A 256593-nucleotide genomic window follows, 5' to 3' on the forward strand; every position below is an offset into this window, starting at 1 on the left:
CCAATATAAATGATCCTTTTCGATAAGTTTAAATCACTGCTACTAACGTTACACGTTTTGCACGGGATGATGAAATAACAGAATAAAGAAGCATATATCTTTATAAAAATTAGATTACATCCACGCAAATTACTATTCTCCATTGATTGATACACCTGGAGAAAAATTATGTTTAAATTGATAAAACTATAACATTCTTTAACTTTATTTCTTAAGAAGTGAAAATACCTTTGAAGAAAATAAAAATTTGTTTTATTCCAAGAAATTACGTTATTGGTTTTTTTTTAAAGTAAGCTTGTTTAAATTATTTGTTTAATTTAAATATACAACTTTTTTATTCAGAGAAAGTGACAAAAATGTAAGAAATAATTTACTTGTTCTGATTTTAAAAATATTTCTTTTATTTAAAGAAAGATTTGCATTGCACAACAAAACTATTTTTTTAATTCTATTAAAAGAAACGTTCAAAAAATGTTTTCAAATAAAGAAAAAACTTTTCTTTAATCGTAATATAGCAATATGTAAATTTCATTGATTTAAACAAATTTTTTTTAATTAAAGGAACTTATCTTTTGATGTATGTACAATTAATTCTTCGACGATATATTGAATAGGTTAAATAAGTTGAATCAAATTCAAATTAATCTAACGTCACGCAAAAAACTTTTTGTACACGATAATGAAGCATTATCAACACGCCGGACACTGTAAAGATTGAGATAAAGTGTGTCTGCATATCTAAAGTGTCAGCTGATTGTAGTCACGATGTAACTGCTGATTCCTACAAAATATGATCCTCTCTCGGTAGGTGAGATGCGGATAGTCATGAGAGCGACTTCTCGACAGGCTCGCCGAACCGCCAGTGAGACGCCGAGAAAATCGTCAAATATCCACGATCCGATCTCGGCATCGCGTGCACGAGCGCGCGCGAGCGTGTCTAAATTACGGGCCGTTAGCCGAGATCTGAATTACTGGTTAACACCGATTGTCGTGTCCGGAACGCGGCGCACGGCGAATAAAAACGGGCCCGCCGCAAGTGTATCGCGGTAGTTAAAGGCGTATCGAGCCACGGGAGGAGAGGACGACGTGGAAAGAGGCGGTGGTTAATCGCGCGGTGGTAGAGCAGTGCTGGTGATGGTGGTAATGGTGGCATAGCTATGGGCAACCATGCGGAATTGTGGCAGAAATGACTTCCAGGTTTTAGCGTTCTGAAGAATAGGATATAATAAATCCTGAGACCGATAGAAACGATTGGCGACTCAATTGAGAGAGGCTGAATTGAATTAGTCTCTGAAAATCTTGCGTTGTTTTCTCTTGCATCATTCTATGACGGGATTATAAAGCTGTGTTTTATGTAATAGGCAAGTAAAATGGAATGCCTTGCTCAACAGATTATTTGCTAAGCTTAACAGATAATCTGAACGTAAATATTAATTTTTTAAAATAATAAATATAACAAATATAACAAATAATAAAAATAATAAATATAATGCGTGCAATTTTCTCTTTCATTGAATTTATGCAATATAAATTTTTTAAGCGGACACTTATAGAATGCGAGATGACATGTGTCTACTTCCATAACATTCTCTCGGATCTTTTCTAAACGAGGGCACGGTAAAGATTTTGCATCGTTAAACGGGTTTTGGAGATACCTCGGCGCACGAGGATGCATAAATAAATAAATATTAATCGGCGCAGCGTAGGATGTAACGTAGATCGACTTATCTCAATGTCAATGTTGCCCAGCTCGCTCCGGTTACATTCATTAGGCTCATTAACATCCGATAAGCGTGGGAGATTATGAGAGCTAGTACCCTTCACGTGGATTCTCGCTTGATCGATAGACACTTCGAAAATTCATCGGCGCATGTTATCGCATTAACGATCGCCCGTCCATAATTAAAGAACCATTTGATTTGAATATCAGTGAGATTATTAGAAAAATTTATTCGTCCCCGGATATTCCATACAAACTTTAATAGTATATTCTGTGAGATGAAGCAAGAAAAAAATAAGATATAAACATAACATCTAAACGAAACATCCGGGAGAAAACATCTTGTATGTAGCTTATCTATCTCTGTCAGTTATTATTTTAACTGTATTATTTATAGTGAATTCGTGCACGCGGTTAAACGCACTAGTGCATACTGGTGCATATTAAAGCTGTTGTACGTATACTGGTCTCATTTGAGTGTTAAATGCAAATATTCAGAGTTGGATAAATTAATAATATATATTTCTTACTAAATTAAATTATAGTTATGACTTATAAAATTAATTTAGTTATGTTAAAAGTACATGAACAAAAAACTAACTAGTTTGAAGTTATGTTAAGATTAAATTAAGTTAAATTAAAACTTAATTTTGAAAAGTTTTATTCGTATTAGTTAAAAATTTAATCGTAAGTTTTTAAAATTAAATTAGTCGAAATAATTACGGTATAAATCGTCAAATTTAATATTTTATCTGTAAATTAAGTTCATATGAAATAAATATTGTTTTTTATGTGCAAATATATTTTTTCTTTTATAATTTTTTTTTATTTGAATAGATAAATTTTTAATTTAGAAAAAAAGTTAATAAATTAAAGTTTTAAAAATAACTAATTAAACTTGAAAATTAATTACTTATATTTTTTTTATTTTAACAAAACAATAAAGTGTATTGAGAATTTTGTGATTTAATTTATTTATTTATTTATATTAAACAAACATTCATGTACAACGGCTTTAATGTGTACCACTGCGTCCAATCGAATTCGTTATTAATGAAACACGACGGTAAACAGTTCCGGTTAGTAAACCTTGAGCAAAACGGACATTTACTTCAAACATTACTCGAGAGAATATAAGTCGTGAGCGCTCTGTTGCGTCGGGCAAACATCTATTTTTCACAGGCACGGTTTCGCATCAGCAAAACGTAAAATCTCGCGGTCTTCTCGCGGCAGACGGGTCTCATCGGCGGCTCTCCTAATTAAGTCGCGCGCGTTGTTAGTGCATCAGACTCGCAACGGTAAAGGACCGTCCTCCTCTCGGGATAAGGCGGCCACTATTAAAGTCGACGCGTTGCGCCGTGGAAAATATCGCGCGGCGTCGCATAAATATCGCGAGCGCAAGAGCCAATAATAAAATCGTAAAAGTGGCTCGAGGTTCAAAAGAGAAGGCGCTCCTCTCGGCGAGGCCGGGCCTCCTCGTTCAGCTCTGAACGCTCCGCGATATTTAAGCCGACTCGTTCGCTCGCTCACTCCCGCGCTAATGACGCGGTGGCGGCGGCGGCGGCTTTTGCTCGCGCGAGCGAGAAGACTCGTTAAGCTTCCTCCTCTCCGCCCGGCCGGGCTTCCACCACGCGGATGTCGGTACACGAGAGCACACGAGAGCGCGCGCGTTAAACACGCATACACGCGCGTACGCAACTTAGCGCGGCGAAGCTCGACCTCGGTCGCTCCAATTCACCCGTTAATTGGGCGACATTTTCGCCGTACGCCTTTTTTACGCTCCTGGCCTATCTCAACGAGCCTCCCTCGTGTCCTCCCTTCGGTGCTTGTCGGGGCATAAATTACGGCGATTACCGCCGCGCCGGCCACTGGGGTACGCGCTCTTATTCTCTTTCTCGCTCTCTCGCCTCCCAAGAACCGATTCGGCTCGAGCTAATTATCGGCCTGCCGTGTAAGTTTCCGCCGTTTCTATCGGGCCCTTTCGAGAACCGACGCCGCCGATAGAGAAATAAACGCTCGCGTTATGGCTCCGCTCGTTAATACACTTCTGGCGAGCCGCTGCTCGTCGCGCGCGACTCGATGTGGCGCTTAAAAAGCGCTCTCGCTACTGGTACTGTCGGAGATCGTCGACCGATTGCGGAATTTTTTGTCTCCCGCTCTATAATCGCGCCTTAACGCCGGCTATCGAAGCGAAAGAGAAAAGAAAAAAGCGAAATGCGTGCGCGACGTACGACATGTGCTCAACAGGTGCACCCGGATCGTAACACGCGGGGGGAGACAACCGCGTTAGCGGATTAGCATAAAAATCTGAGATAGAGCGGCTACATCGGATCGGCGCTATCTCGATCCTACGAACAGGCGAATACCAACGAACGGCGATGCAAAACCTGCCGGGCCGGGCAAGTAAGAACTTTATATCCTGGAAGCGTGCAGGTTCGTCGCGTAACGAAGTTGAGAATTTACGAGGTTTTATCGAGAGAGCCGAGCAAATCGTGCCGAGGCTAGGGAATTGCTCGCGCTAACGCGCTCGCGTATACTACATCAAGCTCGGAGTCGGAGCGATTCTTTCAAATCGCAAAAGTTACAGACCTGTCTCGAGAAAATCGTGAAACATTGCGACTCGTCATGTCCAACCGCTGTGACAGATCCATCGTAGCGAAGAGAGAAACGAGTATAACGAATCGCATACGGACGGAACGTCACGTCGCGTTGATGCGCGAATCAAGTAAAACATTTATTTCGCATCAAGCTCAATGAGATCAATTCGGTATTAGAAAGATATCCAAAACAAATCAAAAATTAATTCACGATACTCGAAATAATGTAGCACATTCTGAAAAATGTAATAACAGGTTGTCCACTCAAAATTTGTAGATCTGTTGCCAGAATATTCCAGGATTTTTCAGGAATTTTTGTCAAAATTCTATCAAAACTTTTATCATAACTATTTCTTTCCGTTGTACACTTTACTTTGATTTTGCGCGAAATATTTGCAAAGCAATGAAAAGAGATATAATAACAAAATTAATTTCTAACTCACCAATTCCGATGCGCATCAAGCGGAAGTAATTAGCCACGGAGCTGTGGTGATTACTGTAACACACAAACATAAGATTTAAAAATTAAAATTGCGCTCAAAATAATCAATATTTTAAAAGTTAACTTTTATATACCCAGACAAAGAATTCTTTGAGTCAAAAAATATTTGACTCAAAAAAATTTAGGCATTGGTATACGGTTAAAGAAAAATTTCTTTGACTCGATGAAATTTTTTGATTGTTCCTTTTATTAGAAGTAAAGAAATAGTTTGATTGTGCAATGCAAATTTTTTTTAATAAAAAAAATATATGTTTATAACCAGATTATATTAAAATCATTATTATATTAATTGAATAATATATATTAAGGAACTAGGAACTAGAAACTAAAAAACTATTAAACTAGAAACTTAACAAATATTAAATTATTAATTACAAAATTAATCTTAAATGTAACATTAAAAATATATACAAAAAATAAAATAAACACTATTACTAAATTAAGAAAAAAATTGTTAATTGACTAAATTTTTTAATTTGATTAAATTTCTTCAGTATAATTTTTCATGTATTTAACTTAAATACATAAACTATTTGAATTTTAATTTAAACATTTACATATTTAACTTAAAATATGTAAATACTTGAATTGAAGAAATTCAATCATTTTGAAAAATTTAGTCAAGTTAACAACTTTTTTGCCTCACTGTATCTGTATTGTATTTAATAAATATTTAAGAAATAACAAATTAATAATAAATAAAAAATAATAAATTTAATTAATTTATCAACATAATTTCTTCCAAGAGCCAAACTACTCTTGTTTCTTTCGAATTTCTCGTTGTAATTAATCTCTACGTATTTTAAATGTTAAAATATACAAAAATTTCAATAATGTCGGTATTCCCATATTAGAATTTCTGATTATAATTTATAACTATAATCTTCACGATATTTTAAATACTAAAATATTATCTGATTACAGTAACTTTCCAAAAGCAGGGACTTTTGACATATTAGCATTTCTGATTATAATTAATTCCTATGATACTTTGAGCACTAAAATATAACTGTGAAATCACCCGTATAAGCTCTTCCATATTTCTAAGGCTTGAATTCATGATCTCCTTACAGCTCGCGCACACGCGCCGCCTCGGGAGGGAGACTTACATCTTCGTTACGATTACCCGCAATGGTATCAATGAAAGCTAATGGATCCTCTGTCGCTTTCTATTAGGGATACTGTCGGCGTGCAGTCGCGCGCACGGCAAAAACGTCCGCGAACATAGGTGGAATCGTTTGCAGGAGGGAACGCCGAGTATCCTGAATAACAGCCGCGCGCTTTTTTCGGCGTTCGCGCTCCTGCGTGCACCGCGCCACGTATATATATCTCGGGACGCAACATAAATTTATCGCGAGGCTGATCAGCGCTAATAAGCCACGCGCTGTCCTCGAACGAACGCGCGGCCCGACCAGTTTCCCGATATAACCGGCATTTCTCATCGAGGACCGAGCCGATTCCTCTTGTACCGTCAGCGAGGTGCCACGCCGGACGCGCGCTACCTCCGCGTGACTCGTTCGATACCTCTCGGAGTGCGGTAGCTGCTCGTCCGAGGCTCAAGACGACAAACTCGTTTTTCGTACCCACCATTCAAACCGCTTGCCACTCGCGATCTCGGCGAGCGTGCATCAATTACTCGAGAGAGAGCTGATGCAATCTCATAACGAATAACCGCTCTTGTACATATTTTATACCAAGTTAAATTTAAAAGATATTAATATCACGTACAAAAGAGAGAAATCTGAACGGCCGAAGTATTGAAGTATCAAAGTTCATTATTAATTGTCGAAAAAAAATTTAGAGAAATACGTGTCCTTTGTAGAAGTTTGCATTTCAAAATAATTACTATCGAAAAAACTTTATACTTTCTTTAAATCGATGTATTGATATATTGAAGAAAAAAGAAGTTATTGATTTTTCAACTTGATTAAATTTCTTCATTTCAAGCATTCACGTATTTTAATTAAATATATATGTAGTTAAGTTAAATATGTAAACGCTTAAACCGAAGTTTAAGTATCTTATATATTTAAATCAAATACGTAAATAATTAAACTAAAAAAATTTGATTGAGTTGCAAAATTTAAACCAAGTTGACAACTTTTTTTCTCAGTGCGCATGCAATTTTAAATAATCTAAGAGACGCGAGTTTACGAAGGTGCCTTAATACAAATATTTAAATATTTAATTATTAAATATTGTAAATCAATACAGATAATCGAATTTGGATGTGTTCAGACTTTTTTTTCTCTGGGTGTACGTCATCCCAATTAATCATTTGCACGCTAAAATACTAAAAACTCTTCCGTGATTGCATATACTACTTTTCTTTACGACGACCATCTTGCTCGCAGCTCTTGATATATTCGTGCAATTTGATCGAGGCCGATGAAGACACGCGAGCATCGCTAAAAAATGAGGTACGCTCTACCAATTACTCCGGCGAGCGTCCTCGTTCCGTCATGAGCCACGGCGACAAGGGCTCGACCGTTCGCTCGCAGCATCCGACGACACGGCGCGTCCGATGTGCTATCCATTCAAATCGCCGCGGAGTGAAACGGAGGTAATCGAGCGCGTCCGCGGAACATACCGTGCACGCACTGTGCACGCAGGTAAACGTCCCGGGTACCTCTTCGCCGCGCCGAGACGCCGCCGTCTTCCGCCGCCACCGAGGGAGGACGACCGCGGCCCCGTCATGAAGACTCTTCCGCGGGCGGTGGAGCCCGAAGCGGGCGAGAACAGAGCCGCAATTTGCGTAATTGCGATGCATCCTTCCCCTGCATCCGCGCGACAGGACGCCTCCCGCGGCTCTGAACGCCTGCTGCATGCCTCCCTCCTCGTTCTCTCGTTCACCGATCCCTTGTCTCCGTCCTCGTCTCTCGACCGTCTTTCCCTCCTCCGTCCCTGTATTTTACGAGCGCCATAGATGGAAATTTCGCAGCCATTTCGAAGCCATGCTCTACCCCTCGAGCCACTGCGGTAACGTCAATTAGTTGCATTCACGCCTCGCCCTCTTGCCCCTCGCGCCGGGCGCAGGTGCCAGGGGTGTGATTTCCGATGACGGTAATCGCGATTCCGGCCGCGCCGCGATGCCGATCGGAGACGATAGAGTGAAAAGAGGAAGAAACGAGCGGCGATATGCGCGCGTCGTCGGCCGCGCTTATTTACCGGGGCACGCCACCACAGAAATATGCATAATAATATTATAATTTACAGAACTAGATATCTCTTCGCTCTCGACGATTCGGCCGCGGGGATGCCGACGGATCGGATGAATGGCGCGCGCGCACGCTCAACGGAAAAGCACGGCGGGCGTCTCCGCGTGGTACGGTATTAATTTTATTTGTGAAGGAGGATGTGCCGCAACGCACAAAGTAGTCATTCTGATAAGACGGACGCGCGAGTCGCGACGCGAGATATGGCGCTGCCCCTCGTAATTTGTATAGACGTGTTATTCGCGGCAGGTTGAAATTCTAGCACGAAACGAGGGTCTCATCTGTTTATGGTATCGCGCCATTGAAAAAGGACGACGCGTCTGATCGATTTCATTCATGTTTCTACTGTCAGTTAAAAGATGTTACACACGCATTTTGTAATCATTCTCGATTGTGCCATTTAAATAGCGATTTACTAAACAAAGTTTTGCTGTAATTCATTAGAAGAAATCTGGTAGATTCAGCTAGTATGTGTGTTCAAAATCGAATGAATCAGAAATCTTTTAGGAATTACCGGATTATAGTAAAGTCAAACGTTCTCATTATGAAATCTTGAGTTTTATAATAATCAGAAATTCTGCTAGGTTTTACCAAAACGCACCCAATCACACGTATCTCATTGATATAACAAAAGCATTTTTCTCAGTGTATATTTTAACGATCAATTTTTGCAAATCACACCCTCGTTCAAATTACATAAATTCTCATAGCACGTCACAATAGATGATAATTTCGGAATCCTCACGAACACGTTGTCCCTTTTAAAGTGCAAATCGACTTTCGGAAAACTGGTAATTACGCTATCAACTTAATCAAATGCGCGCGCGCAAAGTATTCGGATCGCGGTGGGACCAGCGGGACGCGCGTTGTGCAGCAAATTGGATGCACATATTTTACGACGAACGCGAGTGATTTAATACCAGTAGAATATACCGGTAGTTAGGCACGAAATTGCGACAGACTGTATCCCCTCCACTTTGTCAAGATCGACGTGCAAAAAGCGCGGCGGAAAAAGTGCTCGTTACATTCCGGCCGTGACGCGACACGCGAAGCCGTATTTAAGCTGCTACCCAACGCGACGCATCTGTTCGACAATGTTCGTCTTGTCTCATGCGCTGCCCTCGATGACCCACGTGAAGCGCTCGAGGTGGAATACACCCAGAGAAAAGTTTCTTCGAGCCAAAAAAAATTTGTTTAAATGAAAAAAATTTGCGCATTGCTATACGATTAAAGAAAAGTTTCTTTGATTTGAAAATATATTTTAATTGTTCCTTTTATTAAAATTAAAGACAGTTTGATTGCGCAACGCAAATCTTTTTTTTTAATGAAAGAAATATATGTATTTTCAAATCAAAGCACAACTAAATTATTTTTTACATTTTTGTCAGTACTTTCTTTGAATTGAATAATTATTTGTTTAAATTAAACAAAATAAAATTGAAGCAAATAATTTATTTACTTTTATAAAAGCTCATAATGTCATTTTTTGAAATCAAATAAATTTTTATTTTTACTTAAAAAATTCCGAGAAAAGAAACGATTTCATCAATTTAAACGCAACTTTTCTTTGAATGTTGATGGTATTACAATAAGTGTCTCATTCAAATCTCCGATAAAAAATATCTTGAAAAATCAAGTCTCTATAAATTTGGATAAACTTTTGTTATTATTACGTATCTTTGGGAAAAAATTCTAGTTGATATGTGAATGTCATCAGAAACATGTGAACATCATCGGAACAAAGTTGATTTGTAAATTTTCTTGTTTCTCCATATTCTTTCGTATACTTCTTATACGTTTGCTAAATTAAATTATTATATTCATATTAATTCTCTCGAACATTATTAGTTAAATAATTTTATAAATATATATACAAATTAGTAATAAGCAGAAATGTTTAGCAGAACATTTCCTACTTCAAAGTTCTGGCAGTTTAATTTCCTCTTCTTTTCAATTACAAATATCGCACATGTACAATTTCCTATTCTGCGAATTCTAATATCCTGATGCTGGATATTCCTTCGTCACATGTCTCGCGTGAAACGACTGCTTCTTATTTCCTGAAATAATATTCTCAATTTCCCCGTTAACGGAGGACACATACTCTCTCTACGGTCGTTACGTGTCCTCTGAACGAATTTCGCTATTTCGCTGACTCCCTAAATTTTCTAACGTGTCAATAGACACGGCGTTCGTTCATTTTGCGTGGCTCACGTGCGTACGCGCGCTCATCGCAAGCCACACGCGACTGCAGGAGTGGCTCGCGGGCGCGCCCTGTGCACTGTGCATCGCGTACCGCTGCATCCCCTCCGCCCGGACGCATGCATCTCCCTGTATCGGTGTGTCGGTGCACTCGGGACGCGGGAGATCGGCAAATCTAAGATCGTGCAACTGGTGTCCAGTGGCGTGTCCGCGGCCGGTACACGTTGGCGAGCGCGAGCGCGAGCGGGTGCGAGCGAGACGAAGCGCGCGCCAGCCGGACGCGAGGAACGGAGAGTGAAGGATGAAGGAACCTTGGGGAGGAAAGGCGACGGTAAGGCCCCGGAGAAGATGGGGAGAGGTGGAATGCGCGCGGTTCTCGAAGGAGGAGCTGTCGGCGGTGAAAAATCACGCACCCCGCCACGGCCGGAGCGCAGCATCTGCTCTACATACCCTGGCTCTCAACCTATCTCTACTTACGCTCACCATCGACGACCCGTGAAAATCGCTCAATCGATGACCTCAAAACGCACCTTCGCACCTGTGGTGCGATAATCGATTCCGCGGTGCACGCGCTCTCCGCGTGCACCTTGAAATAATTGTGTCGCCTGGGATAATTATGGCTCTCACAGATTATGAATGCACCCTTCTCTTCGCGATACGTAGGTACTCTGATAATAAATTTAGTCCGCTCTATGCAAATTGATCAAAGATGAAGACGTTGAGACTTTTCTACCAAACCGAATACGAAGAGACATTTAAACCATACAGGTAACTATGTAATGTCGCAATAAATATATGTAGTGAATTCTTTAACGTAATCACCACCTGATAATATAGATAATATAAAATCCGTCTATTTTATTGCGTTTCCTTTATTATTCCGTGTACAAGACTAAATTCGAGATTTCACTATACGCTGACAAAATAATTTCCACTGAAGATCAATGTGTAGAAAAATTTGTAACAACATGAAGTAATTGGTTTTGGAATCTTTTATTCGCGACTTACGTCATCGCTACGCTTAATGAATCGTTTCCTGCGTTCGTACATCCGATGGGTAATCGTAGCTATTTTTAAAGAATCTCTCGCACGCGATCGTCGGGAGCTTCCGCGAAGGCACGGGCAGAGCTCATCAATGAGAACCTCGAAGAATCGGAGTAGCAGAGCAAGATATACGTGCGCTGGCCGGGCTACCGGTCGGTCGAGTTGGGTCGCTGTTCTCCTGTGTTTCATCTCTCTCTTTTGCTCTGTTTTGCCCACTCCTCTCCCACTGCCTTCCTCTTTTCACCTCCCGGCTTATCCCGCTCGCTCTTATCCCGCTCGCTCTCGCCCTTTCTACCCCGCGACCACCACTTCCTCTCTGTCTCCGCGCCGCTGCCGCTCACTCCCGTGAGTTGTTGTTCGGCTGTTTTATTACTTTTATAAATGCCGCCGCCACGATGCTACTACTACCACTTGCCCCGCGACGAGGATCGGCGCGGCAGGCGTTTTCCTTTGTTGGTCTCCACTATGCTCCATTGTTGCTCGCAGAAAGATGCGAATTTTAATTTGATATTGTCTAATATTATTTATGTATGCGGTTAGAGAATCCCGCGGGAGGATTGCCGCTCTCGCGCGGTCTCACGTCGTGCTGTTTCTTCCACTCGATGGGTAACCGTAGTCACATCGATTCCGACGACTTAACTCCGTATGGGTGATTTCGCGTGTCTTCGTTCAAAGTCGCTTGAGTTTGACCGCGCAAACATTCGAGTTTTGTTCATTAATTCTTTTATCACGTACTCACCCTTCGGGAAGAAATTTGTTAATAAATAAATTATTAAATCGGTATTGTTTAACATTATCGATTTCAGCGGCACGCTGTTTAGAGCTTTCCCTCGCAAACTTCAAACTGCCTCCTCCCTTACCTTCGCAATAAAATATCTGACCTATTGTGCGAGTATTCTTAGCTGTCCTTCAGTGTGCTCAAAACCCCGTGGCAAATCGTTACGTCCCGTTCACCATAAGCGTAATCTAATTACCGGCATGTGCGAGGTGTTCGCCGATAAGAGCGGCGAGGCACCGCTAGACTTGCGCGTACGTTCTCGGTCCATCTAGAGAAATCAATATTACAGCCAACAATCCAGGTTCACGCTACGAACTGCTTTACACGACGCTACGCGCAACAGTTGCGTCGAGACGAGGCACGAAGAAGAGTTACGAGAATTGGGTGCATCGTCGTGTGTCCTGAGTTGTTCAGCCAATAACAATTGGAAAGTGTACGAGTGGGAATCTGATCGAGCTTCAAACGTCAACTTGCATTGAATCGATTGGCTCTCAATTAGGAAACTTCAAATACATCTCGCGCCGCCTAATACATCTCGCGTTGCCATGGAAATCCGCGAGGGTGACCGCACCGATTCCAGATCGAAGATACTTAGGTAAACAACGTAGTGCCAGATACATTACATCAGAATGACGGAGGAGAAGCGACTATCGTTGGGCATCAACGTTAGCCTTCTACTAATATTGATGATATTCGGGGTGTTCCTGTCCTTGCCTCTGCGACTGTTGTTCAACGCGAGTTACTTTGATCAGAATAGCGGAAATGAAAGCAGCATCGGTGGCCCGGGCGAGAAAGGAAGAGAGCCCGTGATACCGATGGATCACCGAAAATTAAAACGCTGTCCGAATCTGCAGTATGAGGATCGCTTGATGTCCGTCTTTGTGAACGATTATGACGAAAATTGCACGTACGTGCAAGACGACGATGACGATGGTGATGATGATGACAGCGGGTCTGAAGAGGAAGAAGTTAGCAGAGAGGATAAGAACGAGAAGAAAGCGGCAACGTACAGGTCCAAGAGGAGGAAACGATTCGACGAAGAAATGAAAGAAAGCGCTGAAGAGATCTTGAAGATGCGTCAGATGAAGTCTGTCACGGTGGCAGGCCACATACTCGTGACGATGTTGCTCATATCAGTAATAGCTGCCCTTGTTGAAGTACTGCGAATACGCTTCGCCAGAGAAAAAGTATTGCGTCACATATTACAAAAGTCCTTAAGCACTTGCGTTGAAACTTGGTACCCTTAAAGCGTAGAATATATGTTGACACGCGTGTCATTGAAAAAATTCACTTGGAGAGTACGCAAGATTTTTCAGTGCAAGTTTCTTCTGCTCGCTTTTTGAAAATAGCGTAATATGATTTCGAAAATTTGTCTTTACCTCTATTCAAACATTTATTTTAATTAAAGCTGTCATTTTAATTCTATAATTCAAAGATGATACTTCGTTTCAACGCAAACAATTAATTGTACTATCCTTGATTATTCGATTTTTACACATCATGCATGTGATTTGCACTTAAATATTGCCAGATATAAATTAAGAGCCCAGATTGAATTAGATTCTTAGTTGTTTGCACCATTAGGGAATTAATTGCGATATTCGGCAGAGACCGACGGGATAAGCGCTTCGCTGTTTTCTTCGCGGAGCTAGTAAAAACCGTCTCTCGATGCTCGGATAGACACGCATTCGTGAAACTATTGCACCTTCTCTTTTCAAAAATGCATAAGGATTCGTCTAGGGCAGGAACGATTATTTCACGGAGATGCTCCTCCACCAACGTGGACACACCCGCCACAAGGCGTTCAAGAGAATTAATTAGAAGCCAAAAATCCTTTGAGATACCAGGAATGCACCGTTCCGCATTGCGTCTATTAGGTACGTGTTTGAAGTAATAAGAAATTATAATCTTTAAACTTGGCACGACGAAGACGTTAAAAAATATATGCAAGAATTTTTATAAATATAACTATCTTATAGAATCCCTTGAGAATTGAATAATCGAAAGCTTGAGTTTTGTCACTTTCTATACGTCTGTCTTTACAGCAATACTCCATTGTATTTCATATATCTGTCTACCCAATCAGCAGACAATTTTAAATGTTTTTTAAATATTTGTTCTTCGTTATAACGTTTTTTAAATATTAAAGACATTAAAAAAAATATTGTTTCCTGATTGGATATATCTTTAACAAAAAATAGTTATAAAAATTGTCGTTAGCAATAATTTCTAAATAAAATTCAAATGTTTCAAGCAGAAATAAAATATTTTATAATGACATTTTCGAGATGATTGAGATACTGTGTAGAAGATATTTCTGGTATAATAAGGAGTCTTAACCCGATTGACAACAAGACAAAAGAATTTAATTATCTATCCTCAGGAGCGCAGCAGCCCCTACTTATTCGTCGCTCCTCGTTTCCAACGCCACAAGCGAAGCATGCCGCTACTTCGTCTCTTTGCGGTACACCGAGTAAAGGGTTGTCGCGGCGCCCGTCGATTGAATCGGACGAAGAAGTCGGAACTAACGCTCTTCATCATCGCATCCGTTTAATTCGACGCCATTAAAGTGGCACGAAAATAGGTAGGGATTAATAACCCTTTACGATCCACATTATTTTTCGTAAAATTAGCGGAAAAGTATTTCTTCTTTTAATTTACAATATAATCAGCGGAGGCAATATAAACTAAAAACTTTATATTATTTAAAAAAATGTATAGATGTCTGAAAAATATTAATTCGCTGATTATGTTGTACAATGATTCAAATGCTTAAAAAAACTATGCGCAAGGCTGTCGCAAAGAATAATGTCGAGTTCAACAAATAAAATACTATGGGTTAACCGTGTCTGAAAACATAGTCTTGAGTTTACTTTTATAGATCAATAGTAGATGATAAATTGTATGATATGATACGAAAACACTCTATCAAATTAGATAAAAATATAATCTTCTTTTCAGTATACGTCAAATTTCTCGTATCGGCGACAAAATTGACAGGGTACGCCTCTTCGACTGTAAAGTAAGTTTTTCTACGATAATTTTTATGTAAGCAGATAAAGTGTATCAGTCGCTTTCAAAGATATATGAATATGCCTTATCAACAGGTGATTCTCAACGCACAACGATCACGTCCAATAACCTTTTTTTATTCCCATGCAACGTCGAAAAGTCTTTCTCTAAGGAAAAGATTCAAGTATCTTTCAACGCATCCTCTGCGGCGGCTTCAATAGTGCTCCATCTCAGTGACTCCATTTCAGTCTTTTATATCGCGCTGTTTATTGAGTTCTGCTTTCTACCTAAGTGATATTTGCAATTTAAAACAATGATTATAATATGCAGAATTAAATTTTAGGCTCAAAAGCTATCACGCAAACGGTGGAAAGCTGAATTGTCACAGTACATGTTCGGACTAACGTGTTTAATAAAGTAATTTCTATCCCCCTCCTACTCTTATTGATCGCACAACTTGCTTTAAGGTCGTATAATTAATTCAAAGTAAATGCAATTAATCTAATTTAACTAACAGTGATGTTAATTTAATAACAAATTATTATCTAACGAGTTTAATCTTCTTACCGCGTAATAATATAAAGTACGAAGTTTCTAAACTTCAATGGACGTTATAGAAAAGGTGTACATCAGAAGCAAGATGATGTCTTTAAATTCAAGTTAAATCAAAACAATGTAACAAAGCTTTTGTTTGAGATAAAGCTAAAACAAATAGTTTTTTACACTATTCTGATGTAAACTTTTCTGCAGAAATCGACAAACTTAAATAGAATAAGTATATGTGCAATCTCAACCTGCTTAATACAACGATCGAATATCCTTATTCGTGTAACATCGTTTTCTCAATTCAATTATCATTTCTTATTAATATGTGTGTTAATATATAATATTTTCAAACAATTATAAAAATCTTGTAAAAATACAGATGAATATTACAATTTTGTAAATGAAAAAATAATTCCTACATATTTTCATAATCAAAAATATTGTATAACTGTGTCTCTGCATTGATGAGTCTTTGACAATTTCACGCAGCCTCAATGAGCTATATTCGTCATTTCTCCATGTGATATGTATTGTACAACCGGCGTCACGAATGCCTTAACATGTCGAGTTGCACCAATTGTGGACGTGCACATTGTGTATTCATGCATTGTAACTGCGTGGTGACGCAGTAGTCACAGTCTTATTTATATTAAAGTGTAGATAGCAAAAAAGAATTTACAATAATTAAAGCTTTCAAAGTTCTATTGTCTGAAACACTTGTATCGCCTCCTACAATATTTAATCATAATCATCTTCCTCATTTTTTCAATGTTTTGCAAATTTTCGAGAACTTAGATTTTCGTAAGTTTTTCAAATTTAAATTTTCAATTATTTTTGAAATTTAAGTTATCATTTTTTTAGGCTACCACTGATTCAATAATAAAAGTAAAATTGTAAAGAAATAGTATGAGTCAAAAAAATTATTTTTTAGACAATTTGATAAAATGTAAGAGATAAAAAATAATTTATACGACTATTTCACAACGTCATTGATATTTTAAGTTATCAAAGAAGCATAATTCATGTTATTTATATATTAATATTTATAATAACTTTAACATTCTCATTTATTAAATTAATTATCATTTGTTTCTACTTATCATAAAATGAAAACTAGCAAAAAGAACAACTATGATTTAACTGGACTTCACTTAGAGAAAAGCAATGAATACGCCGCAATTTAGTTATAACTTTACTTTGCAATCTATAAAATGTAGATATTGAACTACGTAGTCATTGTTTAAGAAATTCATAAATAATGTCCATAATTGTGTGGTTTTTTTCATACTATGACCAGGACTGTGCCATAAATATCAAAATTACGTCTACATGTATTTTTTACGTATTACATTATGTTTAGATGAATATTTTTGTAGATAATCAATAAATGTAAGTTATTAGATTAAATTAGATAATTCAAAATGGAAAAAATAATCCAGTTATAAAATTGTTAATACATATATTGGTGACTTTAGTATTAATAAAAAAAATATAATATTAAAAATAAAAAATACAATTTTCACTGTTTCTATTAAAATTTAAATCTTCTATAAATCTTTCTAATAATCACAAAATAATTAAAAGCTAGAAACAAGCAAAAGAGTTGTTAAATTAATTAATTTATTAAAATCTAACAAGATTACGAGTGCGGAAATAATAACATTTAATTTTTAATAATATCTAAATCTATGATTTGACCAATATTAAAATCAAATATATTATAACAATTTAATCAGATTAATTAATAACTTCATAATTTAATTACTTTTTCTCTAAATTGAATAGTAACTAAGTTAAAAAATTAAAAGATAAATAATAAAATTAAAAATCAATAACTTTTAACTTAATTAATTTAACTGAATTTAATTTTAATGTAACTTTTAACTAGCAAATTTTTGTTCACATAATTTTTAACATAACTATATTAATTTTATTAACCAGTAACATTAACTTGATTTAGTTAAAAAAATTAATTAACTTACTCAACTTAATTTTTTCTTTATTAAGTTATATAATTTATAATAATTTTGATTGCTTGTATTGTTTACGAAAAGTTTCGTACAAATATAATGTAAATAATCTTGAAATTTACGATACAATCCTGTTTAATAATATTTTGTCAGTATTTACACTTAAATACTTTAGTATTTATCACTGAGCGCCATCTGTTGAGCATTCGACATTATTTCTTCATACAACGCTTGAATGGAAATAGTATGAATCAACTATTCGCTGGCATCACGCACGCGCGCGTCGCGGAGAGAAATTTGAAAGCGACTAAACCGGCTTTTTTCATGGGACCATCAAAGTCCCCATACACTTATAGCTTATCTATTTTAGGACAAACAAATTTATGAAAAGTCACATTTATCACAACTACTATTTTGTTAATATATATGAATATATTTTAAAATAAATATATGAATATATGAATAAAATATATAAATATATTTTAAAATAAATTTCATAGTTTTGTTATGCTATTATAAAAAATTTGTTACTCACCGTTCTGATGCGGAACAGGCGGAAACAATCACCCATAAAGCTGCAATGATACTGTAACCAAGCATATAAAAGATGATTAAAGTTTTACTCAAAATAATCAATATTTTGAAAGATAATTTTTACACGCGGGTAAAAGTTTAAAATTTGATTTTTAATTAGATATTTAATAACATTATGATTAGTAATATAATCATATTTGAAAAATATCTTTATAAAATTTAATTTATTTCTATAAAATAATATAAATTTTTTTTTTTAAACATATTTTTGAGTTTATTGAGATAAAATTGAATAAAAGAGGGAAAAGATTATTAATTTTATATAAATAAAAAATTTATTTACCTTTGATATTTACTTCAAAGTTGCTCCGTTGCAACCTGATACCTCTTCTAGGCCTCCTCCTCCTCTCAGATCCAGATCGAGCTTCGTTCTTTCATTGCACTCGCGGAACACTCGCGAATAATATATTAAATTTGCGCGCGTGGACTAATTAAGCCCAATTACTTTAAACGGCACTACCGGAACAAACGCGCGACGCGACGAACAGGTTGCTGTTCCTTTATTTTTATTTAAATTGTCGACGAGTGTTGTACATACATATGTGAGCTTTATAAAGGAAAAAAATAGGTTCGCTGAAGAAAATAAAAAATTAATTAAGGACATATATTTCAAAATAGATTTGTATTTGAATTTTATTGAATTTCATTTATTTGTTTAAAAATAGACGAATAAGAAATGTATTGTAAGAATTATCAGATTATACCAAACGTTTTGATTGTAAGATGTCGAGTTCTATTATAAATATCAAAAATTCTGCTAGTTTCATCAAAAAGCACTCACAAAGAAAAAAAATTAATATTAAATAAACAATTTATTATTTCAGATATAAGCAAAAATATAAAATATTTGGAGAAGAAATTATAATTTTAAACAGACATAATGTGCTAACATGAAAAATATTTCTTTCTTCAGAAGCAGAACTTCTGGTTATTATAATAGAACTCTGGTTATTATAATAAAACTCTGGTTATTATAATCTAAACATCTGATAAATTTAACTAAAATTCGGTAATTCCTACAAGACTTTTGATGCGTACGTTTTTTAACAGATATATTGGTTGAATCTACCAGATTTCTAAATAATGCAACAAGACTCCTTTTTTCAATGACAAAGTTACACATTAAAAATATAATTTCATATTTCTGCAAGCATATACTTCGTGGCACGTGTAAGAAACATTGCTTTGTTACACGATTTGCGAAAAAATGATTTAATAATTCGGACGCGTTGGATATTGGCGGAATCAATAGTGAAATCGTTGCGAATGAGTTCTGCCTTTTGTACCACGTTTAACGCACGTCTAACGTCAACTAAGCTTTCTCAACCAGGATTCATACGACACTTGTATCTTACAAGCCATAGTCGCAGGCAGCAAGTCACTTAAAGGAGACGCACTTTCTGGGGTGCTTTTGTCAACCCGCGACATGCTCACAAATCGTGGTTAATCCAGCTGATCGGCCAGTTAGACGCTAAGTCCAATGAGACAAGGTCTCACTAAACCGATAACGTAACGAAAAGTCAGAGTGCACATTGCATCGATCTCTGATACCGAATCGTACTTCATAATTTCAGATGTGTTTAATCAAACGCGAAAATTATTTTCTGGACGAATAACAATGTCTAGAGCATTTATCACAAAAACTTAAAATAGAAGTAAAGATTATACATGAAGATAAAAAAACTTTCTGCATTAATAAAATCATTTCGTAGCGTTGCAAACATCTTTTTGTGGCACCTGCAAAAGATATTGCTTATTACGCGATTAACAAACTGACAAACTAGCAATTCGGACGCGATGGATACAGAATCGATAGTGAGCTCGATGCGAATGAGTTCTGCCTTTTATATCACGTTTAACGCATGTCTAACGTCGACTAAGCTTTTTTAACCACGATTCATACGACACTTGTATCTTACAAGCCATAGTCGCAGGCAGCAAATCGCTTAAAGGAGACGCACTTTCTGGGGTGCTTTTGTCAACCCGCAACATGCTCACAAATCGTGGTTAATCCAGCTGATCGGCCGGTTAGACGCTAAGTCTAATGAGACATGGTCTTACTAAACCGATAACGTGACGAAAAGTCAGAGTGCACATTGCATCGATCTCCGATACCGAATCGTACCCCATAATTTTAGATGTGTTCAATCAAACGCAAAAATTATATTCTGGACGAATCGCAATGTCTAGTGCATTTATCACGAAAACTTAAAATAAAAATAAAAATTCTACTTAAAGATAAAAAAAATTTCTACATTAATAAAATCATTTCGTAGCGTTGCAAGCATCTCATTGTGGCACCTGCAAGAGACATTGCTTATTACGCGATTAACGAACTGACAAACTAGCAATTCGGACGCGATAGATACGGGATCGATAATGAGCTTGTTGCTAATGAGTTCTGCCTTTTCTATCACGTTTAACGCACGTCTAACGTCGATTAAGCTTTTTTAACCACGATTCATACGACACTTGTATCTTACAAGCCATAGTCGCAGGCAGCAAGTCACTTAAAGGAGACGCACTTTCTGGGGTGCTTTTGTCAACCCGCGACATGCTCACAAATCGTGGTTAATCCAGCTGATCGGCCGGTTAGACGCTAAGTCCAATGAGACATGGTCTCATTGAACCGATAACGTAACGAGGAGTCAGAGGGCACATTGCATCGATCTCCGATACCGAATCGTACCCCATAATTTCAGACGTACTCAATCGACCGCAAAAATTATTTTCTGAACAAATCACAATGTCTAGTGCATTTATCACGAAGATTTGAAATAGAAATAAAAATTATACAGAAAAATAAAAAAAATGTCTGCATTAAAAAAATCATTTTCTAGCGCTGCAAACATCTTTTTGGGGCATCTACAAGAGACATTGCTTATCACGCGATTAACGAAGTAACCAATTAGCAATTCGGACGCGAAAGATACGAGATCGATAGTGAGCTCGTTGCGAATGCGTTCTGCCTTTTGTATCACGTTTAACGCACGTCTAACGTCGACTAAGCTTTTTTAACCACGATTCATACGACACTTGTATCTTACAAGCCATAGTCGCAGGCAGCAAGTCACTTAAAGGAAACGCACTTTCTGGGGTGCTTTGTCAACCCGCGACATGCTCACAAATCGTGGTTAATCCAGCTGATCGGCCGGTTAGACGCTAAGTCCAATGAGACATAGTTTCACTGAACCGACAACGTGACGAAAAGTCAGAGTGTACATTGCATCAATCTCTTATACCGAATCGTACCCCGTAATTGCACTTGTGCCCAATCGAACGCGATAATTATTTTTGATGGGTCGCAATATCTTGTACGCATACCACAAAAAAGATGAAATAGAAATATTAATGCACTGAAAAAATAAAGTCTTGTTGCGTTGTTTAAAAATTTTATAACGTCAATCACAGTACGTCTGTTTAAAAATAAGCGAACCGTATATATTATAGAAATTACCAGTTTAAAATAAAACCTATTAAATATTTTGATTATAACATACCAAGTTGTATTATAATAATCAGAAAAATCTAGTTTCATCAAAACACTCATGCATAAAATAATTAGTGTTAAATCAACAATTTATTATTTGATATATAAGCAAAAATATAAAATCTTTTTGGATGAATTTAGCAGACATAATTTGCTTACGTGAAGAAAAAGTATTCTAATTCCATAAATTAAAAGTTATGTTGTGACATAAAAATAATTCCGTGAATAATAAGTATTTCAATTCACAATACTAAATTTGAATTTTTATCGTGTTTTATACATAATAATAATTTAATGAATAAAGATAATTTTAATTTATCTAATTAAAATGATGTCACTATATAATAATAATTTGGAGTTATTATTTTGTTGTGTCATAATTTTAATTTGTGGAATTATTATTAAGTTAAGACATAATTTTAATAAATGCAATTATTGTTATGTCATAATATAATTTTAATTTATCTAATTAAAGTTATGTCTTGACAAAATTATTTTTATGGACATAATAAAAATTATGAATTCTTATTATTTCTAGACGTAATAATAATTCCACTAATTAAAATAATAGATGTTACATAATTTTATTTATTTAAACTTAATTTTTTTAGACAATATTTTTTAAATATTTTTGATAGAAAATATTTCTTTTATATTATTAAAAATAAAATGACTTATTATATTTCATAATTTTGTTACCTTTTTTATAAATTTTTTCATCACTCACCAATCGATGCGCAGTGGAGTTATCAGTCATCGCTACTATGAATCTGTAACATATAAATATAAGATCCTTATTAAAGTAGCTCTTAAAATTATTAACGTTTCAAGAAACAATTCTTACAGGTATAGAATTTTTTAGTTGCTTGTAAATAAAAATATTATAATTATTTTCAAAAAAATAATTTTATAAAAGTAAATGTATAAAGTTTTATATTAAAATATTATTTTTTTAAAGTACTTTTTTAATTTTTTAAAATAAAATCGAATAAAAAGTAAAAGAACTTTAATTTAATATAAATAAAAAGTTATAGTTACTCCAAAGTTGCTCCGCCGGGGCCCAAAGCTTCTCCCAGGTTTTTTCCTTCTCACAGATCCTGCAATGTTAATCTGTAACAAATAAGTATAAGAAAAATTATAGCAGTGCTTAAAAAAATTAATATTTTAAAGAATAATTAATGTTATTTATTTTTAAGTAAGTACCACTTGTGTTGGAATAAGATTTTTAAATTTGAATTTTATAAGGAAATTTACATTTATCTTGTTGTACTTAGACTGTCTAGCAACGTCAATTCTTTGTAATTTAAAAATTTAGAGTGATTGAATTTTTGCAATGCTCCTGAAATTATTGCAATGCCCTTCGAATTATTGCAATGCCCCAATAATGCAATTATTTCTAAGAACAACATATTTCCTTTATAATTGGAGCAATTTAAAAGTTTAATACATTTTTTTGTAATTACATGACATTTAGGTTAAATATAATTAGATTTCACGCAATTATACAATAATGTTTACCGCTAAATTGCTCCACCGACACCGCCTCTTCTAGGACTCTTATTTTGGGAAATTGTCCAACTCCTGCTCTCTTTTTTCTTCTTTTCACAATTTATCAAAATAAATTGCGTTGCCACTCGTTCTGGAGCAGGTCTGTCTCGCATTTGCCGCGTTCTGTAAAATAAACGTGAATAAATTAAGTCAATGAAGCCGCTTTGTTTCCTTCGCGGTTAATTTCACGAGCTTCGCAACGGCACTGTACGTTTCAATCTTCGCCCCAACGAGTATTACGAAATACGCGTTTAAACGAATTATTAGCATACAAATGCAATATTAATATAAATGTTGCTTACTAATTGAAATAGCGATACCAATCGTTCCGGACCCACTTCATTCCACGTCTTGTAAAAGTGTCTATTGCATTCTGTAAATTAACAGAAATGCAATTACAATGGTGAAACGGCTTTATCTCCCGTGATGTCAATTTTACGTGCCAAGAGCGCGTAATAAATCGATTACGCCGCAGTGACGCTACGTATTAAATATCCGCGTGCGTTATTCTCATTTTGATACTATGATCGCGTTGTTAATTGTTCGCGCAATACATATTTGATTGATTAATTATTACAAAACACGCGTTTTACGGATATCGTCGATATACGAGCATCGATCTTTTACACAATATTGCTTGCCTATTAAACAAGCTGCGACGCTACTCGCTCCCGCTCTGATTTGCATCGTGTCCCCCATATTCTGCAATCAGATATGAATACAAATCAAAATGGCGAACCGGCTTTGTTTTCGCGCGCCGTGGTCAACTTTATACGCGTCACCCTCGACGCCGCGCTCGCGCCGAGACCGTGCTACATACGAGCATCGATCTGCGATACGCGATGATCAAATTGACAATAACTATTAGTACAAGATTTTGCTCACTTGTTAAAACGAAGCCGCGATAACGCCTCCGTTCCGGAACCGATCCGTCCCGCGTCCGTTCCGTTCTGTAAAAGAAACATGAATGTAACTGAAAATGGCGAGAAGCGGCTTCGTCTTCGCGCGGTTAACTTCACGCGACAAGACCGACTTCGCGTCCGCGCCACCGCAGCGACGCTATCATGTCCCGCACTCAACCTAGCGTTTATGCCTTTTCCGCAGCATATTATCGAACAGCTAACTTGTCTTTTATGATGATTATTTCGCATTCGCTAGAGTAAGCGTATTAATATAATGAAGAAGTATCCGCGCCCGTCACTCGCAATATAATATGCTCGTCGTTTTGTCAATCATTCGCGCAATATATTTTTCGACACTAATTGTTACGAGATGCGTGTTTTCGATCGGCTCATTAATATGCAAGCACAGAATCTTTATGCGAGGATTAACTTAATAAGCGATAATGTTATCGCGAGATTTACCTATTAACGAGTTTGCGATGTCACTCGCTCCCGCCTCGATCTGCATCGCGTCTACTGTGCTTTGTAATCGGATAAAAATCAAGATGGCAAGCCGGCTTCGTTCTCGTATGGGGTTAACTTTACGCGTCGCAATCGCGCTTACGTTTCGATTAGAATATAGCGTAATGACAGATCCGCGCGTGTTACTCGCAATATCGACAATATTGCATTAATACGAGATTGATAATGGTTTCGTTTACCTGTTAAATGAGTCGCAAAGCCGCTCGCATCAGTTCGGTCCACCCGCACTCGCCGCGTTCCGCAAGTGAAAAGAGCGAGAAGACACTTCGTCTCCGCGCGATCGACTCACGCGCCACGATCGATACTACGTATATCGATCTTAACTTTGCGTTCACTTGCGCGATATATTTTTTCGACATTAATTATTACGGAATGCGCATTTTCGATCGGCTCATTAATATGCAAGCACAGAATCTTTATGCGAAGATTAACTTAATAAGCGATAATGTTATCGCGAGATTAATACAGATTTACCTATTAACGAGTTTGCGATCTCACTCGCTTCCGCCTCGATCTGCATCGCGTCTACTGTATTTTGCAATCGGATAAAAATGGCAAGCCGGCTTCGTTCTCGTATGGGGTTAACTTTATGCGTCGCGACCGCGCTTACATTTTGATTAGAATATAGGCGTAATTAAGACAGATCTGCGCGCGTTACTCGCAATATCGACAGTATTGCATTAATACGAGATTAATAATGGTTTCGTTTACCTGTTAAACGAGTCGCAATGACTCGCACCAGTTCGGTCCACCCGCACTCGCCGCGTTCCGCAAGTGAAAAGAGCGAGAAGACACTTCGTCTCCGCGCGATCGACTCACGCGCCACGATCGATACTACGTATATCGATCTTAACTTTGCGTTCACTTGCGCGATATATTTTTTCGACATTAATTATTACGGAATGCGCATTTTCGATCGGCTCATTAATATGCAAGCACAGAATCTTTATGCGAAGATTAACTTAATAAGCGATAATGTTATCGCGAGATTAATACAGATTTACCTATTAACGAGTTTGCGATCTCACTCGCTTCCGCCTCGATCTGCATCGCGTCTACTGTATTTTGCAATCGGATAAAAATGGCAAGCCGGCTTCGTTCTCGTATGGGGTTAACTTTACGCGTCGCGACCGCGCTTACATTTTGATTAGAATATAGGCGTAATTAAGACAGATCTGCGCGCGTTACTCGCAATATCGACAGTATTGCATTAATACGAGATTAATAATGGTTTCGTTTACCTGTTAAACGAGTCGCAATGACTCGCACCAGTTCGGTCCACCCGCACTCGCCGCGTTCCGCAAGTGAAAAGAGCGAGAAGGCACTTCGTCTCCGCGCGATCGACTCATGCGCCAAGATCGATACTACGTATATCGATCTTAACTTTGCGTTTATTTGCGCAAAATATTTTTTCGACATTAATTATTACGAAATGCGCGTTTTTGATCGGCTGATTAATATGTAAGCACAGAATCTTTATGCGAGGATTAACTTAATTGGCGGTAAATATTATCGCAAGATTAATATATTAAATTTGTATATTAACGAGTTTGCAACACCATTCGCTTCCGCCTCGATCTGCATCGCGTCCACTGCGTTTTGCAATCAGATATATAACGGAAAAAGAAAGAATTGATTTACTACTTTCTGGTGGTAAAAAAATTATACTCTACATGATTTTAGCACTTGAATTGTTATCGACAGTGTTGCAAAACAGATATATTAAGTAGTACCAATAATACAAAAATAAATGTACTGACATCAGTATATGGGGATTATTAGAGTTTCTCTAGGGATTTTGACGATCTCTACGAAAAAGGCGGGATGGTCACTCTGTCAAGTTTCTCTTAATTTCTCTCTCTTTCCCTCTCAGGCCAACATCACTATAGGTGGTGTTGCTCAAGCTGGCATTTAACAACAGTCATTCTGAGTCGTTCTTTTATGATTATTTAATACAATAGATAATGCGATAAACATTGCAACGTATCATTACACTAACAGCTATCAATATTGGAAGACAATATGGAAACGGTAGCTATTGATTCTTCGTAATATTGAATATTATTATATTATTATTACATAAATTTGGGTTATTTTTAACTTGATACCTTGTATTATATTGAATGTCACTTGAGTTTATCGATTAATTAATTAGTCAATGTTTCCTTATGAATTATATTTTTTAAAGTCAAGTCGAGTGAAAAGTACATGCCCAATTATATAATTTCTCATTTTCTGTACAAATAGATATATTTGCAAGGAAAAAAAAATATATTTTTTATACTTTCCAGTCTGACAAAAGACAGGTCCCAACACCGTTGAGAAAAGTATTGGCAGTGGATACCTATTTAACAGATCAGCTTGTCAAATTGGTGGAAAGGAGTTTACCTTTAAGACAATTGAAAGTGCATTATAAACTATTGGAGGTATGAATATTTAGTTTTCTAGTATCATCTACCTATTCTAATAATTATTCTAATCAAGTTGCTCTTGTAAATTTTTCTAATTGCATTCATTCATTATCTCTTTCTAGATATCATGCCACGGCATACCTTGGCTTGGAACATCTCTCATACTAATTTGGGTTTTCAACAGCAAGAGTTTGTATCAAATGCAGGTTAACCTTCTGATAGGTATGATTCAAGCAAAATTTTTCTATTACTTAAAATTGATAGATTCTGTTACGATTGAATGACTATAACATATAAATATAAAAATCATTTCAGGACTGCTACTCGACATCCTCTTAATTTCTGTGCTCAAAGCAGTTACAAGAAGAAGACGACCAAATAACAACACGAATGACGATCTATTCGTAATAGGTCCTGATAAATATTCTTTTCCATCTGGACATGCGTCACGTGCTGCATTTGTTGTATATTTCTTCCTCCATCTGTGGCCAGTACCCTTAATGTGCACACCACCTTTGCTAGCATGGTCCTCTAGTGTGTGTATGTCCAGAATATTAATGAGAAGACATCACATATTGGACGTAGTTTTTGGTGTACTTCTAGGTATCTTCGAAGGTTTACTTATAGGTTATATTTATTTGGAGCAGGAGACGTGCATTAGTTTAGTTTCCTGGATTACGGATGAAAAAGTACATGGAGCTGAATAATATTTGTGCAATCACGATTTATGCTTGAAAAATATATAATGTATTTTATTAATATATTGAACTATTTTTACATATAATTCTGTGATTAGTGCCATATTTTTCATGGGTATTAAGACAATGTAAAATAAAAAATATCAAAGTCTGTCTATAACTGTACAACTGCAATCTAAATTACAAAATTAGTTTTGTAAAATTAATTTTGTAAGATGTTTCTCAAAAATATTTAATATATACCTTCATATACCGTTTGTATCTTGTTTATCAATGAAAAATTGAATTAATCATTAATTCTGAAATAGCTCACATTTCTAACTACGTAGTTTATTCTCTAATATATATCTACGAAACAAATTTTTCTTCATGTATCAAATAAAAATTAATCTGTTAACAAATTATTATAATTGTTATTTCATAAATTAATAGAAAATTTTGATTAAAATTCCGACATTGACTGTCATTAATTTAAATTAATTTTATGCTTATTTTGTAAACATGTGGGTATAAATAATTACGTTGTCTGATATGGGAAGAGATTCAGAGAGACAAATTATACAACAATTAAAAATTTTGCTATAAACAATTCAAACTGATCGTTGATCAAGTAATTAGAATTTGATTCAAGTTACTCTCTTGCTTCAATCCGAAACGCGTTTTTCTGTTGCTGTCGCAACCGGGGCTCTCGTTGACGTCAACGGCCCTGGAGTCACGCGCCCGCCATTTCCAGATGTCGCCAGCATTCAAGGCTGCGGAGCATCCTCGTCTCGCGGAGTATGTGCGTGGACGTGCAATCATGAATTAAAGTCGCGTCTCAACAAGTGACGGTAAGCGCAGTTTCGAGTGAACGCAAAGAAGCGTTTCCGAAAGGAGTTTGTTATGACGCGGCCGTCTGTCGCGTCAGATCTTCCAGTTCAGTGGATCGCAGTAGCGTAGTGCGCAAAGTGTTTCGCTTGTTGCATAGTTGCCAAGGCGACAAACGTGCGTACGTGCGTGCGTACGTGCGTGCGTGCGTGCGTTTGTGTGCGTGCGCGCGTTGCGTACCTACGAGTACGCGGTGTGTTATGATAAGAGACCGATCGGCGTCAATATCGGGACGCAATTCTCGTGTCACCTTCATCATCGCCACTACCACCGCCGCCGCTGCCGACGACGACGACGACGACGACGCTTCGATGCTCCTCAACGACGTAGCCTGAAAAGAGCCGCCGCGCATCATGGACTACCCGGTGTTGGGCCACTACGATCCCACGGTAGAGGCCACCGACCACGGTAGCGGCGAAGAAGAACAGGAGCTACTTTGTGAGTATCCTGTTTGTCGTACCATGCTTCTTTTACGCGCCGAAACATCTCTACGCGGAACAGTGAATTTGCGGAGGAGAGAGAGCCACCGGGACTGGCTACTATGTATGCCGCTTTGACCTTCGTCGGTTCCTTGGGTTGTATCTGTTTATTATCTACTTTTCGCAACGTTCGTTTGCTTTCGAACGCTATGACACACGAAGCACGAAGCACCGTTCGGCCGACGCATCAGCTGTTTCGTTGACACGTATGAATATTGCAAGAATCGTCTGTTGGTTTTTCTAAATTTAATTTGATTAGTGATTAGAAAAAAACCTCTGGAGCAATGACGATCGAATTATTTTCTTTTCAAATTAAAAATTGATTGTTAAACATTTTTATCTGATATAACCTTAATATAAAAAAGTTGTGTTTATACATAGTGATGTAACAAAATTATTAAAAGACATGTATAGTTTATGTTTAACCGTTATGAAACAAAGAAACAAATATTTAGAAATATGCTTGGTCTCATCGCATTCCAATAATGCAATTTTACAGAAATATAATTTATAACTTGTCAAAAGACATAGTTTATTTTATATTTTTCATTATATTATATTAGCTATATCTTATGTTATATTTAATTATTTATACCAAGTAAATTGCAAGTGAAAATTTTGCTAAACTGTTTGTGTGAGGATGAAATCTTAATTTATTTTTTAGGTTATTAGTTTAAAATATTAATAAAAATCAATTTTTATATGCTGAAATAAAAATAATTACAAATATTTTTCTGCTTGTTACTTTTGGGATAAAGATATTCATAAAGAGTAATTCTGTCAGATTTCTTGTCTCAACTGATCAATTTTTATTCTAGGGGAGGAATGTAATTATGTCGTACCTGGGGAAGTACCTACTGAATATGTACCTGCGACGGAACAGTTTGGAGAGGACTTTGCCGGAGCCGAGTTTCATGAAACTAGAGCATTGCTCGCCGATGGCGGAGACAGATTTGGAGTGTCCACTGCCATTTTCGATACGTTCGAAGAGCTTATGTGGATGGGGAATCAAGGGGTACAAAGCATTATTAATTTGAGATACCAAACCATCTATATTATATAGTTTCTTAACATCAGTTCTTATTGTAGGGTCATGTAACATCCTACTATGGACCTGGCTTACAAAAATATACCTCTTTTCAAGTCCACGCGACACAAGAGATACGGCATATTCATGCTATAGATGAGGGTATCTTAGTGTTGTCTCAGACTCAATTAAGATGTCAATTACGAAGAGGCATACCTATATTCACCCACACGTATGTTAATATTTTATACTAGCAATATCATCTGCGAATTTGAGCGAACCAATGATTGTTATAGATCGGTGAATATGAATGACATGCAGTGTATGCTGCAAATCTCCCCAACTAGACTACTCATGGGTGGACATCAGGATAAAATAATTGATTTTAATCTTAGTAGAGGAAAAGAGACTGGATTAGTAAGAATTCTATTGATTAGATGTGAAATTAATTCTGAGTGATCACAAGATGCAAAATGCCTGTGTTGTATGTACAGGTGGATGTAGATGAGCGAGGTTGTGCGATACTGCGACAACACAGTAGGCTTATTTGTGCTGGTAATCCTGCGGGAAGAATAGATCTCAGGGATCCAAATACATTATCAATAGAGCATACTTTGGATACGCATAGTGGTTCTTTAAGTGATTTTGATGTTCAAGGAAACTATCTTGTTACATGTGGGTTCAGCAACAGGTAAGGTGAAAAATAATCAGAAAGTTTTTTTAACCATCTTGTATTTTCAAACATACTCATATTTAAATACTTTTGGATTATGTAGTCGTCAGGGGCTCACTGTCGATCGATTTTTAATGGCCTACGATTTGAGACAAATGAGAGCATTAAGTCCAGTCACCACTATGGTGTATCCTCTTTTATTAAAGTTCCTACCGAGTTATTCCAGTCGGCTCGCAGTGGTGTCGCCGCTAGGACAAATGCAACTACTTGATACAATATATGCTAATGTACAACCATCAGTGACATGTTTATATCAGGTAAATTTATTGTGTGTATTCAGAATAAGTAAAAACCTTTTAAGTAGAAACTTTAAAAAATAAATAATAGAAAATACATAGAATTACATGTTGTATATTACTACTAGGTTGCTACTGGTGGCGCGGCGATATTATCCTTTGATGTAGCTTCCACATCTCAATGTCTTTGTTTTGGAGATTCAGCGGGCTCTATACATTTAATGTCTACCAACAACCCAGAACCTCAATTCAATACATTTTCTAGGTCAGCAGTTATTTTAAATAGCTTTTAAAAAATTAATAATTAATTTTTATATACTGAAGTAATTAACAGAAATAATTTATATAAGTATGTACATAAAATCAAGAAGTTTGAAATTGAAACAATTGAAAAATAAATATATAGCTGATAAAAAATAATTAAAATTAAATTGAAAATGTATAATATATTTTTATTTTGTTTAGGCCTACGGAGTTTGCTGATCCAATTGAGACTCTACCATCAATTCCGTTGGATGACGATGTTACTCCGTACAGTATTATACCAATGGTATATTCAGATCAACCACTTCTAAGTGATTGGCCTGAAGAATTTATAAAAAAAGTTTACAGGTAAGTGTTTTTGTATGATTTCGTTTTTTGTACAGCCAAGAAACAAGTAAATTGATTTTTATTCCTTCATAGAAAAACTCCACCAATAGATCCTGAAATCTTGCGCACAATGAAAATGCAGGGAACAATAGGATATGCGCCAAATCCTCAGGCTTTTCGCAGAAATCAAGTGAGGAAACAATATTCTCCCACTCTATTACAATATTCTCCTCCGTCTCTTCTCAAATTACCTTGAATTTCATTCATAATATTATTAATGATTTGTTTTTCTTTGTGTATCAAATTTTGAAAGCCATTCTGCTTATGACGTAAAATTGAATTTAATGTCGCTTTTATATCGCTACAAATTGCTACTCAAATTTATACATATTTTAAATATGTACAGATTTCAAAGATATATGCAAATGTGTTCTTTCATGATTTTAAGGCTTTACTAGTATGATCAATTAAAGTAATATACTGTTGACGTAAAAATTAAGGCTCAATGTACATTAAAGCGTTTAATTTTTTAGAAAAAGAAATATTTGCTATAATGTGATTAAGACTGATAACATTTCGTGATAATTATTGTAGTCTGTAAAGAGACATATATTTTCGTAAGCTAGTCCAATGTATTCTACTAATTTTACAATAGTAGCATACACAAAATTTAACAATCTCAAATTATAAATATATGCTGCGCATATAAAATATGAAAATCTCTTATTCTATCTTCTCATTAGTTTGTTTTATATACTATCAATTTACAGTATATATGAGAGTCTATGTGAGAGAAAATATTTAAAAAATAAATTGTAATTTTTTGAAAAATAATGTAAAATTAATATTGTTGTACTATTGCATTAATATTGGAAATATTATATTAACTTTTTCTTATTTATAATACTTTTTGATTAGCGATATTTACAGGAATCTATTAATTTTTATTTTGTTAGCATTTGATATTTTGTTTATATGAATCTAGAAAAAGTAATGATTTGACGTTTGTATAAAAGCGCACAATTTTAAATGTACTTAAGATCAAATATAAAATGCATATTTTTTTGTTCTTTAATCTAATATCTTCAACAGTGTGCCAATTTATATACAATTTATAAAAATATAATGTATCTATTTTTATTATTAAAAATGTATTTCTGCTACAGTATATGTCAAAGTATTGTAGCATTGCATTCTATATTCTAAATATATTATTATTAATTTAAATAACTATATATGAGTGATACATGATACAATTTTATCATTATTATATATATCTTTTCTAATATATCTCTTTTTTGTTATTGCGTTAATTGCTATTGAAACATATTATAAATTAGAAGTTGGATTTTTTAGTTTGATTATATGATTAATAATGTGTTGAGGCTTTATTACCTTTTTCGCTTTGCAGAAAAAATAATTGCAGATAGAAAAACATGTATTGAACTATATCTGTATCGATAGTATAAGTCTTAATTTTCGTTATAGTTATTTGTGTTGACATTTACAGAACGACCGCCATAAAGAAGAAGAAACATGAATAAATGTTTCTTGTAGATCTTCTACAAAAAGTTCCCACAATTCCCATATTTTATCGTTCAGCGTGATATTTTACTGCCTTCAGTCTGCGCAATATATTTGTGATCGATTGCATTTCGTCTATTTTCATTTAATGATTTTCGTTTAACTATCTCGATAGGCGATTAATATATTTAAATGTAAAATATGTTGCGCATAAAATGTATACTCAAAATTGTACTTGAGTGAAATAATAAAGGTTGTATGACGTACAGTATGCGTAACTTTAATATGATGCGTTGCATTATCGGTTCAGTTCCCACAACGCGTTTTTTATAGGTATTATTTATTTTTTCACAGTTTAAAAGGTTTTCTCTCTTTCTCTCTATCATGCACCAAACTATACAAATTCTTGATTAACTCACAATGCATGACAAATTTTATAAGACAGAAGTTATCTTGGCGAAAAATATTCAACATATTTTCACAGTGGAATAAAAATAAATAATACCTCTTTTGCAGATACCGTACAATCTGGAAAAACGACGTGGCTTAATCGCGAAACCCTTCGCGGGGGACTCACGGTCTAAAACAGATGACGGCACCTTTGTAGCCATACCTAAGCGTTATCGTAAAATCGAGTTGAAATACTCACGACTTGGTTATGATGATTTTGATTTCGATCAGTACAATCGAACCAGCTTTTGTGGCCTGGAAGCTACACTTCCCAACAGTTATTGCAATGCTATGCTGCAGGTAAGCCCAAGAAAACTATGTTGCCTGAGGTGAGTCGGGTCAACGAATAAAGTAAATCAGACCAAATGCTCGTGCTTTGCAGTTGCTTTATTATTGCGAGCCTGTAAGGGTAGCATTGCTCTCGCATTCGTGCCAACGAGAGTTCTGTCTTTCTTGCGAATTGGGATTCTTATTTCACATGCTGGATACATCCCGAGGATTTCCTTGCCAAGCTGCGAATTTCCTTAGAGCTTTTAGGACAGTACGAGAGGCATCAGCTTTAGGACTTATACTGAACGATCCAGAATCCAAGAAAAAAATCAATCTAATTATGCTCATACAAGTACGATAATAGTTACAAGTTTCAGCATGAATTATAATTATATTCTAATAGCTTGTATCAGAATATTCAAGATATATTTTTATTTGGAATGAAAAAATAAATTTTAATTTTTTAAACTTTAATTTAAACTTTACTTGATGCATGAATGTTTATAAATTTCTATTTTGGAAAATATTTCTATTTTGGAAAATATGCACTTTTACTGAACATTAAAATTTTATTTAAAAAAGCGAAAAATCACAATTGCATGATATATTAAAAATTTTTTAATCGATATTGACACAAAGATGATTTAAATTTGGTATTAGAGCTGGAATAGATTCATTCTACATCAAATACACTACGAAATACTGGAAACGAGGAAGCGACAGCAAAAGGAAGAGGAGGCAGCACGACTTCTAAAATCAGGTTGCAAATATCCTCCATTTGTTTATAACGAACAGGATTTCCCGAGCATCCTCGAAGATCTTGGTTCTCGATATAGAAGCCATGATGATGAAAGGAAAAGAAAGAGAAAGCAGGAGGAGGATGGTAAATATATGTGGATCACATCGAAAGGTAAACACAATTCATGTGTAGCCTTAGCACTGGGCACTTTTTGTGTTTATTTTTCAATTTGTATGTGATTTATTTGATCTGTTTATTTGATCCAAAGCTGTAGCGAAATATTTGAAGAGCAAGAGATAACTAAAAACTATATGATTACTGTATTATTGTAATTTTTTCTAACGATTGCAGAAACTACTTTTATTTTATTAAGATATCTCACGATCTTATTATATCTTTTGCATTCTTAGGATATTTCACAACTGCAGCTTTTTTAATATACGCTGACGTGTATATTTTTTTTAGAATGTATCTTTATTAATCTGATGTTAAACCAATAAGTTATGGCAATGCTTTTACTCTTTAGACCGCTTTATTCTATATATTATGTATATTTTTTTATAGTAAGAAGAGCAGCCAGCCCATTCTGCCTTACTTTTCATAAGTTGCATGATCTTGCTTTTACACGAGAATCCTGGGAGTTAAAAATATGTGATTAATATTTGTGCGTTTAAAAGTATCAACATTATAACACCGAGATGTCAGATTATCTAATATGTATAATTTAAAAAATAATCTTAAAATTAGCTTAATGATTAGATTGCATTGCTTAAAATTACTTTAGAAAATCAAAAGTGATAAACTTTCTAAGTTTAATGCTATATTCAGAATAATTAGAAACATAGTTAACTATTATTACAAAACATCGAAAATTATAAACGCGCATATACGCATTACTGCTAAATACCGTTATACATTATATCGTTATAATCGTTATGCATATCTCATTTAATTTGACAAGATTTTTAATCGATTGTAATAATATCGCTAATAATATTTATTTTATCTTTAAATCCGCATTTATTACGGGTAGACAAGACCACCAAAAAATCCGAAGAGAATGAAGTGCGAGATGACGAAACAGAGATCAGTCGTCTGTTTGGATCTGAACAAATGCACATACATCGTTGTCTCAAATGTGGGCAAGAAGCTACAAAACATTCCATCATGTTACTTTGTAACTTAGTTTATCCGGAAATAATTAATCCTTGTAAGCTATTTTCAAGCAGCATGTGTCCGAGGCTTTGGCTGGACGGAAAGTGAGTCCAGCGTGTAAAATGATTGAAACTTTTAGACATTCGTTATTCTAATACAATTCAAGATCTTGTAAAGTTTCGAATGTCCTACATGCTTGACTGACTTTTCGTACGACCTTAGCTTAACGCGCTCATTCGTTCTCGCGACTGAATACAAGAGTTTACCTTTTGTAGCTGAAGAGGTACCGTTCACAAATGTTCTTGCCCGCAGTTTAAGACCTGAGAAAATTACACCCGCATGGTGTGACAATTGCCAGAAATTTACACCTACTCTCCAGTCTCGACAATTGACTAAACTACCTCAAATACTGGCTCTAAACTGCGGCTTAGATACTCAGCAGGTACTTACAACATCAGACTAGTACAATCATAGCGCACACAGAATCAAAGCACGAAATGCCGCATGCTCTGTCCCATACGTGTAAAGTCACACTATTGAATTGTTACAGGATAAGGCATTTTGGCAAAATCAAATGGACATTGTAGTGCAAAACGTGTTGACGGGAAAGGAGAGCAGTCCCAGCTCCAGTCCTGTACCCGTCACCGCAAAGCCTTGTCGATATGGCAATAATTGCACACGAACTGGATGTCGATTTAGGCACGCTGGCCGCGATTCAGGTACGCAAATACTTTGTCATACAGATTAAATACATATCGTGTTGAATTAACATTAATCATAATTTATTGTTCAGAAACAGAAAAATTATTCTCATCGTCCTCTACTCCATCTACCTCATCGATCTCGGCGCCTGTTACATCGCCTCCTAGTCATTTATATTACTTGCACTCTTGGATACCTCACAGCATAGAGATCTCTCTCGAAGAAAACGGAGAAATGTCGGTTAAAAAAATCAATGAACTGAGAAGCGAATTGAATAACGACATGTCCGCACAGAACTTGATGGAGAACGGCCAAGAAGACAAAACGGTACAAATAGTTTCCGAGAGTGTTGGGGATAACAACGAAGAAAATGTCGAAAAATTGAAAAATTGTAGTATAGTATCAAACGAGGAAGACAGTGAGGCCGTAAAAAGTACAAATTTAGAGATCTCTTGTAATATTCAAAAGATACAGTACGGTCTCAGTGCTGTCGTCTGTTACATCGACGATAAGAATAACGAGGAACGAAGAAACATTGTAGCACTGTTAAAAGTTGGACCAAATTATCATGAACGATCGGGAGGCCACGCTGTATCGCAATGGTACATCTTCAATGATTTCTGGTGAGTATTTTTTAGTGTTTGACAAAAAAATTGATGTATGTTTAAACGTCATTTTATGTCGATTTGTTACAGTATACAACCGGTGACACCGCAAGAAGCGGTGTGGTTTAATCTCGATTGGAAAGTGCCGTGTGTGCTCCATTACACAGCGATACCTGCACCTGAAGTAACACAATTTATCAGCCCCCTTACGTACGATGTATTCGGAGAAGATAAATGTATCGCTCGCAGTGGTGGAACTAGAGGCATCACGTTTACTCCTCTGTCATCAGACGAAATGCCCAAAAAAGGTAGATTTCTTTGTAGTAACAATCTATAATACCGCTTTTTGTAATTCCATTTCTTATGTGTATGAAATTATTAAAAGATATTACTATTGTGGAATTTGTATCTGAACAAAGACAATGATTTTAATTTTAATATCTTCGTTAGTATCCTTAAATTATTGTAATTATTGTTTAATTATTATTTATAGGAGAATTGGTAGGAATCGATGCAGAATTTGTTACCTTAAACCAGGAAGAATCCGAGCTACGGAGCGATGGAAAAATGTCAACTATAAAACCGAGCCATATGTCGGTCGCGCGAATCACCTGTATACGCGGGTATGATCTATTATTCTATATGAACTATTATGTAAATAGTAATGCGCCATAAACGGAGAAATTTTTAAACCGATCAGATAAAAAAATACATTTAATACAACAATATTCAAGTTATTTTAAATTATAACGATTTTCTCACTTTTTAATGAATAGGCAAGGTCCATTGGAAGGAACACCGTTTATAGACGATTATATAAGCACTCAGGAACAGGTGGTCGATTATCTGACAAAATTCAGCGGAATTCAGCCAGGTGATTTGGACGCAAATTTTAGTAGCAAACATCTCACAACTTTGAAATCTACGTATCAAAAATTGAGATTTTTAGTAGACAACGGCATAATCTTTGTCGGACACGGTTTGAAAAACGATTTTAGGTAAAATTCTAATTGATATCTATGACAATATAATTCATTATTTCATTAATGATATTTTTAAATACGTGAACTTTGCAGGGTAATAAATTTGGTAGTGCCACCGGAGCAAATAGTAGATACAGTTTTGTTATTTCACTTACCTCATCATCGTATGGTATCGTTACGCTTCTTGACCTGGCACTTTTTGGGTAAAAACATTCAGTCTGAAACTCACGATTCAGCCGAGGACGCACGAGCAGCATTAGAATTATATCGCAAGTACAAAGAACTGGAAAGATCCGGCACATTGAAAGAAACGCTGAAGGAACTCTACGAAGTGGGCACCCAATTACAGTGGAAAGTAAGAACGAAATTTTTTACATTATAAAGTATCTTATCAGTAGTAGTAATAGGAGTGGGTGAGATTATCAGTTCCTATACGCCACCTACATCTAAAGTGTTTCTCTGTGATTCCTGCTAAAAATTGCGAATTTAAAAATCTGTGTACATATAAGGGATGTGTACATTCGAATTCGCGAACTGTCACTTACGAGTTCGTCGCTTTCACGGAGCAACAACATCTCATCGTCTCAAGTCCCGTTTTTATTTCTTTAAACATTTGATTTTAGGTCCCTGATAGCTGATACGAGGATAACATATATAACGATTTAGATGAAGAAATCAATAGTGATAATGACAATTAGATGATATGAATGTTCATGTGTCCATTGTTCGACATCATTGTTCGAAAGGTACTCGGCAAGCGCCATTCGCATTCGGTAAAGTGTTGATGTTTAATCCATTGTTAAAGATGGGTTCGCATACTCATCGTTTCACAATGAACAGATTTATTCAACGCACACGTAATATTATTAGTAAAGGGAACTTTTTGTTGGATCTCAAACCGCAATATCATGAAAAAATTGAAGATTTAAGAACATTGATATCCATTTAGGCGTTGTTTTCGCTGTATTAGATCATTGTTGCATCTGTATACCGAGAATATATATGGTATACATGTATATGGTATACAGAGTATCTCGAAATTTACGACTCAAAATATAGTAACAAAGTTTTCGAAAATTTAAGTAAAATAGTTATTTGTAGATTTTTTGTTTCAAGTAATTTTTTATAATGCTTAAAACTGGTCAATTAGAAATTACATTTAGATGGTGCTTGCAATGTGGTCACTAATACCGCTCACGCGACTCATGTTACTTCTAAACATGGTTTGTAATTTGTCAATTTTAATTATATTTCAAAAATTATATTTCAAAAATTACTACTTGAAATAAATCTACGAATAATTATTTTACTTAATTTTTCGAGGACTTTCTTGCATTACTATTTTGAATCGCGAATTTCGAGACACTATATGATAATAGTCTAAATTTTCATAATAATTTACATATATTATCGTTTTATGATAATACAATATCATAAATTGATAATGCTAATACAATATAAAATGATAATGTGTGTATATACACATTTTATGATAATACGCCGAATTATACATTTTTTGTTATTCTATTTGTCGATCGTAACATTGAGAGGATTGAATGAAAAAATTGTTGATCGTGATTTTAAATAGAAATTAAGCATGATGCGAATTTGTACATATTGTCTAGGATATTGGCGTTTTGAGGAGCAGTAACGATCTCGCACTGCCCAATAGAATATTCTAATTTCCTATGATTCATATTATATCCCAAACATAACGTATTCCATCTTGATCCATTAAACAATGCCGAATAGATGTAAATAGTTATAGCACAATTAGCAATAATCACATTATCTTTAAGTACATACGGTCTCACTATTTTCTTTTTATACGTATTTTCTTTAGCGCATCAACTTTATCGATTTTAAGAACGCAAATTTTTTATAAAATATTTCATGGAGTTTAGTTTCCTCGATTATACACAGTCGCCTTCACATTTTTGTAAATACCAGTCACATTTGCAGATAACTGTTATTCATTGCCAATTTTCGAAATTGATCCATTTGCGCGAAAGGCTCTCAAAACGCGAAAAGATCTATTAACGAAGATATTGTAGTATATTTTACAAACTGACAACTGTATGCATTATAAATTATTTTTATATACATTTTATCTATAAAAGACTATGGAGGATACTGTCCAAAATATTTATAAAAAAGACAAGATTAATATATTTTTTTATATTCGGAAGATTTTTCTTATAATTTGGGCATACAACATACACTGGTTTCAGCGATCAATGCGATTAGTAAATAGCACAGACAGTATACACATTGATCTTAATCAAACATTTGATTTATACCAAAAGCTGTTACGTCATTGTAATTTTACAATAAATTATTATATAAATTCATTCAAAATGTGATTTTTCTTCTTTTCAGCTACAATTACATTTTTAACAGATTTATTGGGGAAAAATTATCAATATACGCAATATAGTGTTAATTTCATTATATGTATATATATATTTTTTTAATATTATATCTTAATATTGTATGTACAAGTCAGTTCTAGCTTTCTATATATTTATATTAGAAAGATATAAAACCTTTCTAATCCAGTATTATTGCGTTAAACCACTTTCTGTGGACAGTTTTTAGTAACGTAAATTAATAATTTACAGATTGTACACACATTCACCTTGCGTGCGTGATGACGCATCACACTATTATTACAGCGCTCAAGCATACGTTACGGTATTACGTATAGAACATAAAAATTTAATAAATAACTAAAAAATTCCATTGCGATTTCAAAATCGCAATTTAGACCCCTTTCAAACGAATTAAAATTTGAAATGCTGTTAATAAAGCATCATTCAAATACGAAACTATTAAAAACATCTCAAAGATATCTGAAGAATTATCTACGGTATGATTTACTATACACAATATCCGGTCATCAAATGCTCGTATGAAAGGGGTCTTAAACGAGAGATTATCTATAAAGTTTTCGATACCGAACTAGCTCCTCTAAGAGAATCATCGGTGAGATAAAAAATTGTTTGAGTTCGTGCCGACCGAACGCGAGTAAAAAAATAATTATACTCTATCGTAAAAAGACAGCGAAAGCGACGAGGCACGTATCAAGGCGTTTTACCGCGAGAAATAGTAACGGTATTACAAAAAAATAACATATATTATACATATATATTACTTATATACACGAAGATACGATTCGTCGATGAATGTCGAGATATTCGTTCGTATCTGCCGACTGTACGTGCGGCTTAAGTAATTACAGATAATAAAAAAAAAAGAAGAAGACGTCTCCTGACTAGAAATTTGCATGGTCGAGCTGCAGGAGCTGGAAGGAGTATTCAGCGGCAGTATACGAGTGACGAATCGATCGCCACTCAAAATTAACATTTCAGTGCACCTCGGCAGATACTCGTCTTGCCTGAACATTAAAGATGGCACAAATTGCCTGAATTAAGGCACTGTCGAACGCTAATGAGATATTCAATAGAAGTCGAAACTATGTTCGCAGACTACACCAAGTGAATCCATGCAACGCGCATTCCTTCGATTATTTGAAGACCAAGGCGTTTTTCATGGTTCTGTTGCATAACCGAGATTCCTAACTCGCCTATGATTCGATCAGGTATAATCAAAAAGTTTCAATAGAACAAAGATGAACGGTCATCCTTATTTAATGTTCCTCGCCTTGTTGGAAGTGACCGTTTCGGTTCAGTGGTTGTCTTTCTGGAGCGTCGGAAGGTCTGTTCCTCTTGAAGAAACCGCACTGCAAATGATAAATAAGGTAAGGATTGATTATCGTTAATTCATCTTGAATTATTACTATTAATATCAAAGATAAAATCAACCTGCATAACGAAGCGAATTTAAAAATTAATCATTCAGATAAACGTTTCTTACTTGTGAAAGAATTTAAAAGCGGTTTTATCTTTTTTTACATTACATTTTCACATTAGTCTCTGTACCAACCTTATAAAGCAAATAAATGAGCAACAAGAGGATTATCATTCCCGCGCAAGCCGACAGAACTACCACCCATATTGGAATCATATCCGGAGCAGAAGGCGGCACGCTGGGTTCGATGTTCGTCACAACTTCAGCGCTCCTGATGACCTTTTCGGCAGGTGTACCGATGAATGGTTGCTTTGTGACACGTGCTTCCAGCTTCGTCTTCACCTTCACCTTCTCTTCAAGAGCTACTTCTTTCAAAGTCCTAGCGTCCACGCGGTACCTCGCACTGATCCAGACCTCTTGATCTTTCTTCAATGGACCCATTACGCATCGCAACACAACGCATTTCGCTGTACTACACTGCGAATCGGGATCATTCTCTTGGTAATAATCGTTATCCTGGGGCATAGCTGCGTTCGATGGAAAGTCGTCCGTCTCGAGATCTCGTCGATGTCTGTGAAGCCGTTCGAAATTTTTGAAATCCTCGATGTCGACCATGTCGCTCTCGCGTCTGTATCTCGAGCTCGCAAAATTAGGATTAAGAGTAGGGGACTCATTAAATTCATTTCTTCCATAAATCTTGGTGTTACTGGTTCTCTCTTCTGTTCGCCTCTCTTCATGTGTACGTGTATTATAACTGCTTTCATAGCCTCCGTCCGAAGTCGCACCATGATTGGATGATTCCTCACGCCAAGACTGACTGTAAGTTCCGTGACCTTGATTATCAGCATTGCCGCCCTGATAGCTATCATGCGGACCATGCAAAGTGTACGTTCTTTCCTCAGTGTGCGTAAAAGAACCTTGAAGAGGGAATCTTCGACCATCCTTCAATACGATGTAACCTTTGCCATCCGGAGCCACAAGTAGTTGACCTTCTATTCTAAGGAATCGACTGTCGCGAGGTTCCGTGGATTCTGAGATGTAGCTTTGCCCACCATAACGATCTTGAAGGGGGAACATAGAGCTGTCCTGAAACTCTATGTACTCCTTTCTGTCGGCGGCTGTCCTGAATCTCGCCTTAAATTGCACATACTGCTGTCCCTGTCTACTGTACACTTGATAGCCAGCTGCGTCTTTCGACAACGTGCCAAAAATCCGCTCCAATTCTTGCGTGGAGCTGACGTTGTGTAAACCAAATTCTCGACTTCCGACCGTCTCCTCGCGATCGCCAGTAATGAAATCATCTTCCGTTCGATGGTAACCACCTGTGGTTATGCCATAACGCCTTTCCTCGTCATAATTGTACTTATGTTCCTTCTCTTCCTGCAGACGTCTTTCCTCCTGCAGCCTTCGCCGTTCTTCCTCTCTATATCGTTCTTCTTCCTCTTCCCTTCGTCGTTCCTCTCTAAGTCGTTCCTCTCTCAGTCGATCTTCCTCTTGCCGTCGTCGATCTAACTCCTCCCGATGATGTTGCAGAGCGATACGATCTTGTTCCTGCTGACGTTGTACTACAAGCGTTTCCTCTTGCAGCTTTCTTCGTCGTGTTTCCTCCTCCTGACGCAAACGAGCTTCTTCTTGCTGCCTAAGCATGTCCTGATATCGTCTCTCGCTTTCAGTCATAATTGAATCGTACCCTCCTGAAGATGAGCTTGTATGACTTTGCGCTTCACCATTCTCTTCCCAACGACTTTCCACCCTAACGGATGGATTCGTGCGAGTTCCGTAGGACTGTTCGAGATTAGGCCTCGGGGTGGGATAACTGGTATCCGGTTTAAGAGAGGAAAACTCGTTAAATCGATTACTTCCGGAGATCTTGTTACTCGTTCTAAAGGATTCTTCTTCAGATCCACGGAATCCCCCACCAATTGTAGAACCGTAACTACCGCTCGATTCCGTATGAAAAACAACGCCACCGCGATGGCTGGACGAGTCACCGCTACCACTCGAGCTAGTTCCGGAAGAATTGTGCGTGTACGTTGTAGTGAGGACTTCAGGTTTCTCTCCTGTTGGATTCAGCTGAATTCTTCTGGTCTCGGCAATACTGGAAGAAGATGAGGAGGATGACGACGAGGAGTGCCGCGATTTCTGAATATTTGAACTATCGCCACTACTAATCTCGGCTTCTTCCTTCTGATTTATTTTATTACGATCTATTTCGAAACCTCTTTGAACATTGATTGTTCTGCCTGACTGCGATTCATCCAAGATTACGCCGGAGTAATCGGGATAATTTAAGTGCACTCTTCTGCGCTGATCCAACTACAATGCATTATTATTATTATTATTATTATTATTATTATTATATATATATATATATATATATGGCTATATTATATATGTAACATAAAAGAATAATTTTCCGTTTTATACGTACCTTCAAACTAAGATAATTCGCGTTGGCAGATTCGCAAGCAATCGGTCCCGCAGTCTCCGGCTGTTCCAATAAATACATCAGTATCTTCTTGGATAAAGTCTGCGCGGGCCATATGAGGTACGCCTCTGCTTCAACGATATCTGATGGACCTTGATTGCGAATAGTATAATTGTGTGTCACCGCTGGTCCCAATTCGAGCTCCGACGTAATATTCACAGCAGTGTAATTTCCAGGATTATAGTATAGATCTTTAGGCTTGCTCTCACCGTCGACGCGCAAATCTGTTTCTATCCAAATTGGCAGTGACAAACGTTGCGTGTTATCATAGATAGTTGTGGAATCTTCGGGGTTCGTAGTATTGACGTGCATATCGAATTCGTAGATGGGCTTCATCCCGTGAGACGTCACAGGTTGAAGCAGCACTTTAAATTTCACCAGCTTTCTCTGTGGCAATGGATTTCCGATATCACAGCGTAGGGTATTGTTGTTCGATGGTTTGGGTGCGGAACAGTGAACGGGAATTGCCAGGGTCTCGACACGCTCGATGTTGATGTAATCAATGCCTGCCGGTAATTGCAGAATGTACATTGCCTCAAAAGCATCCTCGCCCTCGTTTTGAACCAGGACTTCGAGTTCCAATCTTTTGCCAGATCCTAACAAGTATCTGACAACGTTGGGTTTCACTTGAAGCTGCAAGTCAGGTATACAGATATTGTCGTAACCGCAATTCTTTCTGATAGAGAGAGTGTCCTTTCTGGAAGTCGTCGCGCCGAGGACTGGTCTCAATGGTATTTTAGGGTCACGACGACGATTATCCAAAATCCGTTCTTCCTCTAGACTCATACGCATTTCGGCGTCCAATGACGTTAACTTGTCACGAATGTTAGGAGTCACATAGACCTTTAAGAACAATATCAAAATTGTAAGTTTTAGAAGCACAAGAAACATATAATATTTAAAAACAACTGTTTTTACTCACCTGGACTGTGCGACAAAACTGACGATCGCGTTCGACCGCGATCGTGTGATTCATCGTGTTCCTTCCTTCCAACTCTAGGAAGAACAGTCTCGGATTCTTCGTCTTCTTCACGTCGAGTACGTATTGTATGTTAAAATTGTGTCTCGAGAGAACACCCTCTCCTGTGTATTTGAAGCAAGCCCTAAGCGGAAAACACGTGACTCTAGTGTTGTCCGAAAGCGTGCAGTTTCTATTATCCAAAGAGATCAACTTGGATTCGGAGTCAAAGGTCACGTAGGAGTCCATCTTAATCACCGGTCGTGATCTAAAGAATGTGTAAAGTTCAACTTGAAAACTCGGTATACAATCTATAGGTATCCTCGAGAGAAAAATCAAAGGATAAGTGATAACAACCTGAAAAACATCGCCGTTCCCGATTCGTATGCACCGACTATCAGATCTGGATAAACGTTGTTATCGAGGTCAAGGCCACCGGCCACAGAGAATCCGAAGGTCTGTACCGGATTATCCAAGTCCTCCGCGTGGATCACCTGGGAATACTTCTCAAGTACCCCAGTCCGTGAGCCGAGATAGATGTAGACGGCACCGCGTCCGTTTGGACCAGCATAGGGCGCGCCGACGACGAAATCACCGTAACCGTCACGGTCGATGTCCCCCAGAGAGGCCAGCGACAGGCCGAAACGTCCGCGGTTGCTTTCGCCGTCCCTGGATAACGATAAGCTTTATCGCCGCGGTTCAACGAACTTGCGAGATGCAGGGCTCATTTAACCCTTCGGGGTCGCAGTTAATGAACTTGGGAGCAACGAAGATATTCCAGCGTCTTTGATTTACGGAGGAATTTTTCTTCTACATATATATATTTTTTTTCATAAATATATAATGTAATATATTGCTTCTCCTGCTCTCACCCTCATTCTTTATTATTAAAATTATTCGTAAAGCTTCATTACCTCGTATCGAATTTGCGAAACTTCTCCGCACCATGGCCCTGATAGATAACATAAATTCTTCCGGTTTCGATGGTCATTTCCGGGTTATCTGGAATTGTGTACATGGGTGCACCGACTATCAGGTCATCCAACCCATCCCCGTCTATATCGCCGGCAGCTATGGCGTAACCGAAGTACGCGCCCATTTGTTCGCCAGTAAGATTTCGAGGATTTGTCATGTTCGACGTGAAAAGTAAGACCTACGATCATATTTTTACACATATTTTTACATTAGATCATATCCGTATTGCGGTGAGATATATATTTCTCCCGTGCAAAGCTCTGTTTTAAAAGTTTTAATCTTCGTCAATTTAAATGTTGCGTGATATGCACTTACAAGTCAATATTTAAAGATTCCTGAGAAATATACGAAACATGCTTTGCATTTTTTAATTTCAGAAAAGTAAAATATTACTCTGCGTCAAGAGAACCTGCATCTGATTGAATTTATTTTACTATTCTCGCATGTATCCAGATTACATGGTTCTTGCATTCAGACACGTACTTGAATTTTTTAGTATTTTAATATTGCGATTTTTTTAAATATTTCCTGCTCTTTCCGTTCTACATTTCCATCGTCATTTCGTACTTTATATTTCAATCTGCAATGCAATACTACACTTCTACGCACCTTGCCCAGAAGATCGGAACCGCGCGGGACACCAACCGCGGTACCACTATCTCCGTTCCCAACAAAATCTCCTGTCGCGACGGAATAACCCATGTAACTATCGTCCTCCTTCGCGGGACCCTCTTTGGTAAACATGATTCTCGATCGACCATTATTCAAGGCCTGCGAAAACGCTTGTCCTATAAAACAATTTCATGATGTTAATAAAAGATATCCCGGGAAGCGAGGAAAAATGCAAGTGTTTTCGTGACCGCGGCTTCAGTCAGAGATCTCTGAAAGGCTTGTCGCCTATGCTGCAGTCAGGAAATAGCTCGCACAAGAAGCTTCACAAAATCTTGTATCGTATTGAAATGCACGCTGTAATCGTATAACTAATCGAATTTTCATTGGGCAAAGAGCAATTTAGTATTCAATAGATAATTATAGAAAATTATTAAAATGAATCACTTTCCAGAATATTAATTTAATAAAAAAATCACATAAGTGTATATCTACATATGTACGCATTTAATTTTATATACATAAGATTTTGTGAAAACAACATATTATATAGGAATGACAAGCTTTTCTATTATTAATCTAGCATTTGTTCTCGCTATTAATGTCAAGCGATCGTCACTATGTAGCAACGTTGGCGCAAACTCTCGATTAAGGGAATTATAGCTTTCTAGTCGGATCCGTATTACCGGCTCTTGCTGCATCTGTAGCTTGCTGAAGCTGTAAGAAGCGGGCCTGCACCTGTTAGAAATGGTCACCCACCACTTATTTGGCAGTAATTAGAAAGGAACGGGGCGTAATCGCGTTGTTTATTATAGTTGATATTTTATCAGAAAAAAACGAGAAACAGTTTTTAATTTAATAACAGCTTTCAATTTATTTAACTTATAACAAAAAATAATAACATTAAGTATTTTGACATAAAATATCGAGCACAGAGATAATGAATCATCTCATATAAAGAATGAGCCAGGAAAATAATGAAATTAATTTTAACACATTTTCGGATTTCAGTGGGCGTAATTATTCACACTATACTCTTCGATTCTAATCATATAATTAATAAAAAGCGTCATACAGGCATGAGGACAAATGATTAAGAGTTACTGCCAAGCAAGTGCGAAGAGGGTGGAAAATACTCTCGTGTTACTTGATACCTGCCTCCGAGGACGATTTCCTGCGATTAATGCGAATTAATTACTGCCGGCTTTCACTTCAGTTTTCGCACTCTCGGAAAAAGCCGACAAGCAACACGTTGTTAATTTGGCACGTAAGAAGTCGTCAATACGAGAGAATGGTAGCTTATTAGACATGAGGGGGTTCGGGGGCGAGGGTCGGGGGCGACAGAGTAAGGGTGGACAGTATTTTAATTACGAGGGTCGCCTGCAAGTGTTCGCGATACCTGATGCTTCGGCTTCGGTGATTAACATCGTCGCCACGAACTTCAATCTCATGGAGGCGGCGATCGAGTATATCTGACCTGCAATTTGTTAAAGGAAATTCCCCTCTGAATTATTAATGAGATCTAGGAGTCGCACGCTCTTTCTCTCTCTCTTTCTTTCTTTTTTTTCTCTAATCGCTAATCAACATCCGTCCCTCCGTTCTCGTTCAGTCGCACCACCCCGTGGATCACATGAATCACATGAATTTTGATTTAAAAAAAAAGAAAAATAATGCATGTGTCTCAACCGTTAGTTTAAAAGACGAATTTTCGGCTCCCATACATCCTAAGATATGCGGGCGTTATCTTACAAACAAAAATTCGGTAAAGGACCTCACCTTGCCAGTAATAACTGCCTGGTGCTCCTATGAAGAGTCTCTCGCCATTCTGAAACAAGTAGAAAAGTAACCGTTCAGTCTTCACTCTTCATCGTTACGATGCACGAGAGAAATGTTAAAATCAAATCCTAATTTATCTCACTTTTGCTCGCATTCACACAATTGTTCTTACGTAATTTTCCATTGTGAAAGACCAAGTACCTCGCAAAACAAAAGACGCGATAAATGGTATGTGTGATCTTCAGTGTCTCGGGTGCGCAACCGGGAAACGGGCGCACCCACGAAAGTCTAACACTTCTTTCTTTTTTTAATTTATAAGATAATACGATAAGAAAAGGGAGGGCTCGTGCGCGAACCCGAGATGCGATAAATCAGCCGCTCGTATGTATGCAAGCCGCACATTTGCTGCACGCGTTTACGCATAGCCGCGTCATGCATGTTAAACCGTACGAGAAACCGCGGTGGCCTTTACGATAGAGATTTCTCGGTATGAAGTGCCATCGTCTCTTGATGCACGGTGAGAAAAAACGCTGCGAGACCGGAGAGATCGATGGCTCTCCATGAATCTTGATTGAACGATAAAATATCGTGAGATACCGCGAATACGATACCTGTCGATGACTCCCTCATAAATCAACGGCTTGCATTACGCTTTGTTACACAATACCTTCAGCGTTCTCGACAATTCTCAACATGCTCGATCATCGGGGGTAAAGATTTTTTTTTTCACGAATCAAACACTCCAAATGCAATACAAGATTTTTTTCTTCAAATTTAAATTTGAAAACTAATCGCAGAGTTATGTAAATTTATTCAAAGCTGAAAATTTATCAATTTTTTTTAAATCAAGAACGCGAAAGTGTAGAGATGTCGAATTGTGAAAACGAACCGGCGCGTAGTAAAGTGTGATAAGTGCACGCACCGGGGGGACATTTGCGCGGCGTCGCGTATACGGTATGCATTATTTATGACTGCAATATGTAATGGAGGCAACCGTGCTTTTGTCGTGCAACATCTGTCTCGCGCGTTAAATGTGCGCGAACCGCAGTAGTTCGCGGCACAAAGACCACTCGCGGTACGCGGCGCAGCGTGCTCTTTCGCATCCGTACAAAAATTATCAATCATCGCAAACTCGGTATGCAACTGATACCGCGACAATGGGAGCGCCAACGTCGTGACTTAAACGTTCTCCAAAACGTAATAACTCTCACGCAACGCCGGCGGTCCCCGGAGCGGAGGCGTGGAAAAATCGATGTACTGTTTCAACGTGTCCGCGAAAGGCAAGACGTAACAAACGGGCCGTTTCACGGAAGAGAAAATGAATGTGGTACAGCCCGTGTAATAAAGCAAGAATTTCATTTCGCATCGCCTCCGAGTCTTTACGCGTCGCATTTATTTCCGTTTGTTTCCCGGAACGGGAATATATCCTCCTCTCGCAGGGAGGAGGAATTATTAAAGTAACACTCTCCGCGAGATAGAGAAACCATCTCGAGAGTTTCACGCACGCCGCCTCTCGCGATGCGGGGGCCTGCCTCCGTTGAATCGGTACGTGAGAACTCGAGTGGCTCTCGAAATTGTCGACGTACTCGATGCCATGTTGACCCTTTTGCGCCCGTCATTCCCATGCAACGTATCGAAAGTACTTGTACAGTTAGCACTTAGGAAACGGATACCGTATTCGACAGTCCGCTGAATCGAAGTGAACCCACGGAAGCCCGCCCACTCGTAGATTTACACTTGCGGGGAATTCTTTCGTGTCGCTAATTGCCAAGAATAGATGGAAATTTGGAAGAAAAAAAAACGAGACGACCAGAGGATACCGAACATCGCGAAGAGACGCGTAAGCTAATTAATTTGTCTTTTCCTATCGTCGGATCTACAATTATCGCAGTAACTTCCGTGTATATAATCCTATGGAAAAAAAAGTAGTTGGAGTCAGTGCGTAGTCGAGGTCGCGACCCTGTAAACCGGCGTGCTCGGCGAGCGTGCATTGCCGATGCGTTTTACGTTTTACGTATCGTAACGGTGCACTCCCACGCACTCAGCTAACGGCGGTGTCGAAGTAATGAAGATTACGGCTCGCATACATATTAATCGACGGTCTACATGAATGATCGCGAGGGAAACTGAATGCGCAAATACGTTTCGCGATAAGATCATGTAATATGGATGACAACGAATTGAAAACGGAAACGTTGGCTACTTTTGCGCGATTATACTTTCAGATCGAATCGCGCGCAGTCCGCGTAGTACAAACTGGATACAGCAATATCCGCGTTGCATATATAGCGACATTAAAATTATAATATTGCATGAGAATTGATAATCTTCGATATAATCGCGTCAAATGTGCTCTCTAAATCTCATAGAGAGAAACTTTAAAAGAGTGAAAATTGAACAATTTTTCGAGTAATCTGTCACTCTAATAAGAATGAAGATTCACTTCTATAGAATAAAAATTGAGTCTATGCAATTTTTCACTCTACAAAATACAGAGAGTAATTAATAAATCTTTGATTAAATTCGAATTTCAAAGAGTTTGTATCAATGGAATTTTTATTTAAAGTACAAATATTTAATGTTATAATAAATTGTCAAGAAATTGTATAAAAGTAGCTGACTGCTTACTTTTTATACAATTGTCAAGATTTGTATAAAAAGTAAGCAGTCAAGTTTTTCAAGTAGCAATTCTCAAGTTGGTCAGAGAAAGCGAATTAATTTACACATAAATTAATTCGCTGGAGAAGATTAGAAATGCTCCGCAAATAAAATCCCTGATTTTACAAGAACGCCGTCTAACGATATGCAAAGGGTAAGAAGCTTCCTAAAAATTCATCTGTCAAGAGTCCGTGCGAATGGCGCCCGGATCAAAGTGTTAACCGCGCGACAATGTCGTTACACTCTCTTAGGATGCACCCACGCGCGGACGCGCTCGCCCACGTGAAGGATCCGCCGCTGGAGGAAAGTAAGATACAATTTCTACAGATCGCGCACGGAGAGGAAGGAAAGAGGAACGCGTTAATGAGAGTAGGGAAGAAGAGCGCAACGCGGACGAAATCGTGTAACACGAGATTCCATTTTTACGCGGTGACGCACTTCTCCTTGCGACACGCGATATCTCGCAATTGCGGTGAACAACGTTGCCGGGGGGATTATCGGATGATGGTCGAAGTTGTTTTGCGTACGGGCAATAAAACCGCGTTATTATTTTCTGTAACTCTAGACACGCAAGAGAATTAATGAGATTATAGGAGGAATGAGTGATAATATTCGAGCATAAAGAAGCAATGTATTAGTGGCAATAGTAGCGGTAACGAGATATATTATAATTATTCTACGATTATCGTATCTTCAAGATTCAAATATAATAATTTAATGCAGTTCTTTCGGCATTTCATTAATTTACAACAAACTAATGAATATATTAAAATAATTTAAAACAACAGAAAATTACCTAAAATAATTTATCATCAGACTATCTGAAAAAATTCATGTTATATCGATAGTTGCGCATCTCTCGAAGTTTATTGTTAACGCTTTTCCGTAATGCTGATTGGTTCTCCCGTTACTTCATGAGCTGTTGTCATCGCGAAGATCGCGTTGATAGTTACACTTAATCGCGTTGACAGTTATACACATAATTGTTACATGCATCAAGAGATTAATACTGTAATATTAACGAAACAGATCCAATTCAATAAATAAATTTGTAATATATTATCAACAAAATTATTACAAATTTATTTATTGAATTGGATCTGTTTCTTGCGTCTAAAGATTTCTCTTTTCCTTTGGACGACTTCATGATTGTTTTAGATAAGTTTTATTAAACGTTCTTATTTATGGTTGTAAAAATTATTATTATAAAAAATTCATACTTTGTATTGTACTTTATTTTCAGATAGCAATTTCAATTAATATTTATTATAGTATTGTTATTAAAATGCTCTTTTGTGTACAAACATTATTATTGTGAGGTTAAATTAGAAAAAAGATAAGAATGAATTAATGATAAAAGAAAGGAAGGGTAAAAGTTTTGAAATGGGACTAATGTAAAAAGGAGAAAGGAATTTAAGAAGACAAAACAATAAAAATTTAAAAATTTTTAAATAAAGAAATAATGGGTGAATATTATGTGATATTTTGTGTTACAAAAATAAAAATTTCTCTTATAGAATATTATCTTTTTTATTAAAGATTTTTAAATATGTGTACTGAAGATAAAGAAAAGAAGCAGAATAAAATAGTATAAAAAGGAAGGAACGAAATAAAGAGGAAGGATCGAAGGAGAAAGGAGTAAAATGGAAATAAAATTGAAAGGAGAAAGGAATTGAAGGTGTTGGAGAAAATAAAAATTTTTGAATAAAATAATATAAGGAAGGAAAGAAGGAAGGAAGGAAAGAAAGAGGAAGGATCGAAAAAGTTTAGAATGGAAATAAAATTGAAAAGAGAAAAGAATTGGAAAAAGGAGAAAAATAACATCTTTAAACATATTTCTCAATCTATGTCCGGTTGTCGTAATTTTTCAGTCTACATCCGGTTGACGTATTTTTTCAATCCATATCCGGTTGACGTATGATGTTCAATCTATGTCCGGTTGATGTATGATTTACAATCCATGTCCGGTTGACGTATGATTTTCAATCTACGTCCGGTTGATGTATGATTTTTAAATAAAATGTTATAAGGTCCTTCCGTACAAACGACGCTCTTTCGAATGCCATTGGCCGTTTTTTGATATCTTTTAAAATGGCCAAATTTCCGAAGAAAGAGTGTACGTAGAAACTGAAAAGCGCTGTATCTCCGCATCCCCAAACAAAAATAAAAGAAGTACAAACGGGTACAAACGACGCTCTTTCGGATGACATAAAAAAAATTTAAAAATCTGTTAGTTGGGCGCTGGCCATTTTTTTCATCCCCTAATATTTCTTTACCCTTTGAGGTACGAAAAGAAAAGTGGTACAAACGAAGTAGAATCGATCTGTATTAAGCATTTTTATTTCTTATAAAGTTGGGCGCTAACTTCACACCGGTCCTCGCCGAGGAGTCGCGAGGAGGTAGAAAGCGAACGGATAGTCGCTCGGTGGCGAAGGTGCGCGCTTCACGAGAAAAAGAACGTGTCTAGTTTCGTTTTACTCTGCTTATCATGAGAAACGGCGGCCGTTTATAAGACAATGCAACCGCGAGGGTTGGTAGAGAGACGACCTCACCGGCGCGTAGGTGGCCTCCTTGCGGCGTCGCACGACGGTGAACACGGAACACGGTGACAGAACGAAATGTCCGAGCCTTAAATGGCCACCTGAAACTCCTCCTGCCTCTTCGCGACCGCTCTCGCCCTTTCCCTCCGCCGATTTCCTTCCTCCGCCGAGTGACGGCGACGACGACGGCGACGAGACATCGCGCCGCGTGTATGTGTATACGCGCGCTTTAAACGCGCGGACACAATGTCGCCGTGAGGACCCTCTCTTCCTTTGGTGGCATCAATTTTTCGCCACGTCGCGTCGGGATGTTCTCGAGTGACGCGATAACGAACGGTCGGTTCTGCCTTCGGTTCTGCGCGACGAGCACACCGAAGTGGAAACAGATATACACACGAAGAGGTGATTAACACGTCGACGGACGGCTACGGGTATCATTGTCAGGGTAGAAAATCCATTTTGCAACGTCACTCTTAAATCACGACGTGCATTATCTTCTCCGCGCATTGAAAATCGAAAAAGGATAGACAATTTGGACAGCGTCATTTTTCAACTTTCGCGTACCGTAAAGATTCGTCGAGGATGAATTAATACACGCCATTGTGTGTGTATATATATATATAAATTCTTTATGTTTGACGTTAGAAAAATTTCTGTGAACATATGCAATCTTGTATATACTTATATTTGCGCAATGCGGTTAAGCTTCCGTGTGCACGGGAGAATAAATATCGCGGGTACTTACGGCCGCGAAAATTCACTTAGCGTAGTGCGATCAGAGAGCCGCCCGATGTAAATGCAGCAAGTCGGCAACGTATATAAATTCCCCGGTTCCGGTAGAATTACAAGGTTTGTGCGGCCGTTTGTAACACGACTGCCGGTTGCAATCGCAGACCGCGTTGGTCCTAATGGATCCCGCGCGATTGCTTATCAGGATCCAGCGAAAACGCATCCGCCGCATTCCTCCTAGTCGGGCCAAACCAGTCCACAAATCCCTCGCCTCTCGCGCTCGTACGAAGCGTAAGAGAATGTTACTCCTCGCCGAGCAAATTAACATTCGAACGGTCACGCGCGCGTTACCGGAGATAAGATATTAAATAAGGAACTGCGTTGAGGTGTTGAGAACCAGGATGTATATGCAACTTGATTAGTAAAATTAACATATTCCGTGCGTAGCACTTCTATCGCCTCTGCTAAGAAAGTATTTGATTGCTCAACACTCTTGTATATTTTCCGAGATTTCAGTTCGTTGGCGTCACGTTGAAAAAAAAATCAATCATTGTTACCAAAAAGATAAAATATTATTAAATATCTTTCGATTCTCTGCAGCAATTTAAAAAGTTGCGTTTTCAAATGAATATTATCAAATATTGAAAAATCAAACTTAAACTTTGAATTCAACAACATTTTGTTATTGTTAAATTAATGACATATTAAATGAGGGGGCAATAGCAACCCAATAGCACCCCAAAAATTAATAATAAAATTCGACACTACGAATTTAACAGTGGATCACGTTAATACTAAAACTTTTAGACGAGACGCAACTAGAATTTTGTCTTAGAGTGTGTCAGCTATTAAAATTCGACGGTTCTGTTACCCGAGGCTTCACCTACCAAGGATCGCCTTGGGATCCACGTATGCAGCATGGGTCAGACTCACCGAATTTCGGCGCAATCTTTTGTTTGTCGTCTCGCAAATATTATTATTTGTGAGTAGCGGTACGCCGGGCCAAGCGATTCGCACGGTCCGCTCCGGGAACAATAGGGGCCCTCCTCATCGGGCCAAACAATGTCAAACGTGCGATCGAGTCACGTGCACACCATCGCGACCAGATAGGGTACACCAGCGCGGATGCAACCGGGTGCAACAGCCGTAACTTTTGTGTTCCGGCGCCATTCGTCTCTAGGGCCCTGCCTCGCCAAGCCGGGCCGAGCATGGAGAACGCAAAGCGAAGCCGTTCTGCTCGTCGAACCCGAAGAATGCGTTTTTTGACGTGCCGAGAGGTGAATCAGAGGTCAAACCCGGCCGGCCTCGGTCTGTCTTTCGGACCGCGCGACTCATGCAAGTGGGAAGACAATGATCGATGCGTTTCTCGTATGGGAAGTAATTAGGATAGCCAGTGAATGATGGATTAAAAAACAGCTTGCGTGTGAGTGTGTTGGATAATTTTTATCTCTTAGATACGTGAGACTATCGTTATCTCGTAGACGTTAAAGGTCAACCGAGATTTACCATACATTTATTTTACATGTATTTACAGTTTACAAAATACATAAAGATATCTTTGATTATTATTTTCTCATTAATCTCTCGAGCAGAATAAGAATGTCCTAGGATGCTCTCGCTCAGGCTGAATTTTACATCAATTTTACATATTTATTGTACTAATATTTTCAATCTTCCCACGATTTCTTCAATGGCCAGACGCTAAATAGATTAGCCAAGCAGCAGCAAGCAAATACGTGCATTTGTCGTCGAAGTCGGTGTGACACGCAAGACACGGTGAACGTGCACAGAAGGGACGGAAGGGTCTACACGATGTACCCCCCACGGAGTAGCGGTCGGTCTCGATGCTTATACACGCGAAAAATTTGCAACCGAGACAATGGTGGGCTCGGGCTGCGCCCCGTCTACGCGAAACACGACTGGCACGAGTTGTGTTCTGGCGCCGATCGAAAGGGGTTAAGGATAAACGGGGAACGCGGGAGATGGAATGGAAGAGACACACCGGCGCGCCCCATCCGAGATTGAAATATAACCCGTACGGCCAAATATGTATGGGGGGCCCCATGGTAAAATTTATATACCGGCGTGTATATGCGTGTACACACGCGCCCATAAGTGTGCTGCGCTTAAGTGCATGCCAAATGCAGTCGAGAGATTGCGGCGACGACGCCGGGCAAGAAACCGGGGTCCGGGCCCTGACGAAGCAAGAAACTGTTGCGAGCGAGGCTAATGCGGGAGAAACGAGTGGCTAATACACGCGCGAATAGAGTGATCGGCTTTAAAAAAATTGTAAGCTGCATTTTTTTATCTTTTTCTTTACTCAACATTTATCGAAAAAGACAATTTTCGTATTGTATGTACTTGATGAAGGTACGTACTTGATCATAACAATTTACGATGTAAAAAAGTACAAGGAAAAACAAAAAATGTTAAGTTTGTTGGAAATCGAAGTTATTAAAGCATTTACGCGGTTATTTATTCCTAAAATTATATTATAGGATAATTAATTATATTTATAAATAAAATAATAATTAATTTAATAAAAAATATAGTAAAAAATTATGTTATATACATATATAATAAACATTTACTATGCAAAAAGTCGTTACAACTGTTACCTAATATCTTCGATATGGTGAAATACGCAAGAATTGCAATGAATCGTGGGAAGATCGTGCAGCATTCAATCCATGTCGAATCTAATTCAGAACGTTTTCTCTTTGAGAAGCTCGACGAAAGAATACGTTCATACTAAAGAAGCTCGGAGGATTATATTTCAATCGTCGAATCGGGGGTCGCGCACGGAGTTGGACGGAAAGTCGGGTCGTATCGATCGATAGCGATCGGCTATCGATCGATCTTCTCTAGATCGCCCACGAGATAAGCCGCGGTACCAGGCAGGTTGGTACCAGCAGCGGTGGTTTAACGCGAAGATCGATGGTCGATTGCGTTCTCGATGGCGTCGAGAGGGCCTCTAAATCACCCTCATCGAGATTTAACGTACTCCTTGCTGCCGCCCGAGTTGCCGTACAATGGCGTTTGTTTTCCGAAATGCATTAAGTTATACTGTATTCGGTTTTTGTTACCACGTGAATCACGCTGTAGACATCTTTTTACTATTCTTAATATTTATTTCATATATTTGCAAAAAGTAACAATAATAATAAAAGTTAAGGAAATCAAATTTAAAAATTGTTATAGCTGCATACTGTACTCCAAAACAGTCAATCAATGTCATGTAATGAGCAAAATCAAATGAGTGTTTTAGTTTACCAACATAGAATTTCAAAAACACTATGTAGAAAGATATATTTTCCGATTGGATAAAAAAGATTGCATAAAAGAAGAGATTAGTTGTACAAAGTTCTATGTCGAGGGATCAGTGTGTGTGTGTATGTATACATATAAATACTGTATATAGTTTGAGCATTTTATGTAATGAGACATGGACCACAAGAACAAAATTAATGTCTATACTATCAGGAAATACCGTATTAGAAAGTGCTCGCAGAAATTACGAAAGAAAGGGAACGCGTTGGTCTGGCTCCTGCTATGAAGTACACTTGAAATTACCACATCTACGGGATATGCACCGTAGACAGGCATACGGGATTGGGATTGAGTGCGGGCGGACATATTAACATTGAATGCTGAAACGCGGAGCTAGGAGTCGGGTACGGTCCGCGAGACATGCATTAAACATCTGCCATATAGCCGCGCAATTCTGAATTATACATCCGTGGCAAAGATAGTCGACTTGAGTGTCCGCGGAATTGTTCCACCGCGCTTGCTTCTTCTTTGACGATAATCGAAGCCGATGCGCGATAATAATACCCGGCGCAACGCGCGAGGATGAGAAAGCGAGCGCGCGTGAGATTTCTTACCGCAAAAGAGATTAGATCGCAGTCGCTGGGTCACAGACGATTCGAAAAACCGATTGCGGCACGATAGAAGTGTGTTGCGTCGTAATCGCGCGTTTTGCGCCGCAATCTTGCTTTAAGACGACGACGTGCCTCATAAAGTAATTTCGCTCTACCAACGGTATAAAGTTTGTATCAGATTACGCACTGGAGATTGAGGATTGCGAATTGAAAAGATTATAATTTTACCAGTTAGTTAATTTTAATTTCAATTAATTTCGGCCTGATTCTAATCTCCAATTAACAATCCTCAATCTCCAATGTGTAATCTAGAAGCTTGCAATCTTTCGTCGATTTTCAAGCAATTAAAATATACAATTATCCTCATCGTTTGTGAGTGCAAAAGCGTAGAACATTTTTATTCTAAAGTTTCACAGAACAAATGCAGCATTGAATAAAAATCTTAAATAACTTCTTTCAAATTAGACATGTTGATATATTGTATCAATAGAAAATTTATATAATACTCTAAATGCCAACTTCAGTATCATTTCTAATAAATGTCTAAATAGATTCTTGCTAAAAAAAAAATAAAATACGTGATCGTAATTTATCACAAGACATTTGCACCAAGATTTTTAGATAAAGTAAAAACGATCATTGCGTCGACAGGTGAAAGTTGCGGTAGCTACCGATTTGTCGATGGTTGCTGCCGATATTTATCGTGACTTCGTTGTGTGGGACGAAGTAGGTATATCAATGCGTGGGGATTGCGCAGGTGCAACAAGCATCCTACGTGCAGAGGCAGGCCTACCCGGAGATGCATCTCCGAAGTGAAAAGCGAGCAAAAGGCGCCTATGGTCCCTGGCCCATCGCGCCCGACGATCTGCCGGAGAATCGGGCTTTGGACAAGACAATCGTATACGAGAAAGAGAGAAAGCTCCCGCTGCACCATGTGCGGATGCGCCACGGCACGAATACGAATGCTCGGGACGACGGCCGGAGGTGCGTAAGGTAGGAATTCGCATTCCTGTCCATATTCGGCCCCCGCTCGCGTCGCCTTCTAACTCTTTCGGGGGTCTGTCGCAACCACCCGAGACACGCCACCGTTGTATTTACATTCGTATGCGTTTCGCTTTCGGTTGTCACTTAAACCGCTTAAGTTACGCGCGGACCTTTGCGCAGAAGGCTGACACACAAACACATTTGAACTGGCACAGCTCGGAACACGTCGATCGCTTAAGACGGGTCAGCGGTCAAAGGTGCTTCAGCTTAGGGTTAATATTTTTCATTGCAATGATCTCTCGTGTGAAAGAAAAAGACATTCTCTATATGTCGCGTATGAGAAAGTTATATATCGTTAAACTTACCTTGGACAACGCGCCTCCTAAACCAGCTTGACAAGAACCCTGCCTGTGATAACCCCAGTACCCTGAAACGGAAACAGACAATTATATTGTTCCATCCTTAATTCTTTCAAACAGAGACGTTATATCTCAACAGTACAATTTAAATAAATGGTTTCCTATTGCGTAACCGTTAACATGATAATTCGACTGTTTTGTAATTGCTGATTAAAAAGTCAGAAACTAGAACAGTAACATGTAGCAATTTTTCTATGTTGAAAAGTATTAAATTTCAAAATTAAATACTAATAAAAATTAAACAAAGTTGCGAAAAGCATCGTTGCAATATTAATATGATCAAAAATAATAACAAATTTAAGACATTAATATAATTATAGTAACTTTTTTATAGTAGCAATAAATATTTTTCACAAATGTAGTAACAATAAATATTTATTTCTATTCAAAAGAAAAGCCGTTTCAAAATTATCAAAAGTCTTCATTAAGAAGATATCATTTTGTTATATAGATTCGATAGTGTTGCAGGGATGATTGATAGCAGTTATCTTAGCAAACCCGTGGAGTTCAATATACTTTGGACACTCATACACATTTACGCATTCATACACGTTTTTACGAGTGATAATGCAATAAACATTTGAGAAAGAACGATATAATCTAATTTAAGAACAATAAATAAAGAAATAAAAGTAAGAACGAGGCCTACACATGACAATGTGTTTAATATAGGCAGAACAGAATAACAAGAAACCTAGTTTATTTATATTCTTTATTTTAAAAAAATAACAGATTCAGACTGTAACATCTTGTAGATGTATCAAATAGACGCGCATGTTATTGAAGTTCTTGAAGTTCTGAAGCACTTTATCAACTAGGAAGTGGAGTGGCATCGCTGATCGGCTGCACGCACGAGCAAAAGTAGCGCGTATATATACATGCGTCATTAATCCCAGATCGATCTTCCGCCGTGACGCCTTCGCGATTCATTTTCTCCATCCAAAACGCCGTGACGAGTCGATGGTGCAAGCCGCACGTTTTACAACAGCAATCATGAACAACGCGGCCCGGGAAATGTGGCCATCGGGGTATCTACGCTCATTAACTAGATAACGCAACAGCACTTTCAGATAAGCACTTTTAGACGGACGGTAATGACGGCAGTGAGGTCGAAGGGATCGACGGCAATTCCACCGAAATTCCTTCGGTTTGAAATGTAAGAGGACTCTTCGCGTTTTTTTCTCTTTTTACTGCTCGTCTACCGCTCGTACGTTGAAACAAAATCAATTAATTGCCGTGAGATAACGCAAGGAACTTTGCTAAGAGGAATTCGATGCTAGACGAAAACGTAATAACGATATCGTATTAATAAAATTATAGAATGAAATGCTCGTAAAATTAAAAGCAAAGCGAGATATCTTAAATACTTTAAGAGTCATGGATTATATTGTTTCTTGAAAAATAACGTACTGCATGAATGACAGAAAAATATACTGAACAATATACTATAATTGAGTCAACTGACAGAAGTGCAATTATCTACGTGGAGATTAATGATATTCAAATCTTTTTGTGATCATTCTCCTCGAGGTAGATAAAATCTCCGTACCGCGACAATATCCGTGCATTCGTGCAACTTATCCGCTATCACTAATTAAAGAGACCTATCGTAATATCAGCATACGCGATGAATGACGAGAGTCAAAAGGATAATGGATCAATCTCGGCGATAATTGCGATGTTATTACGATTAATCGTTGTCATTATTATCGATGAGGGTAAATCGCGTCGCTAACTCAAAGATAAATCTAGGCAATTAACGCGAGGGCATAAATCTGTGGGTCGTCTCGACCTAACGAGGAACAACGCTTCTACGGAAGTAACGAATACTCCGTGACCGCGGGAACGGATTATTTAACGCCCAAAGAAACCGATTAACCCACCTTAATACCTATTTTAATTAACTTTATCCATTTTTTACGGTCAGATCGGCGCTTCGCGTAGCAAACAGGCGGGACGCGAGGAATTTACCGGGTGCCGGCCGTTAACGCGTTGGTTCCGTAATTAGTCGCCGATGCTAACTGCAAGTAGCAAATTATCAGCCCAGAGTCGACTGACAGGGTCAGTGCCATTCAAACCCGGCTGCTGCTGCGGCGGCGGCGGAGCGCAGCGCGTCCGCAAGAAAATGCGTGTGCGCGCGTGTGTGTGTGCGAATATCCGGTGGCTCGACCCGCAGAATCCAACCTTCTTCTACATATGTACATACACGTACGTATGTACGTTATGAGTGCTGCAGCAGCAGCAGCAGCAGAGCAGCGGGTCTCTTGACAGCCGATCGGTCACTTTAGACGAGCTGTCAGTCACGTAATTACATCAATCCGATCGCGGTCGTCTTCGCCGTCGACGACGAAAAAGCAGATATAATCCGAACGATCGGCGCCACTCGTCGAGCATCGGTGACACGCATGTTGCTCTCAAAACGGTAGTGCAAGCCGATGAAAGTTTTAAATCACCAACCGTTGGGAAGGGTCTTGTAAGAATAATTTCATTTAAAAATACCCGTCGAACTACTTTCGACTTCCTATTTTTTGATAGAAATTACCAATACGAATAGAACTTGCATATTTCTTCAAATTAGAAAGATTCGTAGGGACTTGGTAATTAATTTTTGTGTGCGACGATGCTAATAGGATCGTTGAAAGTTTGTTATCGGCGAATAGTGATAATGGTATCATCTGTGAAGTAACAATGGATCTGTGCGTTCGGCCGCGATATCGTCGGTGGTCGATCTATTTATAATCCGTCTCGTCCTCGCGCTTTGCAAGGGTGCTATTCTCGTCGGTAAGAGGCCACTCCGCTTTCAAACTCGAGTCGGCATCGAGCACAAGTGGAGGAGAGAAACTTTTTCCTATCTAACAAGGAAATGTTCAGCATTTTTTTTTTCTCTTTGATACATCGAAGAGCCTCAGATAGTGTCGCGAAGTGAAAGACAAAGTATCTTCTTTGTGTACGTCTTGATTTAAATAGTCGGACGCTAACTTAATAAACGGAGCGGGGCGAAAGATTTTAAATTGAAGATGATTTCGGCCGTGAATGATTTTGACGATGAAGCGTCTAATAAAGAAATCGGAGCGTTACAGGAGACGAGCTCGAGTTGTATGACCGACCCTTAATCGAGTTACGAGGAATGAATGGAGCTACTGTAATTCTTGTCCCACGTGTGTGCGTGTGCGTGCGTCGTCGATGCGCGATTACGTATCCTCAATATGCATTATCGGGTCACTTCTTTTATTTAAAAATGGGACGACATCGCAATCGCAGTGAAAATATGCATATTCTTATTAATTTCCGCGTCAATTTTTCAGTTAAGGTTTATATCCATTAAGAAAGTGGGATTTTTCAATTAAGGTCAATTTCACTTGACAAACTTGCATTTAAGTTGCAATTATTTTCTCTTCACATAAAAGTTCGAGATAATAATTCCTCGTATTTTACAATACAAAGTCAATAGTCATAAAATTAATTAATGCTGCGTGATATTAAAAATTTATATCGATAATTCGAGGGAAAAATCCTTTCTTCAAAGAATCGAACGATGCATTCGTCTCTCTTGTACGAAATAAAATACGCGCGATATATAATTACGTATCTAGAAATTATTCTAATGAAACTGCAATACCGAGAGGGAATGAATATCCTGTCGCTTACTGAAGATCGGTAGTTCGATCGTAATTCCAGGAGGATTAAGTGCTAATTGGCCTCGTTAGAACGGTGCCGAGTTAGCGCCTTGGTCCGAGAGGCGCCTTCCAATTATTATTTTCTTTTTTTTCCCCAATGCCTCCCAGCCACTCGAACGAGTGGGCGCCTTTCATCAAGGAATGCACTTACGGTAATTCTTTATTGCTCTTTCTCTTGTTGGTTGCACACGTAAAAAATGCTTTCTCTGTTCGATTTATTCTCATTTTGAGACTATTAAATATGTACAGGATATAACGTATCTTCTTATTACGAGAAATAATCAATGAGAAAGTAGTCACTAATTAAAGCCTAACTAACGTTATAAAATACGATTATAACACGCAGCCTTTACTTTGCAGAATAATTCCTCTTAATCAATATTATTGTACAATAAATAAATTTTGTAGTTGTTCACTTCTGTGAATGATAATACCTATTAGAATTATATTTTGTTCACCGGCTCGGAAAAAGTCGACATTTAAAACAGGATCAAACCAACAATAAATTTTGTGTAGTCAAAACGTGGACAATGCAACACTCTGATTTCCATGTAATTATGTTTCGCAAAAATTATCACGAGTCGATCACGTAATCACTCTTCTTAACTAGTTGGAGTATCGTAAAAGAAGCGATTTAAGTATTTACATTATAGAAAATTTTTGTTTTTAAGATTTTCTATTATATAAAATACAATAATTCATATTTTGAAAGAAGTCATTTAATTATTGGAACAATCCTTTATATTATATTTATATATTCTTCAACTTATATATTCGTATCTTTCTGTAAAGAAGCTGTTAGGAACTTTTTCACATACATCCACTTGTGAGTGATTTATTATGGCGATCTTACAAAGAAAATTACAGATGAAAGTCACCGATAGCCTCGTTGTCGCCTCTGCTTGTCTCCAGTGGACAACAACGGACGGGCAAGCAGACAGCAGGGCGATGGACGTTTAATTCCAGAAAAGGCGATTATGAGCGGACTTGATTCGACTCTGGTGTGCGATAAACTGACGTCGACGCGTTATAAACTCCGGGTGAGATCTAATGTCTCGCTGCTAAAAAGGCTCTAATACGATTCCCGGGAAAAGCGACGTCAAACAGTTCGTTCGCTCGACTCGGCTCCTACAAATTGTTTAATTGCGCGGTCGTCGCGGAATTTCTGGACGATGAGCTCACATCATCGTCGTCGTCGTAGTCGTCGTTGAGGCTGTGGGTTCGCTTCCGCACTTTGTGTTCCGCGAAGATTTTACTTCGGTGAATTCTGCTAATATTTATTTGGAAAGCCGCCAGAATACGCAGCGTGTTAACGTTACTTTTTTTAAAGTTTTCTTTTGAACATTTTTTTTACAAGATTTTACTTTTACTAATATATCTGTATTTATCTTACATATTCTATATAAATTAAAAATTATATATTGATTAAATAAACTAATAAATTAATATTAAATAGAACAAGAAACAAAATCGTGATTTACAACAATAAATAGAATAAAAATAAAATTAAGATTTATTGCAAAATATTTCCAAAAAAATTATATTAATTTGAATGCGAGTAGTAAATTGTTGAAAACAATAACTGCCAATTTTATTACTAAAAATTCATTGCTTAATTATTTATCACTTCAAGATTTCTATTACACCGTTTGATTTAATTATTCAATTTAATTTGCGTTTAATTCAATGTATACGAAGAACGGATATTTGAGTTCTCCCCCGAACGACCGGAAGTGCGTCAGTTCGCGCGTCATAAAACACGCAATAGTGAGGGGGTTGCCGAAATGTTCGTTCGCGCGTGAGGAAGCGCGCGACTTTAATTGCAGGAAAATACGATTCTGGAAACAAATGTTCGCTCGCGCGTCGTGTTATTTGCGTCCCAACGAAATAAAACTCGTGAGCTACACACTAATGCAAACTATATTTGGCTGCACAAGAAATGAGATTCTCACACAGAAAGTTTTCTCGAATGTAATTGCATTTAATTAGAAAAAATCCAGTCCGATCCGTTTTCTAAAAAGATATTAAAAAATCTACATAAAAATCTATTTTTTAAATTTCCAGATTATATTATTCCTATTTGCATCAAATTTAAGCATTCTAATTGGAATCAATGCAAGGAAGATTTTGGGAAATTTTTATCGAGTTATCAGCAATAAATGTAAATTTGAAGTAAAAACAAAGTTTTCAGACAAATAGTTTTCAGACAATTCAGTCTACATGGAAATCGTACGATCGTTCTGTCTGTATCTGTTAATATAATGACCAGCGATAACTGGTCCCTGCATATTGATAACCATAGAAGTAGAAGTAGATAGAAGTAAAATTTGATATTTTCCAAGGAATGTTATCAGAGGAAATACCAGACCATTATCGTAAGTAATAAAAACAACGAAAACCGTAAATCTGAATACTCTGAAGACTTTCGACTGGAAAGTGAATTCGTAGATTTTTTTTTTAATTAAACAAAAAAAGGACAATTTTGCTGAAATACAAAAAATAATTATATTAATTATATTGAACTATTTAAAAAATTGTATCAGATGTTTAATTTGGTTCTTAGAATGTCAAAACTGTTTGCAGCAACATTATCATGTTTGGACGTCCTACACAATTATTTTGATAGTCCAACATAAAATTATTTTGTAATCTGTATCCAACTAAATTTTTAAATGCTGCAATAAAATTATTCTTTCTCTATATATAAATGTTGTAACTAAATACAATGCTATTAGTTTTTTTTTCATGTATTTTGAAGAAAAACAAGACAGGATAACCCTATCATATGTAGATTAAAACAGCAACAAAATCATGCTCGCCCACGTTTATCTCTTATTCTTTCAAAAAACAAAACTTCTAATATCATGACATCTAAAATTGCTAAGCGTGGTCACATGTGCATTCCTAAGAGATACGTCATTCTCTGCTCGCTGATGCAGTGAGTACTGAGGTCATCGCTAATTATTGGTTTGAAATCACCGGAGTCGGGCGGTGCCGAAAATCGATATGTCTTTTGTCATTAAGACACGACGCAGACCTACGTCGTCGGCAGGAAGTATCCTGTTACATGACGTATTTACGACTACTATGCCTGCAGAACACGACCGTATGTCGGTTGCGATCCTTGTCACGTTGCAGAGGAAATTCGTCCTCGTGAGAGCCTCGGCGTGGAGAACGAACGACGGAGGACACGGCGGGAGCTACCCTCTTGCGCCTTCGAGAGTGCCTGTTTCACAAATGTTTATAGCACTCTACGTCGCGAACGTAGTAGTTCCAGGCGTGTACAAAAATCTCGGAAGATATTTTCCTTTTTTTTTCCCCGCTCTTTCTCGTAAACGGAGCTATATCCGGACGGCGATGCGACGCAACGCGACGCGCGCACTATAAATCGTACCGCCCTTGAGAGAAAGAGAGTTCGATACCGGCAACGAAGAGACCGGTGAAAGTGGAAATTAAACATTCGCTCGTGCGTCGCTCTGTTTGCTTTACCGCGAGGCGAAGCTTTCGTCGAGAACGGAAGTCTTCAAGGAACGGTTTTTCTCGTTTTGTTAACAATTGAAGAGGACGGAGAGGCGCGTAATAAAATCGCGCAGCGTTTCTTCAGGCTGCAGGTACCAAAATAATGCATGCCCACATGTTTCCATTGATTCAATAAATGTACAGAGTAGATACAAAGCAAAAACCCTGCTCCAAATTTTGTGTCATTTAATAGACCTTGTCTCAATAAAACTTTTATCTAGTGTTTGATTTAACTGGCGTTAATTTCTCTACAAAATCATTGAGAACGCCGGGATTCGCAAAAGGAAACGCGCAACTTTTGAAAAACTTAGAAAAGATGTCTCGGAAACTCACTCGTGCGGCAAGGCGAGTATTCCTGGGATTCGTTGAAATTACTACCGACGACCCAGCATGTGCCCACTGGCTCTCTTCTGTTGCCCGCCGTCGACTCCTTGTTCCACCTATTGTCATCGGGATCGTACTTGGGCTGCGACACCGAGAACCAGATGTACCTGGGCGCGCATGCCTGCGAACATAAAACAGAGATTACACCGCTATTAACGACTCGAGCACTCGGTCGCCTTAATCTGGGAACGCGATCGTTTGTACTTTCCAACGATCGCTTCGATCGCAATTAAAAACACGCGCCGGTTGCCGGTTCCGCCGGTCGTTAAAAGCGTTTACGCACCGAGAAGAAAAGAGAACGCTCGTACGACGAACCTGAGGCCGCGCGCACGGCATGTTTATAGTCGCACCTATACCCATACGACGTGACGGCATCGCCGTCGACAAATCGCGCATTAAGACTCGATTCTCACCTCGCATTTAACGCTCAACCGTGTGCCGGCCGGAGTAGCGGTATAAATCGCAGGAGATAGATTTCTGCCACACATAAACCGCGTGTCACAATTATCTCTCGGCGCAACCGCGAGATTTTAGAATCTCTCCTCTTTGTGGGAGTCGTAAAGGAGGCCGCGATAAATTAGGTGGGATTTACGTTAATTAGTTTCGCATATCTTTCGTTTCTCTCCGTTTCTGACAATGGGGAAAAATATGACTGTGTGTCGCCGTTTCTGCCTAACGGCTCATTTAACGATAAATGTACCGCAGGAATACGGACGTGTTTAGTAACCGCGGGAGACACGTTGCGCAATCCGAACGGATCACCGCCGCATTTAGAGGTGTACGCGGCGCTCACCGCGAGATTACGGGCATATTTACACACCCGCGGCTCGCGCACTTTGATGATTCCTTAAAGGTAAAGACTCCTTTCTGCTGCATAATTTTCGCTGCCGTTAAACATTATGCATTACCCGACTTTCTATTATTGCCAGGCAGGTACCATTAATACTAAATTTCATGCCTCGGGCATTCTCCCATAAGTACGCCGCCTTACATGGGCAACCTGTAATTTGATTCCATTCCGGTAATGCACGAGTGATCTTACAAACATACTCCTGTTGCAACGCGGAGTTTCTGCAGAACGGATGTCCCTTCGTGCAGTCAAAAAACGTTACGTCAAGCGCGACGTTTTAGCGGAAAATTCATGAGAATTTCCATCTCCCGATCACCGTAATTTTAAATCGAGCTTTAAAAATTTTAGACCTGTACAGGTACAATTATCGAACTCGATTCAGACACACGTGAAAGAGTCGAAGTTGTGACATGAACCAACTGACGGCTCAAGGTTGAAATAATTTTTCTTGATTCGATTTCTGGTGCCTGTAGTCGAAAGTGAGCGAGTCATGCGAATGATTGTGAAAAATTGCTCGACAGAATTTCAAGCAGGATCTTATCGCTCGTGTCCTTTTGGCGACGGACCGGTCCGAAGTTACGGGTATGGAGACCGTTTCGTTTAGACGGCCCGATCCGGCCGGAGCCGCGAGCTCTCTCACGCACAATGATCGTCGCATTACGTCAATCTGTACTCGGCCAACCAACCAGAAGCAGCTGATGGCCTTAATAACCCGACGTAACGTGCGAGCGTATAACGGAGGTATTTATGCGCGATGCCTCGGGTCTACCTCGTAAATCTCTCGAAATACGCGCGATCAGCCCCGACAACTTATCGCGAAGCGCAATGCACATCGGTGCGGTTAATTTGTTGAAATCATGGGGCAACTGGCGGTCGCATTCTCCGAGTGCTACCGGGTGTAGCTTCATCAGGAAAATAAAGAAGCGCGTTGTACGGACGTACGTACCACTTGCTAACAATCTAATGTCTCTCAAGGCTGCCGGTGAGCACACAGCGTAAAGAAGTTATACAACCTTTTTATCATTGCGAGACGTTCTAGAGCGTTAAGGAAACGTCACTTTTTTTCACATTTCTGCATTATTATATGCACGGTTATAATGGAGATGATAAAATGTCAACTCTTCGTCTAAACATCTTTTGGAGACCGTTGCGTTTGCTTCAGAAATAGCGCGGTAGCTTTTCGCGCGATTGTATAATTTGTCGCCAGCCAACATTTAAATCATTTTTCAAGGCCGTCTGTGTAAACGATCGTTAACAAGGCGCACGCTGATTCCGCATGCACGAGAATCGCGTGAACAACACCGAGCTCTTTAGCGGAATGAGATTATACCGGGCGTAACCCCTCGCGCGCGGGAGCTATGCGCTCACGCAACCATGCGTTATTAATTGCGAGCCAATTAAGGCACATTACAACGGTGCATCATTATTCGCATCCCTCTTGGGAGGGTTGCCCTGGCCCAACCTTAATCGAAAATTGCGAAAGGACTCTCTTCTCCGCCTTGATTAAGTCGTTCCCCAGCGAAAGCGTAATCACGACGGTGATGGATCCGCGGTACTCGAGATTATCAGAAAGAGATCGCCCTTAATGACGATCCGTTTTGTTTCAAGCGGACTAATTAGAAGAAATCAAGGACGTAACTGGTAGTTAAACGGCGCGTCATTACCAGCGTGCCTCAAATTCGTGGACGAGCCATTCGGGGAGGTACCCGAACTGATTGTTCCGCGAAAGTTTTTGTTCACGTCGGCAGAGCACGGCTTTTGAAAGCTGAACGATGCCGGTCGGCGTAACGCAGGCCGATTGAATGTAATGATCGTCACGCTGCTGGTCCGCCTATCGACGATCGTTGAAGAGGAAAGACGGAGGACACACGAGAAAAAGAAGACGACGCGTCGAAGTGCCGCAATTTATCCATTGCGCCAGTTTAGTTCAATCGCTCGAGTCTGCTCTAGTACGCGCGATCTGCCCGTTTGTGAACGCCGAAATCGTTTATTGCAGTTCGCAATGAAACCCGAAGATACGGGTCCCTGATAGATCTGATCTGCCGACAAAATTAATGTTATTATTTCGCACAGTTCAAGGAATTTGCATTAGATAGAAAAAGAGAGACAGAGAAAATAAGAGTCTTTCATGATACATTTTTACTTTATTTTAATTAAATATTAAAAATATTTTTGCTTTTGGGTTTTAAAAATTGATTTTTTTTTTTTTTAAATAGTTTGGACCTTAAAAAGAGAGTAGATTAAAGGGAAGAGACTTGTAAAAGTTTTTATTAACGTATAAACTATTTGCAAAATTTTAAACATGTTTATTTTCAAAATAACATTAAAAAACTGTTATCATGATAATTCATCTAGTTTTAATCCAAATTAACTCATAATTTTTAATCCACATGTTTCGCTTTTGTCTTAAGTTACAATAAAAAGTTTCAACTCATCACTTTTACGATATAAAAGTCTCAAAGATGTTGAAAAAAAATCGAATTTGTCGTTTTTGCAAAAATTAATTTTTTAATTTGATCGGACTAAGAGAACTAAATTTATATACATTAAAAAACTAATAACAAAATATTTCTTGTACATATTCTTATACAGATTTACAAATAATTGTCAAAAGTATCTTTTCTAATGTTTGAAAAAATTTGTAAAAAAAAAAACATTTAATTATTAAGAAACAAATGTAAAATTTCAAGTTTTTACACGTCTTTAAAAAAAAGTCTAAAAAAGGATATAAAAATGATAGAGCGAGAATACCCCTTTATTAATTTAAGTGTTGCTATCTAATGCACTGAACAAAGGCTCTTTCACTTTCTTCTTTTTTTTTTCAATCTGTGCACTGTGCGCTCATTAAACAACAAGACTATTCTTTATGCGTTAGAATATCCTGCGATTTTGCTCAGTGTGAAAATGAAAACTATTCTCTCAGCGTCAGAAACTCTGCCTTAGCAGATATTCTGTCTTCGACATTCCATCGATATATCGACATACCGACGAGAATGCATGCTGTTAGAAGTCCTAAAATCTTTCTTTATGCACGTACGACTAACAGCACAATAGCTGGAAGTAAAAAATTGCTAGAAGACATAATAAATTCACGATCACGTAAGGTGGAACTAAGCGTCAATCTACAGAGCTCCAATTTTGAAAATAATGCGAGAACGTGTGATTCGCAATAAGTGCGAAGAATTCACGATTCACAGGAGAGGACAGAAGAATCTATTATAAATGCCGCTGGCACGGTACGCTACTGAAGACGAGCCTTTAGCCTGATAGGACTGCTTGACCTCACGCCTTTTGCGCAACCAAATCGCCGTGAACAAACGCTGCTAATGGCCGGAAATTAGTTCCGTGAAACCCGACCGTATATTTAGGGCAACGATTAAATACAACCGCGAAAAATTAGGAGAAACGTTACCCGAGTCACGCAATAAATGTCGTTCAAAATTTATAGAACGGCTAAAAGAGAGAGAAATAATCAAGAGATATTTTTCTAAAGATTAAATCGCTTTAGGCAAAATATTTTGTAAAGATTAAATAACAACATAAATAATTTTACGACGAAAAATATATTAAAATGTTCATAATATTTAATTTTTAAGTAGTCATGATACGATGTTCTGCAAAATAATTAAACATCGGCAGCACAATAGTGGTGCATCAGACAATGAGACCGCGCGCGATGGCGGTGATTCGATGAGGAACCTACGTGGCGAAATTTCGAAGGTGTGGCCGACTCGCGACTTGCGCTTCATTAAGGAGCGCGGAAGAATTTAAGGAATGATGTGTAGTAGTGTGTACGTGTGCACCGGGCGCTTTGGAACAAGAGTTTCGTGCGGCAGGAAGCTCGCGGCAATGAAATTGCCCCGACGAAAGTAACGTGCGTCTAATTGTAAGAGAACGGGAGGAAGGGAATAATAATATCCGTCTGCCGCGCGCTCGCGTTCCGCCTCGCCTCGCTCGCTTTTCTTCTCCGATTGCACGCGCACGATCTACTCTTCATTAAAAAGGACCACTTGAGCTTAAGGATGGTTAATGACACGGTACCTTTAATGTCTTCACTCGACCGCTCATCCTCGTCTTTCACCGACGGCAAAGCGGCTTTTTCCCCGTCGGCCCATGCACGAAACGCCCTTAAACAGACCGTTAAAGTGAACGAGCTCCCTTTTCGCTTGATCCTCTCTCGGACCAAACGGCACAAAAGTCTTGCGTTTAAGAGACGCTCAGAAACATCTGAACAATCAGGAAGGTCTCTTAGAGAAACGTATTCCAGACCGCTCAAATCCTCAAGAAATCCTCGTTGAAAATCGCACATTGACGTTTTCGGATTTCTTCCCTTGCATCCACCCGAGCTGCGTTTCTGTTACAGGGCAAGTGCATTACGGATACAACGCGCGCAAAATGGCGAGACGTTATTGTAATCTGCAACATCGTTTCGCTTGGGCAAGCAAGATCTTTCCGTGCTCGATGCACTTATTAGAACGCACGTTGGGACGCCGTGGCGCCGACAACGGTTACCCGGATGCACACGTGCGTAACACGTTTTGAACAATAAAGGTCGAACGTGAAGAGAATAAGGACGACCGTGCAGGATTGAATGTCCCCGAGTCGTAAAGTTTAAGAACCGTAAAGCTACTTTACCGGATTCAATTCTGCGAATAAACGGGCAGGGTACTATTCTCGACTAGCATCCGATGCAGCTTGAAGTTGCATCGGTTGATCATCGATTAATCGAATGTCAAAATCCCTCGGAAATTTTTGAATTTTTGTATATCGGATTTCGATCTTCGTTCCTTGCAAAGACGCAAGAATTTCATTGGAAATAATTTAAAAAAAATTTAGAATACTTTCTGTTTGTAATAAAATACGCGTGTTTCGTGAAAAACACTCGCATAATAAGATGAAAAGCTTCGTTTCCCACTGGTTCCCACGAAAAGAGCCGATCGTCGCGATCTACTGAAATTAAGAGACTTTTTTTTTTACGCTGACACGAGTACCGATACGCGCCACTAAGCTTTATCTGCGGTCGATCGATAAATCTGAAGAAGAAAAGAGGGTTCGACGGGCATCGTTTCGACGGGGCGCCTCGGCGGAAGCGAAAGTTATTTTGAGGGCTTGAACGAGGTCATCTCGGGTCGAATACACGCAACGCCGCTCGCTCGAATAGATCGAACGGCATTTTCAACCGGTTGACAGTCCGCTTAAAGGGCAGACTCGTATTCTGTGAATATCGCCGCGAATATATATATATAATTCTCTGTGTCGGCTTTTTTCTTCGGGGGCCCGATCAGGCTCGACGGATTACAAGAATAAGCTGACGATGCAATATTTCCACTTGGCTTGTCTCGTCATGCGTCTTATATTCATTCGTTTCTTGGATACTCTCCGTATCTTCATTGTGCGCATGCAAAACGCTCGTACATCAGAAAGAGACATTTACTTAGCAAAATTACAGGAAACGTGTTTGAAATTCTTGCAGCGCGAAACTTCGTGTTTACACGAATGATGGAGTCATGCTCTCACGGTTCCCGACCCGCGACTTAGTTTGTCGTAATGTTAACGCGACGCATATTCGCGTATTCCTTTCGCTCGAGTTGGCGGGAACGCATAAATGGCTACCGGGAAGACATACCCGGAACTCGCCGAACAGTAAAGCACGTGGAAAGTGGCACGTAAAGTAAAAACGAAACAACGAGCAAAAGCCGATTTTATTCGGGCGAAACGGCCTGGTAATGGCCGGTCATAAAAAGCGTCGTACTCGTCTCCCGTAAGACTCTAAGATATTTTGTTTATCCCGAATTAAATTAATGACACAACGAAGCTCGAGAATCGTCGGCGTAATCGGAATGTCGGCGAAGAAAACGTGCTAACACTCGCGGACATTTCTGGACGAGTTGATAGCGACATTAAACCGTCAATAAAGCGCGCATTTAAGTACCAAAATTAGCTCGTTCGAAAAAACACTCAATAATTTAAACGTTCAAGATTTCTTTGGTATATAAATATATGCATTTTAGAGGCTATTACCTCATCTCCATTAATTTCATATATTATTGTATCTATCGTTGCGATAATGTCATCATTGAAGAATTATATAATTATTCGTCAATTATTATTATCATTATACTCGTACATTTTTTTATCAATTTACTTGGCAAAATTTATTTAACTCTGTCGCAAACTTCCATAGATACAATTTAACTCTATCTTTGCCGCTAAAGAGTCGTTCGAGCATATATTCCGTGTTCATACAAAAGGATTAGTGAAACGAAAAGGTGACTACCGCTTTTGGAAAGGCGAATAAATTATCCGGAAATGTATGAATGGCTGTTTCGCCTGAATTTGCTCGGCTCCCGTAGGAACATCCTTCACCTGACTCCCGGCTTTTTGTCGCGGGGGAATGGCTCTCGCGAGGGACAGGATAACAGAGTAGTGGCGCGGGATATTTACGTGATGGAAGGTGGAGTCTAGAAGACGGAGGTGGTTTTGCGCGAGCACATCGCCTTAGTTTCGAGGTTGACTCACTTCGTGGTCAGTGAGTCACAACATTATTTATACATCATGCGGCCGCAGTGCGGTCCAGCCGCGGGATCGCGGCCAGGCGCCTCGGATTGTTCATCCAAGATTTACCTGCTTAAAGAGGATTTGTCAACCGGTCGATGGCTCACCGCCCATAGAACTTGAAAATAAGATACGATTTCATTAATATCGCGATTTTAACGTACAAGTTGCTATACTATTACTATCAAATTCCACGACAGTTTTCTGTGCTTAAAAGATCTATGTGTATCTTTCCTATTTCAATACGCATATGAGTGCATAATGAAAGAAAAAAAGACTATTTTGTAAGAACACAAGTGCCATTAAACGAAAATAAAAATATGAAATTGCTATATACAGAGGAGAGAAATCCACCCTCTTAAAATCACAATAGTCGTGGGGCAATATGGGCTTTAAAGAACTTTACTATAATATTAAAAATAAAGTTAAATCGAACCGTTTTAAATATATTATACATAAATTATATTATAAAATGGTTTTCGATTGTTTTTTTCTTCGAGGTGAAAAATCTCGCGGTAAAATATCTCGCGAGATTTTGTCTCACTGTCAGAAGCGCTTTCGTATCCCACCGTCCGGCGACGTCATCAGGACGTCATCAGAACGCAACAAAGTGCATCGTCCACATGAACCGCCCGGAGGGTGAAAAGACCGCCGCGGGCAAAAAGCGGGCGTTTAACGGGCGTCGCAATTTGTCCCGCCGACAAAACACAGGGCCGGGGAATGCGTATTGTCCGTCAGCTGGATTATCCTCCCGCCGCTTCAGCAGCTCCTCCCCCTCGTGCCTTCTCATCGGGAGGCGGTTGGAAGGCGTTGATTCGCGAACAAGAAGTCATCGAAATTTATTTCCGACCCGAGCGAGCGTGAGCCGCGAACAGATTGAGCCGGTGTAATCTTGACGAGTTCAATTTTCGACCTCCATTATTACAAAAAAACTTTTGACTTACGTCATTTTGTCACGCGTTTTCATTGTAATAGAGATCAGCTGAAGGCGCGGTTAATAAGGAATCTGAACTCAGCAAAATTGTAGACACCGATTCGAATAAATGACAGCCTTAATACCGCCTATTGATGAAATACATCGAACGAATGGCAGATAGATCAAGATACTGTAATCCATATCTGATAAACTCGCGATTAATATTTTTCATGACTTCGTGCAAAATGCTCGTCATTATCGCACTATTTATTAAGAATGTCTCCGAAGTAGTTTGAAGCCGAATACTACAAAATATTTCAAATTATGAGATATAACTGACCAATTGTGATGACCAAGTGGCGCGTGTGCGCACTTGGGCACGGCGCAGTGCACAGTGATAAGGGCAATATATAAATCTATCTTGATCAATAAAACTTTTTTATCCTCCGATCGCCAATTCCACCTTCATTCCGCGAACCCGCGCGGAACACCCGAAAAAGATCGGCGGCACGTATGAGGACAGGATGATCAACGACGACGGCTCGCGGTATCTTTCGCATAGTCGCGAGAATTTCTCGAACATTGTCCTGTCGGTCCCGTCTGGCCAATGGTATTTCCATTCTCGCGGGCGCCGACAAACGACGACGACGACGATCTCGGACTCATCGCGCGCCGTGCACTCAAGATCCCGCCAATTCCCAAAAAGGGTGAAAGCATCGAGAATGAAGAACGGGGAGAAGCACGAGGATGAAGTGGCGGAAGAGGTGGCGCAGAACGCGCGCGGCCAACTCCGGCGGCCGGCAGAAGACGAAGAGCACGAATGAAAGGACGGCGACGGGGTGAAGGGGTGAAGGGGGAGGAGGCAGAGCTACACAGGGGGTTCCACAGAAGGACGGCGAAAGGGGACGAGGATTTCGTACAAGGCTCTGCTTTCAGGCTGGGTCGCCGAGGTCGCGATTGTCCTCTGCTTTGATAGCGCGCAGTGGACTCGCTTAACTTTTAATCGATGCGTTTTTGCCGACGACGACGACGACGACGACGACGCGAAAGCGAAGGCAACCCGCCAACGGAGACAACAACATCGTGACTTTATCGTCCTGCCTCGACCATATTTTATTGTTGCCGATTGTTCCTTCGTTTCTGCCCCCTCTTCACCCGGCGGGACGCTTTTTTGCCTCAGAGAAGTTCTTCGTCCCCGATCCTTTTTCTGCATCGCTCACAGCATCCGCCGAACCCCCTCCTTGCAGATTTAATCAAAGTCAAACGTCATTTTAGCATGCCGCGAAATTTACGATACGGCAATTTCGATCGAATTGAATTAAAATTGAACGTAAATTATCCGGAATTGATTTTATAAATTATTATTATTACACGAGCATTTTTTTCAGATTTGAAATTAGTTTTTGGAAACTATAATAATTTCTTCCAATAATCACGAGAAAGTCATTAAATAATAATGTTTATAATAAGAAAATTACTATATTTACTCGCTTGACTTTACGATATTGTTGAGTCAGTAAAATCACTCATAACAGCAATAAGGCATCGTCTATAAATCTCGCATCAAATAACAGTGTATCGAACCGCACCTTCGCTTTATTTGGCGAGAAAGAAAGAGCGTGCGCCGGAGAGAAAGGTCCGAAAGACGAAACATCTGGCAGTAATCAACGCGAGAGCCGCGTCTTTGAAATGTCGGTAGATTCGCGCTGGAGAGAAAGAGGGGGATCGGAGGGAGCGCGACAAAAAAACAGATTAAGAAGTGCCGTTGAATTGGATCGCGGTAGAAAAGGACGAACGCGAAGGATGCGCGAAATGGAGGAATGCGTCCGAACGGTGAAAGGTCCAACCGAGTGATCACGGTCTGTATCCCGATGCGAACGTCTCTCGCATTTGCCGGAGTCGTGCGATGACGTGAAGAAGACCTAACATTCCGCACGACCTGCGGAATTACTCCAACACACGTAGAGGAACGAAAGGGCAACCAGGAAGCGCGACCTTTCGGTGCCACCCTCGTAACTACGAGATCGTTAAATCGCAACGACGCACAACAAGGCGCTTGGAGTCGCATAATGCCAAAGACGTTGGTTCGTCGTAAAAATCCTAGAGCTAGAGTCCTGCTAGAGTCTATCGGAATAAAATGGAACTGGATAATACTCCAGATTCATAAAAATTAAATTTATTAAATTAATATTTATTTTCTACGTTCGATCAAATATTTTAAGGAATGAAAGATAAATAAAAATCCTTGTAGATTTGCGAAGCCTGAAACCGTGATTACGAGTCGACACAATGTTGATATACGAAGTTTCTCTAACACCTTGCAGCACCCATCAGAACCATTCATTCACCTTTCGTGTGCGGCTTCTGCGCGCAACCTTTTGTCTCGAGGGCAATTAGCAAGGCAATCGCATTGATCGACAAGTGAACGCGTGAAATTCACCGCTAGAGATTGAAACGAGCCATTATCCGCCAACGGCGATCGACAAAGAGCATTAACGAGTTTCTATTCGATAAGATGACACCCGCCCACGGATACTCGGGGGCTCGACCTTTGTTCGTGGTAGCGATAAAAAGAGCGAGAGAAACCATTTACGCGGTCGCGCGTGTGTATTTACGTGACATTTACACGTAGTATATATTTATATAGTCGTGTGATAGCAAGTTGATTTAACATGTATGAATTACCCGTACTGAATAACGTTACAACGCATAGTAGAATCGCATCGAAAGAAAATCAGTCGAATCCTGTTAAAAAAAAAAAAAACGTGATTGTTAAATTATCAAACGAACATAAATGTTCAATTATAACTTAAACAAATATGCCATTTGATCATAATTTTGATCGTATGCATGTGTATTCGAATACATAAAATCCTGATAAACTCATACTGCCATCAATCGATTTATTAACTCACTGCATACAAAATTTGACGACGATGTCCTGAGAATTTATTTTCTTTAAAAAAAACTGCAATTAGTTATAACATTTGTATACAATTTTTTAAAAGAAACGGTCATACAAATAAATACTTTCTAAAGAAATGTTAAAGTATACGTACGAGTAATTAAACAATTTTTTATACTCGCAAAAGTAATAGAAATTAATTCAGAAGTGTCGTGACCCAACGTGTGCCGAAAAACATGTATACAAAGTATTAAAGCGCTGATTAATGATTACTAGCTCGATCGTAACTTCAATGACTTTCATTGAAGTCGTTGATGAGGTCGAGCGCGAGCTAACGTGCTCACGTCCGCATATGATTTTCGAAAGGCATCGAACGTCAACCACGCGTGACGGGAATGAGGCAACCGCGTCGACACATTGTTTTAGCGCCATGGACAGACGCATTAAAGTCTCTGCACGTTATCGCACATGCGTCTCACGCACGCACCTCCGGTTACAAGAGAGAAGACACTCGGCAACTTCCACCGACCGGCACTGCATCTTTTTTCCCTCCGAGACACTAATCACTCATAAATCGAGTTTTATCGGACCATTATGAATCTCATTTCTTTTATTTCGAGAAACACAACATCGGAAGTTTCTCTCTGAGAAGAGTAGTGATCGCATGCCATGGGCATGCTGCTTACTTTTTCTCAATCGCATCAATAAAGTTGTAAGTTATTTTTAATCACTTCCTTTATAATCGCGTTATTTTTCACGAAATTTCGTACATATGACATAATTTTTATTGTGACATTAATTATTAAACAGAATAGCGGACAGGAAACAAAGAACCGTGAAAGAACAAAATTCTACGAAAATATGAAAGAGGAGAGTATTTAGAACGAAAGAGCAAGGCACGTTTCTTCGCGTTTATCTCCCAGCAGTAATTACTTATCTTTAATTGCAAGGCGGGGAGCGGGTCGAGGGGAGGAGGAGGGACAAAAGTGATATGGAGAAAGCGGGGAAGAGTAATCGCGGAAAAAGCCGCGCGTTTACCGGGAAACGCGAGGTCTCGCGTTCTAGAATAAGTAGATAATTCCGGCATAATGTCGGCGCGTCAGGGAAGGATGGGAATGTCGTTGACGGGATAGCGTGTGGCGACGTCTCGCTATGTGAAAATTACGCGAGCACGAGAACGATAATCGTCGCTAATACGGCCCTCACATATACGAATGCGGCCTTATTTATGGCTTTCTTCATCGCTCGCGCACCCATCGCCCGTCACGAGGCCCCCCCGTCTCGTTCTGACCGACCGTATCGAATTTCCTCGAAATCCACCTAGTCATCCACGTATCATTTTTAACCGAGCAATCACTCGGGATTACTGCAGCGTTACGAACGACTTGGGGCACAAGCGGTCGGTCGAATGATATACTTCGCGGTCCGAGTCAAAAACCCCTTCTAATTGCCTTCATTTTCGTAAAAAGCAGAGTGGTGTCAGTTAATACCAGTTCTTTTAATTAAATTAAAACTAATAGCTTTATAAAATTGATTTAGTTACTTTAAAAGTTACATGAACAAAAAACTAACTTAAAATTACGTTAAAATTAAATTAAGTTAAATTAAAAGTTAATTTTGAAAAACATTATTCATATTAATCTTGAAAGTTAGTTTTAAAGTTAAATTATTTAAAACAATTATAATATAGATCATCAAACAAATTTAATATTTTATTTGTAAATTAAGCTGACAAAATAATAAAAAAATATTTTCCTATATAGAAATGTATTTTTTTTTACACAGATAAATTTTTAGCTCAAAAAAAAGTTAATAAATTAAAATTTATGCGTTTCAAAAATAATTAAAGTTAAAAATTACGTTATTAAAAAAATTGACTAAATTAAGTTAAAAATGATTAATTAATTACTATCCAACCCTGGAGAAAAGCAATTACGATGCAGCACAATGTAAAATAGTTTAACTACGAAATATAAGAAGAACCTAGAATAATATTTATCAAATACTTTAGATTCGGAAATAAAGGCGATTTGTGAAAAGTGATATAACATTTAACTAAAAGTAGTATAAAAAAAATTTAATTGTTCGTCAGTTCGCTACACATTCCGAAAACTTGGAGCCGCCTGCGGATTTGCGAGCGCCACTTCCTGACTACCCTTTCTCCCCGCTTCAATCTTTCTCCTGCGTTCAATCTTCGCATCCGCCATCACAGGGGCCACCGCAGCCGCGCGTGATGAGCATACGCACATGCGTGCAACGTAGAGCAGTACATATAAAGATAGATAAGGGCGGCTCGTACATCATAGGGGCCGCCGCACGTTTTGCAGCGAGGGAGAGAAAAAAAAGGACCCAGGTCTCCGAGAAGGGCAGAGATCTTCGCGCTAGATTGGTGTCCGATCTTTCGCTTGCGCAGGCAACGTATGTACCCGTCGCCGCGTCGCAAGAAGCGCATCCCGCAAGGCGAGGGCGGCTGGCGTGCCGGCGTTACGTTGCGAACGTGCCGGATCGTCGTAACGGGGCTCCGCCACGCACTCTGAATCGGAAATCTGCGTGGAAGCTGTGAGCGGGCGGATAATGACTTTAACACGTATCGCAGACGGCGAGTGTTGATCAGATAACGAGAGAACGCCGCCGAAGAGAGTTTCGTGGCGAAACCGAAGGGATAATAATTTCGCGTTGAAGAAGTAAAAACCAAAAGTAGCTTGAAAATTACTCGCTACCTCGATGTACCGTTATAATCAGGAAAATAAGTTCTGTTCCTTCTAGAGAAAACTTAAATTACTTTTCGATTATTTGTAGATGGAAAGTAGAAATTGACGAATAAGATAAATTGCCCTTACGTATTTGTCGTTCCTAATCTCTCGATCGTCCAATAGCTGTATATTTAAGTAATCATATGAAATATTTTTTTAAGTTGTAATAAATATTTTTTTATTCTATCTAATTAGCGCCTAACGCTTGATTGCTTCATCAAAAGTAAACAGCTTGACTTCTGAATTCCGTGCTAATTCGACTTGCTCGCGAGAGGTCTCAACATCACAAACGAAACGTGGAACGCGCCGAGAATTCGTTTGTTTTCGAATCCTGAAATAGAAGCTGCGGCCTTCTGGGAACGCACGTCTGTAATCTCTCAGGAGATCTATCCGAGACCTCTAGTTATAAATCCCACAAACGAAGATATTAAAAATTTGAAGGAGATACCGCAAATAACGACCTCCTCGTTGCTCACACTTTTATTTTTCTGATTATTCTCACTTGTATTTCTATTTTTAAAAATGTTGTCATCTAAAAAAAAGCATGAGCTCTCTTTAATAACTGAACTAGATTTTCATCGTTTGTTTTCATTGGCACGTATCATTTATTTCATTAAACTCAAGATATTACGCTTTCGAATATTTTGGGATTTCTAAGAATTATCATCACAATGCATACACGGTATATACGATTAAAATTAACATTTGTTATAACGATAATCTCTTATAACAACAGCAAATGTTTAATTTTTTATCATTAATTATCCTTTATTTATCGAGAACTGTCTGGAAAGTCAGATATTTTAAATCGTCATGTACTTTAATGATGATCCTAATTGAGGCTTATGTCAATTGAATATCAATTGAATACAAGTCGACTCATTAATCAGAAATTCAATGTTATATTGGCCACGCTCATAATTAATTACGGTGGCTACGCCTTAAGCAGCCGCGCGTGCATTATCAAGCCAAAGAATTATTACACCGTTAATGCGCTGACGTCTGACGGTTAAAATGCAAGTCGTGCATTTCGATATCTGAGGTGGCACTTACCAGAATCGGGCCTCCGTCCTTGCTAGAAGCTGAGACCGTCGCACCGAACCACTGCAGGGTCTTGTTGTCGATCTGACTCAAGCCGCCAGGGACATTTGGATTTCTGACGTGATTATTCCCTGTAATAAACCAATTTTTTATATATTATTATCAATAATTTGTTTTTAATATTATTTGAGTATTAAATTAAAGAGCAATTGCTACACATAAAAATTTAAATGTAGATGCATTAGATGTAACGAATTCGTCAGTGTATTAGCGCGTTTGTAAAAGAAAAATTCAAATTTTCTAATAAATTTTTTTTCAGAAGTTAAATGATTTTAAAAAAACAAATAAATCGCGCATTAATTTTAAATATTAAAAAACTTAAAAATGCAGTTAATTGCAAATTCGTTGTATCTATTAAAAAAATAATGTGCTTTATAAAGAATAAAAAAAAAAACGATTACTCTCAGATCCATTCGGATTACTCAGAGCGATTAATCAGACGGCGTATCGGTAGTAGGAATTAGTATCTAGTTAGCCTGTCAGGCAGTCACTTAACTGGAAGTAACCTAATATGTCGCTGAATGAGATGAAGCAAACACGTTGGAACGAAATGGTATGAAAACGGCAAGGACGAGTCTTACTGACATCTGCACTTGGTAATCTCACTATAGGGTTAATCCCGGTCGAACTCAACCTTCGTGATATTCATCATATCAAAGGTACCATTTGTGGAAGGTAATTTACCAAAGAATAAACCAGCCGCGAGGTATCGGGCAGAGTACAAAATGATCGATTCGTGAATTGCGTTTTCTTTTTCGGGTTCTTATTATCCTTCATCATCGTCGAAAACGGGGAAGATGTATTGATCCGACACAGAAATCTGATTTATTCCAACAAAGAGAACACGTGTCGGATCGCACATCGAAAATGAAAAATATTCTTTGTCAATTGTGTAATATAAAAAAAAAAAAAAAAAAAAACATTTTTTCCTGCATTTACAAATAAAAATAGAAATATGTTCTATTTTAATAAACGAGACAGAATCTTGATAAATAATTTAACTATTACTTAACAAAAATAATTTTTGATAATTTGGCTATTACTTAATAAAAGTAATTCAACAATGCGTCGCTACGTACGGTCAACCGTGCAATTATCGTTCGACGATCTCGAGAAAAAAGCTGCGAACAAGTGTCATAGCGAAGAAGCCTTAAGAGCGCCCCTGTATTTTTCTTCGTCGATTTTGCGAACGGAGCGAACCCGTTAGCCCGATAGGCTTTAGTCTTCAAAAGGAAGTTGTCCTTAGTTTTCCAACCCTTATGGGATCGTTACAACTGGAAATGAGCGGACAATCTTGAATATCAGAATTAATGTAGAAAAACCACCGTTACTATCTTCGTGCTTGACAAAACTTCCTTCGTATATCAATTAAAATTCAGTTACAAATAAACTAACATTTTCTCTTTGATTAAAATTAATTGCAAGTTAGAATACGCTTTGTGACAATTCGATCACACCTCATGATCTATGTATTTAGTATGTCAATTTGTTGGCAAAAATTGTTAGTAAGAGATTATAGTTGTATCTATTCACATAAAGAATTTTATCGACGGTTATATGAGTTGTATCGTTTGGAAGCACGTTCCAAACACTTGAATCCTTCACTGAAAACAATATTTCACAAACACTTAGAAAGTTACAATGAAAACGTTTGACTGTCGTTAAACGCTACTTAACCACTTCGTAACCGCAAACATCTCATAAACAATTCCATGTTTAAATTTCCATCTCAAACAATTCAATGGGTATTTTAAAGCTGACAATGAAATATTTACTCGACGCTCAAGCAAATTTCTTTAAATTTTCAGTAAACACACTATTTTTTCGCCAGGGTAGGATAAAACATTCGCCAGGTCACGAGATGATCGGACAATCGCGAGTGAATCGATGCAGCCGTGAGATACCTATTTCCGATCTTCGGAAATTAGTCCTTGAGCACACACGGCAAGAAACACCGTATCTTGACGGAAAGGTAGGGCTAACGCAGAACAGTCTTACGGTTTTCTGTATTAGGCATCGTCGGCTTCTTGCAGGGGGAAGAACGTGGTTCTCGGTATCTCCGGATAGTCCGCTGTGGTACTCCGACACTCGGCAGAGCGTGAGGAGTTCCTCGAGACGACGTATTCGCTCGAATGGTCGTAAAGTGAGTGACCTCGGAGACCTGGACGAGATCTCTTCCTCGTACGCAGGCAGAATCAACGATACGCGATCGGGAGGATCGTTTGGCACTTCGACGTGCCGCAGGTGGAGCAGCGAGATACATCGCAAATGAAGATCGGAGGCGAGATCTCGTATAGTTCTGCCTGGATTACAAGGAAGTCGGAACACGACCTTCTCATCTTATCTTGATCACAGCTCTTTCTCATGTCACTAAATTTAATAAACGTTTATATTTCCACTAATTGCACGAATAAAATAATTTTGCCGATATAGAGCATAGTAATTAAAAAATTAAGACAAAGAGATTGGAAGAAAAAAATATAAAAATTTCGAAGATGGAGTTATTTTTATCTTCTACAGAGGAACGTTTTAATACTGATGTATGAAGTAACGACTGTGGTTTTCTCGAAGAAACCGCGACTAAAATTAGACGTTCTGTATAAATTAACGATTGTGGCAAGTACTTCGTCGAAGTAATAATAATGTTGTTGTCATCGAGGCCCCATCGCGAAACCAGGCAGAAGCTATTTTCGAGAGCGACTCCGTTCGCAAGGTTTCAAACGGTACACTATAAATCTGGACAGTTATCCCACCACTATTTTAAACCGTGACAATGTAAACGTCAAAAGAAGTACGGACTTGAGAAGCGGCGTTCTCGGAGAACGAATCGTGATTTTATATAGTCTCCTTCCCCGATTCCGATATTGAACGTCATTATTGGTACAGCGGCAGTTTAGAAACGTTAGTGGCGCGTGTAATCCTAAAGAGGCGATTCATCCAAAGACAGCAAAACGCGCGATCAAAATTACATTAATTTATCAGCGTTAGGTAATCACTAGTGCGCCGTTAAATATAAACATACACGTTTATATATCAACATAACGGAGTTGAGGCTATTCGCGCAAGATCATCAATTATTGCGATTCGAATCCGAGGCGCGTAAAACGGCCTTTCGACAGTATCGCGAGCAACGATCGTAAGGAAAATTCAGTCTCGCGTGACGATGAGGCTCCATGCAATACGCAAAGAAGCAACAAACGATCAAGATGTTTTCGTCGCCGAGCGCCAATGATCGGCGACACATTGCTATTGGTTACGATCCTAATTGGACAAGATCGAGGAAGGATAGAGCAACGATGTGATCAGCCTAATTATCGATCAAAGCGAAATGCGCTCGCAGGTATAATGGTAGAGCGCCGCGCCGCGGCGATGGAAGAGGAGGAAATCGACTAATTGGATGTACAACTCGAGATATTCCTGTATGCACAGTTGGACGAGAAGAACGCAGAGTGGAGAGAAAACAAAAGGTCAGGGCAAAAGGGACCGGAGGAAGTTTAGTCCCGTTTATTCTCACTGATGCGCGGATACGATCCCCGTGCGAACGCAAAATCGATGAAATCGAGAATGAAAACAGAAATAGATTTCAAGAAAACAGGTTCGCGGCGATTTCACGAGCGGGTGGCTCGAGTCTGTTGGGTTTTGTTAGTTCAGCTGCGCTGTCCCGTCACTTAGCTTTGTGATCTATTAATCGTCTGTAAACTTATCTCGTTTGTTTAATTTATTTGTTCCGCAAACTCATTCCTTCGCAATTGACTGCATCGTCATGATAAAAAATTCAGATATTGAATCGAGTACACTTTGGAATAATTTCGAATTGAAATATTGAATGTGTGTGCGTGCGTGCGTGCGTGCGTGCGTGCGTGCGTGTGCGTGTGTGTGTTGCACAAGACTGCATATGAAGGAACAATTCCATCTGAATCTCTGTCTACTGCGTGTGCGTGCGTGTGTGTGTGTGTGTGTTGCACAAGACTGCATATGAAGGAACAATTCCATCTAAAGAAATCTCATATCTAATACCTCAATAGAACGTGTACGTTGCGAATAGCGTATTTTTTCTCACGGAATAGATATAGCCACGAGCCATCATGAGCTCAACTATCTGCGCGTTTTATCTTCTCGATCATGCGCGAACGCACTAAAAAGGAAGAATTGTATTGCCGCGCGCATTTCGATTTACGCTCCTTTTATGTCGATCCCGCATCGCCGATTGATCCCGTTCGCGCTCCATTTGCTGAATAATATAACGCGAAGTCAGGCGGTCGCCGCGCCCGGTCGCGTGATTTCCTGCCGATCGCGCACTCGCGCCCGGCGATCTCGCTTTTCTTCTCGCGCGTTTAAATTACGTAGCATTGCGGGAGCGCGCGCGAGTATCGGCCTGATCGCCGATCGCCGCCAAGCCCGCCGTACGGAGGTATTACGAGGTGTGTAAACCGCATCTAATTCACGCCGCGAGTTTATCCCGCTAATTTACATTAGCGCGTTCGATTCGCGCCCGTGTTTACGAGCGGCGCGAAAGATTACGTCGAGCGCGAGAGTATGGCGCGAATAATATTTTTAACTCCCCTCCCCGCCCGCTCATAATACCCGGGGCACTTTACGAGCCGGCGATGTGCACTAAACGCGGCTGCTTAATTGGTTCGCGCGCACGTTCCGCCGCTGCCGTTGAGGCCTCGCCCCGCTATGCAACGTTTCCCCGCGGATTTATGAACCGGAGCGCGACGGCTACACCGAGTTCTCGCAGTTAGAGAGCGCGAATTTACAGAGGTAATCGGATTCGTTAGGGATATTTTCCAGGCGGCGTTTAAATAGCTGTACGTTAGAAGCGCGAGCTTAACTAATCAGGTCACTTGGGAAGGTTCCTGTTAAGAGCATCAGTCGCAGTAGAAATCGAGATATAAACCAACGTATAAACCGATTTTACGATCGTCTTCTGCCCGTTTAAGTTATAAATAAAAGTCAATGGGAAACGATATTTCTCGTTCTGATGCAATATTGAGGTATTTTTATCTAAGGATCTAGTTCACTTAGTTACAAGATTATCAGTCGATTCATTGCCGGCGATAACGTTAAACAATTTCTTAATAAATCAAAGCGATTTATGTCTCTCGGGCGCGATTTAAAACTTTTCTATATAAATTGCGACGTAAATTCTAAGCATGATAAATCATGCGTGGTCAGGGCGCAACGTCACGTGCGGCAATTGCCAAGCATCGAAATATGGTAGGGTCAACGGCAGGGTGGGTGTATTGGCACTAAGAATAGCGCATATACTGTAACCAGTTCGCCGGTTACTTCTCGAGATTACGAAGCTACATTGGCGAACCGACGTCGGAGGGAAGGTAGAATGTGGGTCAACTGCCTCGTAGGACAGCTAGCCCGGCGAAGCTCAAGGCGGAAACCTTTTATTTGTATCTTTCAACGCTCTCGAATAAATTTACGAGTGGCAAAAAAAATATATCAAATTAGACTTAAAGGAATACCATTTCTATCGGAATTTACTAATTACTGAAATTATTTAAATGTAAGGAATGGCGATCGCTCTTAGATTTGTAATAAATAGAAGTAAAAGCAATTTTGTGTTAATTTGAATCTCAGCTGTTAAATTGACCGCAAACAGGTTAATAATAGCTGACTCATTGTAATAAGATAATTAAATGTACGTCGTCTCCTACTTCCACACGTCCAACAAAGTCTTGATACAATAAACACAGCTAAATTATCTAATCTAGACGCAGTTAACCGCGGAATAGCGACACTCATCCGCAATTAGCATCCGTCTCGCGCGCCAGTCGATTGTCTCTGCGAGTCTCCGCCGAGCGAATTCCGTAACCGGTCCTGTCGTGCCGATTCTCGATCGTGAATCATGATCAAGCGCTGCAGACCGACGATCACTCACCGATCGATTTTTCTCCGAAGAACGTCAGCGAGCTTCAGCCGGTGGCACCAAAGAGTCCGTTGCATGGCGGCAGTGATTTCGAATTCACGACGCTCAATTACTTACTCAATGAATCGCCAATTATGTCACACGCGATCGAGCATGCGGAATCTCGCGAGGCCTTTACAGTACTCCGCAAATGCATTAATGTTTCAACACTGGCGCGGTTGACGCGGCGATCTAAATTAGTCTCAGATTAATGTGGACAGAGCGAGTACTCGCGAGAGTCCTAAATTTACTTCCACCTCGACCGATATTTGTACGATTGCATTTGTAACTCTGTACTATTTTCAATCAAAAAGGACCGTCCGTCAATCATCGATAATAGCGTACCACGTACGTGTCATCTACGAATTACTTGCTTTAACATTTAGCAGCGTTGTGTGTTTGAGCAAATGTAAAGCTTGAAAATTTCAATAAATACACTGTAAGAAAAAATTACTAAATTTCAATAAACATTCGTTTGAATAGTTGCAACAAAATATTTACTTACGATATATAAATATTTATTCAATAAAAAAATCGATAGTTAAATTAAATTAACGGTCCAAATAAATATTTATTTACATTTAATAAATATTTCATTGTAATTAAACAAATATTTATTAAAATTTTTAATAATTTTTTCCTCAGTCTAGAGATTCTGAAACACTTTTTTTCCATTAAAAAAATTTCATTAATTGTTATAAATATTACAATATTTTATTTGGCTTCTCTTCACAGAAATTGCTCGACGTTTTGAAATGCGCAAAAGAAACAGTACACACTAGGTAATTAAGTTTTTTTTTTTTATTCTTAGACGGGCAGCATCGAGGTGAATCAACGTCTAGAATTAGGACTCTAGGAACCGCAATCTGCTAAAGCTACCATTAGCGCGTCGTCTGTCAAAATTAAGATAACCAACGTCGATGATATCGTTACCTTTATCGTCGAAATGGATTATGTTGCATCTATCGTCAGCCGCGATATCGCATTTATAGACTGCGCCTCCTCGGTAGACGCCGGTTTGTGCAGTTTCAGCTTCTGGTGCGCCCACGACCGCCCTGAAAGAAAAATAAGTAACACGCTATCAGCGAAATCGAATACCAAAACAAAAGCACACGCTTACTATATATATATATATATATATATATATATATATATATATATATATATAGCTTCGTTATAAATTGGAGCGTAAGCTCCGATATAGACTTGTTTGTTTCGAAGCTCGCAATCCGCAATTGCGAATTGTCTCGTAAAGGCGATCGCGTCCACAATTGGTATCTCATCGATATTTATCATTTGTATCGATTTAAACGGCGCTCGATAACGGATGCACGCGCATGCAGCGCGTCCGAGATTTGAGGTCAGTGGTCGCGGGCTATTTCGATCAGTGGCGTAAGATCTGGCAACAAGTTCCGGCTAATGGACGGACGATGAATCGTGTTCGATGAACAGCTTTCGCCGTCAAAATCTCAGGTACAGCTGTCAGGATCTATTGAGACGTCAAGAACTGCCAATTACGCGCCCGCGTTCTGAACTAGGCAATATACTCGAGAAGAGTCATCTAAACATGCGCGAACGAACGTACCATTTGGTTCTCGTAATTTTCTTTCTTCTCGCACAGAGAAACCACTACGAGCACTGGACTTATTCCCATCCTCGCAATCTCATATCGTTAATAGGCTTCCTTCCGATGCTCCGCTCGTTACATCGATCTTTTTTTTTTTTTTTTTTCTTAAACCTTCCTTATCTCTCTCTGTCCTTTTTTCATTATCTTTCCATTACCTAATATCAACTATGTTATTCGATCGCAGGAATGAGAAATGATATTTTTTTTTTGCCGTGTAACCTTTTCGCGAGATACGTTATCTAATTGAATGGAAACGACCAGCGTTGTTTCAAACGAATTGTAATGCATTTTCAAGCGGCGATAAAACCCCGATAAGAAATTAATGCACATATATAAAACCGCAGGTACTATAACTCCAAGCCATTTCCGTAGGAAAATATCGCAGCGCGTCGTAATTACGCGGAGAGATCTGCTTCGCGAGAATGGCTTTATTTATGCAACTTTTACTACGGATAATTAATTCTAACGGCAACTACGCGCTGGGCGTCAAATGGCACGATTAAGTGCGGGCCGACGCGCGAGAAGAGAAAAAAAAACTGCGGTGAAATAATGAAGGCCCGCTTCCCCCCCGACACCTTCAATTACCTTAACGATCGCCGCTTCGCGTGCCAAAATTGGCCATTACCCTTATTGAACGGAAGACGCCTTTTTTTACGTGAGCACCTCTCCCATAAATTCGGCGCCTTCGCCGGCGTTAGAATAATTAGAACCAGGTGTTCCGAAGTCTAATTTATTATGGTAATTTATTGTCCTCGTGCCGGCACTCGAGGCCCGTAGAAACCGGGGAAATAAAAGAGCATGATGTGACCGCGGGCATTATCAGCGCACTCAGACAATATGAAAATGGGATGGCGTAAGACAATCGATCGTGTAATTATCTCGGGAGGGCGTGTCGGCCGCGGAGCTCGAGGGAGCATCGGTATTACCCTGACCTATCGGTTAGGTAATTAATTTCACTCGCGTTGGAGAATGTCCTGTGTGTTTATACTGTGGCGTGTGTCCCTCTACAGTATCGATCAATCTTTTCCTTCGTCGTTTCTCGTGAATTTAATTTTTTGCTCTTTATCTAAAGAGTGATTATGAGTACAAAGCGCGCGTTTTCAAAGAAAGGAACTTAAAAATCCGAGGAAAAGTGCTACAGCGAACGATGAACAAGAAAACGAGAAATTTGTTAGAGATAAATTCCTCCCTATTTCCGACCAATAAGTTTGAATGCTAAAAGCTTTTCGGATATTGCTATGTTTACCTCGTGACAAATGATATGACGAATGGGTGTGCTTTTATCGTTTAGCATTGTCAGATAATTCCGGAATATTTGCTCGCCGAGAAAAAGGGTAGTAAAAGCTTTCTTCCCACCCGACGGAAATTATCTCGATATACCTACGCAATGTGGCGAGGTCGCATTGACATACTTCGCGTTAACTTTCTCAGATATGACATCGTAACATTGCAAGTTAATATTATATACATGAATAATTAAACATACATGAAATACTTAAAGTATGAATAATTAATCATATTTAATTCAAGAGATTGCGGTATTCGAATAACATTATATTCTTTAAATTATAGAACGATGACGAAGCAATCATCTTCAAAAGAATGTATAATAGTCTGTTAAGACGATTTAATTCCGATCCACTGACCCAGTTTCAGTAACGCTAATTTAAAGCCTATTAACATCGAGACGCGCTCAATAAACGATAACCGATAACTTTGGCCATTGTTCCTCGTCTAATCATTCTAATCAGTGCCGGGAGATTCAATCGGCAATGACTATACACCATCCCATATCGCGCGCAATTAGCGTTATTAGAATTCGACCTATGGCCGCACTTGAACGGGCGCGCTTAGACGATCAATCATGATTTAAACGACGTTTAAGCTAAATCACAATTTCACGTTTGCGTAATGAGCTCTCCCAAGTTATCCGAGTGTTGCATACGCGTAATTATTCAGGCGGCTATTTACTATCGGCGGAAATCTCAAAGCGCCAGACAGATCTCGATCGTAGGTTTCTATCTCGAAACCACATGGAAATACCATTGCCTATGGAGCAACCTTGGCACACATCGGCTTCTGGGTTGCATGGTTGGTGCAGCGTGCGTAGGTAAGCGCCACACATACTCTCACACGTGGAAAGAGAGGAGCGGATTATGCCGCTTATGTAAGCGATTCATAAGCGTATGCTTGACGTGCCGTCCAAGTCGCATGCCACAATATCGATAACAGTACACAAGCCAACGGAATTTATAAACGACTATATAATTTTTCAGATTGACAGATTCACTAGAGAAGTACAGATAAAGGAAGCTTGCTGTAATTATCGTAACATGCGTGTCATCGTAATTAATAACGAAATAAACGAAACGAGTTTTTCTGCGCGAGCCGTGATAATGTAATACAAACCTTAAATTGGATGAGCTTGCGGTCGAGTAAGACTAAAGTAATAATTAAAGGTGGTAAATAATGACCGCGCGAGAAGAAATGAAATGCCCACGAAACTCGTTTCTCTATTACATTGTACAAGAACAAAAAGAACCGTAATTGCCAGGAGAAGAATATCAAAGACATCGTGGCATCTGGCATGCACAGTTCTTTTTTTTTTACACAGACACAGTAGATTGAACGCATTCAAATACAGATGCTTAAAACGTTCATTGAGAGACAACTCCCAATTTTATCCGCCCCTTTGCACCCTTGATCGCGATTATTTCCCATATATATATATATATATAATCATTAAATTAAACTGTAATTTTAGAATTTTTTATATGTAATCAGTAATTTGAATAAAGTTTACTTAAATTCCCAATGATACGCTCATTCTCGGATTAACATAATGCATCATCATTGTTGCAGCGTCATTATCACAAAATTCAGAGAGTGAAACTCGATGCGCGTTTGTACATGATTTTGACGCGCGACGGACAGAGGCTCGCGCTACTTCAACGACGAGCAACGTGGGTTGAACCTGACGAGGTCTCAAGCTCTCGCCCACACTCCACTTTTTTTTGCATTCGTAAGGGAACTACGGCCACCGATATGTGACGCATGCACGTGAACGGGAATGCAGGGGCGAACCGGTCCCGCAGGATACGGCAGTCGCCGGTTGGCGTCGTCGTCGGGGATTCTCGCTAGCGCGATTCGGAAGTATCGATGTATATTGTAGGCTTCGGACGGAGCAAATCGCGCGAATAGGTGCGATCAGTGGGCGTTCGAGATGGCCTGTCGCTCGAGTCAGGTTACACGAGCGACCGGACTGTCGAAGAGAGAAAGTCCCAGGACCAGGACCCATTGGCTCTTAATGTCATTCTGGTGTCACAGCAGTCTGTTATCTAGCGATCTTTTTCGTGCACGGAAATATACATATATGCTAATAGTTCTCTCTCTCCATAGACCGGCGCGGCCTACTTTAAACTTCTACTTAAGGAGAGAGAACTACTTCATTTTTTCCCTTGGAAATACGTTCCTTTTGAAATTTAATATTAAAATTTAAAAAAAGAGAAATAAATCTAACAATGTATTTACGATGACTAAACTTGAATGCATTATTCATCAGCGTAAATTGAATGGCAAATCCTAATACGGTAAAACTGCACACCGACCACGCGAGATTATCGGCATCGAAAATAGTCTCGCAGCTGCGAGACCGTCTCTGCTATGCACCTGCAGTCTCTCAGCACTGTTTATCGTCACGCAAATGTTTTTTAACGGCAGGAATTCGACGAGTCGACGATTTTCAAGGACTCGGTCGTAAAATGCAGAACACCTATTCGAGCGAGGTACAAGCGAGCTGTTCAATAAAACCGATTGTACGAGAACGTACGCAACTTAATTTCCCGAATGCGATGACAACAGCTCTAGAAATATCCGCGCACTTCGTACTCTATTTGCCGTCCATTACAGCAATGTAATGTCGCGTCGCGATACGGAAGCATTAACCCACTATTGGTATATGCTAATGTAGGCGTGTGACTGAAGCTTAAAAATCATTATTGAGCCGTTATTTCTTACGTAGACCCGCTGACTGCGTTTCTAGTTGACAGTCTCGCTGATCGCGTCGAGTGCACGAACCGCGCAAACAAATCGAATGAAAAATCGCGCGCCGCGGAGTAACGCGATAGTCCCCGTATCGTGCGCAATGCTTTCCGACGACGCAGCACGTGCTAACGTCGGCTGCTTTGCATAAGCTTCCTGGCGTGCATCGAAATCTGCATAGGGTGACGCACGGCGGCTCCTTTAGGCGCCGCGCGCTCGTCCATTCGCGCATGAATTGAAGAGTGACTTCGTCGTCGTCGTCGTTGTCAGGTGTAACTCGAGCCTTGCGATTCGGGATATCGGCGTACCTTGTCCGCACGATCGCCATCGTCGCGTGTTGTATTGACTTATATTACAACGGCCGGCGACACGCGCATTCATACGTACGCATTCGTAATTCCGTATTTGGCAAAATCGGGACGGCTCCATTCGACATGGCGCGCCGTACTTGGCGAATTGCTCAATGCCGCCGTCCCTTCCACGTGGGATCTCGCGCTTTAATCTCCGCGGAGTATCTTTCTCTCGTCCTCTCTGTCTTTGAATTCTACACGAGGACGAATCCACGCACGTACGCGCGCACGTCGTGCAATATGACGAGCGTCGTTGTATGCACGCCTTCCATGAGGGCGTCGTGCGTGAAATCGCGCTAAAAGTACCGGTATACCGCCAAAGATCAGTATCGTCATGCTCCGTTCGTAGCGTTATTGTTCGCAAGAGACAGGCCGTTATCTTTTCCGAAAGGTCGGAGAGCTTTTGTATATGGCTTCGTGTGAATTCTCTTAACCCTTTTACCCGCATAAATTTCTTTTCGCGCACAAAAATGTTTTACTACACGCGGATGACGGATGAATTATTTATAGGAATGCGTGCAGAGAGACATGGCAGCGACAAATGAATTATTTATAATTAAATCAGCGTAGAATTGACAGAGATTTCAGAAAAACCGACTTAATTAACTCTACGTAAATAACCTAAATAATTGAACCCTTTAAATTAATTAATTAATATAATCGCTTTTTTCTTTAAATAATCGAAAATGTTACGTCAATGCTGCATTCGGTTTTAATTGGTTTTAATAGAAATTGATTTTTCATGTAGCCACGTACTATTACACAGTATATTACGTCGCATCGAACGTGCGTTTGACTGAATTTAACTTCCGTTACAACTATTACAGCCAAATGGAGATTCGTGTACTAGCATAAAGAGTGACGATTGTAATGCAACCTCAGGTTTCAAGCCGGAAATCACGCAACACTTAAAGTCCTTTGCCCTCTTCACAAAAGAAAGATCTCTTAAACGTCACTGAAAAATATACACACGACTCTTCTCCGTAAAAAAATACCAATTATGATTATAGGAGAATCATTAACACTTTCAATATTAATTTCTCTCTCTCTCCTACATACAAATACTCCAACTTTATTATATTTCATTCAAATATTTGTAGAATCCGTTAGCTTCGATAATTACATGTTTTCTTAAAAGCGAATAGAATTGATGAAAAGATCATAGGAAGAAAACCGACGTTGCCGACATCAAGTACGTAATGTTTCTTCCGCGTCTATAACCAAATCGAATCGCTAAGTGCCAAGCAAGTCGTGTGGGTAACGGAAACGTTTACGAAGGGACGTATTAAGATGAGTTAAAGACGTGAACAGAATAATTAAGATTGATAGAAACTTAATAATGCCAATAGAAAATCAATTCGAAGAAAGTCCATTACATAAAGTTAACTAAAATTGGAGTAATTATTTAAAACAGTCGTAAGTTAAAAAATTCACGATGGCAATCAAGAAAGATCACAAGAATTTTAAGTTTCTTTCAATCTTTTGTTGTCCTGTTCTCTTATGTGTCTGATGAACTTTTAGAGTAAAATCCCGCCGATTAAAGCACGGGGTTCAGCGAACCCGCGCGCGGCTCAGCTTCTCCAACAAACGTATATGTTAATGAGCCAGCGCGTGCTAGGAAATTTAAACCAGGCGGAATACGCCTTTCGTACGATATGCACAAGCAGCGTGCACCGTGTTATTGCTGGGGATAATAAAAATAAGCGTAACTCTCGCGGTATCCGACCAACGCAAATTTCGCTTCGCTCTGCGCGATACGCATCCTTTCGTTGCGGGTATTTCCTAATTGTGTATATGTTAATTAAACCTCGAAGCGCATGTCTGATAATTTTTTTAGATCTTTATCTTCTGCTCATTATAATTTTCTGCCTCGTTAACCGACATAAAACTACAAATCTTCGTCAATAATTCAAGAATAATCGTCAAGAATTTTTGAAATAATATATATATTCACAAGATAATTTTACGCTAATCAAATAAATGTTGCATAACATATTTGTAACTGCAATATTATAATTTTAGAAGGAGACATAAATATATTTCATAGTGGTGATTTAATAAAAAAAATTGTTTTAATTTTAAAAAATTTAGGATTATTTAAAAATATTTTGAGAGCGAAAAGATCGACGATGGCGAGATAAAATAAAAAGATTTAACTAGAAAAATTGTTATTGTATTTGAGAAAAATTCTTCGAGCTCCGATTGCGTAAGATCTTTAAAGACGTCGTGCGCAACGTGCGTCGAGGATACGCACGATCAGTCGATGACGTAACGCAAACGGAGGCGTATATCGACGTTGAGCCGGCGCTACTTTATAAGGAGCACCTCCTCACTAACACCATTCGGTCCTCGCTGTGGGCAAACCTGTAATCACCATTCGAAGCGAAATCACGCGTGTGCGTGAGCCGCGTAATGGTACCGCAATTCCGCGGTAATGTAATCTACGATCACGGCCGATCGTGACAGTTTCACTCCCGGCGTCGCGAATTTGTCACTTCAGACATACGATAAACATGTTTTATCTCGTCTACGTGTCCTCCTCTGAAGGAAAAAGAATTTGCTTGCCATGTATCTCGTCTATAAATAAACTTTAAGGTATACATACGTAATGAAAATATTTTTCTCTCTCTTTTGATACGATCTACTTGAAATATTTCAAAGAAGTTACAACTTCGCAAGCTTATATTTATGATAATTTTTATCATAACGGCAACAAACGATGATCGTCTTTACGTTTCCGAGAAGCTCTTAGTAAAAATATACACTGAGAGAAAAGATTTTGCTAATTCAACAAATAACAGTACCTGTAACGAATATTTATAGATAGAATGACAATAAGTGTGATTTGTTATCACTATATTTACAAATATTTGTTACATATACTGATATTTGTTAAATCAACAAAATCTTTTCTCTTAGTGCATATTAAATTATATATTATCTATGCAAGCATGAAACACGTTTTTACAATCATCTGTGAAACTGCAAGAAACTACTATGTATTTGTAAATACTTTCATGTAGGAACTAATATATATTCATAAATATGAAAATATTGGCGAATATGTATTGCTTATATTAGTCTCTTAGTAACAGTTTATTTTACAATTCATAGTAACGTAGCTATAATAAAACGACAGAGTTCCAAAATTGTTTGTAAAAAAAGAGGATTGGCAAGAATTCAATAGGTACATCGAGTGAAATATTATTATCTTTTATTTGTTGTTTCTTACGATAAAAATTATCAAGAGCAAAATTATAATTTCTTTGAAATATTTTAAGTGGTTTTTATTAAAAGAAAAAAAAAGAACTTTATTACATGTACAATGGCTTAGCAATGCAAATTACTATACATAATTGCAATAAAAATAGTATCTAAAAAAGTTCTTAAACGTTTTTTAAATGTCAAAATGTTTTCACGAATCTCTTATTTGTAATATGCATAAAAATATTTTTTATAGTTGCTAAATAATTTGGGAATGAAAGGATTAATTGATGGCGTTGAAGCTACATTCAGTCGGCGATTTTTTTTTTCTTCAGTTAATGAAAGTAACGGTGACTATAAACCGACCGTGCGAGTGGCAAATCTTGTGAAATACAAGAAAGATTCCTTGCGTTAGTCACTCTCAAACATGTACAAAATGCCAATTCATGTCTTGCAATTTTCATTACTGAGCAGCTGTGCTTATTCATTTTTTTCCAATGTTATCGCGATTCGCATTTCAAATTTGGCCGTGAAGTATTTGCAAATCACATTTAAGAGTGCTTTTAGAAATGATACGCAGAATATCAGATGATTAAGAAACGAGTCAGGTAACTTTTTCATACACATTTATACACATAGAATAATTATAACCAAAAGGAATCAAGATCAAGCTGCTTTAATCTCATTAATTAACACATATTTAATCGTCTCATCCCAGGTCATGATACATTGACTCACTTATTCGAGGGGATACTATTGTTAATGCGATTATGTAACTGTACCGTTCCCGAGATTGCCCGGTCATTTATCTGATTTGTCGAATGCTCAGTCGGAACAATACAAATCGCATATAAATTGATCTCTCAGAATAATTTGTCGGAAAATATAAGATGACATTTACGCAATCGGTATCAAATATCGATAAATTATTATTATGTATTAATATTTGCATTGATTTTAATCAATTGTTTGATTGTTTGTATTATCATACTACTTTTAATCAATTAAGACGCCCAAGCATGATAATGTTGCAAACAGTTTTAATTTTTTGCAAACAGTTAAACATCCGAGATAGAATTTTTTAAATAATTCAACATTATTATTTTCAGATCTGTATTTTAGCAAAATTGTTTTTTCCATCTAGCAACATCGAAACATATCAAAGTATCGAGAACGCTGTAAAATAATATTTGGCCACCGTATCTCAACGAGTCACTTTGTCGAAAATGCACCGTTTCCTAGTAATTCCAAGCTTAACATCTGTTTCCTCTTCTATCAAAATTCATTGACTACAAAAATATTATATAATTAAGAATAAACGTAAACTGTCAAAAGAATTGTAAATCTCCCTAGACCTAAGTAGACCTAGTAATTGTTTCCGTCAATTAAGCAGGTAGGCGACGGATCTCTTTCACGAACTTCGAGAGAAGAGGAAACATATGTCAAACGTAGTTACAAGGAACAATGCAGTTTCGAGGGAGTGACACGTTGACGTTCCCTAGCCATATGGCGAGCAGAACTGACCGCGTGTGCTGTTATAGCTGCGTTTTATCTACCATCCCGTCGAAAAGAAAATTGTCGATGAACATATGAAGTTTTTGGGGAAACAAAATTTCTTTTTACTCCCGGAAGACTCAAACATTATGTTTCACGCTATGTCACATGGAAAAAGTACACGTTGGAGAAAGTAAGGAAAAACATTCGATTGAAAAATTTAACTTGTTTTATTTCTTATATTCGTTCGAAGCAAGTGATAAAATTACGACAAAGTAATATATCAATCGTTTTTTTTCGCATTGTAACCCCTGGAAGAAAAAATTAAACTTCCAATATATCGCAGAAAGAACAGATTTGCTGAAGCATCTAAAAATTTAGTTACATACGGATCTAAAAATAATTTTGTTGGGCCATCAAAATAATTATGTAGAACATTCAAACATGATGAGTAAAGTTGCTAAACGTTTTGATCAGCAATTAATTTGTCTGGCTTGCACAATTATTTTGATGGCCCAACAAAATTATTTTCAAATATGTGTTCAATTAAATTTTTAATCACTTGTAAACTTTTCAAAAGGGACGCCTCGATACACGAGACGACGATCAAAGTGATTTACTTAAAATTAAAGTGTAGTTCCCTGTAATATTAACATTATCGCCTGTTTCAGGTAACGAGAGACCTGATATTTACGACCGTTTGAAGACCATGTTACATCTTCAGTGAGAGATTGCAAGCATTTCGCATAATCACATGTCCATTACGTTAATCGTGAATTATTATACTCGCGACACGTTCGCAAGTCCGACTATGAATCACTCTCGGTAGCGTAACGTGACACCGACACATCGTAGCGACCAGTCAATTCGAGATATCGTCCTGCGAGAAACCCCTCATATTATCCCTGGAACCATATTCCAAGCCGAGGGGGTTAATTTAATGCGTTACGGCGAGATGATCCTCGCGTGCCATCGCGATATAACCGTCCGTATCCCGTATCCCCTACGCATGTATGCGTGCTGCACGCGTAAAGGTAACAGGCCTCGAGGCTGCCGGCACTCTCGTCTGCATAATGACATGGCCTGAGCTTTGGGCACGTGCCTCACGCGATCCTCATTACCTTCCGCTGCCTCTCCCTTTCCTCCGCGTTCTCGGGTCCGCGCGCTCGTCCATCCGTCCTGATTTTCGGAGGCGAAAAAGAATCGAACGACTTCGCGGCCGCGCGTGTCGAGCGAATATCCTCGCCTCTCATTGCAACGCTGCTGGTCCGAGAGAATGAGAATGCTGCGAGCGGCAATAATTATCGAGATTACAGTTTTATGAAAATTGATTATTTCCTGGAAGATTTTGTATCTTTATAATGGGGAATTAAGATGAGCAATGAAAGAAATGTTAATTCGATATATCATAGTTTATATTTTCAGATTCTTTCGGCAAGCCACGGATGGAATATTGAAACGCGATAATTCTTCGTCGTCAATTGCATCTAAATATATGTATGTCCGACGTTTACGCGGATTAACAATCAGTTCCAAGGTGTGGTAGGTAGGTAGGTATGCGTCGGTGGGCGTCAGGGAAAACAAGGTGAACCATAGATGGCGAATAAGAGACGATGAACGGCGGTAACAGTTAAAGCACGCGCGAGAGTGGCTCCATGTATTTTATTTATTCGAATTTTTTTGCGAAAGATGATAGGTGCGACATACCTGCGAAAAACTTTTACAAAACACTGCAAAAAAATTGGGAAAATTTACGCAAATAAAGATGTAAAAATTACATGATTAACTTTGTAAATGTAAAAACGATTATGCAAACTTTATAGAAATCATGTAATTCCACAAAATATACGCAGATTTGCTTTAATTATATAAATATATATTATTTTATATGAAAAATTACGTAACAGAATATTTTAAATATTTTATGTAATTAATACTACGTAATATAGTCTCAAAATTACCCATTATAATTTTACACAATTTTTTTTTACAGTGAACGTAATTATACGAATGACATTTCTCCGGTGCCTTTTTGGGAGGTCACGGTTGACAACGTAAATTAATTTGCACGGTAATATAAAGCGAAAGGTCGATGTACAACGTGCCTTGCGGAATATCGCTCATGCTCATATCTTTTTTTTTATGCACTTTTGCCATGCCGCACTTTTACGATAGCGACGATTTCGCGCGTTCCATAATTCAGCCGGGAGGTTGTGACACCGGCGATCGCTTTGTAAGCCGCCGATTTTAAATCTCCGCTTACGAGAATCAACGGCCGAAGACGCTCGTACAATCACGGTGCATCACGGTGCTTCGCCGTGCTACAAACGGCGAACTTTCGCAGCATTCGAAGTTATAGCTGTTAGCTGTACGGTGCATAATACCGCGCCGCGTCGGTTGGGATACGACGCGAATAAATTAATTCGGCAGGAATGCGAAAAAAAGGAACACACGGCGAGGCTTCGATCGGTCTCGACTTTCATTTCGCCCAGCCGGAAGCGACGAGGAAATTGAATCCTCATTTCCTCCTCTGTCCCGACACGCGTCGTAAGCACCGCACTTTTTATGCGGATGAACGTAACGCCATACGCGAACAACGCCATGCACGTTGAATGAACCAGTCTGTGACGCACACGAGGGACTGCAGCAAGTTGAGAAAGAGGAACGTTGATTGTCGTACAATCGTAGAAAATATATAAGCTTACGTAATAATATACACAAGATGATATTCATTTGTCTCATACAGCAGCTTTCTTCTCCCGCAGCTCACCAGGAAAGATTCCGCAGCATCTAACATTTTCTCTTCAGTTGCATAATATCTAATATTTCCTTTAATTTCACAATATGTATCGTGCATAACGTCGTCTTGCGCTAAAATGAAGCGCTCGCTGCGATTCGTCATTACCCGTACCGTGTTCTTATCACGTGGAAGCGGATGATAAGAAAACTACGCTTCCCGGGATATCAGCACGAAGCGTTTTGCACGATAGGCGCTTACAAAGGAGAGTTAATTTCTCTCTCCGAAGAAATGGTACAGCGATATCTTCTAACTCCGTTATGTTGTGACGCGTGTCAATTAGCGATTTCAATCGTCGGACCGAACAATGGAATCGAGTAACATTGATAGAGCAATTATCGGCATGTTTACTTTGCTCATGAGACGTCGCGTCATGAAATCATTTACATGCATTTCAACGTCATCGCTGATAAACACTTATGATGCCTCTAAGCAATAAGATCAATCGACGAGACATGGCACTGCGAATAAAGTACTTTTTAATGGCTACTTCTTTAACTTCTTAGAGAACTTATAGCTGTATAGCATAAAACAAAATTCTTTAACTATCCTAATAAGGTACTTGAGCTGACTGAGGCCCAGCACTAAATAAGGTCCACTTTTAAACCACTTAAAAACGTACTTTATGCCTAGAATGCATACTTAAAAGGTAGTGTGTCATAGCAAGTAGGTAAAGAGGAGCTGGGGAATTAAAATTGAAAGCAATGCGTTTAGTGCAACAAAAACTTGCAACAAAGTGGGTAAATAAGTTGTTTTTATAAAAATTTAATGCAAAATTTTTTTAAGTGTATCATTTTATAGTTTATAAACATTGTTCAACTTCCTAACTATAAAAAAATATTATATATATAGAACATATATATTTATTAGAATATATATATTTATTAGAATATATATATTTTAATAAAATAACATATTTTTTATAATGCACGTATTAAATAAGGCCCACTTATACGTTTATTGTTATGGCTATTTTTATTTGTTTTTTATGTGTGTGGCTTGCAACAAATGATTTTCAATGCTGCTAACTTTTGAAAAGCTAAAATTGCATTTGAATAGCTAAAAATTTTCAAAAGATAAAAAATAAATTACAGACAAAATTAAAAATAATGGCGATGTTTAACAATAGAGTAGACCCTGAAGGATTCGTATTTGTGATTAATAATCATTTTAAAAGTAATTTGGAAGATAATGTTTAGTTCCTTTATTATTTAAAAAAAAATTTGTTTATTGACAAATGTTCTACATGAAAGATAATTTTATTTTTGTGAATGATTGAAAAAAATATTTTATTCTCACTTACAATTAGTTTTTTCAATATCTCCATAAATAGAGAGATATAAAAAATAAAATAAGTTAAGTAGGCTTTATTCGGCTCAGGTACCTTATTCAAGAACGGTACAAAAAATTGAACAGTTTCGAAATCTGTTCCCTTAATTTATCAAAACGTCCTTTTTCATTTGAATATGCAATTGCTATATCTTGTGCTCTAGAAAATGTAAAAAGCGTTACACAAACTCTGTACAAATATAGAACGAACTTTATGCAAGTTACCTAAGAAAATAATGCAATTTAGATAGGTCCGTATATGCAATTAATTTATCATATAATCATATAGCTCCGTTATATAATTGAAATAATTGAAGTAACCTTCTATCCGAGACGTTAATTCGATCTGTAACAAGCAATGTTAGAGACGGCGGTCGATATCGCCATTCCTGACATTTCGCCTTGAACGCTCACAACTCCCGCGGCTTATCGTCGTTCGCTCCGCGCTCCGTGACTTTGCGTCGTGAAATAATTTCTATATTTAGTACGCGGCTGCGGTCGCGGGCAGGTTTCCGCGTAGACGATGGGCAAATTCGGGAAATGCGACGAGTCATCGGTGCGCCCGGGAGACGACGATACGCGCGCGTGACTCGATCTTCCCATTTGTTCCTCTTAGCGTGCACAAGCGCTCGTGACTGAATTCGCCTCTTAAAGACACGATCGTCGATGCGATCGCGCAATGAATCACACAATACGTGTTCTGCTACACGCTGACATTTATACACCTTACTCTCGGCGGGCTTCCTCGTGCGGCTGTCTTCGAGATGCATCGTGCCCCTGGCGCAATTGCGCCAGGCATATTAAATTTAAAGCGCCGATAAATCAACGAACGATTTCGCGAGTCCTCCATTACCTGAGAAAAGGGCGCGGAGAATTAACGGACGCGTACAAAATTATACCGCGCAACTGATTGTGATAAAAGGGATTAGGCGATACTCTCTTTCTTTCTTTTTTCTGTTTACACGGATCGCACGCGCGGAGTTTACATCCGAGTTTCAATTTCCCGCAAGATTTACGTGTGGCAGCGCCGCGGTGTTCGCGCCGTGCGCGAGCGCGATTGTAATCGCATTACAACCTTTTTTTTTATGAATGGTAAACGAGACCGGGATTATACATGAATATACGCACGACCGGGTAGATATATGGCGGAGATTACCGCCGTCGGCGGTAATGGCACATTGTGCGCGTACTTCAGAGCGCTCGTAGATATTAGGCGGCGTCGGATGCGCTCGCTGCTCCCAATCGTATGCATGAGGCCGCGACGGGAGGCCGGGATCTCAACTCGGTCTTCCCTCCGAAACAAGATTCTCTCAGAGTTCGCGCTTCGTACACTCATCTTCGTCCGTACATTACTCGTCGGATGCGCTAACGTCGTTAACGTCGGCGATCGAAGGGAGAAATGGATTTTGAAAATTCGTCGCCGGATGTGTTGCCGGCAGGCAGGCACGGCCGCGCGTTCCTTCAGTCACGCGGTCAGGTCATTGAGGAAGACCGTGGAAAGGACGACGTCACGTAGCGGATCGTAACAGATCGAACGCGCAGATTACGAAGATATCAATCGGAGCGACGCGGCGCGGGTGTGACGAGCCGCCGCCTACGCCGCAGTCGTATCGATGACCTAACGTCCTGCATCACGAAGTGTCTCACGGACGAAGAAAGGATCGTACTTCGTCAGATCGTCGCACCTAGATTAACGTGACGAGATATTTTCCAATTCGAAATGGGACAACTCCATGCTATAGAATTCAGAGGTGCGAATCAGACATCTGTGGGGTCGAACTGAAACGAATCAAATGATCTTTGACAATAGGCTCGAAATCGAGTCGAATCGAATCTCTTCAACGCGAATACGAGTCGAATTCGAATCACATTTTCCCAGATTTACATTACGTGCCAATTTAAATGTAATATGGTATTTTTAATAACGTTGCAAATTTTCTTTTTTAATCGATGAGAAGATTGATCACTGCACAACTTTGGGAAAACGTTCCATCGATCATAGCGAAAGTGCTGTGTTAACTGCTGGAACTTTATGATAAATATCAGACAAGGCATATTTATATCAAGAATACTCTATACTGCCCAGTATCAATTTATTTTCTCGATAATAATTATACCCTCTTGTACTTCAAAATAAATGCCCTTTTTTAAAACGTGCATGACACTGATTTTTTTTAAAGTGCTATATCTAAAGAGTATACTAAAATTTTAAAAAATATATTAAAAATCTAAAAAGTTATTAATTTTTAAATAAAAAATACATTTTTTTACGTTTCTTTTGATTTAATAATTTTTTACTAGGTTCGATTAAAAATTTAATATAACACGAAATTAATTCACTGTTTGGAGAATGTTCAGTAATTTTTTTCTTTTACTTAAAACAATCAATAGTCATTTTGACCCCATGTGACGAATTAAATTGATATTTTTATTAAATTGGGATGTTTGGCAGGACAGCAGAACAGTCATTTCGAAAGCGGGACATCTGGTCACATTGACCTATATAGATCCACAAACATCCGGTGACATTAATTCGCGAAAAATCATGAAAAAACAAAAAAGAAAAATCCATTTTCTCCCGTACGAGCGACACGAGTGAATAAGCGGTAGGATGGCTCAAATCTGTCCCGATCCAATTATGGCGCACTCGTGCTCCGTTTCTGCAAAGAGACGTCCGTAATTTTAGATCCCGAGTTAAAAATTCGAGATATCGGATGACGCGTGAGCGCGAGTACGAGTGCGAGCGATGGGGATCGATCGTGCTGAACGATCGGGAAAAGGTGGGCGCACAAATGCCGCGGGTCACCGTGTTCTATTCCGGGGATTGATGGCGATCGGGCGCTTTAATCTCCGTGAACGGCGGAATTAACGAGCGCGCGAACGCGAGCGCTCGTAAAGCTCTCGCACCGAGCTGGCCTAAATATAAGCGCCCACGAGAGAAATCTCCCGTAAGGCCTCGTCTGTAATCCGGACTTCCTGCGCGGCCTTCCTCGCGCACGACGTCTCCCCTCCTTGTTGCCATTAACGTGACGCCACTTCGTCATTTGTTAAGTAACATTTCAGTACAAATAAATTAATATTTTCTTATTTGCCTCATGCCCGTTTCTTATTACCAAAGCATATTGATTTTTATCTCGCTTTATTTTATTGAGGCGTGCGTGTCCCAACACAGGCACGAAAAGATTAAAATTAATTCTATGTTGCTAGAAATAGACATCGGAAACAATAACGAATCTATTAACGACGCTATTAGATGGAGATACCGCAATCGGACTTATATAACGTACCAGAACTTTGAATAACGTTCAGATTTCCCTTTGGAAACGATTTTTTTCTATCGCCGACGAACATCGTACTGTGGGAACATAAACGTGCCCATTTCACGGCTGATCGCTAATCGCTCGCGAATAGAGTATAGGCCGGCCTCGGGGGACGCAACGTTCCATTGTGTCGCTATTGGGATCGACGTTGATTTTCCCGTGGATCTGACGTGGATGCGGGCGCTATTAGCCGCGTTTCCCCGTTTCGCCGATATTATTTATAATCGTCGCCGGCCGTCCGACGACGACGACGACGACGTGCGGGAGTCGGAGCAGAAACGTTTATTCGTGGCCCATCGCGAGCGTGAGTCACGAAATTCGAGAACGAACGAGCACGTTCACCGTTTGCGCGCCAGGTCGAGGAGACGGGAGGAGAGAGAGCCCTCCGCGGAGCGTCCCCTAGGGGGTTGCGAGCGTCCCCCTGGGAGCGTATACTTATCGCGATGACGGACGGAGGATTATCGCTCGTTATTAAAGTCCGAGATGAAACACGAGATGAAAGCCCTTATCCTTAGCCGGGCGATATCTCGGACGAGGGGTGACTGTCGTTCCGGCTTGCGACGCGCACGACTGACGACACGTATTTTGCAACGGGGAATGCGAGAACATCGAAACGTCGCAGAAATCGTCGTAAGAGCCTCTCGTTCAAGACGCAAAAGTTGACCGCAGGAACAACAGTCTTAATAGCTTCTACTTACAAATAAACATATGTTCCATGTGACACGTGTGCGTATTTATTATATATCATATCTCAAAGTATTTCCAAAAATTTTTTAATTTTATAGAATATTCTATTATAATGTTTGAGTGCTTGTGTGAAATTTAAGCATACTTCTCTTATTGTTTAAAAGTCAATTAATTTTTTATTTGCTCTTGATTCTTTATATAATCGCGTTTCATAGTACTTATATATGATTTGATGAGAACGTAGCATTATGATTTAAATCAATTTTTTTTTGTATAATGATAAAACTTTAATATTCATGTAAAGATTCATTGGAACCCACTTATTCCTTTAAAAATTATTTACCCACAACTGCGGTTAAATAAGGTGATTTTTCGTTGCAAAAACTATAAACCTAAGAAGTTTTCAGTTTTTAATTTCGATAACTTTTAGCTCGTATTGTATAGCCAAAACATCCTTAAAAAAGGTAAGATGCTATCGCAAGTGAGGCTGTATCACCACGAGTGTCCAGATGGAAGACGATTCCAGATTCAAGACGAGTCACAGATAATTTAAACCGTCCAATATTTCCTATTTCGCGACAGCCGTATGTGTAATCAAGGTGAGTCAATCGTATGTGTAACCAAGCGATGAGTCAAACACATGGCTATAACGAGTTAAAAATTTGCCTAGTAGGGAAAGCATTCGTCTAAATCCATTTTCTGTTGCGTCAGCATATTACCCATGCAGCGGTTATTTATCTAAAAATTTGTTTGTCAAAAGTGTATAAAAAGTGAAGCTAATTATGACTTATGAGTCACACTTTTCAATTATCTGCGTTATGGTTCTTCATAAACATTGCTTCTCGCGCATTATGTAGTTTAATACATTAATAAATCTTGAGAAACACAATTGTTTAATGATTATTTATTTAGTGATGTGTCAGCAGGGTTGGATAAGTTGATAGTTTTTTAATTTTTCTAAATTAAGTTAAAGTTAATAGCTAATAAAATTATGTTAAAAGTTACATGAACACAAAATTAAAAGTTACGTTAAAATTAAATTAAATTAAAAATTAATTTTGAAAAACATTCATATACCATTAGATTGTGTAATTTTGTAGTTGGATCACTCAAAACAATTATAATATAAATCATTAAACAAATTTGTAACATTTTATTTGTAAATTAAGTTCATATCAAGTAACAAAGAATATTGTTTTTTTATGTACAAAATGTATTTTCTTATATGTAATAAATTTTTAGCTTGAAAAAAAATTAACTTGGTAAATTAAAGTTGTGTTGCAAAAAAAAACTGGTTAAAGTTAAAAATTAAAGCATTTAAAATGAATAAAATAAAATTATTAACTGTTTAACTTTATTATTTGTCTTTAAACTTTTTATTTACTATCCAACCCTGTGTGAGTCAATGATGATTATTTTGCGATATGATTATTTATACAGTGTACACGCAACAGAAATGGCAATGCAGTATCCTATCTCCAGGATACTCCGTGTGTCATCGAATTACCCAATGCGATGCAGAGACAATTTTTTTTTTATTCATCGATTGATTAATAGCACTAACTTTGCTTCATAAAAGCTGCACTTGCGATTGATCATCGATGAATTAAAAAAAACTCGCCTCATCTTTAAACGTGACGATTATAACTTGAGATTCGCCTCATGATGCACTGACACTCGATCGAGTTACAAACGGAACTTAATCTTCCTATTATCATTTCAATGTATTTCCAAGTATTTCGCTGGTCGCATTTTACCCACGCCGGCAAGCTGCTCGCACGTTTAGCAGCGAAGGTTCAAATCAAAACATACTTCGACCGATGGCACCGATTTCGAGAGACTATTCGAATCTTCTCATTATTTATCTCGTTTCTCGCAGAGCAGGATGAAGAAAAACAAAAAGGGGACTCACCATCCGCGGGAACGACTGTCACGATACGTCGACACAGCGAATCCGAACATGGACCTCTCCTCCATGCGATACACCGCGTAGTGTTTGGTCTCGACGTTGAAGCCGTCGGCGACGTGTCGGGTAACCGGAGAGCCGACGATCGCGACGAGCCCGACGAGGAGGCTCCAGAGAAGTCTCGTTGACCGCATCCTGTCCGTTGGTCCGGTGTCCTGTCACTGGTCGCACTACAAACACTCCGTCACCGCGTCGAGTCACTTTCATATACGATATATGTGAAAACCAGTCGCGCGCGAAAAGACAAAAAACACACGAAAGAAAGGTTAATCAACAACGACCGGCGGGGTGGAAGAGGGGGAGGGAGGGCTGCACTCGAAGAACGTCGCGTAAATTCGTTACTTAACGTTAACGCGCGACGTACGCGGGTTGTTAGCCGGTAGCAGCTGCACCACCAGCCGACGACATGTGTCTTCCGCGAGGCCCTCGAGACCGGAGACCCGTCGAGTGTCGAGGGTGAGGTGGAAGGGAGCGTGGCAGAAGGAGAGCCGGAGAAGTCTGCTTGACGGACGGCCGCGGACAGACTGAGTGTAGCACGACTCTTTCGGGTAGTCTTCACTCACTCGCGCGGCTCTCGACGGCCGTAGTGACTCCCACCCACGGCGCGCAATCGGCCGACTCGTGCGTAGAGACGCGTCGCGACGACGTCGTCGGCTGCGATAGACGTCGGCGCTCGGCGCCACGCTGCTACCGCGAGTTGATTCCTCTTACGGTTCTATCGCGATTACGCGCCAACGGCAAGGAGAAATTGAAAAGAAGCAAGAAGAAAGGGAGCGCGCGCCTCGCTCGCCACGATCTGTAACGCGCGATCGTAATTCGGAATAGAATTCTGTTATTTTATATGCCGTGTGGTTCGATACGATCGCGCACTTTGAGGCCATCTTGAACCAACTGCGATTCGCGGCAAAATTCAGGCTGTTGCATTTGCGAGATTCGTGTGCCGCGCAGGCGCGCAATATGAAAAACAACAGAAGAATCAAAATCGTCAGTGTTTGCTATTTATAATTTTTATGCCACACGTTTCAAAGTTGGATTTATAAGGTCAACTATTAACTTTAACTTACTTCAGTTGAAAAAAAAAAATTGATTTATCCAACTATTGAAATATGTAACATAAAAGTACCAGTGAAATATGTAGCATAAAAATTATGCCGATGTTAAAATTTTTTACTCGCCACTGTAGTCGAATTTATGATAATATATTAACGCAAATGTTTACGTATCCACTCTCGACTAAAATAATAACTGATTTTTTTTTTAGAACACAATTAAAAACTTTGCGATATAAATATTGTTACATGTCATCTTGGCTGAGAATCTATCGATTTCCATCATTCTGTTCTCACAGCTTTTGCTTTCTGATTTAGAAACTTTTATTTTTAGGAAAGAGGTGAAATAGGAAGAGAGGAGTATTAAATAAAAAATGTTTCATGTAAGATACCTTGTTAGCAGCAACGTTGTACGCTATAATGTATGTACACACAGAACCGTTAACATATCGTATATAACGTATGTCCATACAGAAACATATAAATTAAATTTATATACGTATTACAACACCACGTACATTTCCCCGTATGTCTAGATAAGCGCCTTAAATGTCGTGTGCGTCGAACGATCCTCCAGATCAGCACAAAACATTTCCTATATAAGTTATGAATTCATAATTCATTAATAATGTTCTGAAAATTTATTTTAAAAAAATATGTAAAGATTTTATCAAGATTTTGGAATAACATAAAAATTATTACAATATATCAAATTTATTTTAAAAATGTATTTAAAAATTTTTCTTTTATATGTATATACTTTTTAATATGTAAATATAAATATTTTGTATATTATGTCCAGAAAATACAAGTATCAAAAAAATTATAATAAACATTTATTATATATTTATTATATATATATATATATACATGTGTGTGTGGGTGTGTATAAATAAAAAATACTAAATATTTGTATATAAATGTAAAGAATATAATAAATATTAATATAAAAAAATCTTTTTGATACTTAAATTTTTCGAATATAAAAATATGTACAAAATATTTAAATGCAAATATATTTAAAATATTTCAATCTTATAAATATTTTACAAATATTTTATGCAGTCTGAACCAAGCCAATTACTCACGAAACTTTCATAAACGATTGCAACGCACCGAACGTATAATTCCGGAATTAAAATACACGCGCGTTTTAACCCTACCTAACCTAGCTGCAATTCCTAACCTGACTTTAAAGACGCCAATGGTGCAGGACGGAATTTGAAGTCTGTTGTGACACGAAGAATAATTTGATGTTTTGAAAAAGAAAGTATTTCATGTAATTACGCGTGCTTACATTTCTATATATCTAAACAAAACAAAAAACTTGTAAGAGATCTCTATTTTCATACAGTGAATAATAATGGAAATAGAATGTGAAGAAACCGTTGTTAAATTACCTATAACGGCACATGAAACTTTAAATAAAAATAATGAAATGATCGAAGACGATGCAAAAAGCGAAACCAGTGAGACCAGTCAAGTGCAATCGAATTTATTCGTTCAGCCCAAAGACCCACAGGATCCAATAAATACAGAAACTTATTTAGAATCTAGTGTAATGTCAAACAAAACTGACTTGCCCATTTCTTCACAATCATATGTAAGTTTGAGATAAATTATAGGCCTATTCTTTGTTGCTGCACTAAAACTTCCTTTCCAGTTTTATCAAACTAAAATATATTCTTATTGCATTTTAAGTACTAGTGTACACTAGTTTAGCAAAAAACAGATTTATTGGCAAGCAAGCGCATCTTATAAATGAGTAAAACTTTTTTTTTCTTCTAAATTAATTTATGGCAAGTGATTTATCAATAAGGCTTTTTTTATTGATAAATCATCTGCCATATTACACATTATAAAATAATTAATCTTTAAATTATAAATATAGGTAACAAGTGATACTTTACCAGAGCAAATAATAAATCTTGAGATATCAGAGCAAACAGGAGACAATGAAGCTGCCAATGTCACAGAGCCAAGAAACGTGAATTCAGAAGATGCTGATTCAACAGATTCTACTTGTGTCTTTAAATACAACTGGTCCATGGCACCGAGAAGTCTATGTGTAGCTACCAAGGAATACCAATCCACAAATTTGTATGAGAATTTTACAAAAGGTTGCCAGTGGTCCCCAGATGGAACATGCTTACTTGTACCATCAGAAGATTTCAGGATACGCATTTACGAGCTTCCTAGAGAAGTGTACTCTGGTCAGATTCCATCTGATTTTGTACAAACCAATTTTACAGCTGCTTTGACTGTAAAAGAAGGTGGCCTCATATACGATACTTGCTGGTATCCCTTTATGAATTCGTGGGAGCCTGTGACATGTTGCTTTCTTAGTACCAGTAGAGAGAGTCCTATTCACCTGTGGGATGCATTTACAGGAGAATTACGTGCGACGTACCGAGCTTACAATCAGTTAGTAATAGTAATGCACTTTCTTGCTTACTCGAGTTCTTGATGTAATTTGGTAACAATATGCCTTTTTTTTTTAGAGTTGATGAAGTAGATGCATCTATTAGCGTTCAATTCGTGAATTCAGGAAAGGAGATATGGTGTGGTTTTAAGAATACTGTGAGAACCTTTGACACAGATCGTCCAGGACGTCAAACAAGCGATATTCAGTTTAAACAGGATTTTCCAAATATGATAGGATTAGTGTCGTGTATTCGTGAAAATCCAATAATGCCAGGCCTAGTTGCCTTCGGCACATATTCTAAATGTATCGGTATGTATAACCTGTAATAATACAAAGAAATTACTATATGAGATTTTTTATTTACTTTGTTTATGATAATATATAATTTTTCTTTTTAATATTTGAAGGCTTGTATAAAGATGGACCATTGTGCACTTTTAAGACTGGGAGTGGTGTAACACAAATTGAATTTAGCCCTTGTGGAATGAAATTGTTTTCTGTTGTCCGAAAAAATAGTGAATTCTTATGTTGGGACCTTCGTAATCCTGGAAATGTTCTTTATTCCCTTGAAGGAAGGCAATCAGATACAAATCAAAGAATACAATTTGCTAGTACACCTGACAGTAAACAAATAATTTCTGGTCAGTTCAATAAATATAAAATGATAAAAAGTAGTAAGAATATGATATAATATGTACTTTATTGATATTACTTATTTTAGGTGGTGTTGATGGATATATTACTGTTTGGGAATTACCAGAAATTATAAATTATGATGAAGAGGGCTTGAGTCCCAAATATAAAATAAGGTTGTCCAAAGATTGTATAAATGGAATAAGTTTGCACACAAGCTTACCTATAATAGCAACTAGTTCCGGACAGAGGCAATGTGGTATGGAAAATAAATGTAGAGATAATAGCGTGAGATTATGGTGGGCCTCTTGATAACATAGCTTTAGACTATTATTTTCTTTCGACTTACACATGGATAGTGCGTTAAACAGAATAAAAACAAAACTGTAAATACTTAAGATGATGTGTGGCTGTGATATGATTATATGGGAGTGGTCGATTCATAGTTGCCAAATCTTGCATTCGATTCCGATCCTTACTATATATGTTGGGTTTTATAGGAGATTGATTGGAATTAGAGATTGTGAACAAAATATGGAATGGTAATAATTTTTCAATCCATATGATTATTTTTTTCAATCCATATTAATAGTGTTCAACTGTAAATATTGTAAATTATTATTTATATTTTAAATTACATTAAACAAAATTATATGCACACGTATTTATATATACTTGTAATATGATGGAATATTTTTATTCATAAGCTCTATTTTATTTTTTTATTCCATAATTATTTTTTTACAACAAATCTTATAATTGTTTATGAATTATTCTCAATATTTAAAAGTTTATAAGGCTATGTAAAATCATCAATACATTGAAATAATGAATATAAATTGAAAACGTAATTTAAAAGACATTCAATATAGAAAAAATATTTTTCTTATATTGAATATCTTTTAAATTACGTTAAATCAAACAAATGAAATATTCTATAATACATTTATATGCACACGCATGTATACGTGTTACAGATAAATAATTAGCAGTGGTCTGATAGCGATAGTGCATATTAAAATTCTCATGTCGTACAAGAACAACGTAACGATATGTTATTTTAACATTTAACTTAGATTAGCATGCAGCAGCTTTTATATGCACTGGTGCCCACTAGTACAGTCCAATCGAACTCGCTATAAAAGTGTCATTCATATAAAATATACAACATATAAATATATACGTAAAAAAATTATTAAAAATCTGATTGAGATCTAGTAACTCTTCGAGGACCTAAAACAAATAAATTGCGAGTAATACTTTTTTTATGATTATTACATATATTGCTGAAACATTTTTTAAGCATTGCTTTAAACTTACGTTGTTTTTCGTCAGGCGTGTTCCATGATATAAGATCGTTATCTTGCAATGCATGTTTGCTCCGCCTCTGTCTTGAGGGCGTCTTGCTACGACGTACATAAGGAGTCATAGGAAGCACTGGTTTATTCTCGGCACATGCCACACACGTTTCTGTTATAACAAAATATGAATATAAATTTATCGGAATGTATAATTATAATCACATATAGTGAGTTTGAAGATATTTACCATCAAATGCAACACTTTTTCGAAGTGATCTCTTTTTTTTAATATTATCCACATTTTCTATATCGTCCATTAATGTTACTTCTTTTTCTTCTATTGTATTACTCTTATTTGGTGTCATATACTTATTTTCATCTTTTTCCAATAATTTTAATGAATTCTTTCTTGATTTCATAGAACTCTTTCTTTCTTTGCTAACACTTGTCCTTTTTGGAGTCATCTGAAAAAGATTATTTGTTTTATCAGTTAATTTTCATTAAAAAATTATAAATACATTAGATATATGTATGTAATAGTACAGAAAAAATTGTACAAAAGATATTTTTTACACAAATTTACATTTTTTCTGAATGTGTTATTTTATGTTAAATATCAAGTATTATAAATACTACAGCGAAAAGTAAATAATATCATTAATAAATATTAACATCATAAGCTTACCATTTTACTAGTTCTGTTACTTTTTGGAGTATTATTTGTTAGGACAGTTCTATTTCTGAGAACTTTCCTTTCTAAATCAAAATTGTCCATATCATTTGAAATTATTTCATCAGGTATAGCTATTTTATCATCTATGTGAGTTTGTGTTAAAAACAAGTCATCATCGTCTTTTTTGTTTGAGGTGTTATGTTCTTTATGTTGAACTCGGTTTCTTAAGCTTTTCCTAGATGATGTTATCTCCCCATTATTTTTTAACGATGGTTCTTCAATAGATGTTATATCGGTAAGTGGATGCACAATATCTGAAGTAATCTGAACAGATGATTTACGTTTATTTCGTTTTTCTATTGGTACTATGTCAAGTCCTAATTCGCTCATATCGTCAGTACTACTAGAATCTTCAAAGTCTAATCTTTTTTCAACATTATCGGGTGGAGACTGATATATCTCATCCAAATCTAAACTGTCTATCCTATTTAATGCAGCAGCTAAACTCAATTTATTCTGCGCTTCTTCGTCAAGAGGGACCTCAGTCAAAAATACTGTATCGTCAAAATTGACTTTATGCGCGGACTTTATGCGAGCTTCCTTGCTTTCTAATTCCTCCGATTTCTTTAAGATACTCTTGCCTGGAGTTTGATCGGAATTAACATATAATATTGTGTCATCTAATTGAACCTCAGGTGTCTTGCATTTTTGACTTATTTTCATAACTATATGTGGACTCCTCATTCTTTTAGATTTGTCAGAAAATTGCACTTTTTGTACAGAACTTGGTCTAGAGCTCTTGCTTTCATGTCGAGGAGTTGATTTAGTTTCGTTAAGATTATTTAGGGATTTGGATCTTCTCGCATTGTGTCGAGTATTGGCGTTTTCTGCAGACATGGTTAAAAACTTTCTATTATCTTTCGGTTTTTCATTTATATGTACATCTTGTAATAAATCTTCCATATTCAATGTCCCTGTTTCCTTTTTGGTTTTCTTTCTGGCAGCTGAGATAAAAGATTGTAATTTACTTTGCTTTGATGACACAGTTTGATTTTTAGCAGACTTTTGTTTTTTAACAGGCATTCGTTTTTTAACAGGCTTAGCAGTAAGTTCCTCCTCCTGCCATTCTCTGTTTCGACGTTTTTCCAACTTCTCAAATCGCATGTTACAATCCTCGATCTCTTGGCACGTCATATCCCAAAATCCTTGTAAATCTTCGCATGTAACCAGCATTTCTCCTTTACCAGTTTCGCAGTCTTGCACCAAACGTCGAAATCTTTGAAACTTTTTATTTATCAGCAAATTTGTCTGTCCAACTGCTTGTTGTATTTCATATGTAGCATCCTCTGGAATATCCCCCTCTGATCTAATGGCCAGCCATTTCTTACAAAATTCCTGAAGTCTATCTGTTTCTTTGTTCACAAGAAATTTGAAGTATTGAGCAGTGCGTTCTTCCTCCCGCCATTCTCTGTTTCGACGTTCCTCCAATCTCTCAAATTGCATGTTACAATCCTCGACCTCTTGGTACATCATATCCCAAAATCCCTGTAAATCTCTGCATGTAACCAACATTTCTCCTTTACCAGTTTCACAATCCTGCACCAAACGTCGAAATCTCTCAAACTTTTTATTTATCAGCAAATTTATCTGTCCAACTGCTTGTTGTATTTCATATGTGGCATCCTCTGGAACATCCGTCTCTAATCTAATGGCCAGCCATTTCTTACACAATTGCTTAAGTCTATCTGTTTCCTTGTTCACAAGAAATTTGAAGTACTGAGCAGTGCGCTCCTCTTGTTCCACGCATATGTTTAAATTTTGCATAACAGTATCCTTAGTGGGAATTTCATCAGATCGACGACCAATACCCAGACGCTGCTGTCCCTCTAGTCTCGAGTTTCTCTTTCCACGGCTTCGAGTAAGGTATGGTGAAAAGACAATAAGATCGTTCATAGTATGATTTTCTTTCTCAGAAGATGTAATGATATTTTTTAATGGGGGCGTTTTTGTATCAGTACTTAATGAAGTATTTTTTTCTTGCTGTGGGTTTTGTACGTCTATTTGATTCTTTTCTTCTTTTAATGACGAGGTTATTGTTATAGTCCTATTCAATTCATTTGAATTATAAATAGGCGATTTATTTAAGTTATCTGACGAGTTTCGTTTCTTTAGTGATAATTTTGGACTTGTAAAAGTTTTGAAATTCTTTGTATTATCATCAAAAATTTGTGTATTTGATGAAATATATTTTTCTTGTGGTGTTTCTTCTATTGATACAAGACCAAATAGAGATATTTCTTGCAAACCAGATGGAGGCTTAAAACGGTAATCAACAGGAGCAAATGATTTTTTCATATTAGGAGATGATGTTTTGATACTCTGATGATGTTTTGTCAGCACCAAAGGTAGATTCTTTGCTGCTTGTTTAGCAGCAGCTGCTTTTGCAAGTAATCGTTTTTCAGTAGCTCTTGTAATTCGTTTCTGGATATGATCTGGTTGCTGTGTTTTCTTTAATGTTTTTGCAGATGTTATAGATTTGCTTTTCAATAGCGGTGAACATAAAGAGTGGTGAACAACACCAACCTTAAAAGCAGGTTTTTTCGTGATAGTTTCCAACTTCTTTTTTCTGTCTCGTGCTTCTTTCCATCTTATTAATTTTTTCAGACGCTCATCAGTAATGGTAGATACATCTAAAAATAATAAGTCTGCTTAATATAATAGTATAAACATATACCTAGTTTATACCAAGCACTTTGATATAAATACTAAGTATTATATCCATATCAAATTGCTTAATATGATTGATATAAACAAATGTATTAAATAATTTAACACAGATATAGTACTTATACATATCAAGGTAAACTGAGTAATAAAGCAATTAAGAAAAAGATATAGTTAAGTAAATGTTTAAAATATATGCCTGTTAACTCTCATAAATTTCTTACATAGTATACACATGCTATTATACATAATGGGCCATATTTTCAACTCACTTTCATTGATAAACGTATAAATTATTAAATATCAATATATTTTTATGTGTAACACTTTTTTTGCTATTAATATATAAATAGCATATTTCCTGTAAAACTATGATGCATATTGCAAGAAAATACATATTTTAATATCAAATTTTTTATTGTATATTATTAAACTTTCGCATATTTGAAAATTCTATTATAATTATTTGAGATTATTCTACCCAACTATTACAGAATTCAATTTTAATAAAAGGTCTAAAACAAATATTTATTGAGGCACAAAATATGAAGTAAAGGCACATTTGGTACTCTAGCGTTGTAAACATCATTTCACCTACGTAGTTTATCAAATATTTAACAAGGTCAAATGATGCTTACAAGCATGTATGGCAAAAAATAAGAACAAAAGCATTTCAATAATAGAAAAAATATACGGCTGAAAATGAAGATAGGCAAGAAGTTTCGATAGAAATCTCAAACGATCTCTAATTATTCAAGACACATTAAACAGGAATTCTTCCGCTTACCTTGCTTCAAAATCGGTGAAACGCCTGGCAAGTTGCGGTTCTTGTCGAACGCCCGCGATCTCACTTCCTTACGAGATTTATCGTGGTTGCAGGCGCGCAAAAATCTTCTATGATCCGCGTCACCGAAACCTGGACGCGGATTTTTGTACTGCTGCTTAAAATCCGTCATCCCGTAACAAAAACGCAACGCAAAATACGACGTATACGAGAAAAGTTCAGCACACGTATCCGTTTAACGGCAGCCCACAACTGAAATCGCTTCAAATTGATGACCAGAGCGCTGAACGTTGGAATGGCGAGAAAGTAGGGGGCCTACAACGATTCCCATTGGCTCACGTCGGCAAACTCGAAATGGCGAACGCCAGTCGTGCCAACCGGCGATGCAATGGGTGCATCCAGATGTGCGAACGTTTATTGAGAGCGCAAGTAGTATTTAAAGACGATTGGTTCTTACCTTTAGATTCAGCCAATCATCTTTAATTGCTTACTTACGCTCTCAGTGAGCGGTCGCACATCTGGATGCACCCATTGATACACGGAGGCATACTCGACTACTCGAATGATGTTTCTGAACGCAGTCTACCTGTATGGATGTGTGCACCTTTTTGGCGGGAAACGGCGATGGCGCGATGTAAATTTCCAATGTTTTCAAAACAACTTTGTAAACATCAGTTCGACGTTTCTTGCATCACATAAGAATCATAATATTCTGATTATTTCAGGTATATCATGAACCGTCACTATAAGTTGTGCTCCGCAGCGTCAGAAATACATTTAACAAAGAGCGAGAGCTTGTTGCTGGCGTCGAGTCGTTCACGTCGTAGGATATCCGAAGGATGCTCACGTTACAGTTCGGACAATGCGGGAATCAACTCGGGTGCGATCTGTTCTCGAAGGTGTCCTCTGACATAGGTAGCTCGAACACCGGCGTTTCCTATGGCGCAAATTACGAGTACACGGAGAACACGATCGAGAAATGGTTCGACGGAATCGCGGAATGCGGCCGGCACTGTGCTAGGGCGATTCTCGTCGACACCGAGGAGAAGGTCGTGAAGAAGGTATGCAAGGACGCGAACTCGTCGTGGATCTATCGAACAGGTAACGTCGTTTGTCAATCCGGTGGCGGTTCCGCCAACAACTGGGCCTATGGCTACACGATAAACAGTCGACGCCTGTCGAACGCCGTGCTGAACGTCACGCGACAAGAGATGGAGAAATTAGATCGTTCTCAGGGATTTCTCTTGCTCCTTAGTTCAGCCGGAGGCACGGGATCCGGTATAGGAAGTCGCATGGTTGAGCTCCTGCGAGAGGAGTACGAAACTAAACCTATTATCGCAACAATTGTATTGCCGTTCACCTTTGGAGAAGTTTGTACTCAGAATTACAATACTATACTGACTCTAGCCAAGTTCTCAGATAGGGCAGATCTTTCCGTGCTATTCGAGAATGAGCAGATGCACTCTATGTGCACCAATCTGTTGAAGAATTCTAATACAACACTGCATGATATGAATAGTATTATTTCTGAGAATTTGCTCGCTGTTTTTCAGCCTAGCAATGATGCGAGATGTAATACAAATTTTTTAATATCAAAAATAGCCAATCATCCCAATTTTAGGTTTGTAACAGTCAAGAGCACTCCACATACTCCTGCAACATCCCTGCAGTATGAGCCAACACACAAGTGGGAGGTGTATATTCGTCATTTGAAGCAAACTCTTCGTGTATCAAAGTCACAAATGGAATTAACAAACGCCCAACTAAAGACACCAAATCCCACATTAAGCAAAACAACAATGTCTCATGTTTATAGTCCTTGCGTGTCCAATGTTCTAGTAACGCGTGGCAAATCTATGGAGAATGATATTATGATGTTGGAAGATTTGCAAACAGAACATCTATACCCAGAGTGGATTACTTTGAATTCTTTTACTCATTTGCATCAAGAACGTAGGTTTCTGAATCGAGACAAGTTCCTGGCGTTGATCAGCAATAATTCGGAGATACATCGACCATTGGACTTATATCTAGACAAAGCATGGGGCTCTTACAAATGCGCGGCTTTCTTGCATCAATATAAGCAATTTGGTTTGGAGGAAGATGATTTCTTGGAGGCTTTTGCAAAAATAGAAAACATAGTGCATGTGTATAAAAGCTTAAAAAGCCATAATGGAAAATGAACTTTCTTAGAGCGTCATATTTTATATTCAAAAAAGACATTTTTATTTATAAACGCTAATGCATATTTATAATGTGAATTTTAGTATTTAAGAAGCAAAAGGAAAATGAATTAATGAGTCATGTTTATATACTGAGAAAAAAAAGTTGTTAATTTGATTAAATTTTTTTAATTCAAATATTTATATATTTAAGTTAAATGTATAAATGTTTGAATCAAATATACAAATACTTACAAATACTAAAGTTCAAATATTTTATGTATTAGAGTTAAATACATAAATACTTGAACTGAAGAAATTTAATCAAATTGAAAAATTTTATCAATTTAACAACTTTTCTCAATGTATGTTTACAGAAAAACGTTACAATTTCACAGAATGAACAGAATATAAGTACAATTTAAAAATTTCTAAATATAATTGATACAATATAACTAATAATGTAAAAAGTTTATTATTTTGTACATACATATTTTAAAAATAAAAAAAGACTGTTTAGATAAAAACATTAAACATCTGTAATGGAAGGTACAAATTTTATCAGTAACGAATGCGTGATTTATATTTATTAATATTATCTTAGAAATGCGCGAAAATTTACTATTCTGAAGCTTCATAAATTTTTCTAGGAAAAATGAATGTTACCCTTTCACATTTTTTTTATTGCTGCAGATTTATTTCTGAATTTGTTCCCTTTCTCGACTCTCCTACACGTTTTGCGAATATCGCGTAGGCGCTTACGCGAGGCCTTGAACATCACGGTCATGGTTACTACGAGATGAAGAGGGATGGACGAGTGGTTGTATGACGTCATTTGGGAATCGACCAGGTTGCGGCTGCCGGCACATGAAAGAGACTTTCGAGTAGAAGGAAGTAACAGAGGAGGAAGGGTAGACGTCAATAGACGGACGAATGACTGCGATTACTAAAGAAGAAGCGAGATGAGAGAAAACCAGTCGTGCGATATGACGTGTGTCTCATTCTTCGATATTATGTTCCTTCAGAATGCGCAATTGCGTCTCTATTATAACAGATAGCTATCATTTTATATATATGCATACATATACATGATATCTTCTGCGCAACATGCGCGCGCCTTTCGGTGATAGACGCAGGATCAGGAGACCGACCACCCCATTTCTTGGAAACGAGAAAAACGTTTCCAGGAATTGCTACTCATCACCCTGTTACCCTCCCGCGCCAACTCGGAAACGATCCAAGGAGTGATGCTACGGAATCTCGGCGGCGAATGAGCTAGGATTCAATCTCGTATCCAGAAAAATATTCGCGTGTTTTTGTTTTGCGTAGTAGAGAGAGAAAGAGAGAGGTACCAATTAGGTTTATAATTTTCTCGTACAATTGAGTCTGTGCTCTTTACATTTTACCGAAAGCAACGAAATTAAAACACAAAATGAAATTTTTTGATGGTTTTAAATAAAACATTTGATTTTCTACAATTCAGTCGTTAATACAATTCAATAAATCGAACACAAAAAATATTGCGGGAAAAAATATTAACAGCATAGTTAACACAGCAGTTTAATTGAAAATAATCTTGTTAACTAATCAATAATGTTAATGAAGCAAACATCATGCTCATGTTCTAATACAATTCTCAGTTATTTATTTCATTAATATTATTGAATTATTAAGATTATTTTTCAATTAGATTGCTGTGTTGACTAATGCTATTAGTACATTGTTTTTTGTTTTTGTATAGATACAATATATAATTTTTTATTATTAGCTAATAATATTAAATTTAATTAATTTTTGTTTAATTAATTTGATTATTTTGAATATAAAAAATCTAACAGTAAATATTTTCTAGAACTGCAAAAAAAATTTGATTAAGAATTATTTTTTCATTTTATTTACATAAATATTTCAATTAAAAAATTGTTAACTTGACTGCAAGTAAATAACCCATTAGGACCTTCTGAGTAAATAATATTTTTTGTGTTTACAAGTTTTTTTATTTTTTCTGTCAGTGTGCACTAAAAAAATATAATATGAATTAAAACATAGTTTGATTTAATTAAATATCGAATCACAGACTGTCACAAATTTAAGCAGTTGATTCATCTAAATTTTTTTCATTCATTAGTATTTGTTACTGTCTTTTAATTTTTTATCTTGGCACTGTTATTGAATTAACAAGATATTTCTGATTAGACTGCTGTTGACTTAACGGCATTTTTTTCTCAGTGTATGAAAATCAAACTCCTATATAATTGCTAAAATTACGATGTGATTTTTAATTTTTAAAAATTGCATAAGCTTCATTTTATTTCTAATTTATTATTTTTAAAACTTTTTTGTAAACTTTAGAGGATATTCTCCAGAAAATAACACGATTTGAAAAACGAGAACGATACTTGATCGTTTTCATATTTCTTTCATATTTTTAATATAACAGTTGCAATTTGTAATTTTGAGTTGATTTATCTTGGCTTTTCATCAGGTTGAATGCGCAGAGAGAAGGGTCATGGGATACCGGTTTACCGGGATTTACGGGATCGCTGTGGAAAAAGCGACGCGACGTTATTTTCGCCGTGAATAGATTCGAAAAACGTCTCGTTTCCGGGCTAGGTCGCCGCAAGAGAGGATCAATTCTCGTAGCCGCGATCGCTATCGACGCGACTTGAATACAGAGGAGGCGTGGTTTTGGCCGAACAGGAACCTGTTCGCTCTTCGTTCTGCGGTGACCACCGCCGCCGCCGTTCTCTGCACCTCACGCATCACAGCGTGACGTCGGTGGCAGCGAGCGGCCGCCGTCGCTCGCTCGCTCCACGCTTCACGCCAGTCTCTCCTCTCGTCCCTACCTCCCCCTCTCCAATCGCTCCTTTTGTCCCGACGATCGGGCGCGCTCTGGCGTCGGAGTTGCGGGACAATGACGCGCCATTTTGTCCAGTATCGGTCGAACGCGTCGCGCGTCGGGGTGTCGCCGTCGCGGGGTTGTTCGCTGCACGAGCGAGTAAATCGGAGCGGAGCGGCGGTGTGATAACGCATCAGCGCGTGAGCGAGCGCGCGCGCGCGCGCGAGCTCGGACTCCTTCGCGAGACCGGGTGTAATATGTATTGCGCGTCTCCGCGGTTCATGCCTGTGGCGAAGACGACGACGACGACGACGACGAAGACTTTCCGCGCGGCGAGCAAGTACCAGCTCACGGGTCGCGCTCGCGGCGAGCCGCTACGACGCTGGATGTAGCGTCGCGACGGCGCTTCGGCAGAAGGAAAGAGGAATAAAAAGCGAGTTCGAGCGACGCGAGGAGCGTGGATGGCGACGACGACGACGGCGGCTTCGACGATTTTGCTGCAAAGTGCAACAGCAGCAGCAGCAAGAGCAATCCCGTTCCTGTTGTCCGCGACAACAACGGCGAGCGGCGTTCAGGTGAGCGTCGAGAGGGTAGCGAGCGCGCCGCTCTGATCGATAAGACACGCGCGCGCGCGCGCGTCTCTCTTCCCGTTTGTCCTTCTCGTTTCCTCACCCACGCAGGAGGAAACGAGCCGCGCGCTCATCCCTCGATTCCAGCGAGGGGAGCCTCTCGTTTTGCCGTCCGTATGGCGAGGACGGTGTCTCGGTCGGACGAATTCGCTCGCTCGCGCACTCGCGCTTGTGCAAATCGAGAAAAAGTGAAAGCTTACCTCGCATCCGCGATCAAGGCGACCGAGCCGCGAGGAACCGTGCGTTTTCTGGCTATCTTTCGCGCTACCGTACATCCGAGACAACACGCGCAGGTGTAATGTTTACCCCTCGCCCCCGGGGGACGACGAGAAGGTGAATGGGAGATCCGCGGGGGGAAATGTCTGGACCGCGCGTTGAGCACAACAAAGTTTCACCTCTATTAGCGTCATGATTTTCGCGCATCGCGTTTTCTCACGGCTTTTCGGTAATGGATTAAAGATTTCTGAAAGTTTCTGAAATATTCTTGGACGCAAAATCTCGATTGCAAACCTGTTTTTTTTTTTTTTTTTTTTTTACAAGAGAACGATGATTGACGTGCGGTCACGCACACAAAGATCAAAATGCATGCGAGCGTAACGCGGAAGCGCGTCGATCCCCGAAACTTGTAAATATTCCACCGAACGAGATATGTTGACGCTTGCACCTCCGAGCGAACCGTTTCTCTGCCAAACGTGCGCTTTTACGTCGGTTTCGTGTGTCCGATGACCTTTGATGCGCACCGGTGCGTGCAATCGATTCGCCGGAGATGCACGCGGAGCAATTAAAGCGGAGTTCTCGCGCGGTGTAAAAGGACGCGTCGTCCTCGTGCAGCGGGGAGGGATAAATTAAACCGAATGAATTAGACTTTCGCGGAAGAGGAGATTCTAATCGCATCTCGCGTTTGCTCTCCGTCGATGCTTGGAATGATGTAAATTAAAACTGAGAGAGACGCCACCCACCATCGCGCTTTTGCATTCCTTGCACTCGATTTTTATCTCGATTTGTACTCGTTCCTCTCGACGGAATCGAGTTTTGTTTTATTTTTCGAAATTTTGCCTTACCGTAAAACGCAATAAGAATACTTTCCTGTGTGATGCAAACGCGTATGATGCAAACGCGTATGTGTACTCTATAAATTTACGAGATTCAAGTTTTGAACGAAGCATTTAAAATTCTTTATTACATTATGAATCATTACAACATAAATGTTCTTTATCTTTTTTATGTCTTTATAAAAATGTTACAGTTTAGTTGACAGTTATATCTATACAGAAAAAACAATTTAGTATTAAATCAGCAATTCATTGTATTTCATGTATAAGCGAGAATGACAAATCTTGAAAAAATTTAACATCTTAAATAGATATAACTTGCTTACCTGAAGAAATTTTGTTTCTTTTATATTTTTGCTCGTATAAGAAACAACGAATTGTTGATTTGATACTAATTTTTTTCTGTGTACATATACGTGTTCGTTCGCACAACTATCTCTGTGATCTCATCTATATTTTGCTTTACGTAATACGAATCGCCAGTTTAATACGTCGATCAACCCTTTCACCACTGTGGGTGAATATGACATTTCCAGCGATTTAAGTGACGGCGGAACGAATACCAAATTCTTGAGAGATTATGTCTCTATTAATATATGCCAGCTATCAGAAATAAAAAAAATCAGAAGGCTCCAGTGAAATATAATGTTATAACAGTTCAATTTATAAAATTGTCACAGACCAGGAAATGATTTTATCATGCACATTTGAATGTTCTGTTTAATAGAGGTCTGTGATTTTCCCTAGAATTATGTCATAAAGAGAACATTTAATGACATTCAAACATTAAAATATTAATTGAAGAATAAAAGACGCAATTCTTCGCTTGGCTACAAAAAATTGATCTTGCTTAAAGGAAACGTGGAATATTGTATCGTTGCACTTAATGTCAGTATAAATTCTAAAGTGTAACACTGATAGAGTTAAACTCGATAAGATTGTATCGTTAATTACTTTTAATTCGACTGTAACATACGCTTGATAAAGAAGCACTTTCAGATTGATTGCAACGGTGAAAACTGATAATTAAAATAGATAGAGCTAATAGGACTGATAGACTTATTGTTAAATGTGAACAATTGCGTACACGATAAGTAGCATAATTTAGCGAAAGCGTCTTCTCATATCGTAGCAACATCAAAACAGTTGCAAAACTGATTTTACTAGAACGACTAACGTACTGTGTTAAATCAGAAAAATCGGATAGGAATTCTATTTGAAGGAATCACTTAACTTTTTAGAGATTTGCATTAGCGTTGTCAGTGACACCAAGAAACTGTTCATCGTTATCGTCAATCGCTTTTGCACACATAGACAAGAAAGTTTATTATCAAATCAATCATATTCTCATAAAAGAAAATTTTATACTCTTGCTTATATATGAGAATATAATTGTTGATTTGTTATTGATTTTTTTTTTTAACAGATTCCAAGACCTTTAACAATAATTTATTTCGGAAATAGTAAAAAATTTTGATATACATAGTACATTTGATATACATGTATCAATTTTCATAAACAGTTTTTTTATGCAATTCTACAATTATATAGTACAATTAATATAATAGAATATAGTAAACACATGGCAGGAAAGTTGCGAGAAACGTAGCGAAAACGCTTGGTAACAAATGTAACCAATAACGGTTTGGTCAATCGGGCTTATAGATGAATTGGTTCAATTCGTCGTAGATGATTAGCCGCGGGATATCGTGGACAGCGTTGCAATCGCTAGCTATTATCGAGTGGTGATTTCAACGCCAGGATACGCGGTGGCAGAAGCAAGCGTAAACTATCCTTTAAAGATCCGGCCTCGCGATTCATGTGTTTATTTACGCGATATGAAACTCCAAGGGGCGGTTTCATTCATACACGACGTCGTGCGATCAATATTGTACACGAGACACAACACTGAAGATAGAATCTTCGAATACGCTCGGGAATATATTTTTAGATTATATTACTTTGCTTCCATTTTTCTGTTCTATTTATATATATGGAATCCAGACGTTTCACGCAGTACAAGTGCGTAATGATTGATATGCATATTTAGAATCTTTTGCTCGATTGACTTCCTTGCTTCTATCTCATTGTCTATTGTAGAAAATCAACAAATATTTGAAACACAGAAATTCGAGAAATCAAAACAGTATGCAATACTTTTTTTATATTATGTATATTGGAGTAGCTCAAAATTTTTGACATATTTCTAATTTCTTAAAACGGAAATGTCTCAAACCATTTTTGTAACATTTAGTTATGCTTGTTCTATTTCTTACAGAAAAGTATAATCTTGTTAAATGGTTATATTTAATTTTATAAATCCAGACTTGATTTTGATTTACTTTAAATTTATTTTCGATTAATTAGAGCGTGAAAAAATATTTATAAGAGATTCAAAAAGATACAATAAGAAATAAGTACGAATTTAATAAGAAGCGGGATATACAGTAATTATTTTTTTTTTGTAAACTATCCACTATTTTCTTGTTCATCGAGTTTTCTTTTAGACAGATTTTTTTAAAAACGTAAAATACTTTTCCTGAAATTGGTTCTACGCTATTTAACAACGTCCAAAAATCATTCAACGAATCTATGCGAAACTTGTGATCAAGATCAGGTTCTGCACATAAAAGGAAACGAACTGCATTTAATGAAGCAGAGAACTAGATAAGAACTGGCTTGATCGATCAAGAACCGTGGCTACAAACTGGCACACGAGCAGTTCACGCGAATGACGCACGAGAACGGCTTCGATCGGCATATCCGTTCACGCTCGTGGCGTTACACCTATTTAACGACGTCGGAAATGGATTTTCATTTTCTCGACCCTAGTCATTTTTGTCCCCGAGGGGCTGCTCTCGTGCCGCGGCGACCCTCGAAAGCAGGTTTGCCTTTGTGTGCGCAAGTCAATTCGCACACGCGATACTTCGCCCGAGTTTGCGCTATTCCCCTCCCATGACAGTGCCTCCCAATCGTTTTCACATTGTATTATGCGTAAAAAGTAATAATGTTCGCGTGGTAGACTATAGGATAGATTGGAGAAAACGTGTCCGGAGATTTCTATAGAGATCCCTTCGTTACGTTTGTTTTATACAGGGTGTCGCTAACGAAGAGTTTTTGTTTCGCAGATTCTTCAACCATCTTTGAATAGATTTTTCTTTACACTGAGAAAAGAGCTGTCGACTAAAATTTTCAACTTGATTAAATTTCTGTAGTTAATTTATAAATGCTTAAACTGAAGTTCAAGTCAAATACATTCTCAAAATATTCTAGTCAAATACATAAATGCTTGAATTGAAAAAATTTAATCGAGTTGAAAAATTTAATCAAGTTAACAACTTTTTTTTCTCAATGTAGGAAAAATATTCGCGAATTGCGTTTATGATTATTTTTTAACTTTTTACATCAAACAATCTTTTCTTTTACGGCCGGTTATTTTGGATAAACTATGTGTGATAAATTATCAAATTATTTTTAAAATAAATGTCTATATGGCTACACATCCATTATATGTGTGTAGACAGACACATTTATCTATCAGACATTACTACATCATTTATCTGAAGGTGGGAATAACCGTCTCTTAATCTTCAAATTGCAGACCTGTTAAAATATATATGAAATTAAATAAAGGCATTCTTTCCTTAAATGTTTACATTTTTCACTTTTAGAAATTGTCGTCAAAAATGTCTTTTAACATCAAAATAATGACAATAAGGTTTGGCCAGCTTGTTACCTAGGCGACTGATTTAGCCATCTATTATGCTTGGTCGAAGTTGGTCGAAGGGACCCATAGCTTCCGAGAAGCAGGTATCTCGCCGAACGCACACCTGTTGGAAAACTATTCTATTTTAATCTCTGTCAGGTCATCCCAATATTTTGAAGCAGATAATGGTTCTCAAAATATAACCATGAAACCGTGGTTGAAAAATTTTTAAGCGATCCTTTATAGAAATCTAATATTTTTTTACAATTACATTTTTACTATTTTTTTAATAACTATTTGCTATTTTTTTGTGCCATTTTTTAATAACTATTTGCTATTTTTTTAAAAACAATTTATTGTCAGCGTTATGTGAGCGATAAGAATTAAGGTTATTCTGTAATTATTAAATTATAAGATTTATACGAATGCAAGATATAAATTAAAATATTTTCGAACTTTGTTTCTTTATTTTTTAGAATATTGTTGTCTACAATATATATCGTATTGTGTAGACAAAAGCTTTCTAGTCAAGTCATGTGAGTGAAACTGACATATGCGATGCCACTATTCGCTGCTATTCCAGTCAGATGGCCGCACATAAGCTATATCTGATCGAGGTCGCAATTTACGTATACAGGGTGCATAGAATTAAAACGGAGGGTGTACGCCCTCTTCCCATTAAAATTCATGTTCCTCAGACAAAATTGGAAACCCTTCGGAGTATAACAGAGCTGTTCACTCTCTTGAAGCAGTACTCTCGCGCAGCTTCAAATTCCCCTTTCGTTCTAAATACTTTAGGCTCTGTGCACAATAGAGAGAATATTAGAGAAGTACTAGGAATAGGAATTAAAATTTTAGAATCAGTTTCCTCAATGAACACACATAAATAATAAGCTATGTTGTATCTTGTACGACACATTTATGTCTTATGTTTTATTCATATCCATTGTGCGTTACGTTTAATAATCATTAAGAAAACTGATTCTAAAATTTCAAGTCCTATTCCTAATATCTAATATGTATTCCTTTATTGTGCGCGGGACCTTATAAAACTTTTAATATTTTTTAATATTTTTATTTCAAATGTTCTGCCTCTGTGATTTGATTCTAAAACAAGTTAACATCGTAATTTGTTTAAATTGAATAAAAAGTATACAATAGGATTGATATCAAGGTTTCACAAACTTGTGTCTATAATATATCATTATTATGCTATCAAAATAATATACATAAAAATATTATTAATAATAAAATATAATTTTATTATATTTTGAAGGGCTACAAATTCTATCTGAGACAAAGATTCTTATGCGTGCGTAACATAAAATTTAATATTAATGTTCTTGTGCAAGAAAAATATGCATTTACAAAATTTAATACAAGGCAAATGTTAAACGAATAATAACCAAGTTATTTAAAAAGAAGAAACAAATTTCCTGAAGGTGATACTGAAAACGATTATTCGCATATGCGTGCTAGAATCAGCAACGCTTTCAGGGGTTGCCAGGTTCAAGTAACTTGGAACTTGGCAAGACTTCGATCCAGGTGCACGGGATTAATCAAGGGCGCGCCTACCTCATGACTCATTCTGGAGGAGTTCCTGGTTTCTTTTTTCTCTTTTTATATAAAGGATGTGCGTGGAGTAAATATTACGTATACAATTAACACTTTTGCTTATTACATTATTATCGATTTAGGTGCATTTGAAATCTGCAAGAAATTTTTTTTACCGTTAACTATAATTTTAGAAACGTATAAAGCACTCCTTTGCAATGAGTACTACTTGATAACTTTTTGAAATTATTGAATCTACGACAATTAAAGATTGAAGTTTGGCCATTAATTTACGTCCAAGCTTGAAAAACTCGAGTATTTTTACCTTCACTAAGCGAAAAGACTTTGTTAATTCAACAATATTCGTAGATATAGTGACAACAAAATCACATTTGTTGTCACTATATGTACAAATATTCGTTACAGGTATTGGCCATTTGTGGAATCAAGAAAGTCCTTCCTCTCACAAGTAAACCTACCTTTGCCGGACTCACCGATTTCATTGAAACTTTGCACATTTGTAGAGTAGGCGAAAATAATAGACACGTATTTTTTTTATCGGCAATGGTCAACATTAAAGGGGTGAAATCGACCCCCAAAGTTGAGGGTATTAGGGAATCATCATGATGTTACACATAAAAATAATGTACCGATCAACACGAAATCGTTACAAAATGTTTTTTATGTTAAATAGTAAAGTTTACATATCCGACTTTCCATGTACCCTTGTTGCAAGGGGTAAAACATCCCCCAAAATGGCTTATTTTTGTAGTATTTTGAATATAACAGAAAAAATTATTCTCCGATTTTAATGAAACAAATACCAAATTAAGGAGCAAGAAAAAATAAAAGTTACGTGTTTTTTCTTTTTTCCAAAGAAAATAAGGGGGTGAATCAGCCCTTAAAATAAAATTGTCTTTTCTTGTACTGAAATAATTTCAGTCGCTCTTTGAAAATGTTTTTTATGTTAAATAATAGAGTTTTACATGTACGAATTTCCATGCACCCTTGTTGTAAGAGGGTAAACCACCCTTCTCACGAGGAATTATTACGACGAATGGATGACGAAAGCCTATTTACATTTTTATCTATGTCTAATCTATTTATCTAAAAAGTAAAACTAATGCAGAACATTATTTTTTTGTTTTTTAATATTTAAAAAATTTTTTTTAAATTTTTTTAAACTTTTTTAATTTTTAATACTTTTTTTTACCTCTTTTAAATTTATTTTTTTGTATATTTTTAATAGATTATTGTTTATAATTTTTACAATAATGATATGCAAAAAAAAATTCATTAATGCATAAAGAGTTTGCACACCAAGCACACTTTATAATTGCTACATTATTGCATGACGCACATATAGCTTCACAATTTTTGAAACAATCTACGGGATTATCAAATTTAGGTGGTTTTTCCTGTAAATATCCGACTACACAATACGTTCACAAATTTTGTGTCCGAGTGTACTAAACGGAAACTATTTCACAAATTTAATATTTATTTAACCCTTGATGGTGATAATGGCTTTAATCACTTTTCGATTGTTCAACTAGTATTTTCATAAATTTTCTTTGACTTATTCTCACATAACTCTATTATTTCGAGAGCAGCTTAATAATCGTGAAAAATGTCTTGAGTAACATGGTCAGGTCCAGGCCTCAAAGAATCTGCATGTAAACGAAATAAAACAAGCATTAAGGTTCGGTATGCGGACGGGCACATACCACACCTCTTACTAGATCGGCATTCCATTGAATCCGGCTACCTCCCCCAGTAGATATTACGCCAAAGGTGATTTCTTATTCTCTTTTCATTTTCGTACATTCCAACGTGGTAACAGGCAATCACGTGCAGATTGGTTCACATGCTTTTTAATATACCGAGCGTTATGAAATAATCGGCATGATCAGAACGAAGCTAAATCTTTAATCTTTAATACGTTTCATACATAACTATACGCACACGAAAAGAACATTTTTGTTGAAATACAGATTTGAAAATAATTATGTTAAACCATTAAAAAATTTACATGGGATATTTAAGCTAATTGCTAGAATGTCGAGACTTTTTGCAGCAGGATTATCACGCTTAAACGTTTTACATAATTATTTTGACAGTTCATAATTAAATTATTTTCTGATCTGTATCTAGCTAATTTTTAGATACTACAATAAAATTCTTTTTGTGCATAAAAATAAAATCAAAGTTAGGCTACAGCGAAATGTAATTATTCTTCTGAACAGTGAAAAATTAAATTGTTAATAGAAAAAATAAAATAATTTATTTGCAAATTCAATTTTCATTCATAAAGGTAAATTTGGGGAGTTGCCTCCAAATTTATTAATAATTGTTAATCGAAAAAAAGTTTTATTTCATTTTGGTAATATTACGTTTTATTGAATATAACATTTCGTTTATTTTACGTATTATTGTTGCGCTTAACTCGTGCCAATCCGTTAACAATTAATTAACAATTAAAGACAATGAAATTTTGAAATATCTTATTTCAGATCTGTCAATAATCTTGGGCGAGAATGCGCACCCCTGCTGAAACCGAGACTCTGGCCCAAGCCGAAATGTACAACCTGGAAACCGAGGAAACGGGTACGTCCGCGGACGTGAGCGGAGTAGTCCTATCATCTCCTCATCCAGAGGCTCATATATTTACAAACAGGTAATTTTTCTCTATCATTGAAGATTTCACTGTCAATGCGTTGCGATAATTTATTGCGGCAATATCGGAAGGACAAATTCAACAAACAAAAGACAAGTAAGGGAAAAAGGCTAGAGAGTGACGAAGAAAGAGAGAAAGAAAAATTAGCTCTTTTAGCTCTTTTCAAGTAATTCGACCCTTTTCAATGGTCAATTTATAATACGTGTACACTGAAAAAAATATTTTGCTGATGTAGGTAGATTTCTACGGGTCGCCACAATAAAAATTTATCGCTCTTTTTTGTATATGCTAAAATATATATGTTTATATCTGCGACGTTTAATAGTAATAATTATAAAGAGTTCAAATTTGGAGACCGTAGTTATTCAAATATTTTCGGTAATTGTATATGTTATCATCATTTTTTCTCTCTCTCTACTTCACAAATTTGAAATAACTGTGTGCAAAAGGTTATAATCAATAATTATTTAATTAGTATCAATTACATTATGTATCTCATTAATTATTTTATCACTTGATATCTGATACAAATTTGTGTTTCAATTTGTATGAACAATCAATAACATAAAATATTGTCGGCGAGTTTATCCACTGGGACGTATATTACGTCATTTACAAGTTGATCAATTTAATGGCAATTAAACAAAGGATGAAAAAGTTAGCAGACGCCTTCTGTTATGCAGTATGCAGTTTCGTGAATTCGAAATAGCGCGCGTCACGTTATCTCTGCTCGCGCATTGCGTCGCAAGCGAGTGAACGAGTGAGCGAGCGCTGTCGATGGCATGTTGCGATGATATTGGAATGCCAGATAAGTCTAGAGAGAAAGAGAGAAACGGGAGAGAGAGAGAAAGAGATATACAGCGACAAAGGTAGCTTTCTTGGTCATCTTCATAGTCCCCGCTAGTCTACACGCTCGTCAGTAAGCGGGATACATTTCGTGCGTGCGTGCGTGCGTGCATGCATGCGTGCGTACGTCGCTCTTGGATCCGAAACTATCGGTGATCGTTAGTGCAACCAGCAGTAGTCCTCTCGTTGGCCGCGGTGTAGCAGTGCCTCCCGTTGTACGCCCATATGCTGTGCGCGACGCAATGGTCCTCGCGCGGTTCTTTCTCAAGAAGTCAGCGACGCAGAACGACGACGCTGCCGTCGCCGGCGACGCTGTCGCTGCCGCCGCCGTCGCTGTTGCGGCGGTAGTACCCGGCGATGCGACCAGAACTACGACCAAGAGGTGAGCCGCGTGTCTCCCTCGCGAGAGAGTCTTCGAGCCCGGGTCCTCCTCGCTAACGCGCTCGTGATAGCGCGGCTCCGCTCCGCTCCGCTCCGCTCCGACAACGCTCGTGCCTGTAGGTACGCGTCTCCAGCACACACGCGCTCCGAATGCTCCGACGCAGTGTGTGCTGTTCATTATCGGCCGTCGGAGAACAATCTACAGTTTCCAAGCTGACGTGCGCCACGGCGTCGCATTCCACTCGCTTGGCGATAGTGTAAAAAAAATGATAAAATGCCGTGGTGCATTAGGAAACGTGATAATAGCGCCTTCCTGTGTCCGCGCGCTTCGAGATACCATTGTATATCTCAAAAATTTGCGCACATTCTTCTCAAATTTTCACGAATCTTGCGAAAATGGAAAGAATATCTCGGCGGAAGCGATGCATTCTCCTCGCGCATCCCAATGACTCCTCCCGCTTTACCCCGATCGTCGAGACGCGTGTTCAGACGTAAGCTGCCGCGCGTTGAATCTCAAAAGAGCGGTATAGGTCAGTAGGTGCAGGTATTCATACAAGATCTCGTATCTTTCGAACTTGCGTCTCGAACGTATAGATAGCTACTCATAATATTTTACGCTATGACTTGACGGAGACGGTAAATGATCGCACGTAGCTTCTTCGCAGACACCGCTAAATCACTCACTTAAACCATGAGTCGCTGAGATAACAATGCACTTTTCACAGGATTTTTGAGCTCCAAAAACGTGAAAAAATTCTGGTACACATGAAAATAAAAATGTTTTGCTGATGTACATTGATTTCTAGGTGTCGCGACGAAAATTTATCGCTATTTTTTTGTATCTGCTAAAATATCGTTCGTCACTTATCGAATTTATAACAGCAACATTTTAACAATCTTAGAAAATTTTAATCTTATTGCCAATTACGCAGTCAAATTTTATGACAAGTATGCTTGGACCTGACATGAATGGACGCCACAAAAAATGTTCTTCCTAAATTTCACAAACAGTTTAGATATAAATTCTGTCTGTTACTTAGTTTAATTAAATACCAAACATATGCGATATTTGCTAATAATTTATCTACCTCAGTTAATTTTTTGCAACCAAACAATTGTGGCTGTACTTGCAAGATTATTATTATTATTATTTTTTTTTTAATGTTCTCTCTCAACATTTAGACATACAATTTTACAGTTACTTGATCCAGAACGTTTCTTACTGTTTTTGTGTTTACGTGTCCGAATTTAAGGCCGAATAATTCAAGATCGAAAACGCGCTTGGGTCTTGAAAGGCCCACGATGTCTGCTGAGGTTTAATAAAAATCGAGTTGCATACATGCTACATTAATTTCTGTGTAACGTTTCTTGTTTCTCGTGAAGTTATAATTATGTTATAAAGATGTGTCGTTTGCACAAACAACCGATGTTATATATGTATGTGATTCAACTGCGTTACAAATACAAATCTCACTTCTCGTATCGTCGAGTCAGTGATGAAATAGCAATTTTTTGCGGAACAAATCGACGCAGAAGAGTAGTGTTACTCCGTCTTTTTAGAAACCGAGTTTTAACATGATTGACAGGTTTCAGATGTAATCAGTCTGGTTTTCAAAAAAAATGTATTCTCGCTATAAATGCGTTGTTATAAACAATTACGTATGCATATTTCTCAAATATAATGCAAATTTCTTTCGAATGTATGAGAGAGTGATACGGTTACAAAACAAAGCTATTTACGTATGTGCAATTAAAAATAATAAAAAAATATGAACAGAAGCATAAGACGGCCCGAATTTCCACGACGTTATCGTACGACGTGCTCAATCAACAAATATTATCAATATTATTTTTAATACTCCTTAATACTTACCGCATTACGAATAATATTAAAAATGACGTTAATATTAAATAATATTACATAATAATATAATAAATAATTGAATTAAACAATATCAAAAATAATAACTCAAATTAACTTGTTACACAAGTAGCAATAATAGCAATAAAATACAATGTGAAATTGAAAAGGATAAAAAATTAAATACACCGTGTGACGTGATATAAGAATAATGTACTTATCGTTAGATAAACTCATTAAATAAAAATAGCTACAAAATATAACATAAAATTGAAAAAGAAAAATAAGAGGTACATACAACGTATGATGCAATACAACTAATGCTAAATAATATAAAGAAGCCGTCGGCGTATTTGTTTATGACGACCAGCACGGCCCTCATTGAGTGACGACAGCAGACAGCTGATACGAAGGCCACGGTAAACGTGCATGCACGTACTATGCATTTACTCGATTCGCTCGTTATGCGGCGTGTCGGTTCTTGCATGTACATTTACGCTCGGCTTCTTACGATAAGAGAAGGCTGTCCCGAAGACAATCGTTTTATCTCGAAGCCGCGGCGATCACCCGCGATCCTCTGTCAAGGACACTGCCACTCGTGTTTCCAAGGCCACTCTCACTTCCTGAGCTCACTTTTGTACGAATTCCCATTCTGGCGTGTTAAAAGTCGAACCTATTAGCAGCGACGATTGATTTTTTATTCAGAAATAATTTTAAATCGGAAAATGAGAACTTTATACTTAACTACCATTAATTTATTATTGAAAACTGCATTAACTTAGGCGATTTGATTGTTATCAAGAAATATAGAAATTTGGCTCAAAGTCGAACTTTATTCGTATTAACGTTAGAAAAAAAAAATGTATATCTTACCCGAAATATTTTAATAAATATAATTTTTTATAAAAACATTTTTTCCCCTAATTTCACGTTTTTTTTTTGCAGTTTATGCAATTGTTACATACACGTATGGAGAGTTTACGATTGGAAGGTTAAAATTTTTTACCATCAGACTTTCAACAGGAGCATTTACTTATCTAATGAATACGACTAATATTTCGCAATATATGTAGTGATAAAAGTGTCTAACAAGTGACACTGTCATCGTTGGAGCACGCGACATGATAACGGCATGAAAATACAGCCGGTATATCGGCACTGTTTTGATATTTTTCACGACGCGATTGACGGCCCGTTCTACTTCAACTACAGACGCGTCGGCGCTAGTCATTTACATATTTTGAATAAAGTTGTCGCGCACTTAGGATGTTTTCCCGCGTGTGCTGATTAATTATCAATAAAATCAACAGCTGATAACTAGTTTAAACACAATATTCCAGCTTGTTTATACCACCTCACACGCTTACGAAATTCCTGCTTCTCTCTTTATACAGAAAACAATTAGTATCAACTCAACAATTCATTGTTTCACGTGTAAGCAAGAATAAAATCTTCTTGGAATTAATCTTAAGCAGCAGACATAATTTTACATGAAGAAACTTTCTTCATGTTAGCAAATTATGTCCGCTTAGATTATGAATTCTTTCAAGATTTGATATTCTTGCTTATATATGAAACAATGAATTGTTGACTTAATACTAATTTCTTTTTCTGCGTAGATATTGGTCGCGTTCAGCGGGATATTTATTTTGCAATTGTTGCAAGTTTTCTTCGATAGGATTATTTCTCTAGATCTAAAAGTATAATACAATCGGCGCGAAGAAAACAGTTGCAAAATAAACATTATGCCGAACGCGTCAAATATTGTTTGACGTATAAGTATCGAGATCGTGAACGTTTTCGAATGTGCTTTGTCCGGAAAAATTTTTGAAGGACGCTGATGCAATCATTCATCGTTGTATTTCCAGTTTTTATCGCTAAATGATCGTATCGTTCCCATATTCTCACTCAGAAGACGTGAACCAAATCAATGAAAATGAAACTGATCGTGCCACACGCAATCATATACATTAACGAGATCATAGCGGAATTTTGAGAAGTTAGCAGTATAGTATGCCTTAAAAAGGAAGTAAAAATGGAGTAAAAAAATATCTCCTTGACTCTTTATCCAGTGGTTTTAATTTTAAGTCTACAAACCTAACTTTCTAATATATTGGAATAATATAGGATTGATAAGCATTTTTAGTTAAAAAAAAATTTTTTTGTTAATATTGTGATTTGTGTAAAAAAAAAGAATAAGAAGAAACTAGAATTCAAAGCTGATGAACATCCGTATACATGTTTGTCGTGTACATCGTTGTAAATAACACCGCTCAATCTGAAACAGATAAAGATACACTTATGCGCTTTACATAAATAAATATATATCTACGATACACACAAATATTATGTCATACGAGCAAAGGTGAAACAAATGCTAAACATGATTTGAAATTTTAACCATCAATTTCATCAGTTTTACCGTCTTTGCTTGGGAAGCATTTGAAAAAAAAAGAATTTATCTTTCGAAAACTTTCCTTATCTATAGTTTGATGCCACATCATATGCGTTTTAATATTAATTGATTACAGTACTTGAAATAACGTACATTCTCTATTAAGATGTGTTTATATATAATATTTTATTTAAATTATTCTGATACATTATACATTATTCTTATCGTTTACTCTTTTTATTACACCTTTATTTTTATATTGCGATAAAAGTGTGACACCCGGACACGTTTGAGTAACTTCGGGAAGTGAGCAACTGTATTATTTGCATAGATTTTTTTTCCCCCGAAGAAACACTAACACATTCCAATAAATTCGGTTTTGAATTTAAATGGAAAGAATCCGTCCGTGAGACGTTAAAGAACTTAGTAGAGCATGACTAGTACTATCAGTCGAGAATTAAATTTAGAAACATGTATCTACATGTGTCGCAGTCGCGACGCGACGTAAAGACCGCGATCGATATCCGCGTTGCATGCCACATTGTTGCATTCCACTAAAATGTTCTTCCTACGCTCATAACGAATAAAATGCCCGATAACGCGGTGCCATGTTATCAAAGCCTGTATAACGTTAATCTCCGCAATGAACATGAAATGTTAAATCGTATTAATCGAAATTACAGTGGGCGTGACATTTCGTGTCTCTTCAACGCGAATGCGATATCAATACATACAAGGTGTTCAATAAACTCGGTCTCGAATAATTTAACTAATTAATGAGTTCATTATCGATTTTCTCGTATGAAAGATTTTCAGGAAAAATTGTTTCACTGCGACTTTTTAACAAATTTTTTTTTATAAAATATTTAAATAATTAAATTGTAGAAAAATAAGATTTAATCGAGTTCAATTGAAAGCAGCTATGTATTGATAAAAATATCGGATACAAAGCTGTGTTATTTTCTTTATTTTTTAACTTGTAAAAACTGAAAAAAGTTCTTTATAAAATACTTTATCTTTGTCTAAAAAAACTTTGCAATTAAGAAGCTATTACTCTCCTTTCTTCTTAATTCTTACATAAAAGAAGTTAATATCTCATTAAAAGAAAATTGGAATTGCGGTCAGAATCTATTATGAAAAATATTAACACTTTGTGTTTCCTTTGTATTGTACTATAAGTACACTACGTAGATACTGATTCAATCCGAAATAATGGGAGTTTTTTCGACACTTGTCAAATGCGCCCCGTACTCACCGAGAGAGAAAGAGAAACGTAGATAAATATGTCCACCACTTAGTGTGTTAGCTGTGAAAAGTCATTGACACAAACGCAAACCTTTTGCCACGTGTAGCCTTGAAAAGACGTCTGCGAGCGAGGCGCATTGCGATTGTTATCGATACAATATCACCTTTTGGTAGTTCTCGAAGCAGAAAGAAAAGGCAGATAAAGTAAATTCTCGGGGTAAAGTGGCGTGATATTAAGTTAATTAGGAATAACAAACAATACAAAGAGTAATGAAATTCTACTGTTGTTTTAAAAATATTTAACATTATTAAAACGAACATTAATTAATTGATAGCTGTTTTAACTGCATTTATAAGTATAATATCAAGGTTGAATCGGGTCTCATGCTGACAATATCTTGATAAAAATGGGGAACTACTAAGAATCTATTTATTTTACTTGTTATCGTGAAGAACATAACGATTAGCTGATAACTGATGCGTAAAAAATGTTTGGATTCCAATAACGATTCGATATTTTTGATAGATATTGTCTAGATGATGTGCATTTTTTGCTACAAAATTTAAAATGATACCCCCAAACGTATACTTTTACTTAAATTGCTTTTCATTTAAGACAATGTTGAGACATTGCTATTTAGCTTTATTTACATCAATGCTTACATCTGCACCAAGTTCGTGATTCAGAGAATTCAATGATTTTAATTAAATAAAGCTGTATCGAACAATTCTAAATGCATTGAATCTTGACAAAAGCAGATTTTGGCGCTTTGAATTTTACAGGCATAGCTGTGTTTAGTATCATCTATGATACCCAAATCCTAAACTGAACTAGAGACCTTATAATCAGAATCTGACTATGAGACAGTTTTTATTAGTTTGCTTCCGCAAAAAAATAGAAGAGAGAATGAGCAAGAGCTAGTATATCTTTTTTTCGCAGGATCTTTCTTATATTTGCTTTATGGGTAAACGGTACAGAATCCCTAGTGTATACGTGATCGAAAATCCGTCATTGAATATTGACATAAGACCATCCATCGATTGATATTGCTTGGCGTGACGTCCGGCATGTTCGTCGTTTTCTTATCGGACGCATAAAGATAAAATTGTGTACGATTTTCAGTTTCTCTTGTTGCAAATGATTCTTTATGCAACTCAAGATAAATCTCTCATTTTCTTGAATAAATATTTATTTATCTGCAGTAAAAAGACAATAGAAAAATATGGAAACTTATGAAACTATACGATTTAAAAATGGTTTTTAATATTTTACAATATTTATTTTAATTTTTGGGAAGAATGACTGCATATTTACAATTAAACATTGCTTCGTAAATCTTTTCTGTGTTTGATTAAACACAGGTGTGAATAATATATAATTTTATACAATGAAATAAATGCAATACAATATATAAGCAAAGATAACATACGTTATTACGAATACTATATTTACATTCTACTCATTTCTGAATATTTAAAGAATACATATCGAAAATGCAAATATATACATGAAAGTGGAATTAATTTCGTAGTTAATTCCGCGTGCTGTTAATTCCGCGGCCATCGCTTGAATCGTGAATTTCAATTACTTGTTTACGAATACACATGCCCCTTATACATAATACATTGGAATTTTATCATTGGTTAATTTGAATCTTTTGTTTCCGATATTTGTACAACTTTATTTCGGGTACATTATCGTAATGTATTATGATAAATGTGCATTGCAAAAGTATGAGTATGATTTGCATCAAATATTAGCGGAAATTTGTAATCCATATAAATTTTCAGCATGCTATGCATCCAAGAGGAGCTGGCTCAGCTGAGTGAAATCACGGGAAGCCCCGAACGGCTAATCACCGAGCTACGTGAGGTTCAATTGCCCAACAATAACCACCTCAATTCCGCGAGTAACTCCAGCGATGCCGCGACAAAATGCGCTTCCGGATCGGAAAGCATGGATTCTCAACGATCGAGTTGGGTCGAAGGCATCCTGGGTTGCATGCGTCCTGTCTGGACCATGTTATCGAAGGCTGCTATTAATGAAAAAATCAAGGGTCTTTCAAGTAAGTTATGTAAGTTTTCACGTGGCTTTTTCGTCTTGATTATTTTTTTTTCTCTTTTGAAATTAAGTTGCTGTGTGTTTAAATATTTTGTGTAAAACTTTGCATTTTACATTACAGTAGAAATAGCGAGATGTAATCATTATAATAGTTCTTTATAACTAAAGGGCATTTGAAGCAATAAAAAAACCTTTTTTTGCAGCGAATATAAGTAAACAGTGTAGCAAAAAATCGTTGTAATTGGAAAAACTTCATTAAAAAATCTTATTGATTTTGATTTTTGACCCTTTAACTGATGACCCTTTTGACTCATATTTTGCTTTAAGAGAGCTAAGATTCTTAAATGCTAGACGTCTACTTTATAACTCTATAAAGTAGAGGTGTGCGGGTACCCGAGATTTCGGGTTCAGGTCGGATCGGGAATTTTTTTCGGGATTGGGTCAGGACCCGAAAGATTGTTAAGTTCGGGTACCCGAAACTTACGGGTACCCAAAGTCAAGTCGGGATCAGAACTTTACAAACTTTCGGGTCCCGACTCGATCCCGAAAAAAAAATTCCGACCCGACCCGAAGCTCGGGTACCCGTAATTTTGGGTACCCGCACACCCCTACTATAAAGTTAAAAAAATTAAGCTATTTTTGAAAATTTTTATAAGAGATAAATGGACAGTCAGACCACCGTAAATTAATTATTTATTCAATATACTATAAAATTATAAGATTATATAATGTGCTATGCTGTCCTACTTAATAAATTAAATCTGTAAGAGTATCTATAAATGTGCAAGATTAATTTTAACCTTGTATTTAAAACAGAATCTACAAGTTATGAACGTAATCTTTTGCTTTGAATGCCTGAAATAATCGTAATTTTGAAAAGATGTTTGTTAAATTACATTTAGTGCAATTTTTTATGAATTGCCTTTTATGAATATCTTTAGCTGACGATTGGGAGATACCCTTCGAAGCAATCAGCGAGCTGCAATGGCTCGGATCCGGGGCTCAAGGTGCAGTATTTAGTGGAAAATTATATAAGGAAATAGTAGCTGTAAAAAAGGTGAAGGAACCGAAAGAGACTGACATACGCCATTTGCGGAAACTCAATCATCCGAATATTGTACACTTCAAGTAAGACTGATTATTTCTTCTATAATATTATGATATAAGTCGCATTATAAAACGCCTCCCATCAAACGCTCGTTTGATGTTTACAGAGGAGTGTGTACTAAACCTCCTTGCTATTGCATAATAATGGAGTTTTGCCCATTTGGACCATTGTATGACCTTCTAAGAGCTGGAGAACCGGTTCCTCCTGCTAGATTGGTGTCATGGTCAAAACAAATTGCTGCAGGGATGGCGTACCTTCATGCTCACAAAATTATACACAGAGATCTCAAGAGTCCAAAGTAAGTAAACAATGAAATGGATAAAATTAAAATCTTTTCGAAATAAATAATAGTTATCAATATTTTTATTAATATTAAAAAAAAATTGATTCCGAAATTTATGAACAGTAAGTAATTCATGAACAGAATTGTAGTTAAATAAGTCTATACAATATGAACTATATGTATAACAAAATTTAATTGAACTGACGATGTAAAATAATCTCTTGTAAATAAAATACATCGAAAATCCACAATAATTGTAGCATAACGAGAAAATCTATCGTATTTGTAGTGTACTAATAGGACAAGGGGAAGTAGTGAAGATCAGTGATTTCGGCACGAGTAAACAGTGGAATGAGATTAGCACGAAAATGACTTTCGCTGGTACGGTAGCGTGGATGGCGCCGGAGGTAATTAGGAATGAACCATGCTCAGAAAAGGTGGACATATGGTCATACGGCGTCGTACTGTGGGAATTACTGAGCGGCGAGATACCTTACAAAGACGTGGATTCCTCCGCTGTTATGTGGGGAGTGGGTAGCAATTCCCTTCATTTACCAATTCCTACCAGTTGTCCGGAGGGATATGGGCTACTGGTTAAGCAGTGCTGGTCGGCCAAACCGCGTAACAGACCTGCCTTCAAACTCATCGAAATGCATCTCGCTATCGCGGCTGTTGATGTACTCTCCACGGAACCTGAGGATTACTTTAAAGCACAGGTATAACTGCTTTTTCTTAACTTTGGTATAATGAACATTTTTTTTTAGAAATCTAAGCTCAATTGTTTGATTGAATAATAATATAATAATTCAATATAAAGTGTCTATTAAATAAGCACAACATAAAATTATTTTTTAATGTTATGTGATAATATGATATATTTAGCTTAATTTTGTATTATTTATAAAGATGTTGAAAAATTCTTATTTGCCTTTTAGTTACATTACATACAATAAAAGTTAATAACAAATAAAATTTTTCAATAAACTGCAAAAGAAACAATTTTGACGAATAATTAACAAAATAAATAATTAATAACGAATTGTTTTCTTTAGAATTATTAATCGAAGTATGTAGAAAAGTGAGGAATAAAATTCTTTTGGTAGCAATCTTGGAAGAAGGAAATACAGGAACACATGAAGCAGATGCCACTTTTTACTAGTACCGATCCACGTTTCGAAGCTGAGTTAATACGACGGAGGAAGGATGAACTACGACACGCTCAGGATGTCAGAGAACACTATGAGCGCAAACTCGAACGCACTAACAACTTATACTTGGAACTGAACGCTATTCTACTGCAATTAGAATTGCGCGAGCGAGATGTGATAAAGTGAGAAAAATACCATAATATATAATACATTATATGTATATATTATGTGTGTGTATGTGTAATATATTATGTTGTACACAATGTGTCATGGAAAGCTATGCTATATTATTTTCTGCTTTTTTTTTTTTAAATACAGACGACGCAGTTACGCTTTGCATAACCGCTTTGCGCTTACAAGACAAATAGCACAAGACTGTAGCCGAATAGCAAAAGACTGCAACCGATCTCGCACATTTGGAAATAAATGTCTGGTTTGTCTCAGGAGAGAACAGCAGTCAACAGGATACAAGCAGTATAAGAAACGTCTTGTCCGTCCTTTATTGAAGGCTCAGGAGAGGCTATATCGCAGACGGAATGGCACAGTGCAGTTCTCTTCCTCGACGCCTACTACTCCCCCGTCGCCCACGGATTCTCCGCAGAGCCCCGTCAAAGCCACCATGTACACACAACTGAACGAATCCAATCAGCCGGAAACTGTTTTAGCATCAAACAATAGCTTCAAACAGCGTAAATACAGGCATCGTCGAGTTGGTTCTGGTTGTGGTCTGAGTTCCAGTCCTAGATCGAGTCCTCATCGTGAAAGAAAGGTGAAAAAATAGTGATCTAGAATAAATAAGAATCTAGAATCTAATCCAGAATAAAGAAAATAAAAAGGAATTAAAGAAATAATTCAATCGTTGCCTGTCAACTCTTTCAATATTTTTCTTGTGATTAATTTTTTGAATTTAAATTTTTTATGGAAGACCATATCATTTTTATAAAATTATTGTAACTTAATTTTATGAAAGACTCTATTACATTTATTAAAGTAAATTATATAAGTTCATAGTTTCTCAAATTCTTAAATGTATATTATATACATGATAATATATAAGATATTTCCTAATTATAGAGTATAGAGGTACCTGCAAGATTCGTTGACAGTCACACACAAACGGACATCCTGGACATTAATGAAATGGAGGATCACATTCCGATAGCGAATATAGCGCTTTCTTTACCAGAAAAATCCTCGATGGACCTTATCAGAAGACATTCATTGAATAAACTAGCGACAGAATGCTTAAATGGGAATCCAATTTTGTCGGAAACGCACTATCCGATGCAAACTAGTTCATGTTCCAGTCCCGAGCACTTAAATGAAAATAATTGCAATGGAAACGAACGTTTGAAGGATTGTAGTGACGACGACAATCTTGAGACTCTCGGCAGAAAAGTCAGTGAAATTATTAATGCGAATCGTCTTATCATTGACAATGGAAATGGCGATGATATCATAATCTCCCATAGGTATACATAATAATAATATCTGCGAAGCATGATTTAATTTTGTTCTATAATTTGTTAATCCTTGAGTAAATTGATTTATATGAACTTGTAGTGATGTAACTTAGGACCCAAAGAATATTATGACTTATTCTGAAACAAACGCATTAAAAAGTACTTTTATATTTATTTATATATTTTTTATTAATAATTCAATCCTTCTATTTTTAATTAATTAGAAATTTAAACAATTTTTGAAAGTAGAATATTTCAATATTTTACAAAATACATTAATTTACATCACTTAAGGATTAACTTTGATAAATATAATTCAATATTTATTAAATTAATCGAACTTTACAGTAGAAATAAAGAAGATTCAGGCAAATTATCTGGGCACTATGTGGAACAATCAGATATTAAAATACGAGCTTCTTCGGACAATACAGATGATCGCGAGGACGATGCTTGTGAAGAAAGCTGGTCGGATGAAGAGGGAGAGGATCCAAGTTATACTTATAATTATTCCTTAAGACGAAGAAGGTATTTTAATTAATGAATACCAATTATTTTTATAAGTATTCTACATTTTATAATTAACATTGAAAGATTTGATTTGATAAATCAAATTCTTACTTAAAAAAAAATTTTTTTTAATATATTGTAAAGTTAAAAAATTATTTTTTAAGTAGAAATTTATCAAATAATAATTTCAACTTTTTAGAAAATACATTAAATCTGTTGTAGAATTTTATAGTAAAAATTTTTTATAAAAAGCTTGCCATTTATTTTACGTACATTTTATCAGTCATGTTGAGAATTACATGTTTCTCCGAATATTATATAGTATCGCAAGGAGGCCGATTGGTCCCGGATGCAGATTACGAAGATCTAAATTAACATCAACACCCGGGAGAATACAAGGGGCATTAGCTTCTGATGAGGAAAATACTTCTGAATATTCGCATCCTCCGTCCAGTCAGACTTCCACCTTAGAAAGTAATCCGGATGTTCAAAGAGTTCTTCGTAACATACATCATTCCCAAAAAGTAAGTAAATTGAATAATAATATTTATTTTTACGCGAATTCCGATAATTGTAAGATTATGCACTGAAAAATAATTGTACAAAAATATAACCTTAGATTTATTACTTTATCATGCATTGTCACAAACGAGTATACCACATGCGAAAGTAACACAAATTATATTTTGCAAAACATAAAATATATTCAATAATAAATGCTATTGTGCATGGTAATGAGAATTGTGCATTTACAAAAATTGATGTATTACAATATTGAGAAGAAAACATGTATTAAGCAGTTTTGAAATAGATTTTTCATAATTATTTTTCTATCACATTTAGTTTTGCGCAAGTGGTGGTCAAATTTTGTAAATAAACATAATATATTTAAAAAAACATGAAATTAAAAAGTGTGTACATTTAATTTAAATTTAGAGAAAGGAAATAGACGACGTTTCTGACACATCGAGTCAATCGGAAACGGACGAAGTCAGCGAAGTTACAATTGCATCTCAACCGGCGAGCGGATCAATGAAGATGAAGAGCCGAACATAGATTAGTTATTAGTATAATTTTTATATCTGATTTTTTTTATCATTGGTTTATAAGTTAGAGTTACTGCCTAAGTGAAATTCAGTAATTCACGTCATTCTTCATTCTGTAACTTATGTTGAATATTGTAGATATTTATCTATTCATACATGTATATGTATACACACACATACATAAATGACATACATATATACTTGCATCTACATACACATTTCCAAATATAAACATGTATACATACATATATTAGAAGTATGTAATATTATTTAGGAAACAATTCAGTAAGCAAATAATTCGAGAATTCGAGACTTTACATCCTAATTGATTATTCAATCCAATAATTTTTGAAAGCATTCTTAATCATCGTTTAATTAGTCATATATATATAGAAATTGCTAAAAAAATCAGATTAGTATTACTCAAATTTATTTGAGTTATTACGCAACATTTTTTGATAGCACATACAACAGTGATTGTAATGTAATTTCCGTTCAACAAATCTAAATACTGCTTCGAAGGATATTATTCGCAGTGATGACATTAATATTATTCGGAATTGCTGTATACAGCGGCCATTTTTATGCTTAACATTCATCAACTGTTATAATTATCATTAATAAATGTGTTAAGCTAGTCCGCGGTGTACTCTGCAGATAAGAAGAATCATGTATTTATTTGTTTCATGGCATCTAATAATTCACAGTTCTTTTTCAAAATACGCATATGTACTAAGTCACAAATCTAATTTGAAACTGTGCATACCCATTACCATAGAAATAAGTTTTTATTGCAAAATTTCAGGCAGCAACAACTCTTCAAATTCGCGTATTTCCCTGCTTATGTATGTGTTTGTGTTTGACGAAATGGGAGGGCAGCTGTAAATATGTATGATGCCTTCATAGTTATGAAAGCATCTAGCCGATGATATTATGTATATGCACAGTTTAAATGCATTCTCTTAAAAAAAAAGGAAATAAACTCGAAACAGAATAGGAATGTACAATGTAACGAATTTTATTATGACATAAGTGCCTATGGCAATTTGCATGCATCGACCGCGTCGAAGTGTCTAGTGAAAATTAGAAAATTGATAATAATGCAATTTAGTCTTTGAAGCATGTATTGAAAGATATTGTTGTACCTGTACTTTTATATTTGCAATATATTATGGATACGAAGATGTTAGGCAAAAATCGAAAAGTAAGAGGAAAAAATACAAAAAATGCAAAACTCTCTTCCTCGGAATCTACTGTATTTACAATAAGAGGAATACATTGTACTGTCGCATGTATTTTCCAAGACATATGCTCATACGTAAACTTAATTCTTTTTTTTATTTCACAGCCAACAAGAGTCAGAGAGCGCAAGTCTATAGTGACTATTGTACTTATTGATTTCAGCCTAAGCATTTAATGTATAGTTTAAGAAGCGAGTTGTATTGCGCGAAATATAGTCAAACGTGGTGCAGGTTACGCGAGTTTCAAAACGAAGCTCAACAATAGCACTGGACGTGAACCTCATACTCATTCCGCGACAACTACCGGTACTAATTAATTATTGTAAGTTGTATCTCTCTGTTTCACACGCGCATGTCTACAAACTATTTCGTTTACTCGATTACAGGAAAAAAAAACGATGTTTTGCATCCATCTATTGTACCTGCTTTGAAACTCAAATTGCCTTAATGACAATTATATACATCTGTATCTGTAAATATAGACAATACAACGGGAACTTAGCGGATAAGCGTAAAGTATAAGATAGAATAACGATTTTGATGTGCTCATCTGAACGAAATAATTTACGAGGCATATTATAAATAGAGAGAGATGTACTTTGTAGTAATCATACGTATTGTATCCATACTTATGCGAGTAGTTGCATAAATTGTTCCTTTTTGTGCAGTGGCAGCTAAAAAACTGACTAGTTCTATTATTATATAATAATAGAAGCAGTACACAAAATTTGTGTTATACATAAAATAAAGTTGATTTACACAACATTTTATATTTTTTTCATTCTTTGTACAAATCCAAACAATATATTGCGCCGCATATTAAGATTACGTGAACAGCACATAACAAGCTTTAAGAAAGAGTTTTAAATATCGTTTCCAAATAGTTTAATGATTTTACATGTTTGCTTTATTCAAAATTGGTCATGAAATTCGATTGTAGTATTGACGCGAATTATTTCGACAATTACTTTAGAGAGTTATTAATTTTGCAAAAAGCATTTATAAATATGTTAATCACATAAATTTATAACAATTATAAAAAAATTATAGAAAAATTAAGTACTGAATTTTTTGTTTTATTTTTAATTGCAAAAGAGCTATATTATTATAGCTTGAATGTCTTTTATCACACATATTTAATATCTACATCTAATTTAACATTTTATATTTTAGAAGAGTTTTTATAATCTTTGTATAAGCTTTTACATATAATCTTTTATATATAAATCTCATTTATATAATTTTTTAAAATTAGATCTTTAATGCATATACAGCATGCATTGGAATTTATATATTTACATATTAGCATATTAGAATTCGATTAGAAGTCTCTGAGATCGGAATATAATAGTTTCGGGGTATGCGTGTGTGTGTGTGTGTGTGTGTGTGTGTGTGTGTAATATGTGTAAAATGTTTTACATACATTAAGTCATAAGATAAAACATGCATAATTGTTAAAATGCGAAAAATAAGAAAGTTAATTTTATATACACGCAAAACACATTTCTTTTTACAAATATAGACATAAAAGTTTAGAAGTCTATTTGTACATGTTAATTTTTTTATCAAAACATGAGTACAAAATAATACAAGTAAAACCAATTAACTCTGGTACTCCCTTTAATCGTTATCGATTATCAACATATTGACAGGAGTGTGAGATTCTAATCAGAATTAACTCTCATCATAGTTACTACTAAAAAATTATTTCATACAAGTCTTTTTCTTTGATGTACATCTATTGAGGTAATGTACTCTATAGATACAAATTGTTTCTAGCCCTTCTCTTTAATAAAGAGATAAATAAACAATTATTCATTTCAAATAAATAAAATTATAATTATAATAGTCACAAATTACAATAATCAGCATTAGAGTTAGAAACTCTACCAATAAAATGAGCTACTTAAAAACTCAGCGGTAGATTTGTATAGAGATGAAGCGCTTTGTTTTAAACCAGTAAATAGTGACACTACTCCTTCCTTATCATCCTCTTCTTCCTCCTCAGGCAAGTAATCAGGCAATCCTTCGCTATCGGTATCACCTTCTTGTATCTGAAAGAAAGTACATTCCATGTGAAACTAAGGTGTATGCTCAACTTCATAAAAAAAATTATATCAAAATACAGAACACATACGCGTCATATAAAAATAGATTATAATTTAATTTAAAAAATGTAATAATTCTTACTAATTTCACGAGAAACTCTTGATTAAATTTGTTCTTCGTAACCAATCTCGCTTCCATGCTATACTCTGTATGTCTATCAATCGCTTCAGCAATCTGTTTCGCAGTGACATAACTCAAGGTACGCATAGTCACACGCTGATGCTCCACGTCGACGACGAGAGAAATAAGACCTTCGATTCTTATCAATATCCCTTCCAATTCGGCGCGAGTCTCCTAATTATTTCAATTATTTTGTTACAATCTTATACAAGTAATTTTATATTTTCTCACAGGTGATGTTAATAAATTGAAATGGACATTTAGTGCTTACCGGTAATAAACCTTGAACATGTAAAACTATTACATGCGTCCTCAATTTTTTCGGCTCTATAACTCGCCTGCAACGGCTACGCAAGTTATATATGGGCGGCTTCATACGCTCTATGTCATTTTTGATGTGCTGCGCTCGACTGGCTATCTTTGGTTCATTTAAGCTGTATTTATTGATAATCGCGTCCAGGGATTCGCGCACACCAAAGGTAGACGTTATATGTATATAATTGTCTACATTCTTAACGAATATCTCCAGAATGTCCAGAGCTAGAGTAACCACATCTAAATCAGGTACTTCCAAGACATACGCTATGTATGATAAGACTGTCTTGTCCTGCAACAAATCAAACAATTAGATGATAATATATTCAATAAATAAAATATTAGTAGCACAAAGTGCTAATTTACGACGCATCTACGAGGTATATCTCGCTTAATTTCTATGAATCAGGTCGTTTACCTTGAGAATCGTGTCGTGGTTCGCGAAATCGTCCGCAAGCTTCCTGTAGTTCTGGAGGGTCTCCTGCAGTTCCTGTGGGTCCATGTCCACGTCCACGTCCACATCCACGTTCACATCCACGTCCACCGTATCAACGTCAACGGAATCCTCTCCGTCCATCGTCCACGAATGTTACGTTGACATCAAACGTACTGAGATTCTTGCGCGACTAGATGCGATTTGCCCCAATGCGATTCGAGAGAGAGCGGGCTGCAGATCAGATTCGAGCGCGATTTCTCGTCCCCATCTCACAGGATAGGCGACGAGACGAAGCCGCCGCTTTCTCCGACCAGACGTTATTACGTCGCAACGGCGCGCGTTAACCTGAGGCCTTCGTTCTAACCTCCGAGTCACCGAGAGCCGCCGAGGAAACGACCGTCGGGAATGTAATTTGCCGCGAAAATCGCAACGAAAGGGTGATTAAACTGTCGCAGTCACACTTGGCATTTGATCAAAATCAATCACGTTGCTCGCACGCGAATTCCCGATATCGATCAGTATCGCTCGCTCTTATCGGAGCTTACCGAAGAGAAGGGATGGAGGAACTGATCGTCACCGGTCGTCTTTTCGACTGACGACCGCGTGGAATGTGTCGTGAATTCTCGATTTTCAGGATCGTAGCACTGTGCGTTTAAAAGCACCTGTCGCGTTCGTATTTGTTCGAAATTTACGATCGCAAAGTATGTGGTGAGACAGTAAACAAAGCGTCAAAGGTGCAACGTCAAAGCGCTCGATATTGGAGTAAATACACGGGCGCGCGATATTCCGAGCGTGCGCGCCCTGACGAAAATTTTCTTACAATTTTTCAGAATTTTTTAAAATTTCTGTATAAATGTTACTCAGCTTTCTCGGATTTTTTATACAAATTAGAACACTTTTCAGAAATACTCATAAAGTCGATCTATATATTCTATATCTTTTCTCAGAATTTTGCACACATATCAGTTGGTAAATATCCTCAAGATTTCCAAGATTTTTTGTTCTATAATTTCTGATAAAATAAAATCTAAAAAAATTAAAAATATTTTTTAAACATTATGGGATGAGAAATCTCTAAATATTTTAAAGTAAATGATTTTTGCTCAAATTATTTGTTTAATTTAAACAATTTTTTTTTAATTTAAAGAAAGTACTGACAGAAATGTATAATTTAATTGTTTTGATTTTAAAAATATATTTCTTTCATTTAAATAAAAATTTATACTGCACAAACAAGCTATATTTCTTTAATTCTAATAAAAGGCACAACCAAGAAATTTCATCAAATCGAAGACATTTTTCTTTAATCGTATAGCAATGCACTTTCTTTGATTCAAACAAATATTTTTTTAAATCAAAAAAATCTTTCCCTGAGTGTACCCAGAAATTTAGTATGATAAAAATAAATTTTTGTATACGTCTTGGTATAGCATAAGGATATTTTTTCAGCAATATTATTTAACACATAAGTAATATTTTATTATTCGATTTTTTATTTAATTTCTCCATTTTTTCTACAAATTAATTTTAATCGCGATTTAACTTAGCTTCCATCTTTCCCTAGCCCTAAGAAATCAATATGAGATTAAATTGAAATTAAATTAAATGACATTAGTAATTCTACATTATCCATTCGACAATACATTATAGCTATAAGTTTCAGTATCACATTTTAGATAATGTGAAAATTGCAATGTTGTATTATAATTTCGTCCTTTTTCGAAAGTAACAATGATGGTGTATATTCATATATTTTATTATAATTAATTCTTATTTGTATGACGTCTGTATCAGGATTTTCCAAACTTTTGTCATCGTTTTTAGAACAGAAAATCCACGATCCTAGCTTTAGTAGATATAAAAAAAAAAACGGTTAAGAGGATAAAATAATTATTTATTTGTATTTTATTTTACTGCTATTAATTTGTAATATTTTTTACGAAATATATTTTTTATTTTATTGTTCAAATGTATGTAAACATTGCGCTTGTTTCCTATTTCGATTTTCCTATTTTTCTTAACAGCTTAATGTTGATATCAATACGAATCATTTTCAAGTTCGAGAAGTTTGTTAACTGTAACTTATTTAGCAATTTAGTTTTAATTCCTATCTCGTTGAAAATCCAATTTCACACATGCACGCGTCGTGAAAAGGAACAGAACTCTCAAAGCTCTTCGATAGAAAGCATTGAATACGTTTGTTGAATTGATAACCAAATCGAATTGTATCAATTTTTTTTAATTAAAATTCATTTTCAATAAAATATCTTCTGATAAATCAACTAGGTCTTCGGCAGCCTTTGTCGATGTACCAGTAGTTACACCGTCACCAGGAAATTAAAATGTAATAAATTGTAATTTAACATTCTAAAATTTTTCGCGACTCATACTTTGACAAATGTTTCCACTTCCATCAAGAAAATGCTATCTGTTTTATATATATATATATATATATATATATATATATATATATATATATATATATAAAATAGTTCCAACGTTTAAATTCTACATATTGAAACGTCATATACTTGTTACGTAAATATCATATAGTATTTGCACATTTGTATTAGATACGTAAAAGAGACAAATACAAATAATTATAATATAAATATTACGAAATATTTGTTATGTAATGTATTATTCCTAAATTATTTAGCAGTTACAAATTGGGTCGAATCTAGGTGAAATCTATATTACAGTCCCGTGGCCCAGTCATATTAATGTTAGCAGCGATATTGCTTTTTAACATCTAAAATCGGCTCCCGATTGGCCGTCCACTGCGCACTCGCGGGAACAATACATCCCTTATCCCTTTACATCGCGAGCTGTACGACCCCATCAGGCGTCTACTGCGATTGCACGGTCCGCCGTGGCACGTCGTAGTCGACGATTTTCTCGAATGTCCGTGTAATTACAACGTAAGTACGCTCTAACGCGTCGTGCGAGTTCATTTCGCTGCATCTCGACGCGAATCCTCGGGATTGCTTTTTGTATCGATCGTCCGCCGCGGAAGTGCGTGTAATACGTACGTGATGTTTGACGAGCTCGCTGCTACCTGTCATTCACCGTGACGTATTATATAGAATCTCGTTGAGACCGCGTACGAGTTTTGTTCGGAACTTTTTTTCGTGTGGGATTGACGCAAATAATAGCTTTTGTCACCCTATTTTCGCATTCCGATTTTTGATTTTCGCATTCCGATTTTCGAGTTCCGTGTTCTACATCTGACGACTTAGAAGATTTGTATTGTGGAATGGTCGATTTTGTGCAATGGTTGTAACAACCCCGTTCTGTAAGAGGAACGGACTAGACCGTGACATATTGTGTCGGAGCACTATATGATGATTTTTTTAATTATCGATTTTCACTTATTTTTACCTTGGAACAGTGATTTGCCACGCGTCTTGTCCAACCTGATGAGACCCCCCCCTCGACAGTCAACTCGAACTACATTCGATTAAAGTTTAATTTAATTTTAAAAAGCGCAATCAAATCTCTCTTCTTTCCTCTCCCCCCGCGACTCGAAGCGGGATGACCAAGGTTTGTCGGTAAGCCGGGAAATTTCGTTTCAGAATCCGTCGTCATGCCGTCGGTTCGCAGAATGATCCTGGGCCACGTTGTATCCGGCCTGTACAACAAGATGTGCCGTCGGAAGAAGCTGGAGGGCGACCTGCTCGAGACCCCGATGAAGAGATGTCTTTCCATCTTAGACGTCACGTTACTCGGTAAATATATCTTCACGATTGCAACTTGGACAAATCAATCAAATTGCAAAAAAAAAACTTTCCGGATGATGCGATCCCTTACTCCGATGTAACTACTTTCAAATGCGATAAATGCAAGCGATACGCAACTTGCTGTTGTACGCGCTTGCATTATCGCGGTAATGATAAGCGTAATGGTCCGGAATAGCAGCCTTGAGTGAGATATGTCGCGTTAGACAACGGTATCGCATGGACTATTAATAAAAATAATAATAAAAACTGTGCATAGGGGAATTACGCTTGGGTCGAGATTAACTAGAGTCCCAATTACTGCCGCTTTAAGCGCACACTGGCAGTCGACATGCTCGTTTTGTAATTTCTTAAAATATATAGTAAACATTCTTTTTCATCGTTATTCAAGTAAAAATTCCAATGTACCCAAAAGGAAAGCAACAAGCTCGAAAACCGATTATTATAATATAATGAAAGAAATACAAGTATGAAAGCTGCTCCTCTGTTGCACTTATCTAATATGTAGCCTTTCTGTTTTACTACATTTACTTACGTTTATATGATAATTTTAGTTTAACATTTTAGTTTAAAACGATTTAGAGTGTAATTGTAACATAATTGATTATACGCAGTCCTGCAGGTACATTATGGACAAAATAAATCTTATTTTCAGGCGTAGGTCATATGGTCGGCGCTGGAATTTACGTGTTGACGGGAAAGGTCGCGCGCGATATAGCTGGACCCGGGGTATGCTTCAGCTTCCTCTTGGCTGGCTTCGCTGCTATTTTGTCTGCGCTTTGTTACGCCGAGCTGGCCGCCCGAGTGCCAAAGGCAGGCAGCGCGTACGTCTACACTTACATCTCCATCGGTGAATTTTGGGCCTTTATTGTAGGATGGAACCTTATCTTGGAGCATATGATCGGTACACGAACCTGCTTCTTGTAGATAGCTGAAAGATTTAAAAGAATTTTGAAAAGTTAAAGGATTTATTAACAAGAAGTAAAAAATGTACAAGGAAATTGAATTAGATTGACATATTATTGTTTTGGCTAGGAAAAATACTATTTTTATGATTTTTTTCGAAAACTTATTAAAATAAGTTTTCTTCTAGCCCTTGAAGCAATATAATGCTTTCTCAACTAAGATACTAAACTAACAACAATAAAGAGGAAAATTAAATAAAACTGGTAATTAATGAGAGTTCTTTATCGTGCTAATTAGGCGCGGCGTCTGTGGCGAGGGCTTGGAGCGGATACGTGGACTCATTGGTAGGCGGTGCAATTAGCAATTACACTCGTGATGTGATGAATGGCTGGACCATGGCAGAACCGCTGAGCGCCATGCCGGATTTCCTGGCTAGCGGATTATGCGTGGCTTACGCGATGCTCTTGATATTAGGGGTGAAGATCTCGGCGAAGGTGAACACGGTGCTGACTTTGCTCAACCTCATGGTGATGGCAGTGTTCGCCTATTTGAGTTTTTTTTACGGGGACTTTACAAACATTATAGCCGGTGGTATTCTGCCATATGGTTTCAGCGGCGTAGTCACAGGTGAGTTATTCCGAATAGAATAGTTAAACAAAGCTCAACGTAAAATACAGATATCCCTTTACTTACGATGGAATTACGTTCGAGAGTTCGATCGTGAGTCGAATAGATCAAGAGTTGAATAGCATTTATATTTCATATAAATAATATGTTTACCGAATTAAATGAAGGTTCTTAGATCCTTGATTCATTATCCAGGTGCGGCCACATGTTTCTACGCCTACGTGGGCTTCGATTCGATTGCCTCTTCCGGGGAAGAGGCTCGTGATCCAGGACGAAACATTCCGCTGGCGACGATACTCTCGATGGGAACGGTAACTGTTGTATACGTGTCGGTCAGCCTCGCTTTAGTAACTTACGTGCCATATTGGGAAATTAATCCCACTGCTGCTCTTCCGGAAGCTCTCGCGTCTAAGGGTATCTCGTGGGCTAAATACATGGTGAGGTGAGTAATTTTTGTTTTTCTGCAATTTTCAATAAATTTATAATATATACGTATCCCTCACGGAACCTTTTCACGATAAAAAGTGGTATGTAAAAACAAGTGTAGGCTACAAAAAATATCGTTCCTTTTTTCATCTTTTTTTACTCTATAACGATTACATCAAAAGATCTGACAACCAAGTCGCCGTGTATTAAAGTTAAAAATACCATTATGATATAATAGCAAATATTACTATTAAATAAAATAATATTAAATAAAATAATATTATAAGAATATTATGACATAAAATATTAACGACATTTCTTTTTTCTTACTTAAAAGTAATAATTTCACCTTTGATAATATTTTCATTTAAAAAAAGACGACAGCATATTACAATAAAGTTTAAAATCAATTTTTCAAGACGTACTAATTGAAAATGGTTTTTGCAGCGTGGGTGCTCTTTGCGGAATGACGACGACTCTTTTCGGATCCCTGTTCTCTCTCCCGAGGACAATGTACTCCATGGCAAACGACGGTCTGTTATTCGGCTTCCTGGGTCGTATCAGTGAGCGTACGCAAGTGCCGGTGGGCAATATCATCTTAAGTGGACTGCTCAGTGCCTTAATCGCACTAGTATTCGATCTCCAGCATTTGGTAGAGTTTATGTCGATCGGAACTTTAATTGCATACACCATCGTGGCGATCAGCGTCATCCTGCTAAGGTACATGCCGGAGCAACAGCCAATCGATCAATCCAATGCCGAAACACCGAGCAGTAATTGTTCCTCGCCATCCACGGAAGAAGCGGACTCCAGCAGCATTGCATCTATGAAATCCGAAGTGAGTATGCCGCGAAAGTTCTTATTAAAGTTATGATATTTCAATTGCGATGCATAACTGCTGCACATATTTTGTTTCCGTAAAATGCATATTCTGATGAAAACATTCTGATGAAAATATGAAAATTTTTCTCAAAATTTTTATACGAATTTTGGAACACTTTTTAGAAGTACTGAAACATTTTTTAAAAAGTTATGAAATTATATAGAAATTCTGAAAAATTATATGAAAAATTCTGAGAACAATTTTCACCAAGAGTTGAAATATATACGTCTTGCCTTAATATAACATTAAGAGCAATTCTTAGAACAGTTTATTAATATATTCATTTACATTCTTTAAGCAGTTTATTAATATATAATAATATATGTCATTCGTATCGCGTAGCTGCTGTGCAGAGGATCAGGCAGATTCAAACCGCGATACGCCTGGATGGAGGACTGGCTGGAGGATTATGATACTCGACATATCATAATCGCTTGTCTGTTTATCTATACGACAACCTGCGCTTTTCTTAGTACCTTTATGTTGATAGCATTCGAAACAACGGTCCCGTTCACGAAAAGTGATTACCTTTTTGCAGCGAGCTATCTTCCGTTGCCCATCGCAAGTAAGAATTCATCTCATTTTTTTTTTCGATTTTGACGTGATAGAAGGAATATTGTATTCAAATGTATCTTGTTTATTCGCAGGTCTTTTCGTAATTTGCGCTCACAAGCAAAATCCACCCAATGGGAAATTCCGAACACCAATGGTACCCCTGTTACCGGCGTTAAGTATTCTTTTCAATGTGGCTCTGATAATGCATCTGTCTTCAATGACGTGGTTACGGTTTTTCATATGGATGACAATCGGTTCGTTACAATTGCGTATTATAATCATATTACTTATATTATTTATATAAATATTATATATTATTTATATAAATAAGATGTAAATTTCAAAACTGAATACACTATAAATTCCAATGGATTCCAATTTCTTTTTAACTCTTTCTCAGGAATGATGGTCTACTTTCTATACGGCATCCATTATAGTAAAGAAGCTACCGCTAATCCAGACTCATATTCCGGCTTAATGGCCACCACAGAAGCCGAAAAAGGCACAAAGTGGGGATCTACATTACGAGCAAGTTCGAAGAATGACAAAGCACCTATTTTGAGCCAGGAACTCGTTGATTAGAAATAAGTCATATATTTTTATCAATTGTTTTCCTTATCCAATGCTCGCCAGTGGAGCCGCGGAAGTAGAGTTAAATTTTAAAATTAAAATAAAGCATTTAAGCAATCAACAACGAAATATTGTATGTAAGACTGTATGCAAAGCGAGTTATAACGCAGGTCATTATAACGCTAATGCAACAGAATGCAAGACATTAATCTTCAATAGTTTTTTAAAATTATAATTTTGATGTTATTAGTACAGAATTAATACATTCGATTACTTAAATGCCACAATATGTTACTGTTTAATATGTAAGTCTGTATTTTTTATTTATATTTGCCACATTTCCTACTTCGGCAGCTCCACTTTACATGTTGCTTGAAATTCAAAGTTTATGGAGTATATTTTATAAATATTGACCTTTAAAGATTTTTTAACTCCGTGTATTTTTGAAGTTTCCTCGAGAAAGTTTTGTCTGGTACAAAATACTACTTTTGGTACTTAGCTTTATCTTGTTCGACTACTTATGATAGCAATTTCTATGATTTAAGCTTATTTTACTTCTTAAAACGATCAATGAAGCATTATTCCTTCTTTCCTTTTTAAATGACTATTATTATCACATAGTCGAAGATCAAACGATGTTTTACGAAATATTGCGTTCCGTAAATATTTGTTGCTAGTAACAAACTTAAAGAGAAAACATAACACTTATCCTGGTTTATCTATTATGTATATTTTATTACGCGTAAATTTAATTATCGACGAAAATTGTTATTTCTCTTTCATTTTATGTAATTTTATTTTAGCACAAGTCGATTAAGAATATGACAGCAATGAAAAGTATTCTTTCCATTGTCATGGCAAGAATGATCAAACTATTTTGTTATCAATTACACATAAAATTCTATAATTATTTACATAATTTGACATAAACTTATGTTCGTATGATCGAATCTAAAATTGTGCTTGGAAACGCATAAGTACATGTAATGGAAAAATGAAGAAGAATTTATTAATCTCACAGACCCATTCTTATTACCGCAATTATTTATATTAAAATAATTTATATATTTTTTTTAAACATATATATTATATATATGTTTAAAACGCATATATATTTCATTCTCTTAATTCAATAGTTGGTTTATAAAATAAATAGTAAAGTAGCGAAGGAATAATCAGAGTGCAATACGCTTCGCGGAAAAGATTTATTCTGAAGAACCAAGAACGTTATATTATAGGTATAATATATACTCTTTGCGTGATAGTGTATTATTATTTACTATTTATAATTTATGTGTATTATATACGTATTGTGCGTGACAAGTATAATCACATGGTGTTACGTAGAAAATATCCATATAAAAATATACGTAATATCGATGTGTTAACGATAGATATTGAAAATGCTATAAAACAAAAGGCATGTTTAAACGACATATAGTTTAGTTGAATTCATTTATTAAGAGTCGTTTATACCCTTGTAAAACTAAATGATAAATATATAGCAATGCAAGTCTTCAAAACAACATAGATGATGTATATTCCGCAACTGATGATTATTATTACAATTAAGACGCGTCTTGTATGAAGCGAGAGATCTCGAGAACAAGAACATTGATAAATGATTAGAAAAACCAGTCCATTTACTTACAAAAATATTTCTTAGCGAGTAATTCTCTGCATCAATTCTTCTCGTCAATCACTAAAAATCGAATTCCTGCATGTAGACGTAAAATTGTGTGACTGAAAATTTATATCCCTTACAGTGATACAAACTCATGCAATCAATTCTTGTTATTGTAGTGCACGATATTATCCTCATACAATACATTAATCGTTATAACATCAACGCGCGAATGACATCTGTCCACACAGAGATATTTAAAAATGCGATTATTTACTTGATTACACATACCCATGCTTGATGATTCATGATTTTCATGGCTGTGATTATGCTTATTTCTCTATTATTGCCGTCAGGAAGGTATAACAGTTCAAATAAAACATGTATCAGCTCCAACTTTTTATACAAAAAACTTTTATTAACATCCTGCGTTAAATATTCGTCACACGTTCTCTTTATGCGTAAAATACTTTTAGATATATTTACAATAAAAACTGCGAACGGTGCGGTCGCACATATCTTCGTTTGTTTTACAAAACTTCTATGAAATATCTGTAAGTATATTCCGTGCAAAATATTATTATTTGAAACAATATACTGTTCGCAAAGAGTGAGATAACAAGTTTATACGCGCATACAAATTTTATCTAAATGATATATATATAATGCTTTGTAAAAAAATAACATGTTCCGCTTCTGGTGTAATATGTCATTTCGGAAAACATCTGACTCGTTGATTGTTACAAAATAAATATGCATATATAACAGATATATATGTATACGTACGGATAATACGTATGTCACAGTATACACACATATTTCCTTATATGTAATAAATAACATTTTACTAATGTTAAATATATATATTATATATATTTCTTTAAATATTTTAATATCACTAAATCATATCTCGGTCATGACTTGAATCAAGAAAGTAAGGATGACAACTGTTAGAGATCTTTTTATTGTAATATATATAGATATACACACACACACACACACACACACATTATATATATATATATATATATATATATATATATATATATATATATATGCACGGAACGTTATTCATTTCAAATTATATCATATTATATCTTCTCTTTGTGGGAATCAGCACTGTATATATTCTATAATAGATATTGCCTCCCAAGGCGAATGGATCGTTATCGATTCACCTCGCGCACATTCTCATAAAACTGGAACACTTGGTAAACATACAGGAAATGGTGCATGTACACATGCCCCATATATGGGTAAATATATAGTGTGTCCATATAGTTCCTATGGCAATCCATGTCAACGCGGTTGTCAAACAAACATTAGACTAAAATTTGCCTTGATCTGTGGTGCAATAATCTGAAAGTTGTTATAGTTTATCTTAACACATCTCAATACATGGCCATTTTTAATAGCACCAGCATAAGCAGTAATGACTATGGGAAAATGATGAGTCACCCCAATAATTGGATCTAGAGGAACTACAGTGGATACACCGTATATGCAACAACGCGTTGAAGAGAATTTCCTAATAATTTTGCAGGTACCAGTGTTAACCGATTTATAACATCGTGCTGATATGTTACCTGTTACGGGTAAGTACAATTTTCCAAGCAGACATCGGTTTCGCCTGTAATATATTAATTTTTCTACGACCCCACCTAAGCCAGGAGAAACCTATGATTAAGCAGAGGATGCTCTCTATGTAATAACCGTCGAGCTGCATAATGCAAACGCCGTTATTGGTATTTGTACAGAGCTGAAAATGCAATAAATAATTTTTATTGTGAATGCTATTACATAAGTATTACATAGTATAAAAAAAAAAAAAAAATCCCAAAAACCAACCTCTCTCTCTGTAATTGTGCTACAGTCGTTCGTGTAATCGGTACTGCACTGTCTAAATGTCAAGGGATCGACGAACCAAAGTGCAGCCGTGGCGGGCCAATTTCCACCAAGGTTACACAAAGTATTGAGTAATGTCATGTATGTGCCACCAACTGCTGGATCACTCACTTTCGCGAAAAAAGCCATTGATGCCACAAACATACTACTTGCAGAAATCTAAAGTATAAAAATAACTGCTAGTCATTGAACTCAAGTTGGATATATTCGTTGAGGAGATTCATATATCCTGTATAACATTTACCTGATGTATAAAGTAGAGGCCTATTAATATCACAAAATAATAAGCTGGCACATGTCCATTGATTACGAGGAGCGGTGTAACCCACACTAAAAACGCCGCTATCAAGCCAAAAGCCAGCCTGTATTACAAAAATTTATAAATGTCATTCAACTAAAATCTCTTTATGATTTATCGTTATCCATAAATCATATATTAATTACCTATAAGGCATAGCTTTCATGTAAACGTCCATAGGCCTGGGCCCAGCGGTATATTTCGAGATTATTAATGGCAAAATTATTTGCAACGGTATCATGGGCACGGCCATAAAGGCGAACTTCTCTTTGGGAAAACCACCTTCTATAAGTTTTAAACTGGTTACAGCGTCGCATGCTGAAAATCCAATCTGTAGAAGGAAACAATCAAGTAAATATAATGAAGTCTATGTTATATATTAAAATCGCATATTAATAATAGTATTCAACCTTTGCAGTTAAGAGAAATATAATCGTCGTCTTTATGGATGGTAATTTAACTATATCCCACAACAGCTTGTACGCATGCTTAATATCCGTATTTAGTTCCTCTCCTCTTGAAACTCTGCCTTTATCTTCGTGTTTGAATATTGCAATAAACGTTGTTGTGACGATGAACGTCAAACCCCAGAAATATAAAAATCCTACAAATCAAATATACTCGTTATTAGCTAAATATACCTAATGTATATAAATAATAATCTTTTGCATTGCTAGGTCCTTCTTACCAGGCAAAGTTAATATGCCTTCATCCGAAGGGGTGGACCTTAAATAACTATTGCAAAATTCAGCGGACTCCAGTGAAATAAATAAGACATAACCAATGAAGTAACCTGCTGTTTGGCCGACACTGTTACACGTGGACGCATACCCGACATTGCATCTTAATAAATGAATAATAATTAAGCAGTTTCTAAAAATATTGCTGACATATGTAGGTGAAATTTGCAAAGATACCTTTTAAGCATTGTAAGCGCCCAGCCATCTACTACAATATCCTGAGTCGCGGCGAGTACGTTCAGGGAGAAGAACAACACAGTTAGCATTTCGATGTTAGGTTTTTCATGCTCCTTGCCCAACCAATGATCCACATAATTCGAAAGAAGGAGCATAAACATGCCCATCAAATACTGCGTAGGAATCAGCCAAGTTTTTCTCCTCCCATATCTTTGGGAAAAAATGGAATCAACTATGGGCGCCCAAAAGAGCTTCAACGAAAACGGCCATTGCACGAAACTAAATTCTGCCTGTGTCAACAAGAAAAAAATCAAGGATGTATTATTACCTCTCTGTGAAAATAATTTATATAATATATAATTCAATTTTTAATATAATTGTTGTTTACAATTTTTATTACTTAAAATAACATTCAATAAGATATTTTTTACATTAAAATAATGCTAATTCAATTATTTTAATACTTTGAAACTTCATAGATGTTAGACAAAAAAAAACTGTTAAGTTAGAGGTGAAGAAATTAAACATTAGAGTAGTGTATTAAGATTAAGTTAGAAATGATCATTTTATTGCACAGAGTAAAATCTTAGATCTCATAAGTAGATTTAAAATAATCCTAAGATTGGACTATGAATACCATTAGAAACATCCTGTACATATTACATTCATGATAAATGCTCCACATTATATCAGTAAAGAATTAAATTCTCATCCATGAAAACATTGAGAAAATTATCTGTATTTCCTTTAAACATTACAATGTTCTCTATTTGCAGGAGATAATTGTGTATCAAGAAGGAAGCTTTTCCCCGAGACGTACCTGTTGCCGATAGGAAACTCCTCTATTCTGCAACAGCATGGGGATCGAACCGCACAATCCCAACGGGATGCCCTGCAGCAGGTACAAGAAGAACAGGATCGCGATGTTCTTCTCGTCCCCGCGCAGATCGGACGGCTCCTGGCTGCTAGTCGAGTCGACGGCGCCGTCCTCCGCCACCCGATCCTCCTTTTCTAGTTTCCGCCTCATACTGACATCCATACGGAGTCGATCGGCAACTGAATACTAATGCTCGTACCACGTTCACGCACCGCTTGCTGTGATTTTCAAGGTTATCGCCGTTAGGTTAGAATTTTCCGCTCGTCACCGCATATCGTGGATGAATGGACGCACGCGGCGTTAGGACGCGACGCATCGACGACGATCAGATTCTAGAAACAACGACGGCGAACGAGGGGCTCGAGTGATTCACGTTGGCCGACGTTGGGTCGTCGCTGACGACGCGATCATCGCGGATACATAACCTTTCACTGCCGTCCGCTGTCGCGATTCACGAATTTGTTTACGGGTACAGAACGCCAAAGTGACACAGCGCGTGACGTTAAATTCGCGGTCCTCCTGCTGTTTTCCTCACGTCGACATCGCGATGACAAAAACGCGGGCAAGAAGTGAACACGGCACGAGGACAGGTATCCCCAAACCACCGAACGCTGTCGCGTTGCCACGTTGCCTCTTATTAGGACACGTCAGTTAAAAGTTGTTTTTTTTTTCTTCCGTGCAACGCAGTGCAACGTCACGTGCGTGAGACTACTCGTACGCTGGCTGCTAGACTGGGAGCGCCATCTTGCGCGTCTCGCGAGACGGCGACGTCCCCCGGAGGGAACTTTAATCGGAGTTGTGCCGTAAATCACGAGATTACGTCTGCGGATTATTTGCATATTGTTTACTTGAATCTTTTTTATCTAGACTTTTTTATCTAGAATGCAAATAGTGTAAAAATTATTATAAATTCGATTGCGCAATGCAGAAAGAAATAATTACGATGTAAAATTGTTAATACAACTGACTTTTAGCGTTGATAACATAAAAATATATATATGTAATATTAAAAATAAAAAAACGGAATATAACACTTGCTATTTCTGATGAAATCTATTTCTGATGAAATCATAATTATTTTAATAAAAAAATATCTGTTGAATTTGTATAACTTTTCGTATTTTCAGTTTCTATCTAATATGCACTAGATTAGAATATAATATGTCAATATAATATGTCGTGCGCGTTTTGCCCATAGTAGGATTAAGACGATCTTAAATAAAACTTGGTTGATTCCAACGCAGCACTCAATGGGCATATTTATACTTCTTTCGAATTAAGTAGATCATTGTTATATGTAAAACATAATTTACATTACACGTAATGTAGATTATTTATATTTTACGCGTAAACGCCACCCAAGTTTAAGAATATAAATAAAATATAAATAATAGTAAAGTTGGTTTTAGTAAAAGCTTTCAGGTTTTTAAAAATCTGTACATATGATCATACGAAGAGATTTTATTATTATTTTTTCGTGCGTGTATGCATCCTCCTTTGTCAAACGATTGGACGAGTGATAATAATTGAACGTGTGATTACAGGAAGTCTTGCTTAAATTTTTCTTATGTAATTACAGGTAAACACATTGCAGCTTTCGTTTCCTGACGCCACGTCGACAGCCAGCTTGATCAGATCCTTCACGTCTGAGCTCACAGTACTGGTACTGAGTACGTTGTTTTGTATTCTGTAAGAATTCAAATTTAATTAATCGATCAATATGACGCCGCAAGGTACACGGAAAAGAACAGTTTTGCTAAAGTATCTAAAAAGTTAGCTCGATGCAGATCTGAAAATAATTTTTTTTAGACCATCAAAATATTTATATTAATAAAATAATTATAGCATTAATCTTAAGTTAATTGCTAAAATATCAAATTTGATACAGTATTGAACATTAAACTTGAACAGCTCCCAAACTTATTTTGATAGTCCAACAGAAGATTTATCCTTTTTTCATATTCTAAAGGATTAAACTTCTTTCCATGTAATTTATTTTCGTATCATTAAATTTCTTTTTCGTATAATTAAATTTCTAGATCTAGTTCAAAAACGTTCTCTCCGTGTATTACAAAATACTGAGCAGTCTGCGTACAGATTGGTGAGGTGATATTTCCGATTGCTCAAGATCTCGACGTCCTTTTTATTAAGATCGGACAAGTAATCCTTTTGGATTTCGCAAGTCAATCTGGCGACGCATCTCGGAGAAACGATCAGTCTGTCGCTTGAACCCTCTCTTCGTATCTGTCAAAAAAAAAAGTAAACAGCAGTTCAGCAAAGTTTCTGCTCGAAGAGATCGCGAAGAGTTACGTACCTTAGCTAAATTTTCTTTCAACATGTACAAAATGTAATCCATTTGGAAGTCGGTCTCCTCTTCTTCCGAGAAAGTCTCCGACCTCTTCTTCCTACCGGTCACGATACCGATCGGCAAGAGAACCGGGTTTGAAGCTAACGCCGCTGCCGCCCCGATCAACGCGACACCCGCTAGAGCCTTTAGCGCTATAGCCTTAATAAATAAATATCACTCTTTAATAAAATTGGACTTTAATTTTTTAATAAAATTTCACTTTTCCGATCAATATTTTTAGATAAAAAATATCCGTCCTCCCTATATGCACCTTTTGCGCGTGAATATTTCCCTGCACGGTCGCGTCCGGAAAAGTCTGTTCGCCGCCGTTACCGGCGCCGGCGAACTCATCACCATCCGCCAATGTTCCCGAAACCCCGTAGCCTCCATGTCCAGTCGGTCTGCCGTAACTTCCGTAACCACTAACGCCATAACCGCCATATCCAAGAGCGCTGGGTCTATTAGCAGTTTCGCTTGCGTGCACCGGACGTGGTCCGTACCTTCGGTTTTCATCAAAATTATCAAGCAATATGCAATTATAATGTCTAACGATCAAATATCACGTATCGTCCTTTTTTTTCTACGAATTTTTTAAAATCTCTGTAAACGCTCCTTTCTTTCACGCTCTTTTAATTTCTCAGGGAGAAATCACTTTATCTTTTTTCCCCTCTTTTTTGTCCAGTCTTCCCTGAGCTAACACAGAAGGCCCGACGGAGATTAGCGGAAAATTTATGGTTACGGGAAGTTGGGTAAATTTACCTGTCTCCCAACTGACTTCCTGCGTAGACCCCGCTTCCGCTTCCTCCACCAGGCCTACCGCCGCTTGCGATGGAACCAGGCGGTCGACCTTGGGTCTGCCATCCGAATCTGAAAGGAAATTTTGCGTCCTAAAATTTTTTCATACGTGAAGGACAGCTTTTTATCATTACCTGTCAATGGGATGTCGCTCGTTGTATTGGGACGGATACCGTCCGTTCTCCACAGGGATCTTGTTGTAATTATAATCCGGTCGTAACAATCCGCCGGAATTAGAGTGTTTAGAGCCGCAACAGCTGGAACTTGCAAATAAAAATGTTCCGAATAATCCGAGTTGCTGATGAGTTGTCATTAACTTTTCTCTCCATCGAGCTTTAGGTTTAAGATTTATATTGAAGAAACTACGATTAAATCTCGGAAATGTATTGACTTATCTCTCTCAAGACTCGAGTCGCGATGTAAGACGGTCCTCGGTTTCTTGTCCGTTTTCTTCGTCTCTTCCCCATCGACGCTGTCAAGGACAAGCTCCGACGAGTTTTTATCGCGAATGACGTTCACCAGGAATCGGTCTTCCGTATTGGAGAGTCCCTTCGATTGCTCGGTCGTCGTCGACGTCGTCACGTATTCACTTTTCTCCGCAAGCACGCAACAAACACTGAGGATGACAGAGAGAGTCAGAACGTGCGTCATCATCGTGACTATTCCACTTGTCGCTCGAACTCGGAACGTTCCGGGTATTGAGTATCGAGCACTGTACAAGTAGTTCAAGAAGTTCGTTGCAAGAAGTACGTTGACGAGCGCTCGTTCTAACGTAGAGATGACACAGAAGTGGCTCTCTAATTTCTCAAGTTTCACCTATTTATATAGCGGTCATGCATGGGATGCTGTCGCATAGTCACCCCTCAGGGACGAACTTGAAACTTTCCTGCAGCAAAATTTGCAAAATACAGGAAGTCGGAAAGCATAATGTAACTCTCTCCAAACGTTTTCATATTTTTGTAACACTTTTTATCATTGCAATTCATCATCAATTTTACATTCTACAACTTTACTACAAACACGTAATTTTAGGAAATTTTATTTACACTTATACATATGTGTGTGTGTATGCATACGCTTCTTACTTACTTAAGTATATAAATTTTTTAAGTGGTTACAGTTATTCGAGAAGATCGAATACTGGGTAATAAGTATAATGATAGTAATAATAGTGAAGCGAAATTTATTGAAGCAGACTGTCTAAGAACAGAGGCAGTAATAATGACAGATGTTCGAAATTGCGAATAGATTACAATAATTATGCCTGCTGCAGCAGAGACATAAAATAAAATAATGGGACATTTTAGTCTGACTGACGATTTGATAATTTCTACTCTGCATAAACGATTCCATAAGCGACTGCAGACTATGTAATTTTTGGTAGCAAAAAGAAAACACTACACTACCTGCGTCCCTGAAGCTATAAAGTGTGACCAAACGTCAAGCGTGGCAGAGGAGCGCTAGCGAAAATAAAAGTGTCGCGAGTGAGTCAACGATCGTCACGCCAGCACATTAATTAAGATTTCCCATTGTCCCATTGTTTTCGTCATTTCTTGCGAAATTCGGCAGGTCCGCGAAGCGAGATTTCACCAATAGGCCCCCATCGACCTCGCGCCGTGAGCTAACACCTTGCGTTTCGTCTTGACCTTTTAGGAAACCCATCCAATCCGCTCAACTTTCCCTCCTATAATTAACAGCCAATTAATTCGATTTTCGCGGAAATATGCTATAAGACTCGAATAATTTTTCTCTGTTTTTTTTTCCACTTTCCCTTTATGTTCCCGCTACGGTCTTCGCCCTTTCCGCATCACGAAATCCTACTTGTCTCTCTCTGTCGGTGAAAATTCAATGTGCAATCTCAGCTTCTTTTAACATACTTGATATAGTTTGCAAAAGAGCGAGACAAATACATTTCTGATAGAATAAGAAATATGACCCACGAGAAATAAATTCGAAAATGAGGCAATAACGATGTAATAGCTAGATTTGAAATATTTATAGCCGAATCGATTGCCAATTTCCCCCTGTGTTTCGTTTCTCTAACAGTTTAACTCCGCCGTTACGAAATGCGAACAGGACAATTTGTTCCACTGTGGTAGTCGCTTAGTGTAACCAACAACCGAAATTATGCGAATGTACCGTATTCACGTTGTTTCAATCCTTTTGTTATACTTATCTTGCTACAAAATTTGCAACGGCGAGAAAAGACCTCGGATCGGAATGTCGAAGATATCCTTGTAAAACGACGATAGTACAGCAGCTGTTGTTCTCACGTCATCTCTTCAACATTTATAACTACCGTTACAACAGATTGACTATCGCTAATCAGTTATCTTGCAGTTAACTAAATGTAGTCTTATAATAAATTTTAATCGCAAGAAGCATCCAAAGTTTAAAACAGAAAGAGGCGTTTCCTCGACCCTCTATAGTCGTTCGAGCATGAAGGAAAAGTGCGTGTATATCGGCGATTGTGTCGAGTGCGCGCATTCGATCAACCGCAGAAAGCGGAACGAGACTCGGGCATTAATTTAAGCAAGAAAACCCCCGCGAGGGCCGGCAGGCTACAATGAAAGAGAGAACCCGATTCCGTTCGGAGGATGCTGGGGACGGGACATTAGGGGCCTAATTTAAAGAAAAGAGGAGGAGGGGAGGGATAGCCGCCACTCGCTAGGACGTAGGATGCTCCCGAGGGGTAACGGGACGCGGGATGCAGAAAGAGAGAGAAGAACGGGGCCGGGGTGGTCCGGAGAAGATACGAGAGATCGCGGAACGGAGCGAGAGCAGAGTAATCAATACGCATTCACACGCGGTGCCTCGCGTTCCCCGGTTTCCATGGGAACTGACGCCCACGCATGCGTCGGTCCAGCGATGCCGCTGTACCAACGAGATCGTTTGGTGGACCGAATCAGTCTCGCGCCAACCATTCTATGCGTGAGAGGCCTACCGATCAGCGGCACTACCGGCAAAATCCAGCAAATTGTATCATACTATATCAAGTTGATATCATGGTACCAAAATGACACCAATGGTACCAGCTCGCGAAATATATTTTTATTTATCGCAATCCTGTTCCTAAACTAACTTCAATATTCATCTCTATTTCACTATTCGATAAAAAGCATTTTGCTGATTAAATGTGCGTACCGAAGAAACACATAAAAAGCAGCATGTACAATAAATGTATAATAACTTTACTCAATATAGCAATAAAATATTAAAGAGAAACCAAAGAGAGTAATTTTGTATCTAACAGTATCCTCCACGAATAGATTGGGAGACTCTTCTGATAGATACAAAGCGTCTATAGGAAGGGTATTCGGCCTTCGAGCGCTGCGATATCTATATAGCTATTTCGGGAGCGATCGGCGTCTCCGGAGTCTAAAGGTACGATCAAACAAACGGCGCGGGGGATTGTTCCCTCGACGATGGTCATCTTGGTCTCTCTCTGTCGCCGTTATTGGGGGGTTCAGCCGCGGCGTCCATCCAACGGACGTACGTTCAACCAGCCTGCCTGCCTCCCTCCCTCCCTCTCGCCCTTCCTCCCTTCGTTCCGGCTCGGCCACCCTTCCGACAGCACAGTGGAGTCGCTCTGCGACGAAGGGAAAGAGGGTTGCTCGTTGCGGCGCGCCTGCGTCGAGTCCCCAATGACGACTCCGGCTAGGTAGGTGCTCGACCCGGACGCAGTTGGGAGAAAACAAGCGGCAGGCAGCCCGCCGTTCCCGCGTAACGTGGGCTTTTCTCTGTCGAGTTTCGGCGAGTGAGAGAGATCGCGCGGCGAGAACCGAGGGGCGTACGAGTGCCGAGAGTCGTAGCGTGGTTCTCGCGACGGTCATGGCGCGAAGGTGAAGGTGCTCACGGTGATCGCCCGAGGTGAGACTTTGAGCGATGGTGACGCGAGACTCGGGCGCAGCGGATATGATAGCGCGAAAAAAAAACTGACGTTCGATAATACGGCGCGCGTTAAGTTCGTTGAACCCTTTCGCGGGATCTCCGGGTGTTGCGGTTGATGCGAGTCAAGTGTGCACTTGAGAGTGTGTTGCATCCGCGATCGCCCGCTGCGGAGGGTGATGATGCGCGTCGACTAATTACGCGCGGATTCCGTACTCCACGCGTATCGCATCAGCGCCGCGTTCTTTCTTCGTGTCAGCGTTATATTATCGTTGTATCGTGATATTCGCAAAAGGGAACTGTTGTTGTGTATCCCCCCCCCGCCCCTCCATAAAGACCGTCCTCAATATCTCTGTCCGTTCATCGCGTGCAAGTTCGTTCTACGTGTATTTCTGTGTTGTTTCCGGTGCAGCTGTGGTGCTGAGAAAGATTGCGACAGCTGGATGTTTGAAGAGAGAGTGCACATCGCTCTTCGTATAGTGCAGTGTGTTTAGGAGCTTTTAAATCGCCGATTGCATGTGGGTCACGAGTTGCATTCGTTCCGGCTAACGAGATAGAAGGTTCGCCGAGCTAAGAGGTAAGCCTATTAACTGATGCAAAGAGTTGTTGATGCAAGAGCAAGGTGAATTCGGATTTAGTGTATAAAAAGAATTACACCACCGAGCTATAATAGTTAATTCTGTAAACGTAAATTATAATTGATCAATCTTCAGGCTCGGTATTTTCAAGTTAATTCAATGAAAATCTATAAAATTATGTAGAATAATTACATTTGTTCAAGTGCGAAGAAATTCGTCGGGATTTCAATATTTCAAGTCTATTCTATTTTACACTAAAAAAAAGAACCTTCGAGAAAATTTATTGGCCGAAGGAAAAATATTACAATCGATTTTATTTGAAACGATTGGTAGCGCCAATAGTCACAATTTGTCCAAATAATCATTTTCTTCGAAGAAAACATGAATTTTTTAAATCGAGCATTGATTACGTAAATAACAGCGATTGAATAATAGCGATAAAAAATTTCAATAAGAAAAAAGTATCTTAGACAATTACAAATTTTCATCAGAGGAATAAAAGTCACGTGGCTATAGTAGGTGCCTGCAATTTATCGTGTCCTTAACCTCGTAGAAAATCAATGTTCTTCATATACCTTTGTGAAATGTCCGTTCTATGTACGCAGTTTAAGCATCTCTGCTACAGTAATAAATTAATTAAACAAGTAACTCATAATTTCTCTCTCGCCTTATAAAGAAGAGTTTTACGCTTGCAAAAGATTTTATAAAAAAAAAAAAAAAAATATTTTAATAAGCATACGACAGAAAATGTGACGTATTTGTTTAGAATTTTATTTTTATATCGACGATTACATTGAAACCATTCCGTAAGAATTCATTGTGCAATTTCTAGAGCCTACGCGTTCGCTACGTGAAATTTAAATAAAGCACTGACGGACGAGCGTCCCTTAAGATATGCAGCGGATTAGAGAATGTTCTTTTCGGCACAAAGGGATCGGTAATGAGAACTACCGCAGTGTTTGCACAAGAATCGCGCTTCTTTTGCCCGTGGTCCTTCGTGGGCTGCTTGTAACGTAGGGGCGTTCGCCCTGCTAAATTGTTTAAAGGAGAACGTTTATGTAAATGGTTCCCAAAGTAAATTCAATGCCACGGGAGAAGTAATGAAGTAATATAGTTTTGGAAGACGCGGGTTTGAACAATTAACGAGCTTAAATTAAATACTTTATGAATGACATTTTTCTGTATAATATATTTTCCTACTCAAATTATTTTAAATTTTTTCTTTCGAATCATTATAAAAAATTTAATATCTTTCATATTAATATATACAGTATAAAATATGGCTGAGTAAGATAATATGTTTAGTAATCAATATAATTAGTGATGCTTATTAACATCAATATATTATTAAATTATCAATTTAATATTATAATATTAATATTTTGGTACTTAATTTAAGGATTCTCGTTCAATTTAAGGATTTTAAGACGGAGAAAGTTTATTGATCGTTAAGATCCCTCTACGATCATTCGTTGAATTTCTCTGATTTTTAATTGTGTTATACATATTACGATCTTATATTATCGTTAAACTGCAATACTACAAATTTTCTTTTCATCTTATGATCGACTCTGCATTCGTCCAGTTGAAATTTCTTTTAAATAATACGATGAATGGACGAGCGTCTAGACGAACGTGTATCTCTCCCTTGAATAAAAAAAACTTGCGGTATCGACCGACTACCGGTTCCATCTCCGCGACATTCGATGTGCAAAGGCTCGACTAGATTTTGATCTCCCCAACTCTCTCCCCCTCTACTCCTTAACTTAAATCTCACGAGGGTAACGCAATAGGAAAGGGAGCAAGTCGCTCGTCTTCCATGCTGCTGCTATCCGCGTGATTCTCGAATTCGAGCTGTTCTCTTCGCGGCTGCGGCGTTGTTCCCTCGTCAAAGATGATAGGGTATTCTCCATTGTACGGTGACGGAATGGTATGTCTCTTGTGACGAGGGACGACGTTCCTTTGATGACAATTGTTCGATATTTTCAGATATTACGTGTTTACTAGTCTTTCAAGGTACTCTCCCAAGTAGAAACACACTTCTACGTTGCAGATTATGGATATAATAAATTCGCAAAGCACTTGGACTACTGCATTAATTTATGCACTCATTTAATACCAGATGTAATTATTTGCAGACTTTTAATCTTAACGTATTGCGCATATATATCTCATTTAATACGTGATAAAGGTCAGATAGCCGCATTTAGAAATAATTCCGGAGCGAATTAAAAGTCGTGGCCTCTACATCTCTCTCTCTTTCTTCGTTCATATTTAATTGCCTGGATCTAAAAATTAATTCAGTTGATTTTATTTAAATATTGAAGGCAAATTTTTTGAGACAACCAATTTTTGATTGATGCGTCAATTTGGATCCAATCATTCTCATCCGATAAAAAATATTTCGACGATCCGAGAATTTCACGTTACACAAGATCGATGGGCATTCGGAGCTGAGATTTTGACATTCGAACATCCCGGCTGAATTTTTTTCCGAAGGGGAAAAAAAATCTTCGAGTGTTTTGCGTATCATAAATCCCGTAGGCGAGCCCGTGAAATCGTTGAAAAATTGCCATGGCGCGCGTTTAATCCCAGCTTTTGGGTCGAATGTTCGTATAGCGAGGGGGTGCAAAGACCGATACGGCTCGTACCCTGAAATCTGCGGACGGAACATTATCGCTCGGCATTCTCTCTCCCGGAAGCCGATGGAATCCCTCGATATAGTTCAGACACGTGTGTGCAGGCTGCTGTAAAATCCTTACAGCAGCGATCGCGCGTTTCTATATCCGAGATCCTACGACGGGAAGCTGCAGTGAGGAAATGGCGCATCTCATTCACCGATCTATGTGAAATACGAGATAAAAATAAATTCATACCGATATTCGTATCGATAGAAATAATCCGAATTTCGCTTTGCGCCTTTCTTTATTACGCTTCGATGAAAGTAACATTTTTGACATTATTTGATGATATCAGTTGAATTTCTTGGCATTTAAAGATTGAAAAATTGATCTTTCTTTACATACATGTTTAAATTTACTTTGATTATTCACAAAAGGAGAAAAGAATCTCTATATTATTTTTTTAATATAATTCAAGAATAAGATAATGTTAATGCAACAGTATGATTATAGTTGGAAAAAAGAGCATTGTAATTCATCCTGTGTCCTTCCCTACACACCCTTCTGCGATCTTGCTAGTGAGTGTGAATCGTTTGTACGAAACGAATACTATTGAAGAAGGATCGGCAGTGTAGCGGCGTCTACCCCGACCGAAACGAAACGTATTGCCTCGCGAGAGAGGCATATATTTGCGTACGCGTGTTCTGGACGCGCGTGAGGGTGCATTCGTTTACCCGAAACTCGATTTCACAGCTGCTGTAATTGAATTTCAAGTGCCGGCGCTGGATATAGGCGCGGGTGGAAACTCATAAGGCCAATGTCGAAGGCCAAGCTCGGCTTCTTCGAGTAATTGGATTTTACAGGTTGACGCGCGATGAACCGATCGTTAGATATCGAGACTTGGATGAAAAAAGCATAGCACTTATATCTCAATTGACTGTTCTTTGGCAAAGATGGTATTTTACGTGATGTGAATAGCGGGCACTTTTTTCTTAAATGCGCTAAAAATCCTGTCAGAGAGTTCCTTGAAGCCTTCGCGGGGACTTGATAAATCGAGTGAAGAAAAACTAGGGACGCGGAAATAGATTATCTTGGAACAGATGTGCGAGGTGTGTTACTAATGCAACAGCGCCGAGGGAATACGAGCTGGCCAATAATGGTCAGGGGCAACCCTCGCTTTAGGGCGCTACCTAAAAATCGCTGCACCTGACGCTAGTTCTCCTCGAAATCTAATCAGCGCTTTATTTCCTGAAAATTTCACTAGAAATTGCCGCCTATCGCTCAGTAAAATCGTAAATTGGGGTGCTATTGCATGATGATGATCAATGAAAACTTCTGAACAGATCCAAATTCGATTAGCTGTATCGATTCATAATATTCAATATTAAATATTAGTATTATGCACCTTCTGCGAAAACTCACGTCTCTTAGATTATTCAAAATTACATGCACGCTGGAAGAAAAGTTGTTAAAACTTGACCAAATTTTTCAACTCGATTAAAGTTTTTCAATTCAAGTAATTATGTATTTCACTTAAATACGTAAAATATTTGAACTTTAGTTTAAGCATTTATATATTTTTAACTTAACTACATATATATTTAACTTAAATACATAAATATTTGAACTGAAGAAATTTAATCAAGTTAAAAAATTTAATCAAGTTAACGACGTTTTTTTCTCAGTGCATATTTAAATTATAGACCTTTATATCGAAAAATCGTTAATGTCAACTCTTATTATTGAAATAATAAAGATGTAATTAAAAGAAACATACTCATCGCGAAAATGAAAACAATTCGTAATCAATTTATTTGTTCTCTAGATTCATTAACGTCTATTACGAGAGATGTATGTACGAAGATACAAGACGGATAAGAAGCGTTAGTCGAACGAATGTATCTTATCCCCAGCTTCCGCAAGAGCGGCTTCCTTCCTTCTCTCGACAGTAATTCCGTAGACGAAGGAAACATTCGGAAAGCGGGAGAATAAGATATCAGGAAAGACCAGGGGAAACCAATGCCATTACTATCTATATCTGTTAGAATACCATTTAATCTCTCTTAATTGGCTTTAGATAAGTCCACCGTGTTACCAATGTTTTAATAAAGCTTGCCACGCAGTAATAAAACTTTCTCTAACAGCGATCTTCCGTTGATACAGTGGATCCGATAAGATGATTTCTACCGCGTTTTGTTTCAGGAAGAAAATGTGGAGCTCGGTTACCGCGGCTGGCACTGAAAACGGGCCAGCACCACCTTCGAGGAGCAAGCACAGTGCCACCTTACTTGCCGGTCACGTATACCTTCTCGGTGGTCGAAATGGAAACCTACCTCTCAAAGATCTCTGGCGATACAGCCTTGGTGAGCTTTCGATTTTTTTGCATTTGTATGTTAACTCGCATACCATCGCGCACGCTATTGCATTAAATAATGCATCCCTAGGTATTATAATAGAGTATCGGCCGACTCGACTATACGTTACTTCGAGAACGTGGAAAATCCCAATAATTATCGCGAGGTAGTGGTACGGCGGTATCTCGAGTGGTTCCAAGTTGGTGGGATGTAACACGACGTTTCTGACCAGCGCGCTCCCCATCGCATCCCCATGGCGCAACCCTATGGAACGAGGGTGCGCGACGGAATTTGAACGGGGTTCAGTCTGATCAATAATGCACCATTATTAAAGCCTACGTACATCAGCTAAATCCGCGGACGATACTCCACAATTACGTGGTGTTTCCACGGAGATCAGACATACGTGAATTAATTGCGTCCGTCGGCCGTAATCGGTGGCTTATGTACGTGACAGGGTGAGATTTTCCTCCGACTGAAATGTTCCATCGCTTTTATCCGCGTTTATCCCTAACACCGGAGGGAGAGTTAGCGTCTTGTCTTGCTTCCGGATAATTAAAATCTCACTGTCGTAACTCTTTTTACCACGTATTTTTGTCCTGTACTTTTGATCAACGGAACATAGAGAACGACTCGTTACTAATAAGAACATTGACGTCTTGAAGCAATCGCGAGAAGAACGATGATTTATGAATTCAAGTATAGTCGATGTAGCACGACTTCGCTTCGCTCATGCTTGCGTGAGTGGCTCTCTTAATCAGAGGGTATTGTTCGGCCGTGAATATTGAAGCAGTAGCGGAAGGGTTGACGGGTAGCGCTTCGTTTCCTGAGGCAAACAATGTTCCCGACTCTCCCTGTTTTAAAAACCTAGCTTTGTCATTCTACTCTACTTGATCTCGCAAAAATATTGTGATAACTCAAAGGATCACAAGAGTACTTCAGCGAAACCTGGTTTTTGCCATCCTCTTTTGTCATTGGACTGTAGGGATAGACATGAAAGGATAGACATGAGAGGAGTATACTCAAAAAAAAATTTAATTGGTCAAAGAAAAAAATTGTAAAGAAAAAAGAATATCAAAATTAATTTAAATATTGTCTTTTTACTTTCTTCAGAATGTAAATTTCTCTTAGAGAAATGGGAGAATTGTCGAATGGGTATCACTTAAATTATTTTTTATTGTATCTTCCATTTGGTGTACTGATTCGTCGTATGCAAATAAACGTTCAAAAATTGTAATTTAATATTTCAATTTTACAGTAAATGTAAAATATTTTACCTTTCATAGAAGAAATAAAAATTCGAAACAACAAAATTGCATAATTACATTATTTGTTATATATTAATTATACATTTACCAACATTAACATCAGTCGTATCTGATATTTTAAAAGGTATCGTTAGTATATGCAAAACAGGATGTAATTTGTTAAATTTTTGTCTATGTTAGATAAATCATTTCTCATTTGCTTCATATTTTTGCCACTAACTTTTTCTTACATTAAGTACATTGAGAAAAAAAAAGATAACTTGACTAAAATTTTCAACTTAATCAAATTTCTTCAATATAACTTAAGTATTTATATAATTAAGTTAAATATATAAATGTTTAAATTAAAATTTAAGTACTTTATGCATTTGAATTAAGTATACATAAATACTTGAACTGAAAAAATTTGATCAAGTTGAAAAATTTACTCAATTTCACAACCTCTTCTTTCTCAGTGTAAAAACGTAAAATATTGAAGAAATAGAATTTAAAAGTATGGCTTTCAGCAACTCTCTCTTACACGTAAAGTTTCTGCGTATAATGTCTTTAATATTTCTAGTTACGTGCCGTGAAGATACTTAAAGAGGCAAAAGTGACTCTAGTGACTAAAGTTATACAAAACACGTACATCTCGTTCAAAAATGACGGAGCAAAAGTGCTCTTATGCTTGAACACGCTGCAATTTTACAATGCACGCTTTTAGACAAAGGGAGGCATTGTTCCACTGTCAAAACTAGATATGACACGTGAATTACGTAATCAATGTCGGGCATCTAGTATCATTCTAGCGGCATAGAAAATGCTTTAGCCGGTGCGTTACGGTCCTTACCTAGGTCTTTGTTCTCGAGCACGTTCCGAGGAGAAGCCGAAGCTTTCGCGGATATTGCGAAATTAGATGGTGTCGGTACAAATGTCCTTCACGAGTAACACATATTTCGTCTTCTCATTTATTTATGGATATTATCATTCCCCTCGAAACGGACGAATAAAGAGGATGCGAAATGGAAGGGACAGAACGAACGAGGGGTCGTAGCGTGATGAAAGAAAGGCGCGATATAAAAGATGTGAAATCATTGGAGAAAGGCGTGCTTGCGGAGAGGAGAGAATATATAAAAATAATCCTTTAATAAATAATTTAATATAAAATAAATGAGTAATAAAGATTCCAAGATCTAATTTCATAGAAATCAATACTTAATAGAGAAAAAAGCTTCTTGCGCTGGCCGTCTGGAGCGTAGGAATAAGATTACGTCGAGATGGGATATAAAATCAATTCAATGCACAGACAGAGAAAGAAATAATGATTGGCGCGTGCAACAGTATCTCTAGAGTCACTCCGATACCCGATAAAGAAGAATATCGAAGAAGAATATTTCGATAAAAAACGCAAATTTATGCAGCACTCGAGCGAGCCGTTCTCGCTTTTATATTCTTTATACCTTCGCCAGGGGAGCTCCGGCTCCTCTTCGTGATAGTTTCGAAGGACGCGCAGACGTCTATTTTATTAAGAGACCAGATACGCAAGAGGTTTTTAATATTCTCTTCGCAAATTGTCGTCATTACGATCAAATTACGCGATAAATCTCTGATCGATAAATCTCTGATCTTTTCCTTCGTTTCCTCTTCGTTCGCGTTTCGTTATACATACATAAAAAATATCTTTAGCTAAAAATTATTAACTGTGAGAATTTACAAGATACAAGATACCGCCTGCGACATTAGTTATTAAAGCGCGAAGAATTTAATTTTGTAATTATTATTTGTAAAAGGTATCGCGGTGAAAAATAATTGTGTATTTTTTGATAAAAAAAAAAACCGAGCTGTGCAACGTACATCCTCCTGGGACAAAAGTCACGTATGAAAGCGGAACGTGTGCATAAGAAAAGCTCGACATTTTGCATTGTCGTGCATCTACAGCACTTCCTGTAATAACTGCATCCCTAATCCGGAGGATAAGAACGTCGGATTTACGTGACAGGCTTTTTTCCGTTTCTTTTGCAGCGGAGAGCAAGTGGGAGGAATTGCATCCTGGTGGTGAAAGACCGCCGGCTCTTCAGGAACACAGCGCGGTTGCGTACAAGGATTGCCTCTACGTTTTCGGCGGCGAACTGGGCTTCTCTGCCGGAACGGAAACGCCACTCTGGGTTTATAACGTCAAGGTAATGTGCCTCGCGAAACGTAAGTGCAGAATGGAGTATCGCTTTGTCGCGTGGATCAAGTCACGCGATTAATGCCACTTAGAGTGGAACACTTTCACGGCGATAAAGCATCATGCATGTTCCCATACTTCCGATAACGATCTCCACAGCCAGCGTCGTATCGCGCTGAGAAAACTCTTAATGATCCTCCCCACGTCGCGACAAGGGGAGCCTCGAGAGGACGGCAAGAACGAGAGACGGAAAAATCGCCCCCTCGAGAAAAGTCGCTTAATCGATAGCGACGTCATCGGTTACGAGTTTTACGCGGTAGCGTGTGTCACTTTCCCTCGTCTCTGCGCGCGGTGACAGAGAGGGATGGTTTTAGTAGCGGATGACAAGCTACCAAGGGCAACCAAGGCTTATCCTGCCAATAACGACTTGCGGATCGAGCGAGTGTAGAAATTCACCGAGCCACCGTTGTTATCCTGATTCCTGTTGTGCCTTCACGTAGATGTCAAGCACTCCTTGGGGAGAATAATAAGCGCTACGTGAAACGAGCAACACGGGGTGGTTAGCCTCTTCCGGTTACGAGGGAGACTCGTCTCGCGTGCGGAGAATCAATCCTGCGAAATGAGTGTAGCTCGGAATCGATATTGCTTCACGTCAAGTCTCGTAAATGAGAACGATCTAGTTCGTACATCGATCAACCTTGCACGAAAATAACGTTTGTCCTAATAATTTGCCTTCCCCCGTGTAAGAGATCTTATTACCGTAATACTGCAGTAATTTTAACTCGCATTTGAATAAAGAATTTTATTTATAACAGAAGATATTCGATGTTTTAATATTTTAATATGCATACGCCGTTTCGTTTGTATCATTAAATAATCAATTTATTTTAACGTAATTAAATAATTCCTGAAAGAATTTTATATTTTAGTGTTATATTTTTTATTTATTTGGATTGTTTAATTTATATGAGATTGTCTAGAACTCAGGCACACCTCAAATTTGAAGGAAAGAGAAAGGTATCGATGCGCGATATTGTCAATCAACTTTGACGCAGTTGTCCAATATTGCCCTTCGTCTCGTTTACCAAATCGAAGGGGTGCAAACCTTCCTTCTGATCACTGAAACAGCCATGGCGATTGCCCGGAGGCTATTCGGAGGCTGCCCGTCTCATCTAATCAGACCGCACGGGTCGTTCTTAACTAAATCTTGATAACGAATTCAATTGAAATCCTGATAGCGAATTCTACACGAAATGTATTAATTTCGCGGAAATATCCTCGGCAACACTTTATAGATACTCTAAATTAGATTCATTGATTTAACTGTCGTGATCATCTTGATCAAATCTGCAATCAGAAGCTATTTTTTGGTTTCATTAGTCGAATATTTTATGTTTTCTATCTGGAAATTAAGTTTCTCGACTTTGGTATAACGTATTGCGTTCTCGATCACATTAGGAAAATGTCTGTGTAACGCTACATTCATATTAAGAGGATGACAGAAATGCATCAACATCAATGATGACGAATGAGTTTTCGCCTCAATTAGTATGTTCGAAATGGCACGTTTAAGCTGCTGGCATTACTTCCAGTTTTGAAGGTACTATAATACTAGATTGCAATCGATCTCTAGAATATAAAGTTGCAATATTGGATTTCAGATTAATTTCAAGTTAAAATCCTAAATATTATATAACGGATAATTATGGCCTATGCAATAAATTCACGTGATATTAGTTATCTCCAATATACAAATTAAAACTAATACAATTTCGCTTTATATCTCATTTTTTATAAAGGTGTATCAAGGAAAATAAGATTTAAAACTTTAAAAAGTCTAAGTAAACATTTCTGTGAATAAAAAATAATGAGAATTTAAGAGTTAAAAATAAATTATTAATTTTAATAAACTCATTACTAAACTATTTAAACATAATAAAATTAAGTTTAAGGAAAACAATATTAATTATCTATATAATCAAATTAAGCTCCTCTTTTTTTTTCCTTCTCTACTTTTATGAACGCACACATATGCGTGTACGTGTATATATAATACTATAAAATTTTATGTTATGTGTGTGCAAATCGTATTCACTTTTCTTGTTAACATTTACTGGTGTACCCTCTAATTTTATATAATATTCAGAGGCAGTACATCTTTTGTGGGACCTTCAAGAGCAATTTAAGTCAAGGGTGGTTTTTGGCAGCAGCTGGTGTTAACAGGCTTTCTCTCCGATTCGTACCCTTGAACCAGACAGGGCTTCATTCTCCCAAGGGTAGTTGCCACTCACGTGCGAGGCATTAAAAATTAATAAGGCCGCATCAAGCGTAGAATGTGAAGCATTACGCGTCATCGATTCAGCATCCTATCAGCTATTTTCTTATTTATTAAGAATAGGTGAAAATGTCAATTTTCTTTTATCTACAAAACTCTAAATTTATAAATAAAAGATATTGGCCCATATTCACTTTTATTGATAAAAGTGAATTGACAAGATTGGCCATTGCTTTTATTTCTAATTTCATCAGCAGTCAAATAAAGGCGTCTAATCTCATTTGTGTAAATGCATTTATCACAAATCTGCAAGTTTGCACTGAATTGCGTTACATGGTATAATATACGACCACGCTGATTTTCCTTCGTCAGCACCGTAACTGATTGTCTCTTTCACTTGACAGGTTTAATCTATCATACTATTCCAACAATCTTGTTTATGTAGTTTTCATTGTCTTTTGTTATTTTTTTTTTTTTAAATAATCAACATTATTATTAGATTCAGTTAAATGTTACGTTTTTCTAAACGTTACTTTCTCTTGGCACTAATAATATGTGTATATTAACAATTTATTCGAAATTTTACTGTGAATGATTTAAAAAAATATTTTATTGTAGACGAAACAAAACTACATCGAACGGGAGAATGCAGCCAGTCCTTTCCAACTATCTCCTATATCCCGAGACTTTTTTGACTGCGTTACCATGGTTACTTTTGGTCCGTTTGTTTTTAATCGTTGGACCATGGAGAAAATACGGATCCCTCCTCTGTTTCTGTCTGTTCGTCGTGTATTATTGAAATCTGCGTTACGAATGCGTCAGGCAAACCTGATTGGCTAAGCCGGAGGGGTTGCTCGGCACGTTTGTTCTCTCCCTACTTTCTTTACCTCCCATCCCTTTACTTTCTCTCTGGTACTTCGTTAAAACGTCACTTTTTCAGAATAAAAAGTGAAGGAAGACGCATTTAGTATATATTCCATTTTCTTTACATTTGTGATTGACGAAAAAAAACAAAACAAACTTTAGAATTCGCGAATAACGAATGACAGTCTATTAATTCAATAATGCGTGTAAGAAGATTAATATTTTTTTGGATCTCATTACGATTCATAACTTCTTTTTACCAAAAATTCATATATCGTAAAACACGTCAGTCATTCTCACGGCAAAAATATATTCATAAACATGGTTAAATAGCCCGAAGGTAGATATGTATTCACAGTTCGCTCACAGAGCGGAACAGACACCGGTAGTCCTTTTGATCTGCAGCGGCAATCATGGGGTCTTTTACCCTGCTCGGAGTAACATCTATCGCGAAGCACACTGATTTCCTGTGGCACGAGCGTCGATGCACGAGTAACGACCACGGAGATAGCCGTCGCGCCAACTAAGAGTGTCGAAAGTAATTACATAAAGTGCGCGTCTAAAGCCGATGGATTGAAGCTGACTTGATCATCTCTTGGGGTAAATCTCGAAACTTGCATTACTCGTCCTCATCTCGGTTGTAGTTCTCATCGCGCGGAAGGGAGTGATCCTCTCGAGTGTATTCACCAGAGAGTTATACGGTCCGTTTGTTCATCTCCATTCACGTTGCAATTCCATGAACCATAGTATTTCGAAAGAAGAAGGCTAATGCGATTTTAAAATGCCGCCGGTTGATACGCACGCCCGAAATTTTCTGCTAGACTAAGCGATAAATCTCTCCGGGAACGATATCGATTTCATCAATGTAAATATAATGGACACGCGAAGAATGCTGTTTTCTACGGCACACTTTTTATAGAAATTGTTCCAAGGTAACGGCACGATAAAAATAAATCTACTATCCGCCTGTATTACGTTACTTAAATATTAGAAATCGCAAAAGATTTTTCATAGCATTGAATAAATAATGCAGCAATGTTTTAATGTAGTATCTCCATCGTCAAATAATATTATAAACCTGGAAGAATATTGAAGATTTGATCAATCTTACCTACGCGTAATCTCATATGCCGCTTGATATAATAATCCCATGAGTATTTTTCGAATTATTCATCTTTACAAATGCACAAATTCCCGCTCGTTTTATATCCACGTTATAGTTTTATAATACCTTTACCTCGGTGGCTTTACATATTGCACACATTCCTTCATCCAGCCGCATGCTTTTCGTGACTGGATGAAAGCTCAGGTTATGAATGCGTTACCAAGCTCAAATATAAAACCCGGTGAATACCGACTACGCCTCCCGTCTACAGTAATTTTGCATACGTTGCTGTGCCTTCGACATCAGTGAAAACTCGTATTCAAATATAAATATTTTTTACATGAGGTAAAACGTGAACATGATTTAATATTTTATATATATTTTTAAATTCACGCAATTTATGACAAAACGTTTTGCTTCGTCAATATACAAACTATAAATAATGTTAAAAATATACCATTATGTAATAACAAAGGCGAAAGAAAGAAAGATGTTTAATGAATACTAGAGCAACGTTTTGCCATAGCACATTCATTGTGAGCATATCTTTTTGGCGAATGGAACGTTTATTACAATTCGTATTGCAACTGGTGAGAGAATAATTTTCGCATCTCTATTCAGTGGCGGTGGCGATTATCGCAGCCCCCCAAGAGTTAAAGCCGAGCCTATTCAAACGGCAGAATTGGAGGGCCGCAAATTAGAGGTCTTCATCCCTTTTGTTGCAGACCGGTTTTATTATATGTTATCCTCACAATTATTCGCACAAATACAGAGATGTAGAATCAAGTTCATTTATACAATCGGAAAATCAATTTCTCGAGAGGAATAATTTGAATAACGAATAAAATAATCTCTATACAAATGATTATGATTTTCAGACAAATATATGGAGAAAGGTGAGATCTCAACGGGGTTGCGTGGTTCCTAGAGGTCGGAGAGGTCACACCGCCTTGGTACACCGCGGACAAATGCTCATATACGGTGGCTACCAAGACTTACGTGGAAGCTCCTCTGAACTGTGGGCTTTCCATTTTGGTAATGTTACTTTCTTCCTCGTCTTTCTTCCTATATAGCTCGATTAATAATTATGCACAGTGACTCCGAACTTCTTTAATATTACAGAAACTGAATCTTGGCATCTGCTTTCGTCGAGCGAAAGTGGGCCGGCTGCGAGACACAAGCATTCAGCAGTTTTGCACGGTGATGCGATGTATATTTACGGCGGGATGACGGACCTTCAAGAAAGAAACGACTGCTGGCGATGGGACGTTAATAGCGCTTCGTGGTCCATGCTGAAGAACAAACCAGGTCCCGGACCTCTCCACGGCCACGCGGCGTGCAGGCTGCCAAGTTGTATGCTCATCTTTGGCGGGGAGAGTGGCGGTTTGGCAACAAACGAGCTTTGGAGATTTCATTTTGGTACGCACTATTATATCGTCATGATATAAAAGTTTTTTTAATTACCACATAATTTTTATAAATCTATGTATTGTTTTTACATATATAATTATTGTTTAAATATTTCATAAATTATTATTTACATATCTCGACAGGCACAGAAACCTGGGAGAAGCTAACTGTATCAGGTCCAAAACCGCAGCCGAGAGCTGAAAGCGTCGCTCTCGCAGTGTCCGAATTGCTGATTCGAGGAACATGCATAGACAATTCAAAACCGAGGCTGAGAAGCCAAAGGCCTAGGCTCGCGAGCAACAGAGTATCGCCAAACGAGGCACCCTCCGCCAGACCCAGCTTTCTCAGGGAAATTTCGAAGTTATCGCAAATAAATCTGTCGAGACTCAGTCATCCGACAAAGTGCAGTTATTCAGTTCTCAGCGGGCATGACGATAATGAAGAAAGCCCCCAGGAGGTACGTACGTCCACAAGTTGTCCAAAATACGTTCCCAATAGATGCACGCTTATGTGTCAATTAGGCCTGCGTGCAGGCAAATACGTATTATCCATTTCAGCAAGTGGACGTTGAAGTGATCGAGCCATCCACGGGAATGGTAAAATCTCGTAGTGCCAACACGCTGGCCCGCCGAAGACAGAAAGCATCGGAGGGATTAGTGAGGACTGTTGACGTTAACAATACTAGCAATACTTCTGGTATGACCAGAGATCCTATTTCGGTGCCAAACTTTCGTGCTTTGACGTTACCAACTCCTGTTCTCACGCCTGTAGAGGCTGCCAGATTGGTCTTCGTTGACCCGGATGAGAACAGCGATAATGAAGAGCGTAAGGAGCCGCCCACGTCGAGACTGATCGAGGTTCAAGAGGAAAGACGGTAATTTTGTCTTTACAAGATGTCTACACAACTGCGCGCATTTAATTAATTCGTTAAACAATATTTGAGATTTCTACGTCGGTTGTACGTTCGTTGCAGAGATTTCGCAGCGGTGCACCAAGCATGTCAGCCCACCCGCGGTGAAAGTTACAGCTCACATCTTTACGAAGCCGCTCTGCAAACGCCAAAAACTCCGACGGCGACGAAAATCCCTACTTCCGCTTCCGTTCGATTTGCCGATCTCGAGGAGGGCGAGGAATCGACATCGGATTATGCGAGTATCGAGGCGAGGAGTCCAGGCGACCCGCTCGCGGAAGATGACTGGGTGTCCGGAAGAAGATCGAAGCCGCACAGGCCAATTGTCTCTTCGTCGACGATACGAGAGGGCCAATTTGGTTTCTGTAATCCGAACTACCTTGGACTAGACGAAACGAAATCAAGTCACCATCACCATCATCATCATCATCATCAACAACAAGATGGAAAATATGCCAAGTTGCTCAACAGTCCGCCCGATAGCGTACTGGAGGATGAACCTGGAAGATCGGCTTCACAGACATTCGCGGAGCTCTTGGAGCTTCAGGAGATCAGGAGGGTGCCCCGAGCGCCACCAAAGAGCTTGCCGTTGGGTTCGCCGTCGAGAAGAGCGGTGAGCGCGTCGAGGGCCGAGAGGCAAAGGGCAAAGGTGGCGGCGGTGGATGCGACCGACGCTAAAACACCTACCTACGGGCCGGCACCCTTGTACGTTTTTTTGGTCGGCGGCAAAGAAAAGGGTCAAGTCACGGTGTTCGCCAGGCCGGTATCTCTTTGGAAGCTACAGCTGGCGCCGCATATCTTCTAAGGATGATTGATGGTCTACTTTAGCTGAGTCATCCGCGCACTGTTAGTGATAAGAAGAAGAGAATAACGAGAGGACTGATGATTAAAGGGAAGCGTTCATGCTGTCCAATTTTTTCCAAGTTGCTGTGGTGTTTTACAAATATTCCTTGATGGTAAAATTGATGCTCGAAGAGATCGATTTTTTTTCGACGTTTATCTTCATTCATTTGATTATTAACATTAAAATTGTTAATTTTATATGTGCGTTCTTCGTTACAGAGCAAATATGTCTTTTTTGTAGGAAATTGATTGTAATTGTTGACTTCTTTCGTTCGTTAAAGTTTGTTAGTTGCCTTTACCATATGCATATCTTCTTTGTTGTAGTTATCAACGTTGAAACAGAAATCGGAAGAAAAGTATTATCGTGTAATATGCCAAAACGTAGCCATTATTTCTGACAAATGCCATCAATGTATCAATGCGCAATATATATTTAGAGAAGTACATTTTAAATATATTAAATTTTATCGTGCAGAAAGTAATCTGTAATAGTATAATCGCTGGTTAGGTGAGAAATATAGAAATCTTCACTTTTTTGTTTTGATGTGCCGATAGATAGATAAATAAGTAGATAATAATAAATACGTATTTATAAAATTATCATTAAATTTATAGAAAATTATTTCGTTGTATCGTTTCTTTTGCGCATTTTATTTCTCAATTTGTAATAATTATTTTAAAAATTATTTTATTGACATTTGTTTATGATTCCTAATCATAAAAAAATGTAAAAAAATTACATCTAGATTTTTCATTTCTTCGTGTAAAAGGTTAACAATCTCTTACGTTTAACTCGGAAACAAACATGTCAAATTAATATTCCTACTGTACGTGAAACGTGTGTATTTAAAGTAAAGCCGCGAAACACATTTGCGAATCGTGAGTTCATATTGAACCGGCCGATTCAAGTGTTCCCATTGCAAGTTTTGTAAAAAGATGAATGTTTAAATAGAGGCGCAGATCAAGTCAGCGATTGAGAATTGTACTGATCTTCAATAATAATTACTGATAAATGCGCGATTGAACATCGCGCCGCAATCCTATATTTATTACCGCATCCGTCTTTCACTTTACAATACATAATTTATTCATAGCCTACGATAAGATATTAATAAGCTCCCCCGATCGCCCAACTTCGAGTTATTTGCAGGTAAGCATCTGCAAAATCGACTGGCATGATCTGCGCTCGACTGCCATCGAATGTGAAAAATTCAATGTGCGTAAAATATGGAATAAAATTTATGTCAGATGCGTAAAAGCTTAAAAATATCATAGAAGATACACACGGTATTTTATAATTCGCGTCTATTATATACTGCTATTCCTTAGGAATAAGGGTGCGAACTAACTGAACATTGTTTAATAATTATCTTTCGTTAGAGAAAAAAAATGCTTCAGGACTTTTTAATTTTTCCATTAAGGAATAGCATGAATTAGTGAACGCAAATTACGAAATATCCTATGTATCATTTAAAGATTACGATTGATTCGTGATTGTTCCATTACTGACCGATTCTTCTATTCTGCAGTAGATAGATTTTTATTAAAAAATTTTAACTTATTCCAATTCGCGCGAGGCAAATCAATAGGCTGTATTTAATTCTTTAGCAAACCAAATTTACTGTTCTCAATGTCTGAAAAACAATCGAAGAAGAACATGCAAGAATTGATGTCAAGAATTAAATATTGCATACGCGTACGTGTTGCCGAAGAATTAGCGATAATTTCCATCCGCCAATTTACGTGAAGAAATAATGCTTCAAACGTGCCAAAACAATGCTTTGTATCTTAAGACCGTTCGCTCCCAAATATTCGCCCGCTAGCACAGGTGTTCTCTCAGTGCAATTTGACGATTTTAAAATATGGCAAATAAAACTTTAAAGTCCGCAATTGTACACACTATATAAATATCATTGTTTACTTCGTATTGTATTAAGATAAACTAACGTAGCAGAGCACAATTTTTTTTTTAAATAGCACTCTTTTACAGGGTGCGAGGATTTGGGAGTCACTGTAAAAATATAAAAGAAGGCTTGTGTTCTTAAGAGAGTATAGTCACTGCTGCTGATGTCAGACGGGACTCGCGTCGAGCCGCTGCAGAATCGCGAATCGATGAAATCGAAAGTCTTTACCGTGATTGTATCTATTGTCGTAGTAAGTTAGTTTTTAGTAAGCGTATTATAAGTAGAGCAGAGACGATGGGCGAAGGGAGCTCTCTTGTTCGTGTAGAATTTTTATGCCCGTAAAGGCCCAACACATGTAATCCATCCATAAGTAGCTAAGGTCGACGTGGCTTCTCAATGGGCTAGATATTGAGAGATGCTTGTATCATTGTTCTTTTCAATCATGTTCAATCATGTTTGAAATAATCTCTCTAATGTTTTGTAATATATTATTTTATATTAATTATCATTATTTGCCATGAAACGCAATATGATTCGATGACAATTTTTACGATCGTATTACCGGGCGAGTGCAATAATTTAGATTACTATCAAGTCGAGCAAATAGCGAATCGAATCGATTAAAAATGAAGATTTATTATAATATCTCCTAACTTGCGCAAAGGAAGGGTTATATCGCAAACTTTGGGACGTGCAAACGCTGTTAATTACAAAAGTTTGGTAGAGATGCAAAGGGTTGCTCAAAGGTGGGGTCACTTTTTAAGCTAAAGTGTCTCCTGATATCTAGTCTCGGGCCTCGAATACCCGAAAATCAATGTTTTCCATTCGTAGAGCTAGTCAATTACATTCTCAGTGTACAAAACTTAAGCTAAATGTTTTCGTACTATCTCTTTCACTTTTACTGTGCATTTACCCTCGTATAGACATTTCATCCCTCCTACTCGTCGACAATTCTTAGCGTTTTTTAGTTTCTTATGGCTAGTGAGTCATCCGCATTATCATAAAACAAAAAATGTTTATACCTCACAATATACATCTTCATTCCCATGATCATTCAACCACGAATAACGATTTCGTGGACACATTCCTTCCCACGATCATCCAGACATAAAAACAAATTACCTGCAATACGCTATTTTTCTGGAGAACAGAGACAAGCAACAAATTTTACATTACGTAGGAATCAAACAAGCGGAAATAAATGACGTTAGCGTACTCTTTGTATAAGCTTTGAACGCGCCCGTCGCGGACGTCGAATTAAAAGAGGCCAATCCTTCCTATAGAGCTCCATATTTACAGAGCGCAGTATTTTTTCAGAAACCAAACTTTCGGATAGGGAGATGACTCTTGCTCTTAATTATTTCTGTATGTTTAATATCAAGACAATATAGGTATACGCGAATGTATTACACGTGGTACGAAGCACCGAAAATATACGATTGATCACAAAGTTATATGTACTTTTCACAACCATATTTAAAATTATCGCGACAAGTGTGAGCACAAATATAAAAAAAAAAAATGCAGTAAACCAAAATATTTTTGAGCAAATCCTGTGAACTCTTAATTTTATTAAAAGTACACGGGAAAAACAGTTTTGCTGAAATACCTAAAAATGTATTTGGACACAGAAATAATAAAAAATAATTTTGTTGGGCCACCAAAATAATTATGCGAGACGATCAAGCGTGGTTGGCAATGCAATAAAATGTTTTAACATTTTAGCAATCAGCTTGAACATTCTACATAATTATTTTGACAATGTCTAACAAGAAAAAATTATTTTCAGATTTGTATCTAATTAAATTTTTAGATGGTTTAGCAAAAATCGTTCTTTGCATGTATTTTTGTGATATTTTCGGTGCCTGGTACATATGTAACATAGAGAATTTCCTGTATGTAGCTAGCTACAACATTACACAAATTTCCTACTGGATCAGGCGATGTGTTTGGATGTGTTTATACATAATGTACGCGAGCATAATTGATGTTGCGTTCATTACCCTTTCCTATATGAATGTCGATGCGAAGGTACGCGCCTGATGACTCTGGACTCTTTGGTTCTTGTATAATTAATCTCTGATTCGTAATCATCAGTAATGCGTTTAGTTCATTACCGCAATGTAATTAATGTAACAGTTATTAATGGAACAGTATTACTATGATTAGAAAATATACTATATATATAATTCGATAAAATGGGATTACGTCATTTTATTATCTCTGTGAAGTTGCACCCCACTTTTTTCAAAATTTGAAAAAAATAATTATGATCACACACTTTCTTTCCTTCTACTTCATGTCTTTTTCTTTACATCTTAATGAATAAACATTTAATTATTAAACATAATCATTATCTCATATGTGATATATAATTAAATTCAATGCCTAGCGTACACTTTATAAAAAAATCTAAAAAAATGTGTCCAAAATTGTGTAAATGTTCGTCGAAGAATATCGAGCGAATTATTTTTTTATATGCCACGCTCTTAATTAATCCAATTTTTCGTAATTATGAATCAATGGATGCTGTTAAAAATAAGTTAAAAATTTGATTAGTTCTTGCACCGAGAATTAAATCAAAACTAAATCTAAATAATTTTGCTCAATAGCAACAATATCTTAAAATTTATAAGATCTACATAAAATAATATATAATTTAATCTACTACTTAGAAAAATTTAGAATTAAATCATTTTTATATTATTTAACATGTTTACATATAATCTTATCTTTATCTCAATAGTTTTAAGTTATTAAATGCAACATACTAGACGTTTTACATAATGACATTTCGAAATTGTATAATATATCATAACAGAATAATAAAATGTCAAGTTGAAAGATAGTGATATTATCGACTTTTGAAAAGCTGTAGTTAAATGCATGATGCTACGGATTGTCGCGAGATTGTCGTAAGATTGCAGCACAAGTCCTACCGACATAAAAGGAACGAGGCATAAAGATAGAAGACCAATATTGACAAACTTATGATATTTAAAACTATTATGTATGCGAAAAAATATTCTATAATTTTTTATTCAAACTTTTCCAAGTTCTGTTTAAAATTCTATAAAAGTAAACTACCATATAAATAAAATAATATATATAATTAAACATAAACGTAATGACAAAAACACAGTAATAATTAAAATCGCAATTTTAACCTCTAATACTTCAATCTATTTTTATAATCGTGATTTTCTACCCTTCGGAAAATTTTCCTCGCACATTAAAAAGTGAACATTACTCTTGGACCAATCTAAAACTCGCCGATTCCCATCGTTGAATGACCAACTGATGACAGAACCGTTGACGTTAGGGGAATGTTTGCGCTGTAGGACGCACATATGCCTTCTCACCCGGGCGCGTACATAAAGCTCAGATTGCGTAATGAAGCCGTGTCACAATGGCGGCGGCACGCTTTGACCTGCGGCAATTCTCACGGCCAGGGAAGGCGCTCCAAGAACCAAGAAGAAACGTTAATTCTACCCGAATATACGGCCGCCGCCTTTCTTGCTCCGACGTCGACGCAACAGGTCGTATTGTGACGAGGGTGTCGTTTCTCTGCGAGTAAAAATTGCCGCACCGCGCCGCGCCTCGCCGAGAACACCCCTTCGATACACACAATTCGTGTGCCCGGCTCGAGCCGAGGAGCACACCAAATTTATAGACCTCTAGGACCCGACACCTGCTCTCCGCGTCAGGTACAATTCCCGTTCCCACCTGTGACCGGCTTCGCGAATGGCGCGGATGACAATTCCCTTTGATCGTGCGACAGCCTGGATCTGGAATAAAGTCGAAGATCACGCGGTTGAACCTCTCGTTCCGCCGACTGAAGATGCTGACTCGATCCCCGAGCGTTCCTGCCCCTATGTGGATTTTCATTAAATGCCCGTTGTAATGGAATCGAGAACGGGAGGCGATGTTCCACGGTTCCTTCCTCCGATTATTAGCGCCACTGATCGGCTCACCCTTTGTCTCTAAACGACGCGTAACAAATGGACAGAGTGACCCGTACCACCCGTCCACGACAGCAGCCTCCTTCCGCGCAACCAAGATCGTTTCTGGTTTCTCGTTCGAGAGATGATTAATGAGTTCGTTATATGTTTCTTAGGCGGGTCAAATTTAATGATCTACCCGCTTATTGTGCAGTCAAAGGTTCCCGCAAAAATCCTTCTCCTTCTATCTTGAATGTGTACTCTGCATCAGGAGAGTAATACATCACTTGTTATCGCCGTTATCGTTATCGTTACTTTTTTTCGATATCGATGACTTTTCTCTGTATGTGACGAACAATGACGTCGTTACATTTTTATAGTAATACTAAAAAACGAAATCAGCCGTTACTTTTATTGCTAGTTTTCTACTCTTAGTTTTCTATTAGCTTACATCTATTCAAGATTTATGCACTTGTTCGCAAATACATACAGTAATTAGCGCAAAAAGATTACGTGAAGCAATGACTATCGAAATGCAGTTTAAAGTACATAAGGTACAAAGTCTATATTGTATCACCATCTTATGCAAAGAGTTATTTAAATGTGTTACATTTCGCGGTTTTGTTAGGATATCGTACTATACAAAAAAAAAAGATGTAAGTGAATTGTTATGTCATTTAAGTAAACTGATTGTGAAGCATTAAGTTGAGAATTTTGTTACAGGCAAATAATAGTTTGTTCTTCTCTTTTTATTTTCTCCCGTGATCACGCGCCTTTCTTCTTTTTGGGACCTTTTTCCTTTTTCATCCCTCTTTCGCGTGACTAATCCATTTCAAATAATTCCAGACCTAAGTTAGAATACGTCCAGCACAGGTCGTTGTTCTGTATTCTCGCCTTAGCAAAGGACTGTCAAAGGAAATAGGAAATGTTTCTTCGTCATCATCTCCTGTGCGAGAACGTTTGTCAAAATTCACATCTAACGAAGCCGCCACAAACGCGGTTAGGAAATGATACGCACACTAAAGATGTATGGGTATTTCGCTAACGTAACGTCTAAATTCGGATGAACGTTGTAACTACGTTGCAAGAAATTATAAATTAAATAACAAGTAAGGTATACATTGAAATACGTATAAACTTTTTAAGACAAAAGTGACAACTATAAAACAAAAAAATCTAAATAGATCAATGACATGTCTTAAATGTTCTTAATAAAATGTCTAAATAAATTTAAACAGAGAGACCCTCTCTACATTGTCTATTTTATTCCCAGCCCGATAAATTCTGATTAGCGACTGATCATTTAATTATACCGCCGAACGTTTCACGTTTCCTCGGCGCAGGAGCCAGTCAGAAATTAAAGTGACCCCTCTACTGGACAGACGAGAGGATCGAAGAGGACGAGGGCGAACGAGGATAACATATTTCTTCTCGGTCGTAATAGTCTTTCGGCACTCTTTTGTGAAATAGGCATTCGGTCTTTCGATCGCGTACGAGGTTTCATTTTTGAGAAGCCGATATACCCGAAAAAACGCACTTTCCGACAGTTCGCCACATAACTTAGAAGCGTTTATAGTTAGCTAGAAATTCGTTCGCCCGGAGGTCGTTTTAATGCCATTAGGATCGCGGTTGCATGCTTTACGACTTGTCGGATATAAAAGAAACTCCACCTGTATCTTCGATCTAAGAAGATTTCAAGTTAATGCGGCAATCTACGCCGAAAAGGGGGATTATCATGATGCATTCCGCTACATATGTCGCAAAGTAAATATGACTTATGTCCCATTACCGTTTGTCGTTGTGTTTGGATTTAATCGAGTTTTGTGTTAGATTTTGTATATTTAAAAACTATCATCATCACAATTTCTACTGTCCATGCATTTTCTGAATTTTTATGGTCGTTACAAAATTATTGATTAATGTTCAGATAAAATCAATTTTTCATCATATTGACATCAATTTTCACTGCCTAGTATTGATTTTTATTTATTTATATCTATATAGATAGATATAAATTTAATATATGGAACAAAAGCTTATGCACTGGCAGGCCAAAAACAGAATTTATGATTTATCAAATTTCCTGTTGTCAACGTTATCTGCCTAGTCTATGATTTACAGTCACTTTGGGAATTGTATTCCTTTTTCATGAGTCATAATTTGTAACGCTTAAAAGATAAAGGTAAAGCAAACCATGAATAAACAAACAGTTTTATTTTTCGACTTATGAGATAATTGTCTCTGACGTATCCGGTATGGGTTAAGATTAACTTCTCAAACTGGAAGTTTAAATCGCTTGGCCATGAAAATGTAACGCCTCGCGAAGGCTCGCCGTATACACGCACGCATAAAAACGCGCACGCAAGCGTACACGATCGACGAGAGGAATAAAGAACAACGCTACGGGCGACCATTGGCCATCGTATAATTACGTCGACGTACAAGCTTCGCGCGATGGCATTCGCGTCTTTAAACGAAGCGACATCGGCCGCGCAGGACCGCTAATTAAACCGAAAAGCCTCATCCGCTAATTAAATCCAAACGATTAAGCTTATTCCTTCCACTGCTACTACTGCCCCTTCCCGCCCCCTGCGTTGCCGTTTTTATCGATAATTATTACCTACCAAAATGATCGCCTTTGAATCTTGGGCGGTCAAAAAGCGGTCAGAAGCAAAGATTTTGCCTGCGGTCAAATCGCTATTTGAACTCGATACGTATGCAAAATTTGTTATTCTCAGAATGGTGAGAAAACAGGAAGAAGAAAAATGATCAGAATATGACAAGGGACAGTTGATTTCCGTTGGTCCTCTAGAGAAGGAAGATAAAAAAAAAGAAAGAAAAAATATGCGATATAGATTTGGAATTTTTAATAAGATATTAAACTGTAGTTATATTAAAGTAGTATTATCAATAATGATAACTGTACAAAATTATAACAAATGATACCAGCAAATTTTCAACATATGACAGATATATCATTTGAAAGAAAAAAATGCTTTAAAATTTTCGCTCGAGTTCTACATTTTATATTGTAATGGATTAACTCTAGAAAGCGTATTTTGCATAATATCTTGATTAGGTAATTTAATTTCTCTAAAAAACCGCACAAATTAATGTGTAAAAAGTAGAGTACGCCACGATAAGAATTTAAAAGAGACGTAAAAGTGGATTTATATAAATGTTTAAACTAATATTTTAAAAACTAAAATTCTTTTTTATTTAAATCGCGGTCATATCATATGTTCAAACTGTCCTATTGTTTATAGTTAATGTTCCATTTCTAGAAATATTTTAATTAAAAAAAAAAAACATTCTATTTTAGTATTTTAGCAGCTTTCTATGTGTTAATATTACTTTTTGTGTTCCCTTGAGATTTTCTAAGAAAGGATTTCTGAGAAACAGTTTCTGAGAAAGGAAAGCAAGAGTAGTGGCAAGATTTTTTTATTAAAAAATTGATTTATCTTTTCAAAAACTTTAGACTTTAGAAATATAACTGTAGTATGACATTGATATTATAATTTTCTTGACTTTTATTATTAATAATTCTTATATTAATATTATTGCTATAATATATTACTGATTGTTAAAACTTAAGAAGAAATTAAAAGTCGTCAGCTATTTCAGAATTTTCCCTGATTTTCTTGAATTTCAATTAATGTCATATTTTTAATCTAATGTTTACAAATCATAAGAAAAACACAACGTCTTCGACGGCATTTTGACGTTAAAGTGATAACAAATAACTTCAATTCGCTACTTGGATTATATTATCTTAGTTAAGGTAATTAAATAAAGTTTGAACAGAAATGTCTCGCAAGAATTCTACTTCTGTCTTCATTTTAAAGAAAGAAAAAAAAATGTTAGAAAATCTCTAGGGAAATTGCTGAATAAACTATGATTTTCTTAGGATTGTATTCAATTCAGATTTATAATTGATGCATGTCGAGATTTGAAGATGATTTATGACAAAAGGAAATGGATATACGCGCATGCGCGTTAAAGAATTTCCACATTTCTACCCCCTCTTTATGAATAAAGCGTGTAGCTCCGTCTTCTCAACATCATTCGAGTTGTCTACTCTCAGTGTTAAAAGTAGGAGCAGAGCGTTCTGTTCGAAACCAGTGTCCGAACATTCTAATAAGAAGAAGAGTATTCTAATTCTCTCTCTTTCTCATCTATCTTCGCACGGGGGAAATGCAAAGATTTCACCAACCACTTGTGACTACAAAGAAAGCAAGTCTTTAAAAAATTGAATATAAAAATTGATTGAGATGTTTAATGTAATTTAGAAGTCCGCTCTATTAGACTTTTAAATAATAACTTTAATTAATTTTATTATTTGTGTATTTTTAAGAATTGCAATAAACTAAATTCTATTCATACTTCTAACTTTATATATTCAAGTTTGACAGTATATTGTTTATTTTCTGTATTAGTTACAACATGCACATGGCATCATGGCAAGAACAAGGACAAGAAACAAATTCTCGGCGTCCACAAGATATATATCCACAGGTTTGTTTCAATATATGTATAATTATATATATTAAATAATTATGCGATTCCTCTCACGTGTACAGTGCGTGCAATTTGACCGCATAGTGAAAAGAAAAGCAAAATTTCATTACGTGCGGTATGTGTTCGTATTTTCTTAACAATAATAATTGTTTGAAATTAAGATTTTGAAATGTGTGTCCCGCAAACCGTCAAGGCACACAATAAATATTTTTTAATTTCAAAATGTATGAAGTGCAACTGTAATGAATATAATACAATTTACAATACAATTTATTTAAAAAAATAGATCAAAGACAAGCTTCTTTAGAAGATGAAAAGAGTATATGTAATTAAAATTTATAAGCAAGAGAAAAAGCAAAGTATACAATGGATAAACATTTTAAATCTATGATATCCTAATAATCAAGTGTCTTTTCAATAATAGATTTTTGAGAGAAATTTGATATTAATTTTTGTTTAATGAAAACTAAGAACACAAAATAAATTTTTTTAGAATGTCTTAATGTTTTATCGAATTCTCCTTTGAGCATAATATATTTACATATAAATACACAAAAGAAAAGAAACAGTAGATGTAAGAACACATAAGAAATTGCATCTTGCCGATGATCTTGAGATATATAAGGTTTTTTGTTATAGCTATACTAAAAATAACAATAAAATAGAACAAATAAGCAATTTTTCATAAATATGCAAACAGAGAGAAACAAAAGAATGTTTCAGTGCGTCAACATGGTATATGATTGTTGCCTGAAACTATACTGTGTGGCCATATGATATATACTGCCAACTATCAATAACATTAAGGCATAATAAAAAATTCAATATTTAAAAGTATATTTTATTATAATAAAATATATTTAGACTATAATATTTTCGTAAAAAAATATTTTAAATAAATTTAATATCAAATTTAATTTAATTATTTTATTTTAAATATAATATTAACAACAAAAATAATTTAAAAATTTTTTTAACTTGTTCTTGCTTTTATTATTATTTTTTTTTATAACTTACATTACTTTGTTTTATTTATTTTCATCTGTCGATCGGCTATAGTACTTGTCTCTAAATTCTCTAGTAATTTTTTTTCTTTAAGGAAAAAGGTTAGAGTCATTTATACACTTTTATTCCTTTCTCTGCATTTCTAAAATTTCCATTAAAAAAACTGTAATCTACTCTCACTCAATTTCAATTCAATTTAATTTGCATATGCATAAATAAAATTTTTCAATTTTAAAATATAATAAATTTAGATAAGAATTTTAGATGATGCAAGTTATTATACTTTCTAAATTAAAAACAATTAATTTGGATCAGATGATCATTTGATATTTGTAATATAATTTTGATGTTTTCTTAAGATATTTCATTAGGCACGTATTTTTCTGAGCATCTTGTAACTATGCATGTATATTATCTTTAACATATACCTAATATTTTATTGTTATTATTGACATGTAACATTCATCATTCTTATTAACTTATTAAGTATTATTCTTTATTCATTTGCTTTTTGTGATTTATTTAAAGACGCGTAATAAGTGACATACATATATAAAATCTCTTTTTTTTTCTTTTTTTACTTATACTCCTTATACATGTCTTTTATTTGCAGATGGAAATGATACCATTTTCGATCTCATCCTCAATAGCTGATGTAACACAGGTAACGAAAATGCGGTTTTCTCCACCGACAGTGTGTTATAATAATCATTTGAACGATATAAATACAATCGAATACAATTTTGTGAATTGTGTGAATCAGGAATACAATTTTTACGAGCAACGTTACGTACCGTCAATGAACAATTATCCATCATTTCAATCGAGCAGTGATTACACTTATGTCACCTCTCCCAGCTTAATTCATCAAGAAGATTTTAAATGTGGATCATTCTCGTATGCTCTACCACCAAGCACATCGATCAATCTGATATCTCAGGGTACCGCTACTTATAACGATACTTGTAAATCCTCAATGACGTACAACAACATACATACAGCAATACCGAAGCCCGAGATGATGACCGAGAGGTTGCTGCCGTTATCATTGCGAATGCAAAGTCATCCCAACTATCAGATTGAGTCAGAAACATCGAACGCCTGCAATTATTATCGATCATCAATGTTACCGTCTAATGTTACCCCGTTATCAGATCCTAACATGTCGCAAGAGTTGTCAAACGAAGCGGAAAATTCTCACCCATCTCACATGTTTCAGAATCATATCTATCATTCGTCAATGGGGTCATCGGAATCTCAACTTCCAAGTTTTGTACATAATACCAATAAATCCAAGAATAAGAAGAGATGTCAGTGTCCTAATTGCATTACCAAAGAGAATAATGGCCTATTTGGCAGTGAAGCTAAAGGGCACATATGTCATGTGCCGGAATGTGGAAAAATATTCAGCAAGACGTCGCATCTCAAGGCGCACATCAGAATGCACAGCGGCGAACGACCATATCTCTGCACATGGCCTCGCTGTGATAAGAAATTCACTCGGAGTGACGAACTGTTGCGTCATAATCGCACGCATACAGGCGAAAAGAAATTTTTCTGCACTCAATGCCATAAAAAGTTTACGCGAAGTGACCACCTCAGCAAGCATGTAAAGACGCACGAGAAGGGAAGCAGGAAATCTCGTGTGACCGAGAGGTGTGACACGAGCAAGAATAGTTTATTCGAAAACTCTTCAACCGAAATTTCGAATTCCTCATTTACTTTTCAAGAATATCGGAAGTATCCACATCCTTTATGATAATTTGGTAAAATAGCATTTTACACAAATTTCTTAATGATAGTATATTTTATGCGAACTGTGTGTATTACACAGTTTTGTTTCATAATTTTATACAAAATACATTGCTAAACTTAAAAATATAACTTTATAAAAACTTAGAAATTTTTTATAAAAATTATAAAATTGAATTCTTTACGAAATTATTATTCAAAAAGTACATGTTCTTACTTATCAAATATTATATTTTGTATAAAATGTATATACATAATTATATATATAATACACATGTATATCTATAATTATATATATAGCAGAATATCAAGGAAAGTCAATTTATATAAGAAAATTTATATGATGCTCTTCCTTGGAAACAATGATCATAAACGGATAATTTTTAACAAATAATTTTCACATGACTATGAAAATATCGGTCAAAATTGAAATTATCAATTTATTATCGTTTTCAAAAAACCAAACACGTTTATCTATGCTTTTTTTATAAAATAATTAATTAAAAATATAATGTTTGAATATCTTATTTTTTTCACATTCAATATGTGATGTAATCGTATAATATATCTATATGATGTAATTATAAATATATGTATTATAAACATAACAAAGCTAATTCGGATTAGAATGTTGGATAGCTTTCAAAAATTTAAAATTTTATCAAAAAATGTTTCAAACAACAATCACTTTTGATTTTAAAGATATAAATTCGTAGCCATAATTTGATTTTAATTAACATGTTCAAGACCATGTTAAATTCGCTTTCATTATTTTGAATTAAAACTATAAGTTTTCTCATTGATTTTCTTTGGTATTATAAAAAAATAATAACATAAAAATACCAATAGCTTAAAATAGTTTTTATTATAAAATAATAAGGTAAAGCGATTGTGATATCAATTGAAAAGAAGACATGTAATAGAAACAAAAAAATATTTACAATTTTCAAATAAGTGCAATTTTTTAACTTTAAAAGACTGATAACTGTTAAGGACTGTACATATAATTTTTTATTCTCCCACTGCTTTTCAAGAATACTGGAAGCTCTATCTGTATTCTCATTTGTGATATTTTGTAAAATAGGATTTTACATAAATTTTATAATGATTATATGTGTTGTGTAAACTATATTATATGTCATGAAATTTTATACAAAATAAAGTATCAAATTAAAAATTATATGTTTTTATAATTTGACCATCATATATTTTAATAATATATTTGAATAGAATATATGTAACTTTTCTTTTTAAAATTATTTTAAAAAAGTTTTTCTTTCTGATCAATACACATGTTTATGTTATCCCAACAATTTGATAGTTTTCTATTAACACGTCTTACATTTTCTGACTATTTTTGATAATTTTGTGGCAAAGGTTTTTAACATTACGAGATGAAAAAAGAGGAATCGTTTTGTAAGAATTCGAATAATAATCGTTTACGAATCGTATATCAAGTTTTTTCTTGACATCTTCTTGTCATTCGATATGTCATCCGACCTTCATTCCGTTCAAAAGAAGGGTCAGCCGACAAGGTAAGCGCCCCAGGGATATCTTTCGTTCTATGCGCCTTCTGACAGGTGGGACGACTTATAGATAAATCGCAGATGCAGCAAATTTATTGTCATTAAATTTTCTAGTAAATTTGTCGTGTACTATAATCCAATTAAAATTATACATGAGAAAAAGTTGTTAAATTGACTAAATTTTTCAACTTAATTAAATTTTCTCGGTTCAAATTTATATATTTAACTTAAATACGTAAATACATACACTAAAAAAATTTAATCAAGTTAAAAAATTTTAAGTTAAATTAATAATTTTTTTCAGTGTATTTGTAAATATTATCTACGAACACATACATAATTCTCTACAGCAGAAATTTCCCAAATTATAAGTCGCAAAAAATTTTTCAGCGGTTGCAGAAACCAAATTTTGAATTAAAATACAATTATCAAAGTCCTTGAATAAAAAACAATTTTGATTATATCGTCAAAAATCAATGTTATAGATAAAAATATAATGAACAAATTTTTTGCAAGTGTAAAGAATTTTTAATAAAATGTGAAAAAATTTTTTAAGTTCTGCTAGAGTGTTCTGAATAGCCGCCGTAGAATTCTATCAAAAGTTTTAATGAGAAAATTACTCGAAAGTAGTAAAACTAATACTTTCAAAATTTTGATTATTTTTTTTAATATCACTTTTGAGAATTCGATCCCAATTTTTTTTACATTTTCAGAACTATTTCTAAAATCTACCGAGAACTCTAGAACTCGTCGAAAAAAATCGTATATATTATTCAGAACTATTCGAACTTAACGTACATTTTTTTACTTTTTTTATATTTTTTTCTTAATCAAAAAAGTTCTTTTATATCAAAGACTCTAATACTCGTTAAAACACAAATTAGCTATTCAGAAGAACTTTACGTTTTCCGGTAACGTCCATTAAAATATACTTTAACAGATTAATATACACGTTTTATTTTACTAGTATATTTAATAAATTGTTGGACATACTTTCCAGAATTAAATATTCACATTAATCTATTGTAGTGCATCTATTTTAAATGGATCAATATCTGGAGCAATGGATCTCTGTCATATATTCAATAGAGATTCATTACTAGAGTAAAATATAATGTCACTCACCGACACACGATGCGCAGCAGCGGAGTTTTCAACGTCGACCTGTAAAGCACAAATAAATATAATTCACATTATAACAACATCCGCAATAATAAATATTGCAAAAATTGATTACGTTACATGTCCATTGTGTTTTTATTCATTTTTTTCAAGTAATTTATTAATAAAATAATTTATTAATAAAATAATTATATCATCTAAAAAAATTCAACAAACGAGTTCTCTTAAAGTAATTTATTAATTATTATCATGTACTAATTTACCTCATGGTTGCTCCGCCGTTGCACGATGTCTCCCAAGTCCTCCTCCTCCTCTCTTGTTCCTGCTTGTTGCTTTTTGTGGCACTCACAAAAACACTACTAAGTAATAATCGACCGTCGTGCGACATACTGGACGGCACCTCGTGGTAGACAACGAATCTCCAGCGTAGGAGTACGCGCGATCACTGTTACACCGCGTCGCGACGCGACGCGTCACTTAACCTCTCGATCGGTTGGCCGCAGCCATTGCTAACACACAACACACGCGTATACTCCGGACGATTATTGCGTCCGCGTTCTCACATACGCTGATAAACGTACGCGAATTGAGATCAAAAACAACATCCGCGGACGGATCACTGACGCTATCGCTTGCGCGACGAGCTTCGGTCGAACGAATTTCGCGATCTAACAAGTTGTCAATATGCTTGTGAGTATGGCGAATTGATTTGACACGAAGATCGCGCGGTACTTCGCACCTGCACGACACTTCCGATGTACGCGATGCACAATTTATTATGTCGATACAACGGGAAATTAATGCAAAACAGCAAGCGCTATCCGTGAGTTGTGACCCGCGGCACTTGTCACTTGACCACAATGACGTTAGCCGACTCTCGAACGATGGAAACGCGCGGACACCTTCATGCGATACCTTCACCTCGCCGCGGCGCGCGATATAACCTTCAGGTTCGGTGGCTCCAACCGTAGCTAACGCACAATAAACGCACGTTTCCGGACGATCATCACGTCCGCTGATAAACATACGTATTGAAATCGAAAACAAACACTCGCGGATCGAACAAAGCGATCGACCGACGGGCAATGGATCATTGATGACAAAGATCCGTCGTCTGTTGACCGATTGCATTTTTTGATCCACGGGTGTTTGTTTAAGGTCTCAATTCGTTTATCAGCGTACGTGAGAACGCCGACATAATAATCGTCCGGAGTACATACACGCGTGTGTTGTGTCAGCAAGTGTTTTGGTTGCGGCTAACCGGTCGAAAGGTTAGGTTAGGTTAAGTTACGCGTCGCGGTGCAACGTAAAAATGTAAAACGCGCGTACTCCTGCGTTCGAAATTTGTCGTCTACCACGGACTATCGTTTAGGAAGGAACTCCAAAACAACGGAGACTTCTCGCGAAGATAATTTCACGCGCGTATAATCAACAACGCGACGACCCCGAATTGCATGTCTCTCGAGTCGCGTTCCGTTAATCGCTGGATAAAAGTGCAAGAATAATCATAACTCTTTCGGTAGCAGCGAAAGCGCCAAATCGGCTAGATAATTACACGCGCCGCGCCACCTGTCGCGGGACACCCGTAAAACAACTGTGTACGCTCGCGTCTTAGGACTATTACTAATGACCCACGATAGGTGGCGCGTGAAATTATCTAGCCAATTTGGCGCCTTCGCGGATACCGAAAAAAGTTATGGCTACGCACGACCCGCACATTCCGCGTTAATTTTTTCGTCGCTCGATTAATGGAACGCGTGCTAGTGATATCGGGATTCAAGTGTCGTGCGAAGTGCCTGGCGGTCGTCGCGATGTCAATTGTTAGTTAAATACGCGCGTGAAATTATCTACGCGAGAAGCATTCTTTGTTTTGGAGTCCGTCGTCCGTTCGTCCGTTGCGTCGTTCCAACCGAGTGCCGAAAAAGTTACAGTTCGACGCGATCTATTTCGCATTGTTCTTTCGATATTAAAAACGCGTCGCGTGGTATAATCGGGGACGTCGTGTAAACTGCCGGACGATCATCGCATTACAATGATTAGTATACGGGCGAGCGAGTGTTGTTAACCTTATTTTCGCGAGTGTTTTGTTGAGTGTCATGGATGTGCATTGTGCAACGACGGAGGGACGAGAGGAGAGGAGGAGGTGGCCAGGCGACGGCGGAGCAACCCTTGGGTGAGATATTTATGACTTTTATATATATATAAAATATTTATAAAATATTTATGTAATATATGAAATGCAAATAGTAATAAATATTAATAACTAAAATAATAATATTTATAACTTGTCATAAAATAACTTGTCATTAAAATATTGTGTGCTATCTGGGAATTTAATATACTTTTTTAATTAAATTAAGTAGTTAAAGTTAATGGTTTATGAAATTTATTTAGTTACGTTAAAAATTACATGAACGAAAATCTAACTACTTAAAAGTTACATTAAGATTCAATTAAGTTAAATTTTAATAACTTTTTTCCAAATTAAAAAATCATGTATGCAAAAAAAAACAGTTAAAAAGAAAAATTTGTTTTCATAAAAAAATAATTTATTATTTCATAAATTTAATTTACAAATAAAATATTAATTTTGGTCGCTATTATAATTTGATTTTATATGCATTTTACAGATTAATGTAGCCGTGTTACAATTCCGCTGCTGCGCATTGGTCCAGTGAGTTATAAAGTTTCTTCATTTTCAAAATAACGAATGCATGAAAATTTATTGGATATGTAATGCATAAAATAAAAAAAGAAAACTCCAAAACGAATCGAGAAGTTGTAAAGCAATATTATAAAATGATTATAAACTATATACAATATCCATTTACTTAAGTATATGCTATAGATTAGGAAATATTTTTTCTTAGAAGACTTATTAATAGATTTAATAAAAATATTATTTTCTACCTGAAAATTTGTGCAGTTATATGTCAGGTTGCTTTTATTTGTTCAGTGACGTGCTCAATTTTTTTATTTATTTATTGATCAGTACAGTGACTCTATTTTAGATTGCAACAAAATTAAACAATTGTAAAGCAGTGTTTCTCAAATTTTTGTATACCGTGATCCATTTTTAAAAAATGGTAAACACCTCATTATTTAAGATGACTTCTCCTGTGATCCAACCGCGTTACCGGCTTCTCATTCCTGTAACACATATTTTCAATTTATTTTTATTATTTCTTGAAGCATCTAATTAGCATTTGTTTACTTAATATTTTTGGTTGTGCAGGGGGCCTATTATAATGTTAAGCCACCCAATTGGGTTCCACCCAATTTTTTTTTAATTTTCTGCCTAACGATTTTAGCACCTAATTTCGGATTTTAGCTCCAAATTAGCATTTAATTAACACTTAATTTTAAAATATTATAAAATTAATTTTGCGCTAGCGGAGGAGGGCTGGCTTAATAGGAGTTCACTAGTAATTATACAGCGAGTGGTGCAGCGACTTTATTTTCTATAATCATTTTGGACATCTGTGATTCCATCAATTTTAATCAAAGGACTAATAATTAAAATCTCTTGCGAAAAAACCCATAATAAGAAATGTAATCTTTTCATGATACACACGAGTATTTAGTCACGGTGACATCATTATCACATCCGGCACTGTAACAATGGTCTTCGACCTGCCACCGGTAGATGGAGGCACGGTGAATGGAAGAGGTCGAGGTAGCGCTATTAAAGGGGCGGTGCGCCGTACAACTCTCCTGACCCCTCGGCCCGATCGAGGATTCATGGCTGGCATCTAGAGGAAGAGGTGCATGCAAGGGAACAGAGGCAGAGGCAGAGATAGGAGGCAAAGAGGTAGTGACGGTGGCGGTGGCGGTAGCCAGGAGACAGAGAGAAAAAGAGACATTGCACGGAGGATGAACGATGGACGGACGAGCAGGTGGAGGAGGAGGAGGAGGAGAAGGAGGAGGAGGAGAAGAAGGAGAAGGAAGGCAAGAGGGGAGACGAAAGGGTAGCAACGGCAGAATCGTGACGCGCGGTGGGACGGAGAGGAAATACGAAAATGAAGTAAAGAAAAAAAGAACCCGGCTGCCGAGCAAATTATAGGGAAAAACGAGGTGGGACGCGGCGCCGCGTTGCGGAGAGTGCAGCCCCGTAGCTGCGCGGCACTCGCGCTCACTCTCGACAACGTTACGGAGGACAACGACGACGACGACGACGAGGACGAGGTGGAAGAAGAGAATGGAGATACCGGGAGGGGAGAAAGAGTGGCGCCACGACAATTTCAGAGCCGCGTTCGACGTTCCCTACGACGAGTTCCTGTCGCGCAAGAGGATATCCGCGCGCGAAGCAGATTCAAAGAGAGGGCCCGGCGTGTGGGAGAAAAGGGCAACTCGCGCTCGCGAGTGTGTGGAAACTCTTCTTCTCCCCTTGGCCGTCTTCCGTGCGCGCGGTAATTGACGAGAAAGTGACGAAGAGAGCGAGCGCGCGATAGGGAGAGATAGCGGTCGAGGGCGAGCGACGGGAGGGAGGGGGAGAGGAAGCGCGCGGAGAGCGAGAAAGAGAGAGAAAGACAGAAGGAGGGGGTAGGCACACAAGTACAGTACGCACCTCTCTCTTACGTGTTACGTGCGGTCAGTGCGAGAGGCTGCGACGTGCCGCGAGCATGCGTCTGCGACGAACGGCCCTTTAGGCGAACGACGACGAGCAGCAGCACGCCGACTCGCCTTCATCGCTGTCATCGTCACCGCCGTCGCCGCCTTAATCACGCGCGCATCATCGTCACCACCACCCACCCACCACCACCACCACCACCACCACTACCAACTACACTACCACCACCATCACCTCGTCGCGTTGTCACGAATGTTCCGCTTGCCGGCGAATCAGGTAGTATCCACGCGGAAAGGAGCCCTAGTGGGACGACGACAGGGATCACGTCGTCGTCGCGCATTGATTGACGAAAAAGGGGTACCGGGTCCGGTGCGCGACAGTGTCCGTGAGAATTGACGTTTTTCTCCCTCGCTCGCACGCTGGAGCGGCGCGTCAGTGAACATGAGGCTCGCGCGGTTCCTCCGGCCGGCCGCGCGGCCGTCGCCGCCGCCGCCGTCGTCGCGCGTCGACGCTCTATACCCTGACGAGCGTCGTCGCGAGCAGTACCGTGCGTACGTTTTACGTATAGTGCCATTCAGCCAGCCAGTGCGCTAGTCGCGATGAATGTAGCCGGCTGCCCGAGAGGAGGCTACTCCGCGCGACTCGCATGCAACGTTCAAGTGTCGTAGCTCGCGCGACGTCTCTGTTATTACTGTAGGTACGATTGAAATCGCCACGCGAAAGAGGGAGAGAGAGAGACAGCGCCGCGTTCACGCGGGGAGAGGAGATCTTTGAGAACACTCGAAATCATCGAGAGCACTCGAGAGATGGAGTCGTGATCGAAGCCGCGCGTACCTCCAACCGCCGAAGAGATCGTCCACGCGCGCCTCTCCTCCTGCTCCTCCTCCTCGCGACCGATACGTGCGCGTATCTCGTCGTCCTTGGCGTGATTTCGCGCGTTTTCAGGACCGTGGGATCGCGGCCGGCTTCGGGGGTCCAGAGAGATCGTCCGCATCGCACCGATCAGACAAATCGGCAAACTGGACGCGGAGGTCAGCAGCGGCGGCGGCAGTGGCCGCAGGGGTGTCAGCCCGACACCCCTCAGCAGCATAAACGTAAGTCTTAACCTCGTTCATGATCACATGAGAAACCCGATTTCTAATCTTGTCGCCTTAGCTTCTTGATCGATTCGGCGTTTTCTTATTAAGGAGGTACGATCGATGCAGATCTTAGCAAAAAGTGATTTGTATTGTTGAGAGCATAACAATTGTTGAAATTTTAGCATTTGGATTCCATGACGTCACTATTGACTTCAACTGCGTAAAATGAAATTGATAAAGTATATAGATTCTTGTGTGAGCATTAATATTTATTATCAATTTAATTATTATTATTCTGAATCGATTTAAGTTCTATGTTTCAAGACTGAAAGGCGCACAGTTCAAAGAGCAAAAAATCTATATAAAATCACATATGAAATATTACTTGAGCACTAAAATTCGCTACGTAGTTGTCCTTCTCTCGATTTATCGAATATATAATATTTCGGTATCTTATATACAATAATATTTTATGAAAATAGAGCCATCTATACAAAAATTGATGCTTTTATATTAATTTATAATTTATTTTACACTGAGAAAGAAAATTATTAAATTGACTGCTGACTTTACTAAATTTTTCAACTTGTTTAAATTTTTTCAGTTCAAACATGTATATATTTAACTTAAATATTATACATAAATACTTGACTTGGAAAAATTAAATCTAGTTGAAACATTTAGTCCATTTAACAATTTCTTCTCAGTTTAATATCAGCTGCAATAAAATAAAAATTTATTTTTAGTTTCTCATATGTTTGGAACAAATAATACGATAAAATAAAATTAATTGAGTACACAGAAACAAATTTACTGAAGTACAAATTTGAAAATAATTATATTGAACCATTTAAAAAATTATAATGGATGTTTAACTTGTTTGGTACAATGTCAAAACTGTTTGCAACAATATTGAGTGTCTTACATAATTATTTTGATGGACCAATATAAAAGTATTTTTTAATTAGTATCTAGCTAAACTTTTAGGTGCTGCCGTAAAATTGTTCTTTCCGTGTATGAATTTAAACTTTAATATTTTTATTGTTGTTTTCTTTTTTCAATAGCTCTATTTTCGTCACTACCACTGTATATATTAATTATTAATTGATGAAATGTTTTTGATAGTTTTACATACTGTTTATGGATAGTCTTAATTTTAATTTTTAAAAATATTAAATTGTAATTGTATAATTAGATAGCTAACCTGGTATATTTTTTCGTTTACATCTTATATCATCGCAGTTTTTAATTTAAAATTATATACATTTAAAATCTTTCAACAGCTTATTAACAGTTAGTCTTTAATTAATATCTTCGTAACAATTTTTTAAATCATTTTTTTCAACAGCGTTGCTGACGACAGTTTTCATGAATTTAAAAAAATGTTCCGTTTTTTTAAATTTATTAAAACTCTCGTCTCTAGTTCACAAGTACATTTTCATCAGCTTTTTACTCGTATACGATAAAACTATATGATAAATGAATTTTTGCAAGGGTATATAAAAAGGTGTGCTCTATTTATATAATTTTTATATACATCAAAGCATTTTAAAAATAATATAAGTTATGCGATGCTTCTGTCATAAAATGCCATATATAAAATCCTAACTTGACATCTTATTTTCTTAAAAACTATATGATTAATCGGTTTGAAAGTTTAATATAATATTAATTTAATAAATTAAAGCATTTTGATTTTTTGATCATACCTCCTCAAGATAATCCGACGATCGCTGCTTTTTCGCTCTTTTCATTTAGAATAAGATGTTCCTTTAAAATCTGCTTGTTATTACACTTTAATCGTATTTCAATTATTATTCACAATTCATGTTCAGATGGCGATGAGTAATGATACGAATGAATATTGATTTAATTTGTGCGGATGTAAAGCTTTGTACGAGTACTGTACAAGATTGACGATCGCTTTAATAATATTCTACTTTTATGAGAATTTCATCATTTATAGCGCCATTTTAAGATAACGAGAATTCCGCGATCGCCTTTACTCATGATTTTACGAGAATCTCGCGGTTACCTTCGGAGTCGCTTTAATTTCCTCCAGTTTCCGCGATCGCGTTTAATCTCGTTCCGACACGATCATCTTGATATTACGAGAATTTAAACGTTCGTCCTAAATGAGATCTCGATTTCACCAAGGCGGGGATTATTTCGAATTTTGTGGTTTTCTTTTCTCTATCTGAACAAGAGAATCCCGTGGACATTTCTATTCCGACACGAGCCTTATGAGGCTTGAAATAAATCTTTTGCCGCCGCCTTCATTGTTTTCTCGCTTTGTGAGAATCTCGCCAATAATTTCGATCCCGTTACGACTTCCTAATATTGTTTCCAGACTTGCTTCTTTTCCATGAGAATTCGTCATTCATGAGGTGGAGCACGTAGTCAAATCGAGAGAATTAATATTCCATGCTCTCGTTCCCTACCACAATTTAGATCGCATGCACCTAAAGGTAATTGCGCTAAATGATTTTCGAACGTGCGATGCGTCGATGCACGTACCTCCACTATGAGCGTGCATATAATTGCTGACCCTACATACGTAAAAGGGAATTGCACGACGTGTCGTGAGAAATTAATGCCGGCGAGTGGCGTCCATGGTGGTGTCTCTTTACCGCATCCGGTCTTCCCCCTTTGCCGAGTCACCTCTAGTTAAACGCGACGAGGAGCTCATGCGAAAACGACGTGCACTCGCCATCCGACCACCCGTGCCACTTCGATCGATCTTTTACTCGTGGAAGTGACCTGTACACACGGCGAAACAATGGGAATGGAACATTCGTCGCGAGCGTATCGACTACCTCGTTTACCTGCCCTTCTCGTTTCTACATCAAATCGAATCGACCGCCATTATCTATGACAAAGGAAACTAAAGCGTTTGCGTTTGTTCTTTCTTTAGACTGTACCATCGAACTTTATCATTCGTATACCTCTTCTAGGACAGGTCTTATTTAAGAGCGGCGCACAATAACGATACCAACAATATCCTCCATCATCTTGGATGTCTTTGTTTCCCCGCGCTTGTCTCGCGATCGCGATCTCGGCATCTCGGCGCGCGATAGAACAGTATCGATAAACGCCGCGATGAGTGCTCGTGCATGGGGTCCCGCAAAGTTTTAACGCGTTTGGTCCTTCGGAGAGAGATCGGCGAGGGCGCACAGTTCGCTAGTTGCCAGCCAATGTAATAAACGTTACTATGTTGCTACGCCCCGTTCACGCCCCCCTGCCATACGTCGGCCGAAGAGCGATTTATGCGAACAACTATGCGCCGACGTATAAGCCGTTCCTAAGACGATCTGCGGGCGTGATAAAAATCCATCCGTCTCTCTGCCTTTTAATTGTACAAAGAACGAGGATATAGTCCTCGAAATGATAAAACGGACAAACGCAACATATTTCCATCACGCGTTATAGATTCGTGTTTGCGTATTTCTAAGATCGTTCGATCTTATTATTCGGTCAATCTTATCCGATCACATGTACGCATCCAGATCGTAGAGAGTGACCATGATACGTATGTTGCATTTTTCAAGTTAAACGAAGTTATTTAAGATAAGTATGTGCGGAGAGACGACGAATGACGTTGTTATGACGATAAGGTCCCATAGACCGCACAGTGATAATTATAATAACGATGTACATACGTACTTGGAAGCGATTAGCACCCGTTCAGGGTGTAATTAGCGGCACGATACAGTACCGAAGAAATTACATAAGTTACACCGCAAAGTTATGTATGTCATTACTACCACTTTATATAGAGCAATTGTATTGACGGCTGCCTTTGTAAAATGGATCTAAAGAAATTTCTCCAGTTTTTCATATTGAAGGGCAAACTTTGCCCCTTTGAAATTTATGAAACGAGCCGTAGCGCAACTCGAGATGGGGCGAAGTGGTTCGAACGACGGTCAAAAGATGAAGAACGCCGCACTGACACCCTTCCACACACCTCCGCGCCAGTTTAATTAATTTATGGCTAGTGAGAGGCGCCATCGGACAGTTACGGTCTCGAAGGGGCGGTCTGAAGCGGGGATAACATTGGCTAGTTCGATCTGCGGCCTACAAAAAAGGCCTCTACGACACGATGGGCGTCGATGACGAGAAATTAGCGCTGTCAAAGACAAGTTAGCGACTGTGAACGCACGACAGCTTGCGGAAAGCGGCGTGCACGAGTAAGCCACAATTCCGGCGGTCAGAGCGCCCGTAATTAACCCGTCCCTCTGAAAATCCAACGCGTGCCCCGCGTTGCGCATCGGCGCCCCGTATACCACTCCCTCATTAGCGGTTTCCTTCCATCGTGAACTTTGCACCTGCAAATTGCCACCGCCATTTGCGAGCGCGGACAAGGTAGAGTCGCGAAGGGAAAGGGGTGGAGAGGGGGGCAGACCTAGAAATCAGGGATGCAACGGATAAGATGGTCTCGAACCGCGAGAACCCCCTTGCAGCTGTTGCAGATTACGGCGATACCATCGGCCGTGGAGAGACGCGCCCGGTGCATTCGAGCGGACAGCGTAACGACGTAACGACACACTGGAAAGAACTGAGGAACGTCGAGGAGCGACGAGAAAACGTCAGAAGAAACAGTATGAATTGAACGATACACGGAAATGAACGAGAAGAAAATTCGAGCTAGGGCAGCAACATAAAAAAATTGAAATCATTGAAAACAACGTCTAGTTATTACTCTTATTGCAATAGCGCTAATACATATGTCAGATGACAAAAAATGAATTTACTGTGCAGTCAGTATTGGCAGTAGAACGCATTGATTTATTTTTTCAACTTCTACTAATATTTATCTCTCTTGAGCTGTGATTCACGTACAAGATGATAATATACAGGTGGGTACTTTCACGTACGCAGGATACTAATAGCGATACTAATTAAAATACCATCGCCGACCGCATCTTTCCTTCTTCGCAGAATTCTCTTGTTACGTTTCACTTTAACTTTTATTATTCGTCGTCGTTACTCGCTTCGTTCCCGCTGGGGCATCCTTTTAATCGAAAGATGGTATCGATCTAGGATCATCGATCGCAAGCTGTAACGCTGTCGCTTAATTTTGGCAACGTCCGACGATAATGACGTTGATTAATAAATTGTTTAGGAGTACGTAAGCCTCGCGCCCGGCGAATCGATCCGGGGACACACGCGCGTGGAATAAAACGACCGAATTATGCAAACGGGAATTCGATTTTGTCACTTTTGATTTACGAGATTTCTTATGATGTGACGTGGTGTTTGGAGGGTGGGGAAGGACCGGAAAATGCGGGACGCGAATTAATGAGGGATGGACCCTGCCGCGAAACACGAGAGAACGAAAGAGAGGGAGAGAGAAAGAGAGAGCTACCGCGACCACCAACTATTTACATTCTCGGGATAAGTGCACTATTAACTAACCTCGCGCTAATATCTACGTTTTCTGCCTCATTATGTTAATTGCGGGATCAGCGACCCTCGAGGCCACGCAGGGGCACCGCATCGTCGCTGCCGGTCCACGAGCTCGTACGTGGCGCTTCGTACATTTTGCGCTTACTTGCGAAACGCTGCATATGCGTCGCAAAAGAAACGACGATGCCATCGAGATGAGCATATTGTCCTGTAAAATTGAAGTTGAAAAAAATTCTTTTTAAGACTTCAATTTCTGAGGGAAAGGAATATTTTATCGACAACTTCGCTCCCCCCCCCTCCCCTCTTTCTCTCTCTTTCTTCAACATTCTCATCAGCCATCTCCGAAAAATTCTTTCCTCCTGACTGTGAAGTAACTCCTCGCACGCGCAGGATGTCGTTCTCCATTTGTAGAGATATCTGACAACATCGCGTCCGCGATCGTAGCACACGGCACGTAGTAACGAAAAGAGAGCGGCAAAAACGGCGCCTTCGTCGCCCCCGGCGAAGACTGGAAGCCGTTTCGTAATCGCGGCCTGGATCATTTTCTGCACGACTGCCCGGGAAATTAGATCACCTACCTCTACCTCATCCCGGTAGCGAGATCTAGGCAGGTTTCATCGCGCGATACAGGAAGGACTTCTTATTCTCCTTTCGTCCATTTTCCCCGCTTCATTTTCTTCTTCTTTCATTTGACTTCCCCTCGTCCAACTCCCTTCTCGGTCCCCTTCCCCTGGCCTCTGCTTCGTCAGAGCACTTCTTCCACTTTCCATTGCGATGCTGTCTTCCCTTCAGTCGCGCAGGTGGCCACTCGACATCGCCTGACATCGACAACTCGTTGCCGGTGATTTAGCAATTAGTTACGTTTCTTTTTTTCTTCTTATACACTAGTATTGATGTATATCAAACATGGCCACTCGTTTCTCGGATTTTTCTCTTTCGTCCTTGCTGGATCTCGCTATTTCCCGATAAATTCATAATACCGTTAATGTGCGATCCGTTATCGCTGTCAATAAGTATCGAATTGCCTATATTTTACGCGCCTAACTTACGATGCTTTTATTGCTAAAAGAGAATGAATCGAGTGGTATAATTATTTTATATTTATATATCAAATAAATAAAACGTGAACGAGGACGGGGAGAGGGGAGGGGGGGGGAGAGAAATGTTGCACAAATTTGTGGAATAAATTCAGATTGCGAAATTGCGCGGAAAGACGTCTTACAAAGAAAAATAATGAATGCGCCGTAGATTTTTCCCGTACGTACACGGCGAAGGTAGAGAGCGCGATTAATGGCGTACAAGCACGTCCGAGCAAGCTTCGCAGGCATTTGTCGGGATACAGACAGTTTGCAACGCAAAACAAAAATAAAAAGGTACAGCCGCAATTATCGGTGCCCCGAAAAGGGCGCACGCGGAGAACTTCTGCACACACATCATGCGAGATTAGTCGGAATATCGAACTCTCCCGAGCCCGTTGAATTATCGGATCGCGAGAGAGAGAGAGAGAGAGAGAGAGAAAGAGAGAGAGAGAAAGAGACCCATGAATGCTGCTCTCTCGCGGAGCTACGGTCCAGGGGATTATAAGCGACTTAAAATCTCTCCTTCATCACTTCTCCTTCCCTCTCTTTCCCCGAGTTGATCCTCTCCTCCCAACGGATCCTTTTGCCCTTCTTCTCTGCTTCGTCTTCTTCTTCTTCGTCTTCGTCTTCTTCATTTTCATCCTTCTCTTGCTCCTCTCTCTGGTTCTTGGGGTCCGACTTTGCTTTTGGCTCGGGTCGGGCGTAATCGGTTCCCCGAAGCCAGTGCTCATTATCGACCCGCCGGCCTGGCAATTACCTGCGAAGCCTCTTTCGACTTCGTGTGTGCCAGCCAGCGCAGTTTCCGACTCTACGCGAGACCTTCCGAGATCCGTCTCGACGGAAGTTCGGAGAGCAGGAAGAGAACTAGCGGAGAAGGAAGTTCTCTCTTTAGCACAGAAGTGTGTATATCAAGAGCTCGATAATAAATTTATCGAGCGTGCTAAAGATACTCTCCCATTCCAAATTTATCTACGCTGCAATATAACGATTAAGCGCATTTCAAGTGAACTTGATCGAGGCTGCGATTTTCACTAACTACACAAATTGGGGATAATGGCAGACAACATCGCGCGTTAAAATAGATTGTCTGAAAAGAAAATACGAGCAATGCGGCAAGACGATCGCTGATAATCACCAAACGAGTTTGCAGTACGCTATAATTGCGGTTGCCAAGTTCGCACCATTTACCGGAAGAATGTTATGCAAGGCATATGAGGGAAGACGTATTTTCTCGCGACGATGAACGTTGGATCGGTCTATCTTGTGTTTCTTCAGAGAAATGTATAATTGTTATAAAACACCGCGGAGAAATTCTTCTTAGTTCGCAATTTGATATTTGAATTGCGTTTACACGCAGAAAAATTACATCGATTATAATTCTCTTTTATAAAAGTAGTTTCATAAAAAATATAACAGAAAGATACGAATATTACAACGAATGCAGCATCGATTTTAAATAAGTAAAAATTTATGTATGAAGTAAACTAAAATACAAGTGTTATTACCGAGCTATATCTAGTAGAATGTTTAATATATATATATAAAATTTTAAATAATTCAGTTTTTAAACAATTTAGAGATCGAGTCATTTCTTAGCAATTAACTATTGTTATATTACTACGTGTACGAGCCGGCTTGACAGGAAAAGTAAGTGATACTGGTAGGAATAATAAACGCAAACCAGATAAGCCTGTTGTACCGTTCCAAGTAATTGTTTTAAACATAGAAGCGCATTTGTGTCACCGCAACAATTGCATGCACGGGCGATTAAAAAATTTCTTTTAGAAAATAAAATCCATTTTTTTTTCTTCGAGTTTACGACTTCCTTTCGCAAAGGTCTATATTTTTCGTTCGTCCTTGTCTTATTTCTATATTTAAAATGCATCCCGGGTGACTTTCCAGTTTCCGTTGCGTCGGCTCGAAAAACTGCGAACTCTAGCGGACGAGCGTCGTTCCACTTCGTGGAAGAGTCCGTTAGTTAAGTGCTCGCGTATCGCGCGAAGTCGTGAGAGCACGACCTCGCCGAGAGGAACGAGTAACTCGCCTCGGTAAAAGGCAATTTTGTTGATAGCGATTCGTCGCACTGCCGAAGAACTTCGAAACCGGCGGTTTTCTAAAAGTTGCGAATGTACGACCGCGCTCGCGTTTCAACGCGGTCGTGTGCACGAAAACTCTGAAAGAATTAGAAACGTGTCGTTTCGCGTGGAAAGAAACTTCTGAGAAACTTATTATTTTGATAGCTTAATGATAAAGAAGCTACCCTCAAAAAATATAAATGCCAGAAGTTTGAGGTCGCCTTTCAATACTAATAGTATGCAAGGGGAGAGTTGCCGAATGTGTACCACTTAAATTATTTTTTATTATACTTTCCATTTTGTTCTGATTTGTGACCCAAATGAATTTTAGAATTTCAGAACTTGTTTCGGGTACTTATTACGACACAATATTTAACTTTGCACCGAAATTAATTTATTACAAATCTTTTTGCAGTATACTGCAATAGGTTTTAGAAAATTACTGATCGTAAATCATCTTGTGAATCTCTTAAATTTTATTACCTTTGAAAGTATCGAATTTATATATTAAAATAATTAAAAATATAAGGCATCATTAATCGATACTTATTTTAAATTAATTTATCGAAGAAAAAAAGATAAAATGAAAACTAATAGCAATAATGAAAAGGATATTGAAATAAAACTAGCTTGAATTTATTTTTGCAGTTGACAAACTGCATTTATTTATATTAATTATTAGTTTTATTATTATCACTCATCAATTTCATTACATTAATTTCATTTATTGTAATAAATTTTGGTACAATTTAGGGAACTTGCTAAATTTTATAAACATGTCGATTTAATTTTCATAACAAGTGGAAATGTGTATATACAATAAAAGCAAAATATTCTACAAAATAAGCCTTCTTTTATGAAAATATATGGTTGCATATAATTACACTATTATCAACTACATAAATTGATTAAAAGTTAACATCAGTTGCATATCCGATTTTCTTAAGTCTGTTAAATTTTTGTCTGCGTTACTCATTTCCTATTTATTGTTTATCATTAAATGTTGATATATTAGGTAAAAGTATAAAATACTAATGAGGTGCGATTAGATGACCGGCAATTCTCCGCTGTACACATCTATCTTCAAATACGAAAGTATTTGTTCGAAATAACACGAGGATAATTAGCGCTCTTATCAGCTTCATACGAACGGAACGATGAAAGCGTTAGAGGCAGACGGAGAAGCGGGCGATCGGCGGATCTCGCGTGGCCATCTTACGTGTCGTTTCCGAGATTTCCGAGAAGTCGGCCGGAAGGGACAATAAACATAATCACATCGCAAACTGAATCCAGACTCCGGCGGCAGGCGGTGTACCCGTTACCGGGCCGGTAATGACGTATAATTACTTTCCAGCGCATCGCATAGAATCGCCGCTCGATTTCGCATGACGTCGTTAATTTGCACGGGGCGTCGGCGTTAATTAATACTGGTTCTACGTCGCGCGGCGACACAAAGTAAAACAAATAAATCGTCGCGGAGCCGCGAGCCGCAACCGAGACTCCTTTATCTCGCGGTACGATAAACGATGGACGCCCACGCCTACGTCTAATCCGTAACAATTTGTCCGACATCCTGCGCATTGTTTTCTTTTTTTCTTTTTTTCTTTTACAGACGAAGAATCGTATGGTTGTCACTTATTCATTTTAATATCGCATGTTTCAATAATGCAATCACCGATCGCGAGGCTGTTGCGTCTATCAACGTTTGCAATTTTGCACGCGCGAAAAGATATAAGACGGTTTCTTAAACCCATGGTTTAGCACAAGTAAGACTTGTGCGGTTAAGAGCCTCGTGGCTGGCACGCAACGAGAAAAGTGGCACCGCGCGTTCAGAGGTAATAAAACTCGCATTACACGCTGCGTAATACGTGCGTAAAGTATTCCCGCATGTAGTAACGTGAATGAGGTCCACTGGCCGCCCTTTTAAACTATTATTTTCGGATTCACAAGTACCACGATTCGCACACGTTCTAAAATGAAGATAGCGTAGATAACGATTACGAGTTATATCAGACGTCTTTCGCGCGTATGTGGCACGTATTGTCGAACTTTACGCAATTTCTGAAAGAATATACGAGAGCGAGATCGCGGGTAAGAGAAGGGAGGTGGCAGAGGTGACGGAGGCGGGAGTAGGGTGGGTGTGGAGGAAGGCGCCAGCGGTTCTTGGTACAGCCGGATCGTGTTCCTGGTGCGGCAATACCGGTATCCCTTCATTCCTGAGTAATCGCCAGGCCCAAGGCACACACTATCCACCATTCGCCATTTTCTAAATGCGTCGGCTTAATGTAAGCGCGTTACGAGAGCCCTGCATTCACCCGAGTTTCCCCATTTTGCTCGGCAGGACTTTTCTCGCGGGCTTCCTCGAACCGCTGCAATTGCCGATTAAACGCGCGACTCTCGCTTGTTTTCGTCAATTCAAAAATCACATCGATCGTTAATTAAACCTTTATCTTTACGTTACGTATTGTGCATCTCGCAATCGCAATTTTGCTGACCGATTTTCGCATTTGAAGTCCGCATTCGTGGCCTGCGAGAGGTCCAGAGAGAAAGGGACGGAGAGAGAGAGAAAACGGATCGTGACACGTCGCCACTTTGTTCAGTAAATTCATCGCGTTAACGAATTAGCTCGAAGCGACAAGCTCCGGATTCCAGAAATTCAGAGACCGAGGTTCTGGCCACGGTAGGATCGGCCTTCCCGGAATGCGTTCTCGTAACAAGACATCAAGCTAATAATACACGACTTCGGCGACTCGCCGGACCGACGGCGAAAGTAAAGCACTCGACATTAATTAATTGTGCGCCATCGCGCCGCGCGCGCGCGTGCTCACGTATACGCGTTTCGCGTCCTGCGACTTCGTTTTGGGCCGGGAGCACAGTGTTATATGACACGTCGCTTAAAAATACACCACCTCACGTTCAGGCTCGTTGAAGGTCCCGAGCGCACCGAATTTCCACGTAATTTCGTGGGAGGGTCAGCCTCCCACCTGGCAATGTGCCGGACATTATGGACGGGAGACACGTTGATGCGGCACCGAGCGTCGAACCGAGCGTGCGCATCAGACGGAGGAACTTAATCACCGTCGAGGGATCTAAGATAGCGCTGACTACATTTTAATTACTCCTCGCATCGGACAGACTGTAGAATGACATCAAGATGACCGGGCGGGCCGGCGCGCGCGCCAGCGCGGAGCGGAGCGGCGGAGGAAGGACGCGACTGCGCGCGGTGCATTGACCGCGCGTAAAAGAGCGCGCTCCACTTTTCCAGTTCGCTCTTAATCACGATCCGATGCAAATAAGGCCGAGACGACAGTGGTGACAGCGAGTAGAGCAGCGTCGATAATCGCTTGATCGTTCCACGTCCACGCGTCAGTTCTGCGAACGTCTCTCTCTCTCCGTCTCTCCCTTTGATCGAGGGACGATCTCTCGCGATTCTCTCGATCGCAATTTTCTATTACTTGTACCTGTTTGCGATTGTTGCCGGTATGTCGGTATCGCGGAACCATCGTTTTATTCAATATCGTAGTGCAAGTGTATCGTAAATGTCCATAAACAGTCATCGGGAGCGTTCGGGAGCGCATCGTCGGCGTCCGTCGTCGGCGAGCGGGCTCGAAGAACGAAATCGGCGGCCGAGATCGCGTGAAATTACACGGGGATAGATCCGCGGCGGAAGTGCATATCGGCGGGGTATGCAACCGCCGCGTACAATTACCTCGTTTTCTACACGCTGTGCCGCGCCGCGCCGCACCGCGCGAGGAGAAAAGCGTTTTCTAAAGGAGATTGACGGTAGCACGAATGCGAGAAGGGAGGCTAATACGCGCGGCGCAACAAGGTGCATATAACGCTATACGGCAGAGCCACGGCCGGGTATTAAGTAGCGGTATTTACGGAGCCACAATTATCCCCGTTTTCATGCCGATGATCCCTCGGCTCGAGCGAGCCGCGAGCGGGCTCGGACTTTGACTACGTGGGACTCGTCTTGACGCGGCCGCGGGAGTTCGCGGCGCGCGGCGCTGACGCGACGTACGCTCGCTCGCGTTTTTCCGTCATTGCCACCTCGCGTTTGCCGTTATCAGCGCCAAGTGCGCAATTATCGTGCCATACCGGCTCGTATACCTGGATACCGATACCTATCGGTGGATTCTTCGGCACCGGTCTGCGCCGCGTGTGGGAGGCTTCGCGGAATTTCGAGCGAACGAACGGACGCTGATCGCGCGAGGCGCTTGAACGAGGGAGGTTGAAGCAGTCGCACGAGCGAATTTAGACCTTTCCGTCGACTTAATCGCTCCAAGGTCGCGCGCGGATGGACACGCGATCGGACGGCAAAATTTTCAGGTAGAGGCTAGGAGACGACTCTCGTGTTGGCGACTCTCGTGTTGGCGAACATCGAACGTGTCCGTTCGTCGATCTAGACTCGAGCGAACGAGAGTCGGATGAGAAATGCAGACCGTCTGCTGTAAAGATTGTGATAAAACGTAAACTGCGATATCTAAAAGAAGGAAGGCGATTTTATCAAGTTCAGAAGTTAACGTCCACTCTTTCCAAACGCATATGTCTTTAATAGGATAACTGATACCGTCGACGGAAACGCGCGCGCATAATCAATAAACGTCTGGTGCTAATTGCAATAAATTAGAAAAATTATACTTATTTCAACCGATCAGACGTAAAGATACAGAGAGAGAGATAGATATTTTAATTTGCTTTAGAAGCTGCGCGATGCTCGCGCGACGCGCATCGGAAATTACCACTAGCTTGAACTGCGAGCTAGATTTACGTAACAATCGTGGTCGAGATGTTTTTTTTTGCATTCCGGCCGACCGACCGGACCTGATGCGGTTAGTCGGCGCAATAATCCACGCTACTAACGATCTTGCAAACACTTCGATCGATATCACAGTCAACGTTCCTTGTCGGTTTTCCGCATGCAGACCGCAAAGACTTGCAGTACGAGAGTTCCTTTTTTTTATTATTATTCTGAATAATCGCTTGTTCCAGTTTGCCGTGGCAACGTTTTCTTGATGGCCGAAGAAGATAAATAAGGCTAACTAGTTTCATTAGTAATTTCAGTGCGAAGATAACTCGTGGTCGATATCAGATCTAACGCGGTAAGTGTAATTAGAAAAAAATTAAATTCGAATTTTGCAAAGCGTGTGAAAGTGGAAGAAGGAAATACAGCGAGCCGAGCGAGGCGCGACGTACGTGCACCGGGCGACAACTGGGTTGTGTGATACGGTTTATCGGTAAAAAAAAAAAATACAAAGTTCAATTTCCGTGATCGCGCCGAGTCCCGCGAGAGATCATCGTGACCGGTTTCTTCCGAACGCGAACGAAGGTACGCACGTCGCGTTCCCCCTTCTCTGGACTGGTAATTGCCCATTATCTCTCGCTCTGCAACTTTGTCGACCGATTACAGCCGGGCAGGTAATACAAAACGATAAGCGGCACGCCGTCGGCGAACGTCGCCGTGCCGAACCGCCACGCGTAATTTTTCTTGCGAACAAAAATTCTTGCCGTAACGCGAGAAACGTGCATTTCTGTTTCGCGGCTCGTGCGCGGCGATTACTTTACGACGCACAGCGAGTGACTTTGATTAACGTGGTGCGGTTACGACGTACAACAGTAGGTCGAGAAACGAGATAATATAGTATATATATATATAGGAAGAGGTTGATCTTGAACGGCCTATTTTAATATTCATAGATACCTGCTGTTTAATAAGAACGGAAATTCTTGATACGCACGAGTGCGAAAAGAATTAAATGCAATTAAAGCGATGATAAAATCGACAGTAAACACAGGGATTTCTGCGCTTATTAGAATAATGAATGAAATAACAGACAAGTATATCAATTGTCGTAAATGAATTGGAGAAAACATTTTCTCGTTATCTCGGCGAGGCCGAACGCCGAACGCGATGGGGAGACGTGCGCGCGCGTGATGATTCCGTGGTTGGCGTGTGTGAATTCGGGAAAGAAAGGAAAACTACCGGGATACCTCTCTTCGAACGTGGCTTCCGCGTAACAGAGCTACCAGCCGCTGTCTGATCGTGACGCTTTGAAAGGGGCCGACTGAAAACGTCGTCATTATACACCTTGAGGCTTCGTGTATATATCGACGAGCGAAAACTTACGACAAGCACGCAATCTACGAATCTCTCCTGTGGCGTCCTTGAAACGGGACTAATTCCCACCCTCAGTGCCGGTCACTTGCCGCCAGTCCGACGATTTTTCTCTCTTTCTTCTCTCTCTCTCTCTCTCTCTTACCTCTTTCTCCCTGTCAATTCTTCCTTTGCCTACACGTCGTCGTTTAGTATCATTTCTCGGAATTGAAATTACCTTCGTGAGCATTTTTCTACTTCCGACTTACGCAACATCGGTTCGCGAGCGGGAAGAAGTGCGGGAACAGAGACGCGTGACGTCACTCTTATAACGCTGTTGTTGAATTTCTTAGTATCTGAGGGATTACTTAGTTCGACGGGACGTGACGTCGCCGAGCTATGGAGCGATTTTGTGGCGATGTAAAAAAGATGAAAATTTCTGGATTCAACGAGCCTCGATGCATCGCGTCGTACCTTGTAACCTGTCCGGGTAAGAAGGTAGGTCGCGCGTGAAAGAGATTCGTTGGCTTTTGAGTGACGCACACGCACGCCGTGTGTTGCGTGATTGCCGTTATGAATGCCCCCGACCCGTAGCGTGCGACAAAGCGACGAGAAACCGACGAGGAAGAATCGAGAGAGGCCGCATTCCCGCGGATCGAACGGCGAGCTCCGTTCTCTCGTATCGAGAGAATCCGAGCCGAAATCTCGGAAATGGTGATTGAAAGATATAACGAGGTTTCCCGGTTCGTGGAGAACTGCGGAGAACATACTTGACGGGTTAGTTATTGGTGCGTGTTACTGCCGATAACGCGTTTCTAGTCTTCGCGTATAATAGGCCAATCATACGCGATTGCCTAGAGACACATAACGATTAGCATAATCGTTATTATAATTTGATACGACTATAGTAAACCGACCGCGATTACAAAATGATCGTGGATAATTATGTTCGATTATTAGTGGATTATATTGCGAGTTTCGGCATCGTTTCCTCGACACGTTTCTAATTGCTTTGCAGGAATGTGGTAAAACAAGGTGAGGTTCGTGTATGCGAGCGTAATTGCTTTGCTCGCGTTTGTTATATCAACTGACCGACATGCGGTATCAATGTGAGAGGAGTGACTGGTCGGTTCGAGAGTCGACATTATTAAAATTGTGTGTAAATTAAATTCGATGCAAATGCTATATTATTTAGACGAGGTCTACGATTCCTCGCAAACTTCGCGCGTGAAAACTTATTCCTGCGCAAATAAGATGGAAAGGGAGGAAAAAAAGCGCAAACAGAGTAATAAAAACTCGACTCTGCGTCATGGCAAAGTGAATTCGCCGCAAAGGGGGAAGACACTGTGCTGCTGGCAAAAAATAAAAGTCCACTCGAGTCCCAAAGTGATATACGGTGTTCTCGATTTCCGCGCACGCGTCTGTCCCGCCCTCATGAATTCCATTGACTCAATCTTCCTCGAAACCGCTCTCCCGCCATCAAACGTGAACGAGGAAAGCCCTGTCTAAAGTTTCATTGGATGACGAGACGCATTTTACCAAAACTGGCTATTGAGTGCGATCATCTGAGCCGCAGGAGGATCGCAACTGGAAAATTCGGAAGAATTATTTTGGAGAACTTACAAAGTGAAAATTTTTTTCAAACATAAAGAAACTCAGTACCTAATAATAATTTTCAAGTGAATTTGACAATTTCCAACTCATGCGCGTCGCATATTTATCGGGCTTGAAACGCAATTCTAAACTAAAGTCAAAATACGTAACGTCACAAATAAAATTGTGCGTAAGCGATTTAATAATGCACAAAAAAAATCATTTTACTTAAATATAATTTAAAACTATAACTGGATACAGATCTGAAAATAATTTGTGTTAAATCAAACACTGAAAAAAACGTTAATTTTCAAATATATTTATATTTATTTATTTTCTTGATTAAGAAATAATATTTCCTAAATTTAAAAATTACTTTAAATTATTAGTTATTATAAAATTGTTTTAAACTAATATTTATTTAAATCAAGGAAATGATTTGGTTAATAGAAACATTTTTTTTCAGTGAAATAATTATGTAAGATATTCAGATTGCTAGATCGAATGTCAATGTTTTATATTGTGAACGTTCTTCATAATTATTTTAATGATGTAACAAAGTTATTTTTAGATCTGTATCTAGGAAAATGTTTAGATACTCCGGCAAAATCGTATACTGATGCTGACGCGTATTTTAGAACGCTCGCGTTATAAAGAATTTATTATATTAAAATAAAACATCACAACTAGGATTCGAACTTAAACCTTAAATTCCTGAATGTTTCGTGATGAGCATCTCGAGAAATTTTATATTACGCGTTATTTTCATGATTTTTTTACGTCACGTAACGCGATCAACGAGCGATGTAAACCGGGCGGGCAATGCGGTCTCGCGGATTACGAAAACACCGCATCAGCAACGGTGCGCACAATTTACCGAAATGTCCGCATCGATTCCCGCGGTCACGTCGCTCTCTCAGAGACCTCTTCCGCTTCTCCCTTCCTCTTTTCTCGACCCCAAACCGCACACCGAAATCGAATCCTTCCCTCCGTCGAGCCATCTACGGACGAATCCACCCCCCGCGACACCCAACGGCATTCGCCGACAGTGCCACTCAGGGAAACCAAGATGGTTACCGCGTCAGCACTTTGAGTCTTTCGAGAATTGTCCCGATGTATCCACCCGCGGCGATATACGCAGGCGATCTCGGTAACCCTATTTCGCTGTGACAAGCGCCACCGAGAAATTTTCTCGAAAGAACAAAATCTCGGGGTATACATGCGGGTTCAATCTTTATCCAATTTATATTATAATTCGTACGATTCTTTGTTTTTCAGGAGAACGAAAAGAGTACGAAATTGAGTGATTTCTTCTTTTTTTTTTACATTTTTAATGAGCAGTAATTATCAAGTCGGACATTGTTATCTGTCTCGGTTTTTTTTCTTTTCTATCTCCACAACCCGAGGTAATTCTTGTGCAGACGTTCAATTACGGCGCATCAGAATTTTTTATAACGTCAAAGCGCATATCCGTTTTGTTACCTCTTGTACCGTAAACACCGAAAATTTGTCTGTCCGAGATGAGTCGCTGCGAAGAACGAGCGACATGCTCGCGGATAATCGATCGAGCCATCCTTCGCGCTCCCGCGTCTTCTCTCCCGGCTCGAGAATTTGCGGAGGATCGATGCCGCCGCGGAGTACAGAGTGAAAAGGGGTCGACGGGACGAGGCGGAGGGTGGCCGTTAGGGGGCACGGAAAGAACGTTTAGGATAGCTCTCCGTCGAACGGCCGGATAATAATCCGTGTACATCCTCTCTCCGTTACCGCTGCAGCCACGCTACAGCCAATTAATCCGGCAATCACGAGCGGTTCTCCACTGCGCTTCACCTGGTTTATTTGCCATTAAGAAGGAACGGATACCATGCCGGCCGCGCCATTGCGTCGATGAGTGTGGACGGGAGGGGAGGGGGAGTGGAGAAGCGAGGGGAAGGAGGACGAGAAGAGGGCGAGAAGGACGAATCGAGAGGATACGCGCGATCGTGCCGTCGATATTGTGAATGGACGTGGGGAGGAATCGCGAAAATTGTATTTTGATTCTGTCGCATTGCTCAGTAATCCCAACCTCGTTACATCCTTCGGTCGAAGGATCACTCTTCGACTTCGAGTAACCCTTTATTTCGTTTCCCTGCGGCTCGTTAATTTTCTTCCTTCTCTGCACCGGACTTTTCCCTTTTTCCGCCGTCAAGTTTTCTTCCTCATCTCTCTCAGTGTTGCATCCATATCCCTCCCCCCCCCTCCCCCCGCGTCCATTTTACCAATCATCCACTCTGGTGGCCGACCAGTTACATGTACGAAGCTATCGCAGCCGCTATGACGCGCAAGTGGAACGTGCTCTCTCGAGGGCCGTCATTCATCTCTTCCACCTTACCTCGCCGCACACACCGCGGTCGACGCGGCGCGGCGCGGAGAGATCGCCATCTCCGGAGGTTTTCTCGGCCCTAACGCGCCATATCCGAGGCATCTTCCCCTCGCGGCGACTCGCGGCTATGAGTTACGGCCTTCTCGGAATAATTTCTATCTATGACTAACACAATGACGTTATCGTGCCTCATTAAAATACTGGACGTTCGAAGTTGCGGGTAGAAAATTAGTTATTGCTCATCGAATAATTGCGCATCTCGCGACGTTGAATGGTGCCGATACTTTAATTCCGGACGACTTCGGCCGCTCTTCGGATACGGCGACGTGTACACAGCGGCGGATCACGACTCGCGGCAAATAACGCTACGTGTCTCGCAACAATGACGTATCCCATTCGAGTCCGTGTGCAGCGACGGTAATTTTCGCGGCACTAATTCGGCAAAGCTTCATTAACCCGACGTCGTGCCCGGTACTTAGGCGACGCGGGGGTATAATCATAGTTTAAATTCGGATCCCATCCATTGAAAATCAGTGGCTCTGACCCGCTTCGCAATCAGGATACCGGTTAGGGTGACGGGATGGGTGGGGGAGGGGGCTATCATAGGGCATTTGATCCGCGGCGGGTCATCAATATTGCATGAGGGGAACACCGAACGCGCGTACGATCATGCCGAATGCTGGGAATCAAAATAGTGACGGAGTTTATAGTTTCGTGAGAGAGGGGCCCTGCGCTTTCTCGCGTCGCAGCCATCGAGTGAGTACCGAGTTTGAATTCGGAACCGCTGCACGCATTGCGTTCGTCGGATCGAATTGGAATATCGAGCGCTAGATACGCGCGACTCGCCGATACTCGATTGTATCATTCTTCTCACAAAACTTCGATATCCCCGCAATTTTCCTATTGTCCATTCAACTAACTCATCATACACCGCGTTTGAAGTAAGTTATATATGGTATATATCGCATATGTACATAGGAAAAATAGTTTTGTTAAGGTATCTAAAGTTTTAACTGAATACACGGATCTGAAAATAATTTTGTTAGATCATCAAAATAATTATGCAGAACGTTCGAGCTGATTGTTGGAATATCAAAATGTTTTTCGCAACATCGCTCACCGTGGCTGAACCTTCATAATTATTTTTATGGTTCAGCAAAATTATTTTCAGATCTGTATTTAGCTAAATTCTTAGATATGTCAGAAAACATTTTTTTCCATGTAGGGTCACTGCACCAGTCGCTGAACAATCACTAGTAAATGACTAAGTTTAGAAAAGTATTAAAATAATAAGACTTTGAAATAATAAATTGCGAATTGATTGTATTTTTTATGATCTAATTTTCATAAACATTTTATTAAAATATCATTTTTTATTTAAAAATGTAATTATATTAAAATTTCATTTATATGCTCATTGACTAGTTCAATGTTTTATTTGTTCATTGACTGGTGTAGTGACTCTATAAAACTGCTAAACATTGTGAAAAGTTTCGATCTGAATTACCATATCATAGAGATATAAAAGAACTGTTCGCTCCCACGATTTAATCCACTTGTCAAATGGTATTTCTATTCTTTTTTTTCCCCAACGCGCGGTCGGCTCTTTTACAAGCTCTTTGTGCGTTCCTCGTTGCAAAGTGGATCGAAGAAACGAATGGTGCGACAATGCGAGAAACTGGTCGCTCGTTCCCGCCAGGACAGTCAGTTCCAGAAGCTGTCCTTTAATAATTTATTAGCGAGCTCGCCGGCGGGAGGGGAGCTCCTGATTGTGTCGTGTCGTCTGTCCCCTGCAGTGTCGGGACGACTCGCCGCGGGTGGTCCTTGACACGAGCCCGGGTACTTGGATGCTGTTATTAATACAGGGAACTGCGGCTCGATTATTTATCAGCACGGCGAGTAGCGTAAACCTTTATCTCGTCATCGACAACGCGCGATACAAGGGTAATCCGATGATGTTCGGCGACTCTCTGGTGATATCGGTGCCTCGCATAAAAGTATCTCGAACGATTAATTACTTCCATGAAACATAGAGCGATCTGTTCGCGCGTAGATACCGCATAGAACCGCTATATCGCCGCTTTATTATAATCATCGACGACGGCGGTGCGGTCAGTGCGCGTTAATTCGGAACTCATCGCGCGGTCGCGCGGGGTTAACGATCGAGGAGCCCGGACAAACTATCGGGCGCGGTGATTGCATCACCGATTATTTACCTCGCGACGGGCGCGCGTTAATAACCATTTCGCGATATCTTTCGCACTTATCGCACATGCGCCCGCTCGTTTATACGAAGCTATCAATTACGCGGATCCTTAGGGAAACTCGTCCCGTCTTGCCATTAGTCGGCCGGTTATTCGGCCGTAAGTCATCGCGTAATCGGTCCGCGTCGGGACATTAGGGCCCCGTCGCGCGATTCGTCACAATCCACCGGAACCGCGTCTCTTCGACGTTTCTTCGACCGCTAGACCAACCGTCGGGGATCGGTATTGCTCGCGGAGGTGCGCATACGATGAGAGAGGCGAGCGTAGTAGGTTGTAAATCGACTTTCGTCGTATGCTGCCCTGTCGGCTTTCCGTCGTCGTTTTCACGATCGCGGGCCCGTGTGAATTAATCCAACGACAGGCCGTTCGTGCGCTCGCGCTCGCGCGCCCACGTGTGTACGTGAATGATACATGCGTATTTCGGGCCGCGTATATAATAACAGGTTGCCAGTACCGGGCCCTCTCTTACCCTCTCGCGGCCTCTCAAGCGGTGATGTATGCGCTAATTGTGAGGCCCCTTCGCTTCGAGACCCGCTTCTCCACCGTTTCCTCGCCCCCTCCGCGCGCAACCGCCGATGTCTTTTTCTTTCTTCATATATGTGCCTCATCGAGGATATGCTCCCTTCGCATATTCGCTCGGTTTTTGCTGCAGACAGGAATTTTTATTCAATATTCCGAGTTTCTTTGTCGTAACGTTTTGTAAAATCGCTTGCTAAATGCAACGCCGAATTAAAGTTGTTATTACGCGATAATAATGGAGTAACGGCGACGAACGATGAGCAAGATGAGTTTTCTTATATGTTAATATGCAAAAAAAAAAACAGCATTAACAGAATTAATGGCAAGTTAAGAAGTAATTGGTACGGTGCTTGAATCGATTCACATCACTTTAACGTTATCATTGCCCGTTAAGGCAAGTTCCTTAATGATCGTTTAAAGCGAGGAAACTCAATCGCATCTTCACCCTTTTAATCGATAGAACTATGACGGTGGTTGGAGTATCGCGAAAATTTGAAAAGGGCGACGAGCCGAGGACCGACGCGCTTGCGCGGTTTAATTCGATTTCAAAAGACCGCAGCAGATAAGACCGGGTTATTTCATCTCCGTTTCGCCCGAAGGGTTTCGACATCTGCGACGTCGGTACGTGCACGATGCATCGATTGCCCGCGGCGTGGCAATTAAGTAATTAAACAAATCTGTCGAAGGTGTTACGAATGAGTCCGTGCACGCCTCGCGATCACTCGTAATGCACGAAGGGAGTAAAGTCGTTGCCAAAGACGTATGATCGTATTACTCGAAAGTCCCGTTCGATATTCATACGTAATTATTAACCAACCGGTGATTAATAAATAATATAAGGGATAGACGAGATATACTGTATCGAGAGGATAAACTTTAATTTTTTAAATTTATGACGACACGACTCTCTCTGCTTTCGTTTCGCCAAACGAAATATGAGAAAGTCGCTAATTATTTTCTGTTAAGATTTGTCGTTTTCTCAATAGACTTTAAATTAGACGAAACTATACCGACAGAAAAAATTGTAGTGGTAACAACTATAAGGAGACAATCATACAAATTTTGTTAATAGAATTATAATGTATAGTTAAAAGAACTATAAGTTAATGGTTAAGAGAACTAGTAAAAACTCAGTTGCAATAACTATAATACAGTTCACTTAACTATGTACTATGATTCTATTAATTAAACTTGTATGGTTGTCCCCTTATAGTTGCCAACATTACAATTTTTTTTCTCAGTGTATAGTTAGAAAATCGAAATAAAAATTAAACACTTTGTCTCTAGATAAAAAAAAAAGAGTGTAATTTTATTTAAATTTTGCTAAAATATTGTTTTCAGCTTCACTTAACAAGTAAACTGCAAAATAAAACTCTTGCATCAATATGTATATTGTTGTGTTATAAATGTGTATATTAGTTAAAAAGAAATAATATTATTTTTAAATCTTGTTATTTGGATCGGTATTTGTTTATTGAAATTAATTATCGAAATGTAAGTATATTGGAAACGACGGTGATGGACACGTCCTGTCTTGCTTAAATTTAAAACCCGATTAAACACGAATCTCATCCGGGGGAGAAATAAATCGTATGCGTGCCGCTGTTACGATGTTGTGACTCTCGAGCCGACAATCTCGTTGGTACGCAATCGGCCTTAGTACGAACATTAACATCCAGCTCGATCCCGGGTTTAATCAAACGCTAACCGGCGAAGATTTAATCTACCGCAGGCTCCCTCGAGAGACCACCCTCCCTGTGCCTCTTTGTCTCTTTCCGTCTCTCTCTATCCCCTTACCTCTTCCATTCCTGCGGCCCGCGTATCTCATTCTCTCTCCTTCCCTCCTTCTCTCTCTATCCCGAGTAAGTAATATAATCACAACATCGGGGTGGCGTCGTTATTTACAGGCACTCCATTTGCGGTAGCGAGCGTCGGCCAACGAGGTTGATCGTGGCGACGATATTGACTCCAGCCACGATTAGGGGGTTGGCTGTATATGCGCGAGTTCTCGGGGTTACACGCTGCCTAATGCGCCTCGGGGTTTAGATCTCGTTTCTAATGCGATTCGGAAGCGATATCGTCCCGCGTGACACATTGCTTTCATGAAAGAAGCAAATGTATTCGGGACACACACGTGTAAAGAAAAAAAAGAAAAAAATCTGCGCTCGACATCCGATTCTATAATATCGACGTTGGGGCCTGGCTCGTGCGGGTGTGATTCAAAGCGGATTAATCGAAGAATCGCAATCGAAAAAAAGAGTTGTAGCCTCTAGTCTTCGTGGTAAAAAATTTTAATACACCGGAAAGGCGATACTATCGATGAGCGCGCGCGCGCTCATCTCGATTGAGTCGTTCGATCGGCGATTTCGATCTGCCGGCGGCTCTGGTTAGCCTCGTGGCAAAGGGGACAGTACCTTTGTCGCTCCGGCGGAATCGATGAGCGACTACCGTCGAGTCGCGCACACGCCAATTAAGCAATTAAAACGTCGTGCCGCGTCTCCTGCAGGAGCTTTCGCGATAACCGGCGACGGCTATCTCGACGTGCGATTCAGTCGCCGCCAGAAAATCAAGAATGATACGAATGCATTAACCACTGACGCATTATAAAATCGGACTGGGCTTATCTGTGTATTGCGGCGTCGCCCTTAGCGGGCTAATAAATTTCGCCTCTCCCGGTGTAATCGCTAATAGATCGAAATATTTCTAATACACTTTTACGACGGGCGTCTTTTAGCGATCTTGAAATGTAAACGACGAATCATCGCGTCCGGATCATCGCGTAACGGTTTAACATCGGCCATAATTCAATGATCACGATTTTGCGAGGGGGAGGAGGGAGGGGGGGAAAGAGGAGCGAGAAAAAGGGGGCAGTCGAGACTGTGCGACGAATGTCGCCCCGAAGCGCGAGGTTACAGCGATTCGTCGGCACGAATCGCCGAGGCTACGGCCTTAATTCCAGTAATCTTCGCGTCAGAGCTGCTTCCGATGCCGCGATGGTGCGCACGGCGTACGGCGGCGATGCTCTCCGCTGCTGGATGCTGGCGAAGCCCGATAGACGGAAGGAGCCGATCTAAGCGAGAGCGTACCGAATAATAACACACGGGATCGAGAAGAGGAGAGCGTTCCACTGCTCGTAAGACACCCAAGTAACACGGAACGAGACGCGGGGGTACCGAGAGGGCTCGATGGTCAGTCGGGGAGGAGGAAGAGGAGGAGGAGGAGGAGGAGGAGGGAGATTCGATAATTACTACCGGGAGTCGTGGAGGCGGCCCACGGAATCCTCCTCCCGCAACGAGCGCAAACGCGCAATTATTCCCCATCGCCATCCGACGCCGGGATCTCCGATTCCGCGTTCCCTGCCCCGATGTAGCGTGTACACCATGCGCGCTTCGCGCGGATGCCCCGAAGAGGCTCCCGGTGTTCGATCGTTATGCGCGCCCCCGATATTATCTCCCTCGCTCACTCGCACACGTCCGCTCGCTCGTTCTCTCGGTAGCACTCTCGGATTTCCCGCGCGCGCGTGCCGATGCGTGAAAAATCGAGGCTGAAACGAGCGAGAGGCGCCACTCCCCGATGAGTGGGTTAGATGAAAGCCCCTTCATCGTAGAGTCACATTCCATTTTTCCTCTTGTACGTCTAGATGATTTGTCGCGTACCGTCGTCTTGCGGTTAATTAAGATCTCCTTCGCCGATTCCTCGTCTCTGATATACGACTAACGAGCCCGCGTCTGATCCCTGTTAGATATGAATTATAATGGCACACGCACGAGGATGTGCGCAATGTCGCGAACGTGGGACAGCAGTGTCGTGATGTGGGACCGTAAAGATCGAGTCGACTGCGCGCGGCTGCGCTATGAGATTCGCTTTACCATAATCTTTCATTTTACAAAGCGTCCTTTCATGTTTTCCAACACCTTTTCTTCGCCTCGGACAGCGCCGACTTATTTTCCAACGACAATCTCGCCTCGCGCGTATTTTTGGCGACGCGCGACGCAGAGGACTGTGGAAAGCTGCGCTATCTTTCTGCGTTCGCGCGCTGCGGAACGAGCTCCGTCTTTGCTACGCGTCACGGACGGACGAACGTGGTCGTAATGGGCGTGGTAGTACGGCATCAGAGGGTCGCGATACATCGAGCGCGCGTTTATTTACGCGCGCGAGCCGACGCGTGACACGAGACACGCTTCGTCGATAATAGAATTTGATTAGAGAATTGATTTTTAATTGTTTGTTTGCATTAACGCACCGACCGTATACTATGGCAAACGCGTCGACTCAACTAACGTTTTTAACATGAGTTATCTTGATAATTAACATGAGTCATCTTGCTGAGAAACAGATACTTCATGATGCTCCTCCATAATGTGCACGTATCGAATTTATCGAAATTATCATAAAAATATTTCGAATTATGAAATGAAAAACACAAAGCGTTGCAAAATTTCAAAAATTGCAACCGAACAAAAAATCTCTAAAATCCATCTCTCTTCGATTTGACTCATCATCGACATCGCATCGACGATCCCTTCTCTAACCAGTTTTATTTTTGTGTTTAGCTCTCAATGTTGCGTAACAGATGAGAATTGCGCATTCCATAAAAATCAAATACATTAAAAAAAATGCAATCTTGCATTTGCATAGAAATGGCCGAGCAATGGTATATCATATTGCATAAAAACTATGAATTGATATATAACTCACTCTGATGCAACTCGGCCTTTTCGCAGAATTTCCGCGATATTGCATATGCAGCTGCAACAAGAGGAACAGTGATTAACATAAGCGTTGGTGCTTTATACGTGAAATAATTCTTTTATTTTATTTAAAGAAAGATTGTTTGTAAACGATTACGATGGTGCAATTGCAATAAAATTTTGAACAGATAGTGCGTTGAACAATGTCTATCTTTAGTCTTAAATAGTCCTTAGATAATCTACGCGAGGCGCGAGGAAATCGGGATCTTTGTTGGACAAACATCTTGACGGGTCGTAAAGGCCTACGTTATATCACCGCGGGTCCACCTCCAGCTGGGTTAGGCACGATCCACGTTGTCGGACAATGTATGCGCATTGTGTGTGTACCGACATCAATCATCGATGGCACACCGCACAGGTGTCGCGCGACACATCTAATGTCCATACAAATTTTGTTTCGTTGTCGTCAGTATCGAAAAACACGATTGTTGCACATTGGATATGTCGTTCGTCAGCAATCTGTGCGTTACGATTGTCTTGAAGATACCTTAAACTCGTAGAACTGTACAGAAATACACATTGACAGACTGTTTTTCTTGTTCAGTGCTGGAGAAAAATTGTAAATGATTCGATAAAAATATTTAAGATTAAATATTTAATAGGAAACAGTAAGACCGAAATAAAAAAAAACAGCATATAATGGATACATAGAGATGTAACTTAATTTTCGATAAAAGTGATTTAAAATAAATTCACTTGTCATTGTTTGTCATCGTACCAAGTAGTTAGGTTACATCTATATATCCATGAAATACGTAATACTGTTTTTTTATTTTATTTTAGTCTTACTTTTCTGCTTTGTACTCTTAAGAAATAGAAAACTGTGTTAGATGAAAAATAAAAAAAATAAAGGAAACTTATTTTATCCATGACGGGTATCGAAATATAAAATAAATATCTTATTTTAAGAAAATGTGTGTATAAACGTTAAATACTATTTGCTTTTTTATAAATTTATTACACAAAATGCTTATTTTGAATAATATATTTTTTAGATAGATACATCCTTTGAATAAATATTTTTATTACTATTTCCTATTTCAACTATTTTCCCCGGCACTGTTCTCGACTAATTCTAAGAAAATAAATACAATGTCGGAGGCATGAAAAATCGATTATTCCAGTTGTAACAATAACAATTTACGTGCGAGCTTTCACCTCCTTCTCTACTAAACTGCCCTTTGAAGCGATATAATTCATTCAACGTTACCAAGTCTACCTACGCGGCCGCGCAAGTGATATAGCATCGATCTCGACGATAGTCGATTACCAACGCGGCGAGAGACACTTCGGCTATCGATGACGTGACAAAAACGACGCTCTGGCCGAGCGCGCGTGTTCTCGAAATTTAAAAGAGTGTCCGACCCCCGCGGCGCGCTCAACGACGTCGAGCTCTCCACCGCTTCGCGGTGTCAGTCGTAAGTAATGACAATACGATGACTGGACGGCCGCTAAACACCTGCATTCACCACCTTATCTCGCGGATCCCGCTGTTAGGACAGGTTTTCGCTATCGTTAGCCCTTCCCCGCGCACGGTCGATAGCTCTCGAGCGCTTTGGGTGGTCTCGCCGCCGATAATCCTGACGCGACTCTTGACGCCTCCCGCGCGTCGCTTTCCATCACCACACACGATCCGAGAGATGATCCGTGACTTGGACCGACGCGACGACCCCCCTCACCGCGGCCGTTCCGCGTGTACGCGGCTCTCAAGTACCTGCCACTCGATAGCGTGTCATTTCCGAAAGGCCTGCACGCCGTCGCACATAGGTACACGATATACGTCGCGCTGTAAATCCAAGATCTCTCTTTCTCGTTCGCGCACAGGCTATAGCTGTTTTCCATCGAGAGACGTCCGCCGCCGTTTCGTGACAGTCGCAACGTACGTCCGGCGCGGGACGAGTGGTGGCGAACGAGCGTATATATACAGCTCGGAGTAAAACGTGAGGGGCACGTAGACCCGGGATTGACGTAACTTCCCGAGGCTCGTTGAATATTTATCGCCGTTCGCCTTGTTTGTACGCCGTTCTGCCTCGCTTGAATTTAAATACCGTGCCTTTCGTACCTCATCTCCTGCCCGCCGCGCCGTGCGCGGACGTTTCCCTCTTCGCGGCGAGCGGGCAACGATTCTTTCTCGCCTCGCGCGGGATTATTTATAGAAAGGTGACGGGAGCGCGGCACGGTCTCGTTGTTCCTCTCGTATAACGAAGCGAAAAGAGCCGCGAAACGAGCGGCTCGCGCGAATACGAGCGTAACGCGAGCGTATCCGCAAAGTCATCGCGCTCGTCTCGACGCGATCTCAGCTCTCTTTGCACCTATATATAGAAGACGAGTGTTCCCTCTGCACCCGATATGTATCTCTCGAATCGATTCTTCTAACTGTGAGCCTCGCATTCTGACACTGCATCCTTCACAATACTTGACGCATTATGTACGATCAAACTCGAGAAACGTCTAGTCTATCTAATATTATAGGAGCGCGTTCGCCACGACTGTGTAAAATAACTCGGTCGGGATATTCCGCGAGCGGACTATTATTATCAAGCTTGCGAGACCGATCCTTTCATTCACCGCGTGATTGACATTAATTACCGGAACGCAATCGGCGGCTTATCTGATCCCAACTTGATTCCCGATGGCGAGATACCGCGCGAAGTTCGCCAGGACGCGTGAAGTAAGATAGGGTCGGTAGACCCGCTCAAAGGGAAAACCCCTCTCCGCGGTGGTCATCACCGCGAGGCGAGAGCGGAGCGGAGCGGCCGACCGGCCGGCCGGCGGCCGCGGAACCTCGTCGAAGACGTCGGAAGAATCCGTGGCGAAGCGGGAGAGTACATACACGCAACGGAGTTTCTTCTCCCGCGGGAAGGCGTGGTCGGTAGACGCGCGACGTCCATTTGTCTCGGGCGCCTCCCGCACCAGGAACGCCCTCGCATCCCACGGGCATCGATCACGTCTTCCTCTTACCGGGCGCATCGCACCGCGCCTCTGTCTCTCTCTTTCTCTCTCACCGCCTCCCATCTCTCTCTCTGTACACTTTACGCGCGCATACTCGCCTACCCACGTACACCCTCGCACGACGACAACGACAATGACGACGATGCGCGAGCCACCCCTCGCAACCCGGTACCCCCCGATGGCACCGACGTTGCCAACTTTTCAAACTGGAATTCTGGCACAACAAGAACAAAATTGTAATATTTCAGAAGATGCATTACGGGGAATGACGAAAAATGAAGAAAACGGCTATACAAATTTGAAACTTGCGGCGATGTTGACGCACATGGAATACGATCTACATTCCGCATATAGCACGCGCGTTAATCGTTGTGAAATCTTTTATAGACGTTAAATAAGTTATCTATAAAAAAGGCGCGACATTTATCTGATATGCATGCGAATTTTTAGTTATAAATGGGTATTTGTCTGAGAGTCATCTCTATATACGTCAGAATCTTCGGACACTCCGCCAACTAGGTCGCTTTTGTTTCGCTCGTGGCCGATCACGGTCGAGCTTTTCCCGCACTCTCATCACCAAAGTCTCTCGCTCTTACAAAAATCCGGTTTCCCAGCCGGTAATAAAGTTATCTCGGTATAATAATACGCGCACCATACTTCGACGAGGATGTATAGAAAGTTATGGGTTTATACAACGTGATTAAAAAACTTAATGGCGCGCCGTTCCGGATGATCGCGTACGCGAGATCTCGATTGACCAGAACGGGACGAGCTATTAAACGATGCCTTTTGTATTACCAAGAAAAACGCGAACTTTCATGAAAAATTCTTGTAATGAAACAATATAATACATTAATGAAATTGAGTAATTTAAAATCTATATATCAGAAAAAGATGATCCTAGAATTCTTCGTTTTTTATATTACATTTTAACATCGCTGTAAAAAAGTGAGAAACAGTTCTTAATCTTCTTAAGGATTATTTAATTCTTTTCGTTGTTTTCCTTTGTTTAAGATGACGCTGCCAATTATGGATCATTTAAGATTAAAATGATTCTTATTAATTTGTGTAAATTTAATGATCAATTATTTTCAAAAATTTATTAATTTCATAGAAAAATTATTATATTATATGTTCAACAAATCGATTGTGAATTTTGGAAAAATGTTTAAAAATGTTTATGTATAAGTCCCAATTATGAGTCAGCATAATGAAATCTATATTAATGTGTATATGTATATATTATCCGTCTATGTACGTTTTTTGTGTATATTATTACACTAAAAAAAAAGTTGTTAACTTGACTAAATTTTTCAACTTTATTAAATTTCTTCAGTTCAAGTATTTGTACAATACATAAATACTTGAACTGAAAAAAAATGTATTATAATTTTATGGTATTATTAAAAAAGCATTAATTAGAAAAGTTATAACAAATTTTTGGCAATGACCCTAAAGAAAAATTATAAAGAATGTAACAAAAATCTTCTGTAATTTTATGACAATTTATATATGTACATACGTCTGTAAAATATTTAATTTTACCAATTTAACTCATAATTGAGATTGCTATCTTGATTCCTGTAGATTTAAATCAAATATAGCTGAACGAAAAATCAAATCACTTTCTTCCAACTTTGAAAGTGCAAGTATATGAATTCATTTTTTACGTTACTCTATCGCCATAGGATTATTGAATTGTCGTTAGCGCGCAATCAATTAATTGTCTTTTACGACCAATTGCTCCAAGTTTTGTCCCTTTGTTATTTTGTTTCAGCCGGTAAGTGTTCAAGATCCTTCCTTCGCTGAGGCGAATGAGCGTCAGGCGTTGATCACTGGATGGCTGTCTGGTTACGCGCATGGCAACTTCCAAGTAAGCACTATTGGCTATCGTTATCGCAAGTACAAATTATGTCGTAAAGAAATTCGAGAGAGAAGTCAGTCTGATGATTTTCTAAGACCGCTAATTCGCCCTGATTGCGCGAAAATACCTCGTTTTACGCGCAATAGACGTGTCTATCGGTTTTCAATCTCGCGTAATAGTTTCGATCTCGTAATTTTTTACGCCGTAAGATCGTAATATCGCTTTTACCAATTTCACAGAATGCAAATATTCGCGCGCATGGAAATATATCAGGCTGCGTGAATATTCATGTTGAACGAAACGATACGGTACGCTTCGTCCATTAGCAAAATCCGTCATCCTCGATGCGTTGAAAGAAAGTATACACGAATTTCTGTTATCGATGGATCGCGGCGTTTCCGGTTTTGTTTCGGTTGCAAAGTGCGCTATCATTCCAAGGGGATTCTGCGAAAGCGGAACAGCACTGGTGGTATTCGTGAAAGATCACATTCCAAGTTTTTAGAAATATTTATATTTTTTCCCAAGAATAATACCGTAATTAATACCGTAATTAAGAAGATACATGTAAACGCAAACTCGAAAGATATCTTAGCGGTATTCTCATCCACTTCCTGATCGGCGAGAGACGCCGAATGACCGACACTATCGCAGTCTCTTAATTTTTGGTAAGCGGGTGACGGTAATTAACGGATGCGCCGTAACGCATGCCTACGCACACACATGCGTAAAATGTATGCGTCGGCGTCTTCTCTTCTCTCTTTTCCCGTTGCACGCGCGCGAAATGCATACCGGTAACGCGCGGCGAGGTGTTGCATATGCATGCGTCGATCGATATGAATGCATCGTTGCATGCTAAACGGCTGCGGGCCTATCTGATCTGCCATTTTCCTTTCGGCCGCGAAAGGCATCCGCGCGGCTGCGGCTGCGGCGGCGCCGATGCGGAAACCTCATCGTGTGAATCCCCGATTATCGCCCGGTCCGCCGCTTATTACCCTCTTACCGTACAATGTGCCGGATCATGTTTGGCTTTGTACCAATTCTGGCTCCTGTAAAATTCTCGGTTCATGCGATAAATCACGTTTGACTGAAGAATGGTGGATATCAACCATCATTCCCCGCTCGCAAAATGCATCCGCATATCGCTGCATTAAACAGTCTTGGACGTTAGGCAGGTCTATTCAGTGCGAGAGTGATTTTATCTTCGGAATTTTGTGGTACCCCTGCCATTATGTGGAAGAATAAGTTTCTCGTCTGTCTTTCTTTTTCTCACTTTCTCCCCTTTTAGGCTGAGCGAGAGAGGATGTCTAGCACTGATATTATGGCAACTTTGTTGCGTCGAAACAATGCGTTAGGCAAACCGCACATATGTTACGTTCTTAACGTCATTCGCCTTCACCTGTTAATAAACAATAGTGCACTCGTGAAACGGTAATGCGATTACGAAAGCGCGTTTCGATGGACAATGGGCTTATTGAGCGATATCCGTAATGAGCTGCAGAGTTATTGATGATAGACGTATCGCAGTGATCGATAATTGAGACGCTAGACCAGTGCAACAGTACACCGGGCTTTTATCCGAGGGGTATCTCGTACAATTATAGAAGGCATGCCACTTTACGGCCGAGGGTATCTGTCCAGAAGATCGATACCTAATTAGGTCGACCCTCGCAAGAATACGATGGCCATGTATCCCCGCGTATCGCGTCTAATTATCGCAGAAATTGACCGACGCTATTGACACGTACGATCAGATCCGCGATCTGATCGCGACGGGAGCTGCCTCGCACGTTCGTCACTGGCACAAGTCGCTGGCAAGGGTAAAAAAAAAATATTTAGCCGGTATTACGATTTAATCTCTTGTACGTTATATTCTAGTGCTCCTTGTATTTTCTTCTTTCGCGACGCGACACGAGGCGGCGAAATAGCTAAACGTCAACTCTTTCCAGGTGCCCGCGGACGCAATCTCGAAAGCTCATTCGAGGGTTCCCACGTGCGGAACGTGAGAGTAATTTTTTAATTGTTGCGCGGCTTTTCTGCCGCTTTTAATAACACCTTGGCGTCCGAGTTGCCTATTACGACGAGTGCAAGACTATCTCGTTTTGGCCCGAAGGGTCCACCAAATCTCCTCTCTCCTCTCCGAACTGACTCGAGCGCTCTCAGACGCGCTCGATTTTTTAAGTGACGAGGGTACTCGGTCATATATCTCCCTCGTAGGTCCGCGAAAGTTTCGACGTTTGCACGGCCCACGAAATTACACGTTGCGAGGCGCACGGGGTTGCAGCGATGCTTTTCATCATTACGAATCCGCGCTCTCTTTCTGCCGATCGTGCGGCCAACGTCTACGCGAGAGAGGGAGGGCCGCCGCCCCGCGTGCGCGCGTTACGTTAAAATAGTCTATTAAAAGTCAACATTTCATTCCCGGCAACCGCATATGTATAGCCCTCGTATACTCGTATACCTTCGGCGACGAAAGTATACGAACTGAATCATAAACGAGATTAATGGATAATAATTTCCTCTCTCCGTATTTAAATAGCCTGCCCCTCGTATCGTATTCTCATTATCAATCATCGGCGTCGGTTGTTCGCGCGCGCGCGTGCGCCGAGGACCTTAAAAGCCGCAGAGTTCAAGGAGGACGGCCTTAAGGAGAAGCGTTATCGTCGTCGGCTGGCTTGTCGCGCTAACGACTGGCAATATCCCCGCGTCGTATCCCACCGTCATCTTTACATCTCGCGCATTTCCATACAAGAGTAGGGCCATTTGAATATCCCTCTCCCCCTCCTCCCGCGCGCATCGCCCCGCGCGTTCCTCTCGCTCGGAACCAGACGGCGCGTATTCGCTCCGGCGAATTACATAGCCGACGTCGAAGCGTGGCGATCTGATATCCGACCTCGGCCGCCGACGACGTAACGGGATGACGAAGGGATGAGGAGGAGGGGGCGCGATGACTGGCCAGAACTTATTTAAAATCCATCGCGACGGCGAACCTACGCCGACCGAACGGATTCGTCGTCCTTCCGCGGTCGGGCGCGACTGCGATCATCGTGCATCGCGAGGCGCATGATTTCATATCGATTTAGGTGAATTTGCACCCTCGTAACTACTGTTTCGGAACTTCAGACTAAAGCGCCTATTGAAAAAGTATCGATTGAACGGTTCCTTCCTTTGTAATCGACTCTAGCCACCGCGTGCGATCCATCTCCCTCACACTCTTCCTGTTAAAAAAGCTCTGACGTTTTTATTTTTTTCATCCCACTCTTTTCCCCGCCCGTGCTCTTCCATTGCGGCGCGAGATGGACCGGCCGAGATAACGCCGCGAGCCCGGTAACTGCAGTAATTGTCGGTGATTAGAGGAGTCATAATTACCGGTCCACGTATAACGTTACCGAGTCCATTCATTCCCCGGGTCCGTTCCTCGTCGGCTTTTCTCTCTCGTATTCTTCTTCAGATATATTCCTGCGTCAGATATATGTGCTGTGTACAGGGCCTCAATCGGTCAACGCTGATTTTTTAACAACTTTCTACCTCATCTCCGTTTCTTCTGCCCAACGTAATATTTCAACGTAGACGAAGAGAGTGGATTTTACGTTAGCAAAGATGTGTTTCGAAAGCTGCTCTTTTGATTACAAGATTCAATTGATGTTTTAGACGTATCATTGCAAAATATAAAATTACAGATATAAATTCGGTTCCGCGATTTCGACCTCTTTGATCTTGCGATCGTATCCGCTAATGATAATCCGGGCTCTCTCGTACAGAAGCTGCTCCCCTTCGGCGTCTCGCTCTTTAGCCCGATTATAAAACTACACAATACACCCCTGATGAGCTTTCTTTCTCCCTCACTCGAGTTACCCGAGTTTCTCATCGACATATAAAAGAGCCGGCGAATTAGTTTTACTAGCCTTCTTTCGAAAGCTCGGCAACGGCGTCTACGACGACGACGACGACGACGACGACGACGAGCGTACTCGCGCGTAGACGTCGCCGCTGATGACAGGCCGAAGGTAATAATTATTACAGTGCGCGCGAATCGCAATTACAGAGCAGGCGCCGGTTGACGAGTACGAAGAGTCGTCGCGCCGCTTGGTGCGCGGTATCGCGATGCAGCCAGCGTGCAGCACGTATCCTACACACGTTCGGATGAAACTGCGTTTATTAGTTTCGACATCGACAATATTGATCTTCGCGTATCGATACAGTTGTCACTCGACGGCCGTACACGGAGTGCCATTTGCCCGCGGAACGAAATGGCAAGGGAGACAACTTTGAAGTTTAAAACTCGTGCACGTGTAACATAATGCAAACGCGATTTGCCAATTGCGACTGTCCATTATTCGATTTAACAATGGCAATTCCATTGCTCCAATCGCCCTGTGATTTTCCCGCTATTCGGCGCTCCTGTTGCAGAGCCAGTCCACTTTTTATTTCAGTTTCGTCTCCATTGTTTGAAAAATGTTTTATTGTATTCATCTTAACAAGTTTGGACAGAAAGAGAAAGAGAGAAAGAGAGAGATTATACATTCGCGGACTAATAAGGAGAGAAAATTCACGGGCTAATCACTTGAATGAATATCCTTATTATACTCGAGTTGCCTTGCCGTCGAACGCGAAACTACGACGCTACGTTTCGGATCGATGGTCGCGTTAGGCGTTGCACGCTCGAATCGTTTCGACAGTTAACGAGTGTATTGTAAACGTATGTAGTAATACAATTATACATCAATATTTATTACGTGCGAGAGTCGGCCAATTTACCACAACTTCGTAATGAGCGTCGGTGAGATGAGCGGTCCCGATAACGACGGCCGCGCGTCTACTTTATTGCATTATAATTAGGGTAGTACTCGTCGAGCATAAAATTCAGTCTACCTGATCGCGACGTTGATATCTGCAATCTAATTCCTTACTCTCTTTCTTCCTATAATCGTACACCGCGTTTTTACGATATATGACAATCATCATTACAATTCTCGTAGAAACGAAAACGTGTCATTTGGAACTCGATCGTCACGTATGCCGTGACGATAACGACGTTTTTTTTTTCTTTTTTCTCGCATTCGTCGATAAACGTCGATGTGCCACAGAAGCATATAACGCCATTCGTTTTCCTCGTCATTCTATTTAATCTTGATATATTTTTTTTTTTCAATCGAACGATGTTTCACTTCCGCAACGAGACGATTGTAATTCTGACAGCGCTTTGAAGAGGAAGTTGCCATGCGCTACATCTTAAAGCGCGACGTATCTCTCTTCTTTTCCATTGTGATCTCCGAGACGAGTCGGAGATCCATCGGGATCCTCTTGCCGCGGAGTCCCGCTGGGGGTACTTCCCAATCTGGTGTCGAGCGTGTAAGCGCGACGTAAGCTCTGGCCCGAGCCGACGGACACGCCCGCTAATTGTATGAATTATGTATGCGACTACGAGACTCTTGCCAACACGCGCCGGGAGGATCGACGCGACGCGGTGCAACGCGGCCTGGTTCCTCTTATACTTGTACATTAACGGCCGTTGCATCTCGGAAGGGATCGTCGCAGCATCTCGTCCGTGTGGAGACGGCGCGAGTCCACGCGCGCACCACGATCGACTCGTGGGGGAAAGAACGGATGAATCTCCGGGAGGAAACGGAGCGGAGCGACGGCGCTCCGCGTTTCGCGCGCGTTTTACGAGCCCGCGCTTCCGTCCGGGTGCCCGGCGTTATTGAGATTAACAGGCGCCCTCCCCGGATCGCTCGGGATGGGCCTTCGATGGGATCTTCGCAGTCGAGGAAGTCGGCGGCGGTCCGTCACCCTAAAAAAAAATGTGGAAAGAGGGGAAACGTAGGAAATTCCGCTCTTTCCGAGGATATATGCGACTGTCGTTTACGGAAGCGTTGTACCGTGCACGTCGGCGATAAAGTGGCGCTGCGAATAATCGACATCGAGCTCTCACATGCCTATTTTCTCCGAGGCGTTTACGAGGTTCTATGACTGGTAACAATATACGCTGTGGTTACTTCTATATTATTAGCAGCCGATCATTAATATAACTTTCATTTTAGCAGCCTTGTCACATTAGACAGGCCGTACCCTTCGCACCTAGGCTCCGCATATCGCTCGATCGCTCGCCCACCGAGTTTGATCGCAGGACGAGACAGCAGGTGTAGCGTGATCCCGGATCACGTTACACGTTCAGCAGACACTTCGCCGTGATTATATCGTGATGACAAATAAAGGATTTCGCGAGGGCGCGCGATAATTCATCGACTATCGATCGCACGCGTGGTATAAAAGGAAGAATAAGAGGAGAGGGCCCCATCGCCTGTAACGAGCGTGATCACGGAGTTCGTTGAATGCTCGCCGAGATTCAGCGAGCATTATCGCGTTTTCCTGTCCCCGCATGAATCGAGGAGGACAGCCAGAAAACGACGGACGATGGGCACGATGCGTCGGGTCGTCGATCGAAACAGGATTGACTTTTATGGCATTCGCGGATCGCCCGTAGTCGGCAATCTTCCCTTGCACTTCCCGGCAGGTAGCCGTTTCTCAGAAAGTGGCTTGAAATATACGTGCGCCGCGCGTGTGTTGTACACGTTCACGTTACGTAATAGTCGAACACGCGAGCGAGGTATTACAAACGGGGAGAGATTTACGAGTCGCGTTTACGTGAACAATAATGCGTCGCGGATACGGTGAAGTCTAGGAGTCTAGTGGATAAACCGCGAACCCCGAAATTGATTTCCTCATTCCGTAATCCCGTGACGCGTAGCTCGGGCTTGCTCAAAGAAAATTCGTTTTCCGGATCATGCAGGTTTCCTTTTGGTTTTTTTAAGACTATTGATGACGGCGTCTGCTCGTGTATATTCACGTATAGCTTCAAGTCTCCCACATGTAACTTGGCAATTACTGCGCGCGCGCGCGCTACGACATAATGACGAGTTTCACCCGGACACCCGCTATTGGGACGCGAGTAAATACCATAATAATACGACTAATGGCGCGTTATGAATTACAAACCGGATAATGAATAAAGTATACGTATGCGCGTGTACCGCTCTTGTCCTTTCCCGACGTCGTGGCCTACCTTTTTATAAGTCGCACGGTAAAAGCGTACCTGTTGCCATTATGCCGAGTGTAATGCGGAAAGGTGCACCGGGAGGAGAAGGAGGAGAAAGAGGAGGAAGAAGAGGAAGACCAAAAAGGAAGAAGGCGAGAACACGCGAGAAAAGTTTCATCGAATCGTTATCGAGGCTCCGAGAGAGCCATTCTGGACCGGCCGCGTTTACCAGTCGGGGGATAATCGCACACAATTTCTTGCCTCTTTGCTTTGGAGTGGTTTCACACCTTCGTCGTCCTCTTTCTTGCCCCCGTCCAGCTCTTCTCTCCCTGCCCACCTCCCGCGGCCGCAAACCTCATCCAAGCCGCGGCTCCGAGGTAAAAGGTTAACTTGATAACCACGCGGTAACCGCGGCCTTAACCGCCGGCGCGGCTGGGCCCTCCGGGAGAGGAGAACGTGCGTTCCTCCGGCCGCGTACGATGTACCCCGTGGAACCCGCGCGCTGACGTTGTACGCGACCGGCCGCAACGCGCGCCAACACGTACCACCAACTACCGTAAGAACCCCTTGTATAAGACGCGCCGCCGCCGCCGCCGCCGCCGCTGCCGCCGCCGCCGCGCCGTTCGTCCTCTCCTTACGCTACTTAGACGCCGTGATTGCGGTCGAGACGCATGCGCTCGTCGTGAGCTCCGCAAATTTGTAGGTAATTCTGGGTCACGCTCGTGCGTTCGATCTGATACACCGGCGTTTACCCGCCAGCGTGCGAAAACTGTAAAGCTTGTGTAACGTTGGGGTTTATATTGATTACTCGCGGCGATAGTGTGCCTCTCGATACCGTAATTTTGGCACTCGTGCCGCATCCAACGGGCACGGACGTCCGCGGGTTCTCCGCTCTATGGATGTTCAGGACGAAATTTCGCAGTTCGAAACTCAAAGGGCCAATGCGTTTTGAAATAATTTCCAAAAGCTCAGAGGGCGAAAGCGTTTCTCTGCAAAAAGAAACATTCTTTTTCGCGTGGGAAAGCGACGAAGCTTGATGCATCTGAAGAGACGAGCGTCCGAGCGTTTCTCTGCGAAGTAATTTCTCTCCGTCGCGATCGTCCGCCGCTGCAAGAACGATTGTACGCGCGCGTGGTAATCAATTAATTCACCGCACTGTAGTACGCGAACTGCATCCCCCGGTTCATCCTCACCCTCCCGTTCTTATTCTCCTCGTCGTCCGCTTCATCGTCCGCGACGATCCGCGTTCACTTCGTGGGCGAGCATGTTCTCCTCTCCTCCCTTCTCTGTCTCTCTCCTCCCTCGTGCGCACGTACTCGCGCTACGGGAATATTAGTCGAGATTGAGTCCGAGAAGCCGAGCTGAGCCGCGCCGAGTCCCGCGTGGATCCATTAGCTTTTATATGCGCGTAGAGTGCCCCGGCTACATATGCAGATACCACGCGGAGATAACGACGGCATACCTTCTCTCTCTCGATCGAGGCGGCGTCGCGATAATTAGAAAATTAAATTGTCGGCCGGTACTAAGAGGAATTGCACGCACGACCGGCATCGCGTCGCCAACTCTCTCTCGCTCCGAATGGCTCTTTGTCTTCATTCAGCTCGCAAACACGATGTTTTCTCATGTACCCGTGAAAAGTAACGACGACGGGAAGAACGTGCGCCTTTAAATAACTCGATCGATACGAAATCACGATCAGTATTCTCCGTATAACATGTACGATGCTGATGGTCTTGCGAATTGCCGCGAGAGTTATTCTAAATTAAAAGTATTAGCGTACATCATACGATTTGTTTAAATTATAGTGAACATTACACAAATCTCTTTCTCTTCCTTCCTCGAGTGGAGAAAATCAAGGAGAACACTGTTCGTAATGTACCCGAACGAGAATACAGCTAATCTCTCTTTCTCCCTCTCGCTCACTCGGCTGTATATATATTTCTCTCGACTTTTTCTCCCTCTTTCCTCGAAGGTATTCCACGACGCGAGAGAAGGATCATGTAGGCGCGCAACGAACGCAACGAGTTCTCGCACAAAGCAACGACGATATCTTAGCCGGTCCACAGATAGGCTCTTTAGATAACCCGAGGGCTGGTGGGTGGCTGATTTAATGCCAACGCGGCTAGAGAGGCGCGGGGGAGGGTGGGAGAGAGAGGGCCGGCGTGCGGCACGGCGGCGGAGGGTTGGCCGGGTGGCCGGGGGTGGCCCTGATATTTTAATACGACGGGGAGCGTGATGCTCGGTCATCCATCTAGAGGTGCTCCCTCCCGGGAGCGTACTGCGTGCGCATACCCGATTTTGCATACGCGGATATCGCAATGCACGCCGACGGCGCGGCGCGCTACTTCACGTGCCGGGAGGGCCGAGAAGCGGGAAGCGACACTGTCGTTCTGTAACAGGAAGGAAGACTGTTTGTTACCATTATCTTCCTTTCGAGCTCGGCCGCTCCCTGCTCGTCCATCCCCTCGGCGATCGTGGAATATTTCGCAGCCGACACGAACACGTTGGGGAAGCGTCGAGAGAGAGAGAGAGAGAGAGATTTAAACTGGAGATTTCAAGGGTCGCATGAAAAAATGAGATATTTTTTCAAAAGCTAACAACGTAATATTTATATTCTTTGTTGCGGAAGTAATTAAGACTACTTTAATTCAGTTTGATTACCTTGCCTGTAAAATGCAGGTTCGTGCAATTTTGCCTTGGGCAAAGTACCGCGTTACAAATCGTAGCTCGCGTAACCATATAACTTTTTTCTTATACTATGCAAAACATCCTGGATTATGCACGTAATTCTATAATTGACCGTATTAGTTGATTACCATACTAACGCGTATATAGTTATATATTATGAATATAATACAAAAAGTAACGCGAGTTATTGCTATCTCGTGCTCGTATAAAAGCAGCAGAAATCATGTACTGTAAGTCATAAATAGAAATTCATAAAAAAAAGATAATCACGCGTAACTATCTCTCTGGAGATGCCAACTCACGTATCTGCTCTCTCGAACGATATAATTCAACGGTCTTCTCTCGAATGCACGATAAGATCGTCAAACTCGTTCCGCCGATTATAAGTACGTCGCTCGTCGTGACAACAGAGGCAAGATAATTAATTCGCGAGGCAATTCGCAAAATTAGCACGGTCGTTGCGGCACGCTGACTTTCTTTTAGTGCATGATTCTTCTTTATCTCGTAGGCAATTATCGAAATCTCCTTTAATCGGCTGTTGGACCTGTGTGATTGTCGTACACTTTAATTTTACAATTAAAGAGGTATTTTAGTCAAGAACGTGAAAAGCTGTTTTATTTTAGAGAATTTTCTTTAAAGAAAACTACTGCACACATTCTTCTATGCTTTTATACGTCTACTTATACACAATGAGTAAATATTTACAAATTTTGATATGACTGAACGTTTATTAATTTTTATGAATTTATCTAACTTTAAAAATACATTTTCTTAGTCGGGTGATACAATTTTTCAAAAACTGTTGAAGCTACACTCGGCTTAACTTAACAATATTAAATGCAAAATGCATGTCTGTTTATCGCAAATTAGGATAAATAAAAAATATTGCAAATGATTAAAATAGTGAAATTTTAAAAATCAAGTATTGACTTTTTAATAAAATTGAATCGATTGAATTTAATGTATAAAAAAATAGTGAATTTCGCAATAGATATCCAATAATCTTGGTTCATGTGATAAACAGACATACTCGTATATTTTACAAATATGTAAAAGTTGAAGTTGACAGCTTTAGTAGTTTCTGAAAAATCGTGTCAGCCAAGTGTTGAAAAATGCTGGTTTTTAAATTTATATAAAAATCTCAATAAATATTTAGCCATATCGAAATTTTTAGATATTTACTAAATATGTAACTGTGTTAGTGAATGTAAAAAAAAGCGTAGAAAAATATGTATAGCAGTTTAAAAAAATTCCCAGAAATAGGCAAATGTTTAAATTGAAATATTCCTTAAAAACAAAGTAATTTTCAATACTTAATTTTTTCGCGGCGCAATTCAACGCTCTGCGACTGATGCGATTGTCTAGACTCGCACGCCTTGGATATGTTGAAACGCTTATAAAGGCGAACACTTTGTCCGCCATATAACACGAGCGGGTTGAGAAAGAGGAACCGATAGAAAGAGGCACCCAAACGACAGCGTGTTTTAGGTACGAAGGGCAACCTCGCTGTTTTCTTTCGCCCGATTAGGTTCCCACATGCTACGAAGCCACCCCCGCGACACGCACACCAAGGATCCCGGGGCCCGCTCGCACGTAGTACGTAGGGTACGTGTGTGCGCCTCTCGCTTGGCATAAGCAACGTTTCGACGTTGTTTTTTGTGTCTGGCGGGCCCTTCGCTGGCCGAGTCCGGGCTCCGCCACGATTTAGTGGCCCTAATTGCAGGGTACAGCTATTTAATTACCGGGTTCGTGGGCTCCGCCGCGGCCCCATCCCCGGGCCCCTGCACGCCCGGGCCAAAATGCGAGTACATTCGTACGGCAAGAACACGTAGATACGGCCACAAAGTCCACCCACAAAACAGCGAGACGATCCCCGTTCGTTCGCGACGCGAGGATTTGCCGATAGGCGCCGTGCCACGCCGCACCGCGCCGCGCCGCTCGCGGGCCTGGCCCGCTCAATTTCGATCGGCACCGAGATTTCGATTCGAGATATTGAGATTTCGTGTGCGTATATCGCGCCGCACCATAGCTATCTAGAGTCGATTCTACCCCTGGCACCGAACGCCCGGCTAACTCCACGTGATCGCCGGGCCTAAAGTTTATTCATTGAGACCTCGGGCGAAATGATCATGAACAGACGCGCGGTAACGTCGATGCCGCTTCGCTTCGCTTCGCTGTCAATGCCAAACAAACGGTTATCATATAGATAGTTCTCAGTGCCTATCCGTCTCCGAGTCGGAGTTAGTCATTTAGAATTCACGCGAGTCAGCCGCGAAAAAACATTACGTTGCCAGCAAATCTTCCAGCGAAGGATCGTCACTTTTCACGGTGGCGACAACGTAAATCTTCCCGAGTGAAAACCAAAATGCGTTCGACGACCTATCTGAGACGCGGTGGAAACCATAAATCCCTGTCGATGAAACGAATCGAGGAAACGGCACTCGATTCCGACCGCCGCGCGGAATCTTTTAATCGTCGCTAATAACAGGGTGCGCGTCCGGTAAGAAACGCGGAGCGCCGCGCGTATCCAGCGCGAGGCTATCAAGTGATTGATAAGTCCATAAAGCATCCTTCGCTCCTCTCGTAATCTTCCTTCGGTCCGGTGGTAGTGTCGATCAACGCTGATGGTGGTGGTGGTGGTGGTGGTGATGGTGGTAGTGGTCGAGGCTGCGGTTAAGCTCGTGGCTGCGAATACGTCGTATCGTGTGCGTGCCGGCGTTTTTTGGCCGCGGGTGACGCGGTGACGAGATGATGACCCACCCGAAGTCGGAATCATCATGATTACCCCGCCCGCGTAACTCGTAATGCGGACCGAAGCCACCCGAGCAACTGCCACCGTTGCGCCTAGGCGGTACCCCGGTATTCTCCCTCCGTGTTTCCGCTCGTCTCGTACCAACGCTACCGACGTAAACGCGAATTTCTGTTATTAGGCCGACAGGAACTAACCGTCCTCAGTTTTCGTTCCGATTCACGTATAACTACTGAGAATGGATCAATTGAGAGGAGAGGACGCGACGTGACGTTAGCGTTGGCGATGCGCTCACGCGGATCGCACGGCGTTTCCTGAGATCCGCGCCAAGGACGGAGCTTCCGTTTCGGTGTAGAATGTCATGGTACACTCTGGGCGTTCTCATGCTCGGCGAGAAAGTGGATCAAACAAAACACACTCTCGTTTGATCATCTCGAGGCGCCGGTATCGTATAAGAGGCGTCTGGCCGCGAACCATTTCGTCTCGATGTTCTGCGAAACGTTCTGCGAGTGAGCGCGCGAGTCGATTAGTCGGTACAGCGACGAGACAGAGAACTCTTCCCGCCCTTGGAAATACGCGGCCGCGCGCGCTCGCGCGCGAGAGAGTTTTAATTGTAGACCACGGTCCACAGGATATGGGGGGAGGCTATTATTCTTTCTCTCGTCGGTAACGCGGCGATCCGTTCTTCTCTCCTAAGTCACGGAGAACACAGACGAGAGAGAGAGAGGAGAGTGAGAAAGAGAGAGAGATAGATGTAATAACAGACCGTCGGGCCCGTCTCCGCTCTCAAGAAGAAACGGCCATTCGTTCTTTTCGTCCGTCTGTCCGTCTATCCGTCTGGCAGTTTCATATCCAGGAGAACGCACGAGTCTTGGCCGACACAATTTTTCATCATTCACCCCCTCGCACACTCTGCGCACTGACCGCTGCATCTACGCGCCACCGACTTCCCCTCCCTCCCCGCTCCTCCGCCAACGTCGTTTGCTTTTTCTCTCGTTCGCTCGTTTTACCCACAGTCGTCCGCCTCCAACGTCGTTTATCATCCCTTAACGCGATCGACGTTTATTCTCTTTTCGGGAAACCTCGTCGGCGCCACCTGGCCCCGTGCCACGTATATCGATCAACCCTAACACTTTCCACTTTCTTTCCCGTCCGAGATCCAACTGTCGTTCGCAGATCGATCTAGTTTTAGAACGGTATGGCGGAAGAAGTCTAAATTTCAAGTCCGAAATATATCGTTCGCCACCTGGTTATCGAGAAATCTTAGCAGCAACTTTTTTTTTATTAATTATTGTTACATATTTTTCTTGCTATCACAATTAAATATCACATACGTGTTGCACAAAATGAGAGTATCGACGAGCGCAGTCTTTTCTGGAAAAAAGAATTAGACGATGAAAAGTGCGCGAGGGTGGTAGAGAGAGAAAGAAAGAGAGAGTACACGCACGCCTGTCGACGGCGCACCCTTGACGTTGCCGAAATAATCCTTTAAATCCTTTCTCTAGAGAGACGTTCTAGCGATTCAATGGAGATCACACGCGGTTCCCACTGTATCAAATTACAAACGCTAGAGACAGATGGAGGAAGAATGAAATAGCTCCAGTATTATATGGCCGAAAGAAGGATCCATTGAAGCGACGATCGTCGCTGGTCCTTCTAAAAGCTTTCGCTCTTCGATAACTCGATAAAATGCAAGTAAACCAAGATATATCGAGCGTTCGAATAATAAAAGAGAATCGATCTACCCGAACTTATCCAAAAGCACGAATCGACGGATATAATTGGACCAATCCGATTTAAGTCTCATGGGTGTATCTGCCAAAATAAATGTACGATATAATCTCAATAACGTGATATTTAATTCAAAAAGTATCAAGAAAATTCGATATGATGTAAATATGCCGGTTTAAATATTCTATAACGCAACTTTATAATTGAAGTACGCGAAGAAATTTGGATAACCAATTTTGTTCCAATAACCCGGTGAAAAATGATAATGGAATTAATGTCGATTCGATATCGTTCGATGTCATTTCTCACTGGGAACCCGGATAAATCGAGATATATCGAACATGCAGAAAGATTCGAATAATAAAAAGATAATCGAGTTGTCCGAACACGAATCGAATCCGATGAGTGATAATCGGACTCGACTCGAGTTGACTTTGAGTATCGAGAGCCCCAAGGATTTTCTACAATTCATTACTTAACAATATTGAACCAACAATAATCGTTTACCGCGAAAATTGCAGGTTACTCGTTACACTCGGTTGTCTGATGTGTCGAGCACGGCACAATTGGATTACTTGCATGAAATATTCTTGTGACTGCATATGGTTATACGCGTGCATTCGAAGGCAGTCCCGTGGTGAAAAATGCTTTACGAAATTTATTTGAAAAATAAAAAGGGCGCTGAACGATTATTTATCTTTCTTACGTACATGCGTACCGTATAATATCCGCTTCTCTCAATAATGCGAACGATGAAATCGCGTCACATATACAAATTGGATACATTAGTAACTTGTATCTTTCCGTGTGAATTTTTGAAGATCACGTTTAATATCTTTAGTGATAAACGACATGAATGATTTCAATTTATCTCGAGTAACAAAGTCGCGACGAGGTATACGTGTGCTTTATGCGAACGTGCGTGCGCTCGTTTACGTGCGAGCAACCAGCGAACCGTTATTATTGACTCGGTAATAATGCATTGGGTTAACCGTCCGCAACTGCAATTTCATATTAACGATAATTATATCGTTGAAATTTATGTCTCGACGCTATCCTGTTATTTATGGTATCGATTTAGCGTTTGAAAACGAAAAATTTGTGCACGCAGTATCGATGTGTGAACGTCTCAAGTTGTTAAATCTATGATATATTTTATTTCTCGTGTCT

The 256593-nt window shown here is 38.9% G+C and overlaps 14 protein-coding genes and 2 long non-coding RNA genes across 29 annotated transcripts; 9 read left to right on the forward strand and 7 right to left on the reverse strand.

Annotated features, from left to right (window-relative positions):
- Nucleotides 1-2627: 2627 nt before the first annotated feature.
- Nucleotides 2628-25592, reverse strand: LOC120358666. The gene is made up of 10 exons (XR_005575577.1): nucleotides 25354-25592; nucleotides 24104-24168; nucleotides 23521-23591; nucleotides 23189-23341; nucleotides 22709-22780; nucleotides 22398-22440; nucleotides 18464-18727; nucleotides 18122-18172; nucleotides 4761-4813; nucleotides 2628-4553 (listed from the first exon to the last, which is right to left on the reverse strand). It is a non-coding gene; the product is annotated as an uncharacterized LOC120358666 (long non-coding RNA).
- On the forward strand, nucleotides 12353-16330 carry LOC105198041. The gene is made up of 5 exons (XM_011164679.3): nucleotides 12353-13245; nucleotides 13788-13935; nucleotides 14442-14642; nucleotides 15020-15080; nucleotides 15166-16330. Exons 1-3 carry the CDS (start codon nucleotides 12688-12690, stop codon nucleotides 14624-14626), a joined length of 891 nt encoding a protein of 296 aa, XP_011162981.1. The 5' UTR covers nucleotides 12353-12687; the 3' UTR covers nucleotides 14627-14642; nucleotides 15020-15080; nucleotides 15166-16330.
- A 901-nt stretch (nucleotides 25593-26493) lies between the features above and the next one.
- On the forward strand, nucleotides 26494-28008 carry LOC105198037 (phospholipid phosphatase 6). Its single transcript, XM_011164676.3, has 4 exons — nucleotides 26494-26673; nucleotides 26934-27068; nucleotides 27176-27275; nucleotides 27369-28008. The coding sequence occupies exons 1-4, from the start codon at nucleotides 26665-26667 to the stop codon at nucleotides 27758-27760; spliced, it is 636 nt and encodes a 211-aa protein (XP_011162978.1). The 5' UTR covers nucleotides 26494-26664; the 3' UTR covers nucleotides 27761-28008.
- Nucleotides 28009-28487: 479 nt separating this feature from the next.
- On the forward strand, nucleotides 28488-40470 carry LOC105198036 (PAN2-PAN3 deadenylation complex catalytic subunit PAN2). Of its 3 annotated transcripts, none has more exons than XM_011164674.3 (21): nucleotides 28488-29056; nucleotides 29916-30112; nucleotides 30187-30356; nucleotides 30421-30541; nucleotides 30619-30815; nucleotides 30901-31114; nucleotides 31222-31358; nucleotides 31559-31705; nucleotides 31778-31874; nucleotides 33725-33958; nucleotides 34041-34280; nucleotides 34589-34838; nucleotides 35701-35877; nucleotides 36098-36264; nucleotides 36373-36541; nucleotides 36616-37147; nucleotides 37220-37437; nucleotides 37623-37752; nucleotides 37906-38127; nucleotides 38206-38467; nucleotides 38736-40470. In XM_011164674.3, exons 1-21 carry the CDS (start codon nucleotides 28972-28974, stop codon nucleotides 38748-38750), a joined length of 3981 nt encoding a protein of 1326 aa, XP_011162976.1. In that variant the 5' UTR covers nucleotides 28488-28971; the 3' UTR covers nucleotides 38751-40470. The 3 variants fall into 3 exon arrangements, 2 of the variants coding, with proteins under 2 accessions (XP_011162976.1, XP_011162977.1); XM_011164675.3 differs by having other exon boundaries at nucleotides 34589-34811; XR_005575575.1 differs by lacking the exon at nucleotides 38736-40470 and having other exon boundaries at nucleotides 37220-37436; nucleotides 37621-37752; nucleotides 38206-38448.
- On the reverse strand, nucleotides 40276-109934 carry LOC105198051 (integrin alpha-PS2). 2 transcript variants are annotated; one of them, XM_039453616.1, is made up of 14 exons: nucleotides 109284-109934; nucleotides 89456-89577; nucleotides 82552-82670; nucleotides 67469-67640; nucleotides 59886-59947; nucleotides 48729-48777; nucleotides 48352-48429; nucleotides 46953-47131; nucleotides 46283-46521; nucleotides 45726-46037; nucleotides 45333-45636; nucleotides 44354-45253; nucleotides 42058-44238; nucleotides 40276-41854 (listed from the first exon to the last, which is right to left on the reverse strand). In XM_039453616.1, the coding sequence occupies exons 1-14, from the start codon at nucleotides 109469-109471 to the stop codon at nucleotides 41762-41764; spliced, it is 4998 nt and encodes a 1665-aa protein (XP_039309550.1). In that variant the 5' UTR covers nucleotides 109472-109934; the 3' UTR covers nucleotides 40276-41761. The 2 variants fall into 2 exon arrangements, with proteins under 2 accessions (XP_039309550.1, XP_039309551.1); XM_039453617.1 differs by lacking the exon at nucleotides 48352-48429.
- A 1502-nt stretch (nucleotides 109935-111436) lies between these two features.
- On the forward strand, nucleotides 111437-113842 carry LOC105198035 (telomerase Cajal body protein 1). Of its 2 annotated transcripts, XM_011164673.3 has the most exons (6): nucleotides 111437-111665; nucleotides 111741-111989; nucleotides 112278-112810; nucleotides 112888-113120; nucleotides 113219-113452; nucleotides 113533-113756. In XM_011164673.3, the coding sequence occupies exons 2-6, from the start codon at nucleotides 111750-111752 to the stop codon at nucleotides 113754-113756; spliced, it is 1464 nt and encodes a 487-aa protein (XP_011162975.1). In that variant the 5' UTR covers nucleotides 111437-111665; nucleotides 111741-111749. The 2 variants fall into 2 exon arrangements, with proteins under 2 accessions (XP_011162975.1, XP_011162974.1); XM_011164672.3 differs by having other exon boundaries at nucleotides 111445-111989; nucleotides 113533-113842.
- Nucleotides 113843-114151: 309 nt separating this feature from the next.
- On the reverse strand, nucleotides 114152-119242 carry LOC105198034. Its single transcript, XM_011164671.3, has 5 exons — nucleotides 118930-119242; nucleotides 115431-118108; nucleotides 114993-115209; nucleotides 114765-114914; nucleotides 114152-114677 (listed from the first exon to the last, which is right to left on the reverse strand). The coding sequence occupies exons 1-5, from the start codon at nucleotides 119096-119098 to the stop codon at nucleotides 114640-114642; spliced, it is 3252 nt and encodes a 1083-aa protein (XP_011162973.2). The 5' UTR covers nucleotides 119099-119242; the 3' UTR covers nucleotides 114152-114639.
- A 166-nt stretch (nucleotides 119243-119408) lies between these two features.
- LOC105198033 (tubulin delta chain) lies at nucleotides 119409-121615 on the forward strand. Its single transcript, XM_011164670.3, has 2 exons — nucleotides 119409-119560; nucleotides 119652-121615. The coding sequence occupies exon 2, from the start codon at nucleotides 119766-119768 to the stop codon at nucleotides 121107-121109; it is 1344 nt and encodes a 447-aa protein (XP_011162972.1). The 5' UTR covers nucleotides 119409-119560; nucleotides 119652-119765; the 3' UTR covers nucleotides 121110-121615.
- Nucleotides 121616-124010: 2395 nt separating this feature from the next.
- Nucleotides 124011-149899, forward strand: LOC105198030 (mitogen-activated protein kinase kinase kinase 13). Of its 5 annotated transcripts, none has more exons than XM_026134687.2 (12): nucleotides 124011-124502; nucleotides 133382-133545; nucleotides 142065-142348; nucleotides 143277-143463; nucleotides 143550-143741; nucleotides 144016-144442; nucleotides 144830-145056; nucleotides 145193-145643; nucleotides 145949-146346; nucleotides 146686-146865; nucleotides 147170-147371; nucleotides 147784-149899. In XM_026134687.2, exons 2-12 carry the CDS (start codon nucleotides 133406-133408, stop codon nucleotides 147901-147903), a joined length of 2808 nt encoding a protein of 935 aa, XP_025990472.1. In that variant the 5' UTR covers nucleotides 124011-124502; nucleotides 133382-133405; the 3' UTR covers nucleotides 147904-149899. The 5 variants fall into 5 exon arrangements, with proteins under 5 accessions (XP_025990472.1, XP_039309829.1, XP_025990473.1 ...); XM_039453895.1 differs by having other exon boundaries at nucleotides 142065-142339; nucleotides 147784-149897; XM_026134688.2 differs by having other exon boundaries at nucleotides 124013-124502; nucleotides 145319-145643; nucleotides 147784-149897.
- Nucleotides 149885-152904, reverse strand: LOC105198073 (armadillo repeat-containing protein 1). Its single transcript, XM_011164718.3, has 4 exons — nucleotides 152097-152904; nucleotides 151635-151970; nucleotides 151325-151537; nucleotides 149885-151188 (listed from the first exon to the last, which is right to left on the reverse strand). Exons 1-4 carry the CDS (start codon nucleotides 152253-152255, stop codon nucleotides 151021-151023), a joined length of 876 nt encoding a protein of 291 aa, XP_011163020.1. The 5' UTR covers nucleotides 152256-152904; the 3' UTR covers nucleotides 149885-151020.
- Nucleotides 152905-154895: 1991 nt separating this feature from the next.
- On the forward strand, nucleotides 154896-161838 carry LOC105198029 (cationic amino acid transporter 4). Its single transcript, XM_011164664.3, has 9 exons — nucleotides 154896-155035; nucleotides 155690-155842; nucleotides 156507-156755; nucleotides 157055-157384; nucleotides 157580-157826; nucleotides 158258-158648; nucleotides 159036-159258; nucleotides 159341-159502; nucleotides 159649-161838. Exons 2-9 carry the CDS (start codon nucleotides 155701-155703, stop codon nucleotides 159828-159830), a joined length of 1926 nt encoding a protein of 641 aa, XP_011162966.1. The 5' UTR covers nucleotides 154896-155035; nucleotides 155690-155700; the 3' UTR covers nucleotides 159831-161838.
- A 1-nt stretch (nucleotide 161839) lies between these two features.
- Nucleotides 161840-166148, reverse strand: LOC105198028 (acetyl-coenzyme A transporter 1). Its single transcript, XM_011164663.3, has 9 exons — nucleotides 165383-166148; nucleotides 164563-164852; nucleotides 164334-164488; nucleotides 164056-164249; nucleotides 163792-163976; nucleotides 163592-163709; nucleotides 163291-163506; nucleotides 163029-163201; nucleotides 161840-162801 (listed from the first exon to the last, which is right to left on the reverse strand). Exons 1-9 carry the CDS (start codon nucleotides 165599-165601, stop codon nucleotides 162765-162767), a joined length of 1587 nt encoding a protein of 528 aa, XP_011162965.2. The 5' UTR covers nucleotides 165602-166148; the 3' UTR covers nucleotides 161840-162764.
- A 732-nt stretch (nucleotides 166149-166880) lies between these two features.
- LOC105198017 lies at nucleotides 166881-171828 on the reverse strand. Its single transcript, XM_011164648.3, has 8 exons — nucleotides 169988-171828; nucleotides 168977-169467; nucleotides 168716-168845; nucleotides 168546-168653; nucleotides 168058-168286; nucleotides 167754-167945; nucleotides 167535-167683; nucleotides 166881-167126 (listed from the first exon to the last, which is right to left on the reverse strand). Exons 2-8 carry the CDS (start codon nucleotides 169233-169235, stop codon nucleotides 166994-166996), a joined length of 1200 nt encoding a protein of 399 aa, XP_011162950.1. The 5' UTR covers nucleotides 169236-169467; nucleotides 169988-171828; the 3' UTR covers nucleotides 166881-166993.
- Nucleotides 171829-171949: 121 nt separating this feature from the next.
- LOC105198018 (tip elongation aberrant protein 1) lies at nucleotides 171950-192945 on the forward strand. 6 transcript variants are annotated; one of them, XM_026134693.2, is made up of 9 exons: nucleotides 171950-171965; nucleotides 172882-173046; nucleotides 177871-178031; nucleotides 181292-181449; nucleotides 186562-186718; nucleotides 186806-187102; nucleotides 187237-187550; nucleotides 187615-187967; nucleotides 188067-192945. In XM_026134693.2, the coding sequence occupies exons 3-9, from the start codon at nucleotides 177878-177880 to the stop codon at nucleotides 188806-188808; spliced, it is 2175 nt and encodes a 724-aa protein (XP_025990478.1). In that variant the 5' UTR covers nucleotides 171950-171965; nucleotides 172882-173046; nucleotides 177871-177877; the 3' UTR covers nucleotides 188809-192945. The 6 variants fall into 6 exon arrangements, with proteins under 6 accessions (XP_025990478.1, XP_025990481.1, XP_025990479.1 ...); XM_026134696.2 differs by lacking the exon at nucleotides 171950-171965 and having other exon boundaries at nucleotides 172225-173046; nucleotides 187615-187789; nucleotides 187865-187967; XM_026134692.2 differs by lacking the exon at nucleotides 171950-171965 and adding an exon at nucleotides 172228-172451.
- Nucleotides 192946-198400: 5455 nt separating this feature from the next.
- Nucleotides 198401-202119, forward strand: LOC105198050 (Krueppel-like factor 12). The gene is made up of 2 exons (XM_026134642.2): nucleotides 198401-199206; nucleotides 200828-202119. The coding sequence occupies exons 1-2, from the start codon at nucleotides 199135-199137 to the stop codon at nucleotides 201971-201973; spliced, it is 1218 nt and encodes a 405-aa protein (XP_025990427.1). The 5' UTR covers nucleotides 198401-199134; the 3' UTR covers nucleotides 201974-202119.
- Nucleotides 202120-207583: 5464 nt separating this feature from the next.
- LOC120358659 lies at nucleotides 207584-209362 on the reverse strand. The gene is made up of 2 exons (XR_005575571.1): nucleotides 209182-209362; nucleotides 207584-207764 (listed from the first exon to the last, which is right to left on the reverse strand). It is a non-coding gene; the product is annotated as an uncharacterized LOC120358659 (long non-coding RNA).
- Nucleotides 209363-256593: the final 47231 nt, after the last annotated feature.

The sequence above is a fragment of the Solenopsis invicta genome, chromosome 9 (assembly GCF_016802725.1).
Source record: "Solenopsis invicta isolate M01_SB chromosome 9, UNIL_Sinv_3.0, whole genome shotgun sequence".
NCBI classification, from domain to species: domain Eukaryota; kingdom Metazoa; phylum Arthropoda; class Insecta; order Hymenoptera; family Formicidae; genus Solenopsis; species Solenopsis invicta.

What these genes read in the sequence shown, in the direction of transcription:
- LOC105198030 (XM_026134687.2), top strand. Translation starts at nt 133,406, where the DNA reads ATGCGCACCCCTGCTGAAACCGAGACTCTGGCCCAAGCCGAAATGTAC. An exon ending in AGAGATCTCAAGAGTCCAAA is followed by an intron (nt 143,742 to 144,015) that starts GTAAGTAAACAA and finishes TCGTATTTGTAG; the next exon opens with TGTACTAATAGGACAAGGGG. An exon ending in ACATACATCATTCCCAAAAA is followed by an intron (nt 147,372 to 147,783) that starts GTAAGTAAATTG and finishes ATTTAAATTTAG; the next exon opens with AGAAAGGAAATAGACGACGT.
- LOC105198050 (XM_026134642.2), top strand. Translation starts at nt 199,135, where the DNA reads ATGCACATGGCATCATGGCAAGAACAAGGACAAGAAACAAATTCTCGG. An exon ending in CACAAGATATATATCCACAG is followed by an intron (nt 199,207 to 200,827) that starts GTTTGTTTCAAT and finishes TTTTATTTGCAG; the next exon opens with ATGGAAATGATACCATTTTC.
- LOC105198029 (XM_011164664.3), top strand. Translation starts at nt 155,701, where the DNA reads ATGCCGTCGGTTCGCAGAATGATCCTGGGCCACGTTGTATCCGGCCTG. An exon ending in TGGGCTAAATACATGGTGAG is followed by an intron (nt 157,827 to 158,257) that starts GTGAGTAATTTT and finishes TGGTTTTTGCAG; the next exon opens with CGTGGGTGCTCTTTGCGGAA. An exon ending in TTTCATATGGATGACAATCG is followed by an intron (nt 159,503 to 159,648) that starts GTTCGTTACAAT and finishes ACTCTTTCTCAG; the next exon opens with GAATGATGGTCTACTTTCTA.
- LOC105198035 (XM_011164673.3), top strand. Translation starts at nt 111,750, where the DNA reads ATGGAAATAGAATGTGAAGAAACCGTTGTTAAATTACCTATAACGGCA. An exon ending in CCATTTCTTCACAATCATAT is followed by an intron (nt 111,990 to 112,277) that starts GTAAGTTTGAGA and finishes TTATAAATATAG; the next exon opens with GTAACAAGTGATACTTTACC. An exon ending in CAGTAAACAAATAATTTCTG is followed by an intron (nt 113,453 to 113,532) that starts GTCAGTTCAATA and finishes TACTTATTTTAG; the next exon opens with GTGGTGTTGATGGATATATT.
- LOC105198017 (XM_011164648.3), bottom strand. Translation starts at nt 169,235, where the DNA reads ATGATGACGCACGTTCTGACTCTCTCTGTCATCCTCAGTGTTTGTTGC. An exon ending in GGAAGTCAGTTGGGAGACAG is followed by an intron (nt 168,287 to 168,545) that starts GTAAATTTACCC and finishes TGAAAACCGAAG; the next exon opens with GTACGGACCACGTCCGGTGC. An exon ending in GAAATATTCACGCGCAAAAG is followed by an intron (nt 167,946 to 168,057) that starts GTGCATATAGGG and finishes TTATTTATTAAG; the next exon opens with GCTATAGCGCTAAAGGCTCT.
- LOC105198036 (XM_011164674.3), top strand. Translation starts at nt 28,972, where the DNA reads ATGGACTACCCGGTGTTGGGCCACTACGATCCCACGGTAGAGGCCACC. An exon ending in ACATGTGGGTTCAGCAACAG is followed by an intron (nt 30,816 to 30,900) that starts GTAAGGTGAAAA and finishes TGGATTATGTAG; the next exon opens with TCGTCAGGGGCTCACTGTCG. An exon ending in GGTTTGAAAAACGATTTTAG is followed by an intron (nt 38,128 to 38,205) that starts GTAAAATTCTAA and finishes TGAACTTTGCAG; the next exon opens with GGTAATAAATTTGGTAGTGC.
- LOC105198034 (XM_011164671.3), bottom strand. Translation starts at nt 119,098, where the DNA reads ATGACGGATTTTAAGCAGCAGTACAAAAATCCGCGTCCAGGTTTCGGT. An exon ending in AAAAAGTGTTGCATTTGATG is followed by an intron (nt 114,915 to 114,992) that starts GTAAATATCTTC and finishes TTGTTATAACAG; the next exon opens with AAACGTGTGTGGCATGTGCC. An exon ending in CACGCCTGACGAAAAACAAC is followed by an intron (nt 114,678 to 114,764) that starts GTAAGTTTAAAG and finishes TATTTGTTTTAG; the next exon opens with GTCCTCGAAGAGTTACTAGA.
- LOC105198028 (XM_011164663.3), bottom strand. Translation starts at nt 165,601, where the DNA reads ATGGATGTCAGTATGAGGCGGAAACTAGAAAAGGAGGATCGGGTGGCG. An exon ending in AGGCATATTAACTTTGCCTG is followed by an intron (nt 164,250 to 164,333) that starts GTAAGAAGGACC and finishes TTTGATTTGTAG; the next exon opens with GATTTTTATATTTCTGGGGT. An exon ending in TATTTCTCTTAACTGCAAAG is followed by an intron (nt 163,977 to 164,055) that starts GTTGAATACTAT and finishes TTCCTTCTACAG; the next exon opens with ATTGGATTTTCAGCATGCGA.
- LOC105198073 (XM_011164718.3), bottom strand. Translation starts at nt 152,255, where the DNA reads ATGGACGGAGAGGATTCCGTTGACGTTGATACGGTGGACGTGGATGTG. An exon ending in ATGTTCAAGGTTTATTACCG is followed by an intron (nt 151,538 to 151,634) that starts GTAAGCACTAAA and finishes TGAAATAATTAG; the next exon opens with GAGACTCGCGCCGAATTGGA. An exon ending in AAGAGTTTCTCGTGAAATTA is followed by an intron (nt 151,189 to 151,324) that starts GTAAGAATTATT and finishes ACTTTCTTTCAG; the next exon opens with ATACAAGAAGGTGATACCGA.
- LOC105198033 (XM_011164670.3), top strand. Translation starts at nt 119,766, where the DNA reads ATGCTCACGTTACAGTTCGGACAATGCGGGAATCAACTCGGGTGCGAT.
- LOC105198037 (XM_011164676.3), top strand. An exon ending in TGCATTATAAACTATTGGAG is followed by an intron (nt 27,069 to 27,175) that starts GTATGAATATTT and finishes ATCTCTTTCTAG; the next exon opens with ATATCATGCCACGGCATACC. An exon ending in GCAGGTTAACCTTCTGATAG is followed by an intron (nt 27,276 to 27,368) that starts GTATGATTCAAG and finishes AAATCATTTCAG; the next exon opens with GACTGCTACTCGACATCCTC.
- LOC105198051 (XM_039453616.1), bottom strand. Translation starts at nt 109,471, where the DNA reads ATGCGGTCAACGAGACTTCTCTGGAGCCTCCTCGTCGGGCTCGTCGCG. An exon ending in AATCCATTTCGACGATAAAG is followed by an intron (nt 82,671 to 89,455) that starts GTAACGATATCA and finishes GGTTTATTACAG; the next exon opens with GGAATAATCACGTCAGAAAT. An exon ending in AGGACGGAGGCCCGATTCTG is followed by an intron (nt 67,641 to 82,551) that starts GTAAGTGCCACC and finishes TTATGTTCGCAG; the next exon opens with GCATGCGCGCCCAGGTACAT.
- LOC105198041 (XM_011164679.3), top strand. Translation starts at nt 12,688, where the DNA reads ATGACGGAGGAGAAGCGACTATCGTTGGGCATCAACGTTAGCCTTCTA. An exon ending in TACGCTTCGCCAGAGAAAAA is followed by an intron (nt 13,246 to 13,787) that starts GTATTGCGTCAC and finishes AAAATGCATAAG; the next exon opens with GATTCGTCTAGGGCAGGAAC. An exon ending in TTCCGCATTGCGTCTATTAG is followed by an intron (nt 13,936 to 14,441) that starts GTACGTGTTTGA and finishes ATCTATCCTCAG; the next exon opens with GAGCGCAGCAGCCCCTACTT.
- LOC105198018 (XM_026134693.2), top strand. Translation starts at nt 177,878, where the DNA reads ATGTGGAGCTCGGTTACCGCGGCTGGCACTGAAAACGGGCCAGCACCA. An exon ending in TCTGGGTTTATAACGTCAAG is followed by an intron (nt 181,450 to 186,561) that starts GTAATGTGCCTC and finishes TATGATTTTCAG; the next exon opens with ACAAATATATGGAGAAAGGT. An exon ending in GAGGTTCAAGAGGAAAGACG is followed by an intron (nt 187,968 to 188,066) that starts GTAATTTTGTCT and finishes CGTTCGTTGCAG; the next exon opens with AGATTTCGCAGCGGTGCACC.